The 209,500-nt window shown below is 46.1% G+C and overlaps 2 protein-coding genes and 1 long non-coding RNA gene across 7 annotated transcripts; all 3 read right to left on the reverse strand.

Annotated features, from left to right (window-relative positions):
- Positions 1-1,463: 1,463 nt before the first annotated feature.
- GPATCH2L (G-patch domain containing 2 like) lies at positions 1,464-55,896 on the reverse strand. 5 transcript variants are annotated; one of them, XM_032344867.1, is made up of 10 exons: positions 55,794-55,896; positions 52,947-53,618; positions 37,982-38,046; positions 32,541-32,717; positions 30,868-30,947; positions 27,666-27,724; positions 25,373-25,427; positions 23,000-23,085; positions 10,770-10,864; positions 1,464-4,723 (listed from the first exon to the last, which is right to left on the reverse strand). In XM_032344867.1, the coding sequence occupies exons 2-10, from the start codon at positions 53,606-53,608 to the stop codon at positions 4,563-4,565; spliced, it is 1,440 nt and encodes a 479-aa protein (XP_032200758.1). In that variant the 5' UTR covers positions 53,609-53,618; positions 55,794-55,896; the 3' UTR covers positions 1,464-4,562. The 5 variants fall into 5 exon arrangements, with proteins under 5 accessions (XP_032200758.1, XP_032200761.1, XP_032200756.1 ...); XM_032344870.1 differs by lacking the exon at positions 25,373-25,427 and adding an exon at positions 25,484-25,523; XM_032344865.1 differs by lacking the exon at positions 1,464-4,723 and adding an exon at positions 4,863-6,488.
- Positions 55,897-88,943: 33,047 nt separating this feature from the next.
- LOC116591724 lies at positions 88,944-126,507 on the reverse strand. The gene is made up of 3 exons (XR_004286132.1): positions 126,232-126,507; positions 125,910-126,100; positions 88,944-90,231 (listed from the first exon to the last, which is right to left on the reverse strand). It is a non-coding gene; the product is annotated as an uncharacterized LOC116591724 (long non-coding RNA).
- A 1,521-nt stretch (positions 126,508-128,028) lies between these two features.
- Positions 128,029-208,827, reverse strand: IFT43 (intraflagellar transport 43). The gene is made up of 9 exons (XM_032344871.1): positions 208,732-208,827; positions 205,503-205,595; positions 178,214-178,278; positions 150,737-150,769; positions 150,048-150,094; positions 129,332-129,404; positions 129,006-129,081; positions 128,488-128,550; positions 128,029-128,300 (listed from the first exon to the last, which is right to left on the reverse strand). Exons 1-9 carry the CDS (start codon positions 208,783-208,785, stop codon positions 128,181-128,183), a joined length of 624 nt encoding a protein of 207 aa, XP_032200762.1. The 5' UTR covers positions 208,786-208,827; the 3' UTR covers positions 128,029-128,180.
- Positions 208,828-209,500: the final 673 nt, after the last annotated feature.

Below are 209,500 nucleotides of genomic sequence, written 5' to 3' on the forward strand. Positions count from 1 at the left end.
CTTTAAAGGTTGTTTCCATCCATCCAAATATGGCCTTGACGGCAATTTTCTCCACATCATTCTTTCTCAATATTTCCCGATCTTTTGGGAGCTTTAGGGAAAATGTATGGGAAATAAAGACATTAATTAACAGTTGCCGCAAAGAATCGTATACAAAACATATCTATACTGATGGAGGGAAATGTTAAGTGCACCTCAGAGCTTATAGGGGGATGCCAACATACTAAAACATTTAGGTTCAGCAAAGCCTGTGGTTCTCAAATGTCCACATGCACCAGAGTCCCCTAGAGGGCTTGTGAGACTGCCGGGCCCACCCTGTTTCTGATTGAGTGGGTCTGGTGGGGTAAGTATGTGCTGCTGCTGGTGGTTGAGGGGCCCCAACACCCCTGCTCTGAGCATCTCCCCTTCTCTTCCTCATGCCTTCTCACTTCTGGACGTTGCCAAGATTGTTTTCCCTGGTCAACATCTTTGGGATCTGCCTCATTCTTCAATACTGTAGTCGAAGAGCTTTTATTCCAAAAACTCAGCAATTTTAGTAAGTGCTTATCATATCTATTTGCAGTGGCAGGAAAAGTTCTCCTTTTGGCAATAAGTTTATTTTGTCAGGCTTGTTAAGAATCTTACAATCCACACTCTTCGGTGAATCATTCATTTTCCTTGCTTCTTTTCGATGTTGCTGTTTCCAGGCATTTGACATTTGTCTGTTTGGGGATCTTAATGGAGTGTGAAAGCATCTCTGGACCATCAAAGCAGAACCCACTGATCCCCTCACCTCCCTCTGTGCCATTTCCCGATGGGGTAGGAACCCATCCTGACTGCTTCCACCATCAGTAACTCTACTAGCTGGCACAACCGGAGCGGGAGACAAGGAAACACGGACAAGTAAGACAGCTCAAGCATTAACAAAGGAAGCAGCTGACACCAGAGCAAGCTCCTTTTACCATCCCTCCTGCCACCCCACGAATCATGACGGATCCTGTAAACTGTGCCCCCAACCAGACCACATCCACAGTCCCTAGAGTAAGCCATTCTGTTCTCACGCTGGCTCAGAAAAGGTTCACCAGACTTAGGGAATACTGACTGCGGCTCCTAATGCTGAGACTTCTACAGAGCCCTGTCCCCAGGAAACAAAAGTGTATGGCCCACACCACAATAATGAGGCCAAACTTAAGAAAAGACCTGAAATGAATCAAACATCACCTGGAGCCCAAGCAGAGAGGCCATGGCATCAGCACTGACACTGCCAGCCTTGCTCCTTTCTCTTGTTCAATTTCAAGTGACAGAGATCTGTGATGGCTCTGCTCCTCTGCGGCTCCATAACTTCCAATGCTGTGGTCTAGACTGGGTCTCTGATGCCAAAAAGCAAAAAGATAGGTCACAGTCCTCTACATGGGAATCATGTAAGTGGTTTAATTACCTATTGTCAGTGTGGAGCTTTACTCATTATCAAAGGACGCCACCAGCACCAGAGAATAAGAAATTTTATTTCAGCTTTTGGTCATTTTGCTGCCAAAACAGCCTTGTTTGCAGCCTGTTTCACAGCCCAGCAAAACAAATTTTCAACTGCATTTGATTTCAAAAGAATTCAACGTTAAATGTGCCTTATTTATCAAGCACACACCACTCAATAAAGACCACACTCTGCCTCTCCTAAATTTGGCACCATGTAAACAGCTAATTCTCTCTTCTGCACAGGTGTTACCAAAAAGCAACACAAGAGTTTTGATGCAAATGAACTTGTTCCCTTTAAAATGCTGTATCTGAAAAATAATCTCAAATTCCCTTGTAAGCAAAAAATTTTTAGGGATTTTTAGGAATGATGTTCATACAAGTGGATAATATCTTGACTTTTGCTCCTTGTGGAAAACGCAGAAGATTAGGATTCAGACAGGCAGACTGTGTGGCCAGCTAGGATGAATCAGAAGTTGGAAATACATAAAAACTGTGGAACTCAGCTTTGTTACTACTTTTAGGCAGATAAAACACATGTGAGCTCCATGATTATTCTCAAAGGAAGTCATGCTATCAGTTTTTTTAAGAGACTACAAAACCTGATTTTGAAATTATATCTTTCGTTAAAAGGTAACAGACTTTACTCAATGTATGATATCATACACTTTGCTACATAAAAAAGAAATTTAAAATTTATGGTTCAAAAAAACACTCAATTCTAAGGTTATTCCTCTGGAATTGACTCATACAGAAAACAAGCGAAGTAAGTTGGTTAATAATTCTGTCAGCATGCTCATGCAGCAGCTTAAAATGAGAAGCACAATTTACAACCCTGTGTTGCAAAGTATTAATAGCTGTTTCTTAGGCAATTAATTTTCTTCCCCACTTATTACAGGCATATCTGGCATTTTTGGATAATCCCCATTGAATGTATTCAAAGTAGAAAAGCATGCCCAAGAAAGATGATAAACATTCATGACACACGGATTCAAAATTATGGGTCTCAGAGTGACTCAGATATACCAAGGGAAAACAAAAGATTATAACCCAGGGCAGAGGAAGTCCGAAAGTCTGGGATTTTAGTCTTGGCTTGATCATGTGATTTTTTTGGCAAGTCGCTAAACTCTGTGACCATTCTTGTCTCTCTAAAATGGCAGTACAACCTAGAGATGTTAAAAATGTAAATAAAGTCATATATATAAGTTATTTGTAATCACAGGTAGTGCCAAGGCAAAAAGATGCTATCTGCACTGTGGAGATCTGAATAGGACATGATCACAGGACCCATCTCTGCAAGAGCCAGAGCCTAGTGTGAAGAAAATAAAATTATGCCCGTGTATTTTTCTCTTAAATCCAACAAATTATGTTACAAATGTGTCTCAGGACACGATGGGGACTAGGTAAGAATGCACATATGACAATAATGCACATATGATAATAAAACCCCCCCTTCGTCGCTAAAACAATATAGTAGTGCCATTTCATATTCAATAGGCACTTTATTTTCTGTACTGCCCTGGATGCAGCCCCAAGGGGTGACAGGAGAACCAGGGGTGGCTCCCAGGGATGCAGGGTTGGCTTTAATGCTACTCCTCACCTCCTAATCTCCCTCCTGCCCCTCCCTCCACCAGACTCCTCGTTATGAACTGAAGGACGTGTTCTCCCTCTCACAGAAAGTGCCATTTAAATCAGCTTCAAGTCCCCCCTCCCAAACAGAGTCACACCCAAGCATCAACAAGGAAATCCTGGAGTTAAACACTGATACATAAGGACTATCATTTTTAAAGGGAACACAACGGAGCAGCCCACCCCACGTTCTGTGCGAGGAAAAGAGACAGCTGCACTTCGGGGAAAGGAGGCTCTGTCCCACTCGGCACCTATTCAAGCACAGAAAATATCCAGGGGCAGGGCTGGGAGTTCCTCTGGGACGTTGCCAGAGAAGTGGGCACTTAGAGAACAGTTTCTCTGTATTTCAGAGTGAATGTACTCAATTCATATAAAAAAAGAACCCTTCCGTCAACCAGGCCCCCAAATGACACTCACGATAATACTTCAGAAAGGGCGGCTTTTCTCCAGCAGCTCAGGCAGCCACTGATTCCTCATTTTGACAAAGTAGCATCCAACTTCAGGCACAGCCGTATATATAACTCCACACGCAGCTGAGCCGTCATAAACACACCAAGTATAAAGGCGTGTCAAAAAGACATTTTTCTCCCCAAAGTATGGCCCTGAGAAGCCATTATTATAATAGAGTGTGGATTTCTGCTGCAGGTTATTGACCTATAAGCTAACAATAAAAGTCCCATTTCGTACATAAAAGCTTATACTGTGACATGAAGTATTAAGACACGATCCACTGACTATTTTAAGTTTGCAAAACAACTCCACCACTTCTTCATTACAGCATGAATGTGCACATCCTCCTGTGGGAGAACAGCAACTCCGGAGACACGGCGAGGTACAGTCCAGCCACCGAAGATCCCATGAGGCTGTCTAGGAAAATGGAAGAAGTTCCCACTGTCCGTGCTGCTGGAGTCTCCTCTGAGGCTCCCGAAGAAGAACGTGGTGAATTTGGCTTATGGCACTCTCAGTGAATCAAGACCAGGCTCAAAGGCAAACTCTATCTCCTGTAAACACAATGCCACACACAGGTCTCAACTCAGTGTTTACATCTGTCCAGAACTGGCTACAAATTTGGGACTTCCTCAAATGGTATTAAAAGCTCTACATAAAAAGTATGCAAAAGCAGTTACTAGTTTTTCAGGAAAAGAGACATACCTGCTAAAAGCAACAGCTCTGTACACAGGGCTGTAGGAAGCTGCTGGGACTACAACAGCAATGTAACAAACACAACATAGGATGACCTTTTTTTTTTTTTTTTTTAAATTGCTGCTGCAATACTTTACTTTAAAAAAAAAACCAGAAAACCAAAAAACAGATTTCCACATGATTTCGTAAGAGAAAGAGTCCACTGCTTTGTGTGAAAGAAGGGTCATCCTGGCGGTGGAAGGACTGGGAATGTCAATTACGATATGCGAGATTCTGTGATACCAAGTTTAGGATGCGTTTCACAGCATCCAGTGGGCTCCTGGTGGGCGGGATCCTGCTCTCTAGCTGTATCCGGAGCTCTTTTCTGGTGGCATTTTAAAAAACGTAGCTGGAGCGGAGTCAGTGGCTTTCTCTGCGGCAGAGGTCCTGACCAACCACTCGGGGTTTGGAGATTTCGGGACCTGTGATGCTGGCGTGCTTGGTTCCGCTACATCCACGTGAACTGGTAAGGTGGTTACAATGAAAGAAAGGAAGAAAAGATCAAGGGGAGACAAATTAGAATCCGAGACACTGCAATGCACAAATCTCGGAATGTCTTTATTTTTTAACCTATGAATCCAAGTGGCTACACGTTTTTTTTTCCCTTTCCAAAAATACATACATACATACATACATACATACATACATAAAGGCAAATTTCAGAGAGAGAGTAAATATTTCTCTACCTGAGAAAATGGGTTGAACAGAACAAATAAATAAATTCAGTCACACAAATTCATAAGACAGTCATGATCACTTATCGAGCACCCACGAGCCAGGCACTGTGCTATGTAAGTACTGTCCAACCAGAATCTGATTTCCTAATGCAAACCCTTCCAAGTAGGACTGTCATCTCCATTTTCTTGATCAAAAACTGAGGCAGAGAAGACAGCAGATACACTGCTCGGGGACACAAAAGAGCTAGTTAAGTAGCAAGATTTAAACTCAGATACTGGACGTCAAGCCCTTAGGCTCTTTCTGTTATATCCCATGCCTCCAGTAACACAGCATTTCCAATAAATAGCATATCATAAGAAAAATCACACAATTAGGCCCAGTGTTTTTCAATAAGGACACCAAAGACATTCTGGACATGATAATCATTGCTTGTGCAGGGCTGTGCTGTGTATTTTCGAAAACTTACCATTCTGGACGCCATCCACTGAATGCCAAAAGGACTCCTCAGTCATTGTGATGACCAACACTGTCCTCCCATTTCCAAATGCCCCCTGAGCTGAGTGGTACAAACCACCATCACGCCCACTGCTTGAGAGTGAATGAATATACACTAAAATACAGCAAAGTCTAGAAAATTTTCATTTTTACTTGTCACTCAATTAATTTCACCCCTAGAAATGTAACTAGATCAATAATTTTCAAGTTGTGGGTCCCAAAATCAATTTAGTAGGCCATGACCAGTCCTTTTCTTCTTAATGGAAAGGAATAGAATATGTCAGAGCAAACCCAAGAATTTATTTCATATTTACACATACACTCACATACATATTCAAACACGAATTTCTTACTGTGAGTTACTGCAAAAAACAATCCGCAGGCTATTTCTCTGTGGCACATATACGAGAGGTTCTTGAGGGCAACAGCTTTCAAACATGTTGGAACCTCACCCATGGCAGCAAGAAATACATTTGACACCACAACCCAAATCTCAGTCTCTCCCTCTCACACAAACACACACACGTGGGCACACACTCACTTACTCATATTTGGCTGAAAATAAATTTCACAAAACTGTACTTACCGTTACTATATGGTATTCAACTGCAATGGGGGAAAAACCCCTTATCCTAGGGAAACTGGGGGTTTTTGCTTTATATTTTTTAACTATAATATTATTTTACTATGGTAAAATACAGGTAACACAAAATTCACCAATTTAATCATTTCTACGGGTACAGTTCCGTGGCATTACATATATTCGCACTGCTGTACAAGCATCACCACGATCCACACCCAGAACTTCTTGACTGGCCCACTGGGAAAGACTGTACCTGTTAAACAGTAACTGCTACTCTCCTCCTTCCCCAGCCCCTGGCAGCCACTGTTCTACTTTCTGTCTGCACGTATTTGACCATTTGAGGTACCTCGCACAACTGGGATCATGCAGGATTTATCCTTCTGTGCCTGGCTCATTGCCTTTAGTATTATGTCCTCACCTGTGCTGTAGCATGTCAGAGTCTCCTTCCTTTCCAAGGCCAAATAATACTCCCCTGTATGTATAAACCACATTTTGTTTATTGATTTATCCAGCAATGGACAGAAGGGTGCTTTCCACGTTTTAGTTCCTGTGAATAATGCTGCTATGAACATGGATGTACGAATTATTTGTTTGAATCCACGCTTTCAATCCCTTTGGGTAAATACTTAGAAGCAGAACTGCTGCAGCATATGGTAGTCCCGGGCTTACAACTGTGACAAGCCACGACCCTGGGCCCCACGGCGGCTGCACTATTTTACATTCCCACCGGCAACGCCCAAGGGTTCCGATTTTTCTCCATCTTTCCTAACATTTCTGGGTTTTCTGGTCCTTGACAGAGCTATACTAAGGAGTGTGAAGCAGCCCAGAATCACTTTTGCACACGTTCTCTCAGAGAACACTGCAGTATTTTTCACAGTGGCATAAAATGGGATATAATCCAAATGTCCATCAGAAATGTTTAATTATAGTGTACTCAGCACAGTCATACAATGGAATACCAGATGTATATGGCAGTAAAAAAAAAAAAGGGGGGGCCATTTTAGCAGGACAAATCATGAATGAATCTCAAAACATAACTCGGTGAAACTTATAACTTATAAAATAAGACATCCCATTTACACAAGCCTCCAAAGAATGCTAACTAGACAATATACTGCTTAGAGAGCTATATATGTCTGTTAAAGCTAGCTGAAAAAAATCCCCAAAGAATGATAAATGATTAGCAAAAAAGCCTATTCACATAACAAAAAAACCATATGAGGATAATGGTTACCTACGAGGACAGTGGGAGAACTGTAAAGGTGATGCTCATGTTCTTGAAGTGGATGGTAGGTACACGGATATTTGCTATTACTGTTTTTCCTGACACCTTATCTATTTTCCATAAATTTTCTTTCATAGCCCTTCAATATTTACTATAAAGCATTTTTAACTTTAAAAACCATTTGAACTTTAAAAATAAAAAGAGGCAATAAGAATCTGTCCTACGACACCTGAGACAAGGGCCAACCTACAATGGAACTACTGAATCCAATCACAGGGTTTTAGAATAACTTTCAACTTTAAGATTCTATTCACTTATTCATATAAGAAACGCCAAGTGAGGTCCTTCTCTGAGCTGTGTATTATTTTAGATGCTCAGGTTTCAGAAGTGAGCAAAACAGATTAAAAACTCCTGCTCTTGCAAATGCCCCTCTAGCATCGCTGGCCTGGTATTTGGAATCCGATGTACCGAGTTAACAGATTAACTGCTGAGTACCCTTCCAACAGATGCCCGAAGGACATATAACCTACCCCGGAGACAGGAAGGTCAGAAGAGGCTTTGAGGATGGCCAAAATAGGGCTCTGAATACAATGTCTTATCCTTCCCCGACTCTCCTTTATCTAAAGGAGGGACATGTTTAATTTTTGAAAGAATGGGATTTGTACACCAAAGGCTCCATTCTTGTCATTCATCTCATGGACATGAAATCTGATTTTCATCTGAGTTCCTTGTGCTTCTTATAGCCACTTCATCTCAAATCTTAGAGAAAATAACCCATTTTTTTCTTTTCCAAGTACATTCTTTAAGAGCATAGAGGGCCATCCCACTTCAGCGTGAGTTACAAACTTGCCCTGTTCTGGTGTTACTGAAACAGAAGCAGGTTTATATGGTTACTCACTAAAATCCAAGGGTGGCTCTGTGTACCAGATACCTGTGTAGGTTATAAAGTCATAAAGGGAAGGGGAGTGGAGATAAAAAGGAAATAAAGATGCTATCCTTTCAAGAAGGACCTACTTGACCACGCCAATGAAAAGCTCTGTTTCCCTGGCCTTTCCTGAGTGTTAATGTAAAAAGACAAGGAAGACAAGCTACTCCTTTCTGCTCTTCACTTCTCTAGCCTTATTAATACCTTTAAATTCAGTCAATCTCAACTCAAAACTTTCCACCAGTGGGGGAGGGGAAAAGGGAAAAGATTTGTGGCTGCATGTTTAAGAAAGAAGCTGAATTCATCACAGTGACAGGGGAGAGTGTTGGCAGAGATCTGAGCTATTTATTCTTTTAGGAAAATCCTATAAAGAATGACACAAGGAAGCCTCTATCTGCAGTCTTGTTCATCACACTGGTGAAGAGTCCGATAACAGATGTATGCAGTAGCGTGATTTAGTGCCAGGAGCTGGCCCCTGATGTGTATTAATACAGCGGCAAAGCGGAACGCACCTCTCTTCATCACTCATTTCTATAAAAGAGGTGGAATCCGAGATGGCCCGATGTTAGGCAGAGCAAGCCCATTTGTTCTACTGACTGATGGCGCGGGCTCGGGCTATGTCCTTCACCTCCATGGGGCACTCAGGTTGTGGATAGAAAAAAAAAGAAAATGTTCAGTGAAGCAGACCTTAGTCAACAAGTGAGAGGAGGAGTGGGCTCAGGAGGAGAAATGTTTAATGCTCAAGCCTTGCTTAATCCCTCCCAGTAACATTTCCTGATTTGGGTATGGAACAAGGTTTTTAAACTCTTCTCACAGTTCTTGTCTTATGAACAACTAAAAGCTAAGAACAGAAGCTAGATATTGAGGGGGGAAAAAAAGAACAAAAGATGTAAGAAGGGAGACTGTTGTAATGCTTCCAATATCATAGGCTGGATTTTGATGCAGTCAGTTTGGGACCAATGCTATCTTACACAACACAGAACACCTAAAGTGTGGAAGAGGGCAGCTCTCGAAGTCATAGGAAAACTGATTTGAACTTGGCTTGCAACCATGGAGAAGTGATTTAACCTCTGCAATCTTTAATTTTCTCATGTGTAAATTAGGAATAAAAACAGCATCTACCCTTTAAGTTGTTGCAAAGATTAAGTGAAATAATACAGGCAAAGTAATCAGCTCAGGCCATGGCCACAGAGAAATCACTGGAAAAAATTCACTGTAAATATCAGATGTAAGATTAAGATTGTCCAGTAAGGGGACGCCTGGGTGGCTCAGTGGGTTAAGCCGCTGCCTTCGGCTCAGGTCATGATCTCAGGGTCCTGGGATCGAGTCCCGCATCGGGCTCTCTGCTCAGCAGGGAGCCTGCTTCCTCCTCTCTCTCTCTCTCTGCCTGCCTCTCTGCCTACTTGTAATCTCTGTCTGTCAAATAAAATAAATAAAATCTACAAAAAAAAAAAAAAAAAAAAAAGATTGTCCAGTAAGAACCATTACCAAGCAGCAACCCTAAAGAGAAGCTGAAAGAGGTCAATTGTGAAGTATGCTGACACCTACTGCGTTAAGGGAGAGAGAGAGAGTTCCCTAGCTCTCTGAGGTCTCTTCTTCATGCATCAATCAACTATTCTGATCTATATAATATAGAGTATTTCCTGAAGAAAATACAGTATCTATGATATACTCAATTTCCTCAGAGTGAATTCACTATCATCGAGAAAATAACTGGGTATTTCTGAGAGGTCCTACAAAGAGATATGCTCTTTTTGTCCAAAGAAATTCCTCCACTGCACTGAAATAACACAAAAATTTCCTTGTTACTGATTATGTTTAACTATCTTCTTCTAACTCCAAAGAAAAATACTGATAAACATCCAATATTCTTTCTGATATAATTACTACCCCCCATTTTTTAAGGACAATATATGTAAAGAGCATAAATCATAAACATACAGCTCAATGAATTTTTACATATGATATACCCATGTAATTCTTATCTAGATATGACATACAGCATTTCTCAGAAGACTTCTGATTATGTCCTCTCCTAATCGCTACCCCTCACCAAAGATAACCGCTATTTTGGTTTCCAAACAACGGGCTTTGGCCAGGAAACTAAAAGGTTTTAACTTGAAAAACAGTTTTTAATTAGAAAGTTCATGACTGGTAAAGTATTAGCACTCTACTACACATAAAAACAGTGCGAATGTACTATATCGTGTGCCAAGTAAAAAAGTAAATAAATCCATGTTTGGCTACCGACTATACCATCACCCTAACTGGATTTTCATTAACACAGACCTAATTTCCTATCTGTGCTAGAACAAAAGCACAAATGACTGCGGATTGTGGATTGTGGAACACCGGGATTCAGACTCAAAAAGCCACATGACACAGTGAAAAAACACAGACTTCAGGGTTAGAGAGAACTAGGTTGGGATTCTTAAAATGTGTGTGACCTTGGGCAAATTACTTCTCACATTCTCATCTTCCCAAGTAAAATGGAAATAAAATGACCTACCTTATCATAAAGGTTAGATGAAAAGGTATATAAAACATAATTTAGTGCTTGACACACAGTAGGTGCTCAAGAAATGAAAATTACATACAGTTACCTGCATTTGGGCTGGACAGAGATGCTGTGGCCACAGGTTTCCGTTTCCTCTTGATGTCACGTGAACATGGGGGTCCCAAATGTATGTTTGCCTGTCTACAGATGTGAGGAAAAAAAAAAACATTGTTTTCAACTTTGTAATTCTTACTGTAAGACATTTATGTTCAGCCCAGATAAAATCCTTGACCCATTATAGACATAACACTAATAAGACAGGCACTGTTCTTTGTCATCAAGTGTCAAGCACAAGATTATTCAGAATTAATCATAACTCATTCTTCATGCACAATATAGACCTATTCTAAACTTTTTACTTAATTTCAGAATAGCAGACACTCAAGATTAATTTCAATAAATGTGTTTCATTACATGCTGATTTTTGTACAATTATTTTTCATAAAAACTATAACTGCAATTGTTCTAAACTCACTAATGAAATACCTACTCCCAAGTGGTAATATATTGAAAAGTTTAATGCTGCATGAACACAGAAATTTGTGTAGAATTTTAATAGGAATTTTAACCCTTCTGTTGCTACAATCTGGATTTTTAATAGTGTCTATATCACAAGTTAAGTAAGTTAGATTTCTGTGATTTTTAAAAAAATTACTTGCTAATAATATATTCCCTCATCTGAATATTCAGCTTATATTAAAAACAAAACAGTGGGTGTTCCAAAGCTGGAAAAAAGCAAAAGACTGTCTGAAAGACAATGAACCTCATACTGCAACAGCTGGTCACTATGTTAGTTGCCCACTTCCTCCTTCCTCAAACTAGACAGATCCTACCGCTGATTAAGGACCAAACTGATTATCACCTTTACACAAAGCTTTCCTTGAACATTCAAGGCCTTACTGACCATGATCATTATTTAACTGGTAAACATATATCTTGTTTCCCTAATGAGGCTTAATTTCCTTGAGAACAGGGACCATGTTTATACTTCTTTGGTAATTTTCCAATGATCCACCAACCTCAGCACAAGGCACTCAGCTGACGGCCATTAAATATCTGTTGACAAGAACTGATATAGATGAGTAAAAGCTTTAAAAACCAAGTAGCCAACTGTACACTTAAAGTGGTTAAAATGGGGCACCTGGGTGGCTCAGTGGGTTAAAGCCTCTGCCTTCAGCTCAGGTCATGATCCCGGAGTTCTGGGATCAAGGCCCGCATCAGGCTCTCTGCTCAGCAGGAGCCTGCTTCCCCCTCTCTCTCTCTCTCTGCCTCCCTCTCTGACTACTTGTGATCTCTGTCTGTCAAATAAATAAAAAATTAAAAAAAAAAAGTGGTTAAAATGGCAAATTCTGTATCCTGTATATTTTACCACAGTTTTTAAAAAATAGCCAGAGTCCGTAACATATAAAAAGGAATCTAATAAAATTATACCAGATGAACTCCAAATTGGTAGTCCTAGCTTGGGGAGTTAAGTCTCAAATAAATGATCGTAAAACGAGAACCTCAGTCAAATCTAAGAGCACCCAGCTAACAAAGCACCAAGACAATTACTGAATGGACAAATTTTCCTATTAAGAGGGCCCCCAATCTGGCAACTTCCATAGTTTAAAAGCATGCATGTATATAGTTTTTTTCTCTACATTCAAAAGCTTAAGAATCGATTCACTTTATAAATGAGAAAAGAATTTAACTGCAATCATAAGATTTTTGGAATGCAAAGAGCACTACAATAGGCAGAGATTTACAGTATAAAGCCTGTGTTTTGGAAAATTCCATCCAAGTCACTGCATATTGATACGTCTCTCCTGTATACAGAAAAAAAGTTAACTTTTGAGTATCCCATGAATAGTTAATTCTGAATGCCCAAAGTGAAATGTAAATTTAAATGTGTAAATTAGGGGAAAACAGTTCATTTTTCATAACTTAGCAATGTCCTGGGACTAAATCAACATGTTGATTTAATAGTAAGAAATACAGATGACAGAATATCAAAGGTAGACAGGCCTTCAGTCTACATGGAAAGAAGATAATTCCTTTGAAGCCAAAAACACAGACAGAAAAGAGAGTGACCCTACAGAATTTTGGTTTCTGTGAAAACAAGAGAAATGTACAGAAATGTACAGAATAGGGCTTCCATCTTTTCCACGAACAAGGTACTTGAGTACATACAGATTCAAACTCAAAAACTGGTCACTTTAATCCAATCATGCTGCTCCTGAAGCACTTCAGAGAGAAACAAGTCAAATAAAGGGTAACAGTTTATATTCATGCTTCTTTCTTCTTCTTTCTTTCTTCTTCCTTCTTCTTTACCTTAAGAAGGACTCCCCAAAACTTTTTAGGTTAAACGTTAACATCCTTTCTTCAAACTAAACTCTGTTATTAGACGTCGAGATAGTGGTTACCCTTGAGCTGGGGGACAGAGGGGAGGAGGGACAGTGACTAAACGAAGCACCAGGAGCTTTTGTGGTTCTTTCTGATAATGATCTGCTTCTGGATCTGGATGAGGGTTACCTGAATGTGACTTCATTATCCTTCATTAAAAAGTTTAATTAAGGGGCACCTGGGTGACTCATCCATTAAGTGTCAGCCTTCAGCTCAGGTCATGATCCTGGGATTCCGGGATCCTGGGATCAAGCCCCGAATTGGGCTCCCTGCTCAGCGGGGCGTCTGCTTCTTCCTCTCCTTTTCCCCTCTTCCTTCAAGCCCCCGCCCCCCACTGCATGCTGTCTCCTTCTCTATCAAATAAATAAAATCTTTAAAAAAAAGTTTAATTAAAAAAATGCAAAACATTCTTTTTTCCCTCTATTTTCTTCATTGCTTCTTCAAGATCAATATAAAATGCTGAATTTTATGAGACAGATGCAAAATGAAAAGTATAAGAAAAGTACTCAAAAGAGTTTTAAGATATTATCTCTCAGAGTATCCACTGGGGCTGAACAAAATAAATACTGCCTTTTATTTACACACCATCCATCATTTTCACAGCTTTGCATGTTCGATAGATGTCAGTAAGACAGTTAAGGGACCACATCATCCCTCCTTTATTGACCTAGTCAGTAACATTTATCTCACATTTTCAGAAATGACACATTTGGGAATAAAAAGATCAAATCATTTATGTACGAAAATATTTACATTTTTAATCATTTTAAATGGAAATAGGGTGCTTTTTAAAATGCTTATTTGTTTTAGTAAAATGAAAGTAAGTATTACTTATAGCTACCCTGATGCATCTAGATTATTACACGGCCCTCACTACATCTGGCAGCATCCTTAGGGGGCTACTGTGGACACAAAGGCTCAGGTGGTTCTTCCCATGCCCCGCCCCTCTGGGCCCTGGTTCCCAGATCCCTACATTGGCCTGCTCCATGATGGCGAGGGCTTCAGGGTTAATTGTCCCTACATTAAATGACCCCTTACTGCTAAGCCTCCAGACTGTTACTTGTTTCTGCGGCAAATGATCTACTTCTACTACCCCACTTCCACTCTTTAAAAAAAAAAAAAAAAAGATTAATTATTTATTTACTTACTTACTTACTTGACAGAGGACAGAGAGATCACAAGCAGCCAGAGCAGCAGGCAGAAAGAGAAATGATCTAATATCCCATTCCCAGTCTTTTTTTATTTTTAAGATTTATTTATTTATTTGACAGGTAGAGAGAGATAGAGATATCACAAGTAGGCAGGACACAGGCAAGGTTGGGGGGCAGGCTCCCTGCTGAGCAGAGAGCCTGATGTAGGGCTCAATCCCAGGACCCTGAGATCATGACCTGAGCCTAAGGCAGAGGTTTAACCCACTGAGCCACCCAGGTGCTCCTATTCCCACTCTTAATTGTTAGCCTGAACATGCTAAAATCCTTCAAATTTTGTAAATTCCTCTGGTGATAACTCAGGAAAGAACTAAAGGCTTTCTAAGGAAGCCAGGTAATAAAGCTTACAAAGTCAACCACCTTATTTTGCCGTAAAAGTACTTTTTGCCTGAACTATTTCCTTTCTACTCTGGAGTTTTTCTGCATCTTCATTATTCACTGCTTTTACTGAGGTGAGACAGTCCCTTCCCTAAAGGACCTTGTAGCCTAGTCTTATTTCCAGCCATACAGCTTTTCTAGTTAGAATCTGGATAACAGAGAAACTGAGGCAGGGATAAAGAGAAGCCACATTCATTCCTAGAATTCAGTTTAATGCTCTTTCCCTCATAACACATTTCTCTTAGGACCATTTCCAGGTTGGAGAGCTATTTTGTAAGAAGTGAAATAACATCACACCTTAGGTCTGAGTACAGAAGAGATACTTGTCTCTCCCTATATCCCTTCCTAGCAAAGATCTGGGAAAGGAAGAAGAGAAACAGTCAAATTATTACAAAGAACAGCAAGACATTTTCCTTCTTTTCGGTTTTAAGTGAACACTAGAAATGGAAGACTTCACAGCTTGGGAAAAATCTATTTTTCCTTTTGAGGGCTTTGTCTGCCTTGGAAAAACCTTGGAGGACAGAGAGGGAAGAAAACCCAGAAGCTTGGAGACCCAGAGCTTCGGGAAATCACAAAGGAAGCTGAGTGCTTAGAGCAAGAAGACTCAAAGGAGACAGGAAATGGAAGCTGCCACCTGTATAGCACATTCCAAACATGAGGACACCCTGTTCGGGAGTGGAGAAAAATCTGTGTGGTGCTGGAAGGGCCCCCTGTGTTATTTTTGGGAACCTGAGCATGGAAGTATGCACCTGCTGCAGCTACAGCCTCCTAATCAGAGGCAGTTCCAATTTTTGTGTGTCCCCAAATAATTCCTCATCAGTAACTCCAGACATAAAGACTGAAAAAAAGGAAACAAAATAAAATATTGACCTCTCCCCACCCTCATTTTCACGCAGGTGTATATGGCTCCCTTTCTTTAATTTGTGTTATTTTATTCATACAGTATGTCTGTCTACTCTCACAAGATAGAAACTGAAAAGGGTCAACACACAAGCAGCTCTCACAAAGGACAGGGAAAGTCAGAGCTTCCCCTTCTCGCCAATACATGGTAGGTAGAAAGGGTAGAAGACTTAACTAGATTTTTAAGAGTGGTATGTAGTCGCTCCTGCACTGCAAATCATGTACTGTGTGTGGAGGGAAGGAATCGTTCAACAATGCAGGGAGCAAAAGGCTAAGTATCACTTAAGCTGAAATTTCCACCAAATCAAAACTTCCTTCTCAGTTGGAGTGGCAATGGTTATCAGAATCACGTAAGGAGACTTTTACGAAACACACGTGCCCCCTCCATGTTGGGGTGAGAGAAGAACCAATATTACGCTTACTCTGAAATTTCTCCTCGGGTAATTCCAATAAGCTTCTACCTACTGTGAAAAGTACTGAGTTAAAAAAGAAAAAAGAAAAAAGAAAGAACGAAATGCCAAATTCTCAAAGCCAAACTAGTTAATAAAAAAGATCTAAAAATTTAACCTAAAAAATAACAGAAGGATTAAATGAAAATGGACTGAAATAAAAACGCTGTTCCCTAGTATACAAACAATTACCCTAGAGAAAAGAGAAGGCTACCCTGGTTCTGTTTCATCTGATCTGGGCCTCGGAGTTCGTGGGGCACTCCTCCTTTCACAGCCCAAGTCCTTCCCCTAAATGCACCCCATTCAGCAGGACTGGCCAAAAGGAACTGATGATGGGTTGGGGGGGGGGCGCGGGGAGTCAGCATTAAAAGCAGAAAAATACATTCTTTAAAAATTCTTACTCCAGGAAAAGTAACTAAATTCATTTCATGGCTGTGAAGGTGAATGCTGAAGATTAGCAATTAATTGAAAGAGTATTCTGTATATCTACACATAAACACAACATTTCTCTTTCACTTTTTAGTGGAGGTAACTCAGAGATCAGGTGTGTTGTTAAACGGCAGGGTTACTTAGGAAACTGGGCAGATCATTATGTCCCTGGGGCAGGAATGTACTTTTAGGGGGAAAAAAAAATTACTTTGAGAAATACATGCATGTTTAATAGAACCAATGTTGGCAAAAAAATAACTGAAGTGGCTGCTTTAGATTTAAGAACAAAGATGTTTAGAGTCACTCCTAAGGAGTGAAAACAGTCTTTACCCGCCAATGGCAAGCCAATTTAAGGAAGAGTTCACCTTCAAAAATTCACTCGTTTTAAAAACCCACTGAAAAGTTCACGTTTTTAATACGGGAAATAAAAATAAAATTTACTGTGAGAATGTATTTATTTGCTGTATTTTTTTTTCTTAAGCACACACAAACAAGTAGTATCAGAAAAAAAAAATTATTGATATTTCTAAGGACCAAAGGTCATATATATCATATATTCCAATTATTCTCCTTAATTACCAATCTATTCCCCTCAATTATTGTTAACACAAATTTATGGCGGCCTACCCTGTGTAAAGCACTCTAATGATATGGACAGGGTACACACAAATGACCGGGCTGAGGGCCTGACCACCCGGAGCTCACAGCATAGTGAGGAAGGCCGATGCGTCAAGAGCGGAAAGATACTAAGACACTGAGCTGTAATCAAAGAACAAAGTGCCAGGGTACAATGAAGAAAAGAGGATCAAATCGAGGGAAGTAGAAAGGCCCCTTCCTCACATGTGATTTTATCTTCAGGGTTAATGGACATTTATGAAACACCCAGTAGGGGAACTATTTTCTCAGATTGCACAGAGGACAGGGGCCGGGCCTGACACTAGCAGCCGCTAGTGAGAGCAAAGCACTTCACAATTAGAGGACACAGCCGAGGCTGATCGGACAGGAAGAGATCCCGGCAATTCCAGTAGTGTCTGCACTCAAACCTAACCCTCAGCAGTCCATGCCAAACAGCTCACCAGCGCCTGGAACTTCTCGGCACTCCTTCCCTCGGCCAGGCCGAGGCCGGCAGATCACGGAGCGTCTCCATGCCACCCGCAGCAGCAGCAAAGTTCTGCGTCCATTGGAGAGTTGGGCCGGTTACAGGGGCCAGGGAGTGAAAACGCTTTCATCACTCCGCTTAGGCATAAGATGCCAGCCGGCCGAGAGGGGCTGTCAACAAGACTATCCGGTGAAGGACAAAAGATTCAAGAGCTGTGCACTCTCGGAGGGGAAGTTCCAGTAGGACTGGGCAGCTGCATGGACACAGTCCCAGCACAAACACCCTCACACACGGCCAGAACGAAGGCGCTACGGAGGTGAGCGTAGCTGCGGCGCATCACGGCAGCCCCAGCAGATATGGGACTAATAAAAGGTTCTTTCCCCTAAGCCCTGAGGTAAAACCCGAGGCTGTTTACTATGGCTCCAAAGGTCAAAATTAATAGTGTGAATTGAGTCTTCTTCTCGCTCTTTGAAACTCCTTGTCAAGTGGCACGGCCAGCTGGGCACACAACTCTGATATGCAGATCGTAACGTTTGTGAACAGATAAAATGAATTCCAATGAGCACAGCCCATCATATTTCAACTCTCTGATGGGCAGGAAGGTCTCTCTCTTTTTTATCCACTGTCCAAATGCCTCTTCTTTTATAGTCCATTTGAGGCTATTTAAGCATCCCAAGAATCTGTACAACACCCCATTAGCAAATGACTCTGGAAGCCAACTCCAAGTTTATAAAACTGCCATTATCCTAAGGACAGGGTAGGGGTAGTGGCAATGTAAAATAAATAATCGTGTTAGCTACCAGTATGCTCAACAGTCAAATATGTGATTCCATTTTGATCTCCGCTAGCCCAATAAAAATGAGTATTTCCATTTTAAAGATAAGAAAATTGAGGTATAGGGAGGTTAAGGCACTTGCCCAAATAATGCCAAGGTTCTTACCCAGGACTGCCTCACACTAATACCTGCTAACGTGAGATTAAAAACTTAAAGGAGGTCTAAGTACAAGTGGTGATACGTTACCAAATCACCCCTTGTGAAAGAAAAAAGGTCAGGAAAGTTGGGGAAAACTAAAAAATGCCACAAGACACTCAAAAACCACAGCGCGTCATACAGAGAGCTGTAGCATTTGATAAGTTCTAGTTACGGTTTTCTACAGCAATCACGGTAAGAAAAGCTATCCTTCACAATCAATAAATCTCTCATTTTGGGAAAAGCTGCCTCCAGCACTAGCTCCTTATTACCATTCTAGAACTGTGTCCTTGACAGCAACACCACTGCCTCCACCTGAACACCGATCACACCATCTGCTGTTTGAGCAGCAGCAACTCCTAACACCGATAACAAGTATTACTACTTTAATACAACATCCCAATACCAGCAACCAAAACAACCAACCGAAAGAGCTGGTTCACGAAGCTCATCCACGTACCCTGCCGACTATCCAGACCCCCACCCAGCAAGCCCTCCCATCAGTGAATCACTGTGTGCCGGGCCCTGTGCTAGACCCTGACGTTCTCCGCTTCATTTCAGAAGTCGTCCAAAATGAAGTCCAGCGTTCCACCTCCCATAAGGAATCACACACACACACACACACCACCGAATCACAGAGCTGATTACGAAATGGGATTTCCTATTAAGAAAATTACAAAGCACCGGTCACAAAATCATATGCATTTAGGGCAACAGTTCATAACCTTGGCTGTGTATTAGAGTCACCTGGGAACTGAAAAATAATGCCAATGCCTCATCCCAGATCAGTTAAATCAGAATCTTCGAGTGGGGCTGAGCATGGCTCTAGTTTGTAAAGCTTCTCAGTAAAGCTTCTCAGGTGATTCAAAAGCGCAGTCGGAGTTGAAAAACACCAAATTCAAGTATTTCTAGAGTGGTAGTGCTGGAAACCTCACAACCCACGAATCTATTAGGCAGTGAAAGATCACAAAGACTCCCTTGCCCATCCACTGCACCTGCCATCTGGGCTGTATTAAAATGATACATCAATCTAGTGCTCTCTTAAAATCAGGGTCCCATCATTACCTTGTTTATAGCAATGAAATACTAAACAAGAGAGTACCTGAGGTCATGTGCACCCCCCCACCCCCTCCCTCCCACGCCCCCAGCGCTGAATGGCTCCAGCAGTGAGAGGGTGGCTGAGGGGTCCTGTCTCCTGAAGCTGAGTGTTTGGGTGAGTGGAACAGGCAATGTCCAGGCAGGAAGCAGCTTCAGCTCAGTAACCCGACAAGAGGAAACCTTCACAGTTCAGGCATGATTATCAAACTCTTTGTGCTCTTAAAGGAGAGTAATTATAGGCATGTGAAAAAAGGGAAGCACTCCCTGAGGAACTCTTCCTCACATGCTTCCCAAGAGGCACCAGGGCCATTAAAAATTCCATGATGAAGAGGAAAAACAGCCTGGGAACAGCCAGGAGGCAATACAGCAAATTAATACACCAGCCCTCCTCGGGGAAAGCTGTGATAAAACAGGAAACACTTTTCTCTTCGCAAAATAAAATTATACCACTAATGATAACATAGTCACCACACACACACACACACACTTCATTCTAATGATAGGTGTGAAATTCCCAAGGCTGCCCAGACGCTTTGAAAGAAATCTTTTCCTACTACAAATAAAATGGAACAAGAAAAAGATAAAATTTCCATTCGAAACAGTTTTTAATACAGTCATTCACCTGCCTCTTCCCTGCCACCATGGCTCTTTAACAGTCCTCGTTAGACACCAGGCTTTGTTAAATGGTGTCCACTCGGTGCAAAGTTCCAACCATCCAGCTCTGAAACCATCTTATCCTTCGGCCACACCGGAGCTAAATGGCTCCTTCTCAACTGACCCCTTGCTGGGCAGGGACCACCACCCCCACTCCCCAACTTCAAAGGAGTGAGAGGATGCCCAGAGGGCTCAAGGTTTCATCACCCACATTTTCTAAAAATTGCTTAGAGGTCACTTGCGCTGACCATTTCCCACAGAGCCGTGGCTGCCAAACTTTACTGACTGTGCTCCCCCATGAGTAAAACATTTGCACACACATCCTTTATGTATTTAATATATACATATAAAACAAAAATACATACTACCGGATGTCTCTATGTACAATTTAAAACAAAAAACCACTTTTTAAGGATCAGACAATAAATGGAAATTTAAAAAATGTCTTCTCCTACCCTGAAAGAATGCAACCCACTTTGCACCCACTGCCCTGGGAATGATATCTAAAAGGACAAAGACGAGCCAAAGCTGTCCACATTCTCTCACCTTGTTTGTAGTAATGGTCGAAAGCAATGAGCAGTATTTCCCTAGAGCTGACCACACTGGAAGCTCAGCCTAGACTTCCTTACTCTTCCAAGCCTGGCCACAAGCACTGCCAGCAGAAGGAAGACAATGATGTGGATAATAAGGATACATAAAGAAACAGAAAGGGGCACCTGGGTGGCTCAGTGGGTTAAGCCTCTGCCTACGGCCTCAGGTCATGATCTCAGGGTCCTGGGATCGAGCCCTGCATCGGGCTCCCTGCTCAGCGGGAACCTTTCTCCTCTCTCTCTGCCTACTTGTGATATCTCTGTCAAATAAGTAAATAAAATCTAAAAAAATAAAAAATTTAAAGAAACAGAAAGCTGACACCCACTCCAGCCAACAGGAGGCTTTAGACGCAACAGGGAACCTGATACAAGCTCAGCACAGCACCACACAGCTCTAAGTAACAGAAGTAAAGGGAGGAGGGCAAAGAATCCACTTTCTGCATCTGACAGGATATGGTGCTATTCATATAATCTTCCCAAAGAGCCATTATTTCACATGGGATTAAGACAAAAAGCTGGAGGACTGCTTTCCTATGCACTGAAATCTTGGGTCTTTCGAGACAGCTTGAGGATCACCACCTGTAAGAAAACCTCCCTGAGCCTCCGACTTAGAAGCCTGTCTTCAGGGCTTTGTATCATTCTGGTACGCGTTTTTACACACTGTTCCTCCACACTGTAACTGCTGATGTCCATGCCTGGCTTTCTCAAGAGAACGGAAGCCCCTGAAGGCGGGAGCTAAACAAAGAGCCTGGTGCACGGTACAGAGCCAGCAAGTGCCGAGTGAGTGAATGATGAACAAACAGCAAAGAGAAGGCCTTAGAGAAGTCATTTATTACTTTATTACTACTTCTCCAGTAGAAGCTCTAGCAGTTAGCAGTAGATTGGGGGCAGAATTTATTATTACAGCCCATAGTAGAAGTTCTCATTGGATCTGTGAAAGGATAATTTCTTGTGCCCGCACACCAACCTACGAACATATCCATTTAAGAATGAATTAAGAGAAGGGGAGAAAAAACCCGTATCAGAATTTTGGAAAGAAATCCTTTGTGCCACTAGAAATAATAAAAGTTCTGGGGTTCAGCCTATTAGCTCCTCTTTTGTGCACAATAACCTTGCTAGGGGATGCTACCATTAAAACCGTGTTTACTTCCCATGTCACCTAACTCCAGAGAATTTCTGTTGAAAAACGCAGGATTCATTCTGCCACGTCGGCAAAGGATTCATTCTGACAAATGTATACTGAAAGTCTAGTAAGTGCCAGACACTACGTTAGGTGCTGGGGATGTTATCAAGGAACAAGAAAAAACAAAGTCCCTACATGACGAAGCTTATATCCTAGTGAGAGAGACAGGAGAAAAAAGTTGTGAGGGGAACCCAACAGGCAAATTCATTACAGACTGTGATAAAGCTTCAGCGAAAAGAAATTGATGAGCAGAAAGCGGTGGATGTGGCCCCTTTAGACAGGATGGTCTGAGAGGTCCTCCCTGAGATGAGAAGTGGCCAACTGTGAGAAGAGGCTTAGCACGGGACTCCAGACAAAGGGAACAAGGGTGATGAACAAAACGGAGCTGAGCTTCCTGGCATGGTTGGACCTCTCCCCCAGCGAGGGGAGAGAAGTATATAAAAGGAGGCTGGACACGCAGGTGGAAGGCAAATTACACCGAGTTCTGCAGGTCAAGGGAAGGATCATTAATAATGTTCTTGGAAGATGGGGCTTTTAGCCAAATAGGAAATACAAGTCAGAAGACTTGGGGGTGCCTGCGTGGCTCAGCTGGTTAAGCGTCTGACTCTTGATTTCAGCTCAGGTCTTGATCTCAGGGTTATGGATTCAAGCCCCACGTTGTTAAAAAGAACAAAATAAAAAAAGAATCCATGCTCTAGTACAAGTCAGAAGATAGGTCACAGTTAAGACTTAAATCACTATTAGCCATGTGATCACAGGAAAGACACTTCAACACTCTGCCTCAGTCTCTGTATCTGTAAAATATCCACTGGCCTTTAAAGGTTGTTGTAAAGATCAAATTGGATATTATACACAAATATACTTAATAACTTGAAGAGTGTTGTAAAAAAGGAACGGGTCTTGTCTGGAAGAAAACCATCACCAGAAGATGCTTACCTGGCAGAGCAGTGTGCTGGTGAACATCTTCGGTGAGAAGCGTCGGTGAGAACATCCAAGGAGTAAAGGGGAGACAAGGGATTAAACTGCAGGAAAAAATGAGATTATTTTAGAACAGCTCCTATGAAAAGATCTGATCCCAGGGAGTGGCCTGCTGTTTGATTATTTTGCCCCCTGGACCCGTTTGACAATTTGATCATACGAATGACCACCATTCAGTGAAGTCGCAGCTAGGAACAGAGCACACTGATCCCACACACCTCAAAAAAAGGCTATTCCTTGGTAAGTAACAACTTTACAAAAACTTCTAATACATGACAATTACTTAAATGGCAGAAGATAGTACCTTCTATCTGACCTAACAGGAATTTATGCTATTGACTATTAGCTCTTGTTCCTAAGAAAACTAGCAAGAAGTTACCTTTTTATTTCCTTATCCTGGTCAGTGCTTCCAGTAAATAATGGTTAACACATACCAACAGTCGTTGCTCATGGAAACAGAACTAGATTAAGAATCCCTAACATCTGATTCCAGTCTATCCCTGAGTTGCCATACATTAAAAGCAACATACTTTCTTTGAGCTTTACTATCCTCATCTGTATAACGGATGCACTGCTTATCTTACCTATTTTATAGGACTGTTATGGGGCTAAATTACATACTGCTTTCAGTTTATAATTCCAGTTTCTCTTCTGTAAAACTTCTATTTATCTCAAAAGGTGGTTGTGAGGATCAAACTCGGATACAATACACAAAAATACCTCACTTTCTGTTTTCCAGCTTTCTTTGGACTTCTCCCAGAATAATCCTTCCCCCAAAATTCAGAACTAAATATATCTTAAGACCAGAGCTCTGAATGGTAATTTCAAAAGAACTTACAAAGAAGTCTAACTTTGGGCAAATTGTTTAACTCTTATTTGTAAGTAACAGATCTGGACTAGGTAATCACCGCAGGCCTTCTTCTGCCTTTCGATCCTCTGACACAAACACGATCAGTACCGTGGCTTCCTGTCTTTCACATACCACCTTAATCACTTTGTACCTGCCCACCATCTGCACTATATTTACTCCATATTTTCTTCATACCAATTATTTTTACTCAACCTTTACTATTTCTATGGAATGACAGACTGATAGAATGATATTTTTTCTAATACATATTATGACTTAAAGTAATAATCGTATGTCCACACACCATCTAAAATCCTAAGTACACACCAGTTAGGTATACTCTAACTCTATGCTCTAGTTCATTCTGAAATAGTAACTTCAAGACGAAGGTTCCAAGTCTAAGCTGTACATCAATTTAATAAGCCCTAAAGAGTCTAACACAAAACAAAAACCAGTGAGCAACAGGAAACCTGATATTTTCACCTATCGGTCTTCACCTGTTTTCTACCTAATTGAGATAAAGCAACCTCCACCCGCAGAAAAATCGAAAGCTTCAAATATTAAAGGAACATACAGTTGCAGCAGCTCTTTCTGCCCATGGGTCCTGTCCCTGTGCTTTAATAAACCACCATTTCGCACCAAAGACATCTTAAGAATTCTTTTTTGGTTGTCGGCTCGGGACTGCACCCCGCTGACCCTCAATTATATTCTAAAATTTCATCATTCAGCGCCTGAACGTGGGGCTTTGAGTCTTTACATTTGGACGCTGAGCTTCAGTGCAAAATTGGTGAGTACTTTCTCTCCTTCCTTTACTCTCATTTCAGGGGCTTTTCAGGGAGTGTGGTCTTATTGGAACACTTGCATGTCGATTGCTCAGGCCGTAATCCTCTAGCCCGTGGCTGCTCTATAGAGAGAGAAAGCCTGCCTTTTGGCTGGAAGTTAGTGTCCTGACCAGAATGGTAATAAGACCAGAAACTTGATGCACTCTTTTTATTCCTTTTCTTTCTTTTAAAAAAAAAAAAAAAAAAAAAAAAAAGGAACATACTGTTAGCCATAGTCAGTAATTTTTAAATTATGACCCCTTATAAAGGCCTACATTTGCCAAAGGCCCTCTCCAAGGATAGCCAGAGAAGAGACTAAGAGACTAAGTGGGCAAGGTCCCAAGGCCTTGACCCCACTTCACTCCCAGCAGCCCTCCCTCCTTCTGTTTCTTATGTTCAGGTCTCATCGCTATACTTCTCAGAGTAGGATGCTGGTGCTGAACTAAATCATAGACAAACGAGGTTCACTCTAATTTCTTACTACAAAGTTCAAAACCAAAATAAAAACGATCCCTATGAAATATGCATTACAAGTAATAAACAGAAAAACACAGTTGAAACTAAAAAGGGGAATTAGCTACAGTTCTTATCAGTGAGTATCAGATAATCTTAAACAGTCCTCTTAAAAAAAAATCAGAACATAGGGAACAGGGACCTTACCTCATGTGCACAAGCAGAAATGTGAGGAAAATCAGAAGCCAATGCTTTATTCTTTCTAAAGAAAAGGAAATCAAATGATAAAATAAAGATGACAAAGAAAAGCGATCTTACCTGATTTCGTTCTCTTTTCCCAGCTGACGGTAACCAGAAACTAAAGAGAGGGAGAGAACAACAGGAAAGAAAACAATAAAAGAAGCAGTTGGAAATTACAGAAGAGCGGAAAAAAAGATGCTGGGGTAACCAAGTGAAGATGAAGAAAGAACTGGGGAAAAGGAGGAACTAGAGGCTAAAAGGAAAGGAATGGTAAATGTATACAAACTTCTTTTGTAAAAAAAAAAAATAATAATAACTTCAAAAGAAAAAGCCTTGTAATGAAATGCAAACCACTGTACTCTCTAAAAACAAACCCGAGATTACAGTGTGACACCAACAGACTCTTAGCTGTGTGGTGACAACAGGATCCCCCAAATTCAACAAGAACATAAAACAAACTCATATCTTGCCTATTTTGTAAATGACAAATTTGGCCAGGCTAATGAGTATAAGATCACAAGTAGATACCAACCATGAAGCGTATAGGGGACATCAAACAGCCAATCATGTTAGGGGACAAGGCTGTCACAAGAAAGGTGGGGGGAATAATTCCTAGAAGAACACAAGTGATAAGTTTCTTATCACCCATGGGTCTCTTTTGACTTGGGGGGTGGGAGGTGGGATCTGACTGCAAAGGCAAGGGAAACAAAAATAAAATAAATGGGACATCGGGGCGCCTGGGTGGCTCAGTGGGTTAAGCCGTTGCCTTCGGCTCAGGTCATTATCTCAGGGTCTTGGGATCGAGTCCCACATCGGGCTCTCTGCTCAGCAGGCAGCCTGCTTCCCTCCTTCTCTCTGCCTGCCTCTCTTGTCTACTTGTTATCTCTCTCTGTCAAATAAATAAATAAAATCCTTAAAAAAAAAAAAAAAAGAACTGGGTGGGAGGTTGGGTGAGCCTGGTGGTAGGTATTGTGGAGGGCACGTATTGCATGGAGCACTGGGTGTGGTGCATAAACAATAAATTCTGGAACACTGAAAAGAAATTTTAAAAATAAATAAAAATTTAAAAAATACATATATATATATAAAGAACTCATGTAACTCAACAACAACAAAAACCCAAACAATCCAATTAAAAAATGGGCAGAGGGCATGGAAGACATTTCCCCAAAGCATACAAGCCCACAGGCACATGAAAAGATGCCCAATACCACTAATTATCAGAGAAATGAAAATCAAAACCACAATGAAATATCACCTCACACCTGTCAGAATAGCTATTAACAAAACAAGATATAACAAGTGTTGGTGAAGACATGAAGAAAAGGGAATCTTAGTACACTGTTGGTGGGAATGCAAACTGGTGCAGCCACTCTGGAAAACAGTATGGGAATTCCTTGAAAAACTAAAAACAGATCTATCATATGATCCAGCTATACCACGTCTGGATATTTATCCAAGGAATATGAAAACACCAACTTGAAAAGATACATACACCTCTACGTTCACTGAAGCATTACTCAAAATAGCCAAGATGTGGAAACAACCTAAGATTCCATCAATGGATAAAGAACATGTGGTGTATACATCATACACATACACACAACAGATACTACTCCATCATAAAACAGAAGGGATCTTGCCATTTGTGACATGAATGAACCATGAGGGATTAGTTTAAATGAGTAACTCAGAGAGAGAAGACAACTACCGTATGACATCATTTATATGAGGAATCTAAACAAAAACAGTAACAACAAATAAATGAAAGAATAAAACAAAACAAAACTCATAGATACAGAGAATGGATTGGTTGTTCCCCGAGGAAAAGGGGATGACAGGCGGGTGAAAGGGCTCCATTTCAAGCTGATGTATGCTACCTAGATTTACGGTGATGATCACTTTGTAGCGGATACAAATACTGAATTACGATGTTGTACACCTGAAACTTACTTAATGTTATACATCAATCAATCAATATAAATAAATAAATAGGAACAGCACAACTGGAGGCTACTTTTATAATGCAGCATCTATATACACAAACAGCAAAGAAATAAAAACTAGTCTAGAAAGGAAAAAAAAAATCACTGTCTTGAGTTTAGGGCATTAGCCATGTTAACTGTTGTAAAGTACACATCTTGAAGATCCTCTCATTCAGCTCTAAAGTCAGATTTCTAGATTCCTTTCAAAAAACTTCCCTCTGCCTCCTACTCCAACGAATGGGCTAGGATAATGAGTAAATTATAGAAGCACTTACTCCTTCTGCCGAGGGTCACTAATGATGTGGCCTATTCTCTCAGTACTTATGCTGGTCTCCTGCAAAGGCAAGGAAGACAAGAGTGTCATCTAACCACAGAAACAAATAAAGTATGATCTGTCATCAAGTTCACACTTTCCCATAACTGTGCCAGCAACCTCAAAGGCACATGTCAAGTGTCAATCTTAAAATCCAATAGCAAGTTTATTTCTTTTTATGGAAATTTATCTTAAAAGTGTTATGCTTTCTAGACTTATTTTTCTCTAGTGTTCCCAAAAAGTCACTATAAACCTTGTTAACTATAGATAGCATTTCAATAGTAAGTTATTAAAGTATACAGAAATAGAAACAATTTTTAAAAAATCCAACAGCAGCTGATTTTTAATGGGCTGCACACCAAGTTCCCCAGTGCAGACACAGCCCCTTCATAATGGGAAATTCACCCCATCCTCACTGGGAACACCTAAAATCTGCCGACTAAATGTACAAGTATTAAAGGAATTTTGCTAACTTACAAAAACTGTTACCCTGTCTTGTCTGTTAAGCATCATCTCTTAAAGTAAAACAGAAATTTGTACAAACTGGTTCTTAAATTTAGGGTTCTTAAGACTGTAATATGAAATCTTATCCATAATACCACCAGAAACTAATCATCTCCAAAAAACTGAAAAATGGCACAAGGCACTCACCACCCTTCACTTCACTTGAATATATTTACAATGACAGGACCTGGGGAAGCACACCGATAGCACACGAGTAGGAGGCATGCACACACGAGTTAAGGGCTAAGATGAGAGCGTGTAAGTCACGGGCATGAATGTCGAGTACGTGAAGTCTGTTACTCAAACACATTTGTTACTGGGCAAATATGATCAGTATTCATTTATGTGTGTGGATTAGCCTAGAATATTAGGGTATACATTTTCGCAGTACTGACCATAGGAAAATTAATTTGAAGTCAGATTCTGGGCGGGAATGGAGCTAAACGAAAAGGTTTCCCAGACTGTATTCTTCACATTCTTCATCCCTTATGCACATGCCTCCTGGTCACAGACACAGCCATAGTAGTGGGGCCAAGGGAAAGGATGGGTGAAAAATGAGCTATTTGTTACTGCAGAAAAATTATTAACTTAAAGTGCCGTAATGTTTAAATTTACAGTTTATTACTGTGTAAATTACAAGCAGTACTTTGCGTAATTAGCAGCTCGCTGGCAGGGAGCTGTGAATGAAACTCATTATTTATGATTACAATTTAGAGAAAGAGAAGAGAGGTGGGGGAGGGGAGAGAAGGGGGGCAGAACATTGACCTCTGCTAGAAATGACAAATATCCCTTTAAGGTGATGAAGATGAATTAAACAAGTAAATATTATCCCATTCATTTGAAATTCTTAGAGGCATATCCAATAGGCCCTAGAATTTCCTTCCAGGCAAGCTAAGGGGAGCCTTCAAGACAAACTGATTTACTTCCATGGAAGTGGAAGGCTCTTATTTTATAAGAGCTGAAACAAAGTAAGGTAGATAGGTAGAACATTATCTTTCAAGCCCAACTGATAAAGGAAAAAATAAAACCATCTCTCTGTTCCCTACTCCCAACCTCCAGCCTGCCTCTACCTATTAGCTGTCCTGTTAACTAAGAATAAGCTCTCAGAACAGTGAAAGCAGCATTTTAATGTCTGTGAAATCAATGAGCCAAAAGAAGAAGGTATCATTCTTTCAATAATCAAATGTCTTCCAATTAAGAGATTTGAAATTGAATTTAAAGATTAAAAATATCTGAGTTTGGGGCGCCTGGGTGGCTCAGTGGGTTAAAGTCTCTGCTTTCAGCTCAGGTCATGATTCTAGGGTCCTGGGATCAAGCCCCGCATCAGGCTTTCTGCTCAGCGGAGAGCCTGCCTCCTCCACTCTCTCTCTCTGCCTGCCTCTCTGCCTACTTGTGATCTCTGTCAAATAAATAAATAAAATCTTTAAAAAAACAAAAATCTGAGTTCACCTGGAAATAAATAGCTTTTTACATAGCAAAAATTTCAGAAAACGGTTCCCTAATTCAACTATAAAACACCTGAGGGTAGCCAGGCTGTGGCTGTGATCACTATGTACCTGGCCTGGCACAGAGCCTGCACATAGTAGGCATTCTAAATGTTTATGCAATGAATGTTTATGCATTAATGTTCTGAAATGCCTCTCACTCTCTTGCCCTTTGCTCACGACCATCCTCTCTAGGTATGAGCTCCAGTCTTCACCTACCTTGAATCTCAAAGCTACAGTAAAAAATTAATTAAAATCGTTTTTATGGGTACCTGGGTGAGTCAGACAATTAAGTGTCTGCCTTTGGCTCAGGTCGTGATCCCATAATGCTTGGACAGGACGGTTCCCTGTTCAGTGGGAGTCTGCTTATCCCCTTCCCTTTACCCCTCCCCCTACCTAGGTGCTCTCTCTCTAATTAATAAATACTTCTTAAAAAAATAATAACTTTCTAAGTTTTAAACTAGAAAAGATAAAAGAGAAACACAGCTGGGTTCAATTCTCTCTTCTGCCACATCTTTCTGGGGAATATCAGACATTACCTAGTTTCTCTGAACCCAAGTTTTCCTCATCTGCTAAGTGGTTCGGAACATCACCTATATGGTTGTTAAGAGGATTAAATGAATTGAGTGCCCAGTACAGTCCCCAGCAAAGGGGGAACTGAATAAATGGTAGATATTCCTCCCATGTGGCCAAGGAGAAGCTTTTGAAATCTGGTAACAGGTTTTCTTTCAGTTTTGGGGTTTTTTGTTTGTTTGTTTGTTTGTTTTTTTAATGAATTCTGGAATAAAAGACCAAAGTTAGGACAGAAGAAGCATTTATGAATTCAGGAGGAGTTATAAAGAAGCCAAGAGTATTTTAACTTCTACAATAATAATATAAGATTAATCAAAAGAATAGAAGAAACTAGAGCAGGCCTACAGATTACAGACAAACTGTCATAATAGTATTTGCTTTGTCAAAACTTCTATATGAGTTAAGCTTCATCTTTTATGTGTGTATCCATTTATATCCTATGTTAAGGTTCACTCTTGTGAACTTGAAGAACATCTCAATTGGCTTAATTTACTCCAGGGAGTTCTGCAGCACCTAGGATTATTGAAAACAGTACACAAATCCCATAGGAAATACTGTCCTCCCAGTCTCCCAGTGAGCCCAGTAGACATAGAGAGCGGTCACCTTCCCAACAAGCCTTCTTCGGCCCTTTCTGAGGCATCGAGCTGCAGCTCCAGGCAGACGATTCAAGCGGGCATGGTACCCTAAAAAAAAGAAGAAAGCCCTCAGAAACAGAATGCAGAAGATTCATTACCAATGATATGCTTCTAGATCACCAAAGGCCTTCATCCCCAGGACCTTACTAGAATGACCCTTAAACTAGTATCATTAGTCTATATGCCAAGGATTTATAATTCTTATGTCTTTGCAGTATGATCTTAGGTGTGTCTTTAACTCTGACCTAGGGATCCTCACCTAGAAAGGAGGGATAATCACTCACTCAGTCCTAGCATACAGGGCTGATGGGAAGACTCAATTAAATAACACAGGGAAGGTATTTTATAAATTGAAAACAGTACACAAATAAAAGTTGTTATTAATAATTTCTAATAATAAATTAAATCCTAGTTATTATCTCAAAAACACTGAAGTCATAAAATAATAGTAAAAATAGCCTGTATAAGTGTATAGCCATTTATACATTTATATACAAAAAATATACATAATATACATAAATATGTTTAGCCATTTTTCTAATTGCTGTATGTGTTCTATACATAAAAAACACAACTAGAAAAATCCACACCCAAGTCTTATTGATGACACTGTCTCTGGGTATAGAATAATGGGCCATTTTAAGGTGTCCTTCCTGTTCTCATTTGTGTGCATTTTAAGTGGTCCATAAAGAATTTTCAGAAATGGTCACTGAAATGTTTGACGCAAGTTATTAAGGCAGCAACATGCGCCTCAGCCAGGCAATAATCTCTACCAAGAGCCAAATGTTTTCAGAAGGACTTTCAATCACGTAAATTCATCCTTAGAAAACGCTATAGGAGTTTATAGCTCTGAGCATAATTCTGATCACCAAAAGATGCCCAACAAATACTTGATCACTGACTGATTACTGATTACTGGGCACCCCAGAATCATCAGTTTATAGAGCTAAAAAGCTCTGAAACAGTCTTCTCAAAGCCACAATTATTTTAAGTGCCAACTCCCATCTCCCAAGGCAATGAAGTGACTGTCAGAGTCACAGAGCTAGAAGACAGTACCTGCGGGTTAAATTAGCACCCCGTTCCTTCCTCCTGTCCTAGGCTCTTTCCACTCTACCTTGCTACATCATAACTAAAGGAAAAGCAAAAGGAAAGGATGTATTTGTGTTTAAGTCCACAATAATAGAATAAAATCAAATTATTTAAGGAAATATTTTAAAATCATCCAATCAAAAAAATGTCATTATACCTTGTATGTGAATGTTCTTACTGAAATCTGTTCTCTTCCAAGATCCAATACTTCAGGCTCCCACTGAGCACTCCATAGCCCATCGGTTTCACAGCAGGTAAGCAGCAGTGACACGCTGCTAGGCTTCCTAAATCTGGCACAAATGGCAATAGCAAGCTGAAGGAATGCCCTGCTAATAGATATCCCAAGAGTCTCCATGGGTTGATTTAGGTTTGAATGGAGAACCTCAAGCTTTGAGACTCACCCTTGAATCTTCTAGGAAAATCCCTGGACTAGCTCCAAATTTCAGAGAGTTAATGCATACTTAGAGGGATGAGTATACTGGCCATGGGATGATTCTCCCCAAAGAGAACCATAAAAGTTGCGAAGTATATTTTGGTCTCCTCAGAACTTACCTCTTTGAGCTGGTCGAGAAGGTAAAAGGAATGTGGAATCGGAAAGTTTATCCAGTCCAGAATCCATTCTTTCTACTTCAGGGCAATGATCAGGAGCCCACTTTGGCAGAAGATTAGGGACAGTGAATCCTGGGACACATTCTCCCTCATAGAACCAATCGCTCTGCTCATCATCTCCTAAAATAAAGAAATCATATCATAAGCTGGAATTTTAATATGCTCTATGGAAAACTAAATGAGAAAATGATTTCTCAGAGCAATGGATTTGATTATACTTTTTAAATAAAGTCAAAGTACAAAAAAATTTGTTTTGATCTTTCTTCTTGATCTATATTATGATGAAAACTAGAGTATCAAACTAGTTTCACAAAAATGTCATACTGTGTTATACTGGACTTCTTTTTAGAGTAAAAAACTAATAAAGCTACCATTTACTAAACCCTTACCACCTATGAGGGTCCATGCTAAAAATCTCTAAGTATGTTATCTCTTCTAAACCCTACACTAATTCCAACTTATAAATGAGGCAACTAAAGCCCAGAGAAGGCAAGACCAAGTTAGTGAATGATGAAGGCAAGATCTGAACCCGAAGTCTAACTCCAAAGCCTTTAACACAAAAATAAGTTGCCTCTTATGTAGCATTCTGTGGTATAAATGGGCCTGGGGGTTCAAAGCCCAAAAATGTCTTTCAATTCAAAACTAGCTATTCCTCAGGATGTTTTATTTGCATTTGTTATAACGGGTGAATAAAAAATGCATACCCATACCTCAATTCCTACATTAATGGGACAGAAAAATCATCTTGACACTAGCAACCCAAGCAACCAGGAAAAAACTAACCACAGGAAGAAGCAATATAATCCCTTAAGGCTTGTCATGAAGTTATACCATTCACCCAAGGCCAGACTCTTCACCAATGACAAAATCAAGGTGAGACCATAGAGTCAGACTCTTGGTTCAAACCTTTTTCTACTGGCTAGGATGACAGCTTCTCAGTTTGTAACAGAACTTGCTCCCACCCACAAAAAGTAGTAAGACAGATAACTTCAGGTCTGCCACTCCATACTCCTTTCAAAACAGCAAGGATGAAGGAATTACTACAAGAACATCTAAATAATTCACAGCGCATTCATTCTCTAATGTATGCCAGATCCCAGGGAAAGCTGGTCAGGCCATGGTTAGGGCATGAAGTATCAGATTCATGAGCCTCTAACAGGATAATGGTAACTCTTAACCCACCTTGAAGATCTCTAAAAGGAAAAAGGAAAACGTCCATTAAAAAGTTACTCGAAGTGTTCCCTTATAAAAACACACCACCAACAACTACTTCTCTAGACCAGTGGTTCTCAAACTTCAATTGCATCAAAGGAAGCAGAAAGGGTTGTCAGAACACAGGCTGCTGGGCCCTACTCCCAAAGTTTCTGATTCTGGTCCAGAAAGGATCAAAAATTGAATTTCTAACCAGTTCCCTAGTGATGCAAAGCTGACTTCAGTACCACATTTTGAGAATCACTACTTTGAAAGCATCTCACCAAGCCTTGTACATAAGATGAATTACAGATAGGCTTTAGAATTAACAATGAGGGGCACCTGGGTGGCTCCATTGTTAAGTGACTGCTTTTGGCTCAAGTCATCATCCCAGGATCCAGGGATCCAGCCCTGCACTGGGTTCCCTGCTCAGTGAGAAGCCTGCTTCTCTCTCTCCCACTCCCCCTGCTTGTGTTCCCTCTCTCGCTGTCTCTCTCTCTCTGTCAAATAAATAGAATCTTAAAAAAAAAAAAAAAAAAAAAAAAGGAATTAACAATGATTAGTTTCTCTGCACGTCAATATATTAATTCCTTTCTTATTCACAAGCATTCCTTAGGCCATTTATTAAAACAGTATAGTTAGTTAGACCATACTTCCTGAAGACAAATGATATCCCATAAGGGCATTTTTTTGTTGTTGTTCTTAAGCATTCACTCAAGATTTTTGACAATATAAAAAGGGACTCACTGAACTGGAGAAAACCTTGTGAAGTCATCTAGACCAGTAGTCGCCAACCCTGGGCTCACCAGGATGCATGACGCAGCAGCTCCCCCAAAAGACTACTGCCAGAGAATAAGGAAGAAGCTGATGGGTCAGACTCCAGACTTCCTACTCCTCCTGCTTTTTCCAAAATAGGTTTAGCTGTTTCATCATCTGAGGTTCTATGTCTAATTCTGTTTGAGGGAGAAAAAGGAGAATTTTCCCCTTATCTGGCTTTTCCAGTAACTAATTATTAAGAGCTTACTATATGCCAGGCAATATGTTACCCACTGTAGCTCCAAATAGTAAAAAAAAAAAAAATTCCTACCTTGGAAGACTTCAGTGGAAAAGATACACATCTACAAATAATAACATCATGGTAAGTGATAACAAAGCAGTAAGTACAGGCAAAGACTAGGGGTTCCAGAAGAGGAGACCTGCACTGAGTATCAGAATCTTCAGGAAATGCACACACATTTAAATGGGATAATCGAGGGGTGCCTGGGTGGCTCAGTGGGTTAAAGCCTCTGCCTTCGGCTCAGGTCGTGCTCCCAGGGTCCTGGGATCGATCCCCACATCGGGCTCTCTGCTCAGTGGGGAGCCTGCTTCCTCCTCTCTCTCTCTGCCTGCCTCTCTGCCTACCTGTGATCTCTCTGTGTCAAATAAATAAATACAATCTTTAAAATAAATAAATAAATGGGATAATCGAGACTTTAATGAAGTGACTATTTACGAAAGTGTATACAGTATTAAGAGGAACCAATAAGAGACAGTGAAGCACCTGGGAGCCAGCACAGTGGGGAAACTTTACCCTTCCTAAACCTGCAGCAGCAAGGAGAAAGAATGGTTATCAGAGACCAGAGAGAAAACTGAGGTTGTAGGAGACTGCCCAACAGAAAGGGAGCCAGGGAAAACTACAATCCAACTCAGTAGATTGCATTATTTTTGCCAACTCTTCACTACCTCCCTATGATAATACATCCGTGCCTTTTGCCCTTTATCATGGAATTCCAGAGCCTTCCCCTTGAGGCAGAGCATACTTCCTCATCCCACTGATAACTGGTTTGTCAAGTAACAAGCTTTAGGTAGTAGAACATTAAAAGATGTGACCCGGGGCGCCTGGGTGGCTCAGTGGGTTAAAGCCTCCGCCTTCGGCTCAGGTCGTGATCTCAGAGTCCTGGGATTGAGCCCCACATTGGGCTCTCTGCTCAGTTGCACAGTAGGGAGCCTGCTTCCCCCTCTCACTCTGCCTGACTCTCTGCCTACCTGTGATCTCTCTGTGTCAAATAAATAAATAAAATCTTTAAAAAAATTAAAAAAATAAATAAAAGATGTGACCCAAGCACAAGCTTTAAATATATATGTATGCTCTGGTTTGGTCACCTAGCATTCACGTTTTCCAGCATGAGAAGTCCATGCCACACACAGCCTCCAGCAGAAAGGTCCCAGGATAAGATACACTGAGTAGATACAAATATAGTTTAAATCCTGGAGACCAGCTGAGCTCAAGTTGGGCCAGCTGAAGCACAGCCAACCCTTAGCCCCACAGCAAGAAATAAATGCGGTACACCACCAAAATTCTGGGGCTGTTAAACACTACTATCGAGATAAAAACTTGCCTAATACACTCAATCATCCGCCTCCTTCCCTCCCTCCATTCCTCTGCCAATGGCTCCTATTGCCCAAACCCTGTAAGAAAATGAGAGCAGAAAGCCCCACCGATGCAGTCCATAAATATGCCCTGGAGGGAGAAAAGGAAAACTGTGTCTCAGTGGATGAGAGCAACAATTCAAGAAAAGGTAAGGGATTCCTGGCAAAGACATCAGCGTAAACAAAGACATGGAAGCACGAAATAAACAGCTTTGTGCTGAGAACTCCCAAGCATCTAAGTACCATCAGAACCCGTGAAGTTGAAACAGAGAGGAAAGCTGGGGCTCTAGAATATCCTAAAATCTTCCATCAGAAACCAAGGATTCCTTACCAGTAGAAAGGTTTTCCAAAGGCCCAACACATAACCTGTCATAAAAAGGTCCACACTTTCTTAAATTTCTGGATAATTATATATCATAATCTTCAAGAGACAAATTGTGAGTGGTGCCTGGGTGTCTCGGTTGGTTAAATATCCACCTTCCACTCAGGTCCTGATCCCCGGGGTCTGGGATGGAGCTCTGCATCAAGCTCCCTGCTCAGGGGGGAGCCTGCTTCTTCCCTTCCTCCCCGCTCGTGGCTCCTACTCTCTCTCGCTATCTCTGTCTCTCCTTCAAATAAATAAATAAATAAAATCTTTTAAAAAGAGAGACATTATACTTCACTGAGCAGTATAAGAGCAAATAAAAAGCAGCATTTGTAATTCTGAATAGTATGCACTAATTCACTCATGGAAAGACAACCAGACTTCCTGGTATGAAACAAAAGAATCAAGACCTGAGCCGCACCCCAGCTGGGAGTACACACACATAGCCTCTAATGACACATGGCTCCCTCAGAACCAGAAAGAAAGAGACAAGTACTCCCAACAACCTCGATTATAGTAGGAAGCTCAGCAACTCCAACCACACCCATGACTCTCGAGGCACGAGTGAGATACCCGCCCTCATGATGTCTCTCCAAAATCAGAACTTGGATCCTGAGAGTTAGAGTCCCAGGATTCCTTCAGTTACTAGGGAGCCTATCTGGAACAACCCGGACATGTAGCCATTGTGCTTCTGTTTTCAATCACTTAAAGAAAAATCACTGGATCTCAGAGCTAAAAGGGACTTTAGACATCTACGAATCCCTTATTTAGATTAACAGAAACACAATCCAAAGGAGCTACATGAAATTATCACTGGTACACAATTAGCGTGGTCCTAAGCAAATGCAGAGGATAAAACACAGTTTCAAATTACTGTGTAGGCTGTAAAGATAAGGGACTGGTAATTAACATACACCAGCCTTATTCACAGTGTTCTATGCTAAACTTCAGGAGTTTTAACATTAGAAAGAAGATGTGTTTTATAAAATATTCATCTAGAACACTATGTTCATTTATAAATGAGGTTATAAAAATAAATTCTTTTATAAAAATAAGAATGTCTTAATATCCAATAAAAGAATACAACACAGAAGGATATTTTTTGGTTCTAATAAAATTAGCAACTTCCCAGAGTCCCATCCTTGACACTATATTCCTCTAATTAATGAATTCTCAAAGTCTGAACTACCTGCATAAAAATCACTGCAGGTACTTAAGAAAAATTCAGATTCTAGGGGCCAACTCCAGACCTATTTGATTTCTAGGAACTCAGGAATTTTAACAGGTGGCCTTCAAATGCTCTAAAGTTTGAGAACCACTGCCATAGACAACCACCATACTCTCAGTGAGTCATTCATCTAATCATTACAATCTCCCCAGAAATACTGAACCAACATCCCAAAGCTAGGATCCAGGTTACCTTGCCGTCCTTCATCGTTGGTAAAGAGCCCTGTGTCACTGCTGCTACACACACTGCTGGTTTCACTGGAAAAAAAGAGTCAAACATAATAGAACACATCAGCTCCTGTGAAAAAGAAAGCAGTGCCCATTCTGGTTGTCAAATCTAACATCCCAAGTTTCCGTGATTTTACTCCAGTTCATTAGCCAATCACAAATGTAAATTTCACAATTAAGCCACAGAAGAGAGCTTATTTTCCTGTAAAACAAATAAAAGGAAAACACTGTAACTTTTGCTTATTATTTCAAAGTACTTTATAAACATCTAAAGTCATTTTGTTAGGTTAGCATTAGAAAGTTATGTATTATGGTTCATAGACGTAATCTCAACCTGGCTAGGTATATATAAACAATACAAAGCTATCAACCCATTTTGTTTATAAATCCTGTCAACTATCAGTTTCAAATGAAGCTATCCAACTTTAAGACATCTAACATCTATCATATTTTTTCCGCATTTACACAGCAACTAACAAAAATCCATGAACAAGAAGAAAGTCAGTATGACCAAAGGTATGTTTTCGGGTTTAATGGGTACAACAAAACTCATTTTCAAAACAGAAGGTTAAAAATAAACATACAGGGGCACATGGGTGGCTCAGTCGTTAAGCTGTTGCCTTTGGCTCAGGTCATGATCCCAGAGTCCTAGGATGGAGCCCTGCACTGGGCTCCCTGCTCTGTGGGAAGCCTGCTTCTCCCTCTCCCACTCCCTCTGCTTATGTTCCCTCTCTTGCTGTGTCTCTCTGTCAAATAAATAAATAAAATCTTTTTAAAAATAAAAATATAAATATAAAAACAAACTCCATTTGAACCCACTTAAATAAAACTTTTACCCTATAGAATTCTGTACAATTGGTTTCCTTTCCTGAGCCATCACTAACAACTGATTCTTGCCCCTTCTGATGCCGCATTTCTTTTGCCTAATCATCATTAAATCTGATCGATCTGGTTCAAGAAAAATTACTCTATTCTTTACATTACGAGCTATTTTCTTGAGTGGGAGTGTTTCCTTCCAAGCTAGCCCATTTTTTTCACCTACTCTACAAGATGGAAGAAACCAAAGCAAGGAAGAAACATTCTCATCATATGGCATAAGGAACAGGCTTGGCAAAATCCCAGTCTACATTTCTGGATCAAAAATCTGAAAATATTCTGTATTTTGCAACATTTCCAAATATCTTGCCAACACTAAATCCTTAAAATCCTGATTAAGTAGCAATGCTTTCCTCACTTGTTTATCTCTGAATAGATCCAAGAAATTTGCTGTAGCAAGAGCCAATAAAACATACTCAATTTCTTTAAAGGCTCTTTCATTTTATTTTCTTCTGTACTTGTAAGTGGGAACTTTCTCAGGTGTCATTCCAAGAAATGGCTCACAAAACTATATGACTGGATTCTGATGGATTTAGAATCTTCAAAGAGCTCTGTAGTTAAAACCAGAAGATATGCCCTCTGAGTTCTGTACTCTTCCTACTTCTGAGTTCAAGGAACTGTGCCTGCTGAACGTAATGGTGTTATTTTTGTGCTTCTAGCAAATTCCTAAGAGTATCAGTGGTCCAATTCCCTTGAGTCCTACTCACATTCTCTCATATTACTACTTTTTTATCCTCATCTGGCCTCAAAGATAAAGCAAATTTGACATTTTTTAACTCCTCTTGAGAGTAGGGTTTAAAAAGCACGTTAGGCCATGGAACAGATACTCTAGCCCACCATCATGTCATATACTTTACTAGTCAGCAGTATCACTAACCAAGATTTAGGGACCAGCAAACAGCTTGCCACCTATTTTTGCATAAGCTGTGAGCTAAGAATGATTTTTAGAGTTTAAATGATTGGGGATTAAAAAAAATTAAAAATCATTTTGTGACATGTGGGAATGATATGAAATTCAAATTTCAGTGTCCATAAATAAAGTTTTATTGGAACACAACCACAGTTATTCATTTACATATCATAGATGGCTGTTTTCACACTACAACTACAAAGTTCAGTAGCTCCAACACAGAACATATCACACACAAATCCCTAAAATATTTACTATCTGGCTCTCTACAGAGAAAGTTTGCTGATCCCTGCTCTACACATATTACAAATTCTACTCTTGAGTATTTAGAATTAAAAAATTAAAACCATTTTTCTTGATCACAAAATCTATCAATTCTTTTCCCCATTCATTTCTAGCCACCTATATGTCCTACAAGATAAGATTTCCTTGATCCTTTTTTGCATGGATTCCACTCTCTTGTTACCCTAAACAAAGGGACAAGCTCAAAGAAATCTGCTTGATCGAGAAAGGTGCTAGTAACCTAAAGCCTTTCTGTCGACTGCACATTTCCTATTTTTGTCAACAGCATTTAAGAAGACTCACTGTTTTTGAAAAAGCCTGGACTAACCTTGTCTAAGCTTTCCCACTTATAGTTAATTAGAGGAAAGGCAATGATGTCACAGAAATATCACCAGAATTTTAAGACTATGATCAAGGGAGACGGGTATTTTCTTCATAAAGAAAATAATTTGTCATGAAGAATGCTTATTACACAAAAGAATCACCAGTCTACTGGTATCGGGAAATGACTACTTCACAAATAGCATCTGCCAATTCTATTTATTCTCTCAGAAGGACTTGCATTGTGGAAATTTAATTATATGTAAGGAACTCTTAGCGTAATTTAATGAAAACAAACGTCGAAACTTTGTGGTATGTCTGCACATAAACATTACGATACAGCAAGCAAAAATGTAGTGTTAGCCAAAAAGCAGAAGCAAGTATTTGCCCTTCCAAGTTACAGGCCAACGCTGTCCAGTCCTGCAGACTTTATTCACTTCTGGCTCAGAGATATGATTTCTTTGGAAAAAAATAAGATTCATGGGACTTTAATGACAATCTGGTCAACTATAAAATGTTAAGTTAGCTAATTAAGCATAATGTTTAATATTTTATTAAAACTAAGCTCCCTTCTTTCAATAAACACAAGTTTCTTTTTGCACCTTTGTAGTTCACAAGGTCAAAAAATAAAAGATGTCAGGATCCTACATTTTCCTATTCCAAAACCTTCAAATTTGTAACTTTTTTGCTATGAGCATTTTTACTAGGCAAGAAAAAAAAAAAGCTCTGCTCCTCATTTTATAAGAAAAAAGTATGATCCTACCTTTAGGGTCCACTCTACTGGTGGTACTCTGAGGCTTAGTGAGAAGACAGAAACTCAGCCTTTATTAATCTTCAGAAAAAGTAACTAGATAAACCCCACAAAGATAGCAGGTGTGAAATCTTGTCTTTTCCTAAAATGGCAGCAACTCATAGAGGCATCAATGCCTCCTGCCTTTGCCTTGGGAGCTGTTCTGTACTCCCTGTTCTCACATGATTCTAAATATAAAAGTTTGCATATAAAAAAAAAAATCTTCCTAGAATATCTCTAAAATTTCTAAAAATGTATTAACCCTGCAAATAATTTACACATCATTCAAAAAACTCAATCCTAAATTGGGGCAATAAGAAGTTTCTCACAGAAAAAGGAGGAAGAAGCCCCATCTCCATTTCTCCTAACCCTTCAATCACTCACTCGGTAAGCATTTATTATTTACCATACACCAGAAACTGCTCTGCCCAGTACTAAAACAAAGAAACAAGTCAGTAAAAACATACAGGTGTACATTTTATTAAAAACCTAGTCCAGGGGTGACTGGTGGCTCAGCCATTGAGCATCAGCCTTCGGCTCAGGTCATGATCCCAGGGTCCTGGGATCGAGACCCGCATCTGGCTCCCTACTTGGCGGAGAGCCTGCTTCTCCCTCTTCTGCTGCTCCTGCTTGTGTTCCCTCTCTCACTGTATCTCTGTCAAATAAATACATAAAATCTTTTTTAAAAAATTTTTTTAATTAAAAATTAAATAAATAAAACCTAGTCCGGACTACAGAGAAGGCTGTGAAAACAGAAAAAGAAGAATGCTTTACAGTGAATAATACTCTGCAAATAAGGGGTTGGGCAAGCCTACAGTTTAATCTTAATGATAATGAGGCAACCAACCCATTTCAGAAGCCAGAAAACACCTCAAAAGCACTCTTACGTGAGTAAAAGTAGTAATAATATATTACACTTCTGTATAGTGGTCTTCACTAAAAAATGTTCCCACACTTAACTCAGCAGCATAACCACCATTCTAAATAAGAAACAAATAAAATTAAAGCCTGGGTTTTAGACCACCAATTGTGTTACCTAATTATTATAATATTGTCAGAAAAGCAACCGAACCACATCCAAAATGAAATAACGGACGTGTAAAGAAAATCACCCTAACCTGCGGTTCCAGAGGCTTTCCTCTGCCAACATTTTATAACGAAAATTTCTGAACAGATGAGAAAGTTGAAAGAAGTTCCAATTACCACTCACACCCCATCACATCTACTGCACATCACACACTGCAATTAACATTTTGCTTTTTCTGTTTTATCACACATCTATATAAGAAACCTTCCCACCCTGGCATCTTTGTAATTCAAGGCACTCTTGGTAGACCAGGTGATTGGTCATGGCATCCACTCTCAGAGAAGTAGATTATCAAGGAATCAAGCTTAATAAAACACTACTGATACCTCTCATCAACTTGAAGAATTAATTCCAGGGTGAACACTCAGCTAAACACTGTATACCTTGGTATGAACATTAAAATGTTTTCCAAGTTCTGAAAATGAAGTGCCTGCCCTGTTAAAGGGTATTTTTTCAAGTTAGCAAAAACTCTTAGTTAAAAAGTTTCTAAAACTACAGTGTTTTTATTCTACAGAAGAGATCAGTGTTTTGGTCTTACTAAGTTCTCTAAATCTGAAATTCATGCTTGTTGGTAAAAGCAAAGTCAATGAAGTGAAACCCCATCTCAGCACCTAGAAACACCAGCAGTAACTCTCAACTCAATTTTACTCCTTTCCTCCCCGACCCTTACCCCCAACCCCCCGACCCCTACCCCTACCCCACCCCCACCCCAACCCTATACCCACAGGATCATCCGGCACTGTCTGGAGAAATATTTTGTCAGGACTTGGGAGCAGGGGAGGGGGAGTTGGTCTCCTACAGGCATCTGTTAGGTAGAGGGAGGGATGCTGCTAAACATCCCACAATACAAGGTCCACAGGACAGCCCTCACAACAAAATTATCTGGCTCAAAATGTCAGTAGTGTCAGAGTTAAGAACCCTCACCTATAGGGATGAACAAACTACAGGATGCAGTGGGCAGGGCATCATGTTAAAAGAAACACCACTTCAGAGAAGGAGAGGAGGCTGTGCCCTTCTGTTGGATAAAACCAGCCTCCAGGGACAGAGGTCAACATCCCATAGTAGTAACAATGTCATTCTCTTGCCAGAGCTTCAATGAGTCTTGGGCCTCTGGATCCCATGGAATCATGAGAAGGTAGCTGGACCTTCAGGCCTACTGGTAAACTGAAACTACTCAAGTAGTACAGAGGATCCCTCCCTGCCTAGCCTGGGCAGAAAGAAGAGCATCTATAGGGAGAGAAAGAGATCCAGGCTGGGTAAGAGGGAAAGATCTCACTCATTCCAATGTCCCGGATGCCTAGCAGAGCACCTGGCACAAAACAGGCCTTCAGCAAAAGTTACATAAATGGAGTGAACTCCTTCAGATCAACTCTGTTGCTTCCCTCCTATGGCCTTTGTGGCACGTCCTTCAATCTCTAATCCTATTTCCTGCATGTAAAAAAGTGAATGGGTTCTTTAGAGGATGTGATGACATGAGGCATGTGAACCCATTTTGTGAATTCTAGAGCATTATACAGAGGCAAATGAAAGACTCAAAAGCTACATCTATGGTGCTAATTCTTTTATGTGCCCAATATTATTACTTTAGAGGCTAATAATAGTAATTTCCTGATAGTCTTTTTATTAAAATAGTAATCTCAATTCTATAGGACTCTCAATTAAACTTCCATAGAGAAAAAAGAATTCTATGGGACTCAAATCTATTTTCATTTTGAATGGAAAAATAAATGTGGCCTATGAAGTCTAGTATTTTCCCTGGGTTTCATCCGAGAGAGGCAGACGCAGCTCTCAGCAGATATCCAAACCAAAAGTATCTCAAACAGCAGTCTGGTACTTGAATTGAGTTTAAGAAAAGTATTAATATATTACTGTTAATTACTGAGACCAGTAATATCATGTACTGGGAGTTCTACTATAGGCCCAGCGAAGTACTGAGTGCTCCAGGCTCCATGTACAGTATGGTAGATGCTTGGGCTTCTCTCTCCCTCTCCTTTGCCCCTACCCCCTGCACTCTCTTCCTCTCTAAAATAATCTTAAGCAAAAAGAAAAGAAAAGAAAGAAAGAAAGAAAAAGCTCTCTTTCTTAATGCCATATCTTGAATTTTTAAAAATAAATATTCATTTTCAGTATACGTATTTAAAACACAACAAAATATACTCTCAGTGATCTATATATACCCTTGCTTGCCCTTTGAGTTCCTGAATGCTCTTCCTTTGAAATCAAAGTAAAAAACATTCCCCCAAATTCCGGAGGAAATATTACTCTGAGAATACCATTCCTCAAACTAGCTTCATACTAAGGAAAAAATCTCAGAGGATGGGGAGACATCTATGGTAACAAGACTGTCAGATGACTGTCAATGATCCTAGTCGCCTGGTATTTCCCAGCCTGGTTAGTCTGTATAACCAATAGCATAGGCAGAAGTAATGGCAGGTTACTTCTGAGATTAGGTTATAAGAGACTGTGGCTTCCATCTTGGGCACTCAAGCAAAAGCTGGCACGCTCTCACTCTCCCGCTCTCTCAAAACATTCCCTCTAGGGAAAAGCCAACAACCACGTGTCTTGAGGACACTGACAGCTCTGTGAAGGGGCCCACATGGAAAGGAACCGAGACTCTCAGTCCAACAGCTTATAAAGAATTAAAATCTGCCAATAGCTCTATGAGCTTCAAGTGGATTCTTTGGCCCCAGTTGTGCCTTGAAACAAATGTAGCCAGGGCCAACAATCTGCAACAATATGAAAGAGTCTGAACCTGAACCACCAGCTATGCTGCTCCCAGATACCTGACTTCAGGAACTGGAAATGTTTGTTACTTACAGCTACTAAATTGTAGGGCAGCTTTTTTTCTCCATCAGTAAATAATACAGCATTTTCATTAATCTTTTTTGAAAGTAATTCCCTGCTTTTGAGCCCTAACAAGAAGCTTCTAGTCTCAATAAAACCAATCTCTCAGGGGGCACCTGGGTGGCTCAGTGGGTTAAACCCCTGCCTTCAGCCCAGGTCATGATCCCAAGGTCCTAGGACAGAGCCCTGCATCAGAGCTCTCTGCTAGGTGGGGAGCCTGCTTCCCCCACTCTCTCTGCCTGCCTCTCTGCCTGCTTGTGATCTCTTTCTCTGTCAAATAAATAAATAGAATCTTAAAAATAAATTTTTAAAATATCCCTCAGTATTCTCATAATTGGGAGGAAAAAACACAGTTTGTCCTCTGAACTGACGGCTTGCTGGTCTTTCATATTCCTGATCACAAAGAACTACAAATTTGGAATTGAATGAGAGTAGTTTATACCTGTGTCAATTAAAATAAAGAGGTACAGAATTAATTTATCACCTATAATCAAAAAGTTGGTATCAGTAAGTTAATACCCGGATTTCTCACCCACTGATTTTTTTTTTTTTAAATAGCCCAAAAAAATCTTTGCTCAATTTTTTTCCTGGGTCAAGGTGGTAGACTTATAACCATATATAATCAGACCTCAGAGTCCTAAAGTAAATATGACTGAGGGAGAGGTTTTTCAGAGAAACATCTCACATCAACTGTAAAATTAGTCTCACAATAGGTTATAAGAATGTATAATGAAGGAGCTTGTTTTTCGGTTTCATTTAGAGGGAGGACACCATGCTAGAAAACCACCTCACTGGGTTCACGGGCTCATTAATGCGGCCCCTGCCCCAGGTATACTTTGTAAAGGTAATGATTTTCCTCAGGACTATGCCTCAGTTATTGCACTGGGGACTGTGCCTTGGAGAAACCCACCCATCCTTTAAGGACTTACCTTTTCTTAGAGCTAAGAGATTCATCTTCAGTTAGATGAAATGTCTCTTCAGAGTCAATTTTTAAAGAGCATATATTCTGAGACCTGAATGTCTGAAAATGTCTTTCTGCTGCCTTTGCATACGAAATCTATCTAAGCTGTATATAAAATTCAGGGAGGAGTGGGGAGGGCAACCTTACCCCCAGTCGAAATTCTAAAGGCAACTGTAGCCTCTCACATTTAGTACGGCAGGGATAAATGCTGGTGTTTTTCTCATCCCTTTTAAAATTGTTCTTTAGATCTGTTCTGCTCCCACCACCAACGCAGAATGCAAAATTTTGCCAGGATACGTCTAGGTAGATGTGTTTTTTTCATTTGTTTTTCCCTTTTAATCTTTATACTTAATTTTTTCGACTCAGAACACTTTTTCTCTTTAGTTGTATTTTAAAAATCATTATTCTATTCCAATTCTTCAGTTTCTTCCTGTGGAATATTTACTCACAGACTGGGCCTCTATCCTTTGTCCTCCAGATAGATCAACTTTTCTCTCATTTTTACCTCCTCTCTCTGCATTTTGGGAGGGCTTCAAAGTTTTCCACATCAAATCAATTTTCAGCAAAATGAATTGTTCTTTTTTTTTTTTATTTTAAATTTTTTTTAAATTAACATATATTATTTGCCCCAGGGGTACAGGTCTGTGAATCATCAGCCTTACACACTGAATTTCCTGTTTTAACACTGCAATTACATTTCAAATTTCCCTACAATTCTCTTCCCATACTACTGGCTTTTCAAATAGCCACCTTGTCCTTATGATTTACTGCTCCTCTTTCAAAGTGAAATAAGTCATTCAAAGACAAATATTGTATGATTTCACTCGTAGGTGGAATCTGAGAAACCGAACAGATGAAACACAGGGAAAATGGGGGAGGGAGGCAAACCATAAGAAACTCTGAACTATAAAGAACAAACTGAGGGTTGCTGGAGGGGAAGTGGGTAGGAAGTGGGCTAAATAGTGATGGGGATTAAGGAGGGCACTTGTGAACACTAGGTGTTATATGTAAGTGATGAGTACTTCCTAAAACCAGTATTACACTTTATGTTAACTAGAATTTAAACAAAGACTTTAGAATACGGGCGCCTAGGTGGCTCAGTGGGTTAAAGCCTCTGCCTTTGGCTCAGGTCATGATCCCAGGGTCCTGGGATCGAGTCCCATGTCGGGCTCTCTGCTCAGCAGGGAGCCTACCTACCCGCCCCCCCCTACCGCCCTGCCTCTCCACCTACTTGTGATCTCTGTCTGTCAAATAAATAAATAAAATCCTAAAAATAAAACAACAACAAAAAACTTTAAAACCAACCAACAAAAACCAACCAAATAAAAAAGTGACTATGTCTTCATGCATCCTAAAGAAGATTTTCTAAAATGTTCTTCTGGTTTCCACTGGCAATCATTTTCAAAGATGTGTTTTTCCTCTAAACTTTCAGAATGATGTTCCTTTTCCCTTATTCTGCAGAACTTGCTCAAAGGACTCTTCTTGAAAACTGGTTTACCTAAAATCTGGTTATTTGTCAATAGAAAGGGTGTGTAAATTACCCCTGGTCCCACTCTCTAGTCCCCTGGATACGGGAAACATGTTCTTCTCACACTACAGCTGGCCAAGACAATGTGCAGAGATGCTGGCCGAGTGCCCCATGTCATTGGTAGCTTTTCTCTCATATAGCTATGTTGGACTAAGACAGGATCTTCTTCTAACTCTCAAGGGTCTGAAATATATAAAGGTATATAAAACATTACAATTTCTGGAATGCACCACTAAGTGATTTTTTTCTTCTCTGCCCATGCCAACAGTAAACTTTATTCTTGGAGAATCTATTTCCTAGGATTCAATTTGTTGTGATTGCCTCCTACCCCAAACACAAATGCACACACAGAAAACACTAATTCCCTATCCAAGTGTATTCTGGTAGTTAGAGCCTCCAAATGAAGATGGAAAGATACCAACTGAGAAGTACGGTAGTTCCCCCTTATCCACAGCAGCCACTTCAACACCCCCAGTGGATGCTTGAAACTGTAGTTAACCCTCCGATATGCCATGTTTGTTCCTACACATAAATCTGCGACTGTTTTATTTATAAATTAAGCACAGTAAAAGACAAGCAATAACCAATAATAAAACAGCACAACATAGCATAATAAAAGTTTTATGAATGTAGTCTCTTTCTCTCAAAATACCTTATGATTCTCACTCTTCTTCCTAGGATCATGGGAGAGGATAAAACGGCTACGTCCCGAGCTGAAGTGAGGTGAATGACGCAGGCAGTGCTGGGCTACTATGACTACTTCTGACGATAGGGCAGGGCTTCCAGACTGCACCAGACTGTACCTGCCTGCGGGTAACTCAAACCACTGAAAGAAACTGTGAGTGAGGGGGCACTCCCGCAGGATGGACCACTACTCTGGTTCAAACTGCAGATGCCTGATTTTCTGACTGAAATGAACCCTGTATCTATGAACAAAAGTCTGACTACAGAGAAAGGAGGAAGGCTCTCGCCCCCTGCCTTCAGCATCAGCTCGGCACTGCTGATGTGGGCTTCCAACCTCACATGCAGCAGCCTTGTGGTTTGAGGAAATCTTGGCAAGAGCCAACTCTAAGTGCTAGGTCCTGGTGATACGAGTTTACATGTTTTATGTCTTTGTAAGTATTTTGGTGGGCAGCTGATCCTGCCTATCAAATGCTTTTTATTTTCATTTTTATTTTTTTAAGATTTTTTATTTATTTGACAGACAGAAATCACAAGTAGGCAGAGAGGCAGACAGAGAGAGTGGGGGAAGCAGGCTCCCTGCTGAGCAGAGAGCCCGATGCAGGGCTCTGAGCCGAAGGCAGAGGCTTTAACCCACTGAGCCACCCAGGCACCCCAGATGCTTTTTAAAGTATGAAGTTACAATGATGCCCTGGAATGGGGCTGTGACTAAAAAGAATGACAGAAAGATCATACAGTACAACCTCTACCAACTCTACACTAACTTAGCACATGGTCCCCAAGACCTAGGCTTGAACCCCTTCAGTGACCTAGAACTCGCTACCCCATCAAACAATTCATTTCATTTTTAGAGTTCAAATTTTTCGGAATGTTACTGAGGCAACACTGAACCCTCTACTTTGAGCCCTACCACCATCCTCTAGAGTCACACAAAATAATCCGAACACATTCCTTTCTTTCAAGAGACAGATCTTCAAATACAGTAGTATCAAATCCACCTCCCAAGCTGTCTTTCTTAGTTGTTCCTAAAGATCTACTAGCAGAACTTTGAGTACATCTACATAAGCACACCATGCTGGCTATTCAATATTCCCAAATGCAACAGCACCATCTGCAACAATGGTACATGTACTCTCGGTCAGCATCCCCAGTTATGGAACAGAAAACAGAACAACCTCAACCTACCACATATATTCTTTCCCACAGTTCCAGTGGCCCCTGATTAATGACCTCCACTTGCAAAGGAGGCTACTTACCTTAACCATGAAATAATGAATGCTATTGATCCAACAAGCTACTGCTATAGAGAGTTACTGATCACCCAATCTTTGTTAAAATGGTCCTCATTTAGCAATTTCACTGTCACAAACACCTGGAGCAAAGCATGCTCATAATTAAAGAGTTTGGGGGAGTTAAAGTGAAAGGTGATGGACAGAGATCTCAGCTTTCTCCCATTTATTCTTGCTTCTGAGCTATTGTTTGTGTCAGAAGGGATATTGATTTTCTATAAAAATAAGAAAACAAGAGGCACCAAGGGGCCGCAGAAGGTCAGCCTGGGCTGGAGAAGGAGGGGGGAGGTTTAGCACTCTATCTCTGTCACTTGCCTTCCAAGAGAAAGGAATATTTTCTTTCCTGTGAGATCGGCCTCTAATACATCACCTTAGAAAGGCTCCAGACTGAGACTTCAGGCCAACACCAAACTGATTCACTTATAAAAGAACAGAAATTAAACTATATTCAAGGGGAACAAACAAATGTGTTAGTGAAAAACAGAGCAGAATCAGGCTATGAATCACCTAATGGCTGCTACACAGACAATATGAATAAGAACAGTAGAAAGTAATTGCACAAAAGAACCGCTCCATTTTAGAATGGAACACACATACAAAGGAAAACATTAAAATAACCGATCTTTTTGCAGGCACAAAATACTACTACCTCATAACCACTTTCAGTTCCTCAGAATCCCTGAGGGATTGGTTGGTGCAGAATTGAAGGAAGAACAGAAAAAGAGAAGTAAAAAAGAATTATTGGTCATGTTTAAAGCTATTCCATGGTTAATTAATAAAGTGAGTTGAAGGAAATTAGAAATAAAGCTCTCTGGTTGAGTCATACATTTTCAAACCTAAAACTCATGACATACACTTTTTTAAAAGAACTGTATCACTGACAAGGCTAGGTTAAACTTAATGATCACCTTCATCCTAATAATTCTACAAGTTTGAATCATACAGGCTGACAATCCTCAATGACTGATAAAAAGTAAGGTTCTAGGGGTGCCTGGGTGACTCAGTTGGTTGAACATCTGCCTTTGGCTCAGGCCATGATCCTGGAGTTCAGAATCAAGCCCGGGTCAGGCTCCCTGCTCAGTGGGGAGTCTGCTTCTCCCTCTGCCCTTCACCCGGCTCCTGTTCTCTTTCCCCTAAATAAATAAAAAAAATCTTTAAATAATAATAATAATTGAGGGAAGAAGATTTTAGTTCCATCTTACTTGAGAGACTGAATATAATTTGCAGTGTCCTCTCTTTCTCCACAGGGTAGATTTTGGGGGGGAAATACAAAGCACTTCTGCCCATAACTACAGATGAATCAACATAAGGCATATACTTAAGACTCCCAAACAATGAGATTCTAAAGATGTAGTATTCTCATTTTCGGTCTGCTACTACTCTGCCTATTATTCCCTCATAGCTACAAGGCCATGTTATTAAAGACCTCTGAAGTCATGGACCAGGCAAATAGCACAAATGGCGGGGTGGGGGGGGACGACACGACAAGATCTTCTCAATTTAGAAAAGAATAAGAATTTCGTAAGAACTGCTGCCTGCTTCCACTTACCCAGGCTCTCATATAACCAGAATGTTTATTATTACAACCTGACTATAACGTGCAATAGATGTGTCTGGGGTAAGAAAGAACTGGAAGGACTGAAGGCCTCACTGCTAAATTACAGACTCCATATCTGGAACCATTCTCAGACTATTAAGAGCAGACAGAGTTAACAGTCTCTCACCTACAATTATGTCATAATTTAACAAGAAATTCTGGAGAAAAAATATATACAAGCTATCATTGCAAAAAAACAATTAAAAATCACTATTCTCAACAGTAAATTATTTGGCATATAGGTTTGATATTGAAACAAACTTAAATGCCTCAATCAAGGGTTTTGGTATTGTGAAAGGCTGTAAGTTGACTAAACATTTATTTGATTAAAAATAACACCAACAAAAAAAACTTTATAACCCAAAATCATACATATAAACTGGGCAACTAAGTCTGAGGAGATACATTAAAGGAAAATTAAGAAGCGAAATTATAAGCTTATCTGGTTGTGCAGACTGGCAAATATAAAGTTAGTCAGAAAAACTGTTAAAGCTGGATTTAAAATCACCCATGAAAGGTACAGGGATAAACATCTAAGCAGCTTTCCCTATTACTGACATAGCTTCACCTCATAGTTCCTAAGATTTATGTCTTTGTTTTTCAGACAAACTTCAAGAGGAAAGTCCTAAGAAAAGCCACATATTCTAAGCTAAGATGACACGGAAAAGAGCCATGGAAAAGGGACACTAAAGGGGCAGCAAAACATGGTGGTTAAGTATGAACTTTGGAATCAGGTTCAATTCCCAGTTTTGCCACTGGGTGACCTTGGGCAAATTATCTAAATGCTACTAACCTCCATCTCCTCTTCTACAAAATACGAATAGCGGTCCTACCATACAGTGGAGTTCTAAACATTCGACTGGGACTACCAACCCACTAGGCAGCCCCCATAAAGCCATTTGATTTGACGCTATGAAGAAGATAGAAACAATGTAGGGATATCAAATCCCAGGTAATGCATGGGGTGGTCCCTCACCACCAAGAACTGCCCCATTCAAAACCAACAGCATCTTCCTTGAGAAACAGTTATCATACAATGATATTAAGAATAATATTAAAGTATCAAGGTGGGGATTAGTCCAATGTTCCTAGGACTACCTGAGATATAAAAAACAAAGTCACCAAAAACTGCACTGCCATTTTAAACATGCACCTAAAAGACCCAAATGTTTCTGGCCCAGTGACATCTAGTATAAGACTAATGGGATTTGGTACTGTTATTTTCAAAGCCCACTACGTGTTCAAACTACGTGAACGTCAGCCGTAAAAAATAAGCTCCACAGAGTCAAACTGGAAGGAGCAGACAACAGAATTATAGCCCAGTACCTAAAGCCATGACTCTTGATGAGGAAAGGCAGCTTACCAGGAACATACACGAACTCCACGTGCCTGGCACCAGCATTTTCTCATGTACACAAACACACGCCCCAGCCTCTGCTGAGACCCTCATTCTACATCTACGTTTGATCTACATGGCATAAGCAGCAGCAAGTTGTTTTTAAAATAAAATTCATGGCTTCGCATGTGAAGTACACATTTAAAAACAATTTTTAGAAACAAATGTGTTTGTTTATATACAGCCTTCTTGACATAGGGAAACAGAATCATGAATGTACTGTAAAAAGCTAGAGATAAACCCTAGCTGCCTGCTTATGGGAGGGCTACAAAGTCAACACCACGGTGGCTGGTTTGGAAAGAAAGCTGAACTCATCAAGACTTGGGGTAAAAATAGCCAGGAAAATCTCTGAGTAAGGGAGCGCTCACCATTCTGACATGTTCTCATCAGAGCCCTGTTTTTGTTCATCTGCTTCACACTCCATCCTTTCTTTCCTTCCTGTTTTGCTTAGGAAAGTCCTATTTTCTGCTGATTCACACAACCCATGACCTGAGGAGGCCCAGGGAGTATTCTCCTTCCAGCGGGACAGACGCTGCTTCTTAGCCGACTTGAACCTGCAGCCTCTCTCATAGCTCCAATCTGACACCTTGAGCTTCTGCTGAAGGCTGGCGGCCACCTCCGATGTCACTCGCTTCACCTTCCGCCGGCGCCGGAGCGGTCGACACGGAGCATTTTCGGTAAAGGAGTCAGACTCGTGCCAAGAGTGCTGCTTACTCTTAACAATGGCATTGAGCGCTGGGTGCCGTTTGGCTACCATTGTGTCATCGGAGTCACTAAAATTGGCAATAGGGGCCATTTCTCGACAGTCCTTGATGGCTTCATCAAGACTAGACTCGGAGGCCTCACTGTAGCAGCAGGTATGTTCCGCCAGGTGAGTGAAGTCGGAACGGCGCTTCCGGCCTCTCCTTTTGCGAAGCTGCCGCCTCTGCTGCCGAGGACTCAGGGCCATCTCCTCCCACAGCTCACCAAGCTTATTCTGCTCGGATGTCTGCTCTAAGGCTGAGGCTAAGTCATGCACCAGCTCATCCATGAGGCCACATCTGCCAAAAGAAAGTTCAGAAAAAGAAAAAGAAAACCTGAATAGGATTCTGCTGTTTAGAGTAATTTTATAAAATAGATCATGGCATTGCAGGGTCCACACCATCTACAGAAAATAAAGTCATCTTTCATCTGGCTACACTTAAGACTGTTCCTACACCCATGCACCTTTAAGCCACTAAAAACAGAGGTGTTTATCCTTGTTAGGTACCTCAAGTCAACATGCTTTTAAAGCACAAAAAAAAAAAAAAAAAAAAAAAAAAAATCACTCACCAGATCACAACTAGGATGTTAGCAAACTGAGCAAACCCAGGGATATAAATCTTTCCTCCCCTTTTCCCCAATTAAACTTGTCACTAAATTATCTGATGATTGAATCCAAAAGATTAGAGAAAGTCTCATTAGACAGGAGCAGAAAAACACACAATTTCAAAACCATGGATAAAGAATTGTTCCATGGGCTGGGGTCACTTGTGGAAGGGAGGAGAAAGACAACTTAGTGACTCACTTTAAGGACCACTGCTTGCGGTTTCAGTGATCCAAGAAATTGTGGTAACCAGATGTGCACCCTGAATGGAAAAAAGACACTGTCTGCCCCCACTCTGGTCCCAACTACCACCTGGAAGCTAGCAGGGAAGGAATTTTATCGGGTATGTCATATCTTTTTTAACAATTAGCAGCTTCTAAGCTCTTCTCCCATCCTTCAGAAAATTAAGTGATCATAATTATGTGCTTTAGTACCAATCACACAAAATCGGGACGTAACTGATGCTGAAATGACAGGGACAGATGGAGTCTCTATGATTTGTAGCTAACCGCTTTCTACATTTTTCTATTTTTCTATTCATTCTTGTCAAACCCTCATACTTCTGGGGTCACTTCAGAGGCAAACCTTCCAAGGGATGAGAGCAGTACGAGCAATTTTCAAAATGCCCTTTTAAAGGTAAATGTCTAATATAATTTTTACAATACCTTATTAAATACATATTAATTTAGTATCTTTTCCCTAGCTCTCCTTAAGCCCAAAGTATTTCAAGCCCATAATTAGAATTTAAAACTGTGAGCCACCACTCTCAGACCCTATTTCCATTCATGCAGTTTACATTTGCAAAGGACTTTCTAAAACCTCTTTTCAGGCTGTCCCTATGCCAATGAATTCAAAGGCAAGAAAACAGTAGGCTGGCTTACCTACCACATGGGTGGGAGCAATAGGGACATCTAGTTCCACAACCACCAAACAAACAAAAACGTCTCCAGGTGTCAAAAGCCACAGAACATAAAATGACCACGTCCTTTCAAGCAATACGAGGTAATTGAAAACGCCCTGACGGGGGTCTGGGAGACAACTGCCCTTAAGACCAAAACATGTGGGGACATCACGTCTAAACCTATTTCCTTATTAAAGAACTACTGCTTTTAAGACTCAGGCAGAACTGTACACTTTAACGTGGAGCCAAGTTACAGAACTTGCAGCTGTTTGTGCAGAATCCTTTCCGATCTAAGGGAATGCAATTCGAAGAGCCGGTGACAGAACCCTGAGCTCCCCACACCTTCAGTCTCGGGTGCACGCTCCAAGAGAAACCCCTTGTCCAGCAAGCACTCGAGGAGAGGAAAGGTAAGTCACGCAAAGAAAAGAAGGGGAAAGGCAGCCGCACGGCTGGAGCGAAAGACCGGGTTGCGAGCAGCGGGGGAGGAGGCAGGCGTCAGGAAGCAACTTCTCCTGTGGGCTCACCGGGGCAGGGGGTCAGCCCTTCCCGGGCAGAACTGCAAAAGAAGGAAGTCCTGGCGACTAAGAACCCTCCGTAATCAGGGGTCGCAACATGGCCACATAGGTGAGAAGGAGCTTGTTTGGGAGGACTCTCCCCCACGCCCCGGCCCGCCCCCGAACACTAGAACGAACACAGCTCGGGACACCAAGCCCTCACGCTGTCGCCTGCCCAAAAGAGTCAGAAAGAAGAAAGGAGAAGACGTGACTGTCGCCCCGGAGACGCCCGAACCTCGTTCCCCGGCATGGGGTCGATGGGCCCTGAAAAACAAGGCCCAGCCACCCTCGCCCCTCCCGCCAACCTCCGCAGCCCCGTGGCGGCCACAGCCCCTCGGCCTCAGCCGGGAGCCCCGATCCCCGCTGGCGCCAGCCCCCTGGACCCCGACCCTCTCAACCCACTCCTCCCCCTCACCAGCTGCCGCAGCCACCTCCAATGGCCGCCGCTTTTGGGGCCGAGTCTCCCCGCCGGGGTTTCCCTTTCTGACCTCATTTCCGGTCCGGGCCGGAGGGGTGGGGCAGTGGTGGAGGGGGAGGGGCTGGCTACTCGAGAAGGCCCGCCCCTGCCCAGCGCTTCCTGTCCGTGGCCGCGCCCACTTCCGTCCCACGGAAGGCGGGGCCTTGGAGAAGCCGGAACAGGGACTGGGGGGGCCCCGGGGGGCGGGGGCTAAGGGCGGGAGGGGTAAAGGATGAGGTCCACATCTGGGGCGGGACACTCCTCCCCGGGCTGGCCTCATCTGCCTCGGGGACGTCAAGAAATTGGGCACTAGGGAGGGACTTCGGCCTCGCCCTTGTTTGCTGACCTACTTTTAGAAAGGGTGTGTGAAATGGAGGGGAAATGGATCCTCATTCTTGACTGAGAGTTGGCACAACGATTAGCCTGGTACCTTTGTAGTGAATCACTCAGTCTTACAAATACAAATGCCTTGAGCAACAAAACAAAGTACTATGGGATTATAACTCTAAGTATAAAATCAATTCCCATGCATCTCTACTGACATAAACTAATGAATACAGACATGAATAAAGTAATAAACGGGGAAAAGGAGATAAATCTCTGGTGCAGAAAAATTCCAAAGACTTTATGTAGATAATTCACCCTGAAGTATAACTCCCAACCCCTTGAATGAGGGCTGTGTGTAATGACTTCCTTCTAAAGAGCACAGTATGGAAAGAGGGGAAGTGAGGATAGTGGAGACACTCGGCAAGTACTACCTCGGCCAGGTGATCAGGATTAACATGAACAGTGATAAATCACCCTGATCCTGTGTATGCTAGCTATGATATGATGAAAGTGGCATTTTACCTCTTTGATATTTTCCTTCCAAATCCCGTACACCCAGTCTAATCCAGAGAAATAAATCAGACAAACTCCAAATGAGGGACGTTCTACAGAATGCTTGACCAGTATTCCTCAAAACTGTTAACGGCAAAAAAACTCAAGGAACGTCTGAGAAATTGTCACAGCCAAGAGGAAGCTTAAGGAAATGTGACAACTAAATGTTGTGTAGTATCCTAGTTGGCAGACTGAAACAGAAAAAGGATATTAAGTAAAAACTAAAGGAACTTGGATAAACTATGGAATTCAGTTAATAATAATGTTTCAATGTCGGTTCATTAATTGTGACAAATGTTCTATATATTAACGGAAGAAGTTAATAATGGGGAAACTGAGTATGGGATATAGAGGAACCGCCTGTAGTACCTTTGTAATTTTTCTGCATACCTAATACTAGTCTAAAATAAAAAGGTTATTTTTTTCAAATGCACATACCTTTGACCCAGAAATTCTGCCTCTGAGGAATTTTATTCTGAAGAAAAACTGGAAATTGGCACAAAAATTTTAAATTGTGGAGAGAGGGGTGAGAAGACTAGAAAGAAAAATCCGACAACAGGGATTAGTTATCTAAATTATGGTACATCTATGGGATGGAATAACTCTGTATCCTTTTAAAGTTGATGTGGAAGAATAATGGACGAAAAGTCATCAGTTTCTGGTTGTGTACATTCCTACATGACTGTGTTACTCCAATAAAAAGGTTATTCTAAAAAAAATAGAGTATGATGTATACAGGAAATTAAATCTGTACTTGCCTGGGAATGTAACTAAAGTGATACACTACACATCACTGAAAATAGTTCCATTATAAATGACCATATCTTCTACCTGATATTTTTATGGATTTTCAGCATTTTCTTTCCCTTTTTTTTTTTTAAGATTTTATGTATTTGAGAGAGAGAGAATGTAAGAGAGACAGAGGGAGCACAAGTGGGGGGTGGGGGACAGAGGCAGAAGCAGATTCCCCGCTGAGCAGGGATCCTGACATGGGACTCAATCTCAGGACCCTGGGATCATGACCTGAGCTAAAGGCAGATGCTCAACTGACTGACATACCCAGCCTCCCCTTTTTAGAATTTTCAAAAGATGAAACTTACAATGTAAAGAATTAAGGAAAGAGACGAGGAGGACTGAAGTTGGGTGCCAGCACGATGAAGAGAGTGGTCAGTACCATTTACACAGCTAGAGAAGTCAAGAAGAGAAACAGTTTTGGTGAGAAAGTGATTAATTCCATTTTGGACACACCAAATTTGTAACTTTCACAGGAGAGAAAAATTGTTCTAAAGTTGTACGCAACTATCAGCCCTCTTTTTTGGTTAAGTGACGTTCTCTCCCACAAGCAAACTAAGTGTCCATTGATAAATAGATTTTTTAAAAAATGTGGTGTACACACACACACACACACACACACACACACACAGGAATATTACTCAGCCTTTAAAAAGGATGAGATGGTTACCATTTGCAACAACGTGGATGGACCTAGAGGGTGAAGTAAGTCAGATTGAGAAAGACAAATACCATATGATTTCACTCATATGTGGAATCAAAAAAATGAATAAACAAAAAGCAGAAACAGACTTATAAATACAGAGAACAAACTGATGGTTGCCTAGGGGGAAGGAAAAAATGGGTTAAGAGGAGTGGGAGATACAGATCTCCAGTGATGGAAATGAATGAGTCATGGGAACAAAAGACATAGAAAAGGGAATATAGCCAATAATACCATAATAACATTGTATAGTGACAGATGGTAGCTGCTCTTGGGGCGAGCATAGTATAACATATAGAGAAGTTGAATCACTATGTTGTCCACCTGAAACTAATAAAAGATTGTGTATCAAGTATACTCAAATAAAAAATTTTAATAAATAAAATAAAACTATGAAAAAAGTTCTCTCCCACAAATCACAGCATCTCCCATGATGTCAGTTGCCTCAGTCAGCTCTGAACGCTCCCATATTTCTTGAAATCCAACTTTTATTTTCAGCTTTCTGTTAGTTATCTTCCCTGGTTTACTCCACCAGCATCTCCAATTTAAGATGTTGAGACAAAGCTTAGTTTTTTCCATAGTCGCTATCAAATCTTCCCCTTCTCCACTGTTCCCTGTTTGGGAAATGTTAACACCATCATGCAGTCACCGAGGTGAGACGGTTTGAAGTCATTTTTAGTTCCTGATTTTTTCTTTCTTTTTTTAAAGATTTTATTTGTTTATTTGACAGAGAACAGAGAGATCACAAATAAGCAGAGAGGCGGGCAGAGAGAGAAGGGGAATCAGGCTCCCTGCTGAAAAGAGAGCCTGATGCGGTGCTCGATCCCAGGACCCTGAGATCATGACCTGAGGCCAAAGGCAGAGGCTTAACTCACTGAGCCACCCAGGCGCCCCAAGTTCCTGCTTCTTTCTTATGCCCCTTTATCTAATTAAATGCCAAGCCTCATAGATTTTACTTTTATAGTACTCTTGCATCCACTCTCCCTGTTTTGTTTGTTCTGTGCCGTTGGCCTGGATAGGCAACCACTCTTCTGGATGGTCTGTCCCCAAGCAAGTCATTCTCTACACTGGCAGCAGAGTGAGAGTCCCAAAATACAATTGCACCTCATCTGTCTTTCACTATCTCTTGCATCATACTTGAGCACACCAGATCACTTGCCATTTCTTTTTTCTTTTTAAGGTCTTATTTTTTTTTTATTTGAGAGAGAGAATACAAATGGGACAGGGGCAGAGAGACAGGGAGAGAGTTCCAAGCAGACTCCACACTGAGCACAGAGCCTGATGTGGGACTTGAGCTCACGATCCTGATATCATTACCTGAGCTGAAATCAAGAGTCAGATGCTTAACTGACGGAACCAACCAGGTGCCCCTCACTTCCTATTTCTTGAGCAATACTACGATTTAGGATGATTTAAAGGCTGAATGCTTATGGGAACTCCAGAAGACTTCCCCTTGCTTGTGTATGAACTCCATGAAGACTTCCGCTTGCTTGTCTACTCTGTTGGACTCCCTCAGTACCACCTGGCATCTTTACTAGAGCATTTTCTCCATTCAACCTTGAATTAGAGCCAATTATGTGCAAGTTTGCCTCCCCAGCTAAATTACTCATTCCACAAATACATACCAAGCACCTATGTCAAGCTCTGGCAATAGAGCTGTGTGAACAAAAATGAAGCCAATCCCACTGCCTCAGAGATCCTGTCCTAGCCATTATATTCTCATCAATGCCTAGAACAACACTTTGCGTGTGGTAGGTGCCCAGTAACTGTTGTCAATTAAAAAATATATATATATGTATATATATATGTATAAAAAATATATATGTGTATATATGTATATAAAATATATATGTATATATATACATATATGTGTGTGTATATACGTAAATATATATATATATATTTGCTGACTAAATGCTGAAACAGGAAATTAGAAGGGATTGTCTCCATCTTAAGAGAAAATTTAAATAAAAGCTCCCACCTTCAAGTGATGATGGTAGTCAGAGGTGGGACCACTCAAAGAAAGAGCATGACAAGAAAAGTCTGGGGGGTTGAAGGAGACAGCTCAAAAGAACAGAGAGCATCTGAAGAGAATGACTGTACAGAAGCCAGAAAAGGGAGAAATTTAAGAAAAAAGAGAACCAAAAGGAAAATTGGTGAAGACTAGTTCTAAGGAAATGCTATCTCGCTTGATAGCTAAAGTCACTGATGACGTGGAGTTTGGGGCCGACCGCCAGCAGCTGACAGTAGAGGCAGGGGGAAGTCAAGGGTAAAACGCCAGAACAGACTAGCTGTGTCCAGAGCTAACTGCTTAAACTCTTTGAGCACCTGCTTCACCCTCTGTGAAACGGAGACAATAATAGAATGTACACGTCCCTTCAGTGGAGATTAAGTGACATAACGAATGCAAACCATTTAGCACAGAACCCACCACAAATTAAGTGCTGCAAAAAATTAGTAGTTACTGAGAAAAGGAAGAGAGTCTAGCCAACGAGTTTCCCTTAATTGACCATTAAAGCAAAAGTGTTGGTTGAATGAGAAAATCACCAGCTGAAAAGGATCCACATGTGGGAAAATTAATAGGTTTCTCCCTCTTGTGTCCCTGTGTCCTTCCCACAAAACACACACACACACACACACACACACACACACACACACACACACACACACACCACATCATAGGAAAAGCACCTCTGCTGCTGGTTCATTAGATTCCCTGCAGTTAGAATAAACACAGAGTACTCACCATGACCTCAGCACCTATGATCTGGCCCCTGCCTATGTCTCAGCTTCACCTTGACCCCTTTCCCCACCATACCAGCCCACAAAGAGCTCTCTCTTTGCATCCCCCAGGGCCTTGGCAAATGCCATCCTGCGACCAAGAATACCTGTCTACAGGGCTTTGTAGGCATGGGTGGGGGATCTCCTCATCTTCGGAGTCTTAGCTAAAACATCACCTTCACATAGAGAGATTTCCTAACACCATCTGAAGGAATTCTATTCCCCAAGCCATTTTCTAATCCAACATCACCTTGTTTATTTGATGTGTACTTGCTTATAGTCTGTCACCAGCCACTAGAACATAGGTATCATAAGAAAGCGGACATTGTCTTTCTTTTTGCCTTTCTATCTGCTGGGCACTGTTTGATGAAAGCAGGAATTTCTCATCTTCTCATCTCCACAGTGTTTTTCTAGGTCCCCTTTTCTCTGCTGTCATCATTCCTAAACCGATCCTGGACATTCCAGAATCTTCCCAGAATTGTTTCCCAACAGTCTCTGGAGATATGTTACTAATACAGGCCGTGTCCATCAAGGAGAGTAGGAAGAGGCACCTGGGTGGCTCAGTAGGTTAAAGCTTCTGCCTTCAGCTCGGGTCATGATCCCAGGCTTCTGGGATTGAGCCCTGCATTGGGCTCTCTGCTCAGTGGGGAATCTGCTTCCTCCTCTCTCTCTGCCTGCCTCTCTGCCTACTTCTGATCTCTGTCTGTCAAATAAATAAATAAAATCTTAAAAAAAAAAAAAAAAAAGGAGAGCAGGAAGTGTCAGCATTTACTTGAATAAACGAATGACTCCCAGCAACAGGCCTTCCTTTGGCCCCAGCACTCTTTCTGCTTTGCATTACAAGAAACACCCTGGATGCTGGAATGGGAGTGTGGGGGCAGGTGTCCATCACTGTGTGGCAGCTGTGGCAACAGAAACAGAACTCCTAAAGAACACACCAAGTGTGGGGACAGTGGAAGAGACTATTCTGTATCCAGAGCAGGTAGCCACAGGCCATTAGGTGGCAGCTGGCAGATGTTTGCCAAATTCCTCCTATGCCTTGCCTTTCAGACTCTCTCACATACCCTTCTCAACTACAGAATTTTGAGGTATTGTTGCAGTAACATTTACTGAAGGCTTACTGTAGACATCTCTATTAGATTCCTATTGCTGCTATAACAAATTGCCACAAGCTTAAAATAATGTCCCCACATGGATAATCCAGGACGGTCATCCCATCTCAAGGTCTTTAACTTTACTTTTTTTTAAGATTTTATTTATTTATTTGACAGACAGAGATCACAAGTAGGCAGAAAGGCAGGCAGAGAGAGAGGAGGAAGCAGACTCCCCGCTGAGCAGAGAGCCTGATGTGGGGCTCAATCCCAGGACCCTGGGATCAGGACCTGAGCTAAAGGCAGAGGCTTTAACCCACTGAGCCACCCAGGTGCCACATCAAGGTCTTTAACTTTAATCATAACTGCACAGTTCACATATTTATCCAGTGTATTATCCCCACTTTTGAGATGAGGAAACTGAAGTGTTTAGAGGCTAACGAGTTTACCTAAACCCACACAGCTGGAAAATGATAGAGCGACGACAAAGTAACAGGGACGGAAGCAACCAAACACAGATTACTCACCCCTATGCTTGGCTGAGCTTGTTCTTACGTGGAAGGCATTGGAAGGAAAGAAAAGCAAGAAACTGGAGTGTTCAGATGACTGAGCCAAGGCAGTCAAAGTTGGTTCTGGCTTAGCTGGGTTTATGTGGTGGTGGGAACCAAGGTTTAGAATATTTACATTTAGGGGCGCCTGGGTGGCTCAGTGGGTTAGGGCCTCTGCCTTCGGCTCAGGTCATGATCTCAGGGTCCTGGGATAGAGTCCCACGTCGGACTCCCTGCTCAGCGGGGAGCCTGCTTCCTCCTCTCTCTCTCTCTCTCTCTCTCTGCCTGCCTGCTTGTGATCTCTGTCAAATAAATACATTAAAAAAAAAGAATATTTACATTTAATAAGATTATCCATATGGTGAATGTATTAGTTTACGAGGGCTGTTATAACAAAGTACCATGGTCTTGGTGGCTTAAACGAGAGAAATTTATTTTCTCACAGTTCCAGAGACTTGAAAAATCAAAGATCAAACTATTGGGAGGTTTGGTTTCTTCTGAACCCTGCCTTCACATGGTCTTCCTTCTCTAGTTATGTATCAAATTCCAAATTCTTTTTATAAAGACACCAGTCAAAGTGGATTGGGGCCCAATACTAACAACCCAATTTTAACTTAATTACCTCTTAAAGACCCTTTCACCAAATACAGTCACATTCTGAGGTACATCAACCCATGAATTCGCAGGGGATACAACTCAGCCAGTAAGAGTTAGGTTTAAACCTACAACCTTGCTTTTTATTTTCTATTTGTCCCATCTGTTCTTTTGTTCCTTTTCCCCTCCTTGTCTTCCGTCTTTTGAATTGAGTGTATTTTATTATTTCATTTTATTGCCACTGTTAGCTTAGTAGTTATCCTTCTGTGGTTGCTTTAGGGTTTCTAGTACACATCTTTAACTCATCTTGGTATGTCTTCAAATAATACTGTAACACTTTATGCCTAGTACAAAAAGCTTGCAATAGTATCCTTCCATTTCCTCTCTCCCAGCCATTGTGCTATTGTTATACAGTTTACTACTACATATGGCAGAAATCCCACCATACCTTGTTATTTGTTTGCCTTCAATAGTCAGTTATCATTTAAAGAGATTTTTAAAATAAGAAAAGTGATAATTCAAAAGAAAAGTGATAATTCTACAAATACCATTTTTGGTGCTATCTACCATTCCTCTGCAGAGATCCTAGTTTCTGTGTGGTATCATTTTCCTCCTGCCTGAAGTATTTCGTTAATGTTTCTTGTGTAGCCCTGGTATATTGGTGGTGATTCTTCAGGTTTACCTGAGAAAGTCTTTATATTGTCTTCATTTGGGGGGAGCAAGTTTGCTGACTATAGAATCCTAGCTTAATGGCATTTTTCTTTCATTACCTTAATGCTGTTGCTCCATTGTCTTCTGGTTTATATTATTTCCGAGATAAAGTCTATTGTCATTCTTATCATTTTCCCCACTATGTGTGATATGTTTTTATTGTTGCTGCTGTTAAGATTTTCTCAAGCACTAGTTTTAAGTGTTTGATTATTATGAGTCTTAGTGTCATCATGTTTCTTTCTTTCTTTCTTTCTTTTTAAGATTTTGTTCATTTATTTGACAGAGAGAGAGATCACAAGTAGGCAGAGAGGCAGACAGAGGGGGAGGGAGAAGCAGGTTCCCTGCTGAGCAGAGAGCCCAGTGCGATTTGGGGCTCCATCCCAGGACCCTGAGATCATGACCTGAGCTGAAAGCAGAAGCTCAACCCACTGAGCCACCCAGGTGCCCCTGTCATCATGTTTCTTATCCTTGGGATTCATGGAGTTTCTTGGATCTATGGGTTTATAATTTTGAATATGGAAACTTTGGGGCCATTATTTCTTCAAATATTTTTCTCCTCTCACTTTCTACTTCTGGGACTCTAATTACACATATCTGAGGTTGCTTTAGGTTGTTCTTTTGTTCTTTCTTTTTTTTCTTTGTTTCGTTCTTTTGGGGTTTTTTCCCTGTTTTATTTTGAATGGTTTCTATTGCTATGTCTTCAAAGTCATGTTTCCTTCTGCAGTGTCTAACATGCTGTTAATTCTACCCAATATATATTTTTAATCTCAGATGCTATATTTTTATAGAAGTTAAGCTTGAAAAAAACTTCCATGTCTCTCTTTAATGTGTTCATGTTTCTCTCCACTTTGTTAAACACATGAAATATAGTATGTAGTAATTCTGGGTTTATTTTTATTGATTGCTTTTCTTTCCCACTTCTTTGTGCCTGGTAATTTTTTATTGTTTTCCAGACATGACTAATTTTACCTTGTTCGATACTAGAAATTTTTATATTCCTTAAATTATTTAGGATGGGAGAGTAAATATGGTCCCTATTATTCCATTAATGCAAGAAGCAGAAGTCCTAGGCCTTGTATCACATTGAGAATCTTTTTTTTTTTTTGCACCAGAATGCTTTTTTATTATATGTTTTTAAATAAAAACTGTTTATGTTTAAGATGTACAATATGATTTCACATATTTGTAGTGAAATGATTCCTACAGTCAAGCTGATTAACATATCATCTCCTCTCATAGTTAACCAATTTTTTGCATAATAAGTGCACCTAAAGTTTCTCTAGCACATTTCCGGTGTTCAGTACAGTATTAGTCATCATGCTTCTATATTAGATCTGGAGACTTAGTCATCTCATATAACTGCAAATTTGCACCCTTTGACCACCAGGATTTCCCCAGTCCTCAACACCTCCCCAAAGTTCCTAGTATCCACCATTTTAGTCTCTGATTCTATGAGTTCGAATATTTTTTTATTCTACTTTTAAGTGAGATTGTTCATTATTCGTCCTTATCTGGCTTGCTTATTTCACTCAACATAATGGCCTCCAGGCTCATCCACATTACCACAAATGGCAGGATTTCCTTCTCTCTAATGGCTAAAAACATTCCATCTTCAGGTATATGTGAGATCTTCTTACTAATTCCACCCGTCAAGAGGCACTTGTGTTGTTTCCTGTCTTGGCTACTATGAATAATACTGCGATGAACATGAGTATGCAAATAAATCTTCTTATAAGATCTTGATTTCATTTCTTTTAGACATATACCCAAAAGTGGGATTGCAGGAGCATATGGAAGTTCTATTTTCACTCTTTCAGGGAACTCCCTACTATTTTCTTCAATGGCTGTGTCAATTTACATTCTCACCAATAAGGTACAAGGGTTCCATTTTCTCCACATCCTCACCAACAAGTGTTATCCCTTGTCTTTTTGATAGTAGACATCCTAAGATATGTGAGGTGATTTCTCATTGTGCTTTTGATTTGCATTTCCCTGATGATTTGTTATGCAAGCACAAAACAGATCTATTTGACCTTTGTATGTTTTCTTTTGAGAACTGTCTATGCAGGTTCTTTGCTCATTTTTTTAATCAGATTGGTTTTTTGCTACTGAATTGAGTTTCTTATATACTGTGCATATTACTCCTTATCAAATGTATGTTTTGCAAATATTTCCTCCCATTTAATAGATTGTCTCCTTAGTCTGTTGACTGTGTCCTTCATTTTGGAGAAGTTTTTTGGTTTGATGCGATCCCATTGGTCTATTTTTGCTTTTGTTGACTGTCGCGTTTGAGGCGATATCCAAAATATTATTGCCCAGACTAATATCCGGAAGCTTTGTCCCAGGGACGCCTGGGTGGCTCAGTGGGTTAAAGCCTCTGCCTTCAACTCAGGTCATGATCCCAGGGTCCTGGGACCTAGCCCGCATAGGGCTCATCTATGCTCAGCAGGGAGCCTGCTTCCTGCTCGCTCTCTATGCCTGCCTCTCTGCCTACTTGTGATCTCTTTCTCTGTGAAATAAATAAATAAAATCTTTAGAAAGAAAAGAAAAGCTTTGTCCCTGGGTTTTTTGGATTTTGTTTCCCTAATAGTTTTGTGGTTTCAGGTCTTACACTTACAGGTCTTATTTAAAGACTTACACTTACACTTACACTTAAAAACTTACACAGGTCTTTAATCCATTTTGAGTAACCTCGTTGTTGTTGTTGTTTAAGATTTTATTTTTAAGTAACCACCCCCCCTCCCCCCACAATGGGGCTCAAACTCACAAGAGTGATCAAGAGTCATATGCTCTACCAACTGAGCCAGCCAGGCAACCCGAGTTTAATTTTGTACGTGGAATGAGATAATGGTTCAGTTTCATCCTTCCCGTGTCAAAAAACCAGTTTCCCCAGAACCATTTGTTGAAGACTCTCTTTTGCCATCGTATATTCTTGGTACCTTTGTTGAAGATCAGTTGACCATGAATGTGTGTGTTTATTTCTGAGGTCTCTATTCTGTTCCTTTGTATTTATTTCTGAGGTCTCTATTCTGTTCCTTTGGTCTACATGTCTCTTTTTATGCCAGTACCATGCTGTTTTAATTACTATAGCCTTGTAATATACTTGGAAATCAGGGAGTGTGATACCTCAAACTTTGTCCTTTTTGCTCAAGAGTACTTTGCATATTCGTGGTCTTTTGTGGTTCCATAAGATACAATGAGATTCTTGAGACCAGAAATGAGAAACAGTTTTATCTTTCAATTCAACTTCTGGGACATTTATATTCCCTACACATTCTGTTGATGAACAGTTGTTTCCTGTTTTCAGTTCTCTCTTTCTCATGGTCCTTTACCATAGTCACTCGTAAGAGTCCGTTGATCCTTTCAACATTCCACCTGGAAATCTCATTACTCAAATCCATAAGTTTGTTAAGTACTTTTTCTTCTTTCCAAATTAGCTCAGACACCAAGTTTTATTGATTGATTCACCATACATAAGTACAGGTCACCTTTTGTCCAAACTGCTCTAGTAGTTCCTTCATCATCTTTTCTGGACTCCACTTGCTTTCCAGTCCCAAAGCCATTGCCCTGTATCCTAGGATTAGGTTTTGTTTCAATTTTGGTTTTGGCAACATCAGACTTCTTGGTACCAATTGGTTATCTACTTTGCAGTAAAGCTGCCTCACAAGCCACCCCGACATTTAGTTTCTTAAAAAGACAGCTAGTTACTATTTCTCACAAGTCCATAAGCTTTCTAGAAAGCCTTGCCCATCTGGGCTAGGATTGGCGGACTGGCTAGGTTTGCTCATGTATTTTCAGTCAACTGAGGGCTGACTGTCCCAGACAAGGACAACTTGGCACTCCTCATCGTGTCTCCCACATGCCTCCAGCTGGCTGTCACCCTCAGGTTCGCATGATCAGAGGCAAGTCATGGAATGTTCTTGTGACTCTGGTAATGTCCCAGTAAAGGTACACACAGAGGTACATGTTCTGAGATAGAACGGCACAGTGCTTTTTCATGCCTTTGCTTAAACCAAGCTACCCAAAGTTAGTGATGTGACTGGGTCCCGAGTCAGTGCAGACAAGCACTAACAGTGGATGTAGAACAGAAAGGCATGAAAAACCAGGGAAAGTTATGCTACCGTCTATCCTCCCTATGAAGTAAATATTAGTATATGATCATTGCCCCCATTTTACAGATATGAGACTAAGGCACAGAAAAGCTAGGTAACTTGCCCAAGTTTGGGTTTGAACACAGGTGATTTGGCTGTGGAGTCCATACCCACAATGCTGTGCTGCGCACGGGGAACAAGTGATGGCATTAGAGGAACGTCTAACCCATCTGGATAATTGTCATCCAGCCTCCTCCTGGGGTCTTCCAGGGATGGCAAGCTCACTCCTTCCTAGCTCAGCCATGACCTCTGGGGTCAGCCAAAAGCCCCAGACCTCCAAGGTCTGCCTCCCAGGGGTGCATGGGGAAGGCCCTTGCCAGTCCCCACTTCTCGGCCTCCAGCGCCTGTGGCCACAGTGAAGTCTGTCAGGGGTTAAAGGCAAGGAAGGGAGAAACAAAAGAAGGAATAAAGTTAAGAAATGTGCCATGAAGCTTCTCGCAGCGCAGAGCAGAGAAAGTCATTTCCAACTTCTTTCATCTCCAAGATGAAGCCACTAAATAAAGGGGCAAAGCGGCGAACACAAGGGCTTTTAATCTGTCTCATCTCCTTCATAATAACTGCAAATTTTCCCTGGGCCCCTGGGAGTGAGCCTCTTCCCTGCGCTCGGCCTTATCTCCCCCTCCACATTTCGCCGGCGCCGCGCCGCTCCCCGCGCGCGCTGCCCGGGCCGTCCCGCCGAGGCCTGGGGGAGCCGGCGCTCCCCGCCGCATTGTTCGCGCGGCCCGGGGCTCGCAGGAGGGATGAAGGCCAGTCAAAGGGAAGCGGGCTCGCCGCGGCTTCATTAACGGCGGCCTTTCAGCGGCGCGCATATCAGAGCCAGGCCTTTTCAGAGGCGCTAATTAGCAATTTGGAGCCTTCCCCCCTCTGGAGAGGCGCCTTCAATCTAACAAGTGGGAACGGCGCTGGCGCTCCCTTTTTTCTTGCACTTAATATTTATTGTTTTCCATGTCTCCCTCTCCGTCCCTCCTCCTCCCGGCCCGCCGCCTTGTCCGGCTCACCGCCACCAGATAAGGCCGATGGGGCGGGGGCGCCGCGGGAAAGGGGGGGCACCATTAATCACTCTTTTAATTCTCTGCTAATGATAACTTTCTCTCTCGCGGCGAGAGAAGTTAATCTTTCTTGGATATTGAGAGGAAGGGGAGAGATGGGACCGAGCGGGGGTCGGGGGAACTCCGAGGGATACGGTGATGGCATGGGGGCGACTCGAATCCTATCCCCGCTCCTCCCCTAGTTCCCCAACTTGACCTCCTGACCTGTTGGCGAGACAGGGAGGGGCTTTCATTCTTCCGACCCCCGCTGCCCAGCAGCAAGGCTTTCCCACCTACTGAAAGAATTCACCTTCTTCCAAGTTCAACTCAGAGGGCCACCTCCTCAGGAAAGCCAGCAGCGATGATCCTGTCCTGCCTCAATGTCCCTCCTTCCTCGTTCTGAAATCCCACAGCGCCTGAGGCACCGCTCTTCTGGTGAATTCTGCCCATATTACCGTTGCCAGTATTACACCTGGAGAGTAGAGACCACCAAATCTTTAAAATATGTATATCCTCCATAGGACAGCAAATGTTTATTGAATGAATGGATCAACTCATTCTTGACTGCCACAGGGGCCTATAACCTTTTTTCTTTTGCTTCCTTCTTTTTTTTTTTAAGCTTCTTTACATAACATATGAATAACACCCCTTTGAGGCAGGTGTGCTCACCATTTCACAGAGGAGAAAGCCAAGGCACAGGGAAGTGAGGTCACTTGCTGTTAGGCAGCACAACTGGATTCAAACCCAGGGCTGGCTGGCTGCAGAGTCTTGTTCTCATACCCACTTTGCTAGGATAGGATCTTGGCTTCCACAGGGCCCCTGCTTCCCTACCTGGACGGAGGAATGGGCTGGGAAGGTGGCCCAACACAAAAGTCTAGGCAGGCACAGAAGGCAGGGCAAAGTCAAATAAGCCAGGCCCCCAGCAACAAGCGAGAGCTGACACCTGGTGTTTGGCTTTTGGCTACAAAGCGAGGGCTACCGGCTGTGGCCTCAAGACAATGGCTGTGACTACACCCCCCCCACACACCTGTTCTCCCTTCTCACCCCAGGCCCGCCCCGCTCACTGAGGCAGCAGGAGCAAAATTCCCAACAAACTCTGGGTGCTGCCATACAGAAGTAAGTGGAGCCGAGTGCCCTGGAGAGGGAGGGAGGGCAGGAGAGCCCCCGAAAATCCCCTCCGAATTATAAACATATCCTCTTTAAGTACATTTCTAAGGATAACATTTGTATTACTCTGTCCTGTGCCTGCAGATAGGGCCGTGCGTATCTCCTCCATCTCCCCTCCTTTCTCTCCGCTCTGCTGGGAGCACTCCCTATCTGGAGCCGCGCTGGCACAATTGCTTCCCTGCAATTGTTTCGATCGAAGGGAAAAATTAATTTCTGCCTATCGTTAATTGAGAGAATTGTGTGGAGGGCGAGAGAAGGGGAGGGGAAAAGAGAGGAAGGAAGGAGGCGGAGGGGAGCAATCGTGTTATTAACCGTGTCCCTTTCATAAGCAAATATTCTGATTGCCATCAGTGAGATGAGAGGCTCATTAATGCAGGAAGCAGAGAGGTGATTAGAGAACTTTCAAGAGCTATTGAGCTAAGCGGGAGGGAGGGTTGTGGGGATCTGGAGGCCAGGGGAATTTGGGGAGGACTGGGCTGGGGGGAAAGCCACTGGCCTTTTCAATTCGATGGGCTTTCCTCCTCTTTGGTCCCCCTCAGCCATTTTCCCCAGGACACAGTTCCAAAGGAGTCCCAACGCCATCTGCTCCAGTTGCAAAGAATGCAAAAGAAAGTGAGTAAAAACTTCACAAAAGTCACATCTTCTCTAAAGACCCCATCGGCCCTGATGCTAAACCGGTAGTCTGCAAATTTCCTAGCCCCCAAAGAGGTCTGTGTAATAGCACATGCTTTTAAAATTGTGTCATTGTCTTTACAAGATCCCTACTGTCTGATTTGCCGGTCCCCACAGTTCCTATTTATTGACCCCCAAGCTGCCTCACTTGTGTATGTCCCCGCCAGGTCTGCTCTGCTATTTGTGTCGGCAGCCCCAGGACAGAGCCCTGGGGCACTGGGGATTAAGAGGGAGGGATGGGTTGAGGAGGTAGGCGCGGGGGCTGGTGGCAGGAGTGACAGCAGTTGATACACCTTACATCCTCTCGGCCCACCTCTGATTTCAGCCATCGTTGTGCTGCTCAGGTCCATGTGAATTCATCCCAAGCAAACCCGCCTCCAGAAGTACCATGTTGTGTCTCTCCAGTTTTCTGCTCTGGAGACTTCTCCAAGAAGAAGGTGCTCAGCAGTACCCCTCAGGTGACACACTAGAGTTTATACCCCCAGGGATAACAGTCAAGGTGGGCCGGGGCGGGGGCGGAAGGGAGCCTCCGGACAAACACCCAAGGCTTTTCAGAAGGGTGTTTCTGGAAGGGTACTGTACCCAGCTCAGAAGGCCTGGGGGAGTCAAGCCTCACTCCTACAACAGCCTCTCTGGATAACACACTCTTTAATTGGTTTTTCCTTCTTATCGGCCTCACTTTCTCCACCCTTCACCCGGGTTTCCCAGGATCAGCTCTCACACTATCTGTGCCCAAATCTGCTCCAGCTGTGCTTTCAGGGGCACATGAACTAAGACAGTGGTCACACGAGTCCCCAGTACAGAGGGCAGGAGACAGTCACTCAGAAGAAGTGGCAAGTGCTACTTCAGAAAATGGCTCCCTGTTGCCCCGAGCACCACTGGTGCTAGAGACAAGGGCGTGTGCAATGCCAGAAGAGACAGGACCAGGAGCCAGGGAGGACCCAGAACCTATAGGTGGAGCTCAGATGCTAGGACAAAGCTGGGGGGGCGGGGGAGCTGGAGAGGACAACACCTGAAACTGACAGCGTATGCCTTGGTCAGGGACAGCCAGGTGTGTGGCCCTATGGCAGCACAAGCACATGATGCAACGGCTTACTTCCCAGGCTGTGGCCAGCCACCACGCCAGGGCTCAGGGTGTTTCAGACACCGCATAGCCATTTTGGGATGCTTCTGAACCTCTCCCAACTTTCTTTCCCACATGTGGACATGATAAAGTCCCCATGACACACAGGAACCCTGCCCAGTCCTTCCTCACATCCGGGTCCTTTATCTCCCAGAATCGGTCCCAATGCCTGATTTCAAATTAGATGCTCCCAACTGGAGGCACAAAGAGGGCTGCCTCTGGAAAAGGAATCTGGGGGAGAGACAACTGACTCAGGGCTCAGGGGACTCCTGGGGAGCTCTGCTTGCTCTATTCTCCAACCCCCACAGCCAAAGGGGTTCTCTTCCAGTAGCCAAATGTTCCTTCCCATCCTTATTCTTCCCCTAAAAGTGGGAGAACCACCTGCAAAAAGACCAAAACCAAAAAAAAAAAAAAAAAGGCCAAGGAAAGAACTGGAAAGAGGAAAAGGAAGAAAAAAGGAGACGAGAGAGCAAAGAGAGAGAGAGAGGCACTTGGAGATTTTCAGAACAATCTCCATTCTGTACGGTGCTTTCTGTTTAAAAAAATGAAAAAGGAATGATGGAGAAGGGGAGAGAGTCAGACAAGTTTAATGATGTGTGTTCAAAGCTCAGATTGGAAAAATGACAGAGAAAAGCAGCCTGTTTCGGCACTAATAAATTGTTCTCTGCCGTAAGAGGCGCCTGTCGCGGCATTAATACAGGCCCCTAATACACGGGTCAGGGTTAAGTAATTCTCTCCGGCAACTTAAGCGAATAATGAAGCTGGCAGCGGCTGGTGGTGCGGTGGGAGAGATGGTCTATGCCGCCGGCACTTTGTCTTCATTTATTATGCCAGCGGCGGCACGGACGGGAAGCCTCCGCCGAGGAGCTATCGCTTCATTTCGGCAAGGTAATGAAAGCCGGGTTGGGGGGAGGATAAACCAATTTGCCGGCTGACACTGGAAGGAGTGATTTGCGGACTCAGGAAGGGGAGAGGAGGGCCTATGCACAAGGAGGCACAAGGCTAAGTAAACCAGAGTGGGCCTGTGCCCTTCCACTGTGCAGAGATCTGGCAGGGGCAGGGGCAGGAGCACCGAGCGGGGACAGGTGGGCCAAGCTGGGGGAAGAACGGGGCAAAACTGAGGACCCAGGTGAGTGGGAAGGTGGGTGGAAGACCCGCTAGGAGTGAGGGGAAGGAACAGAAAACAGGCCGAGGAAAGAAAGGTCACAGAGGTATTGGGCCAAGGCTGGAGAATGAAGCATTGCAGGGAAGAAAAGAAACCGAGACCGAAGCAGAGGGTACAGTTAAAGGTCAAGGCTTGTCTGGCAGAGAATGGTGGATGGGAATTACAGGGGGAAATTGCGTGTTGGCTGATAACCAACTGGAAATATCTGGAACTAAACTGTCTTTGAATGGAGAGTCTGAAGTTCCCCCAGGACACTTGGATGATCAGGCAGTTCAGGGATTACTTCCTCTGTGGACAGCATGGGCCAGTTCGGCCATCAGGAGCACCCCTGGTAGCTTCTCTCCTCCAGAGATATCCTCAAGCAGCAATCTGAATTTAAGGGCAGAGGGTCTGAGGTTGTCATTGGAGAGTAAGTTGAAGTCCTATTCCAAGTCTAGAATGACTCTTCCCTCCAAATCACTCAAGAGCATCCCTCTACACACCCAGTTCCGCCTTAAAACTAGGGGGAACCCTCTCCTAGGTCAGATGCTCAGTTGAGTCTCCCCTGCAGGTGCTTACTCCCTCCAGGACTCTGGCTCAGTTACAAATTGTCATTCTTCTCTGCCAGATGCGTGTAAGTAAGAGAGCAGGACAGAACAGGTGATGGGATCTACTTCTGCCCGTCCTCATAGAATGTTGGCACTTATGTCTTGTATGTACTGCAAGGTCACACCTGAACAAGAGAGAACACTCATAGGAGCGGGTATAACCCCAGGGACCAAGACAGGGTTAGGAAAAGTAACATCGCCCCAGTGACTTTCCCAAACACTGTCACCTTCCTTTCAGAACCAAGACCTTTGGACAGCTCCAGCCAGAGCCCCAGCCAACTAAACAAGATTTCTTCCCCTATTATCACGTTTTCAAGTTCCCTAAGATCCATGCTTACCTCTCCCTGCAACATCAAGATGAGGGGATGTCCAGCAGTCAGTCAGTGGAGAGGAGTCTCAACTTCCCCATCCTCCTCTTGCCAATAAGCGCTTCTCTCCCTGTTGCCCTACACCCAATCTTCCTCCTGATTCCCTGCCAGCCACCCGCCCCCCACCCCGCCAAGTAATGCTGCCACTTTTCTCCCCTGATGTGGGTTAAGGATTTCCAATAAGGACCAAGTATTTGAAGCTTAACACTGCAGTCTCTGGAGGAGCCAGGCCAATTTCACACTAATCTAACCCATGAAGGGAGAGAGCATCGGAAGCAAAAATTACATCAAAGAGAAGTTAATGCCGAGAAGCAGGCGACATAAAAAGGAGCTGCTTTCAGTTTCAAATGACTACACCAATCTGGATTAAGAGATCAGCCTGCCGAATGCCTGTATCACCATTTCTGTGCCCGGGCACCAGGCAGAATGAAGCCTTGTCCTCGGGGCCCACTCTGATTGGGGGGTCAGAAGAGAAAATGAAGCTTCCAGCCTAACCCCACACTCAGTGACACAGGGACACGCCCTGGGCTATGGGCTTTTGAGGGGGAAAAAAGTTAAAGAGCTCTAAGAAAAAAGACAAGAAGGAAGCCTATCAAGATGCTAGTTTTTTAGGTGGTTTCCCCCCTCCTCGTTGCTCCAAATTTTCTGTGATAAAGTTATATTACTTTCATAGTAACAAAAATAAAATAGATGTTTAAACAGCAGTGGAAACTCAATGTTTTTCTCTCCATCTGGAATTTATATCTCCAAACATTTTCCTTGGCACAGCACTTAGCACAGTTACATTTAAATGTGAAAAAGCACTTTATCAATGTGCTAAGGATTATGGAGGGATAGGGGCTATAGATTCATACACTGATTCTATGACAGAAATGTCAGCCTGAGAAACTCGTGACACTTTAAGTCCTTTCTCGTAGAATATGGGGATCGGTACTGTTGGACTCAGCCCTTCGCATAGAGCCTCGCTGAATACCACTGGCAGAATGAGTAAAGGAATGAATAAAAAGCAAAACAAATTCATTTGACCACATTTCACTTGACCACAGATAGAATCTCTCCAAAGTAGTCCATTTTCCCCACAGGGTCCCATTGCTCCTTTCCAAACGTATGCCCCAGCTGCTGCCCAGGACAGCCAGTACCCCCGGCCCTGAGGCCACCTATCTTTTCCAACCTGCTCACTGCTGGGCTTCTTCCCATTCCTTGAGCCTGAAGCCCACTGACCTGAAAGTCCCCTGAACCTGGGGAATGACCCACAGGAAAAAGAAGTGGAAGCACAGCAAAAGCAAGTGGACCCAGCCTGCAGTGCCCCTGGAGAGGAGCCGCCAGTCATCCCGTCTTAAGTGGAGCTGGACTGAAACCAGCCTGCCCACCCCTCCTCCTGTCCACCCCCAGGCGGCAGCCTGACAAGTGTAAATCCCAGAATGAATGAAGGCGCCCGGCCTCATGGAGCCAGTGTCTCGGTGCGCATCTCCGCGCTGATTGACTTGTAGCCTCTGCGCGGCTGACTCTATCAGCTCCTCGGCGCCTCCAATTCCAGGTGTGATTTAGTTTGGAGATGAGAGGTGACAGTTAACATTGGTACTCGTCACTGTAGATCAGACGCAGTCACGCTGTCTTCCCCCTCCCCTCATCCCCAGCCTGCCTCGTCCTCCTCCGAGACAGACGCCGCCCAGCAAGTGCAGCCCATGGCTTTCCTTCCAGACTCCTTTCTGTCCTCTGCATTCCCAAGTGTTTTCTCCAAGCCCAATGCCTTCCTCTGGCCTGACCCCAAACGGCCCTAGCGCCCTTGTCTTTCCAGGGAAGGCTGAGAGGTTTTTATTTTCACCACCACTCCACCTTCTCTCTCCTGGTTAGGCCAGCCTCTGAGGGCTCTTGGTCCCTGCTAGCCTTTGGCTCAGGACCCCTGCAGATGATGGAGGCATGCTTACTGGGCTTGCCCCTTCCTCAACAGGGGGACAGTTTCAGTTTTCTTTCTTTTACTTTTTCACTGAGGTATAAGTCACACAAAGTGCACAATTAGGTGTAGGGCACCATGACCTTTTATGGACACAAGGGCTCCTGTGGCCATCACCCTGATCTAGCTATAGAACATTCCTAGCATGCCGACTGACTCTCTCATGTGTTCATCCTCCAGGCAAGGAGACACTGAAGAACAAAAACCCTTGTGAAAAGGACACCTGGATTAGATGTGAGCAAAATCTCCTGGGCCTGGAGGATCCAGAAGAGTCTAGAAGGTTGTGTGTACGGAAGGAGTGTCTCTGTGCCAGATCCAGGAAGTACCCAACCTGGGAAGACCAGCATGGCAGAGCATGCTCTTGTTCGCAGCCATGCCCTGTGCTTTGACTAGTGAGGTTGCAGAAGTGGAGATCTCAAAAGCTGCTCGGTCAGACCCCATCACTGGGAAGGACCACATCCCAAGCCACGGTGGCCTCTCCAGTTTCCAAAGAGTCACCCCTGTTTTGGCAATTATGTGACCTTGTGCGGTGGGGGCAGTTTCTTCTTCCTCCAGACCTAATCTCTCTTTCTTCTCCTAAAGCCCATTTCATTCATTTGACAGGCCCTTAGTAAGGGTGTGGTGCTTGTAAGCCCCCCAGGTTTATCCCTGCAGAGACCAGGGAGATGTGGTCCTTCTTAAACAACCTCTAGCCTTGCAGGAGAAATGGACATGACCCCCAAATCAACAGAGCAAATAAAGTAAGTGCTCTGTCTGGAGATTGGCAAAGAGCAAGAGAGGAAACAGTAGTTAATTCTATCTATAGAGGATGAAAGGTACCAGAAAAGGCAAATATGGCAACTATTTCAAATATGGCAGAGTAGTGGGGACAAGGAACCATGCCTATCTTGCAGTCTTAATTGCCTAGGCACCCGTCCCAAGTTTGTGCCTATCTGCGACCTGCCGGGGTTTATGCTGCTGAGCATAGTGGAGATCTCAAAGGCTACTTGGCATAAACCTAGGTGGGTTGCAGATAGGAACACCCCTGGAATGGCCCAGCCTGCACTGGCATCATGGAAATTCTTTTTTTCCTGCAACCACTAATTACTGGGTGATGAATGAAGCAGAAATGTAGCAGGAAACTTACAGGAAGAAGACAGATAATTAGTATGATATTTTTAGGTTGCAGTCATGGAACCAAGGGACTGGAGACCCCAGATCTTTTTATCGAGCTATAATACACATGCAGTAAAATGCACAGATTTGGGTGTAAGCTCAATATTTATATATGTATACATCCAGCAGTGTGCTGGTAAATGTTTAACTGGCTCCTAGGAGAAAAAAGCCCTGATTGTCACTTTGCCCATTACCATGGTGTAAATCACATCACAGCAGATTTCGACTCACTAACTGATGTCGCTGCAGGCAGAGCTGGGAAGAGATTCACACAGTTGGCTCTTAGGAGCAGGAGGGAGCCACATTTGAGTCAGATCCAGAGCCCTTCTCTATCCTGTATATAATACTCATGTATTCAAATCAAGATATGGAAAAGTTCTAGTCCTCTAGAAGAATATATCATGCCCCCTCACCATCAAGGGGAGATTTTTTTTTTAACAAATGTTTTTAATAATATATTTTTTAAATAAAAAGTGTATCTGTTTAAGGCGTCCAACATGATTTGGTACTCACATACACAATGAAGTGATTACTACAGTCAAGCTAGTGAATACAGTGTCTCCTCACACAGCTACCATTTTGTGTGTGATGAGTACCTCTGATATCTCCTCTCTTAGCAAGTTTCCAGTGTTCAACACAGTATTGTTTAGTTTTAGTTATCATGTCTGTACATTAGATCGCTAGACTTATTCATTCTATGTAATTGCAACTTTGCACCCTTTGACCAATATCTCCCAAAGAGAAGTTCTTGAGAGTATAATCTTGTTGGAAGAAGACCTGGATGAGATTTGGACGAAGTCCCTCAGGCCACGGAGGACCCAGAAGAATCTAGAAGGTCAATAAGGTGGTAGTTTCTTGGATAAGCAACTGCTCCTTTCTAGGCTTCTAGAAAGTGCAATGTGGAGCAAGATGAGGGATTTTAACCATGCAACCCTCAGAGTTCTAAGGGATCCCCTGTTATAATTCAGGGCCCACTAATAAGGGGGCTCCAGGAGGGGGCATGGGCAGGCCTCTGGTCACCCCGCTGCTCTATTCAGCTTCAGTGGCTCTGCTGATGTCTGTGTTATGTACTGGATTTCTCTACAGGATTTCATTCAAGAAAACAGTTTTGCAAGTATAGGCTGTGCTCCCCTTGACATTCCAAGTGGTCTCTGTAGCACTAACATGCCCTGATTCTCTCACTCTAGGACCTTCTCCACTTCACTTTCTCCACCTTCCCTGAACCCTACACTGGGCTAGGAATAGTGTTCCCACCTTCTCAACAGGATACACCCCCATCTGCACCCCCCCACACTCATTCCTATTCTGACTTCACTTTTATTCTGACTTCATGCCTATCTGCCTTTGCAGCTGATGAGAATGGAGATTTCTGACCTTTCCATCCCCTCTTGCCTTGGATCCTGCGTGGGGGCAGGGAAGACTTTGGAGTTCTCCAGGGTAAAGGTGAGAATAGGACTAACATTGTCCTCTTCCTCCAACCCAAGCCAAGGACCCTAAAAATACTTTGATTGACCTCAAAGTTGTTCACACAGGAGTAGGAGAAGAGCTTCTCTGACAACAGAGAGCTGGCCTGGCGTTCACAGGTAGACTGTGGTGCTTTCCTGATGATTGTAAACAATTTCACAGAACACCAACATCAGACGAAGCCACTCTGTGACTGTGATGAATCAAGGTGAAAACAAGACTGCTTCAAGATCATGTCTGCACATAGACAAAAACAAGAACATTATCCAAACCATAAAATGACCCACTACACCCCTATCTGGGCTGCTGCTAGTGGTGATGGCTGCTTCTTTACATATTATAGCTTTAACCTAGAGCTATTCCTGTTTTCTTCTAGATAAGCATCATTAAAATACCCAACCATAGAATTACTCCAACCTCCTGAGAGCATCTTACCCAGAGCAAAGCCCCACTTCCTTGAACCCTCCCCCAAATCACCTACCATGAGTCCGAATCCTATGATAATTCATTTCTCACCCTCTCTTACAACCCACAGACAATCCACAGTTCCCCATGACTTGCTTTTGCCTCCTTGCAACAAATCAACAAGCCCAAGTTGTGCAACCACGAGCACATTCCTGATCTTTTTGGCTGGAGAACATTGGCACACAGGTTGAGTTTCCCCCATTCACAAACCTTAATGCAGAGGCTCAAGACAGGAAGTCGTGTTCATGAGGTAAGAGAAGTTGACAGAAAGAGAAGGTCTGGTACAGGTCCAGTAGGAAGGCAGATTCAGGAAAATGGGACTCACATTTATAGGTCAGGCATTTCTTACATGGGTCTTTCTAAATTCATCACAATCCAGAGAAGTGAGGGGTGTTTGCCCCATCTTCACAGCCGAGTAAACAAAGTTTGAGAGAGAATAATACATTTGCCAAAGCCACACAGTAAAAGGTTGGGATTTGAACTCAGGTGTTAGGGAACTGAATGTTTGTGTCCTTCTTCCCAAATTCATATGTTGAAGTCCTAACCCATGATGTGATGTTATTTGGAGATGGGGCCTTTGGGTGGTAACTGGGTTTAGATGAGGCCATGACAGTGGGAGCCCATGATAGGATCAGTGTCCTTACAAGAAGAGAAAGAAAAACCAGGCTCTTTCTCCCTTTCTCTGCCCTGTGAGGACACAGTGCAAAGGTGGCTCTCTACAAGCCAGGAGAAGGGCTTTCACCAGGAATTCAACTGGTCAGCACCTTGATCTTGGACTTCCCAATCTCTAAAACTTTGAGAAATAAAGGTGTGTTGTTTAAGCCACCTAGCCTTTGGCATTGTGTTATGGTAGCCTAAGTAGATTAAAGCATCAGGTTTGTCTAATTTCAAGGGCTGTGCCATAAGAAGCTTACTCCTTGATCAATTTTTCCCATTTTAATATTAAAATTTCATTATAGAAGTAATACACAAACAAATTCTTATCATAGAAAATGCTAATATTTAATCAACCTACCAATCTTAAGTCTTGGTCTCTCCTCTTAATCTCCCAGAGATGATCACTGTGAGTAATTTGGTGTGTACCTTTCAGTTCTCCTATGTACTCACACACTATGTGAATACCCTTAGAAAACATGTATCATCATTCTGCGCTGTGGTTTTATTTTTACATAAATGGCTTTCCATGTGTTACTCTGCAGCTTCGCTTCTTTCACTCAGCAGGGATTGGAAGCTCCACAGAGTCAGGGACTTTGGTCCCTCCTGTTTACAAGTGTGCCCCCAGGACCTAGAGGAGTGGCTGGCACACAGCAGGTGCTTGGGAAATGTTGATTGGTTGGATGAATGAATGAAGCTTTCTTAGTGAGCTTTTCAAGTGAGGGGCCTGCAAAGCTGCCCCACTGTCTTCACGGCATGATACTCCATGGTGGACAGGGCAGGAGGTGGCCCTCTACTTTGTGTGGCCATCCTCTGTGGATGGACACTTAGTTTGTCCCTCTCATCAGTGCTGTGGATACTGTGCCCATGTCACCTCGTGCATATGTGCACGTGTCTCTCTAGAGTAGACAACAAGAAGTGGCACGGTTGGGTCATAAGAAGTGCATGGTTTTAATTTTAATGATCTCTTGCAAACAATCTTTTCAAGGATTTACCATAAACACTTCCAGCAGCAGCGCAGGAAACTACCCACTTCCTCCCCTTCTTGATGACCCTTGATGTTACCACACTTTGTAATGTCTGCCTTACTTGATGGGCAGAAGTGGTGCCTGCTTTAAGCATTCTGCTGCTTGTTTTCATGGGACGAGGAGGGACCCTGGTGAAATGTCTATGGGAGAAAAGCGGAGAGAAGGGTAAAGAAGACGCTGGAGTTTATTCAAGGACAACAGGGTAAAATGAGTTAGGTAACACTGACTGAGCACAGCCCTGTGTTGATGTGACGTTCATGTCTGGAGGCAGAAGATCTGGGTTTGAATCCTGGCCCTGCCACTTGCTAGCTGTGTGACACCACCCCACCAACCCAGTGAGTCACTTAGCCTTTCTGAGCCCTGAGTCTCCCATCTGTTAAATGGAGATAATAATATTACCTATTGGATAATGTTGTTGGAAGAATTAAATGAGTTGATATTTGTTCTTAAAGTACCTGCCTGTTTTATGAGTTATTCTTAATTAAAAAGATTATATGCCAGAGTCCACATTTTCTATGTATATTGATTCATTTAAGTTTCACGTTTGTTTTAAATAAATCCTCTTGTTAATCCCATTTTTGGGAAAAAGGGGAAAAATCAGGCAAAGAGAGGTTGAGAAATTTGTCCAAGGTCAAAGAGCTCTGCTGTTAAGAGCAGAGCTATGATTCGAACCCACGCTGTCTAGCACCACTAAACCACTGCACTGTATGTCAGTGTTGTAAAAGGGAGGTGGGGGAGCAGGGTTTTACTCCTTGGGGTGGCTGTGAAAAGGGGGATAAAACTCTCAGAAAGGTATTTAGGAGAAAGCTGTCATAGCCTCTGTCAGAGGGCACCCTGGCGTTGTCCAAGGTGTCCCAGTTTTTAGAACAGGGGCTTATTTTCCGCTCCACCCTCGTTAGTTCTGGAATCCAACGTCAAAAAGCCTTGTGTCCACATGCAGGCCCAGCACATCCTTGCTCTGTGAACTCAGGCAAATCTTCCATCATGGAGAGCCTCCAGTCTCTCTCTGTCAAAACGCAGGCAGCATTTCCCCCTGCCCCCCAGGATTAAAGCAATAATGCTTGCAAAAACCCTACACATAATGGAGGCCCAAGGAAACCTTACTATGTTTCCTTCTTCGGGCCTTTGAGCCAGTTCCGAATTCAACCTCCTCCCAACTCTCCCTTTTAGAAGCTCTCATGGTCACCAGGAGGAAGTAGGACCAGCAGCATTCCAAGGATAAACCGATGAGCACAGTCTGCTCCAGGCGCAAGCAATACCAGGGGCATTGTCTTAAAGACTTTAAAAACAATCATGAGAATGATTGAAAGTCAGTCTGCTTTTTATCACTAACATGCCCTAGAAATTCTAAACCATGCCAGTGATTAAAAAAAAAAAAATGCTTCCCTGAAAAACTTTTATTGGTCTAAGATCCAAGTGCCTGCATTCAGGATGCGCCATTTCTCCACACCACCCTTGGTACACCTCTGGGTAGGAATTCTAGTTGGTACAGTGTATCTGCTCCACTGGGGGGGTCTTTCCCTGGGTTTTGAGGAGGAGGGGCTAGCAGGAAGCAGGGAGGGTGGTTCTAAGGACCACAGATAAGAGAGTCATCTATTACTGTGTAATGAACCATTCCAAAGTCACGTGGCTTAAAAAAACAACTGCTTTATGGCTTATGATGTTGGGGGTTGGCTGGGCCGCTCTCAGCCAGGAGAGCCCAACTCTGCTCTGTGTGCTTTGGCTGGGCTTGGGCTATGGCTTCAATATGCGCTAGAGGATCCAAAGTGACTGGCCCCCGAGTTGGGGTCGTGGGAACACTGGGACTTTCTCTCCTCCTGGTCTTTCATCCTCTAGGCCTTTCTCTGCATGTAACTTTACTTCTCTCTCTCTCTCTTTTTTTTTTCTGTCATTTTTTCTTCTCTTTTTTTTTTTTTTTTTTGCACATAACTTTTCTAAGAGGATGAACCAGACTTCTTTACAAGGTGGCCAGAAACCCCAAGAGAGCAAAAGAAGAAGTCAGAAGGCATCTTCAGCCCCAGGCCTAGAACTGGCACAGCTTTACTTTTGCTACAGGTCACAGGCCAGTCCAGACTCAACATGAGAAGGAACCCACGAGCACGTGAATTCAGAGGGAGCTGACACCTGACTCAGCCACGTGCCCTCTTGAAGTTGGGACTCTCCTGCATTTAGGGAGTCTCTCACCCTAGGTGACCTCGCTGTGCAGTGGAGGTTCTCTCTGAAGCCTTCCACAGCCTCACCCCAGCACACAGACTTTGGGCAAGACATGGCCTCCCCAGGGCCCGTTCGAGCCCATCTTCCAGAATAACCTTTTCTGACCTTTTCTAATTCCCATTAGAACTGACTGACCATACTGAGTGTGCTCGCCGTCATCCAGTGTGCTGAGTCCCAGCCAGTCCAGGGCCTTACCCTCCCACCTCATAGGCAGCCGGAGGGGTCTTCTGGAACGGCTCTCTGGGTGAACCTTCTAGGCACATCTCCTGAGTCACCCATGAGGCTTGGAGCCCCTGACTAATGATATGCCAGCAGGAAGGGCCATGCTGTCCAGGAAATTAGTGAACCCTCAGCCCCAGACATTTTGGCGACTTTTCTTTCCAGTTACCTCCTCAGCAGGCTCAGTCTGTACCTTTCCTCCATACTTTCTAGCTCAGCGAGTAACAATTACACAAGAAAGTAGGGCTGCCTCTGTCCCGGCAGCCATGCCTTGGGCTTGGAGAACTGTCACTGCAGGGAAGGGCTGCTGTCTGGGGGCGGGGGGCGGGGGAGGGTGCTCAGGTGTACTCCTGCCCTTGGCGGAGAAGCTCACCTGTGAGGCCCACTGCACACAGCTCGTTTTGGCAGGTCCCTCCAGCCCCTCTTAGCGTTGCCACCCTCCCCCGCTCTGAGCTGCGCCCAAGTGTGTATATCTATTACAAGAAGGGGGAGAGCCAGCCAGCAGTATGTCATGGGAGTGATAATTACATCCCCAACTCCCATCATGCCGTCTGCTGCTGACCTCTCACCCTTCCTTTCCTTCAATCACCCCCTGGCATCACTCACTCTGACAGAGCAGCGGCACAGGCCCTGTGACCTGTCAGCCCGGGGACATGACTTATAGGGCCTCGCAGGTGGACAAAGGGAAGGGAGATAGGCCACATAAATCTCCCTAGTGAATAAAACAGAGTAATGGAGGGCGCTCCCAGGACTGCGCTGGCAGATTCCCGTGGTCTTGTTATTTGGTGCAGAGTTACGGTGATGAGGAAGTGGCCCCAGCTGACGCGTGGGTCCCAATCAACCTTGCCAAAGCCAGCAGCCTCCACACGGGTCCCAATGTCACATCCACCCTGATGTCCCTGGGGAGAACGGGACGGGTGAGGGTCGCATGACTATGGAAGTCGGCTCCTGGGCTGGTTTACTGCATCACAAGGGGAGGGAAGGAAGGAGGAAGAACCAGGCTCAAACCAAGCAACCCCTGGCCTGGCCCCTCCTGGTTGGGGTTCTCTGAGCAGCTCCATCAGGGGCTTCATTCCAGGCAGTAGACAGGGCAGGAGCATCACCAGCCTGTAGAGCTACCCAGTTTCTAGAGAGATCCTGGAGTGGTGCCTCTAGTCACCTGGACAGTAGGCGCTGGGAGGAAGACTTTATGAGTTGTGTGCAGGACTTCTCAGGGCCTTTCCAAGCTTCACTGATTAGCATGAGGGGACCTGTCCCCAGTGAGGGATCTGAGAATGAATAGGAATCTGATAGCCTAAAGCCCTGAGCTGGGCAGGCATGTCCCCCTTCCACAGAAGGATCCGCTAGTTGGTATGAGTTGATACTTCTGAAACACACTTGTTCATAAGACACCAGTCAGCTTCCAAGTCCTTTTTTACCTATTCATTTAGCCATGGGGCTGCAAACTGGGCCCCAGAAGCCAAATATGGCCCCACAGATGTCTTCTGTGTGTTCTGCACTTGTTTTTGTCAAATTAGAACTTGCATTTCTTCAGACAGAGAAGACTCCTTCCAGGACACACTCACAGACACGGGCCTTGGGACCATTGCTCTCTCCCAGTTCCATCATTTACATCACCTGCCTCTTCCCCGTAGGGATCCTGATGTCTGAAGATGCCCCTGGTACCCAGGCATGGCTCTTGGGTGGTCCTACTCAGACCATCCTGCTTGCAGACCTTCCCAATTCACCACCCACTGGGAACCTCTTCCATCTGTCTGGATGTTGCATCCATTTCCTCAAACCCTTTGTAGCTTTGACTGTACCTGAGCCTCATAATACTTCCCCAAGACAGCAGTAGCATCATCCCCACTTGGGCAGATGGAGAACATGAATCAGAGAGGTCAGTTGGCTTGCTTTGGGCCATACAGCTTGTCGATGAAAGAGAAATGAGGACCCAGAGATTCTGATTCCAGATGTCTCTTTTCACCAGAGCATAACTCTACTCAATTGTTGCTTCTACCACACCCAACAATACATTGATAGCTAAATCTTCATACTTCAGAATTCAAGAGCTATTTGGTCTAATTCGTACCCTATGAACGAGGAGCCTTCATGATAACCCCAACATAGGTGTTCCTACAGCCCCCTCCTGGCACATTCTGGGGCCAAAGAGCTCACCACATCAGAGGTATGCCTTGTTCCATCCTCGGGCAACACCTGTCTTTAGAAGAGTCTTATCTTCCTGGAGCCCAAATCCATGAGGTCCTCTTACTGCCACCATTGGCTCTTCTGTTCCCCTCAGGATCCACATGGAAAAGCCTCACTGACTTTAAGATTTTGAAAACCCTTTGTCAGGCCAAACAGACTCAGTCACTATGTCAGCCAGAATCACAAAGGACAAAATCTTAACCCTAAAGGGAATGTATTGGTTCATGAACCTGCAAAATCCAGTGTTAGGCACTAAGGATTTGAAGGGTTCAAACCTTTTCAGGAACCTGTTCCCCTTTCTTGCCTCTGCCTTCCTCCTCATTGACACTGTCCTTAGATAGAGACTCCCCAAGTGGCAGCCCCTGGCCGACTCAGCCTAAGTCCCACCAGCTCAACAAAAGTGGCAGAAGAAGATCTCTTCTTTCGCAATAGTTCCTGAAAAGGCCCCAGACAGGGCTCTCTTTGACTGGGCTTGGATCACATGTCCACCCCTGACCCAGTCCTTGTGTCCAAAAAGATGCAAATCTTTCTGACCTGAATGGTCAGGCCTGAGTCATATACCCACCACGGGAGGTCGGTTCCACCTACCTGATGTACACAGTGAGGTGGGGTGGGGGGGGGTACTCTAAGGAAAATCACAGGGAGCTCTTTCTAGAACAAGGGAGAATGGAGGTCCGGTCAGAACAACCCCTGCCTGCCGTAGTCATCATGGTCTAGAGGCCTATCCTGTCCCGATCACCCTCTCCGTGCGCCTCCAGCTGTGTTACTGTCTCTCTGTGGGGGTGAGTTCAGAGAGAAGAACGCAATCTCCAGTGCGGTATCAACTGCGAAAAGTGGGTCACAGGTATGTCCCACCCCTGAACACATACCATTTCCATCACACACGAAGGCTCCCATTTGCTATTATGGGACCACACTGCTGTACCGGTTCCCCGAGCCTGCAGGCCACCTGTCACAGGGAGTGTCATTTAGCTACCCATCTACCCCTGTGTGTTAATACCACAGAGGTTTTTAAAACAAAGGTGCCTAATTTCATATGTTATCCTATTCGATCTTAGCTTGAGAGTTTTTGCCCCATGATTGCCGTGCCCTGGAATCACCTAACACAGGATTGCTTCGGCAGTCCGAAACTATATGTATGGCTGTGTGTTTCCTAGCCAAGTCTTTGATCTTAAAAAAAAAAAAAAAAAAAAAAAACTTACTAAGACAGGATTAAGAACAGAGCCTGTGGCCTGCCACTAGACGTTCCATCTAGGCTGACATCAATCCAGTGACAGGATAGCAGCATTACCTATCTCCGAAAATTGTCGTGATGATTCAATGAGTTGATATTTGTAAAGCTCTTAGAACAGGGCCTGGCACATGGTACATAATAGATAGGAAAGTGTTTGCTAAACAAACAAACAGCTGGGACTTGATCCATCAAAAAAAAGGTGGACGAAAGCTGCGCTATTCTTCAACTCACATTTCCGTTTCAGGCCCCCAGTCTCTTGTGATAGGTTTTCTCTAACACCTTACAATATAAGAATGTGCTATCTCCGGCTTTCCTCTCATCCATCTTACAAAACAGGGAAAGTGAAGTTTGGCTGGGATGAGTGACACTGGCCCCTTGTGACCCACACACCTTTCTAGGAGTTCCAAATCCATCTGTTTGATAAGCATACTGTTCTAGAGCTGTCTTGGGGAGTATCAGTCTTACTAATAAAGAACGTGTGGCACCGCCTATCGGAAATCTGAAACAACACGGTATTAGTGTCTCTCTCCTTTGAGTCAAAGCTGTATTTAATCAAGAAGCGTAAATTCAGTCAGTTGAGTGTCTGACTCTTGATTTTGGCTAGGGTTGTGATCTCAGGGTTGTGGGATCAAGCCCTGCATCAGGCTCCATGCTCAGCATGGAATCTGCTTGGGATTCACTCTCCCTCTGCTCTTTCCCCCACTCTTGCTTTCTTTCTCTCCAAAATAAATGAATAAAATCTCAAAAAAAAAAAAAAAGTGAGGTCCAAAACAATAATCCCCAACCAAAGTCAGAACCCTTCTCTTGATCACTTAACAAGCTAAGCCATGGCTTCTTGCAATAAAGAAAAAGTCTAGAATCAATTAAAAATGTTGTGACCTCCAAGTCACAGAACACTCAGCAGCTGTGCTGGTTGTGAGGCTGGATATAGCCTGCATACCAGGAGGTCCAAGGACAGTAGGTCTTAGGGCTGGTTTAGCTGCTTAATCGTGTATCAAGGACCCAGTCTCTTTGTTTCTGTTCTTCTCTCTTTGGCTGTTGGTTTATGCCTCATGGTCACAAGATTGCTACTACAGTTCCAGACATTGTGGCCTTTTTTAAGGCACAAAGAAAGGGAAAAGATAAGCACCAATGAATTCTCTTCTCTAACTTTTTCCTATGGGGAAGAAAAATATATTTTCTAGAAGTCCCTAGCACACTTCCTCTTTGTATATCATTAGCCAGAAGAAGATCACCCGGCTACCCCTAGCTACAAAGGAAGCTAGGAATGAGATGATCTGTGCTGTGTAATGAGGAGTGGCAAGGGATAAGCACATTAGGAATGGTTGCTAGGTGGCCAACAAAACATCCGTGGCAAGACTGTAGTCCTTTTTATGCAACCCTCACAGCCCAGATGTTAGCACTGATAGCAGTGAGCTTGAATTCATCTTTTCCAGCTCCCCCCATTTGGCTATGATAAAACAGGTGCCCAAAGAGAAAAAGACTTGCCCAAGGCCACACAGCTAGTTAGTAGTCAAACTGTGTCTTCATCCATAAATGAGGAGAACAATACATTTTAGTCAAGACTAGCGTTTTCCAGAGGAATGATACAGATATATGTCAAGACTAGTGTTCTCCAGAGAAATGATACAGATATATGTCAAGACTAGTGTTCTCCAGAGAAATGATACAGATATATGTCAAGACTAGTGTTCTCCAGAGAAATGATACAGATATATGTCAAGACTAGTGTTCTCCAGAGAAATGATACAGATATATAGATAGATACGGGGACAGATACTGACACGGGTATGGATACCTATCTCTATGTATCTTTCTGTCTACCTATCAGTCCATTGAGAGAGAGATTAAGAAACGGATTTTAAGGAACTGACGTATATACCCATGGGGTCTGGCAAGTCTGAAATCTATAGAGCAGGCCAGCAGCCTGGAAATTCGGGTTAGAGTAGATGCTGTAGACTCGAGTCCCAGTCCTTTAGGGCAGCAGGCCGGAAACTCGGGCAGGTCTCCTTCCTTCCTTCCTTCCTTCCTTCCTTTCTTCCTCCCTTCTTCTTTGTTTCAAGATTTACTTATTTGTTTGAGAGAGAGTGTGTTTCATGCATGTGTGTGAGCAGGAGGACAGAGGGAGAGGGAGACAGAATTTCAAGCGGACTCCACACTGAGGGCAGAGTCTGACGTGGGCCTCGATCCCATGACCCTGAGATCAGGACCCTGAGACACAGCCAGGAGTCGGACACCTAACCCACTGCAGCACCCAGGCACCCCTCAGGCAGGATTTCTGTGTTGCAGTTTTGAGAATTTTTTCTTTGGGAAATGTCTGTCTTGAGGTCCTCATCATATTGGATGAGGGTCCAGATTAGGGAGAGTCAAATGCTTTACCCAAAGTCCACCGATTTAAATGTTAATCACATCTAAAAAATACCTTCCCAGCAACTTCTAGGCTGGTGCTTGACCAGACAACTGGGCAGTGCAGCCTCACGAAGTTGACACAAAAAATGAACCATCACACAGTAGCACCCAGCCTACAAGCTCAGTACGATGACAAAACCAGTTAATACTGGAACATTCAGAACTACTGGAGAGTGTTCGTTGAATCATGAAATGGGGAAATAAGGAGACAAACAAACTGGGACTCGAACCGGGTCAGTCACTCCCACCACAGCTCCTGAGTGCCGAAGCACACACTCGGGGCCCCAGGGGACATTTGAAGCTCCAGGCGACCACAGCGATGCTCGATCCCGTCAGACGCTGCGCAGACTACGAGCTTAAGGTGGTTCACAGCTTATGTAGGATGTCACCCTACATTCTTCTCAATGGTGTCCTATCTTTGAGAAGCTGGGTTTCCCGCGGTTGCTGTGATAGAAATCAACACGGGACCAGAAATGAGGTGGCGGTGTCCAATAGGACAGCAAAGTCTGCGAAGATGTGCAGTGCCCAACAGGCACACATGTCCCATTGGTATGTAACCGGTCTGTGACAACAAAATAAAGTCTTTTTCATTTCAACTTACATATACCGTGTTTTTGAGTGGTTCATTAGCTGTGAAGACAGCTACTTAAGTTGTTTAGACCTAGCCACTTAATAAAATGAACTTTTAGGTGTCTCTTTCATGAGAATGACTGAGATGCTAAGAGCGCCAGGAACGGAGAAAGAAAGTGTGGGCACCTCTGTTTTTTCTTCTACCCTGTCACCCTTCTCAGTGCTGTGCCCGAAGCTTGTCCTCACCCAAGCTTCCTGAAAGACAACAGGAAGCATAAAGAGCCTGGTGAATCTCCATTGGTTCAATGACCAAATATGTCTCTGTTCAATGCAAGGTCCTATTCCTTGCGCTGGGACAGAGCTGGGAACAGATTAAAGAGACCTTTTTCCATGGAGCTTTCTTGAGTGGGATGGAGACTGAAGAGGGCTTAAGTGCTGTAGGCTGAGCTGAAACTGCAGGAATCCAAGTAGCGAAGCAACACCCTGGGTAGAACATTCCAGGTGAAATTAGGAGTCAGGCCAGTGGAGCCAGTGGGTCATCCTGCCTAGCCCTAGGGACAAGCCCCACACTGGGGTCCCCTTCTCTCTCCGGGGCAGCACCTGGATGCTGAACAGAGTACCCTCCATCATCCCCTCGCCAGCTCCAACCTCCACCTCGAGCACCGTGAGGCTCAGCTGAGTGGCTCCATTCTTGCTTGGAAAGGGGTTGCCATACAGTCCTAGGGCGCGAGAGGGAGAGAGGGAGACCCTCCCTCTCTCGCCTCACCAGCTGGGCCAGGGCCTCTGAAGAGCTGCGGAGCACGGCCCCCCGCCCTGCCCCCCATCTGCCGTTTAACCATGATGGAAGCTGCTGTCAGTGCACAGCGACAGTAATAAACACTCTTCTTAATAACACAGGGTGTACCTCTTATTAAAATGAATGGACTCCCACGGCGCAGCCTGGGGCCTCACGGCTGGCAGCCAGCCGGGGACAGCAGCCCTCAACTAGAGCAGTTTATCTGCTGTAATTACTGGCAGGACAACGCAGTGGGGGCTTCTGGGGGCAGGCTGGAATGGGTCCAGGCCCGGACCGAGCTCAGACTTCCATTCACACACTTGGACATGTCCCCACAGAAGAATCTCTGTATCCCCGCCTCCAGACCTCGTTCCCAAAATATACCTTCCCACATCCAAGGGGGTATAGAGACACCTATCCAGGGACATACACACATATACACACACATCCAGAGCTGACATGGGAACCCTCTGGTGGGACCCATGCCTGCCTGATGTGGCCAAAAGCAACAAGAGGGATTGCTCTCCCTGATGGCCCAGTGCCGCAGGTATGGGGGAGAAACGGGGTTATACACATAAATGAGGCTCAGAGAGCTCACACACAGCTGCACGGGCTATCAGGAACCAGGAGTTTACCTTCTTGGCAGTATTTAAGATCAGGGAGAAACAGGTCCCTATAAAGATCTATAAGATCCCTATAAAGATCCTATAAACTCGATATGAGATCACAGAATCATAGACATAGACTCTCGGGGCTCCGTGGCATTTAGCAAAATTATAATTCATCATTTTTTAGATTTGTTATTTAGTTTATTGAAGGAAGGAGTGAATTAGGATTTATTGATTTGACAAGGAGAGAGAGAAAGAGACCACTAGCGGGGAGAGAGGCAGGCAGAGGGAGAAGCAGACGTCCTGCCAGGCAGAGAGCCTGTCGCAGGACTCGATCCCAGGACACTAGGATCATGACCTGAGCCAAAGGCAGATGCTTAATGGACTGAGCCAACCAGGCGGTGCAGGAGTGAGTGAATTAGTGAGTTAATCAGAAGTTTTGCAGAGGAACATGATGAAGTATGAGGGCCTTTCAGAATTTATGCACACAGGCAGAAACACACACATGAACAAAGGTACTCAGGCACAGATACATGCATATGCAAACACATGTAGAGGGACACACACAAATGTTTACACACACACACACACATCTGACATCCCCTTTCTCCGGCTGGCTCAGTCACAGTGTTAGAAATAAACACACTGGGGGCACCTGGGTGGCTCAGTTGGTTAAGCGGCTGCCTTGGGGTCAGGTCATGATCTCGGGGTCCTGGGATCAAGTCCTGCATCAGACTCTCTGCTCATCGGGGAGCCTGCTTCTCCCTCTCTCTGCTCCTCCCCTCGCTCATGTTCTCTTTCTCTCTCTCAAAGAAATAAGTAAGATCTTTAAAAAAAAAAAGAAAGAAAGAAAGAAAGAAACACACTGTATGCTCATGCAGGTGCCCTGAGACCTAGCTCCTGAGACTCTGCTTTTTAAGTTATTTTTCCTCTTGAGAAAGGAGGGAAAAGTGTGTTGTGAAGACATGAGAGCACTGAGACAAAAGGGGGGGCGCATGCCCACAGCATTCCTTGCTTGTGGTCCTGATTCAGGCCCTGGCAGCCCAGCCTGCTCATAGCTATGTTGAGACCCCATCAGGCAGAGGACCTCCCCCTCCCCGGCCAGAGCCCAGTATTCCTTGCTCACAGGGACCCTGAGACCCCTCCTAGAAATCCTCCTGCAAAAACAACGGTATTCTACTCCACTGTGTCCTTGGCTTTAGAGAAGCCCCATTCCAGAGATGTGGGGACGCTGAGAGGGAAGGTGCGTGTGTGTGTTTATGTGTGTGTACACGCACGTGTGTAGGTGGGTGTGCATGTGCCTTTGGGGCAGAGAGGGATGGACTTCCTTCCCTCCCAGTTGGAGCAGCTCTCATTTTCCAACCCAATACTGAGATTACATAAAAGAACTTGCCCAAAGGGTTCTGCGGTTTACAAATATACAAAAATTAAAGCCCTCAGAACTAGCCCAAGAATGACCACATCTTGCTCATCTCAGTCTGAGTCGGGCAGCGTCACAAATCCTGTGGATGAGGTTTTAACTAACGAAATGCTAATGGAACCGGTCATTTCAAGGCTTTGCTGAGCACCTCCTCTGGGCCAGGCGCGGCAAGGCACTTTCGAGAGACCATTTCGTCAAATCCCCACTTTAACCGTATCATCACCTCTAATTTATAATGGAGCACACAGAGAGTAAGTAACAGGATCAGGATTCCCAGACAGGCCCTCTGACTCCAGAGCCCACGTTCCCTATCAGTACACAACACTGCCCTCGGGGAAAGCAAATGCATGAACTTCAGGAGCCCACACTGCAACCAGCTGAGTTCACCAGCCTGTTCTTGGAAGCTGTTCCTTATAAATGAGGTGCTGAGTGGGGAAGGATGCTTTCATGCTAGCCTCTGAGAAGTGATGGATGGCTGCCGTGGGGGCACTGGCCCCATGCCTCACACAGCCACTGGGCTGCACTCCTGTGTCTGTCTTTGGATGACTAGCTTGTATTTGGCCAACCAGGCCTTCAAGAACACCTCGTAAAGCTGGATTTATTTTATTTTTTTTAAGATTGTATTTATTTATTTGACAGAGATCAAAAGTAGGCAGAGGGGCAGACAGAGAGAGAGAGAGGAGGAAGCAGACTCCCTGCTGAGAGCCCGATGGTGGTGGGAGGTGCTCAATCAGGATGCTGGGATCATGACCTGAGCCAAAGGCAGAAGCCTTAACCCACTGAGCCACCCAGGAGCCCCGTAAAGCTGGATTTAAAAACAGAATATATACAATGTGGATGAATCTTGAGGACATTATGCTAAGTGAAATAAGCCAGTCAAGTAAAGACGAATACTGCATGATTCCACTCATGTAATATACCGAGGATAGTCAAATTAACAGAGTTTCAGTTTGGGGAGATAGAGTTCTGGAGACTGGTTGGACAACAAACTGAAGCTAATCCGAACTTAATGCTACTAAATCGTACACTCAAAAATGGTTAAAATGGTTACGTATTTATATGATATGTTTGGAGCACTTAATATAATAATATTTGTAACATAGTATCAATGAAAATATAATAATAATTAGGAGCACTTAAACATACAAAGCAAATATTAACAGGCCAAAAGAGAGAAATAGACAGCAATACAATAACAGTGGGGGACTTTATTAACCCCACTCACATCAATGGATAGATCATCCAGACAAAAAATCAATTAGAAAACATCAGCCTTAGATGACACATTAGACCAGATGGACTTGACAGGTATATACAGAACATTCCATCTAAAGCAACAGAATACACAGTCTTGTCAAATGCATATGGAACATTCTCCAGGAAAGATGATGTGTTCGGCTACAAAACAAGTCCTAACAAAATTAAAAGATTGACATCATATCAGGCTTCCTTTCCAACTGCAATGGTATAAAACTAGATATCAATTACAAGAAGAACATTGGAAAACTCACAAACATGTGGAGATTAAGCAACATGCTACTGAACCACCAATGGCTCAATGAAAGAGGAATAAAAAATACCTTGAGACAAATAAAAATGTAAACACGACATATCAAAACTCATGAGATGCAGCAAGACAGTTCTAAGGAAGGGAGTTCATAGCAGTAAATGCTGACTTTAAGAAACAAGAAAAATTTCAAATAAACAACTTTACACTTTGATGAACTAGAAGAAGAGGAACAAAGTCCAAAATTAGTAGAAAAAAGAAAATAACAAAGATCAGAGCAGAAATAAATAAAATAGGGACTAAAAAGACAATAGGGAAGATCAAAAAACCAAGAGCTGGTTCTTTAAAAGATAAACAAAATTGATAAAACTTCAGCTCGATTCACCAGGAAAAAAGAGAAAACTCAAATAAAATCGGAAAGAGAAGAAGCTACAACTGATACCCCAGAAATACAAAGGATTGTAAGAGACCGCTCTGAACAATTATATGCCAACATTTGGGACAACCTAGAAGAAATGGATAAATTCTTAGAAACACATAACCTAACCTTGTTCATGAATGAATCATGAACAAATAGAAAATGTGAACAGACTGATTAGTAATAAGGAAATTGAATCAGTAATCAAAAACCTCCCAACCAGCAGAAGAACAGAAGTCCAGGACCATATGGCTTCACGGGTAAACTTTACCAAACATTTAAAGGAGAATTAATACCAATCCTTCTCAAACGCTTCCAAAACCCAGAAGAACAGAGAACACTTCCAAACTCATATTATGAGGGCACGTTACCCTGAAAAGAAAAGAAGGGAAAGAAAATTACAGGCCAATATCTCCAGTGAACACAAATATAAGAATTGTCAACAAAATATTAGCAAACCAAATTTAACAATACATTATACACCATGGCCAATTGGGGTTTATCCCAGGGATGCAAGGATGGTTCAAAATCCTCAAATTAGTCAATGTGATAACCACATGAACAACATGAAGAATAAAAATCACGTGATTGTCCCAGTAGATGCAGAAAAATCATTTGATGAAATTCAACCTACATTTATGACAAAAAATCTCAGCCAGGTGGGTATAGAGGACATGCACCTCAAAATAAGGAAGGCCACATGTGACAAACCCACAGCCAACAACATACCCAATGGGGGAAAGCTGACAGCTTGTCCTCTAAGATCAAGAGCAAGTCAAGGATGCCCACTCTCACCGGTTTTATTCAACACAGCGGTGGAAGTTCTAGCCAGAGCAATTAAGCAAGAAAAAGAAATAAAAGGCATCCAAATTGGAAAGGATGAAGTAAAACTGTCCCTGTCTGCAAATGACATGATAGTGTATCTGAAAAACACTAAAGACTCCATCAAAAAATTGTTAGAACTAATATAGCAACATTCAGTGAAGTTTCAGGATATAAAATCAATACATAAAAATCCGTTGTGTTCTATATACTAAGAAGGAACTATCAGAAAGAGAAATTAAGAAATCCCATTTACATTTGTATCAAAAAGAATAAAATACCTAGAAATAAGTTTAAATGAGGGGGTGAAAGACCTGGAAACTGGAATAACCTAAGTGTCCATCAACGGATAAATAGATAAAGGAAACATGATAGATACAGATATATAAAATATTATGTTGCCATAGAAAAGAATAAAATCTTCCCATTTTGATAACATGAATGGACTTTGAGGGCATTATGCTGAGTGAAATAAGTCAGACAGAGAAAGACAAATACCACAGATCTCATTTATATGTGAAATCTCACAAAAACAAAAAGAAGCTCATAGATACAGAGAACAGACAGGTGGTTGCCAGAGGCAAGGGGCGGGGGGAGGGGGTAGGCAAAATGGGTGAAGGGGATCAAAAGGATAAACTTCCAGTTATAAGATAAATCAGTCCTGGAGATAGAACATACAGCCTGGCAACTATAGTTATTATCCTATACTGCATATAGGAAAGTTGCTAAGAGAATAAATCTTAAAAGTTCTCATCACAAAAAAATTCTATGACTACGGGCGATGATGGATGTTAACTAGATTTAATGTGGTGATCCTTCTGTTACACAAATACTGAATCATGATGTTGCGCATCTGCAAGCAATATAATGTTGTAGGTCAATTATACCTCAGTAAAGAAAAGAAACAAAGAAAAGATTAAAATGTTCAAGATGTGTATTTCAGCATAAGTGCAAATGGAACGAAAGGTCTGGAACAGTTAGGCTTGCCGGAAGTGTCCCCAGAGACAGTATGGTTGTGGGTGTGGAGACCTCAGCCCTCCTGCACGCTCACCCCAACCCTCCTAGGCTCCCCCTCCCCCGCCTTGGGGCAATGGGGCAATGGAAAGGTCAGCCTTCATTTGAGGGTGGCATTGCATTTGCATCTCCAAAATTACCCACTCCTCTCCCTTCTCCTCTTCCTCCCCCGCCCCCATCCCCCCACACCCCCCTGCGGTTTCTCAGTCGGCTTCACCCAAGCCACAGCTGGAAACAGCTGGTGTCCTCCTCTGGTTCCTCTGGCTCCATGTTTCTAACTACACTTAATTAACTTGGCTCCAAATCATAGGAATCACTTTCCCTGCACACTATGGCAGGGCCAGTTCAAAATCACTGTTCCCATCCCAGCTCAGGTGGCTCCAGGCCAGCTTTTGGGGGCAGGTCATGAGGAGGCAGGGCCCAGAATTATGGGGACAGTAATGATTACAAAAGGACATGCATTTGGTTCACACCACAGGAAAGGGTTTTGCGTCCATTATTTCATTTCATGCTCACAACAAAGCTATGGTGGTGTAGCGTTAGCCCCATTTCACAGATGAGCAAACTGAAGCTCTGGGTAATTACACAAGATGCCCGCATTTCCGACCCCCTCAGTTTTCCTGAATGAAGAGAGTAAGTGTCTTATTTTAGGATATAGGATAGGGACAGTAACAACCTCTGTCATTCCTTTGGACAACTGGTGGCTGGTGTGGGGAAGTGGCTGAGCAACCCCGTCTGCCGTCCCAGCTTGCCCAGCTGAAGGCCTGCATGACTGTGTCTATCAGCTCTGGGTTAGGGGGACAACAAGGCCTCTAAATAGGCCAGCCATGGTGGGCCCAACGCCCAGGGAAAGTTCTAGAGGTGAGGTTTGCCGTGAGCCCCACTTGGAGCTCTCTAGTATCTATATCCAGGCGGCTTCCGGGGACCCCTTGGATGGAACAGGAAGTTGAGAAGGAAGATGTGGGCTGCTTTGGGGAAAGGGACGGTCTCACCGATTTCGCATTGACAGTGAGAACAGCCAAAATGGCCATTGTTTGCACCAGGCACCTGCTCTGGGCTTCTACATCCGTGTTAGTAAGCTTGGGATCCCTTGGCATCACCTGGGAGCTTATAAGAAATGAGGGCTCTCAGCATCCCCCCCAACCTGCTGAGGGGAAATCTACATTTTAACAAGATCCCATGGTGATTTAGACCCTGCTTTATGGTCCTTAGCACCACACCCCCACCAAGTGGGCTTTTTCTCCTTCGGGATTTTTCAGCTGAGGAAACTGAGGCCCAGAGAGGTGGAGATCGTTGTCCAAGGTCAGAGGTAGGAAATGGCAGTGCTGCAATTTGAGCCCAGGGCGGGACAGGCTCAAAACCAAGAAAGGAGTGATGGGAGGTTTCTGAGCTAAGTCTCCCATTCTGAGCTTTTGATTCTTATCTGGTTTTCACCAGACTGCCCAGGTAGAGGTGGGGAGGAAGTCATTCCAGGGCTGCTCTGGGCCTCAGCCTCACCCTCCCTTACCCCAGCTGGGGCGTCACCATCCTTGGCCACCATGGCAATGTGTGGTGGCGGTTCTGGGCAGCCCCCACGGGAGGCGCTGGAAGGGCACAGCTCAGGCACTTGGGGCAACAGGGAGACCTTTCTGCCTGCTCCCACAGCTGCGCCGCTTGGCTCTCCTGACATCACAGGCGGTCAGAAGGGCAGCCCAGCTCCCAGTGAGTCAGAGACATTCCCCCACCTAACCCCTGGGGTCGGGGCCAGGGCCGGGGGTGGGGCAGGACGGTGTCTCCCAGTCCCTGTCTTAGGAAGCCACGGAGCTACGCTACTCTCCGCCAGCTGCATCTCAGCCCCTGGGGCTGTAGCCCATGACGCATCTCATTCCGAATCCCTCAATCTTTCCCATTAGCTGAGATTGCGGGTTCAGAGCACAAACATCGCCGCCTGTCACCGGTGCTGCACATCAGCCCGGCGCCGGGAATGGTCTCGTCTCCTTCAATCCATCACCCAGGCTTTCTAGCTCTTGTTCCCAGACTGCTGCTCTCCGTGCCCATCCCCAGGCCTGGCCCAGGGGATTTGCTGAGCTGCCAGGTGTCAGTAGGGGAGCAGGAGAGCAGGATGGAGCACTGTGACTGTAAGCGGAGGGCAGGGACCTCTCTACCCGGAACCCAGCCACACCCGGAGAGCCCGGCCTACACCACCAGCCGACCAGCTTCGGATGCACAGGAAGTGGATGAGGGGGCAGGGTGGGCAGTGGGAGGCAGAAGGCGGCAGAGGCCTTCTCCACCACTCCCCAGGCCTGTGATCTAAGTTTGCTTCTCCTAAGATCCACTCACTGTGGCTAGAACCACAGATCCCAGGAACCCAACCCCGGGCCATCCGACTCAGCACCGCAGGGGGTGGGGCCTGAGAATCTGCATTTTACCAGGGCTGTTGCATGGGATTCTGAGGCAGTTGGTCCCTGAACCCCCACATTTCGACACTCTCCTGATGGAGCACTGATATGTCAGTTAGGTTAGGCGAGGTTGTGCTGTCATAACGAGTTGCTCCCAAGCCTCAGCGGCTCAAAACAAAAGCGAGCCAATTCTGGCTCGAGCTGCACGCCTGCCGCAAGTTGGCAGGGAGGCTCTGCTCGCTGACGTTACTCAGAGATCCAGGCTGACGGAATCCCCTCTCAACCAGGGTCCTGCAACCATGGAGCTTGTGACGAGCAGAGCTGGAGCGTCTCCCATCAGCAAGGAAATTCCAGCCCCGGAACAACACACAGCACGTCTGCCCACAACCCACTGGCCAGAACTTCACGGGGCAGGTGGGTGGGGGATGGGGAAAGATAACGTTCCCACGTACCAGGAAAGTGAGAAGCACGGGACTCAGGCAAAGAGCTAGAATGCCTCCCCCACTCTGAGGCCCAAAGACCACTCCTAGCCCAGTGAAACCCTGACCCACTGCTGCTATACCCATGGCAGAAAGAGATTGAAGACGCAAGGCAAAGGCCTGGGCCCCCCTGCATTTCCACCCCACCTTAGAAGCTCCCAAGTTCATGCACATGCTTTACCCCACTAGGGATGCTTGCTACAGCAGAATTATTTACACCTGTAAGTTATTTATATTATATCTACCTTTTATTTGTATCACATCACATCATGACCATATTCACTTAGCTTTCAGCAGCCAAATAAGCCTCTCAGTTGGTTATAGGGAAGGATGGAGTTTGGTGCCCAAGGGTCCTGGCTCCTAGTCCAGGGACCTTCCATCAGGCTCTGGCAGAGTTAGGGCTGGGACAGGCTGGTTCCATGAACTTTGGGCTTCTTGGGTTTGGGTTTGGCCTCCCGCAAGGAGCTGGGTCCCTGTGCTCCTTGGAAGTCTTACATTCGGTCTGCATAGGTTGAACCCTTATACTACTGACAGCCCCAGAGATAACTGCCTTTCTCTTCCATCTACAGGGAGAAGAAAGACTCCATCCATGTCAAACTACCAGTCCCCTCTCCATCCGCACTTCAGTCCACCCCCATGAGCCTGGCACACAAAACACCTGCCACAGCATTCAATTTCAAGGGCAGCGGGGAGCACAGGTGAAGCAATGAGTGGTCTGTCTGGGAAACTAAGTGGGGTTGCTGTGGGAAGTTAGGACAGGTGAGTCAGAGGGAAGCTGGGGCAGGAAGTAGGGGGACTTGGCCAACCTCTGGGAAATGAAGGGGATGAAAAATGGCTTAGGTTTGACTCTAATTTTTACTGCCTCGATATATAACCCAGGCTAGAGGGGGCGAGTGAAAACAGCATAACCGGGGCACCCGGGTGGCTCAGTGGGTTAAAGCCTCTGCCTTCGGCTCAGGTCATGATCTCAGGGGGGATCAAGCCCCACATAGGGCTTTCCACTCAGCAGGGAGCCTGCTTCTCCTCTGTCTCTGCCTGCTGCTCTGCCTACTTGTGATCTTTGTCTGTCAAATAAATAAATAAAATCTTAAAAAAAAAAAAAAGAAAAGAAAACAGCATAACCTGGTTACACAGTCCACATTGTGTAAGGCCTCAAGTGTTCTCAGAGCTCCCAGGAAACTGTGCACATCCACAGAGGACACACAGAGGACCCCAGGCCCGCCTTATGCTGTGGTAACTTGTATACTTGTATGCTTTTCACCTTAAAAGAAGTTGGCACCCTCCACGTATGATTTTAATTTTCTCCTGGGAAAAAATGCTGCAACATTGGGACTCAAAGGTCCCCAGACCTACGCAGCCACTCCATACGCTTCACCCCAAGACCTCATTTTCCCTTTTCTATCTTTACTGTGCACCCCACTCCTGCCTCAGATAATAAAGCCTGGAGTGGAGAGGGGTGAGCTTGAACCTGCTGACCCTCCCCCAGGGAACTCACACGGTGTCTGGCCTCAGGTTGTGAAACTGCACAGAGATTGCTGAGGGTCAGGAAGGGACAGGGACAACTATTTCAAGTCCAGAGACCTGGGATGGTGTTCTTCATGCAGTGATTTCCTACCTATGGGGGCTTGGAAAATCTACTCTCACCAGCTTCCTTATCTATAAAACAGGACAATAATAAGTCTACTTTTGATGACTTTTTAGTTCATTCATCCAACAAATGTTTACTGAGCACCTACTATGTGCTAGGAACTATTCTAGGAGCTGGCAGCATAGGCGAGAATAAGATGGAGTCCCTGTGCTCACAGGGCTTTAGTCAATGGGGAGGAGGCGGATGGGGGAGTAGGCAATAGCCAAGGATTATAGTTCTGGTAAGTCCCATGAAGGAGATAATGTGCCATGAAGGGTGATAAGATAAAGGGTATCCAACTGAAACTAGGAGGCAGCTAATTCAAACTAGGAAGTCCGAGAATACTTCTCTGAGGAGGTGACACTTTAGCTCAGACTAAAATGCAGGCGAAGATCTGGGGCAGTATATTCAGGCTGAGGGAAGTGCAAAGGCCCTGTGGCAGGAAAGGCTTGGCAGGCACAGGGGGTGGCCAGGGTGGTTGGAGAAGAGGCAGTGCTGAATGAGGCCACCCTTGCAAGAAAAGTGAGCTCCAACATAGGTCACAATGAACAAGCTTAGGAACTAGTAGGTGAAATCCAGGCCTCCTGCCTTGTAATGCATCCCCTCAGACTTGCTCCCCACTACAACTGGCTCAGGGAGAAACAGAAAGTATTAAACAGAAACCTGGCTACAGGCCACCCTGGGACCACATGAGCCCTCCCACCTGCATCCAGGCAAGCTCAGGCACTTGGTTGATCTGGCTTATTGGGGGAAACAGCTGATGCCCCCTCCAACCCAGAATGCACCATCACTGTCACCGGAGGAGACACCTGGAGTCCCCTGGAGTTCTCTTCCTGCTCAGCAGCCTCACTTCTGCCCTCCAGCCTACACACACAGAGGAAGAGTGACCTCTAGTGATGGATGCCCTGCAGAGAACTCAGCACCTGGCTGGCTGACCCCCCGGGGTCCCTGCTTCATTGGATCTGAGGAGCCACAGAGTGACCTGTGCATCTAGAACACAAGCTGTTCTCCTGGCAAGGGCATTCAGCCGGCTTCGGGAGTCCTGCTGGGGGTCCAGGCTCTGCCTCCGGTCAGCTGGGTAGCCTGGGAGCCTGGGAGCTGGGCGGGGAGGGGGGCTGGGGGGGTGGGCGCTGAAATTCTCCCAGGCTCAGCTTCCCTTTCTAGGCTTTCCAACAGCCTTGAGTCTCCCACCAAGACTCACGGTAGGTCTTGATCTCTCCATTTTAGAAATAAAGATGTAGAGTCACCTGACAGGGCTATAAGGCATCGGAGCCAAGAGTCAAGTCAAGAAGGGTCAAATCCAAAATCCACTCTTTTCCACTGTGCCTCATGCTTCCTCTGTCTGGACCTCACCAGCGGACCAGCACCTCTCAGGTGACCAGTGAGCTCCCAGGGCAAGGCCAGCCGTCAGGGGTCCTGTCGGCGGCTGCACACTCCAGGAGGCAGGGCCGGCTCAGTATGCATAAGCGGGAGGCCCAATGGTGCAGGGTCGGTGCGTGTGCAGGATTTGTGTGTGTGCTGAGTCCATGTGTGTGCAGGGTCCGTGTGTGTGCAGGGTCTGTGTTTGTGCAGGATTTGGCTTGGTCCCACTCAAGGGCCTTCCCAGTCCTGCCAGGCCTCTTCCTTTTGTCCTTGCGCAGGAGCTGGAACACCCCTCACCTTAGGATGGGAAGGAAGGGGCAGAAGGACTTCTCTGCTTCCCTGAATTTGGGCTGAATGCTCGTTTGCATTTCGGTCTGCACAGCTGTAGGCCTTGACTGTTAAGAACCCCTCCAAGGTCCTGTGCACCGATCACTGCTCCTGGAGTCCTGTCTACAAACCCAGCTTCAGGTGGGAGGCCTCTGGTGGGGGAGCCTCACCCCCTACCATCCCTACGTTCTGTTCCGACCGGGGACACCTGTATTCCCACAAAATTCCTCTTTATACTGAGCTGTCATCTGCCTCCACTAAACGTTGAACCACTGATGCTAACTTCATTCTGAAAGTCACACGTGATAAATCCAGGGAGTTTTTCTTATGATACCTTTGAAAACACCCATCGAAGACTCTTCTGTGGGACAAATAGCCCCAGTTCCTTTGAACACTCCTCATGGAGTACCTTGTCTGGGCCCTTCCTTGTCCTGATGCCCTCCTGCCAACTTGTCCCTCTTGCCAAACACTTTGGAGAACTGTACGTGAAGATAAAGAAACTTGGGGGGAGGAAGCCCCTGAACATAAGATAATTGTCCCACGTATGCTACATGTTTCCACCAAATAGGGGAAACTTTGGAATCAATCACTCATGCCTGAAATAGTATGGTTTCTTATTTCTGTTGATTCAGCCCTCCCAAGCTTTCAACAACAAAAGGGTGTACGATTTTAGCTAGTTAACAGAAGGTTGCTTAATGAAAAGAGAAGGAAAGGGAGAGTGAGCGACAGAGAATCCTGATGCCTTGTGTTCTCCACCCCCCGCCCCCAGCCAACGACCAACTGGACACTAACTAATGTATATGTTCAATTCGGTACCTATTTATGGAGAATTTCGGGGCTTCAGAACTTCTGACTCATCCCCCTTTGGGGAATAAATTCTTGAACTGCCCTGAGGCGAGGCGATCAGATTTTCAGAGTAGAAAAGAAACCCAATCGTTGACTAGTGGGCATTTTTTTTTTTAAATGGGAATTCTAATTCCTTCCGGTTTTGGTATCTGTAGCCCAATTCCCTTCTGGGGAACCAACCCTCCCTTTACCTAACGCTCCGTGCTCGGAGGGCCCCAACATCCGCAGAACGCAGGTCACCTCGTTCCCAGCCAGTCCCAGCTTCCCATCCTGGACCAAGCAATTGGTCTCTTAGTATCATTTGATTGTTCTTAGCCCTGAAGGCAAGAAAGACAAGTGAGGGACATCTGGGTGACTCAGGTCATGATCCTAGGGTCCTAGGATCGAGTCCCACATCCAGCTCCTTGCTCAGCAGGGAGCCTGCTTCTCTCTCCCCCTCTGCCTGCCACTCTGCCTTCTTGTGCGTGTGTGTGCTCTCTTCTGACAAATAAATAAAATTTAAAAAAGAAAGAAAGAAAGAAAGAAAGAAAGAAAGAAAGAAAGAAAGGCAGGTGAGAGCAAAGATAGGGCTAAAATCTGAGGCCAAGTGCAGGGGGACCTGAAGGAAGGAGCTCATGGGTTATCTATCCATCCCTGTTCCTGGGGTGTGGTAGTCTGATGGGGGCTCTGACTCCAGAGGTGACCCAGGCACAGCCCTCCGTAGTCCTGTCCCGCTGCCTGACTTCCAGAGGCGAGAACTGGCTGTCCCACCCCAGCGGAGTGACAGATGGGATTTGCTCAGGCCAGGTCAAGACAAAAAAAGTATGCTTGCTGGGATCGTTTTCGGAAGGGATAGGAGACAGTTTATGAGCCTCCAACATTCCTGGGGCTTGGACATACAAGTAAACACCTTCTCAGCATTTCTCAGCTGGAGGCACCTTCCTCCCCAGCTGCCAGTCACAAGCACGTCTGTGCCTGAGGCCCATGTCCGGCCATTCCTAGGCCAGAGCTGAAGGTCCTGCTCGCAAACTTACGCAATAGATTTGTATCTAGCACCTATGATGTGCCCTTCCTAGGAGCTGGGGAGATAGAATGAACAAAACAGACAAAATCCTTGTTCTTTGGACAGCTGCGTTCTATGGAGGGAGTCAAACAATAAACAGTCAACAAGAAAATATCTAATAATAATAATAATAATAATAATAATAGGTGTTATGCAGGAAATTTAAATGGGGTGAAGTGACCGTGACTGACAACGGGACTTGCCTGGCTGGTCAGAGAATCTATCTGAATTTTTTTTTTTTTTTTAAGAGAGAGAATGCAAACAGGGTGGGTGGCATGGAGAAGAAGAGAGAGAATCTTAAGCACACTCCACACTCAATGCAGAGCCAGACATGGGGCTCGATCTCATGACCCCGAGATCATTGTGTGAGCTGAAATCAAAAGTAGGAGACTCAAGGGACTGAGCCATCTGGGTACACCAGGGAATCTGGATTTTTCAAAAGTCAGACTTGGCGGGGGGAGGATGCCTGCGTGGCTCAGTTGGTTAAGCGTCCAACTCTTGATCCCAGGATCAGAATGCAAGCCCCACGATGGGTAAGGAGCCTACTTAAAAAAAAAAAAAAAAAAAAAAGTCAGTCTTAGGAAGATCAAGGGATGAACATTCTGGATAGAGGGATGGGCTAGTGCAAAGGCCCTGGGGTGAGAAGATCCTTGACATGTTGAAGGAACAATTACCAAGTAACAGCATCCAGTGCCAGGCAATGTTCTAAGCCCTTTATGTCTCTTATTTATCACAGCCGCCTTCTGGAGTAAGGTCCTTATCATCCCCATTTCACAGACGGCAAGGAGACATAGAAAGTTTGCCCAAGATCATCTAACTAATGAATGGGAAAGCTGAGATTCAGATCTGGCTGGTCTGGTGCTGCGCAAAGGGCAATGCTGTGGAAACAGACTTAGGGACGTGGAACACAGATGATGCTCGAAGGGTCAGGACAGGATGAGGAGGTTCACTGAGAGAGGAGAGAGGGAGAAGAGGGCTGGCGCTGAGCCCCGAGCACCGCCACATTCACAGGTGGAGCACAGCCTGCAAAAATCAGGCTTAGCCAAGGGGGTGGAGGGAAACCAGCGCGTACATTGTCATGGCAACCAGGAGGAGGCTGTCTGAGGAAGAAGGAAGAGGTCAGGGGTCAGCCATGTCAAACGCTGCAGAGAGGCCAAGTATGGTGAACACAGAGAGGCGACCGTGGCTTGGTATTGGAGGTGGTGGTGGGGGGGGTTACTGGTGGCCTGGAGAGGAGCAGCCTCAATGGAATGGAGGGCTCAGAAACCCCACTGGGGTGCGATGGGAGAAGGGCGTCAGATGGGCAAGCAGAGGCAGCAAATCTGGTTGGCACTAAGGAGCAGTGAAATGAGCACTAGACTAGGAGTCCAAAGTCCCTCCACCCCCTGCAACTAGCCCTGTGATTGTGGCCAAGGGGTCTAACTTTTCTGAGCCTCAGTTTCATCATCTGTAAAATGGGGCTGATGTTAATACCTACTTTGCCGGACTGCAGTGAGGTATCTGATGAAAGATTACAAAAATGCTTCAAAAACCACACAGCCCTGGGAAGAGAGAAGATATTTCTGGGCTCTCAAATGGCTTCCCTCATGCTGGAGTGGGGATTTGCTCCCCTCCCTCTCTCTCTGCTTTAACCATCTGTCTCTGCAGTCTGAAATCTGTTCCACCTGACCCCTAGCTGACCAGAGCCTTCCCTCTCCCTCTGCCCTGCCACAGCCTCCTCCTCACAGTCCTGGCTTGGCTCTGGGGGGCTCAGTGGAATATGCAAATGTCTCCCCAACCAGCTGGTGTCTGCCTCCCAGAAACACATGTTCCAAAGCCCCTCTGCCTCACCGGGGAGGGGGACCAGAGCCTCTGCCGCTCCACAGCCTAGAAAGGACACATGGCTGAGCAAGGAACGATCCAGCCGGCAGATGGGGAAGGGCTGCTAGGCGTGGACAAAGAGGGCAGGATAGGGGCCGGGGATGTGTGCAGGCGAGGGGACCCGTGGGCAGGGATGAAAGGAGCAGAGAGCCGGGCGCATGGCTGCTCACCACGAGAGCGCTCACAGCCCACCAGGAGGCGTTCATTCCCACCGACCCATCTATGGGGCATCGTGGTAACAATTTGAGGCCGCGAAATTCTAAGGGGTTTTGCAAAACTAGCCCTGCCTAAATTAAAAAATATCTATCATAAAATACTTAAGGCCCTCAAAAAGTGATCAAGGATAACCTTTCAGCTTCAGAAATCACATGTGTTTCTCCCCAAATTCAAGTGGAAGACCCCTGGGCACCCCTCTCCATGGACCTGCTTCTCTGAATTCAGTGTCTGTCATCCCTGCAAATTCCTTTAGACATTTACCACGCATGAACCCATCCTTAAGCCAAAGGTACTACTGTTTCGTATGTTTTACGTGTCTATATAAACAGGCCCGCACAGAGCTCAACTTCTCGCAAACTGCTCCTTTGGGCTCCAGGTTATACTTATGGGATTCAAGCACGTTCTCAACTCACTTCACCTTTTTCTTTTCTTTTCCTTTCTTTCTTTCTTTTTTTCTTTCTTTCTTTCTTTCTTTCTTTCCTTCCTTCCTTCCTTCCTTCCTTCCTTCTTTCTTTTTTTAAGATTCCACCCATTTATTTGACACAGAGAGAGATCACAAGTAGGCAGAGCGGCAGGCAGAGGGGGAGGGGGAAGCAGGCTCCTGGCCAAGCAGAGGGCCTAATGCAGGGCTCCATCCCAGGACCCTGAGACCGTGACCTGAGCTGAAGGCAGAGGCTTAACCCCGTGAGTCAGCCAGGTGCCTCTTGGCCCCTATTTTTCAATAGCACCCTGGTCCCCTGACAGACAGCACGCTCAGTCTGTGGCCTTGATCCTCTCTGGTCCCCCTACCCCCCCGCCTTGTCCCCTTAAGCCCAGTCACAGACTCCAAGGGAAACTGCCAAAAAATCTCAAGCTAAGACCTGAGGTCTTGTGTCTCTTTGCAGCTGATGGTCCTGGGAAGACCCCAGGGAAGGAAGCCCCTGGGATGGGGGATGGGGGTTGGGCAGTAGACATCTCTGCTTCTGCCCGGTCAGACAAGGATAATGAACAGGCTAGACCGGGGCTCACGGTCAACACCACTCACACGATGCCCACTGCACACCAGGGACCATTCCAAGCACTTCCTACGCATTTAATCCTCACACAATCCCACGGCGCAAACGCTGTTACGTCCACTGCCTTCCAAGGGAAGGATCTAAGACACAGAAGGTTGAAGGAACTCGCCCATGGTCATCAGCTAGAGAGCCAGGACTTGAACCTGTGCAAACCACAACTGGGCTCCCTTGTGCACCCCAAGTCTCATCACGTGTCCCCCTCCCTGCTGCTCAGATGATGGTCACCTCTGAGCCCCACGTTTGGCACTTCTTGAGCCTGAGAACATGACTACCTTGGTGCCAAAGGAGCCCCATTAAAACCTCCAGCACAGATAAAGGAGCAGACCATGTGGGGCTGAGAGTCCTACTCTCAGGCCCCTGGTATAGGGCGCTGTGAGCCCAGCTTCCTGCGAGCAGGGGCACCGGGACCCAGGGCCAGCACTGGACTGTGGCTCTTCCCGTGCGATGGGTCTTGCTCTAGTTATTTGAAGAATGGATGGGTAGAGTAAGAAGACACCCAGATTTTTGAACTAGGTGGTTTCTAAGATCTCTTCCATCTCCCAAGTTTGTGTGGCTCTAAAGCAGAAGTTGGCAAACATTTTCTGTAAAGGCCAAGAGAGTAAATATTTGCTGCCTTTTGAGGTCCATACAGTCTCTGTCATGATTCATCGGTTCCTCCAGTGTAGCCCATGGCCACGGACAAGACATAAACAGATGAGTGTGGTTGTGGGCCAATGAACCTGTATTTACAGACACTGAAACGTGAATTTCATATCATTTTCACTGGTCATGCAGTACTATGTTTCCTTCTGTCCCCCACCCCCCAGCCATTTACAAATATAAAAACCTTCCTTAGCTCTCAGCTTAGTGAAAATGGATGGTGGGCTACACTTGGCCTATGGGCTTGTAGTCTGTGGACCCCCTACTCTGGAAGGAAAAGGCTGGATTGGGAGGCCAGAAGTCCTGGGATTGAATTATGGAGTTATCGCCCTGCCCTTTTTAAGTCGTGCAATCAGGAGCAAGTACATAGCCTCTCTGAACCCCACTTCCTCTTCGGTACAATGGAGATACCAGCATCTACCGCCAGCGTGCAGGCGTGAGAAGAGTCAAGAGCATATAACCAGCTCTTGGAAGCAGAAGTGGTCCTTAGGAGTATTACCAGGTCCAGGATTCTTCTCCACAAAGCCTTTCCAAGCTGAAAAGTTCAGGACACTGTTGACCCTTTCCATCTTTTGTCCCTGCCACCTTCCTCTGTCCCCCAGCCCTGGGTAAACTCTGTTACCCAGAGCCTGCTTCTCTAATGGCCTCAGACATGCACCATGAAGGGCCCAGGATCAGCCGGTGCCTCACCAGCCGTCCTGGGACCCTGTGGCCTTGCTCTGAGAGGCATGACAGGACTCTCGGGCAGGAGAGAATTTCACAGTGCTCACACCAGATATCCAGAACTTGACAAGCTCTCCGTTCATCCCTCCTTTTCTACAGCAATTTGCCCAGGGCAGTTTACTGACCGGGTGGTTCCAGATGGCAGATTTCTAAGCTATATCAGGACTCTGGCTTCTGCAAGGATTGAGAGTTCCCTGTGTCACCAATATGACCAACGGCAAAAGGGTAACAGTTTTAGAATGGAAGGAAGACACCGGAGTTGGGCGTCACAGAGCTGTGAGTATCTCAACCCCAGGGTCTGGTGGTGGGCAGCACAGAGCCTCCAAGAAAGAACTGAGGACAAAGACCAACATGCACATTCCCTTCCTTGGGCCATGTGTCATCTGGATTCCAGCCCTGCTGGGAAAGGGAGACACCTGGAGCTCCTCTCTTCGTACTTTCCAGCATACATTATGCATGCCCGGGCAAGGGAGGGAGAGGACACAGGGCAAGGAGTGTCACCAGCAAGAGACCAGGGCTGCCACGTCCAGGTACCACAGACAGGGGGGCCAAAACAGCAGAAACTTTCTAACACACAGTTTCCTTTCTGACACACAGTTGTGGAGGCTGGAAGTCCAAGATCAAGGTATCGGCAGGCTTGGTTTTTCCCGAGATCTCTCTCCTTGGCTTGCAGGTGGCCGCCTGCTCCCTGTGTCCTCGTGTGGTCTCTCCTCTGTGATGAGCATCCCTCGTGTCCCTTCTTCTTCTTCTAAGGGCCCCAGTCCTATCGAATTCGGGTCCACACATTCCACCTCCTTTTACCATAATCACCTCTTCAAGGCCCTTTTTCCAAATACAGTCTCATTCTGAGATACTGGGGCGGGGGGTTAGGACTCCAACATATGAATTTGGGGGGATACAGTTCAGCTCATACTGCTGTCTCTCCACACGAAACCTAAGCTGCTCACAGCCTCCCCCATCCCACCATGATGGTGGACATGGGGGAAGCCCTTGGGATCCTGGGTCCACAGGTTCCTGCAGACAGGAAAGGGGTGGGGGTGGGGGATGTTTTTGGGAAGCTTCGGGGAGTGGGTAAGTAGATATGAGTCGCCAGTGGCGTTGGTGGGAGAGAGGGTTGTATCAGTGCAGACACTGCTTGAGGGCCCAAACGCAAGGAGCTATGATTCTAGGGGATAGTGGGTTGCCGTGCTCCTAGAGGACACCTTTGAAAATCCACAGAACCACAGCCTGGACGTTGTGTCTGCCCCAAGTCCACGTGTGGCTGGCAAGACCGAGCCATGGCAGCGTCCTGTGCGTTTGACCCAATCAGAGTCCCACTGCAGCCTGTTTGAATTCACTGCATTCGTCTTTGGGGCTCCTGCCCCGTCTCACCCCTCGTGTGGGGGAGGGGCACGAGGTATAGGGAGGATGTGCCCAGGACAGAGGCGAGGGCCCCCAGCATGCCATCTCAGCTACTCAGACCCATCCCAAGCTGTGCCCTGTCTCTGCTGCTGCCCCACGGAGAGAACTTCCAACTTGGGAGCCACCTTCCAGCACCTTCCTTCCACTGCCCAGCCCTCCCCACAGACCCAGCGAGGGTGGCTGGCAGGCTGGGAGCTGGCTCGCGTGCCGCCTCTCCCTTTGTGTGCACCTCCTGGTACGATTATTAAACGCAGATTACAACAGACGCGACCCGAACGATCTTTATTTCTTCTTTCCACAAGTGCTGCCTGCAGGGCCCTGATTCCAAATTCCGTTTCAATTATCTCAGCCATTTTAGACACAAAGCGGCTGCTGTTTGTAATTGCCAGAGAGGAGGCAGGCAGAGAGAGGAAGGACCGGTGGCTCAAACCCGGGACTCCTCCTGCCTCTCCAGCCTGAGCACTAATGTGCAGCGATGAAAGGTGCCAAAAGCCAAAGAGGGAAATGGGCTGGAAGGTGCTGCCCTGGTCCGTTACCTGACGCCCACCCATGGGACCTCGGAAGAGATTCACAAGCCCCACACTCCGCAAGCTCGACACCCAAGCCCTGGAGGCTCCCCAGGCGAAAGAATGTGCTGGAGAAGCCCTCCTCGCCTTCCCCCAATGCTACCCCTGCCCCCCACCTCACTTCTCCTTGCTGTTCTAGGAAGGACAAGGAGCACGGGCTTCCCGGCTTCCAACCACTGTTCCTGGGGAGAAGGAGCAACAAACCTCCCCCGTGTGCACATTTTGCAAGGGCTCCCCCAGCTGCATTTCAGGAGCCTCATGAAGATAGAGAAGGAAATCAGTTGTAGACCCGTCTGTGACCTTTCTCCAGGAAGCCCTGGCCTCCACAGCAGGAAATCATAAAACACTGGGGAACGGAGTCTACCCCTGGCTTCCTGGTGGTGTGCCCAACCTGCTCCGGCACACACAGGACATGGCAATGAAAAGCCCATATTTTAGCTTCTGGAAGGTCTGTACTAAGGCCCCCTTGAAGTTTACGAGCCAGATGACCTTGGATGAGTTCTGTGACCTTGCAGGGTCTCCATCAGGGTCTTCATCTGTGAAACAGGGACAGCCCTGGTAACTATGACACGCTGCGTCGGTGTGAGGGTCAAAGGAAACGGAGCGCAGACCCAAGCACGGTGCCTGGCACAAGGCAAGTGTGCAGTGAATGCCAGCTGCTGGAGTTCATGGCCAATAAATTTGCAAGTCTGCACTGCCCCGGCCAAAGCTGCGGGTGTAAACGTTTCAGCAGGCCCTCCTCTGCCTCCCTGCCGTCTCCCGGCTGCCCAGGATCCCGGGAAGGGCCCTGGTGGCCTGACCGAGCTCTGGGTCTGAGGCCCGCCTCTGCCACCTCCTTGTCCCCGCTGAGGGGCTGCCGAACAGGCCCAGGCTCGCAACGGGAGGGGCGATTTACAGCCGCGCTTAGCGAGGGCTGGTGAGTCATTTGTCACGCCGGGCCCGGGCACCTTGTTCTACCTGTGTTGAGTGTGTTTTATTGGTGTTGAGCAGAGTGAGGCCAGAGCAGAGTCGGGGATAGGAAACCCACTCAAGTGAAAAATGAGGAAAGCCAAATGGGATTGAGGCGCGCGAAAGGGGGAGAGCTGGTGGGGAAGGGTGAAGGGGGGACTGTAAAACACAAGACGAATGTGTGCAGCAGCCCTGGGGTCACCAGAGAGGGCCTCCAGGCCCCGTGGCCCGACTCCCACCTCTGTCGGGGACCCCACGAGGGCCCCAGGAAGTGCAAGCAGGTGCAGGGCAGGCAGGTCAAAAAACGTCTGGCCAGAGCTGCCGCTGAGCATACAGGTCACGGGACCCAAAGAGGAAGGGTTTGAGAGAGAAAAAGCAAACCCGTCCTGGGGCTCCTGCTTCCCAGTTCTCTCCCCCCCGAGAAGCCCTCTCCCCAGACCGCTCTGGACAAAAGGAGGCCAGGCTCGTCTGCTTAGAATTTCAGACCCTTCTCTCAGCGTCCCTCAGCACGGAAGTTTCAAGTCCAAAACCACGAACCGAGACTATGGCAAGGCAGATGTGGAGATCTCCCCGTTAGGAACAAGAAAGGAGAGAGAGGAAGAGAGGGGGAGAGACAGGGAGATAGAGAGATAGACACTCGGCTTTGTGCCTGCAACAAGCCACTAAAGGTGCATTTTTAATTAAATTTATACAAAATGTGTCAGTTTTATCTCTGGGTTTCAAACCTGACTCTTTTCTATCAAAGAGAAGTATTGATCTCCATTGCCCCGGAGCTACCTGACTGAATTAAACAGAATAAATAGAAGGAGGAGGCCTGGAAGGGCTCAGAAACAACCACAGAGGCAAAAATCTAATGGCTCCACAGTCATTTGCTGCAATTAAAAACAAAACCATTTAGAGAGCTGGTTAACACCTTGAAGTCAGGAAACTCTCGCTTCAAAAAAAAAAAAAAAAGGCTCCAAACAGCTCCCAGGCAAAACATTTTAATTGCTTTAAATCCTTCCATCTTTGGCTGGCACTTGGGTATCTATGCATTTCCCTGCAACACCCCCAGCGCCCCCCTGTCCACATCAGCCCCCCAACTCCCTAGTCATTTGCACAGAGTGTCTCCCTCCCCAGACGCATGCGCCAGCCTCGTGAGCAGGCTCCCTCTCTAAGCAGCTTCCTGTGCTTCTCCCTGCCTCAGCTTCCACATCTGTATAAAGGGGGCAATAACACACGCTTCACAGGGTTGTTGCCAGGACGAAGCCAAGTAAGATATCAAAGCGCGTTGTGGGAACAGAGTACATGCACAATAAACGGTAGCTTAAAACACTAGAGGTCCGTCCGCAGACAATGTCAGACTCTTCCTGGCCATGGTACCCTTCGATTACAACTTGTCTGACAAGTAACTTCTTTCAGGATTTTACCCATCATGTTTTCTTTCTTTCTTTTTTTTTTTTTAAAGATTTTTACTTATTTATCAGAGAGAGGTCACAAGTAGGCAGAGAGGCAGGCAGAGAGAGAGGAGGAAGCAGGCTCCCTGCTGAGCAGAGAGCCCAATGCGGGGTTCGATCCCAGGACCCTGAGATCATGACCTGAGCTGAAGGCAGAAGCTTTAACCCACTGAGCCACCCAGGTGCCCCCTCATCATGTTTTCTCATTTGGGGCTCTTCCCTCCTAAGACTCTGATTTGTGAATGTGGGATCCCGTCTACCTTCCCATTTTTGTCTCTCGTGGCCTCTAGAAGTGGATGTGGCCATCACCCAGGGGCCTGCAGAGCAGTTGACGGGCCACCAAGGTGACGGGCTGTCCGTCTGGCTATCAAGGGCCGAAGAATCAAGTAGGATCTCAGCCAGCGCTGACTTCACGGCAGGTGGCCTGTGCCGTCGGACAGAGCCCTGCATTTCAGAAAGACCCCATGCTTGCTCTAATGCTCTCCTCTCCTGTAAGAATTGAAATGTTTAATAATTTTTGAAGAAGGCCTCCAGAATTTTCCATGTTTCTCTAGCCCCTGAGAGTTATGTAGCTTGTCTGGGCCTCAGCACATCCTGGCCCTGCCCCTGTGTGTTTCCTCTGTACATTTCTGTCCAGCACACTGCCAATTGCTGAAAACCAGGTGTCCTGGGTCTTTTGTTTTTTTTTTCCTCTGTCACTGCCTCTACTGGGATGAAGAGTTCCCCTTACTTCTCTAGACCAGATGCACAACCCAGATTGACCCCTCCCCTTGCAGACTTAAGTACCCCCGTGGCTCAGCCCCTCACCACCTCACATCTGTAATAATCTCCCTCTGGCCCAGGCTCCTCCTCTTCAGTCCACTGCCAGGAACCACACATGGGCCTGGCCAGCGTCCAGCACTAAGCTGAGGTTGGCCCACTAATGCTGGGTCACTCCAGTGTGAGTGACCTCACCCGCATCAGCACCCCCTGGCGCTTATTAGGAGTTCACATTCACAGCCATGTACCGAATCAGAATCCCTGGGGGCGGGGTAATCTGTATTTTACAGTAGCCTGGATTTTAACAGGCCTTCCTGGTGATGCTGAGGCTCTCTAAGGTTTGAGAAGCACTGTTTTCTCAGTGAGTACTGGCTGCGTACTGCCTCCCCAGCCCTCAGACCCAATGCAGTCCTTCCGGGGACTCATGTCCCTGCCCTCGGACCCCCTGGGAGGTAGAATGTCCCGGCCACAGAGCCCATCCCTCCTCTGCCTATCAGGAGACCCGATCACTCCCATCTCCACGTGGGCACTGGTGGGCTGACCAGCACTGCTTAATTAAATGGGGGAAAAGATCAGGTTAATGCCAGATAAGCAGGCAGGATTAAGACAGACAGAGAGAATGGACAAGGGGGAGCTGTCAGCACCCTGGCCAGTCTGAAGTGATTATTAATAATGATAAGCAGGAGAATGGAAATAATAAAGGAATAATGAACTGGTCCTGAAAGTGACAGGAGATGGAGTCTGATAGGAGGCCGAGCCCTGGTGCCTGCTGCCCTCGCGGTGGGGTGAGGCCGCGGGAGCCGAGTTTGCCGCGGTGGCTCGGGGCTGGGGAAAGGATCCACTTCTTTCAGGGACGCCAGAGACCCAAGAGGCCGATCTGACCTGAGCCCAGTTAAACTTACATTCAGCCTCTCTCCTCCAGGCGAGGGTGGGCCATAATGCCTAAAGCGCACCAAAAGGCCCCGTGCTTAAAATGCCCAACCCCGGCAATTCTGATTCCCCCCCATCTGGGGACCCAGCTTGCCCCAGGGCTGGGTGGAAGGCAGGCATCTGTGTTTTGTAAGCCTCCCTAGGGGGATCTGGTGTGGGTGGTCTGCACACTATGATTTGAGAGACGCTGGTCTCATGCCAGCCTGGAGGAAGGGGCACGTTTCACTTCTGGATCATTCCAAAAACACATCTGGCAGCAGCTGCCAAAGGACGGAGAGTAGAGGGGGTAGGGAGGTGAACGGAGGCCCTTTGCGCAAGTCCCACAGAGCCATGGACCTGATGCAGGGAGGAGGTGGCCACTGGCAGCCCGGCGCCGGCACCGACAGGCGCAAGCATTACCGTCTCCTCTGACCGGTGCTCACAACTAAATGTCCATGGAACCCGAGGGAGGAGGCAGGGACGGGGGCGGACAGGGTGGCGTGGGACCTGCCCCACTCCTCCAGTCAATGTTCTCAGCTCAGCTGGATCTTGCCAAAAAAACAGAGGTCTGTTTGGTTTTCCTAGGACACTCTGGAGTTGTCAGGATTGGCTACTCCTACAGATAGGGCAAAGGAAATATTTCAGCCAATGCTGTAAGTGCCAACGACAACCTGGGTAAGGTTCTTGATTAGGGCTGGGGTTTGGGAAGGCGCTGGTTTAAAAATACCGATGTAGTGAAAAGAAGGGCCATCTGTACCCCAACGTTCATAGCAGCAATGGCCACAGTCGCCAAACTGTGGAAAGAACCAAGATGCCCTTCAACAGACAAATGGATAAGGAAGATGTGGTCCATATCCACTATGGAGTATTATGCCTCCATCAGAAAGGACGAATACCCAAATTTTGTAGCAACATGGACAGGACTGGAAGAGATTATGCTGAGTGAAGCAAGTCAAGCAGAGAGAGTCAATTATCATATGGTTTCGCTTATTTGTGGAGCACAAGGAATAACATGGAGGACATGGGGAGCTGGAGAGGAGAAGGGAGTGGGGGAAATTAGGGGAGGAGACGAACCATGAGAGATTGTGGACTCTGAGAAACAAATTGAGGGTTTTGGAGGGAAGTGGGGGGTGGGAAGTTGGGTGAGCCTGGTGGTGGGTATTATGGAGGGCACGTATTGCATGGAGCACTGGGTGTGGTGCATAAACAATGAATTCTGGAACACTGAAAAGTAATTTAAAAAACAATTAAAAATTTAAAAAATTTTAGAAAAAGAAAAAAAAATATGTATTCTCAGGTCTTCTCTGCACAGACTCCAATCCAGCGGCACAGGGGTGGGAACCTGTGTATCTGGTAAACTCTGTGGACGCATCTGATGCAGGTGGTCCATGCCAATGACCACCTCTGAGAAACCCTGCTCTCATTTTGCTCTTAGACTCCAGGAAAACACTTCAAACAGCCCACTTAAAGGAGGCCAGGAAGAAAACCTGGCAGTCCTTGTCCCCAAGGCAGAACGCCCTATCCCCAGGGCTCCCACTGTACGGAATCAATGGGCAGAGCTTCCAGGAGCCAACTACCGGGGCTTACTGAGGGAGACCCTGGCTGCGGGGACAGAACCTTGCTGTACCCCCAGTCAGGAGGAGGAAGCGACAGGACACTGATGACACACAAAACAGGAAGGGACATTACTCATCTCACTGGATGCTTCCTGAGCACAAGACAAGAAAGGCCTAGGTTTGCGCCTCAGGTGCTCTTACCTCTAAAGTGGGCATGACTCAGCACCCATCTCCTAGGAGTTGAGAAGATGGAGGGAGATGATGTACAGAAAGCATTTTGTAGGGGCTCTTGAATGGCTCGGCCGGTTAAACAACTGACTCTTGCTTTCGGCTCGGGTCACGATCTCAGGGTCTTGAGATCGAGTCCTGCGTGGGACTCCCCACTGAACAGTCTTCTTGAGATTCTCTCTGTCTTCCTACCCTGCAAGCCCCCACCCCCGGCCCTGCTCACAGGCGCTCCCTGTCTCTAAAATAAATAATTAAAATCTTAAAAAAAAAAAGAAAAGAAAAAGAAAGCATTTTGTACATTGCCTGGTATCTGGTAAGAGCTTCGCAAACATTAGATATCACTATTACTAGAGGCAGAGCGACAGGAACAAGGACACAAAGCTAACAAGGACAATGCAGGGACTTAGTTCTTGGTTGTGACCAGCCATCAAACTGTCTTGGCAACAAGCACTGGACACCACGCCTGGCCACAGAGCACTCACCGGTGCATTAGAAACAGACGAACAAAAGGCCTGCAGGAAACTCTAACTCCGATTTCCCCTTTAATACTAAATATGACACCAGGCCCCCCACCTCCCACACACAGACTGGCCTCTTTTCAAGCCAGGCCTCCTCCGACCCACCACCGGCTACCAATGTCTTCTCCCTGTGACCTCACTGTCTCGTCCCCCTCAGCCTCCCACTGCCCGGGAGCAACTACCCCCAAGGACTAACGTTCTGTCTGCCATTCCTTACCAGTGGGTGCACTGGGATGGGTAGGAGAGCTGTGTGTCCTTTCAGGGGCTTGGTGGTGGTCCAGCAGAAGGAATTTGGAGGTGAGGGGAGAGCTGGGGTGGAGCAGGGGCCCTCAGGAGTCCCCGGTGGGAGGTACTGGGCTCGGTCTGAATGACCACCCGTGTGGAAGGGCTAGTGAGGGGACAGAATGGCGGGGCGCAAATCCACAGAATGGTGTCCATCATTAAAAAGAATGGGGAAAGGGCGCCTGTGGGTTAAAGCCTCTGCCTTTGGCTCAGGTCATGATCCCAGGGTCCTGGGATCGAGCCCCACATCGGGCTCTCTGCTCAGCAGGGAGCCTGCTTCCTCCTCTCTCTCTGCCAGCCTCTCTGCCTACTTCTGCCTACTTGTGATCTCTCTGTCAAATAAATAAATAAAATCTTTAAAAAAAAAATGAGGAAGAGAGACGAAGTTCAGGATGTGTTCCTAAGCGGACAAAGCAAAATGTAGGCCATACTTGCAGAAGGGTCCCAGTTACATAAATAAAGCCGAGTTCAAGGTCTTTGTTTGTACACCCATGTGTAGGTAAATGCACTGAAACATCCGGAAGAACATGAGGGGCACCTCTGGGGAGGCGTCTGGAATGGATGGAGCACGACAGAGTGAAAAGGAATTTTCACTCTACCCAGAGACATTACTTTTAATTTAGTGAATATGTATTCACTGTGTAAGTAAAGATAGTGTTTTAAAATAGCATTTGAAGCTTTTAAAGAGAAAATGTTTTTTCAAAGGCCTGGCATCAGAAGTTTTTATAGCCCTGCTCATGCCCCTCCCCGTCCAAAGAACTACTGCAACCCACGAGCTGGCACAGCTTGCTCTCTCTGGGGTTTTATCTTCTCTGAACAGTTTTGGGTCTTCAAGGTTCTCTGCGTCCTTCCTCACTCTGGGCTCTGCAGACCCATGTTTCCATTAGGATGTCAAAAATGAGTTCCAGATGTCTGTGTTTGACTTCAGATTGGACCATCTGCTGTCCCCAATCATCAAATTTACTGGACTTTCCTTTCATGGAAAATCATGGAAAATTAAACTGCAGATAAGAGGTAAAAGCTTGTTCTGGAGTCTGACCAGCCCCCTAGGCGGGGGCTTCAGGGCTTAGAGGGTCTTGTAGGGCATCTCTGCTTCCGGGCCTGCCTCTCAGGGACAGCCAGGCTGCCCAGCACTATGGCCCTAGGGAGTGCTGTGGGACAAAGACAGACTCCTCCACCTTGTGTACCTCGGATGGTGACTGGTGAGAGGGAGAATATTTTTGTTGTTGTTATTGGTCAGAGAGAGTGAGCATAAGCAGACAGAGTGTCAGGCAAAGCAGGCTTCCCGCTGAGCAAGGAGCCCGATGTGGGACTCGAACCCTGGATGCTGGGATCATGACCTGAGCCGAAGGCAGCCGCTTAACCGACTGAGCCACCCAGACGTCCCAGGGAGAATCTTTTTTAAAGTCACGTGTACTGAAGTCTAACTTACACACAATAAAAACTATCCTTTTTTAAATGGACAGTTGATGAGTCTTACAAATACAAGCAGACATGTAACCACCACCATCACAGTCAAGCTAGGGAATATTTCCATCACCGCAGAAAGTTCCCTCCTGCCCTTCTGCCACCACTCCCCACCTGTCCCGCCTGCCCCACCCAGGTTTTGATTTTCGGTCTGCTCTCTATTCCAAGAACTAAACTATTCTTTTTCTCTTTGCTTAGCTTCCCCTACTAAGTACTGTCTCTGTCATCTATGCCCTGCGAGGCATCTTTCTGTTTTTTCAAGATTTTATTTATTCGTCAGAGAAAGAGAGAGCGCACAAGCAGGGGGAGAGGCAGGGAGAGGCAGAGGGAGAGGGAGAAGCAGGTTCCCCACTGAGCAGGGAACCCAATGCAGAATCCAATCCCAGGACCTCGGGATTGTGACCTGAACTGAAGGCAGGTGCTTAACCGACTGAGCCACCCAGGCGTCTCATGCGGCCTCTTTCTTATTTGGTCTTTGTCCTTAAAACTGTAAGAACACTGTGGTCATCACGATGCCTCAGGGGCAGCGTAGCTCTGTCCACTGGGTTCCATAAGCACGCCTGGCCCTCCACCCACCCACCGGAGACTCCCCCTGCCAGCTGAGAACACACCACCAGTACCGCCAGAATAGCTCAGGGGCCTTTGCTACCTGACCCCGTCCTGCCAAGGTCTGGGGTACAGTTGCCTGGACTCCATTTCTCTTCCTACCCTCCGAGGCCATGCCTCCTGATCCTGATGGGCAACAGGTAGTTCCCTGGAGGGCACATCCTGTGTCCCAGCAGGCCTGCTGTGCCAGGACATCCCCGTTCTCTGCCCATTAAGCCACCCACAGAGTTTTTTCATGCCCAACCTCAGCAAAAGAAAAAGGGGTGCAGGGAGCTGTTTCCTCTCCCTGCTGCAAGGAAACCAAATTCCTTTTTGCCAAATGCCTGCCAGGTCCCCTCGGTTGGATTCGTTTCCAACGAGTAAGTGATGGAGGAAACTACCCCTGGCCAAACTCCTTCATCCCTCTCCGGGAACCCCACACCCCAGCCTGGCCACCCGGGCTCATGAGGCAGGTGGCTTTGCAGAAGAGGCCACACCCCTCCTCAGCCCTGCCCAGGAATGGGCCCACCCTGTCTCGCAGGACCACCCCAGGCCCGCTGTTCGGACCCCTGAGGAAGCAGACGCGCAGTCGTTCAGGCCTGTGAAAGCTAGAGAGGGGAGCGAGCAGGAGTAGCAGGGAAAGCCTCCAGGGGGTGACGAAGGTCTGTCACCAGAGCAAAGAGAGGAGGAAGGAGGGAGGACTGGGCAGTCGGAGACTCGGACCACCGGGCAGCTCTTGAGAAAGTCCTAGCCGGCCTCAGGAAGAGTGCTGGAAGCAGGACTGTCACAGAGGAGTCATGCCGGCGGGGAATGGAGAGCCTCTGCCACCAGCAGGTTTAGGGACCGGCTGGGTGTTGTCAGCACACGGGGGTGGATCCCAAAGGCTCCATCGCTGGAGGCTGTCCGCTAACTGTGTCCTCTCTCTGGAAGGGTGAGCTGAGTGGGGCACCCTCGGGCGGTGTCCCTCCTCCTGAGCACAGCACAGAGACCCTCCTGCCTGATGGGTGTGGGTGCGCCCCCGCCCCTGAAGCCTGCAAGCCAGACACGCTCGGCAGCCTCGGCAGCCTCGGCTCCCCCCAGCTTCCCAGTGCCTCAGTGGTGTGCTCGAGGCACCAGAGGCTGCTGCAGAAAGAAGGTGGCAAACCTCCGCTTCTTGACTGCTGAGCCAGACGCTGTTCCTCAGCAGACACCACGAGCGCCAGAGCACAGTTAAACTGTTGAACTGCCCTTGACTAAGGGCAGAGGGCTAACCAGTCACTGGCCTAGGACCTACCGCAGGACTCCGGTCCAAGTCCTCTCAGATCCCTGCTGGACACAGGGTCAGGCGTCCTGACCCGAGGAGGAGAAGCCCATGGCCCGCAAAGGGGATCCTCTCCAGAGCTTGCATGATTTTAGGTTGCACATCGGCCCGAGGGTCCTGGTTCCTGACAAAGGGCATGCCAAGCTCCAGGCTCAGAATGTGACCTCGTGCAAGGGCTCTTGGGGGGCAGAATCCTCATCGGCAAGGAGGAGGTTAGGCAGGGGTCTCACAGTCAAGGCCTGGAGTGGCCCAGCTAACCCGGAAGTGCAGAAGGAGTGGGGGGCACGCTGAACCGCTCCTACTTAAAGGAGCTATTGCTTCTTTGCTCAAGCCAGTCACTGCCATGGGAGCCGTGGCCCCAGTGTGGACACGTCCCCTCATTTCCTCAGAGAAGCCGGAAATCTGGGTTTAATGTGAAACCTTTCCATTTTTAATGCTGGTAACTAACGAAGTGATTTTAGAAAGTGTATAGGCTGATCAAACACGTTGTAGGGGTCAAGGTTAGCCCACAGCCCTCCAGTTCAGGACCTTGGGGTAGATGCCCACACAGGTCCCCTCAGTGCCTAACATCCATGACTTCTGTTGGAGGCAACACGTGACCACCGACTGTCCCTCGGTGTCATCAGAGCTCCCCCTCACTGAGGGCTCCCTTTGTGCCAGACACCTGATGTGTCGCAGGCCGTTTGATCACCCCGGAGCCTAGGAGACAGTAATGATTTTCGACCTCACTCTGTAGACGAGGACACCACTGCACAGACACCCCTTGCAAAGCTGTGCAGGTACAGCGTGGAGCGGCAGAAAAGCGAACCTGGCGGCGTCTGCATTCTCAGCCACCACGCCCTCCTGCCCTGCCTCTCCGTGGATCTCGGACTCCCGAGGGACCCTCTGCAGTAAGAAGCCCAAACAGCACCGGGGGGGGGGGGTGCGGGTTCCAGGACTGGTACTCCGGAGGGCATCCCAAGATCTCTGCGCTCTTGCCTCTCCCAGCACCGCTGCTTACGTCACACCTCGGGGCTGCTGGCGGCTCGAGTCTACCGCAGCCGAGATCTGGAAGAGAGCGCTTTTGCAGGCCTTCTCTCAGCCCCTTCACAGGCAGGTGTTTTCTTGCAGCGAGCATGCGGAGGGGACCCCCGCCTCCTCCCAAGGCAGCCCTGCCTGCCACAGCTGCAACAGATGTTCCTGGGCGTGCTGGCCAGCCATCGTTCTGTGGGAGCCGAGAGCCCCAGCAGCGCGGGAATATCTGGGCTAATGCTCAGCCCTGGCAGGGTCCCCTCTCTTGCTGACCCCTCTGGTCCAGGCCACCACGACAGATGCCGGGAACATATGCCGGGAATTAATTCGCTCCATCACAGCCACAAGAGGGCCCGCCGCTTCCTCTGTTGGCTCCCGCCACCCTTGCATTCTGATTTCTGTCTTGCCAAAAGAAAAACTGGCCTTTTCCTTCCTCCCTTGCTCCTAGCCCCCCTCCACTGGACTGCCCCTTCATCATCCTGAGCCCACCGCCAAAAGTGTCTGACTTCCGGAGAACGCCCTCCTTCCCTACCTCTCCAGAGGGCCCAGAAGAAGTCCAGAGTCACCCTTCCCAGCTTTTTGCCTCCAGACAGCTTATGTCCCAACTGTGCTGGAGTGGAGAAGTGTTTTGTTTTGTTTTTCTTTTTCCCTTTTCTGAAGGGACGTTGGTCTCTCTCTTTGAGGAGCCAGAAGGTTACCACCTAACCTTGCCACCTGTCCAGTCTTTCCTTACATCTGATTCAGATCCCGGTTCCTACAGTTGATTTTCTGGATATCACCACGCGGCCGAACTGTGGGAGCACGTGGGTGTTGTTATCTGTCATCTTCATTCTTTCCTCCAAGGAGATATTGGCAAAATCTTTCCGTAAAGAGCCTGATTGTAAATATTTTAGGCTTTGCGGGCCACATGGTCTCTGTCACAGCTAAGTTCTGCTATCATAGCACAAAGGTGGCCACAGACAGTATGTAAACAAAACAGCAAAGCTCCGCTCCAGTAAAACTTTTATAAGAACGGGTGGCGGGCTGAATTTGGCCCCCGGGCTGCCGTTTCTGGATCCTGCTCTAAGCAAACCATGCCCACCTGTGTGCTTCCTGGTGGACACTCCAAGTTCCCTCTCTCCCTGCTTTCATCTCCACTTTGCAATGGATGGTTTGGGGTGCTTCCATCTGGAAAGCCTCTGAGGTTTTCAAAACTAGGGCTTTGAAAACATAGATGAGACCTGTCTGTTTCTCTACTAGTTTGTGAGCCCCTTGGGGTCAGGGCCAGGTCTTGTTTGACTGCTGAACTCCTGGCAGGGCTTTATAGAAACTCAAACAACACCCCCTTCTTACCCTGAAGAAGCTTCCAGGCTGGGGCAGAGGAGGGGGCCACAGAGAGAAGAGCTCTGCATTCTTAAAGCAGAGGTCAGCTCAATGACAAGAAGGAGGAAGAGAGAGGAATCAGGAGATCAGGCCAAGTATAAACTTCACCGCCACCTTTGGAAAACGTAAGGAAAGGAAACAAACAAACAAACAAAACAAATCAACTACTTAGTTAATCCTGATACCCGAAAGCACTGGCAGACAAAAGTGCTGCCCTGAAAAAGTCTGGCAGTTTCTGCAAAGTTAAACATAAATAATTCTCCAACTATTCTGTCTGCTCTTTAAGCTTTAAGTTTTACACAGTGTTTTTCTTTAAAGAAAGTGAGAAAAAAAAGTTAAATGTAAACGTACCCTATAACCCTGTGATTGCACTCCTTGGAATCTACCCGAGAGAAACGAAAAGGTATGTCCACACAAACACACGCACAGGCCTGTCCAGAGGGCATTATTCCTAAGAGGACCAAACGAGAAACAACTCAAGCGTGCGCCCACGGGTGCACGGTCAAACACCGCGGTGCGGGTCCGACTGGCGGGGTTCCGTCTGGTGGGGTTCCACGGAACAAAGATCAAAGGACTGACACGTGCGAGGGCATGGGTGGACCGTGAAAGTGTGGGAAGTGAAAGCAGCCACACTCAGAAGATGGCTTATTACATGAGTCCATTTCTATGCAGTTTCCACAAACAACAAATTTATAGGGTCAAGAAGCAGATCCGTGGTTGCTGAGGGCTAGGAGTGGGAGCCGGGATTAACTGTAAAGGGACACAAGGGAATGTTGTCACGTGATGATGACATTCTGAAACAGGATTATGGTGACAGTCGCACCACTTGGTAAATTTACTAAAATCACTGAGTTGTGTATTTCCGGCGGTGACTTTTAAGGCATGCATAGTGCGCCTTAGTAAAGCTGCTATAAAAACAAAAAAACCTGCTGCCAAACCATTCTTCTATCCATGGCTAAGAAATAATGCACGAGGGGAAATGAGGGTGACAGTCCCCGGCAGACTGTAGGTTCGTTGCAGTAACATATCCGGTGGGACCTTCCCTATGGTCACTTTTGGAGCCCATCCAGTTCTAAAATCTAGCAGAATTCAGCTTTCACTGGGCATCACTATCTTAAGAGTGGTATCTTAATCTCACTAACATCGTCTAATATCATCCTAATCCTACTATCATACTAATATCATCACCCTTTTACAGCTGAGAAAACAGAATCAGAAAAGGAAGGCAGCTCACTCAAGGACCCACAGCTACTAAGTGAGAGAGACACACTGGAACCCAGGTCTTCCATGATTCTGGAATCTGGGTTCTTTGCCCCGTGCCCCCTATCCCCACCTCCCCGGACACTCCCTTTTCAGCCAGCTATCCATTCCCCAATGACTCTTCGGGCTGTGGGAGAAACGCACAGCACTGCTTGGGCAAAGCTGAGCAAAGGAGGCTAAGCTTCCTTAACTCGCTGTAGTAAATGTTACCTTTCATTCAGGTCATCGGCCCCAGGGAGTCCCAGGAGCCCCCCGACCACTATGCAAGAAAGGCCCTGATTGACGTAAGCTGCACATTTGGGTCAAGCAACACCGAGCAGGTACTAGCATCAGTTTCTGTCTGGAGCACATAGTACCTAAATAAAGCCTGTCTGGGGTGCCCCGGGGTCCAGCAAAGATGAGCCAACAACCAGGGATAGAAATGACCCAAGGCGCAGCCCAGATGAATTTCTCTCTTGAGCTTTTCCTCAGAGCTGTGAGTTTCCAGGGAGCGTTGCGTGCAGGGGCCCGACAATTCCGCCCCGTCTGCCCCGCACAGGGCCTGGCAGGGAGCTGGCAGTGGCCTCCCGACCTCCGGTTCATGGCAGAGAGAGCTCATTGTGCTCCACTGCTCCCAGGCTGAGGCCTGGGAGGCCCAGGCAGCAGTTTGAGTTTTTTCCAAAGGCTGTCTGGCAAGGTGGAGGCGGCCTGAGAGTACTCGTGTCCCTGGAGGGCGTGGGCCCCACGCACCCCGAGACCACAGGTGCAGCAAGACAGAGCATCTCCTCTCCCCATGCCCCTTCCACCCAGGCACACGGACCTCCTCTGCTACTCAGATAAGCCAGGTGCCTGTTCGCCTGCTGGCTTTGCAAGTACTGTCCTCTCTCCCTGGGACACTGTTCTTAGCTACTTGTCTTGCCCCTACTCTTCCCCCCGCACCTTCTCTAGGTCTTTGCTCAAATGTCACCTTCTCTGTGAGGCTACCCCTAACCACCCCACTTAAAAAATCGCAACCTAGCACGCCCCTCCCTGCTCCAGCTTTGTTTTTCTCCAGGGCACCCTTACCACCTAACACGCTGCATGTTTGACCCATTTGTCCGTCCCTCCCCCACCCGCACCCTGCCCGATGTGAGTGCTACGAGGGAAGGGAGCTCAGCTTGTCTAGTGTTCTCTCCGCCATGCCTAGAACAGAGCCGGGCACGTACAGAGCAGCAATCCATATCTCACGAGGGAGCAAACTTCCCCACGAACACCCGGCCTATGAACGGCATCTCTGCAACTAATGCCCAAAGCCAAGGTCACCACGGGAGACTTTGTCAGAGACCAGCTGGGGGGTCTCGAGCCCACTCAGAGGTGCATGAGCCGACCTAGGAGAAGTGGCTGAGGGGCCAGTCAACGTGCCACACGAAGGAGGTGGCCGCACTGATACCCGTCCCGTGCCTCCCCGACACACCTGCGGAAAACCAGTGTGGGTACCTGTAGCCGTAGGTCCTTTTGGTCATACCTCCTAAGCCCTCTTCCAGGGAGGCCCTCTGAAGTCTGGGCTGGGCGGCACCGCTGGATGAAACATAAGGAAGGTAGCTCAGGGGTCGGGTAAGAACCAGGTGGTCATATGTTCTGAGACACCTTGCCCATGCCCAGAAGCTCTCGAGGTGTGGCACTCAAGGCTGTGGAAAAGATGAAGCCCAGACAAGTGAGAGGACACTTGGCCATCCCCAGCCTGAACCTGACTCTTGGCCGGGCTTAACTTATATAACTTCGAGCTGCTCATCACCTGGTCTGTGGGCTTCATCCTTACCTCCCTGGGGCCAGGACTCTGGAGCCCAGCCATGCTGGGAGGCTTTGTACGCTCTACTCTGTGGTCACTCCATGCAAAGGAGGGATGCGTGGTCTGGGAGGTGGAGGGCGGTGGCAGGCAGCTTCTCCCAGTACACTGCTAATTGCGCCTGCTATACGCTAGGTTACTTCCCCCAGCTGAAGGGAGCAGAAGGTTCCTTTTAACACAAATGTTAAAAGCACAGAGGCGTCAGATACCTTGGTCTTGAGTTCCAGCTCCGCCACTAAGTAGCTGGATTATCTTGGGCAATCTCTATACCTTTCTGAGCCTCAGCTTCCTTGTCTGTAAAATGGGGTAACAGCAACTGTGTTTCACTGGGTGGTTGTGAGGAGTTAGTGGGATCACACGTACATGCTGAGCCCAGTGCCTGGCCTGTGGTGAGGGTTCAGTCCACAGGAGACTTTGTTGCTGTCGCTCTCATAAAATAAAGGGAGGAGGGAAGTCAACCCCTAGCCACCTGCTCAGGCTGGCTGCAGCCCTCCCAAGTTTATCAGCATCCCAAAGCAGCTGAACTGGCCAGTAGTTAAGGTACTAGAAATACCTTTCTCCTTCGGATTTCTCCTTCGGATTTCAGGATGGTGCTCAAGAAAAACCAGAATGGGCGGACACTTCTCAGTGACCATGGGAATTATTTCAAAGTGGGGGCCATCAGAGCTAAGAGTGTGACTCTAGAAAAGAAGGAAAAGGGGGCCCAGAGCCACTAAATCCCTTAGTTTATAATTAACAGCCACGCAGTCTCTTTGGTGCTTCTGGAGGCCTCGTGGCTCACTGGGGAAGGGCATACAAAAATAACCCCCCAGTGGGTTTTTGAAGTGTTGAGTCTCTTTGTTTTACTGAATTTTAATGAAGGGCTTTCCAGGCAGGATAAGAGAAGCTCTCAGCTCTCCCCAGGACTGCCCCATGGCCTGGAGTGGAGCTAGGTCCACAGCTGCCAGCCTGGGTGCGCCGGACCCAAAATGGCATCTAGGAGAGGTGGGCAGGGAGAGTCCCTGTCCTCAGATGACAGGTCTTGGGGGAGAAAGCGAGAAAAACAAAAACAAAAGATGTCTCTGTTTCGAAAGAAGGTTGGGCTCTGCTCCAGATACTGGCACAGTTTGGAAAGAGCGATGCTGCTTGGAGGGGCAATGGAGACAGGCAGCTACGTCTCCGAAAGGTCAGAGGGAGTCCCAGGCTCCCCGGGAGAGAGCTTCTGTGGAACGTTCGGGGCTGCCAAACTGGGCCCTGCTGACCAGAACCAGCAGCAAACTGGGGCGGAAGGGAAGGGCACGCCTTGGGAGCCCCAGGCGTGGGCTGTGAGAAGAAAGGAGAAAGGGGGGGTGTTGTCAGAAAAGCCCCCCAGACCCCATCGTGAGGAACAAGTCACCTTATCACACCCACTCCTTGCTGTCCCCTCAGCGAAGCCGCCTGCCAGCGTGAAGATGGTGCAGCTTCGCCGACGTAAGCGACACCCCGCCAGGCCCTCCCTGGACCCCGGCAGCTGGCAACCTCCGGGACCCCTGCGCCGAGGTGCTCACAAGGAGATGGATGTTCCGGGCAAATGCTGTGGCCCCTGTGGAGAGAATGGCGTCCAGGAGCAGCACCGTTCGTCTCCCTGAGCCCAGCTTTCCCTCACGCTCTTCAACGGCTGCTGGCGTACCTGTCAGACTCTTTAAAAGCCGCCCTCCATCACTCTTGATGAATCTTTCCAAGAGGTCCTGGAAAGAAATGGAAGAGATGGCCACAGAGTAAAGTAATTTATGACAACGGAATGATCCCATGTGGTCTACTGAAAATAAGTATTTTTATTACAAAATATTGCATAGAAAAATTCTAAGCTGCTTGCAAGCTTCTCTAGGTTTAGGCTTCTGGCCTTTTCTTCAAGTCCAAAGCAGAAATGACTGTGCGGGGAGAGCAGGCTGTGGACCCAGGGCTCAGGGACGCGCGGGCTGTCCCACGGGCTCGTCCTTCTCCGCCTGCAGCAGGTCCCACTCGGTGAGGAGCTCGGAGGATACCTCAGTGTACAGACGGTCCCAGTCCCAGCTGACGTCGTCCTGCCAGAAGAGGTATTGCTGGGTCACAGGAAGGAGACCTTTTCCCTCTGTCACAGCCGACCTCCCCTGCACCCCCCCACCCCACCCCCACCACCCCGTGCGCCACAGGAAGGCCGCGCTCATGCTGGGGAGCCAGCTGGCCGCAGGAAGGACGCAGCCCGGAGAAGGAGATCCTGTGGCTACTTACCTCTCGGACTTCATGCTCTGGTGCAAGGACTTTGGTGAGGAGCTTCAGGTCGATCTCTCCATCCTGTGAATGCAAACAAACAAACGTGTACACCAACTTGTGCACCCCAGGGGACCTCCGGACAACCATCTCTTGCTAAGTGGGTCAGGGTGTGCGTGGTGGGGCTTCGCAACCCAGACCTACAGAAATGCCTTAAAGAGCAAAAATGTGAGGGGACCGCACAGCCACCGAGGGAGGCGGGACCACCATAATCTCCTGCAGGCTGGGCATTCTTTGCAGGAAGGTCAACACCAAGAGGGCAGGGCATTACAGCGGCAGATCTATTGGGCTTCAGTGTCTACCAATGCCAGTGGGCAGCCGTGGAGGAGGGTGGGAGCCTGGCCCTGAGAGACACTGGGGTAGGCTGGGTCTAGGGACCCCAGATACCCAAGGACGATGGCCCCGCCAGGTGGCCTCAGAGCCCTGTGGAGGAGATGCTGCCTGGAGCCTGCCCTCTGACTGAAAACTGTTCCACTCACCAAGGTCTGGAAGGCTGAGTACTTCATGAGGTCATTGTCAAGGTCACGGTAGGTCATCACCCGGTTTACCTGGACGCTGTATGAAAGAGAGAAGGTGAGATGGAACCCCAGGCGGGACCAGATCCAGGAGAGCCGTGGGGCCACCATCCCCAGAGCCTCCTAGGTAGCTGGGAGGGACCAAAGTAGAAGGACTATGCCTAGCAAAACGGGAGCCCATCACCAGAAATTCCCCATCTCCACTCAGGGAGCAGCACCACTGTACATGGGATTTGGAATGTATGAATTCACATGTTCTCTGCCTCCCACTAACTTCATGCTCAGTGTACCTGGGAGGGGCGGCCACCTGCAAAGCAAAATCTTCTTCCTGTACTTCTTCCAGATCTGGAATAACAGGGATGTCTGCAAAGAGAAGAGAAGCAAGAGGTCAGCAGGACAGACAGGGAGGGCCCTGTCCTGGCCCACTTCTCTGTGTATTATTTATCGCCTTCAAAGAACCAGGTGTGGGGCTGTGGGCTGGGAGTAGAATGGGCACTTGGACACAGTCTCTGGCCTCCAGGGGTTCCCAGGCTTGGGCTGTGTGGTCCTGAAGCACAAAGTCAAAGAGAGACTTCAGAATCCCAGGCCCTACCCCAGCGCCTGCTGGAGGAGAATCTCCTGGGCAGGGCTCAGGATTTTGTATTTTTTCCCAAGATTTCGTTGGTGATCCTGATGTATTCTCCAGGTCGGGAGCCCTTGGAATGGCTCTCCCAAGGGGAGATGCAAAGAAAGGAGAAGACAGTCCCAGACTGTGCTCAGGGAAGTCTGTGTTGCAGGAGCCGGTGAATGAGCCTGCCCTGGCCAGAGACAGAGGAACGTGCTGTGACATGACGTGGATGTCCCTATGAGTGACTGCCTCATGACCAAGGTCCACATGTGCATTAGCTCATCAGAATTTTTGCCATCATCATAGCTGTCAGGGCCCTGAGCCTGACTCTGAAGGACACTTTACACCTAAGGATATGACCGGCTCCCCAGCGGTGTCCCCGGGAGTCTCCACTTGCCAGATCTGGTAGAATCAACAATGCTGATTCTAAAGATGACACTTCTCTTGTGGTGTCACAGAGATCTCTCCCTTCTTCAAACCCTCTATATGAGGCAGACGTGCAGACACAGGAGGACACAGGAGGACACACAAGGCCACTTCTCTTATCGGACGAACAAAGTCATGTGAACGGAGAAGCCAAGAGATAGTAATGTAATGGTGAAGACTTGCTGGAAATAGCCTGTCTTGTCATGGGGACCACCTAACCCCCTAAAGTAGCACTTCCTTTTCCAAATGAGCATCACTGGCTAGAGGCGGGGTTTTGTTTGCTTTAACCAGTTGGAGTTAAAAAAGAAAAGGGGCGGGGGGGGGGGGGGAAGGCCACGTGGAGAGAGAGAATCCTAGAATTCCCAATCCAGCTGCAAACAATAAAGGAGGGAAACGCCCCAGAGAGGACAGAATAGTGAAGAAACCGTTCATTTTTGCTTCCATGGACTGTATTCAATTTTATTTTTAAGATATGCAGCATCGTTCCAAGAACATCTGGGAAGACCTCTGCCACTTTCAGGCTATTCGTTCTTTAGGCTTTGCCATGGGTCTAGGCCAGCTAAGGCAGAGTATAGAAATGTCAAGGTCGTTTGGTCGTTGCTTCTGACTAGGGAGTTACAGATACTGAACCTGGAGAGAGAGGGAGGAAGTGCACGGGGGAGAGACAGAGACACAGAAAACAAGACCAAGAGAGAAAGAGAGTGGTTAATAAATAATAAAAATAAATAAAAATGAATGAATAAAAATTAATAAAAAGAGGTTTAGAAAAGAAATGGCTGATAGGGGAAATAGAGAACACACGCACCCCACCCCCAAAATAATGAACCACGTTCAGCCAGTCCTCTGTCCAGAGAGCAGCTGTGCAGAACTCAGAGTCTCTGTCTCCGTCCTGCTGGGGAATTAGAGGAGTTCTCCAACATTCTATCTCTTATGCTAATCGGAATTTAGCTTTCTCATTCACTCTGGCTCTGCGTGATTAATACCGTCCATGGTGAGAGCTGCTGACAGGACTGTCCCTGAGCCCGGGCTGAGCGGGGCTCCCAGGCTGCAGAGACGGCGCAGAGCCTACGGCCGGGCAGGGAGGAAGCTGGCTGTGCCACACGCCATCAGCAAGGTGACAGTTTTGGAAGGAGCCAGTTAGCGGCTCCTGTCTCTCCTCGGGTGTGGAGTCCAGCCTGAGATGAATATTCAGAAGGTGGTAAGAGGAGGCCCCACGCTGGGTTTAGAGCTCAGGACAGGGTCTTCCCCAAGTCCCCTTTCCCTCCACAGCACTAGCATTTGGGTCCTGTCAACTCTGCCCAGCGTCTCCCAGCTCTGAGGAACTGCACTTCTGCCCAATGTCCACTCAGACTCCCCGTGGGCTTCCCTCTTCAGCCCCACCCCCTCCTCCAAATGCGCACAAAGGAGTGTGGGACTGGCCCATCTGTGACAGATCAGAGGTCAGCCTGGGCCTTGGCAAAGGGGCCTCTCAGAGTGGCACTGGTGAGGCTGGCCACACAGTGGGATTTCTCTCTAATTGGAAGCCTGGTGCCCAACAGAACCCGGTGAACCGCCTGAGTGGGACAGAGCCAGAGATGACAGCCAGGCCGAGGCGAGCTGGAACATTCCGGTGCAGTGACAGCTTGAGCCATCGCAGCAGAGTGGGGCCGTCCAACTCCCGGCCCCCATGGAACAGGTGGCCGAGGAGCCGGTTTGGGGCAAACTTCAAAAGAACTTCACAATTTCACAGTTCTGGTTTCCTACCACGGACAAGGGCTTACGTATATGTAATTTGTTCTTGGAAATTTTCGTCTTGCCTCTCTCCCCTTCCCACCTTCCCCTCAACACACACACACACACACACACACACATCCATGAACAAACCTAGAAAAAGAAAATGGACCTGAGAAATCTGCTTCACCAGACTATCCACGTGGACATTTCAGTTACCGCTGCTTGACCTACATGTCTGGATTGGGGACCCAGGCTGATTCACGATGTCAGACTGAAATCTCAGAATGTGACTAACACAACACTTCTTTGTCAACTGTGCTCAGATTAAAAAAAAAAAATTAAAATAAAATAAAATAGCATGTGATTTTAACAGCCAGGAAGAGGAACACAGGGGTCTGCTCTCGCTGAAAAGTTACCACTATTTAAAAAAAATTAGGGGCACCTGGGGGGCTCAGTGGGTTAAAGCCTCTGCCTTCGGCTCCGGTCATAATCCCAGGGTCCTAGGATCGAGCCCCGCATCGGACTCTCTACTCAGCGGGGAGCCTGCTTCCTCCTCTCTCTCCCTACCTGCCTCTCTGCCTACTTGTGATCTCTGTCAAATAAATAAATAAAAATCTTAAAAAAAATTAATAGTTCCAGGAACTTCATTCTCATTCTGTTCGTGCTACCAAGAGGAAGAACAGGAATGGAAACAGTGAGTAGGTTAATTATACAGGCAGGACGCCCACGCCATGGTTAAGGGCACAGGCTCAGGAGACAGGGAGGCTGGCTTTCAATCCTGGCTTCCCCTTTACCAGCTGCGTGAATTTAGGCTCTCTGTGCCTCAGCTGCTTCATGTGTAAAACGGGGATCATAATTACACCCACCTCACATGGTCACCGTAAGTATGAAATGCAGTCGTCTTTATAAAATACCCATCACTGTGTTCAGTGCGTAATTAACAGATAAAGTGTTGAGCCTGGGAGAAACTATATGGCTCTACTTTCATCTTCTCCTTTAGTTTAGCCCAGTTTGCAGGCGAGAACAGTGAGGCTCAGCAGAGGAGGCAGCTTCATGACCTGAGATCATCGATAACGGACAGTGCTAGGCTTCCAGCTCTGTCCTACTGTAACCCGTGAGCTCATCCTCTCTACCCACTGTGCTTTCTTCGCAGAGGGATGAGCCTGGACAGCTGTTACTCTGCCTGAGACTCATTGTCCCCAGTTCTGGGTACTTCTCTTGATTCCAATCACCACAAATCACTGAAATACCCTCCCTCCCCCTATGCCCCTACTTGCTACTTCCCTCCAGCAAAGCCCCATGGAACAGAATGGAGAGAGTGCACTGATGCCAGAGCCCCGTTGCCCATGTCTTAACTCACTCAGCCTCCTGGAGGTGATGGAGTGCCTCAAACAGTCTGAGGAAAGGGGAGCAAGGCGGGAGGGCTAGGATGCCTCCAGGGCCACGGGAGTGGGTGCCTTCCTCCTCCATCTCAGCCCCGTAGGCAGGCAGCGCCTCCTCACCCAGACCGCCCCGACCGCTCCCACGTGCCACCACGTGCTTCTATCCTTCCCAGCTCTGACCCCTTCAACTCCACGGGTTTTCTTTGCTCTCTGCACTTCTCCCTGCCTCTTCTGTTCTGGAGAGATGTCTCCTGCTGGCTCAACCTGCCTTTCTGCCCTGTTTGTCAGCCGGTTAGCCACACGGTGGGGAAACCGCATTTGCTCGCTTGTCTATTCATTCACCCAGCCCTTCCTTCAAGGAACACTGACGGAGCATCGCTACCTGCAGGTGCGAAGCTCACGGAAACACAGTCCCTGTCTTCACGGAGCACCGGAAAAAAACGGGGCTGAAACAACTAATTGTCTTATGTTCAAAAGGTAAAATATCATATGTGATAATAATTCAGATGCTACAGATAAGTTTAAAGTGAAAAATTTCCTCGTCTTCTATGAGCCCAGTCTGTCTCCCTAGAGGTGCTATTAACAATTTCTCCTATATATTTACTGAAAAGAACACATGCCTACCACAGCACGGATGTCCTTTAAAGGATGTCTGCAAAGGGGATCGCTTTACACATGTAATCTTCTGCAACTTGCTTTCTCTTTCCTCATCAGTACACTGATAGATGTCATTCTTTTAAATGACCACCTAGTATTCTGCTGAACTGGTGCCTCCTGATGCATTTAATCCGGTTCAGAGAAGACCTCATTTAAGAACTTTGGAAGAGGGGCTGGGGAGTTGGGAAAGGTCTCTGAATTAGGGACGATATAGCTCAAAGGCAAAGGATAGACAGGATTAAACCAGGCAGGGATGGCACTGGCAAAGGCACTATGAGGTAAGAAGTAACTTGCAACACTGCAGAAACTGGAGCAAGGCCAGTGGGGTCGGCACAGAGGCCCCGGGGAGAGCGGCATGGGGTGAGGCAGGAGAGAGCACGCCTGATGCCAGGTGAGGAAGGCCCCGCACCAACCAGCCAGGAAACATGGACTGGGTGCTTGCTCTACGCAAGACCCCTTCTGGGGCGCTTCAGGGCAAATCAACATTGATGACGCATGGCAACACTGCAAAGGGAAAACTACACATAAAGAAATAGTAATCATAAAAGCAGAATCAGGAAAATGTACATCCCTTCCTTTGTAGAATCACCTTGGAATCCAACAGGCAGAATTCAGAGCTTTCTACTTTGGCTTTCCATTATAGTTTATTTAGGGCCACGGGGTTAACCTCACCACCCTGTAACAGGTAGAGTAAGTGAAATTTGCCCTACATCTGTCCCCTATATGGTGAACTAGCTGAGGGCGAAAAGCACATCCCAGTCACCGTCTTCCCAAGGACCATCAAACCAAAGAAGAGCCAAACAGAACTGAATGGACAGACGCCCCTCGAATCTGAAAGTCCCACGCAGGGAAGGGCCACGCCCATCTTCTCTGGATGGTTCCAATTATGGTGTAAGTGCTACCGAGCCTTAAAAGTTGCCTGAGTAGTATTCATTTAATACACAACCAAGCACAATCCTTGGATAATGCCTGGATGTGATAACATCACAGCAAAGGTTCTGCCTCCCTTGACAGCTGCAAGGCCTAGCTGGGAAGGGCCTGGGCACACGCAAGAAACAACGGATGAGCCAGCACAAAGTTACAGGGGAGGAGTCATTCAAATTCGGTCCATATGGACCACTGGGCTTTCGTCCTGAAGCTGGGTCACACTGCTCTTTGCCAACTTCCCAATGTTTTCTTTCTTCTTGGGATTTCTGGAGTGCCCCCTCCTGTATCACTCCACTTTCTGGAAGCCCCCAGGAAAGGTTTATTAATATACAACAACAGTAAGAACTTACTTCCAAGAGAGAGACTGCCAAATGGGAAACTCATTATGATGCCAGAGTGCTAGTCTGCCAACAGATCTGCCCCAACAAACCGACTACCAGACGAAACCACAGAATGAAGGGGTGCTGATATAAATAACAGAAGCACGTGGGAACACCTGTAGGATAGACTACAACTGGTTTCAAAGATGTGAGAAGCTGCCATTTGCCCTGAAATACATTCGTTATGGATAATATCATCGTACACACACACTAAAAAGCTAACTATCCAGTAAAGTCCCAGAGGGCTCCTTTTCAGCCCCTGTGGCCTAACAGTAAGAGGCCAGCCTGCCTCTTCCAATAAAGCGGGCTCCAGATCTCCATGACGATTCGGAGATAGCCCGCATTCAAACCCACATGTTGTTGGCCTGTTTTGGTACAACCGGAAGAGAAAGTGATTTTTGAAGACCGGACTCAGCATGCAGGGGTACCCTTGAGTACACCCTGAGTGTAACTCAGGCTCTTTACCTGAAGCATAACTCTGAATTCTGCAAGAAGGAGAGAATAAAGGAGGCCCCCTAATCTGGACCCTGGGTCCCCCAGGGAGCCTTACCTCTCTGTGTCCCTTGAGGGTCTACTCGTTGCTGACTTTCTTGGTTGGGGATTTCTGAATGGGATTTCCTGGTTGTAACCACAAGGGTTTCTGGAGAGCTACAGAAAGTCTCTTCTTTTTTTTTTTTTTTTTAAGATTTTATTTATTTATTTGACAGACAGAGATCACAAGTAGGCAGAGAGGCAGAGAGAGAGAGGGGAAGCAGGCTACCCGCTGAGCAGAGAGCCCGATGCGGGACTCAATCCCAGGACCCCGAGATCATGACCTGAGCCGAAGGCAGCGGCTTAACCCACTGAGCCACCCAGGTGCCCCCAGAAAGTCTCTTCTATACTCAAGCACTTTCTCGCCTTGACACCTTAGTAAAGGATCCAAGCATATGGCCTACCTGGCAGGTTCATCCGAGTTCCTTCTGATGACCTCTCACTCCGTCCTCTAACTAAGCTCCCCAGGGCAAAGTCCCTGCTTGGCTACAGGCACTCTCTTCCCAGAGCTGCTTTCCCGTGCAGTGACCTTTCCCACTTACAAAGCATCCACGGGCTCTTAACGGCCCACATCCACTGTCCATAGCCAAGTTCAATAACCAAGCCACATGAAAGGAATCTAGACATACTGCTTAAGGACACCGCAGGAAGAGTGGTCCACACAACCCCTAATTCTGTGCCCAAAGTTAAAAGACCTCAGCAGAGCCTGAAAGCGAAACAATGTCCATGTTTTTGGGAGATGGCAACTTTAGACCAGAGATCATTATGATTTTTCTCTGCAGCTGCAAAACTTTGTTTTACTGAATACTGTTACCTTCTGCATCACGTATGGGGAATTTTAAACAGGCAAATGGAAGAAGGTCTGATTGAAGATGAAGTTAAGTGAAAGAAATTGGTCTCATTTAGCACATGACAGGATTCATCTGTGTTCCCAAGTCCACTGAGGTGGCATCATGGGCATTCCATATTCATGAGCTGCTGCGACACTGTGTCCCCTCATTTACAAAGAGCCGTGTTCAGCAAATTCTGTCCCTGTGGACACACCGTGCATTTCATGGTCTTGTCAGAGAGACATCAAACGCTCCAGTAACCAAATACCAGAAAATGGCTTTAATTAGCGGATCTCAATCGTATAAATAATTTTTTTTCTAAGTGAAAAAATGGAGAATTTTTGAAAAGAGAGAAGAAAAGGGGAACGCAGTAGGCAACAGGCTTCAAACACCCGAAGGAACAAGAGAAAGAGCCGGTCTCAGAGGAACTCCTGAGCGCGCCTGGGCCCTGCAACCATCCGTCCCTCGCACTCCCCAAGTCAGGGTTTGAGGGGCAAAAACACGTCTGCAGGTCCCTGGCAGGTCCGCTGTGTGAAGACGTTTCCCTGGGACCACCTGATCGAAACCAGGCCCCGCCCGGAATCGCTACTGGCAGGGGAGGAGAGAGGCAGCGGACACGGCAGGCCGGGGAAAGGGGTCTGGAAACTGGGATCCTGGCTAGAGACCCACACCGCAAACGCTGAGGAACAGGCACGGCGGAGCCAGTGTCTACTCTGGAGCAGTGCACGAGCAGGTCCCCGAGGAAGTGTGTGACAGACCGAAAGAAAAGGTGCCCCATCCTGGGGTGCCAGCTTGGGGGGGGGCTGGGGTAGAGGGATGTTCATTTGTGTCCCGCAGGTTGAAATGCCTCTGTGTTCCTGCCCAACTGCATCTCTCTAAATGTTGCCAGGCAAGGAGATCACAGACCTTAAGATCAGAATAGCTGATTGTTCCTCATGGCCCTCCAAGCTGTGGTGACTCTCACGGCTGACGATGGTTTGACGAGGAAGGTTTGGACTGACTTAGTTTCTGGGATCAGCTGGGCCTCCATATGCTGTGGTGCTGGCTGGACCACGGGCTTTGCTAAGAGTGGCAATCCAGCACATGGTAGATTATGGTGTGTGACAGCCTGACCTCCTCATATGACCCCCAGAGGGATTAGTTAGGATGTATCTGAAGGAGCCAGGAATGCAACACCCCAGAATGAGATTTTCCACATCTCCTCACCCAAGGGCACTGAGTGCTTGGAACAATCATTATCAGCAACGCAAAAGGTCCTCAACCAGGATTGAGCCTTTGGAGCTATTCAAAGGTGGCGCTCGCGAGAGACCCAACAAGGCTCACATGGCCCAACAAGGGTTCTCTATAGAGAAAGATCCCATTCAGCCCAGGAGCCCAACACTGGGAGGACCCCACTGCCACCTGTGAGGTGGCCTCTAGGGAACGTCACAGCACGGGTCGCTGGCGGTTGAAGGAAATGAACAAGGAAGAGGAATGCTCTCCACCACTCAAACAGCTCTCAGAGATTGCTGGCGGTTCCAGCTTTGATCTGCACAGATGTGTTAAGGACAAGGAGGGGTAAAGGACTTTGAAAGTGATGAGCAAAAAGTGGCTGAAAGGAATGGAGACTGAGGAACTTTCCACTCTTCAATAAGGCCCAAGATGAGCAAGACAGCATTAACGTGACACGGAGCGCCTTCTCCGAGCAGCCCGTGGAAGCGCGGATGTAAGAAACCAGGCATATCTGATTCTATTTCATCCTCTTCGTGTTACACTGAAAAAAACAAGACAAACTACACCGCTTTTATTCTAAATCCTTAGGTTTTGTATTTTTCCTTATATATATTTATTAAAAAAATGCTACTTTGATCGGTGCCACCCGTGACACTCCCACATACGGAACGCTTCTGAGCAGTTCCCTCCGCGCGAGGCCACTGCTGGTGACAGCCAGCTGGTTTTGATCATAGCCATTCCGAATCGGATTTTCATAAGATAGATGAGGAGTCTTAGTGCTGCTCTCGCTCTTATCAGATGAGAAACAGAGGGGGAGGGGGAGAACGGGTCCTGAGGGAACAGCGCAACAATCAAGGGCTGTGTGGTTCTTTCTCTGTCCCTCCGCTGCTGCAATTTTCAAAGGCGTTTGCCTCGGGCACTTTTAAATGATGGTGTCTCAATTCTGTAATCATCTTTCAAGAGCTTTCTCTTAAAGGGTCTTTTAGGTAAACCTAGTCCGTCAACCACACTTATGGACTCAGGAATCACATTCCCAGTCTGTGTCCTCCTGTGTGTATATATAGACGAGAACACATGCACATACACACACATGCACACACGGACTCCACATCTGTGAACTTTTGGAAAACTGGGAGACCCTAACACTGAAGAGGAAGATCTACCATGTGGCCACATCACGTTCTTCTCTTGCTAGGGTAAGACAGTCCCCGTTACCTCGCCCCTCGATTTCCACTAGACCTAACCCTTCTTTAGAAACGAATTTCCCTGTGTGATGTGTCAGAAGGAAAAGACTTCTCCAAGTGATGGCTAAGAGGGGCACCGAGTCCAACCTCCAAGCACAGGCTATCCCTTCCTATCTCACCTCAGCGACACACCTGGCTGTCAGACTTCAAACCTGGGCCACCCACTTGGGAGAAGAGTCTCCCGCTATCCCAGGGCACAACGGGCTGGGTGTTTGCTTATAGACACTATTTGGAACAACTCCACGACACTGACTTCTTACACGCAGAGAACAGAGTGCCGATGCGTAGTCTCCCTCTTTTCAAAGAGGCATCCTAGAAAACGGAGACCCTATTTCTTTCTAGGCAGATAAAACCCCAAGTCATCTACCAGCTCCCTGGGGGAAGTGGTTCTCACCAAAGCGGGCCTGTCTGCTGCGTGCAGGGCCCCCGATTCCTCCCTCGTCCACTCCCTTCGCACCTGTGGGATGTACCCGGGCCTCTCCCCGAATGCTGGAACACTCCTCCACTGGTCTTGTGAAACTAAATGGGATTAGCTCTGCCCTATCATGAGCCTGTCTTCTGTATTCACCCAGGATGGAACCCAGGGAGTTACAGAATAAATACCCTGATCTCTAGAACGATTTCAGGGAGATTTAGGTCTCTTTTACTTTTGTCAGTGCTTAATGTTGGATGATTTATTGTTAATCACATCCCTCCAAGCTGACGATAGCATGACAGAATGCTGACGGAGCAGTCTGTGTGTGTGTGTGCGTGTGTCTGTGTCTGAGTGTCTGTGTGTTCCTGAAGGGGTGGGACTACAACCTGCCTCATTTAAAACAGGTGTGCACCCACGGCACCTGGCTTTCGTTTGCATTCCCCATTCTGCCTCTTCAGATGGGGACACACAAGTAAGCTGTGCACATGAACAAAGCAAATGGAACCCAGAAAGGTTCGTGATGATACGTTTGGCAAGTCTGGCATGACCAGAGATTTCAAGGCACCACTAGTAGGGTAAAGCAATGAGTCCCGGCTCTGCCAAGAGAGCAACAGATCTGGTCAAGATGTTGGGCTACGCCTTGCAGCTGGACTGGGGCAGGGCGGGGGAGTAAAGTAGAACAGGACTGAGCTGACAAAGCAGAACTAAAAACTGCTCAAAGCCCAACTCAGCTCTCAAAAGCCCTCCTGACATTCTGCCTTTTGGGAAGGCCAGAAGAATGCAGCCAAGCCAGTCTCTCCCATATTTGGTGAGTTAAATAATTCTAAGTATCTCTCCTTCCTATCGACTCTACATATCTATTCTTTCATGGCATATACTTTGCCTACAGTAGGATCATGGGACCTTGAATCACCTCCTGCAAAAAACTAAGTAAATAACAGCTGTGGCTGCATTAAAGAAACTTCTGGCAAGTCCTTCCTTGGTGTCTCCCTAACTCTGGGGACCAGCACTGGCCACACCCATACTGGAGAATAGAGAAGTCAGCCCTGTGACCTTGAGAGTCTATATCTATTAATGCTCCTTTTTCTCTTATGCCCATTAGAATATATCTCATGATGTATTAAAAAAAAAAATTTAAAAACCACCCCTTCTGTCACATCTGCTCACTGCAGTGTCTTCCCAAATATTCCAGCCATAGTTATGGCCTACGGCTTGAGCATGCCACATCTCTTGTTTAGTCACTGTAATAAAAATGCTTTCACTCCAGTGTAATTAACATGCACAGATTCCACCTGTGGCTCCATGACGACTCCAGCTCACACGGAGACCCAGTTCAACCCCCTTCCCCACCATCCCCCACCCCCCGCGGGGGCTCTTCCATGTCCTAGGCATGCCTGTGGTGTCAATCCTCCTGGGCTGCGCCTCAGAGGGGCAGGCCGTGGGAGAGCTACCAGCACCGCCCTTCAGGCCCAGCTGGATGCCTGTGGGTCCTTGGTTCTCACCAACTTCCCAAACTGTCCAGCCTCACAGTGCTCCCTGCGTCAGTCCAGTGACACTCCCTCCTCGTGCCCTGAGGTAGGCTCTCCTCTCCGGAAGACTCAGCAGAGGCACCAGACACCTTCACGGCTTTGCTAGAAAGCAAAGCATAACGAGAGAGAGGGGAACGGTCAAACCTGAGGATTCTGCCTCCCATCACGGGCCTGGTCACATTGGCTTTTGCCTGTCAGCTGGGGGATGCCGGCAGGTGAGACGTGACAGCGAGAGGGCCGGCAGAGCCCAGGACAGGGCTGGTCTGAGAACTGGGGTGGGAGGGAAAATGCCACGGGGTGGGGTGGCTAGAAAAATGAGGGGAGTCCAGCTTCCTCAATAAGCAGGGTTGAAAATCCCCGCCGATACTTTTACGAGAAGGAGGGCTGTGACAGCAGAGTGCTCGGGAGTCACAGGGACATCTAAATTCCAGCTGTGCTGCCTTATAAGAGCGACCAGCTCGATGTTTAGGAATGTGGCATGCGGATCGTTAAACATAAGCATCATCAATGACTAAGTTATGTACTCTTCGAGCTAGAGACATTGTATTCAAAACACAGGCAATCAACTGTTGAAACTGAGCACTTCCTGAATTTTATACTTTACGTTACCCATGCTCCTGCAATTCTTTACCTCTATTGTGCCTGTGTGGCAGAAATCTGATACGCTGCTGAGCTCCCGGCCATCTCTTCCCGGCTCTGTGATGAGCCGGGAAGATCTCTTCCGGGATCAGTGATGTCCTGGTGGAGCCAGAGACCACTGGCAAACATGACCAATGAGACTCGCTTCCCCTGGAGAGCCGGTTGTTGGACATTCACCAGGACATCCCTGCCTCTTAGCCATGTGACTTCTGTGAGTGACTTCCCTTCACAAGGCTTCGATTTCCTCTTGTGCACAGGGGTGATAATCACAGTGTCTCCTCCAAGAACTGCTAGGAGGGTTACTGCAGGTGACGCGGTGCAGGGGCCTGGCTCACAATGAACACAAACATTAACTGTCAATACCGTTTCCTACAAGAACGACTTCTTTCTCCAATCTGTCACCCAGTATCGTGTAAGCAGAACAAAGCACAGATAGAACCGATGGGACAGCTAACCCCTGCACCAGCAAGTCCCACCCCGTCCCACGCCTCTTCTGGGCTGGATATGTAATAGCTCCCGCTCGTGTATGTGTTGGGGGAGGGTGGGAAGGCATAGGTTTAGAAAGACCTTAGAATCCACTCCTAGTGACTCTGAACCTAGAAAAAAAAAAAAAATTTTTTTTTTTTAAAGTAGGCTCCATCCCTAGTGTGGAGCCCAATGCGGGGCCTGAACTCATGACCCTGAGATCAAGACCTGAGCTGTGATCAGACGCTTAAGTCGCTGAGCCACCCAGTGCCCCAAAACAAACTGATTTTAAGGAACATTATTTCATCAAAAAATTAGTGCTGGTTAGAATAGTTTAAAAAGATTAGGGAAGCAAAGGAAAACTAGGTTTGGGGACAATCTAAGAAGTCAAGTCCCATACGCTGAACGCCGACTTAATGGAACATTCTTATGAAGCGAGAGAAAGGAACTGAGACGTCAGGGTTCCAATTTATCTGTACTTAAAGAATTCTCTCCACTTTCTCTTTCTCCCCATTAAAGCTGTGTAGGCTCAGAGTGACTTCACAGTTCGCAGGATAAGGGAGGGAGGGCATGGTGGGAAGATTAAGCACGGAGTGAAAAAGAGCCCAAAAGAGAGTCAGAAAGCCCAGAGCTGGTGATGCCCAGGGAGAGGGGAAGACAGAGGCAAGGGAGCGACAGCCCTCTACAGATGGCATTCTTCTAATTCCACTGACAGTCCAGCATCTCGCATCTCATCCGGCCTCATTGCTTGGCTGTTTTCAGCCACTTTTACCTATTTTCCCTGTTGACATGGATAGAAAATTGAGCAATTACCCTTAAACTCAGAGCTCTCAGATCATCCAGATTGCTACACTTACAGAATTAAGTCCCCAATTGCCCCTGGCTAGAAGTGGCTCAACCCAGCTTGGTCCTTTAGGAATTAAACACTTTATGGCTGGCCATAAGGATTTATTATTCCTAAGGCTTTGAGGTATTCGATTCTGTCAAAACTGGGCCTGAGTTTCAAAGAGCACAGCCCTCTCTGGTGGGAATGGGATGCCCAAGAGGGGCAGAGAGCGGCTGGGAAGAGATGGTGAGCATTGCACCCATGGTCCTGTGGCACGCCAAAATGCAACGGTTAAATGCAAGAAAGAGCCAATCCTTTTTTTTTTTTTTTTTTTTTTTTTAAAGCTCCTGTTTTCAGAGACTTTCTACTTTTGAAAGACATCTTTGGGACTCACAGGTTCTTTCCTAACTTGACTTTCACTCTCAGATGAACTATTTGAAAGGCAAGTCCGTATCTAACTGTGTTTCCAGAAGTTGCTTCAACCTGAATACTATTCATCTTTCTTAAAGACAGGGAAGTGCTCCTCTCCCATTTGTGTGCTTCTCAAACCTCATCTCAAAGCTTTGCGTTCTACCCAGAGTTCACTTTCTGAGAGCTGGACTTTAGAGCTGGAAGAGGCCACACAGGACTGGAAACACTCCTGGAGTTGGAGAGCTGACAAGATTTTGCATGTGCTGTCTCCTCTTCTGGGCCCCCTCCCCGACCCCCCAACTCCTATACCCCTCTCAGGGCAGCTTCACTCCCCCTTCAGGCTGAGGTATAAAAACCACTGCTGCAGAGCAGCCTTCCCTCATCACCCGATCCAAGTCGGGTCTCCACGCCATTCTCTCTCAGAGCGCCCATGCCCCACCTTAAGTGGGCTCAATCACTCCTTGTCCTTCCTTCTTTAGTTGTGTGACCATTTGTTTAGTCCCCACTAGGCCGGAAGCAGTATGAGGGCAAAGAATGGTTTCTTCCACATCATATCCCCAACACCCAGCTCTAAGCATCACATAGTAGGTGTTCAATAAATGGTCGTGAAATGAACCAATGAAGGGAAATGACTTGCCCAAAGTCACTTGTAGAGGCTGCATTCAACCCCATCCCAGATCTGATGCTCTTTCTTCTAACACCGTACAACCTTCCATGACAAAAGAAGTCTGAAGGCCTTAGTGCCCATCAGAAACTTGATTCCAGGAACAGGGATGGGTAACTGTGCCACCAAAGGATAGTCATCTAAGAAGGAAAGATGAGTGTGGTTGTCCAACAGTTTTGGAACCCTGCAGTCTTCTGGGGGATCTGGCTGTCCATTCTTCTCAGCTGTTCTAGTTATGACTCCCAACTTCCTGAAGCTCGTGTCAACTCGAGCTGTGGGCAATTCCCCTGAGAATCAGCAAATCAGATGACTGGCCATCTCTAGACTTCAGGAAAGGCAGTTTATGTGGGACGTTTACTTCCTGTAGCTGAGAATGGACCAGAACCAGGGCTTTCCTCTGCAGAACCAGCTTCTCTTGTGGTTACCGAAATTCCCTGTTCATTCTCCGCCTGGAGTCTCTCCGCCTGCCAGGTCTCACCTGCAAGGCCCTTCGCTTTCTTCTTCACCTGGTCAAAGGCTGCCTGGCCTTTAGAACCCACTGCTCGTTCTTCCTCCCTCCTGAAGCACCCTCAGCCCACAGAGATCGCTTTGTTGCCTGAATTGTGGCCCTAACTAACGTGAATCACAAACACAGCAACCGCCTCCGGCCGCCTCTGCCATTCAGTATACTGTGTCTTCGCCCCTTAACTCCATGCTTTCCATCTCTGTGTTCTGTCTCCCCAGCAATGTTGCGTTCCTGCAGAGCACAGCCCTACAAAGCCTCATGGAGCACTTGCGGGTCGCTTCCCACTGGCCTCATCCAACTGGCAGGTGCATTTTATGCTGCTTATGAGCAGATTTTTTTAAAATGCAGTCATTTTTTGAAATACGAACGTGAAAAATTTCAGGCGGCGCCATCTCCTCTCTAGGTTTACCACAGGCCCAGCTGTTCTTTACTGCCTCACACTTCTGCTGTTTCCTGTGTGTGTGGTATCTGCCTGGCCCCTCGAGGTGTACGAGCTTGTGGACCGCCATGGCCTTGCAAAGGGTCCCACGAAGTACCTTCTAGTTAACCAACAGACTCTGAAACCACCTCTACATGTCACACACCTTATCCTAAAAGCCTTTTCCTTCTTCTACTTTTCTGTGCTCTCTCCTTGGAAGCCTGAGGCATGTATGGCGGGGAGGAAGTGCTTCTCTTCTCTCCCTGGGCATCCTCCCCACCAAAGCAGAGTTTGTACCACAAGTGAAGACTAGGAGGCTGGATGCTGAGAAACAGATCTGAGAGACAGGGTTACTGAAAGTTCCCTACAGAAGACGGGGAGGGAGAAGAGGGGGTTATTTCTCACTACATCAGAGTCTCTGGGAGGGCCAGGGCTGTTTTACTTGCCACCATCTCCAGCATCTGGAGCAGTTGTGGCCACAGAGGGCGCTGTCCAACACCTGCTAGCTTTCCGCAGTAAAATTAACTAGAAGGCAGGGGGTAGAAGAGACCACCTGTCTGAAGGAGGCCCTAGTCCTTGGCTTCTCATTTCTATTCCCCCAGATACATTCTCTTTTGGGATTGCTTGCCCAGCCAGCCCTACCAAGTATAGGGAAACTAGCAGCCCGTTCCCAGTGGACAGCGCTCTTCGCACTGACAACCTCGAAGAACCTGGGTGTGACTTTATTACGCACCAGTAGGTTCCCTCAAAGGCGCCCAAAGATCTGCTTAATACCATTGCTGAATGAGACTCCATGGATGATTCTGGGCAATCATTCACGGAGCTTCCACACCCACTGGTTATTCCAAGTTCAAAGGAGAAGCCTTCACTAGCCAACCAAGTAATTCTCTGAGCAAAGATAATTCTAGAAACTAGTTATATGTAACATATGATTCCTACCGCATAATGGATTCTAAACATTCACGTATAGTGAAATGGACGAAGTCGGGTGTGAAGTGTAACATATGAACTGATTTTTCCATTAAAGGACTCAGGCATAACTGCACGGAAAACAGATTTATGCCGGGGAAGAGGCATCCCTCCTAGAAGGTAAAATCAAGTGCACTCTGATGAAGGGTTTTATGCGTCAAACCTCCAAAGCCAAAATAAAGGCCAAATCACTAATTTCACACTTCAAGTTTATGAAGGGGAAAAAAATACTAGGTGGTGTTCTCTGAAAATAGATATCTTTCTTCTCTCCTTCCTTAATGGAATTGTATTAAGCATCCCATCAATCATGCTAGGTACTCTGTGCTACAAACGTGAGAGGTGACATTAACATGAGACACCTGTGGAAGGAGATGCCAGCACCGCTGAGGGTAATACCATTTGCTATAGCCCCAAGGCCAAGAGCAAGAGCTCCGGGGGCAAGATCTGTGTTCAAATCCCAGTGCTGCACTGGGTGGCATCGGTGGTGAGGTGGTGAGCAGAGATGCCTTCCAAGTGTTGTCACTTACTGTGTGACCTTCGGCAAGGTTATTTTTCTTGTTAAAATGGGGATAATGAACGATCCAAATAAATGAATGAACACCAGGTGAATACATCACCAAAATGTGGGATGTCCATACACCAGAATATTACTCATAAATAGATGGAACAGGCTAATGGCATAGACAAAAACCTAGATAAACTCACAGTCATTACAATGAGTGAAAAAAGGCCAGACACAAATGCATACGTACATACGTTTCAACTTACATGAAAGTTCCAGAAAATGCAAACCACTGCATAGTGACAACAAACAGCAGTTGCCGGGAGACAGGGACAGGGGAAGGACGGACTGGAGAGGGGCATGAGAAATCTGGGTCACAGGGTGATGGAAATGTTCTATATGTTGACTGTGGCGGCGGTTTCCCGGGCATATACATCTGTCAAAACTCAAATGCTATGCTTTAAATGGATTCGGTTTATTGTATATAAGTTAGGCCTCAATAAAGTTGATTTTTAAAAACTTTTCCATAGTTTTGAGAACTAAGCGAGTCTGATGATGAGTGGTAACAACATGTGGTAGGAAATGGTCTCTTGTGGGTAAGAAGACCAGAGTTCCCCAGAGTCCTGATCTTTTGTGTAATGATCTCAAAGCTTCGATGCTGTAACACGACCAGTGAGGGGCTCACACAAGATGGCCAGCAGAGTTGCCACCACAGCAGCCGGCACTAGCTTATGCTGAGACACATCTAGAATGTGTGTATACTCTGGCACTTGGAAGGTTTTGGTGGAACATTTAACAGTTACTCCTTGAGAGATGCCTGGGTGGCTCAGTGGGTTAAAGCTTCTGCCTTCAGCTCGGGTCATGATCCTAGGGTCCTGGGATTGAGCCCCACATCGGGCTCTCTGCTCAGTGGGGAGCCTGCTTCCTCCTCTCTCTCTGCCTATTTCCTCTGCCTACTTGTGATCTCTGTCTGTCAAATAAATAGATAAAATCTTTTTAAAAAATCTTTAAAAAAATTAAACGAAACAGTTACTCCTTGAAATGTAGCATTTTCACATGTTGAAAATAGTGGAAAAAGGAGGATTTCACTCTGCTGAAGGGAGTAAGAAAGAGGTTTAAGGTAGGGTAGGGAAAGGCCTGAAGAAGATACCAGCTGAGAGAACCTTCTGGAGACCCTGAATGTAATGAGTATCTCAGAGTGGGCAGCGGCATCATTGCCCCACACCAGCAGCTCTGTCGATGTCCAGCAGGGCCCCTGCCTCCTTGAGCCCTTTGGCACATCCTTCTGGATGGTTAGCCCATCGTCCCCCGCGACCAGTGGCTGAAGCAACAGTCTGTGAGGATGGGCGGATCGAAAGTGTAGGCAGCACCAGTAATCACTGAGCCACCGCAGGTCAGCACCGGCCCGGGGCCTCCCGGAGACCTGGGCAACAGGGGTGCGGGACACCTGATTTCACAGGGTTGCTGGGAATTCTTAGTGGGTGGGCGGGTTTGGCGGCTACAAGGAGTTTAGTGAGTTGAGCTAAGGAGGAAGAGCCGGTAAAAAGGAATGAGCTTATCAGTAAGAGAGTCCAGGCAACACAGGAATAAATGCTGAAGAGTGATGAAGTCAGGCTCGTGAGCTCTTAGTAAATCTCTGAGTGGATGCTCAATTCCTGACTTCCGGTGACTACCTTTCAACCCGAAAACCCCTTTGACACAAGGCAGAAGTACCTTTTCACGATTCCTGTCCTTTCCTGTCCTCAATCCTGACTTTAGAGCCACTAAAGGCTTGACAAGCTGGGGTGGGCAGAATGTTCATCCAGGGAGCGTACTGAGATTAGTACAGACCTCTGGGCCCCAGATTCTGATTGCTGGTGGCTGGGCATCTGTGGTTCATCAGCATGCCAGCGTAGTTCGGATGTTGCACACGCCCCAGGGCCTGTGGGGCAGCTAACATTCAGGTCATAATCTAAGCTTCTAGATTGAATGCTGCCCTTCGCTTTGTGGTCCCATGGCAAGGTTAGTTACTGAAAGCTTTGGGGGTGCCACCTCCAGCCACGAGGCAGTAACCGGCACTGGACTCCTGCCGGGAACAATTAGGAAACTGGAAATAACGGAAGGAACAGCTGTGTGCAGGCAGTGGACAACAGGTAGCACAGGACGGGGATCCCTGAGTGAAGGGATATGCAGTGAGACTTATCGTCAGCCCTGGCTTTCTGCTTAATGTATACTTCCTGGACTCTGGCCCAAGGAGGGGGAAACCCTAGGGAAGCATGGCGATCTCACTGGGTTGAGGAAGCAGAGGTCAGGATGTAGGCAGGCTAAGGTGGCTGGAATTTGAGAAGCAGAGGCACCATGTGGTGGAAGGGTACAAAAATCCAGATCGATTACATCCTTTTTTTTTTAAATGTGTATGCAGGTGAGGTGCAGAGGGAGAGAGATAATTTCAAGCAGGCTCCATGCCCAGTGCAGAGCCCAACGCGGGGCTTGATCTCATGACCCTGAGATGATGACTTGAACGGAAATCAATTGTTGGGAGCTTAACTGACTGAGTCGCCCAGGCGCCCCTAGATGGACTGCATTTGAAGCTGTGTGTGTATAGGGCCAAACTCCACACGGCTGGGCAAAGAATTACTACCAAGAAGGTGTGAGGTGAACCATCCCCATAGCTTATAAAGGACTGGAAGAGGCTCAGCTCCCCTCAAGCAGAGTGGAGAGTCCTGGCTGAACCACCAGGCAGGGACACCTGAGTATCTTAGTGTTTAGGGTTAACTCTTGATCTGCCCTAATAAAGCTTAAAAACAATTCTCAAAATGATCAAGTTGACCAACAAATACATTAACTGCCTATTAAAACAGATATATGGGTCTTTAAAGAAAGACAAGATCCAGACACTCAACATAGGAACTAATACTCAAAATGACCAGCATCCAGTCAAAAACTACTAATCATGTGAAGCAGCAGGAAAAAAACAGAACTTGTAACCAGAAGAAAAAGTCAGTTGGTAGAGACACAGGAAAGAGAGAGATGGTAGAATTAGCAGAACAGGACTTTATAACAGTGACTATAAAGGCTGCCATTAAGAATGAAGCAAAACGTGATCAAAACAAGGAACTCAATGGAAGACACGGAACTAAACGGAGCTTCTAGAGCTGAAAAAGAGAGTTTCTGTAAGAACAAATCCGCTGAGCGGTTTTAGCAGCAGATTAAACTTTGTAGAAGAAAAGAGTATTTACACAGCGATAGAAACTACCCACATTGGAGCACAGAGTTCATGGTGAACTGGAAAAACCTGACTTCACCTCTCTGTGCTTCAGTTTCCTCAACTGTAGAACGGGGACAGCAGTACTATCTCACGGGCTGTTGTGATGATTAAGTGCTTTAACATTTAGAAGCTGGTAGGACAGTACATCAAGTGCCTAGTAGATAATAAACACCTAATAGGTATTAGCTAGTGCTGCTGTTGTCATCTTGGAGGTTGGCCCAGGAAGCCTTGGGAGCACAGGGAAGAAACATCGGAGTAAGAGAGGGAGGGGGGTGGGAAAGGAAGACGTTTTCATTTCAGAGGACATGCAGGGCTGGTGGAAAGCCATGGCGGTGAGGTCCTCCAGGCAGAAGCAGTGCTCAGCAAGGCACAGAGACGAGAAGGGATGGGGCCACTGCCTCCCAGGAAGGGTGCAGCCAACAGGGCCTTAGCTGCGGCCCAGGAAAGGCTCTGGGGGCTGTGGAGACTCTCCGAAAGCCTTTTTGATTTCCTCCCAACACAACTTACCTCCTCCGTCATCTGATCCAACCAAGCTCTGCTGTCTGAGGCGGTGACTGCCCCCAAAAAGAAGGAAAGGAAAGAAAATGAATTTCACATGCAGAAAGAAACCACCCCAATTATTACTGTGTCTGTCGTTTTTCCTAGATGAGGTCTTTGGACCCACTTTCCTCTATCAACTTGGTCAAACCTAATTAGGCAACTGGGTCTGCCAATACGGTTGTACAAGCCGGGCGGTGCACCATTCCATAGAATATGATATGAATGCTTCTCTCACACCTGGGGGGGGGGAGGCATGAAATTCAGTGGTCTTGCCTTTACATTCTGTCTTCACCTAGACCTTCTCCTTTCCTTTCTGTTACAAGTCTTAGGAGAAGGCTAGGTTCAGAAGCCTGGCATTGTTTCTCCCCATCTGAATCAACACAGAATACATGGGTCAGCACTCTGATACCTGGACATACGGTTCTAAAAACCCCGGAGAAGGACATGGACATTAATGCCAGGGTCTAGACCTTCAGCTAAGGAAACAGCATTAACTGAACCCTGGACCCAGTATGCATCACTAAAGGCCCAGACGAAAACCAGATTCATTCTATTTTCTAATGCTGAGTCCAACAAAGGCTGCGTAGATAATGACCACCAAGACTGCACTGCTAGCAAAGGTTACCAAAGGATGCAAAAGAATGCTGGAAACATACTCTTCTATTTCTTCAGAAACCCTCCTTCCTGACCTGAAAAAAAGAAAAACGAGGTTCATGAGAACCTACTAGTCTCATGCATTGGCGGGGTACGCTGGAAAGGGGGTTTCAAAAGCAAGGGCAAATTAGCCTACTCTGAGCGCTTTACTGACCTGGACTTCTCTTTCTAGACCAAGGCCCATAACCAGCATGGGAGAATTACAGACATCATAATGCCTACTTATAGCCTTATTTCACTGGAACTCCAACTTAAACCATCGAGTTTAAGTGTAGATTGGGAAGTTCAGAACTCAAATGGATATTGATGATATGGTGTCCTCCTTTCAACAATCAATGGGCCAGTTTATAGAGCACTTTCTTAGGACTGAGGCCTTGGGTCTTCCCTTGGAGCTTTAGTTGTCAGCATGGGCAGTTTCGCAGTAGTAAAAAGAGAAGAACTGACCAGGCAGTTCAAGTCGTAAGCTCTGGGTCTTTCCAGAGCCTCCACTTGAAGCACCAGAAGACCCCGTGAGGGATGCTGGGCAGGTAGTGCCCTTCAGATGTTCCATGAGAACAGGAAGCCTAAAGATATACAGACATTTATCTAAGGCTGTGGTTCTCAAACTTCAATGTGCCTAAGAACTACCTGAGAAGCTTGGCAGACATGCAGATCACTGGACCTGGAGGAGAGAGCTTTCTGGATCAACTGGTCTAGGGAAAAAGGAGTCCGGGAATACATTTTTTTTTTTTTTAAGATTTTATTTATTTATTTGACAGAGAGAAAAACAGTGAGAGAGGGAACACAAGCAGGGGCAGTGGGAGAGGGAGCAGCAGGATTCCCACTGAGCAGAGGGAGCCCGATGTGGGGCTCGATCCCAGCACCCCAGGATCATGTCCTCAGCCGAAGGCAGATATTTAACAACCGGGCCACCCAGGTTCCCCCCGGGGAAATGCATTTTAAACAAATCCCTAGGTAATCCTAATGTAAGGTGGTCGCTACTGACCCTCTGAGAAACACAGATCTAAAGTCTTCTAAATGAGACTGGCCAAATGTTGACAATGATTAAAGTTAGGTGTTGGGTACATGTTGATTACTTTTCTGTATGTCTGAAAATTTCCCCAGTAGATTTTGTTGGTCGGTTGGCTGGTTGGTTTTTTAATCACTTCTTTCAAATCCGAAGTCAGTCACCACGATGAGCATGGGCAGAGGGTGCTGGCAGTGTCAGGAGTCGGGCTGCATGGAAGGCATTTGACAGTGCGGGACCCACTAGCCTCTCCTGCAAGTGACACTGGAACCAACCAGCAATTCCTGCAAAATGCAAACAACGCCTCCCCCTCTCTGAGTATAATCTGAAATTAAAGCCAAGTTTAAAAGGACTGGTGTCCGTGAAATTTAGACCACACCAACTGCACTGTTAAGGAAGGGGACAGGGGAGAATTTTGGCCTCCGTTGGGAGGGAGAAGAGCATGGGTAGCTAAAGCTGACGAACGGGATGAAACAGCTCTGAGGGGTCTCCCAGGCTGCAGTTCTGACTCCTCATAGGACAGTAAAGAGACGAAGCAAGTCAGGGGAGGAGGACAAATGGGACAGAGAAGGCAGAAGGGGGCATCACAGGTAAACTGCAACAGGTGCCCAAGGCATCGCCACCGGGGTACTGCTGGATGATCCTCCTTTCCAATACTGCTCTAAGTCAAGAAAATCCTAACAGCCGCCAAAGCCACCTCTATCAGTGTGGAAGGACAGAGGCTCTGCTTTCAGCTCACGTCTGCTCCCCAGGACCACTGCCTCTAATTGTCCCGGTGAAGTTGAACTCTACCAACTCACCATCCAAATGCCTTGGTAACATGTCACCAATGGCAGGAGGGCTCAGATGAATATAGGGTCCGAGAAGAACAAGGTGATTAAGGCACCTGCACTTCGTACATAAGAGACATAGCATCTCTGATTGCCCTTAGTAGTTGTTAGTGCATCGTTCCTTCCTAAGCAATGGGCCATGGCCAAAGTAGTGGCGATTCCGTCTAAAGGTAATGCGAATCTTCAGGGGAAGGCTGATTAACGGCCATTTATCCACTCAACATCCAGAGCGGGGATGAGTTTCACATTCAGCATAATTGCTGCAGAGCTCACGATCTCCTCTCTCTTGCTCCAGGAGGAGCCCAAAGACCCTCCCAAATTTCATCTCACCCCATGACAAGGAGCAAGATCAAAACGGGGCCCTCAAGGTCAGAGGGCGGGGATGCTCTCAGGCGGCCTGCTCTCCCGTTCTCCCCCATTTTCTCGCACTCTCTCTGCCAGAAATAGCAGATTCTGGGCAAGCCTTCTGCTTGGGAGATGGACAGACAGTCCAGTGGGAACTCGGGCAAGGCCCTGGAGAACTGGCCACGGAACACCCTGCCTTTGACAAAGCTGAGCGTTTTCTGGCCTTATCTAGCAAGCCTGCCCTTTGTTGCGACCACACTGTTGTTTATTTTTGTTTTGGTTTTAACACGAATCTGTTGCCCAAATTGGGAGATGCTCTACAAAAACCCAGAATTCTGGATTCTTCAAACACAAAGCCTGCAAACTGGACCTGCATTCCCACATGGAAAACTCTAGGTAAGTGGAGTGTGGCTGTGATGAGCCTGAGCTCCCGGCCCTGCCCGACACTGGGGGGGCGCGTAGAAGCCCCTTATCCTTCACTCTGCACTGCTGGCTCTCTTACAGTGGAAGTTAAGAGGCAAGTGAAGTATTTCGTGTAGCTTTATGGCGACCTAAAAGCAAAAGAAGCGAATGGAAGGCTGAGTGGGAAGCGTGTTTAGAACTGGCAGAGTGTGTGTCTTTAGAGGAATGTGAACATGGAACTAACAGTCTGTGTGGGCACCTCAGTAACATAACTGAAGGTGTTATTCTGAAATAAAATCCTGCTTCACAGACATACTGGACCTACCTGGTCCCCAAAAGTACTTCAGGTCTCCCAAGGACATAGAATCGAGCACAGTGATTTTCAAACTATAGGTCATGCCCCATGGTGAGTCATGGAATCAATTTAGTGGATCGCCTCCAGCCTTTCTTATCTTTTCCTTTAATTATTTATTCTTGACAGAGAGAGTGAGGGGGAGGGGCAGAGGGTGGCGTTGAGAGAGAAGCTCAAGCAGGCACCTCACTGAGTGGGGAGCCCAACATGGCGCTCAATCCCATGACCCCGAGACCACAACCTGAGCCAAAATCACGAGTCGGATGCTTAACCCCGGCTGAGCCACCCAGGTGCCCCTCTTTTTGTTTTTTAAAAGCATAAAGTAGAATAGGAAAGAGAATGTCCTGCAAATAGTAAGGGTAAGTATTACACAAACTCCTTCCCCCAGTTTTAAATACAGATGTAGAGTATATTTTTAAATTGTTGGTGACAGGTTAAAAACAAAATAAAAACAAAATGCAGCGGTCTATCAGAGCTCAAGAGGATGGGTAACTAAAGAAGGATCTGGACTAAAGTCCTGCCTCCCACAGACTGGGGATGTGAAGTAGAAAACTGTGGGTTCTGGCTCATTTTCCTGACAGACATACATCTGAGGAAACCATGTGACCTGGTCCAGGCCCAGGGCAGGCTGTCTATAGGGCTGCAGTCAGCTCTGCCCTGGGCTTCTGGTCTCTTACTACACCCCCTGGCCACGTGCCTTCATCTTCAGAAGTGGCTCCTGGGCAGGGGGGGGGGGGGCTGGGAACCTGACAACCGTAACATGGGAGACACCACCTTAGGCAGCTGGATCATTCTTCAGGTTTCTTCCCCTTCCTGTCTGCCAACTGCCACGTGCTCAGCCCCGCTGTGGAAAAGAGGCAACACCGATTTCAGAGACACTATGTGACAGAAAGGGCCATGGGGCACGGCCAAGTGTGCTTCATCCAAATCACCCAGCTGGTGAGTACCGAGGCTGCAGCCGGAAGCCCCATCTCCCGACTTCCACCCGGGGTTCCAAACACACTGCCCCCAGCCTTTTCAAAAGGAGTTACCCGCGATTTTCAGATGTCCCCAGGGCACCCAGACATCTGTTTGGATTTACTGGGCAGACGGCCCATTCCTGACTTGCCACACTTACGGAAGGCAATAGAACGTACAGAGAACTGAAAGCTACAGAGAATCCTTTAAACCAATAGTTCTTAACCAGCGGTGTGCAAGAGAATCACTGAGGGTTTTTTGTTTTTGTTTTTTTGGGTTTCTTTTCAGTGTCTCTGTGCTGCGCCTCACCCCAGGCCCTCTGAGGCAGTAATCTCTAGAAATGGGACCCAGTCACACATGAGAGTCAATGCCCTACACCTCACCGCAGATAGTAAGCTGAACTACGGGTACTAGGCAGCAAAATGGAAACCCTCCTGCCCTATCCTGCTGAGATGCCCCCTTCCTTCTAACCAAAGTGTTAATGAACTCTCACTTGACCTAAAGGTTGAGGGGAGGGAAGAAAAAGCTTCAAAGACTGCAGCCTCCATTCCTGCGTAATCCTGAGTCGGCTTCCCCGAAATCCAGACAAGATTCCACTCTGTTCCTAGCCAAAGCAGGTGCTCTTCAGGCAGGCAGGCCCAGGAGCAGTGTAGATCCGATTAGAGATGCTTGTTCAATATTCAAAATGTAAAACATAGAGGTTGCTGAACCAGCACTTGGAAAAGTTAATTAAATGCCAGGTTTCTTTTTAAGAGCTACTCCATCACTTGCTGATTGCTTTGGCCATTTTGCAGAATGAAGCTTTAGCTCCGGACAGTGACAGGAATGTTCCCCTTCACCTCCCACCTTGTGGGGCTAGGGTAACAGGGGTAAGGACACGCGGGCTTCTTGCTTGCGAGCCAATGACACACAGACCCGGTGGGTGACTTGGCACGGGCGTTGTCTAGCTATCCCTACTTTCATGTAAAGCCTTGTTCAGCCCAACCCGCAACCGGTCACTCCTGGTTTTCACCCTGCTTCTCTCTAACCCATGCTACGTTTCCTCCCCTGGCTTCCCATTGCCATCTTTGTTCCTCAGGGGGAGGCCCATTCCCAGGTCCTGCCCCACAAGCCTGTCGCAGGAAGGCTGATGACTGATGCCATCAGCAGTTAACATTTATTGAGGTTGGTGGGTACCTAGCACTGTTATTATATTATTTTCTTTACATACATTACTTTTATATTATACTATATATGTATATATTTTTAAAGATTTTATTTATTTATTTGACAGCATGAGAGGGCACAAGCAGGCAGAGCAGCAGAGGGAGAGACAGGCTCCCCACTGAGCAGGGAGCCTGATGCAGGGCTCAATCCCAAGACCCTGGGATCATGACCTGAGCCAAAGGCAGAGGCTTAACCAACTGAGCCACCCAGGCGCCCCATATATAATGCCATATATATTTTATTGATATATACTATTGTACATTATTTTACTTCATTATCACGTTATCTTTTCTGATTTGCTCCGTTTTACAAACGAGGAGACAGGCTCAGAGAAGTAGAGTAGGTTACCTAAGGTCACCCAGCAAGAAAGCCATAGGGACTGAATACAAACTCCAGCCCATCTGCCATCAACGCCTGCTCTCAATCCCTACATCCCAGAAGCACACAGGTAGCTCTACATGATGGGAGATGCTCATTCCATAGCCTCTGCTTCAAATCCAATTACTATTTTCCATGACGAGGACGCCCTTTCCACTACAGTAGTACTGTACTTTGTCAGGCCTGAAAAATCATTAATGTTTATTTAATTGTTCTGTGGCATTTATTATATGTTTTATTTACAACATGACCGCTCGCATGTGGCAAAAGAGATGGCATGTAGCGAAGTCACCTCTTCCTCTACACACTCCTTTTCTAAGTTCTTCTGCTCAAACACAACTCCCTTCTCTTGGCTTTCAGAGACTGCACTGCCATTCGATGGGCGTGAGTTGGTCAGCCGGGGACCAGCATGGTGGCACAGGTACATCCTGTGATCGCAGCCACGTGGGAACACAACTGAAGCCCGGATTCTCGGGGTCATTCTAGCACTCGGTGGGGGAAGAAATGCTGTGATGTGCAGACCCTTCCACCCGAGAAGTCTGTCTCCTGTGTCCTCCCCGCCGGATCAGACACAAGGCCTCAGCTGCCGTTTCCACGGGTTACGAGCTGAAGGGTGAAAGGCAGCTCTAATGTAGACATCATCTCAGTTAAAATGTTTCTCTCGAGTTTAATGGAATACTGCAGAGATCTAAATGGAGATAAAGTACCACGGCTCAGAGAACAGCCCGGATGCTATCTTTATGCAGCATGACAATGTTCGGTGGTTAATTAGACACCGTTAACCTATTTTAGCAGGGGACATAACTGGGATAAATGGGGGGAAGTGTCCTTGAAGTCTCTTAATATCCACAGCACATATTGGACCCTAGACTCACCTTCTTGCTGCAAGACAGAACAGGCTTAAAATAGACCAAAGGGCCAGGCATGTCCCTGACAGCGGCCCGACTGTCCCAAGGGAAGGCCCTCTGCTTGTCCAGCCCCCACGGGCCACGGCCTCTGATCTGGATGTGAAGGGTCTGGACACATGGTTGAAGTGCAACTTGTTACGTGGGAGAAAAAAGCTAGAGCCACGATATGTGGCTCACAGGGCTTCTGTGACAAAAGGAGGAAACTCCTCAGTCAGGGGGCCAAAGTTAGAAGCACTCGGCAAGGGAAAGAGCAAGAATGAGCTACCAGTCAAACAGGAGCCAAAGCTACCTGACGTTGCCAAAATAGATCATTCCTCTGGAGGAAAAGAAATCAAAATACCACTTTCTTTTGAGGTTTTTCTGCCAGCATCATTTTTAAATGTCCAGTAAAAATCTCCCAAGTGCCTCCGAACCTCACTTGAGGTAAATTTTACCGAGGCATGAGAGAAAGGAGGTAATGTGTCCCAGATCGTGTGACAGCTCACTAGCACATCAAACACCAAGGCTCTATTTTATACATTGTGTGACCCACAAAAAGAGCCTTTATGTGAAAATCCGAATCTGAGCAAAGGAGACGTTGTCACTGTAAGCTCAGCTACCAGGTCTAGACAGTAGCAGGCCATGGACTAGGGTCATCTGCTCTAAGATGTCCTCACACCTATCATATCAACTGAAAGTCAGGTATCTGCCATGGAGTTTCGCTTGGCAAGTTGCAGCTCCCACGTTCTCCCTTTGCCTTGGCTCTTAGCTCTTCCATTCATGGGTTCAGAGTTCAGTACGTGTCTTCTCCCTCCTTTTAAAGACGAGTAGGAACTCCTCAGCGCTCAAGTGTTGGCATTTTGGGGTTTTAGGTCATATTAGATCGTATTTAGCTTCTGCTGGTATCATCAACAAGATGCCCAGCAGAAAGATGAAAACCAAAGGCCAGGTAGACTACCAAGCCAGGGTGGGTTGAAGGTATAGTGATTTTATAAGGCAATTCCTGGGTGAAGTTTGCCCCCTGCTGGTCAGATTCAAAATACCAACTCTGTTCTGATCCAAATTCTAAAGGTGCATTTATTTATATCAGGATGAAAAAAAGGTTGGAAGTTTTAATAGCTAAAAACAACTAGGGGCACACATGAAATGTATGTATATGTCTGCTATCAAAAAAAGTGAAAGAGTTGAGAACTCTAGATCTTTGGTGTCTCAAATGAACATTATTTTATTCAGACACTTTATTGGGTAACTGATTATTTGGCATTGCTAAGAGGTGGTGAGATTTGGGGATCTTTCACCCAGGATTTTACAGTCTGACTGGAGAAAAGAACATTCTAGAAATAGCAGTAGTACTTCCAGAAGACATATATAGCTGTGCCTGAAAGACTACTACTGCTGCCTTCCCTGTGCATCTTCTACCTGAGAAAAGAGAGACCAGGAAGCAACCTAACTAGAGTCCCAAGGCTAGCCAGACACAGAGCTGGAGCTAGAGACCAAGGTTCCCACTCCTCATCTACTGCTGGTCCCAGCTTCCCAGGACAAGCAACGGAGACGGAAACAATATGTCATGGTAGCGCAAAAGAGGGAACTAGCCATGCTTGCTGCAACCCTTGGGGGAGACTTTCTAGAAGCCTGGAAGACGAGCAGGCTTGGAGAGGCAGAAAGGCTCCAGCAAGGCTCTTCCTGCTGGAGGAAACAACCTGAGTAGAGGTAGGAGGCAGAAAGGGCCAGGGGTGTTTGGAAGGCAACAGGGGACCTGGTGTGGCTGAAATGCAGACGAGATGCTGTCACCGATGGTATAAGCGCTATAAATATACACACTGACATTGGTCAGGAATCAGGAGAGAACCATGGGACTGGAAACGAATTTTCACAGGGTTCCCTTTTTTCCTTCAAGTTAAGTCCACAACTGAAAGAGAGGTGGCAGCGAACACTGTGCCACTCATCGGGCATCAAAGGAGCAGGAAGGGGCTGAGTGGCAGAGGCTCTGTCAGTCCTCCCGCTGGGGGAGAGGCTGGGGAGGAAATGCAGGGGGGAAGCCGCACTCCAGGGCAGTGTTTCCCCGACCGACTGACATTTTCAATGCCACCCTCAAGAATTTTGCTACAGCTGCACAATTTCTGCACCTCCTCCATGTTTTACTTTTACTTCAATATTTATTTAAAGGAAAACTTTAGCTCCTCATTGGAAAGCTAGCATTACCAGCCATATAGAAGGTAAACTGTGAAAAATGAGCGTTTTTTAGAATCACAGAACTTACTTTATCAGGCTGGTGGGAAAGACAGGAACTGTGAGGCTCAGCGCCTAACTCTGAGAAGTGTGGCCATGAGGACGGAGTGTGAAACAAGAGGAAATCATGGGTCCCCGAGTCAGGGACAAACATTTATCAGTGTTTCTGGAGACCTAGATTTCAGTCCATTTTTAATCACTGAAGAGAAGTTTCTGTTCTGTAATGGAGAGACCTATAAAGATCTCCTTCCAATCCCTTACCCACAGTTTTCTCTGCCCCTCCTCTACATCCTGTGGTCCCCCAAAGGCCCATGAATACATTCATACCCAGCCAGGTTGATGGGGCGCTCAAAGAGAAGGTGACACATGCCATTTCAGGTGACGCTCTTCCGCCTAGCTGTCAGGGAGGCCTCTTTGAACACTCTGGACCCGCCCCGGTGACTCCCTGCTATAGAGGAGCCTGGACAAGGCCAAGGACACCCTGGTACCTCTAAACCTGGCCTCTCCTACGAGGACCACCGTGAAGCCAGGGGGCCCGGTACAGCCACCTGTGACCAGCTGTGGTGAAAGAAACATGGGTCAAAAAGTAAAACGCCTGGAAGCCTCAGAGACCAGAGAAAACCTAGATTCCGAGAGGGGGCTGTCCTTCGGGTGTATATTCAGACCGACAGATGCCCGAGTGGCTGCTTCTGTACTAAAATTGCCCTTGGTTACTTCTCAGTAAAGAACTAAAAAGAAAAGGGAAGAAGTATGAGGTAGGGAATGACGTACACATAGGCACTTTATTTCTGAGAGACTGAGTCCCTCAGAAGGAGGACAAGGAGATCATTTCTGTCAGGGGAATCCCTAGTCACCTCCTCCTGGCATTTGGCTGCCCCAGCTACAAACCAGCGAGTCCCCCACAGCAGGCTGGCCGGCCCAGGATACATAACTTTGTCCTCTGAAAGTTTGTCTATTCAGTAAGATTGTTTCATACGATCAACACTGCATTTCTGGAAGGGTCCCAGAGGACTGCTGGAAAGATAATTTCTTGCTAACAGGCTTGCTATTGCACAAACAGCATAGCGCATGGCCTTTCCGTGAACTTGATAAATGCGTGCATGTGAGGTTTGTGGACGGGCATGGGCCGTAGAACGAGAGGCACGTTCTATTACACTAATTAGCTATATGACCTTGGGGAGCAGGCTAAGGTGACCTTTTCTAACTCTCAGATTTTATACCTGAGTCCCCGAAGCACCCCAGGCCTCACTCATTTCTCCCTCTCTAAACTGAAGGGGCCCGCACTCCATGACTTCCCAGGTCTCTCCCCAGCTCTGTGAATGACACTGACCTTGCCCCATCGTTCCTCATTTATATCATTCCGTAGTCTCACCACGTCCCCCCAGCAGACCCTTCCCTGGAACTGGCTTTTCTGGCCCCAAAATTTCAACTCCTGGGATGTGCTGGTTTGGAGACCCCAAAGTTAACATGGCAAGGAAAAACTAACAAAAAAGGAAGGGAGGAAGGGCAAAAGGAGGAAGGAAACCCTCTTTTCTTCATTCAATCCTTTTAAAAAAGTATTTATTTATCTGAGAGAGAGAAAGAGAATGAGTAGGGGGAGAGCAGAGGGAGAGAGGGAATCTCAAGCAGACTCAGCAGTGAGCGCGGAGCCTGCGGTGGGGCTCAGTCTCAGAACCCTGAGATCACGACCGGGGCCAAAACCAAGAATCGGCCGCTTAAAGGACTGAGCCACCCAGGTGCCCCTGTTCAATCATTTTTAGAGACGATAAACATGAACTCCCTTCCCACATCAGAAATGTAGCACATTTCCCGTCTTGGTCCTCCCCTCGTTCCTTAGGGGTTATCAAAACCAGCCACTACCTTCCCAATCGCACAGGGAAATTTACTTTCCCTTCACCCTCCTCTCCTGTATAGTTAACCCAGTCTTAACGTTCCCGGTGTTTTCCTCCTGCTTACTAGGACTCCTCTCTACTTCCTTTCTCTCTGAGCAGCTGGAAAGAGGATGTCTGCCTGGCCATGCAGCGCCCTCCAAACCTCCAAATCGAGCTCCCCAGAAAGCAGCCCTTTGTCCTCTGGGTCCTGAGTCCCCGGGCTCAACCACTTGGGATCTGGCCAGCCTATGTGTGGGTGCTAAGCTCTGATCTTGGGCCCTGATGGGGCTTAAAACCAGTGGCCGAGTGGGGCTCTGGAGTCAGAGGGTTCAAAGCAGAGTTCACCATTCACTAGCCATGTGCTCTCAGGCAAGCCACGAAAAACTACAAATCGGTGATACCACCACATTCTGCTTCACGGGGTGGTTCAAAGATTCCAATGAGCTAATTCGTGCAAAGCATTTAGCACAGTACATGGCACACAGGAGGTGCTCAGGGAACAGTGGCTGCTGCCAACATTATTATTATTACTATGTTATTTTATTCTCACCGCAGTCTCTACTCCCTATGCTGCTGATCACTGCCCAGGCTGGACACACTATCTGTTTCCTCCTCGGTCCTGCAACTGAACCCCAGTCCTGAGGTGGGTGCTGGCTACGTCGCCCAGCTGAGTTGCTTCATACTTTTTGCTTCTGGAGCCCTTGTTCCCCACCCCCGCTTCCCACATTCCTGCTGCCCCTTGCTGAACTTGCCTGGAGCCCTCAGTAGACATGCCCAGCAGCCCGCCCTCACCGCCTGGCCTGGATGGTGCCGCCCATCCTCACAGGAGAAACACTCTGCCGGACTCCCAGGGCCTCTCCACCAGCTGGACCCTGCTTCCTACAACAATGTTCACTTCGCCTTCAGCATTAACCTCTGGGTTTTCCAGCAGACACCCCTCTCCTGTTACCTATCTCCTGCTTTATTTTCTCTGCATTTTGGTTCCCTTCTTTCATTTCGGCCAATTCCATTTATCCCTGTTTAAAGGGCAACCTGTTCTGGCTTTCAAATCCTTTTGAAAGCATTCCCCACTGCTGGGAAGCTTCTAGAATTCAGTGAAATTGTTTCTAGGCTCCTTAGCACACCTGACCCTCTGTATCACACAACACAGTCTTTTATGATAGAACAGTCTCACACAGTGACTTCTACGGCTCTTCCACAGATGGGGCTGGCTGCAGAAAACAACTTGGTACCTACCCCAAAGTCCTTTCTCCTTCTTCTGGATTCAAACCCTAATTCTGTTTGGGTTGGCAACGAGTCCAACTGAAAATAATCAATTCCACAGCCTCTTTCACATTGAGGGGTAGGCACACACCATATTTCTGACCAATGAGAAAGACATGGCAGTCCCAGGAAAATATATCCCCCCATTCTGTCTCTTCCAAAAGACAAATTCCTGCTAAGAAACAGTCCTATGCCTTCACCTCCATGTCATTCTCCCTCTTCTTAGCTGGAAAACAGAGGTGAGGCCTGGAGGTACAGCAGCCATCATATAACCATGAGGCATGAACATGAGGACGAAGGCCCAAATGGGAAGGATGGTGGGCAGGAGGATGGAAAGAGCTCCATCCCCGTCATCACCATGGAGCTGCCACACCAGCCCTAGACTGTGGAGCCTGGACCTCTTGTTTCCTGAGACAAATCTCTTTCTCTTAAAGCCTCTGTTAGGGGGGTTCCCTATTGCTTGCCGATACAACTAATACAGCACATCCGGTAGCCAAATGAGAGGTCATCCTAATTGAGAAGGAACACAGATCCCATGGAAAAACAAATCTCAAACAACTATATCTAGTTAAGCATATGGTCTCCTAAGAGAAAGCGAGCATTTCAGTCAGAACAGGAACAGTGCAACCTCGGGATTGGAATGAGCAACATCACTGAAATCTGCTGGGAAAAAAGGCATCCAACTTGGGGAGAAAAAAATGAGCAGACTCTCTCCACAAATTTGTCTAGTCTAAAAAGAGAACACTCTGCTATCAAGAATGGTGAGGAGACCACCTTTAAGATGATTCCACATGAGCAGAAATGGGTCTTTTTATTCCAGCAAATAGCCCAAACCATGAAACATCAAAAAGGCATTCAGAGGTGCCTGGGTGGCTCAGTCGGTTAAGCATCTGCTTTTGGCTCAGGTCATGATCTCGAGATCCTGGGCTCGAGTCCTGCCTCAGGCTCTCCGCTTGGCGGGGAGGCTGGTCTCCCTCTCCCTTGGTGCTCTCCTTCTCTCTCTTTCTCTCAAATAAATAAAATCTTTTTTTTTTTTAAAAAAAAGGGCATTCCGAAGAGGTGTTACAGTGTGTCCCTCACACCACTGGTCACATACCTGTCAACACCTCAGTGGCTCCCTGTTCTCTAAATAATTAACTGTATGCCCAGAGTTCAAGGTCCTGCACTCAAGACCGTTTCTACCTCAACTATTTCCATCCCCTTCTCTAGGCAAACCCTGGGCTTTAGTCACACAGGCCTGTTCATTCCAAACTCACTGTGGCACACTAAGGCTGCACCCCCAGCCTCTGTGCCTGGAGGGACTTCTCCGCCTCACTGTCTGTCAGCTGCTTCATTTCAAGGCAGTGATTTCGAAACTAAAATGTTTCAAGTAACCATCTAGAAAGCAGCTTTCAGAAGTTCAAACATCCCTTCTGAGTTCTGGAGGGCCTGTGAGACCACTCTGCTTTAATGCTGAAGAGACAGAGCACGAGGGTGTTGAGCTAGCAGACCTACACCGGCCCTCTCCTCCTCTCTCTCCCCGTTCAGTGTCCTCTGAGAAGAAATCTGGCATACCCCAAGGCTTACGCATTTGGGATTTCCCAGGATCAAATCCAGTGCTGAAAAGGGAACTCGGAGATCACCCAGTTTGGACCCCTCAGGGAGCCTCCACCCCAGGAGTCCACACGACTTGCCCTGAGGTGACACGTTTATGTGTGTTTGGCAGAAGGGGACTAGAACACAGGCAGACATCCCAACTCCTAATAGGTGCTTGGGGAAAGGGTTAGTGGCCCTAAGAAAGGAGGGCGGCCAGAACGGAGCTCAGGAAATGGCCTGTCTTTCACATGTACTCGGGGCACCCCGCTCTGGGCTGATCTAGATTACTCTGCCCTCAGCCTCGAAAAGGACTTAGAGGCCCGAAACCAGAGGCGGGGCTGCTGGGCACCAGTAACTAGAACTGGCTCTCAAGCGCCTGCCTGGGAATGGATCCAGTTCTTGGAGGGCACTGCAGGGTTAGAAGGAATGATCATTTCCAATGCCTAATTGAACTTAATAATGAGCCTAATTAGGCCTTTCAGTGGCAGGACTGGCCTGGCCTTAGCTTGGGCCCCTATGTGCAGGCTGCTTCCTTTGCACTCACCTTCCTGGGGCCCGGCGGCTGGCTAGAGCACAGCTCTGCACACACGTAGGCCAGAGGAAGTGAAGGTCAAGTGCTCACTCCCTGTTACTCTTCCCACAGGCTGACCAAGCTGGATGCTGGAACCACATGCAAACAGTCCTCACGGAACCTCTGCCGAGGGCCTACTGAGTGCAAAGGTACTAGACCAGGAGCCAAGGGCACAAAAACGGAAGGCAGCGAGACACAGAGAATTAAGAGAGTGACCCTGCAGCCAGGTGCGCCCAGGCTCAACCTTTAACTGGTTCCTTACCAGCTATGGGACTTGGGGCAAGTTACTTAACCTTCTAGAACTTCTACTTCCTCATCTGTAAGCTAGGGCAATAAGAGTACCTATCTTACCAGGTTGTTTTAAGGATAAAGACAACTGTGCTTAGCTGTGCCCATCACAAAAGCCACAATAAATGACATGCCCAGCACAAAAGCCACAATAAATGGCATAAAAACTAGAAATAACTGGGGCACCTGGGTGGCTCCAGTTGTTTAAGCAACTGCCTTCAGGTCAGGTCATGATCTCGGGGTCCTGGGATTGAGCCCCACACCGGGCTCCCTGCTCATTGAGGAGTCTGCTTCTCCCTCTCCCCCCTGCTCATGCTCGCTTTCTCTCTCTCTCTAATAAATAAATAAAATCTTTAAAACAATTAGAAATAACCTCAATGCCCACCAAGACAGTGAAGAGCACATCTCCACCATGGCACCGCAATGCTGCAGTTAGAAGCATGGGGAGAGTTCCAGATGTACCACTAAATGAAAAATGAAAAAAAGGAGAACACCCTTAATATGAACCTATTTATGTAATAGAGAGATAGATAGATATATTTCAGTAAGCATACCTATTGTGTAAAATTATATACTGAATATCTATTGTTGATAAAAGCTGACTGACAAACTGTTACCAGGAGTTACTTCTAGAGTGCTGACTAGCCTTGGACAACATGGTGGTTTCAGGCAAATTTAGCTTTATCTGTCTTGTTTGAGTTTTTACATCATTAAAGTGCTCTTGGCTTCCTTGCACAACTAAAAAAGGCTTTTAAAAAGTATACTCCCACTGAGCTCCCCAGCCATGGAGGAGGGATTCGAGCAGACCCCAGACCAGCACTGCTAGAGACTAGAGACTAGAGACTAGAGGCTACTAGAGGCTAGAGACTAGACTCTGACAGGAGGTGAGAAGAAACTGGCTCTAACCTTCTGGTTAGACCTCTGCACTGTGCAATGATCCAGAGAGAGAGACAGGAATATTCCACACCACGCGGTGTTTTTTGGCTGTTACCTAAGGGATACTTCCGCAGACCTATCATTTCTCTTCCCCGACCCTCCGAGACCCTCTTACTTTGCGATCCTACCCCTGGCTCCATAGAATGAGTAGCTCTGGCCGCAGAAGACTTTGCACTTCTGCAGAATGAGAAACTACAAAGGGCCACAAGTCAAAGCCTTCACAGGACATGCTGAGAACTCACTCCAGAACCACTCCTGGTTTTCAGTTACAAACATCAAATACAAGGGGCGCCGCTGTCGGTTGAGCCTCTGGGACTGTTGGTTTCAGCTCAAGTCATGATCTTAGGGTTGTGGGACTGAGCTGTGCACTTGGTGGGGATTCTGCTCGAGATTTTTCCCCTTCTTCTCTCTCCCCCTCTGCTCTTCCCCCGACTCTCTCTCTCAAATCAATCTAAAAAAAAATTCAAGAGTAGCTTAACTTGTTAAGAAAAGCTCAAGACCTGAAAGGAAGTTGAGAGCAGGCTTAGGGGGAAGTGGGGATCAGGCCTGGACAGCGGGGTCTTCCGGCGGGCCTCCCCCGACGCCTCCACACAGGTCGCCCCACAGGCAACTGGGAAGCAGTTCTGTTGACTTAGGCCCTTAGAAACACAGCCACTGGATGCCATGTGGCCTCGGGGACCTCAGCGGTCCCTTCCCTGGTACACAGGCATAAACAACAAGTTCACCTCAAGTCACGACACGCACTTCTCCCGTCCTCCTTGGGCCTCAGGTACTCACCTCTGTGCCAGAGAGGGGACTGACTAGGGCCACTTGTCAGGGAGAGAGCTCCACTCTTCAGAGTGGGAAGTGAAGTGTCCAAATGCTACTCCACATGGGGGCTTACGGGAACAGACTGCCATCGCCTTCCACTGGGAGGCACTTGACAGAACTGCAAGATTCCAATTATTTCATATTTAGTCATTTGCATAAGTAAATTGGTTTTGTGACACTAGACAAGCCATCCAGGGCTCTAACTGCATTGACTATAACACAGAACATCTCTCTGGCTCTTAACTGAACAGCACTGTGTCAGTCTAAGTGGGAGTGTGTGAAAATGCCCTCCGCCGGAACCTCAAAGAGAAAAAGCTTCATGCATGCTTCTTATCTTTTCCTTAGCCTAAGGGGTCTATATGTACTTTACCTGAAGCTTTTATGATACTTTCCACAGGATCATGTTATATTCAGTACATGAATAAATGTGGGAAGTCTGCTTTCCCAATCTGGGAAAATACTACATCTATGGTGAGCTTAGGATTACTTTTACTGAGATGGGAAAATCTGGAGTACTACGTAGCCCTTAAAAATGAGACAGTTCTGGGTGCCTGAGTGGCTCAGTGGGTTAAGCCGCTGCCTTCGGCTCAGGTCATGATCTCAGGGTCCTGGGATCGAGTCCCACATCGGGCTCTCTGCTTGGCAGGGAGCCTGCTTCCTTCTCTCTCTCTGCCTGCCTCTCTGTCTACTTGTGATCTCTCTCTGTCAAACAAATAAATAAAATCTTAAAAAAAAAAAGAAAAAAAAAATGAGACAGTTCTACTCTGTCTTGCAATTCAGAAAGACCACCAAGAAATACTGTTGTACGGGGGCATGTGGGTGGCTCAGCTGGTTAAGCATTTGCCTTCAGCTCAGGTCATGATCTCGGGGTCCTGACAGCAAGTCCTGCATCAGGCTCTCTGCTAGGCAGGGAGTCTGCTTCTCCCTCTCCCTATGCCCCTCTCTCCCTCATGCTCTCTCTCCCAAATAAATAAATAAATAAAATCTTTAAAAAAAAAGAAATAATAGATATGTTACCATTTACGCAAGGGGATAAAAGACTATATGAACCTGTATTTCTTGTAAATGCACGAAGTCTCTTTGGAAGGATACTGGTGAACAGTGGTTTCCTCTGGGAATGGAAACGGAGTGCCCGGGGGGAGCAGGGAAGGAGAGCTTTAGCTTCCTATCCTCCCTCCTTACCCTTCGAATTCTCTGCTATGTACATTCCTAATGTATATAAAAATAAATTAATAAAATTCAGATTCACTGAGGAGTGCTAATGTTTCAAAAGTTGACACGAAATTATACAATGACTTGGATGGAGGAGTTTGAAGGGTGACTTTTAGTAAGGACCCCATTGCTGTGCACTGCGGGGCTGGGAGGGAAATGACAGTCCTGTTATTATCTATTACTCTCACTCCTTCCCCCCAACCAGCTACCAAAGCCGATGAAATCTACCAGAATGGTGCAAGTGTGTTGAGATGCACAGGGCCTAGGGAGAGAAGGAGTTGGGCACGTTCCGCATCTCCTACTACTTCACGGTGGACACTTCTTTCTTCATGAGCTATTTCATTGCACACAATCTAGGTGTTCTTTACATCATCTTCAGATTCTACTGAACATATGTAATTTCCAGCAACAAATAATGTAATTAAATTCCAATTAAAAAAAACTGTGAATTTTCCAAGTTCAATTAAAATAGAAACTGATCTAGACCTTCCTTTACCAACTTCCTGTCCAGGCTCTGAACACAGGTGGAGAGCAAAGCCAGAAACTGCTGTTTGGGAGCCTATGCAGAACAAACGAATACAAAGTGTACATTAAGGAGATCTGCTGTTGAGACCCGAGGTTACCTTTTCTGAATATGCCATGTCTTAGAGGCCATGGAGTGGAATTGCATAAATGCATGAGAAAGCACGATAGAAAGTTGAGACAGAGGTCTATACTGGAGGCTCTCATGGGCATCTCTAAAAGCCACAGAATCAGGGACACAGCACCCAAGCCCTGGGCACAGCTACTGGAAATGGGTACACAACTAGCTACCGAGGACTTTTCCTTCTCACTACCTCATATGCAACCACTTCACTGATTTCACCTGATCTTGGACACTCGTCTCTCACAGCCGACCTCACTGAGAACCAAGTTCACCCACGGTGCCCAGGATCCCCGGTCCTGCCATGCTGATCCCGGGTTCCTTGTGATGGTTGGCAGCACGTGGAAAATAAATTCTCAATATTTCTAATTTGTTTTGTTTTGTTTTGAAAACTAAACAAAACTATGCTTATTGATGAAAATCTGAAGGTCAAGGATTAAGATCTTATAGTTGGAAGTACAGACCTGGGGATACTTGGTCCCTTTTTAATTACTGGAGCTCTGTAATAAAAGTCCCAAACTCACTCACTGATCAAGCGTGAACTGAGCACCTCAATGTGCCGGGCACTACAGACTCAGAAACAAAATACAGACAAAAATCTCTTGGAAAGTAACCGTTGACTAGTTACTAGAAATACCAATGCAGAGGCGGCTGCAGCTCTCAGACAGGTCAGCAGAAGAGAAAAAAGGAGAAACAAATAGGGAAGAGAAAGAGCCACAGGTGGTAAAACATTACCCAGAAGGGTGTTTGTTGCATCAGCCTTTCCACCTTCTTACAGGTTGGAAACTTTCTGAAATAAAGACGGGGAGGTGGGGGGAAGGCAGGATTATAGAACATGAACTGTATTTCAGGCCACCAATGAGGTGACAAAAGAAAGTGTTCTTTATACAAGAATTTTTGTTAAGGGAAAATTGGAAAATTACCATTTAACGTCCTTCGATTGAAATCACGCTCTAGGCCACGATTCTGCATGGACGCTACGACTTCTAGGTGGGAGTTTGGTGGGGGGCGGAAATGGAGGGCACATTCCTGGCCCCGCTCATCGATCACAGCCTTGCCTCACCTGGAGCCCCCGCACACCGGCGCCTCTCACACCTGCCTGTGCCTTCCCATGCAACGCAGGAGGACGGGCAGAGCACCACCCTCCGAGTACTCCTGCCAACACGGTGAGCCGGAGTCTAACTTGCTCTATCTAGATGTAACTACAGCTACCCAAGGAATGTGAAGGACGGAGGAACAAGCGAAACACCATCATCAGGAAGCGCAAGCCACATCCAGAATGTGGGACATTCCACAAGACAAGGAAAGAAAGAAAGAAAGAAAGAAAGGAAGGAAAGGGAAGGAAGAGGAAAGAAAAAAGAAAAAAAGAAAAAAATCAACAGCATAGAGAAAAAGGGAGGCAGGGGTGTTGCAGAACGAAAGGGAGACTAAAGACATCTAATAACTAAATATAAGGTGTAGACCTTGATTTGCCCTTTTTACAATCCAACTGTAAAAAGACATCTTTGAGACAATGGAAGCATCTGAATATGGCTAGATATCAGATGACATAGAGGGATGATTTTTAATTTTGACAGACAGGATAATGGAATTATGGTTAATAAACAAAAATAGTCCTTATCAGTTAATAAAAATTATCTTCAGAGGAAGGGGGAGGGGAACAATGACATTCTTTCTATATGGTCAAGCTTCTCTGTTTATCCTTGGACTCATAAAGGATAAAAGATTTCTCACATCTATATGTATACCTTCTTAACACTAAGTAACTACATACAAACACACATACACATATAGATAGAAAGCCCAGTACTACACAAACACACACACATACACACACACACACACACACCCCTCCAGTTCTTCCTTCATCTTTTTCAAAACATAAAGCACTTAAAACTATCATTGTAAGGGTGCCTGGGTGGCTCCGTCAGTTGAGTGTCTGCCTTCAGCTCAGGTCATGATCCCAGGATCCTGGGATCGGGCCCTGTGTCAGGGTCCCTGCTCAGTGAGGAGTCTGCTTCTCCCTCTCCCTCTGTGTGTTCTCTCTCTCAAATAAATAAATAAAATATATTTTTTTAAAAACCCAACTATCATTTTAATGGAAAACTTGGGTGACAGGACTGCGCGCATGGTCACAGCCTAGGGACCTTGGCAACTGTGGGCCTGGCCCCGCAACCCCGCGGCTGAGCACCCACATCTCGGCACGCTGATACCCACCGGGCAGCACAGGGCACACCAGTGGAGAAATTCCAGCTACGCTGCCCTCCGTGCTAAGAAACTGACTCCCATGGGGAAAGAAAGCCTGTCACAACGCTGGTGCAAGAGGACAAAACACATGTTTGCAGCAGTGCTTATAGATCTAGAAGCCCAGAGGCTCTGTGAGTTTTTGCCTTTCACACTTTTGTGGCCTAATAAGAATGAACTATTCACTGCTAACAAGAAGGTACAGAGACTCTGGTATGGCAATGACACATACACAGAGAGAGGACAGAAGCCCTTTAGTATTCTTGGAACATCTATGCCATTAAAAGAGAGAGAGAGAGAGAGAGAGAGAGAGGGAAAGAGAGGAGGAGGAGGGAAGGGGCAACCTCGGGCCCGGCACTCGGCTGTTCTCCCGCCATCTTGATGTCCTTGACGCGTGCAGATGGCGGGGAAGTGCTGGCACCAGAACAGCCCAGGAGAAGGAACGAGCGGCCAATGGAGATTTATGTGAGGAGAGTGAGATGGACAAGGTAAAATTGTCAGGAGGAGTTGTTAGAAAGTAAAATATATTGTGACAATTCCACTCCTGCCGTTCATCAATAAACTGACAGATCATTTAGTGTCAATTAGGAGTGATAGATGGACAAGTCCCCATGATCCTGGGCCAAAATTAATGGCTGGGAGGGAGAGGGTGATTGAAAATGACGGCTGACATTGAGAGCAAAGTCCTGAAAGTCCCTGAGGGGCCATTACTTGCCTCATTCCCTTGCAGATCAATGCAGGGACAAACCCAAAAACAGACACTTTGAGACAAAACTTAATCAGACTACCTTTCCTTCCTCTCTTTACCGGGTCTAGTTGCCTCTCGTTCAGCTCTGTTCTCCATGGCCAAGTCAGCGACCCACAGGCTATAAGGGCCCCAGATGGAATCTTTGGCATAGCTATGACTTTGGTGCCCGGAGAAGGAAAGGTAATGATCCCAATAGGCCCCAGAATATTCCTGAATATGGCCCTTTCCTGCAGCTCGGGGACAAGCATGGGAGTCCTGGTATCCAGAATCTAGCCAGTGTGGCGGGTGATACACATTCTGCTCTCTATCTTGGGCAGTGTCATACAAATAAAATAAATCCCAGAAATTCACATCCCTGGGCTATAAGCTCCTGGTTCATATCTGGAATTAGCCCTTCTACCTCGCACTGGCAACAACACAGCTGTAGACCTCTGTAAACCTCCTTTTCCTCCTGCCTCCCTTGTAGAGAGGTACCTACCTTCTAGAATGGAGCCTACCCAACAGAGCTGGTACAATGCGCCTATAAGGAACAGCTGTGGACTAAATGTTTATATGCCCCCCAAATTCATACACTGAAACCCTAATCCCTAACGTGATGGCACTTGGAAGTGGGGCCTTTGGGAGCTAATCGGAGTTAGAGGAGGTCCAAGGGACCCACATTGGGATTGGTGCCCTTATACAATGAAGAGATACGAGATCTCCCTCTCTCTATATACACACCAAGGAAGGATGTGTGAGGATATAACCAGGAAGAAGCCCTCAACAAGAACCAGACCATGCTGGGAACTTGACCTTGGACTTCTGGCTTCCAGAACTAGCAATCAAGGTGACAGATACATGGTTGTTGTTTCAGCCACCCTGTCGATGGCACCCCGTCAATGGCATTCTGTTCTAGCGGCCTGAACTAAGTCAGTGTCATTTTTATCATTTCAAAAGAATTCAAATAGAGTGTATGACTTTCCAGCATGAATTCCCTGCTCTAAGCAATAAGGCTACTATCCCCACAACACTTCTCCGTACACCAAGGCTCTCCTCATGATCCTCTGCGCATGCGAGTCCACCCAGCCTGACCTCCATGTCCTCTGCAAGGGACCCCAAGTCCCTGTGATCTGTGTCTCCTCTGATGTCCCGTCACCGGCATGAGCCAGTCCATCTGGTTCTCACTTGCAATGTGCTCCTTCCTGATTTTCGTGAGCAAAAATCCCCGATCTTCCCAATGCGAACCCAAGCTCTTACAGGGCAGGAAGCACAGACACACTCTGTCCTCCCTGGAGTGCCCCACAAGGCGCAGGAGGCCACGCTTTCCAACCTGAATGGGTGGGTCCTTGATGTGGCCCGACGATGGCCGCTCCTACCCCTGGCCAGCGGCCTGTTCCTCTTCCTGCCACACGCCTGGCCTACCTTGCCGCCAGAGGCCAGCTCTCCTCGGCTCCAGCGAGCTCAACGGTCTGCCTTTCTACTTTGGAAAAAGAAGAAAACCAAAGCGCCAATCCAAAATGAAATTCCCCCAACTCCCTACTCCCTCAACTTCTCTTGATAGCTCACCCAGCCTTTCCAAGCTCCCTCTTATCTTGGAGGAAAAATGTCCCTGCCTCCTTCTGTCCAAGGTTTATCAACCTCTGTTGGAAGGGTTAATCCTTCCAAGGATCCTGCTTCTTCCAGTCCTTCCTGCTCCACCTGCAAGCTCTCTTTCCCCACATGTGACACACATGGTTCTTGACACAAACCCCTCCTTCCAAATACTGTCCCCTATTTTCCTTTCTTTCTCAGGGAAGATCACCATTTCTTCACCTCAGTTCCTCTTTAGCCCCGAATATGGCTTCTGCCCCAGTGCAAATCACCGTAACCTTCTCAAAGGCCCCTAGTAACCTCCAAACAGCCAAATCCGAGGCTCTGTCCTTGGCTTCTATCTGTGTAGATGACCAAGTTGTGCCTCTCTTTTGGCCTCTCTTCCAAACTGTGGAAAATTATCTACATGGACCACCACCGGCCTACAAATCAGGTCTCCCCTTGTGCTCCCTACGTGACAGCACCACCCCCAACCAAGTCATCAAAGCGAGGCCCCGTACAGGACCTGCCCCTCCTCTCTTCTTTGCCCTGTATCTGACCTATGGTCCCCAAAGCTCCGCTCCTATCCAGGCTCACACCACTGCCCTCGTCCAGCTCTTATTATCCTTCAAACAGAGTATTACCTTTCCAACTGCGCTTCAACCTTCCAGATCTCCACTTCCCACACTGACAGCAAAGTGACCTGATCTGAGAGCAAAAACACCAATGAGATCATTCATTTGTTCAGTTGGCAGTCACGGAACACTGGTTATGGATTGGCACTATTTGAGGTACTGGGCATAGGTAAATAAGAGTGTGTCTCCTCTCAAGAAGCTTACATTACAGGAGAGAAAAAGAGACTGCATGTATGTGCACCCACAAATACAGATATGTACGTACGCATATACGTCACGTGCGGATACATGAAGAGAAGGGAGCACAGAGTGAAGAGGGAAGCTACTTTTTATAAACTGAGGTCAGCAAGAGCCTTGCCGGCCACGGTAAGAACTTGGGGATTTACTTGGACTGTGGGGAATCCCACTGGAGGGCTCCGAGGAGACAAGGGAAATGACCTTGCTTGTGTTTTAAAAAGGTCCCTCTGGCTCTGTGGCGATAAGACGGAGGGAGAAAGGATGCAGGGGGAGACCAGTTCAGGACGTTCTCAGTTGAACCGGTGCTAGAAATGACAGTGGCCACAGCCGAGCACCGGCGGTGCAGACCACAGACGTATTTCATCTGCAGACTTCACCTGCTTTGCTGACAGACCAGACGTGGGCTGAGATGAAAAGTGGGGTCCAGGAGGATTCCAAAGTTTATGGTCGGAAGTAACGGGGAGGCCACAGTCACCATTTACGGAGATCTGAGGGAGACTCTGGCAGGTGCAGGTTAGGGGATGGTTAGGGGACAAGACGGGTAACAAAGAGGAGCACTGATTCAGATATGCTGTGACTGAGTCATGTATCCAAGTGGAAACTTCACCTGGATGACTGCATGTTCGGGGACAGGACAAGATGGATATATATTTTGGAGGTGTTGCTGTGAAGGTGACAGTCAAACTCCCGAACTGGGTTGAGATCCTGTAAGCGTGCATGTTGACACAGAAGAGAGAAGGTTCGAGGATGGGCACTGGGTTCCCCAACATTGAGAGAAGTCGGCACTAGGCCACAGACTGAGGAGACACACAAGATAATACTTTGAAAAGTAACATATAAAATGGAAAAATATCTTTTTCCTGGAGCAAACTGATTTGCTTTGGAAAAATCTTCAATATATTCATTGAGATATTCATTTAAAATATTCATTTTTGAGATTTCCTTTTGTTCTCTAGGCAGCAGATACAAGGTTTGTCTGATCTCCATATTTCAAAGTAAATTCCAGATATTACAAGCACTAAAATCCCCTAATACCTTGGAAAAATGGGGCGACTCTGGGAGACTCTCACTGATATATAAGACCTACATTTCAAAGTTACCTTCTTCTCCTTGGTTAGCACTAGAAAGTAGTGCTATGTTCTATAAAGCAAAGAGTGGTATTTGCCAGCAAATGAATCGATGGAAAGACCACTGGAACACAGTAACAAGTCTGAAAGTAGACTCAGGTATGTGTGAAGGTGTAGAATTATGATACAGGTGGTTTCTAAACTTACCAGATAAAGACAGATTTTTAAATAAATGCTGGTGGGACCATAGCCATTTGGAAACAGATAAAACTGATCCACACCTTATATCATGCAGTAGAATTAATTCTGAATGGATCAGAGATCTAAATTTTTAAAATGAAAGGGTGAGGTCATTTTCCAATAAAAGATGATCTCTAAAAACTGGAAGTTAGCTTGTGGGTCAAAGTTTGCTGAATCTGGGGCACCTGGGTGGCTCAGTTATTAAGCGGCTGCCTTCGGCTCAGGTCATGATCCCAGGGTCCTGGGATCGAGCCCCGCATCAGTCTCCCTGCTCAGTGGGAAGCCTGCTTCTCCCTCTCCTGCTTCCCCTCCTTGTGTTCCCTCTCTTGCTGTCTCTGTCAAATAAATTTAAAAAATCTTCAAAAAAAAAAAAAGTTTGCTGAATCCTAGTATATAGAAACAAAGAAGAGTAAATTAAAATTGTATATGCTTATGTTTAATTCTGCAAAAAAGAGTATAGGTCGGATAGACCAGAAGCTAATAAAGAGGTTACCCATAGGGGATGGATGGAAATGAGGTGGACGGAGTAAGGATGACAGTGAGACATCTCGGAGTGTGTTTCTACACCATTTTCATATGATAAGAAGTATATCAAATCACCTGTTCTTGCCCAAAACCTACAACTTGAACCTGATCATGAGGAATCAGAGAAAACCAGAATTTAAGACATTCTATAAGACAACTGGACAGGACTCCTCAAAAAAAAACAATATCTGAGAAAGCAAGGGAGGAATTGGGATTATTTTAGAACAAGAGCGATATTTCAGATAAGATGAATTTATCTAAACAAATGTATCTACATAAACTTAAATAAAAGTTATTCTGGCTATAAAGAGGCAGAACTAACCGATATAAGGTGTGAACTCTGACGGGATCCTGGGGCTATAAAAGACATTTCGGGACACTTGGGTAAATTTAAATATAAATTCTTATTAAATATTAAATCATTATGAAATTACTTGGATGTGAGAATTACACGGTGATCATCTGGAAAATGTCCTTAATCTTGAGAGATGTGTGCTGAAGTATTCAGAAGTGAAATATCATGACTTCTGCAACCTGTTTTCAAATGATTCAGGGGGAAAAAGTGTATGTGTGTGAGACAGAGCAGGGAAAGGAAGGGAGGAAAGGAAAAGGGTATATTCTTAAGGCATAGGCATATTTTTAAGGTATATTTTTAAGGCAACAAGTGCTGAAGGAAATTCAAGATAAGAGTAACGTCTGTATTTTAAGAAAAAAATTTCCTTCCCAAGTCTACCTTAGTTAAACTTGATAGTCGGCGATCCTCTGCTGGTGTAGTAAATATTCTTTTCTGGTTTACTTTTCATCTACGACTTCGTGCAAGGGATTAAAGACCAAAGTGGTTTGTAATCCCACAATGACTAATGGGCAATTCTGTTCTGTTTAGAAAGTTACTTTAAGAACACAGAATGAGGGGCGCCTGGGTGGCTCAGTGGGTTAAAGCCTCTGCCTTTGGCTCAGGTCATGATCCCAGGGTCCTGGGATTGAGCCCCGCATTGGGTTCTCTGCTCAGCAGGGAGCCTGCTTGTGATCTCTGTCTCTCAAATAAATAAATAAAATCTTTAAAAAAAAAAAAAAAAGAACACAGAATGAGGGGACGCCTGGGTGGCTCAGTTGGTTAAGGGACTCCTTGGCTCAGGTCATGGTCCTGGAGTCCTGGGATCAAGTCCCGCATCGGGTTCCCTGCTCAGCAGGGAGTCTGCTTTTTCCTCTGACCCTCCCCTTTCTTATGCTCTCTCTCTCTCAAATAAATAAATAAAATCTTTAAAAAATATATTTTTTAAAAAAAAGAACACAGAATGGGGGTCAGAGGGTACACTTCCAGTTATCAGATAAGTAAGTAATGGAGATGTCATGTACAACATGGTGACTACAGTTCATAATACTGTAGTGCATAATTGAAAGTTGCTAAGAGTAGATCCTAAAGTTCTTAACACAAGGAAAAATTTTTCTGTGACTATGTATGGTTACAAATGTTAACTATATATTGTGGTGGTCATTGGCAATATATACAAATACTGAATCGTTACGTTGTACACGTGAAACCAATATAATGTTATGTGTCAACTATGCTTAATAGTGTCAACTATTAAAACATGCCAGTGTTTAAAAAAAAGAACACAGAATCCTACAATATGGATGATCTCTAAAAACATTAGGTCAAGTGAAAGCAGTTAGTCACAGAGGACCACATAAAGTAGGATACCATGTATGTGAAATGTCCAAACAGGCCAGTCAGAGACAGAAAGCAGAATGGTAACTGCCTACGGTTGGGGAGACTGGAGGCACATGGGAAATAACTGCTAATGGGTACCAGGTTTCTCTGAGGGGAGGGTGATAACAATGTTCTAGGGGTGCCTGGGTGGCTCAGTGGGTTAAAGCCTCTGCCTTCGGAGCAGTCATGATCCCAGGATCCTGGGATTGAGCCCCGCATTGGGCTCTCTGCTCAGCAAGAAACCTGCTTCCCTTCCTCTCTCTCTGCCTGCCTCTCTGGCTACTTGTGATCTCTGTCTGTCAAATAAACAAATAAAATCTTTTAAAAAAATGTTCTAAAACTAGGACACCTGGGTGACTCAGCTGGTTAAGCATCTGCCTTCTGCTCAGGTCATGACCCCAGGATCCTGGGATAGAGTCCATATCAGGTTCTCTGCTCAGCAGGGAGTCTGCTTCTCCCTCTCCCTCTGCCCCTCCCCTCTGCTTGTACTCTCTCAAATAAAGAAATAAATCTTAAAAAAAAAAAAAGTTTTAAATCGACTGTGGTGTTGGTAGCACAACTCTGTTAGGGCACCAAGAATGACTGACTGACTTATACATTGTGTATGGGTGAATTACATGGAATAAGAATTATACCTCAAGAGAGCTGTTCTAAAAACATTAAAGAAAAAATAAATAAATAAATAAAAATAATAAAAACATTAAAGAAAAACTACCCAAGAGCCAAGTGCCCACCTTCACACTCACGAGCTGCTGGCACTTACTTTGAAGACTTCACGGAGTCATCTGCCCAGCCTCCTTGCCTGCGGGGTGGTTTGGGAGGGGGAGCCTGAAAGGGGACGAGAAGCCAAAATCACAGTCACTCACCACTGGTATTCGTGCATGCAGGGGATGAGGCTGAGGCCACCTCAACCAATATTCTATCAAAATATTTCCAATAAAAATATAGTAACCTTTCTAATTTACTTTCAAAATCTGGATGCTTTTGAGCCCTTCGGTAGGTGTGTAAAACCAAGATCCATAGGGCAAGATCCTGATGGCAGAGTCTACTGAAAGCCTTAGATGGCTGCCTTGGTGGCTCAGAGAGTTGGTTGAGCGACTGCCTTCAGCTCAGGTCATGATCCTAGATTCCTGGGATTGAGCCCCATATTGGGCTCCCTGCTCAGTGGGGGGTCTGCTTCTCCCCCTGACCTTCCCCCTCTCATGCTCGCTCTCTCTCTCATTCTCTCTCTTTCAAATAAATACATACATTCTCTCTCTCTCAAATAAATAAATAAACAGGAAATCTAAAAAAAAAAAAAAAAAAAGAAAGAAAGAAAAGAAATGCTTCATACTTTTTAAGCCAGCAATTCTAATCCAAGGAATTCATCCCAAAGAAACAATTAGAGAGAGACATAAGGGTTGTTTCTGAATAGTAAACAACTCAAAACCAAAATAGATGGCGATAAGAAAATACGTAAATAATGGAACACGCATGTGAAAATACTATGTAATAATGAAGAACTATGGTAAAAAAGAATACTTAATGAGATGAGAATGTGTGGTATATAGTAACTCTTAAAAAACATGTTGTAGAATAGTAGGTATACGCTTCTAATTTGAGGAAAAGATTTTTAATACATAGTGTTAACTAGCTATAAGTACATGAATGAGGGGATTCCAGGGACAGAACTGTGGGCAATTTTTTTAGTCCCTTCTCTGTGTTGTTATGCATGGTCTAATTTTTTAAATAATCACCTTATATTATTTTTATAAACTGAAAGGTAATAAAAAGGATATAAGACAAAGGTTTGCTTAACAGACTTAAATTAAATGGGTGGGTTACAAATCTACTCAGATTCCTTAGGGAAGAGGGAGTCACCTGCCAAGGATGCATTCAGAAGCCTAAGTACAGGCCTTCCGGTCCAGCATATCTCAACTGGAAATACCAAGGGGATTTCAAGCAATCCACTGAGTCAGTCAAGTTGGATAAAAGAGCTAAGAATACTTCCTACTTTCCATTCCCCAGCATTCCCATAGGATTGTTTTTTGAAGTATCAATTTCCTTATTCTAACAATGGCATATAATTATAATTCTCAGTCTTAAGAGATACTTTGTTGAATGGACTTAAAACATGGGTTAGCCAACTTTTTCTATGGAGAGTTGAGCAGTTTTGATTCTGCAAGCCATACAGCCTTTGTTCCAAATCAGTTCTGATACTGTAAGGCAATAAAGAGCTATGGACCATAAGTGAACAAACGGATGTCTCTGTGTTCCAATAAAACTTTGTAAAAATAAGCAGTGGGCCAATTTAGCAGGAAGGATGTGGTCTGCAGAACCTTGAACTAAAATGTGGCATTGCAACATCCTTTAAATTGATCACTTAAAGCCTAACTTGTAACTTTTAAAGAAAACATTCTCTCAACATGCCAAAATACATTTATACTTTCGATATTTTATTTTGCACCAAGATACATTTCCTTTCTGGCTTCTCTCGTAGCATGGGACTTTCTTCAGAGTGAGCCAGAACCTGCTGGAAAAGGCTAACTGAGAAGAAATCAAGCCCCAGGATGCCTGTATCCAACTCAGCTCCCAGGAAATGGTAAGCGGAGCTTTAGAGAAAACAAACTTGAGTTTTCTTTGCCAGAGGCAGGTAATGGAGCTATGTGGAGGACTCTGTTAGAAATGCCGAAAGTGCCGAAGTGGAGAACAAGCTATTATTTGTCTCTACCAGAGGGATATCCAAAGAAGACAGACCAGAGGGATATCCAAAGAGATGCTCACTGGTGCTTCCCGCTCCACATACCCTTATCTGCTGTCCCTGCCACCCACACTCACCCACCCTGAGGCCACGAGCGAAGCCTTCTAGTCCAAGACCCCCACTGCCCTGAGACACTGACTGAACCACGGTGCACCAGTCTGACCCCACTGGAACCAATCGATATGCCTGTCCCAGCACTCCAGAACTGAGGCTCAGAGGCTAGGCTGTTCAGACAGCATGAACACTGGAACTATAAGGACCAGCGGGAATTAGAAAAACTCCAAAGTGCCAAAAACCAAAGTTGTATGAGCAGAAAATGACAATCTTGCCCTGTCAACCTCCTACTGCGTATAAAGCACTGTGCTGGGGAGGCTTGATAGGCTAAAGAGAACAGAACCACACGGGGCCCCTCTGAGGATGTCCGAAGGCAATCTGGCCTACAGGCGATCCTCTGGGCTTCTGCAGGTGACATCCCACGCTTCTCCACCCAAGGACAGGACCACCTTGTGATAACGAATATTCCTGAATGTGGAGGTCACAGATGTGTAGCCACACGTTGTGTGCAGACAGACAGCGGCTTCTTGGTGTGTTTTTATTTTTATAATTTAGGCTACCACTGTAAAAACTGGACGATTTCCACATAAAATGTCATTTTCCAGCTTCTCTCAAAAAACTCTAAGGGCCAGTAACAGTGGGGCTGAGTACGAGTGGCAGCTGTCCCTGAAGACAGGACCTGCGCGCCATTCCCCAGGTGGCCGTGGTCCTCACTCGCCCTCTTTGCCTCCTTCCTGCTAAAGTCAATGCCAGCTGCCGCTTACTAGCATCCTCCTTGTGCTGCTGTTTCTCTTCCAGGGCAGAATCCTGCGTTCCTGTGTCCAGTGGAAGTGGGAACGGGAAAGCTAGGTCAGCTGTTTTGAGAAAAGTGGGCAAGAGCATGTGTCTTGGTCGGGAGCGGGAGCTGACCTTGTGACTTCAGCGCACACTGAAGGAGCGTCTGTCTCATCCCTCGCCCCACGTCACTCCCCGAAGCTGCCTGCCCGCCCCCCACCCCCAACAGTCACCTGGGCATGGGACCCCCAGCTACTCCCCCCCTCAGAGCTGGGCTTTCTTCTGTTGGCTCTGGATGTTGGAAAGCACAGAATGAACCAAGTCGAATGCAAGGTACCACAAGGTCGGGGTGTCCGAGCCTGCCTGGCGCTTTCCCAGCGCTGGGAGCTGCAGAGAGTCCACAAGAAGGCAGGGGACCTGGGTGGCACTGGCGGGCTCCCGCTACTTGTCTCCTGATCCCGGCAGATGCACAAGCAACAGACACGTCTGTCAAAAGGCAGTCCTTTGAGTAACCGCTAAACTGTGGGACTAAATGAGTGGCTTCACAGCAAGTACTCAGAGCGGCGCCGGGCGCGCCCGTCACGCCGGTCCTCCATCTTCCCTGTTACCATCGCCGCCGTCATCCGTATTACTCACATCCATATATGAAAGCTCGGACTGTGGGTCATAAAATATCCTACCCTTTAGAAAAAAGATAAAGGGGGAAAAAAAAAAGACTCCTTTGAGCCTGGCCTGAGCTGTCACTCTGACTACTAAGGGACATTGTGTGGTTAATAAAGCTCCCTAAGATTCTAAAAACCAAAATGACCGGCTTTATCTCCTTTAACCGCAAATCCCAGGAAGCCATGGCTATTGGGGGGATGAGAACAAATCCCTTCCGGCCAGAGGAAGCACAAAGACACACTTTCTCTCATGCTCCTCCCATTACAAAATGGTACCAGCTGCTACATTAGGACGGCAGCTTCAAAGCAAAAAGATCCCCACAGAAGAGCCACAGCTCCGCGTCTGATGGGACTGGAAAACTGGTTCCAAAGTCACAGCGTGTTTTCACAAGTAATGAAAGACTTCAAGGGTTGACAGGATGCCGTAAAAACCACGTAAGCTACTCTCCCGTGAGAGGCCAAGAAGTTCTCTGAGCAAAGTGGGACTGAGGCCATGATTGTTCTCCCCACTCTCCTCTGGGGGTCTCAGCCAACCTCAGGAGAGCGCACGGGGCGGATGGGAGACCCGAGGGGCAGGCAGACATGCTCTCTGCAAACTAGGGCTCGGGCGTGAAGCCAGGGCTGTCTCCTTCCTCATGGGGAATCCTTATGTTCAGTCTAGCACTCTGGGGCCCAGGGTAAAAACATTTTTTTTAATACTCCCTACTATGAGTCTTGTTATGGCTACACACAGACACCCTATCTAGATGAAAGAGACTTAATCAGCCACTCTGAAGTGATAAAGGCTCTTCCCCAGAATTTACCTTTGTTCCCCATGTGGGGAGCCAGGCACGGTCCTATGTGCACTGGGTGAGACAGGAAAAGCAGACGTCACCTCTGTTCCCAAATGTTACCTCTATTCCGTGAGGCAGAAGAGAGGTCAAATTCGGTGTATATCAGACATATACGAACGCTATGTGATGGCATGTCAGGGCCACTGGGGAACTTAAGAGGCCACAGTGGACGTGGGACACACGCGTCAGGGATGGGGGCAGGGGGCTACTCCAGAAACAGGCCGCATCCATGGTCCAAGGGCGAAGCAGTTTTCTTGCAGTTTTCTTGCCACCTCTGCTGGTTTTACTGGAACACTCTCTCCTGTCTCATTCAGACAGAACTCAGGACACAACCGAGGATGAAATAGAACTGTGCCAGGCCAAGAAGTGCCGAAGACCCTTGGAGAGGGCAGGGAAGCTTTATGGATGTGAAATATAAAGAGAGATGAAAAGGCAAAGCATTTCTGAAGGAACCAGAGGCAAGGTATAGGGGTTCCAGAATAGCACATAACACTTGGGCCGCAGCAAATGCTAGTAACCAATCGTCATATTTGTAGGAGTGAGTCCCTGGGAAAACTCTCCCGGAAGAGGGGGCAGTCTGAGCAGCCTGACATCTATCCTTTTACAATGCGGGCCATAAGAGGAAGCTGATGCAACCCAGTCACAATGGTGATTCGACATCAGGTGCAAATGACCTCGTCTGAAACGTAAGGAGATAACCGACTTTCAGCAATATAATTGAGAAGGTCTGGCAGGTCCTTTGCACGGACAGTCCAGCCCCTGAGAGCCTGGCTGATCTTCCTAAGAGCTATGATGGCATCTAAATACCCAGTAAGCCCCTGTTTCAAAAAGAATGCCACAGCTTTCTCCCAGGGTGATCTGAAACACAAGACCCACTCAGACCCACTCATAGGCTATGGCCCTCCTGTAGCTCCTTTTAGAACCAACTGCCAGAACTCAGCATCCCCCTTCTCCGAGGGGACAGATGAGATGTGGGGGGATGTCAGGAGCCTGCATGCGCTCCCCAGCTGAACTGTCAAGGACCCAGTCCCTGCCTGGAGTGGCGAAAGGTTGTAACCCTTCAGCTATGGGCCCTTCGTGTGGGGCCAGGGGTGCTTTCCTCTCCTGCACATCAGGTCTGGGGAGGACATGAAGACATAAATGTATGATTTATGCGCTCTCAAATCTTTGGTGCTCGAGTTCTCTGTGTAATGACCCCAGCATTTAAAGGAAAAGGAATTTACTCTTGCTCCATCCTCTTAAACTAAAAACTTACACTTGAGGCAGGCTAAGACAGTCAGTAGGGGCATTTTTTTTTTCTTCATGGAGCCCAGTTACTCTAAAATCCTCCCTTATCCACGCACTTGGGAAGACATTACCAATCCGTTTGAGTCATGACTTTGGAAGAAGTCTGTACGCTATGTCTGTGTTAGGAGGAGGGAAAACAAATAAAACAAAACAAACAAACAAACCAAAAACTCCACCCTGGATGGGTAAGGAGGGGACAGCTCAAGTGATCTGAAAGGCCAGAATGAAGACCCGATTCCAGAATTCAGCAGTCCTGTGTCTCCTTCACATTGCTCTGCTTCTGAAAGTCAGAGGCATAACCCCAAAACCATCTGCTGGGAAACCCATTTCTAATTTGGGCAGATTTACTGCCAGGTAACAGTATCCAAATTTGCTTTAAGAAGGACAGAGTCTTAAAATGTGCAACACTACGAGGGCCAGAAATAGGAACGGGTGACGGGAGCCCAAAGGCAGCAAGCGCATCCCACCCGTTCTCTCTTGAAAGCTGGAGTCACGTCTCCGAGTGTGGGAAAGGAGCACAGCCTGCTGGGGCTGCCGCCTGATGGACGGAGGGGGCAGGACCCTGCATAGCTCCTGGAGAGAAGCAAAAATGTGCTCTCTCCAAAAATAAACAGGGGGCAGGAGAGACGGAGAGTAAAGAGTTGGGAGCACGTGACCGGCGGTTGCGGTCCTGAAATACCAGCATTCTACAAAAAGGAGCCTGTGAGAGGCAGGGAGCGGGCAATTCAGGAAACAGCCTCTTTATATGGTCTCATCCGAATGGGCCAGGATTCAACGAACTGGAATTACTCTGTCACAGGGAGCCTTCGGGGCCAGACTGGCTTCTGATCTTTATATGGTTTCCCCCAGATTCTTAAGATGCCGAAATAGAAAAGACGCTGCAGTGCCAAAAAAGGAGCCTTTTGGGTTGGGAAACTTCTCACACACTCTCGAAAGTCCTGGAGAAACCCCACGATATGAATCAGTCCCAAATCCAAATGGCAACCTGCTTCAAAAACTCAGTGCAAACACACGCACAAATTCCCAACAGCAAAGACATTCTGTTAGGCAAGATCCGCTGCAAACGTGACACACACCCCTCTATCTCCCAGCTGCCAGGGGCAACGCAGCTCCCGTCCTCAACCGTTGCCTGTGGGCTAAGAGCACACTTCCCTTCCTTTCTCCAGCAACCCAATGGAAGATCCAAGAAAGGTTTTTGTTGATGCTGGGTGAGAGACAAGGCTAACACCGATTAAGACAGGAGTACAACACAGGGGCTGGTGTTCATTCCTCAGATCTGTCCTCCAGCCTCCACCCTGGCTGTGACAGCTAATTCATCACAGACCTCAGTTTCTCCCTCATGGATTTAAGGTCATGGAAGGTAATGGACCATCCAAGCTTAAAACGGAACCCCTGTGAGTCAGCATAGCTCTTTCGAGACGCAATGCACGTAACAAAATGCAGAATCTGTTTTCAGTATAAGAAAGAAACCTGAGTGTCAGTAGATGTTAAAGCCATTAGGTGAAAGACTGATTGATGGGGAACCAGACATTCTCGTTGTGCCAAAGAATCGCCCCATACATCACCCGCAGTCACAAGGGAGAGAATGTTCCTTCCCCATGGAGATACCTATCATGACCCTCACTCACTGAGCAAACTTAGCAGCATGACCAGTGGGAGGCGAGGAGCTGCTGCTGGAGGCTCCCAGCCCCACCCGGGAAAAATTCCTGCTGCTAAAGGTCCTCAAGTCCTCCAATGGGATTCCCAGCTTATTGCCAGAGGAAGACCGAGAGCAGGAAGAATCAGACAGATCTAGCATGGGGGGAAACTCTAGGACAACTGGCCCTAAAATCAGTCCCAGACTATTCTCAACTGAGAGAAACTTAAGAGACATGGAATTCAGAGTGGTTCTTGATTGGATCCGGATTTTTAAAAAAAGCTATAAAAGACATGTGATGACAACTGGGGAGAATGAATATGGACCTGGTAATAGATGATATTAGGGAACTCTGAGCACTGAGAGGCGTGGAATTGTGGATTTCTAGGAAACTATCCCCGATCCCCTCCCCAGTTTTTTTTCAGAGATACGTGCTAAAGTATTAAAGCGACATACCAAAAAACATATATAAAACACATAAATATATATCTTCAAATAGTCTATAAATTATCATTCAAGAAAATCTAGCTCATTGTTGGTAACAGCTGAAGCCACGCAGTGGGTATATGCTGTTCATTGTACTCTATTACTGTGTCTACTTTTCTGGATGTTTCCAATGTCAACGTGAACTTAAAAAAAAGAAAGAAACCAGATGCATAAAGTTTAGGTTAACGAAAGAGACAAAAGGCAGGGCTGATGAGGGACAGGGGCACCAATATGAGCATCTATCTGCTCGGGAAGAACCATGCTAAACAGGCATTCTTCGCTTCATGGCTGGAAATTCTTAACACCAACACCCTGAGGACCAGAAAACTCTATACCCCAAATCTCCAGTCTTGAGATCCCTGCCACAATTACAATGACAGGAGAGTGAGCTTTTTATACGAAGTCCCTCCTCACACCCTCCCACGGTTCAGTTTACTGTGGATCAGAGTTCAGTCTTGTGTGTAAATGGACATAATGAAATTTGGGTAAGAAAAAAGTGGGGTGGAAAGAACATGAGACTGGACACCAGGTCATCCTGGGCCTAGTCCTGATTCTACCAATAGCTACTTCCATGATTCTGGAGTTTCACTGAAACTAGAAGGGATTCCTCTCAGTGGTACAATTTTGTGATTCTATGAGTCCAAGCATTATAGTATCTTCAATTCAGGGAGAGCGTACAAAGGGTAAGAAAGGTAAATAATGACAAAACATTGATCATTGGTTTGAGCTAAAATGAAGAAGATGGAGACAGAGAAAAAGAAGACAAGGTCAAGAGAAAAAATAAGAATAAGCAAAAGGATGTGATCAATGGTGAATGAGCCCATTGATGCAATGACAAAGCATATACTCACTAATTCATAGCAACTGATAACAATATTAGTCAACATCCCTTGAGGGTTTGCTAGACACCAAAGCAGGGTTACTCTGCAGACTCCTCATGCCCCAGTGGAGGACAACTACCACATTTACCATTGCCAAGTTCACCAATGAAGAAACTGAAGCTAAGAGGTTAACTCACCTAAAATCATCTTGTTTCTAAGCCATAGAGCAAGGATTCGAATCTGTGTCTGACACCAAAGCTTTGTACTGAACCAAGTGCTACATGAATTCCTACACATTAGATGCATACCAGCTAGAACAGGCTTGAAAAGACAAAGGAACTACAGGAAAGACTCCAACTGGGTTGAAACAAACTACCCAATAAGGGGAACTAGAATGACAAGGGTAAAGCTTGGGCAGGCCAAACCAAAAGGACCGTCTTCTTCCTTCACTTTCTGGGCACAGAGCAAGACGTAGCTGATCATGATGGCAGTGTGTTCCATGAGATGGAGGACCAGAAAGTAGCTTGGTCTAACACTTACTTCTTCGGCATGCTCAACCACGGGATGGGTTAAGAGTAAAGACAGGATTGAAAAGTGATGCCAAAAATAAACCGCGCTGTCACTGAGCACTGTGCCGAACTGTATTAAGATGAATTCAATATAAATCTTTGTGCTTGGAAAGTGGCTGTCTTTACTGCCTGTCACAAGCTACGCTCCTCATACCAATGGAGCAGTAGTTGGAAGAATGAGGGACTGAATGCGGGGAGGAGGGAGTTTTCCAGAAAGAAGAAGAGGAGAAAGGCCATAGTTTTAAAAGAGGGGTGGAGGGACAGGTTGTGGGGGCAGGAGGGAGAGTCCTGGGTTGAAATTCTAGAGTCGTCACTTTCTAGCTGTGTAGCCTTGGGCTAGTTGTCTTCATTAAGCCTCCTTGTCCCTGCATGAAACACAACAATGGTCCTGAGTCCTTTACAGATCCATTGTTGTTAATGCTGGAGACCATCTCTGGCACAGAGCACACAGTAAATGGTGGTGAAAGTGGCTGATATTTATGAATTTAGAATTCATAATATTAATCAAATGCACACTCTGGAGCCAAGAATCTTGAATGCCCATAGTTGAGACAACAGAAAGGTTCTGACAGGCAAACACGGCAGGGACCTTACCTGGGGCTGCCTTGCACAGGTTTCATTCTGGGGATCTAACTCTTCCCTATTCCAGCTTCCCTAAAGATAGAGAAATCCTTTAACGTTGACTGAACCAAGAAGAGGCAGCCAGAGTTCTGCTGCTCACTGAGAAATAAATGTGAGGCTCGGGACGACCACAGGGTCTGGCAGTTACTCTAGTGGTGTCACACTTCACCATATATTCCCACGTACCCTGTAATAAAAGACCCATATCCCATATCTCAGGCCGCAGTCATCAAACTGCCTACTTCAAATGACTCACGGGATGGGTCTGCCAACAGTTTGCCGAAGTGGCTGATCCAAAGAGAACAGACTTCAGCCCCCAAAATCATTCTTAAAATTCATCCTGGATTTTTCTACCCTGGATGGCATCCTCTTGATCTCAGTTCTACTGCTCTGGGTCAGCCTAAAGCAGCTCTCCCCTCTTCTTGGGTCTATACCTTCCAGACACTTTGAAAGCAATGCCCTGGTTCCCCCATACTTTTTGCAGTTCAGCCAAAATAAACATTCCTTTCAACTTTCATCATAAATCAAAACCAGTACGTTTCTGTCATTCTCTTAACTCCTTTCGGTTTGCTAAAATTCATCCAGCAGAAATGTGCACCATGTCGAGGGTGGAAATTCCCAGAACTCCAAGAGGCAGGCCCTCCTGGCTCCGGTGGCTTGGTATAAGCACGGTCTAGACTTGCTACCTCAACCAGATCCAGAGTGGAAGAACTCGGAGGAAGCTGTGAGTGGAGAAGCAAGTTTGAGAAACCTGATCTCTCGCGAGACTGACTCTTCAAGGGCGAAGACTGAAAACAAACGGAGGGAGCCTGAAAGAAGTCTTAAATCATGGGCCAGCAGTCCTCATCACAGAAGACCTAGAAGGGGCGACGCCCGGCTCCACACCCTGCTCGACCCCGTGGTGAGATGCCAGACATCACAGGTCTCACTCTGCAGTTCCTCCCTATCTTGCCTCACTTGTGGAAACAAGAGGAGAAGGTGCCCACATACAGCAAGGCCATGGCCGACAAGTAAGCACCCACTCAACTCACCCTCCAATATTTCTAGTAACTCAATAATCACACATTTTTTTTTAAAATCCTAGAACCGTGTTTCCCTAACTTCTAAATTTCATGGACTGTCAACATTTCAAGAATCAAAATTTGTGGGGCATAGGAGGTGGTTGGACATACAGACTTAACAGTTTTTAGTTTTGTGAAGAATCTTTTAAAAGATTGCCTCTCATGGTCATTTCACCTTAAAGAGGGGACCTTTTCAATCTTCCCAATGGGAAGGACACAAACCCCAATAAAGAATGTTCCTTTCCGGGTACCTGGGTGGCTCAGTCTGTTGGGTGTCTGCCTCCAGCTCAGGTCATGGTCTCAGAATCCTGGAACTGAGTCCCTACCTTGGGCTCAGAGAGCCTGGTTTTCCCTCTCCCTCTCCCCTTACCTCTTCCCAGCTGGCTTGTGCTCTCTCTCATTTTCTCTCTCAAATAAGTAAAGTCTTAAAAATAAATAAATAAAAAGAATGTTCCTTTCATTTGATTAAATTCAGTTTATGAAAAACTTAACTACACTGTTCTTGGTTTTCTCATGTTGGTAAAAACTTCCTCACAGACCAGGGTTGAAACATGCTATGTTCTATCTCCTTTTCAGCTTATCAGACCAAGCCCAATGTGGACTTCTCAGGTTTTCATCCCACCCTTTCTGGAACAGGAAGGCTGAAGGCCAGCCACTCTACTCCTCCCGGGTGACGATGCCCTAACACAACAGGCATGACCTAGGTAGTCACTTAATCTACACACTTTGCTGCTCAGTTTGTTGTACAGGAAGACCTTCCATCCTTCAAATAATCCACTGCCAGCCTCTCCAACTCCAGAGGAGGCCTTTCTAGATAAACTTTTCAGAGTGCTTGGCACAGGATATGCAACAATGGGTACTGTCAGCTTTGACTGGATCACAGGTCTCTGGGCCTCTTTCATACCCAGGTTTCTGACTGTTACTTCCAAGTGCACCACTGATGTCAGAACACTTTCTGTCTCGATAGCTAACATACCTAAATGCCCCCGGTTAGTTATCCTAAGAGGAAATCGACATGATCTGTTGCTGCTACAACCACTCTCATTCTTTTCTTGTCAACAGTACCACTTGAAAAAAACCACAGTGGATTCTGAAACAATCCAAAAGCAATTGGCAGGTTCTGGAATCAGAAATGGGAGAGTGGTCTGTATTCACACAGACAACCATAGACTCCAGATGAAATACATAGAACAACTATTTGAAGGCACTGGAGGGCAAACAAAAGCAGGCAGAAACCAGAGGGGACTTGATCCTTGAAGGAAAAAAACTGTACGGGGTAAAAACCCATGTTTAAGTGGATTTTCCCCTTGAGTGCACCCTCCAGTCTGGGCAGCAACTGAGCAGCTAGAACTCAAGCAGAAAGGTGCAGTTTTATTCGCCTGAGGACAAATTTGCTGACGGCCAGGGTCACTAAAATTAGAAAGGGAGAAATCCTGGGAAGAAAGGAGCCCCAGATCTGTATTTTTACTCTCCTAAAATCCTTTAGGCAATACCTGAACTACATTAAGAAATCTAGGGAAAAGCAACTGCTAAAGAAATAAAGAGAAAAAAAAAAAAGCACAAAGAAGTGCTGAGTGGAAATGAGATTTTAGCTGCTGCTCCCTGGAGGGGACAGGAATTGGTTTGAGTTCCACCAAGTTAAGGGTGTTTGGTACATACCTTGAGTTTTTTCCAAAGAAATTTCAAGTGAATCACACCTTAGGAGTAACGGCTATGTCCCAGGACTCCGGGATTTATTCTAGGACTAAAGGCAAAACCCAAATAGACCTGACCCAACAAAGTCTAAAATCAAGTCTTCCTAAGTTCAAGGTGTCCTGCAAATAATTAAACTGTCTATTAAAACAAAAATCAACACTTTTCAGAGGATGATAACATAATCCAGAGTTTCCACAATGTATCATCCACAAGGTCCTGTATACAAACAGAAGTGACTGGACATGTGAAGAAACATGAAAATGTGACCTACAATCAAAAGAAAAACCAACAAAAACTGACCCCAAGATGACCCGAATATTGGAATTAACAGATAAAAGTTTTAAAGCAGTTATTTTAAGAATATGTTCAAGGACTTTAAAGAAAAGATGTTCATAACGAATGCACAAATGGGGAATCTAATAGAAGCTAAGGGGGGAAAAAAAGAAGAAAAAGAAAAGTGGAAATTTAGAACTTAAAAGTTCAGAATCTGCAATAAAAAATTTTAGTTTGACAAGAGCAGAAGAAATAATCACTGAACCTAAAGACAGAAAACAGAAAATAAATCCAGTTTGAAGGGAAAAAAAGATAAAAGATGGGGGAGGGGAATTAGCAATTCTTTAGGGAGGAAAAACATAGGACAAATCAAAGGGACAATATCAAGCAGTTTAACACATATGCAGTTGGAGTCTCAGGAACAAAGAGAGAGAAAATGGAGCAAAGATATATTTGAAGAAATAATGGCCTAAAGTTTCCCAAATTTGGTGAAAAATACTGGCTTACTGATCTAAGAACCTCAGCAAATTCCAAGTAAATCACAACTAGCTACATCACAGTCACACTGCTGAAAACCAAAGAAGATAAAAAGAAAATCTCTGAAGCAGCAAGAGAGAGGAGAAAAGATTTACATGAAGGAGAACAATCCTCAGAAACAATGAAGGCCAGAGGACAAAAGAATGAAGATCTTTAAAGAGCTTGGAAGGCAAAAAATTCTCAATTCAGAACTCTATATTGACAGAAAGTATCCTTCAGAAATGGGCGTGAAATAAAACTATTTTCAGATCAAGCAAATAGGGAGTGGTTCTTAGCAAATCCGTACTATAGGAAATGCCAAGGGAAGTTCTTCAAGCTAAAGAGAAATGCTGCCAAAGGGAAACCTAGACTACCAGGAAGAAATGAAGAACAAGAGATACGGTAAACATGTGGATGGATATAAAAGACGATCTATTTCTCTGAACGTCTCTAAACGACAGCTATTTAAAGAGAGGTGACAAAGGGTATTGTAGAGTTTCTGAAATAGGGAGGTTTAAAGCATGTGACATCACCAGCACAAACAATGAGAGGGGTCAAAAGGACTTCTACTGAAGGGGTATGACAGTAACTTCACGTAGCCATGGATGAGTTATAGATGTATTTTCTAATCCGTGGAGCAACTACTAAAATAAGGTATAAAAAACTATACCTAAAAAACCAATGGAGAGCTGAAAATGGAATATAGAAGCAATTAGCTAACCAGGCTGACATCATTCTCTATTATACCCGGCAGAAGCATGGGACCAGAAATGTTTCAGTCTATCACCAAGGACATTCAACACCCGTCAGTACCTTTTTCCTGTAAAATATCATTATTAAAAGGATATTTTACTATCATTCTGTTCCTTCTCAGTAATTATTGACATGCTACAGAAGGAGAAGAAATCTAGCCCAGCTAATGATTTCAATGAGGCTTTCTGATCACAGTCTTCTGGTTCCTAACTGACTGGATATTCCCTACTTACAGCATACCTTTTCTTTCCATCTCCTCACCTCTCCTAGATCCTGGCATTCCACCTCCCCCCGCCAAAACGATGTCTTTTTTCAGGCAGTTCTTTTAAGGAGAGTCTGTCCAGTGTTTTAAGACCCCACAAACCAGGGCCCCAGCTAAGGCTCACTTCCCAGAGTTCCTCAAAACCATTATTCTTCCAAAGTATTAAGGAACACTTCTCTGGAAACTAATCTTGTTCAGCTATGTCACAGACTTCATGTCTGTCACAAACGCAGTGAGCAAGACAGATCCGAAATTACGTTATTACCACTCCTCAACCTGCCCCACCATTCTTCGCAAAGCCGATGTTCCCATCAACAGTCCAACCAATGCTTAGCCAAAGAGTTCCCTGACTCTTTAAACACCAATGACCTTGCTACTTCCAACATGTCATAACCCGGAACTGCTCCATTCCCGAAGTATCTAGCCCCCTCCTTCCCTCCTCATCCAAGAACTCCCTTCTTCGTTTTGCTTCCTTCTCCATCAACCCAGCTCACTCCCAAGGTCTATCACCACTACGCTTCGCTCCCTTGCCTTTTTACATTTCCCCTAGAACTACCCCCAAATCTGGATTGAGTCACCCACAATCCTCCACTCTGTCAATACCCACCTGCTGAGGGGTGCTGGGAACCTGTACAACCACGCCAATTAAGGCCTACCAAGCTCATCTTCTGCCTTCTCTCAGCTGGATCCTACTGGTTTCCCAGCTTCTGTCTCACTTTCGTCCAATCTGTACTCCACACCTGCATGGGCCCCTGGGAGTTACAGAGCATTCTAGATAGCAAAGGGATGCTAGGTCTCAGGAAGGGTTTTCTACATAAGCCTTTCTGGTGGGCTGCCTAACAAATTCTCTAAAGAAAGGCGCCTGAACATCTAGGGCTCTTGTAACTTGGCCATGATTTCTTTTCTCATTATAGTAAGTATTTACTTTCATAGTTCATTTTGAACTCATAATTTTGAATTATTTTTCTTGAAGAAAGCCTCCAAACTATTTAAGTCTCGGGGTCCACAAAACCTGGTTCCATCCATGACCAGTGCGTGGCAAAGTGTTCCTTCTAAAAATGCAAATTAAAAAAATAATCATAAGGGCACCTGGGTAGCTCAGTCGATTAAGTGTCCGACTCTTGATTTTGCTCTGGTTATGATCTCAGGGTTGTGAGGTTGAGCCCCATTGTCAGGCTCCGCAATAGGTGCGGAGCCTGCTTGGGCTTCTCTCTCCCTCTGCCTCTGCGCCCCATCCTCTGCTCACATGTGCTCTCTAATAATAATAATAATAATAATAATAATAATAATAATTTTAAAAAGCAAATTTGGTCGTAGCTCTTCTCTGTTTAAAACTCTCACACATTCGCACCCTGGAGATCATGAAAGGTCTGTGAGCTACCCAAAGGAATGAGAAGTTTTTCCTGTACGTTCTTAGAAACCCCCATTCTGATGACTTGCACAACTGTTATCATCAGTTTCAACTTTCTCTTAAGCTCCAGACCACATTTTCAACTGTTTACTTGACAGACCTCTTTGAAAATCCTGGAGGCAACTCAAATTCAAATTGCCCTAAACTGAAATAATGACCCCTTCTGGCTCCCCCACTGCTGACACTCTTAAATCTTCAGTCTCAAAAACATCAGTATCTACTCAGTCACGGTAGCTACACATGGGGTGAACTCCAGACTGTCCTCCCTCCTACCTCCAACAGCCAACCTGCTACCACAGCCTATCTATCTTCTCTTCAAAGCATCTCTGGGCACGGACCTCTTCTCTTCACCCCCATTGCCAGGTTTCAGTTAATTGTTGCTCAAAGTAAGGGACATACGGCACCCTGTAAGCAAGACCACCACAGGTGGTAGGTGGCCATGCCTTTTAAAAACAGCCATGCATTTAATTTTTTTCTTCTTTTACTTAAATTCAATTAATGAACGTACAGTATATTATTAATTTCAGTGGTGGAATTTAGTGATTCATCAGTCTTATCTCACACCCAGTGCTCATGACGTCACATGCCTTCCTTAAGGCCCAGCACCCATTACCATGCCCGCCCTCCAGCAACCCTCAGCTTGTTTCTGAGAATTAAGAGCCTCTAATGGTTTGTCTCCCTCTCTGATTTTGTCTGGTTTTATTTTTCCCTCCCTTCTCCTACGATCCTGTTTTGTTTCTTGAATTCCACATTTGAGTGAAACTATGTAATTCTTCCTGTGATTGCTTGTTTGGTTCAGCATAATACCCTTTAGTTCAGCCATGCATTTTAACGTGAAACCACAGAGACCGCCCTATTGTTAGATCTGACAGATCCTGCTAGGACCCTCTTAGTGACATCGAACACTCTTGACCCTTCCCTCCTTCTTGGCACTGGATGCTACAGGTGTCTGCACTTCCCTTCCCCACTCTGGCGAGTCCTCCGCAATTTCTTTTGGTGAGACATTCTTTGGCCGTGTGTTCTTTAAACATGGATGTTCCTCAGATTCTGTCCAATGGCTTCCTCTCTTCTTATGCTACGAACTGCCCCTTACAGAGCTGGGCTTCCACTTACCACCTCAATAATAATGACTTCCAAATCTCTAGCTCCGGCTTCCTGGACGTCTCCAGCTAGGGCTCTCATAGGCATCTCAAGCTAACCTAGCCCGGAGCTGAACACGCCCGACCTGCTCTTCATTCATTGGACAAGTACTTATTGAGGACCTAAAAGGTAACAGGCTCACGGGGAGCAGAACAGTCACTTCTGGAACTTGCAATTAGTGGGGGACAAGGGCCTAAATAATTACACAAACATAATTACAAATTGCAGATGAAAAAATAAAGTAAAAAAAAAAAAGCTAAGGAGTATAATAAGGAGCAGTAATGAGAAGAATAATATTCTTATTTAAAAAGAAGTGATATTCGTGCTGAACACAGTGCAAAAGAGATGTACGAATCAGCCCAGCAAAGACTAGGGATGAGAATTCTAGGGATCCACGCTACTCCAGTCCATTCTACTGAATTACAGTATTCTAGGGAACTAGAATAGGGAACTTCATAATCTAAAGACTCCACGTGAGTCTTTACACACAGCACAGTGGCAGGTGTGAAATGAAGCTGGAGATGTAGACAAGTACCAAATCACAGAGCTCCAAGGTCAGGATTTAGGAATTTTTTTTTTCCTACTGAGCTGAGCGCTACACCCAACGTGGGACTCGAACTCATAATCCCCAAGACTGAATCACATGCTTTACTGACTGAACCAGCCAAGCACCCCTAGGATTTTTTCTTTTTTTTTAATCCTAAATGCAATAGGTAGCTATCTCACACTCAAGGCAGGGTCTTCAGTGTGAAATGAATGATGCACATTTCTATCAGACTGCTCTAGCTGAGCGGCAGGAGGGCAGAAACACAAAAGAAGAGTCCGAGTATAAGGCAACTGCTACAGTTCAGGTAAGTTAAGAGTGGCTTAAACCATTTTTGCTCATTCTTGATCATTTTTTTCCTCACAGGATGGTATTTCTAGCCATAGATTTCGAGAAACCTTTGCTCTGGGAACCTTGCCTGAATATAAGTCAGTTCTCATTACAACAGAAGTAGCATCATCATGAAAATCTTCACATTCCAGGAAAAAAAAAAAAAAAAAAAAGATCTCCGAACACAGATCAGCACTCTACATATTCCAAACAGCGGTCACATCAAATTCTAATGCTACAGGAGCACTGAAGTCTTTTGAGCTGGGTCACGATGAGCGGGTATGACCTGTGTTGTTAGAACTCATACATTCTGAAGATTTTATTTATTTATTTGGCAGAAAGATACAGTGAGAGAGGGAACACAAGCAGGGGGAGTGGGAGAGGGAGAAGCAGGCTTCCCGCTGAGCAGGGAGCCTGATGCGGGGCTCGATCCCAGGACCCTGGAATCATGACCTGAGCTGCAGGCAGACGCTTAACTGACTGAGCCACCCTGGCGCCCCACATGTATGTTCTTCTAATGCCAATTAGGAAAGCTGAGCTGAGAGTTCTGACCCCCCTGAGGCAAAGCAATAGCAGTCTGTCATAGGCACCAGCCTGGCTCGTATCACTGATTCATGGACACATATTTTTATTAAGCATCTAGATTACACTTGTTAGAGCAGGATTTGGAATAGCATTAGTCTCTTATTTTGTGAAGTCAAAGGACATTTTCTAAATCCAATCAGATCACAGCTACTTTAATAACAAGCAGATTTCTCTCAAGGGTTACTAGGATCTATCATATATGGGAAAATAATCTATGTTCAGAGCAATCCTCAGAGGAAGCTAAGAATTTCCAGGACACGAATGAAGTATGAACACTATAAACTACGGGTATACTCAGCACCTCCTTGTAAAGGATAAGCCAGGAGAGTCACAAGTCAGCAACACTGCCCTTGAGCACACCTCTGAGATTTTCCTGGACCAGCAAACATGAACACAGAGTGTGGAGTGTAATGGCTGCACTGAAGATTCATCAATGAAAGGCTAGAAAAGTAGAGAAAGGTCAGTCCATATACAAAATCATAATATTGCCAATTAGTTCAGCATCAAATAAGACACATTGCCTCCTATGGCTCATTTGTCAAAAAAGACAAGGCAGCTGATTCTGGAATATTTAGAAACTATCTCATTGCTTGCAAAAGTAACTTCCAACTACCACTCCATTGCTGGTGGTTTGTCAACTCCACTGACAAGCCCGGTGTGCCAAGCTCTCTCTCCAGGACTTGGCACATGCTCTCCCCTCCACTTGGAGAATATTCTTCTCTGCCCCTTCCCTGGGCTCACATCTACTCATCCTGAAAGTCTCAGCTCAAGCATGAGTTTTTCCCTAGACAACCTTTCTGGATGCTCCCCAGAATAAATGGGGCGTGATGTAGGTATTCCTGTATTTTTCTGTGTTCACCCCTACCTGGCACTCACTTCTCTGAGGCCCCCAGATCAAAGTTCTGAGAGGACAGGGAGCAGGTCTGGTTTATCACTATACTGCCAGCTGCAAGCACAATGCCTGGCATGTAGAAAATTCTCAAACCGGGGCGCCTGGGTGGCTCAGTGGGTTAAGCTTCTACCTTCGGCTCAGGTCATGATCCCCGGGTCCTGGGATCGAGCCCCACATCGGGCTCTCTGCTCAGTGGGGAGCCTGCTTCCCCCTCTCTCTCTGCCTGCCCCTCTGCCTCCTTGTGATCTGTCAAAAAAAAAAAAGGATTAAAAAAAAAGAAAATTCTCAATCCAGTTTCACAAGTGTATGAATGAATAAATTAATAGATATTACCTTCTACTCCAAGGTCACTGAAGTTACCAAGGTCATTCTTGCCATCCTCATTTTCTACCTATATTTCCCCAGAATGACAGAATGATATGTCAGCAATTAAAGATTATTCTTTGGAAAGACTCCCAAACTCTAGACCGAGGGTTGGGTTTTGGAAAGAAGATGGAAAGAGACTAGCAGATGACTGGTCTGTTGTATAGGCAGAAAGGCCTAGAGGAGGGAAATAAAATGGCTTTCAAGTGGCACAAAGAATTCTCACCAAAAGGGCTCCTCATCCAAATGCTTTGGTCCTAGGGGCCAGTTAGTTCTAAGAAATATGAATGTCTCTGTATCTTGAGCCGAACTGCAATCAAACCTAAATGAGTGATACTTTCTAATACTTTCAAACGACAGTAATAGTATGTACCAGGCACCATTGGAAGAGCATTACACATTCTTGTTTAATCTTCCAACGATGCTAATGGATAGCTTCTACTGTTATCTCCATGGGATCTGTGGAGACAAGGAACCAGGGTTTGGGTGGATAAAGAAAGTGCCCAGGGCAAACACCCCGAAACTGGCAGAGCGGGGATTAAAGACAGAACGATAACGAGGTCTTCTTCTCACATTGTGTAGATCACCTGAACAACAGCTAATGTGAGGCCCTGGGCTAAACTCTTCACATATATTTCTCACCTAACCCTACAGAGGCCGAAGAGAACCTTCAGGTGCTGTTCAAGCACCGCCTCTCAACCTGGGACTCGTGGAAACCAGCAAGAGTGACTCCCCCTGCCCTTACAGGGAGCAAACCGAGGCACGAGGTGTTCCCGTGCATCGGGCTGGGACAATGAAAGGGCTCAAGCCAATGCTGGAAGAAAACCTAAAGATGCTGTTTCTAAGGACAGGCTCTGCCCTCAGTTGACATTCCCTCCCCCACAGTGGCGGCCCTAGGGATGGGGAGTGATGTGCGTCGCCCACCATGAGAGAGAGAGTTCAAAACCGAAGCATGCGAAGCACGACATAAATATGAAGTGTGGAAAACGCATTCCTCACAAAACAGTCCTTCATCAAATTCCCTGCATCCCTCCTCGACGACGTTATCAGGAGCATCCTTCAACCCAGCCCATTGGAGAGCGCCTACGAAAAAGGCTGAAAAATGTGACCAATCAGGAAAGTTATTTTTGTGAGAAAGAAGAAAAATGTCACCAAAAAGGGTCAGCAGATAACCCTATTGGGCTGAAAATAGCTGCCCGGTTGGCAGAGCAGTCAGGGAACAGGCAGAGGGCGAGAGACGTCATGCAAAGCACCAAGGGAGCTCCAGCTGCGTGAAGCTGCTGAGGGATGAGGAAATTGGCCTAATTTGGGAACATGAGCCCAACAGCATTGCTCAGATTCCTGCGAGAGAATCTGGCTAACTTTCAGTTCTGCGTCCTAGGAGGAACACTGAAGGGATGGGGGGTGGAGAGAAAGGGAACAGCTGTGACTCAAACATTTCTTCGGACAAGTGGATGGATCAGGGTCATCAAGTGAGAACTTACTCGCGCTCCAGAAGGATTCCAAGGGAGTAACCCAAAAGCTTCTCTTCCCTCTCCAAAAGCCTTTCTCTGCTGGGAGGGCTGTGCACCTACCTATCTAGCAGGAATCACAGAGATCAGACTAGAGTCAGAGATGAGCTGGATGACTCTGAACCAGTCGTCCAACCTCTCGAAGTCTCAGTGTCTTCATGGCTAATATGGGGTAAGAGTAGCCGCTGCTTCAAGAGCCACCATGAGCCTTAACGAGGACCTCACATGCAGTTACCGAGAGATGGCAATCGTTCCAACATCAGCCGAAATTATTATGAAAGGGAGAGTCTGCAAACTAAAAGTTAAGCCACAAAGAGATCTAGACCCAAGTGAGAAGTGCTCATCCAAAAGAATGACCAGACCTAGACAGCTTTTGCCCAAGATCACTTTTTACGAATCCCATGATTCAGTAGTGTAACTTATGGTAGAAGATGTCCTGGTCTTGAGGGAGTGTGTTAAGGGCAGAATCATCTGTATCAACAGAAGGTGAAAGCTTAGGCAGAGAAACTCTCAGAGCTGCCCTGACCAGAGAAAGGTACATACTACAGACATGCAGACATGCATCACGGGACAGTATCTGTAACCATAATACCAACCTCAACTACCACTCAACTATGCAGCTAGTAATCCAACCCTGAGTTGTGACAGGTGACCCCCAAAGTCCCCAAGACAGAAGAGTGCAGTCAAAAACTTTCTCGATAACTGCTGTTTCCTGTGAGCTGGAGACTGTGTTAAGCATTTTATCTGTATTACTTAATTTCTTTACGACATCCCTAAAAAAGTAGGTATGACTCTGACCAACTCTGAGCGAAACTACACGAAGAGCTCATTTTTAAGGTTACTCAGTACAATCAAATGGTTGGAGTTCTTGCAAAGTATTCAAAACTTACTGAAGGACGAGTCAAAGAAAGAGACCTTCCCCTCTCCTCTCAGAGAGGGAGGAAGCATTTCATCACCTGGACCGAGCCACAGGTAGAGGCAAAGAGCCCCGGGAGGCAACAGAGAAAATGGGCAGAAGGAAAAGATCCAGAAGAGTTGACAAAGGTAACTCAATCAGGTATCTTGGAAATTTCAGGGCATATATGTCTCACTGATCTCTACATGACTTCGAATTAGAACTCTGGAGAGGAATGTGGATTTTTTTGTTGTTACTAAAAATAATTCTTTCCTGTCATACCCAAATTTATGGGAAAAAAATCTGTGTATGAATTCAATTTTTTAAAAAAGTGATGACACATCAGTTGGAAACTACCTACTCAGCAGCCAGTCTCCCCCACCCCAAACTGCCATGTTATGGCTGTGGCAACAGGCCTCACTGAAGAGCCCCTAGAAACTCAGGCTGTTTGAAGAACCAGTTCTGATCAATGAAATATAACTAGAAGTCTCCTTGGTGAGGTCTCTGGCTACTGTTTTCCTCATAAAAAACAAACTTAGTGGACAAATACATTGAACTCTTAAACTCTTGCCCCTCTCCCTACCTAAAATGCAGGTCTGACCCCTGGGGAGCAACCAGCCATCTGACAATTATAGGAGCAAGTCACAAGCTCCAGATGGCAGAGGAGGAAGCTAGAAGGGGCCAGGGTAAGGCATGATGTTGCTCAGTGACTGCACCTGCCCTACTCTGCCCTCCACTGGATTGCCTGCTGTTAGAAAAATCATGCCTGGGCAGCCAGGCAGCACCGTCAGTTAATATCCGACTCTTGGTTTTGGCTCAGATCATGATCTCAGCATCCTGGGATCAAGCCTGGCATCAAGCCCCACACTCAGCACAGAGTCTGCTTGGGATTCTCTCTCCCCTCCTCTCTCTGTCCCTCCCCCTGCTCACTCACTCTCTGTCTTTCTCTATGAAATAAATAAATCTTTTTTTTTTAAATCATGTCTGCTTGATTCAAACACTGGGATCAAGTGTCTGATGCATGTGGCTAAATTATTGATACTAAGAGATGCACAAGAATGCCTGAAAATAGATCCATCCTCAAAGACCAGGAGATTTCAAGTTCAATGGAAATAGAAGGCAGATCAAATGTGAGTAAACCTGACAGGTGTATGAAAGGAAGGTGCAGCAAACTGCATGAGGTAGGCCACACATCAGCTCGGGCCAGCTCCTGCCAACTTCCGCCCCTGGGGGGTGGAGGGGGTGGGGCTACCAGCCCAGCATTTCCACTGTGCCAGAAGTTCTGATTTTATTTTTTTTTTATTTTTTATTTTTTTTTAAAGATTTTATTTATCCATTTGACAGAGAGAGATCACAAGTAGGCAGAGAGGCAGGCAGAGAGAGAGGAGGAAGCAGGCTCCCTGCTGAGCAGAGAGCCCGAGGCGGGGCTCGATCCCAGGACTCTGAGATCATGACCCGAGCCGAAGGCAGCGGCTCAACCCACTGAGCCACCCAGGCGCCCCAGAAGTTCTGATTTTAAAGAGAAGCCCAGAATTGGGATTTTCACGTCAAGTTTCCTAATGTATAAGTAACAACCGAATTTTAAAAGCTTTAGCTCTGTAAGGATCAAACAAGACATCACTACAGGCAACATTCAACATCAAGGCTACCCGTTTTCAACCTTAGCAGAGAGGGTTAAGGCAAAATAAAAAGAATCCAAGTCCTACAGAAATAATAACAATTAGCAACATACTGGGTGCTTCGTGCCAGACTGTGTGAAGGGCTTTACATCGATTATCTTATTTTTTCTTTTTAGCCGCCCTGTGGAGGATGTGATAACATGACTCCTGCCTTACCCATGAGGAAACTGAGGCTGAGTGAGGTAAGCCTGTGCTGTGCTCCTGGGACGCCGGGGCGGCGTGGTCAGTTAAGCGTCCCGGCTCTTGGTTTTGGCTTTGGTGGTCTCCACCAAGGTAGACTCTACACTCAGCAGGGAGTCTGCTCGACGTTCTCTCTCTCTGCCCCTACTGTGCTCCCACTCACTCTCAGGAACTCGCTCTCTCTCTCTCTCTCAAATAAATAAAATCTCAAAACAAAAGAAGGGTGGGACGAAAGAGTTAAATAATTTGCTGAGTAGGGTTCACATGTGGCAGAGCCAGGATTTCAACCCAGGCCTGTATGACCCCAAGCCCTGTGTCCTTACCCACTCTTCATGAGGAATGGCCCCCTGCACCTAGGAAGCACAAAGCCTGCTTTAGATCACTACCAGTCTCCTGAAGGGATAAGGAGTAGCGCTCTCGAAGAGACTTCGCAGTCAGTTTGACAGGAGACCCAGGCTCCTGGCCTCCTACGTGGCTGCCCTGTAATTAAAATGGCAAAGCCCTGTCCAATCCTCATCTACTCACGAGTTTCCTGAAGGAACACAAGGCGTGTAGTGCTGTCAAACGCATCTCTCCCTTAATCCCCACAGCAACCTGGTGGCATTGTTACCGCCACTAGACAGACAGTGAAATGGAGGATTAGCGAGATCAGTGGACTTGTCCAAGATCCAGGCAATTAGCAGAGCCGGTCTCCAGTCCCGGTTTGTGGTGTCAGGCCCTGTGTTCTCTCTGTTCTAGCAGACTGCCTCTCTGTCTCCTCTACCAGAGCAACCAGCTCCGCCACCTCGCCTCAAAACAAACATTCCTACCTATCTCTACAGTCACTCCAGGATGTCGGAATGGCCCCCAGGTGCCATGTTTACGTTTGCAGGGATAGCTTCCTCCTAGGATCTAGTCAGCAAGGGGACAAAAATAAACACGTCAGGCCATACGCTCAGAACTGGAATGTAAATGGGCACACACCAGAGTCCTGGGATCTAATTTTAGAAAGAAACAGCCGAAAAGTCCCACACAGCACACAGGGCATCTGGCCCTGGGGGAGGCTGCCCACACCGCTTTAAACCTCAGTCAGCCCAGGGAGAGAAGGAATCCTGGAATTCTGACCGGCCTGTCACTGCTGGAGGCACCAGTTGGGCAAAAACAGAATGACTTTTCATCATGTTCTCTCAGAAAAAAGCTAAGGCCCAGAGGTGAATGTCCCTGCGGAAACACATAGGTCTTCCAGAAAGGCTGAAACCCTGTCTGTGCTTTTGAAGTTTAGCCGCTCACAGTCCTGACTCTCACTGGGATCCACGGGGAAGGCGATGGGTAGGTGAACAATGCCTACTGACCCCAGCCAGGAAGCTGATTTGGTGTGGGGGTTACACAGAGCCTCAAGGCCAGCAGGTCATTCCAAGATATCCTGCCCTACCACAGGCCCATCACCTAACCACCACAGGTGGCTGAAACCTCCTTCACAATTAAGTAGACATGTGATCGGTCTTTCCGGCTACCAGTGATCACAGGAGTGAAAGTTCCAATATGGCAGGAGATTTTGTCTCTTTTGTTCACTAAAATATGCCAACCCTCTGCAATGGTGCCTGGCACATAATAAACTTCAGTAACTATTTGTTGAAAGAATAGCAGAAAAGGATTTGCTATTGGGAAGATGTCCCTGGACCCACAGTCTAAAGCGGCCAGAGGCCAAGAGGAGACTCCATTAACCCAGTCTTCTGCTTGGCCGTTCTCTTCTGGCAGGCATATGCTACTGTAGGTCAAGCTCCCTCAGATCCAGGGATGGGTATGATATGTCCTCTTCCGCCATCTCCCCACACTGAACCACCATCCCCCTTACCGGGGCCTCCGGTGCACCACTATGTACCCACCTGCCATCCTGTGCCACTCTTCCTCAGCCTGTGACGGCCCCCGTCCGCACACGGTGCACCTCACCACCCACCCCCCTCAACCCTGGTCCTGTCAGCCTCACACCTGTGCTGGGCACTGTGAGAGACGGACAGCCTTCCAAAAGCTCACCTCTTATGAGGGGGCCAGTCATGGAAATGACTAGAATACAACGTAATAAGCACTATAATGCAGGTGCTCTGGGCTAAAGTCACCAACTGACAACCCATGGGCCTAATCCAGCCTACATGATGGTTTGTTATAATTAGTTGTTCACCTATAAAAATGTATTGCTCTCTCACAAAATTTTAGACTGCCAGCATCTCTCAGAAAATCAGAGGATCTGGCAATACTGGGCCTGTGTTCCCCACAGTGTCCATCAGCTTTAGCTAGGCAGTGGTTTCCTCTTTACGGGGGACAGGTGGCCTCTGGTTCGCACAACCCGTCTCCCACCCCCTCCCTATGGTGTCCAGGCAGTGAGGCCATGGGCCAGCCACCAGCAGCTCTGAACCGGAATGACAGTTTCCTTAGAGTAATGATGCTCTGTACCCACATCTCTACAATAAGTAAGAAAGTAAAAGACACATCGAAAGGGCCATGTGGACTGCTCACAGAAGTGCTAGAGAACTTGCTCCCCATGAAAGTGAAGACTATTCCTACATCTGTGATACCGTAAGTAAGTGTACCTGTGTCTTGTCCTCAGCATGCTTTGCTCAGGCACCTGCCTAGCTCATTAGGCATCTCAGCGAAGGCCCCTCATCGATTTTAAACCTCCTATGGCCAATGAACTAAAGAACTGAGAAGAAGCCAGACTTCCTGCTGTGTGGGAACTCACTGCATAGTGGGGCAGATAAACACCTAAAAAGAAAATGAGCACACTGTGTGAGAACATGCAGATGTCCTACAACAGGTACTACGGGCACCAAGAAGAAGCCCTACGCTGGCCTGCGGAAGTTAGGAAGAGCCGACGGAGGGATTATCCCGAAACTGGTTCTTGAAAAGAGCACAGTTTATTCAAACGGACAAAGGAAGATACAAAACAAAGGGGGTCTGAGTAAACTGCCAAAAATAGTGCCCTGGCATTAAAAGTGTTCCTCATCAGGATTACCCATGCTCCGTGGAGTAGCTGGATAAAGTCCCACAATTCCAGGCCACTCAGAAAAGTTTCCAGGGAAGTAAGGCCAGCACTAATCCCCTTCCTGCCTGAAAACTGTAGCAAGTGCAGGTCACCACTGAGAGCAAACGTCCAGTTGTGTAATCCAACCTTACATCACCAGCATGCCTCGCTGGCACTGATTCGGCAGAAATAAAAACCTGGATTTCTACTGGATTTTGAAACTTCCCGGTCCCTGGCTTCAGCGAACTTAAGAACCGTCTTCCCTGAGAATATAACGCAATGCCCAGAAACTACTCTGGCTTCAAAGAAAAAAACGTTCCTCTTTCATTTCTTGCTACCAGGATGAATGCCAAGGAAGGGAATTCCTAAATCAAGATAGGAGGAAGGGCTGGCATTACAGAGAAGTGATATCAAATCCCAAATCCTTGCTCATTAAGTAATTACTTACTCTTAGAAAGCATTTTTTTTTTTTAACACCTACCTCTCCAGTCAGAATTGAAGAGGAGTTCTTGCTACTGAGATGATTCTCAACTTGAGCTGCCTCCTGTTGAGCTCGGCGACCCATCTTCGGCCCCTGTAAGGAGAGATGAGTGCTGCTGACCCAAACATCTTTGAGCCACTGTGAGAACGAGAATTCTGGGAAGGTAAAAGGACAGGATTTGAGGCGGGGGGCGGGGGGGAGGATGGAATTTGAGCAACTTGAACATATTTTTCAAAAATGCTCCATACCCTTAAAATAACGCCTGATGCCCCTTCTATTTGATAGGAAAATATGAAATTCCTGGATTAATGACCAGGCGTTTCTCTTTTAACAGCCATAGATCATTCCTACCCAAAGAAATGCACACAGACATTCCTCTAGAATGAACGGAGACCTCGTGCCAAAGTTTAGGGAAGAAGGTGGCAAAGGCTCTCATGTTCCAATGCAGGATTCTAGAAAGGCCTCATTTCAAAGCTGCAGCCTGGCATGAAATTGTTATCAAAAAGGCTTCTGGGGGGGAAGTATCCTCAAATTCCATGGCAACTAGCACCAGAGAAATATAGTTCGCATTTGCTCTGACGCATACACTAATTGGATTTGTGCTTCTAGAGAGTAAAGAAAATCTCTTACGAGAATTTTGAGCCATCAGCTTCAGAAATCAGAACGCTTTAAATTCTGAGTTATCAAATGAACCATCTGCAGGTGTTCCCCAAAGCCTTCCTGGGTTGGAGGCTCTGTGTCTCAAACGCTTCCCAGCACAGAAACAAAACTTTATTTAGGCAGACTGGTGGATGTTGAAATATTTATATTTCAGTTGTTGGCTTTTCTAAAACCAGCATTAATATAAGCACTCATTAATAAAATCTCATTTGATGTGGCTTCACTGGATTCTCACAGGAGCAGGGACTAGGGCTGATGCCAATTCACAAGTGTGGAAAGTGAGGCCCAGCAAGGCAAGGAAATGGCAGAAGAAAATCGAAAAGCACAATCTTCTTCTGTCTTCAGCTTCTCAGTTCTTTCCACTATCCCATGCTGGAGTTTCAGTTTTCAGATGTTCTAAGAACTGTCTGCACCAATACATTGAGAGGGGTTACATGGGAGTTGCATAAAAAACCCTATGACATGTTTACATTTCAAATTCAAGCCAGTAATTTAGGTTTCGGGGATGATGGAAACAATCTTTCTGATCAGCAGCTCATTTTCCTCCGAGGCAGACAGTTCCACCCCTCTGCCTATCTCTCCCCTTTCCCACTTGTCCTAGCACTTGGTATCTGAACATGGTGTACCATGCACAGTGGTTGTGCTAAAACAAAAATTCAACGATCTTGTCTCTAAATGCGGTTTCCGGGTGGTTTCTCTAATAACTGTAAAGTATTTTAAGGTTTTAAGCTTTTTTTGAAGGCCCTGTATAAATCCACAGGAATGACTGGTAGAAAAACTACTTTACTATATTTAGATGTAGGTGTATTTTAAATGTATAGTCTGTTTATTGTCCATTTTCCCCCGCCGGATTTCCTCTGAGGACAAGGACTTTGCTTGTTGTTGCTGTTGCTTTTTTAAGATTTTATTTTTTTAAGTAATCTCTACACCCAGCATGGGCCCTGAGATCAAGAGTCGCATGCTCGGGGCACCTGGGTGGCTCAGTGGGTTAAAGCCTCTGCCTCTGGCTCAGGTCATGATCCCGGGGTCCTGGGATTGACCCCGCATTGGTCTCTCTGTTCTGCGGGGAGCCTGCTTCCCTCTCTCTCTCTTTCTCTCTCTGGCTGCCTCTCTGCCTACTTATGATCTCTGCCTGTCAAATAAATAAATAAATCCTTAAAAAAAAAAAAAAAAAGAGTCACATGGTCCACCATGCTTTGAGCCAGCCAGATATCCCTGTGTTGTTGGTTTTTCCATTTTTCTTTTCCCACTGCTACATCTCCAGCACTTAACACAATGCCTGATATACAATGTCTGATACACAATAAATATTTGTTGAAAGAATGAATGCATAACTACATTTACATTCCCAAGGACTAAACAAGTTCACATCTCAGAAAGACCCGGTGACCTAATATTCTCTTTAGTCAGTCAAGGGACCTGCTTCATCCTAGAACAGTTGTTCTTGTCCCCTAGGGGCGCTCCTCTCCAATACCTTGGAGGACATCTGATGCTATCAGGGCCCTTCAAAACACTTAGAGATTCCAGAGCAGAAACTGAAGACCTGCCGTGTGCCCCAATCTTCTAGTGACTGCGGTCCTGACTAATTTTAAAGGTAAAAGGGTTTGATGGGACTGTGATGGAGTTACAACACTGAACTTGGGTCTTGAATCTAGGTAGATGATCTACAGACTATATACACAACCAGGTAAATCGCAGCCTCAGAAGTCATAGCAGCGAACTTCTTCTAATAACTTAGCACATGACAGGCGCTGCATTAAATGCTTCCCAGGCGTTACTCTGTCTCATTTTCATTGCAGCACTTTACTTTGAATTATCAGCATCTCCATTCTAGAGATAAGGAAACCAAGGTTGGGAGCGTGTGTTTGTTGTTAATGTTTTAGATTTGGGTACAGTTGACACACAATGCTCACTTTTTTTTTTTTTTTTAACCCAGTAAGCAGCTTCGTACTCCATCTGACCTCTGGGCCCCCAGCACCTAGCCACTCCTTCACGTTATAATTCCTAAACCATAAAAATAAGGTAGTGCCCACGACCCCTTGGGAACTCAAGGGGCAAGAAAAGGCCCTTCCAGTCAGCGCCAGCCTACCAGCCTGCCCTCCATGCATAAAACACTGAGGTTTTTACACGAAATTACAGCATGAGAATTCTCAAGGGAAAAAAACTCTAGCATGGGTGCAAGTGCGACTCTGGCCCAGGATGCCTCCAGTCACCCTCAGATATGCCCGCTCTAGGGGAGTTGGCACTCACGGCTCCAGAAAGCGGAGCCTGGCTGGGAAATTTCCCACTGGTCCCAGAGGCCGGCGGGGGCAGGATCTGTTTTTTTTTGCTTTCAGAGAATTTTAGAGAAAGCAAACCCCAGGCCCGGAGCGGCGGAGCCCAGCGCTGCCCCGGGGGCGGGGCGGCTGAGGCAGCCTCTTCACCGGCCTCACCCTCCCGCGGCTCCGCGTCCGCCCGCTCCGGCCACTTGCGACAGGCCAGGCAGAGGCGCCTCCGGGAAGCCGGGCCGGCTAGGTCGCCCCTCACCACCCGCCAAATCCTAGCCCCAAGCCCCCAAGTCGGTCCTCACGGAGGTGGCCAAGCCGCTGCGCCGCTCCTCGCCTAGGTCCAGCACATCCTCCATCTCCGCGGCCGCCTGAGGTCATTTCCTGGAAACCAAGCGGCGCAGTCGCGTCCCTGACGACGGCTCCGCCCTTTCATCTCAATATTTAAAGGAACCGCCGCAGGATTCCTGGAGTCCCTGTGCCACCTCTGAATTTAAACCAAAACTTTCCTAAACTGCTTTGCCTGACTTCTGGAAGAAACCCCCAGCTATTAAATCCTGCTAGGGCCGCTCCTATGGGACAGCGAAAAAAATGTTAGTCTTTAGGAACTGTCTACGTGTGTAGCTCTGTTTAAATATAGGTTATTAAGTGCAAAGCCTACTACTAATAGTAGTGATTAAATTGATCCTTCCTATTTATATAGGCCCTTACTATGAACAAAGGATTTCCTTAGTTATTAGCTCACGGGAAGGGTATAATAACCTTATGTGAAAAGCAAGGTGCGCCTATTATTTCCACAGGACAGATAAGAAAACAGGCTCACGGGAGGGGGGAGTGGTCAGGTGCAAATAAATAGTTTCTCATGGAACATGCAATATACATAATCTCTGCCTTCAAGAAGTTGACAGAGACTGAACCAAAATGTCAAATGCCTAAGTAGTGATAACGTTCAAAAGTCAAGTTATCCCTCCAACACCCCCACATAGTGAGCATCAGTGATATCTCTGTCCAAAAATTGAGGACTGTAAGGTGCAAAGAGGTGGCTTGAGGGAAATCATCTGAGTGCCAAGCAGC

This window comes from Mustela erminea, chromosome 5 (genome assembly GCF_009829155.1).
Source record: "Mustela erminea isolate mMusErm1 chromosome 5, mMusErm1.Pri, whole genome shotgun sequence".
Taxonomy (NCBI): Eukaryota; Metazoa; Chordata; class Mammalia; order Carnivora; family Mustelidae; genus Mustela; species Mustela erminea.

Bases quoted from the DNA above. Each gene is read 5' to 3' on its own strand.
- GPATCH2L (XM_032344865.1), bottom strand. From the start codon at position 53,608: ATGGATGAGCTGGTGCATGACTTAGCCTCAGCCTTAGAGCAGACATCC. The intron at 30,948-32,540 runs GTAAGTTCTGAG...TCTTTTTTTTAG, and splicing joins TTCTCGACCAGCTCAAAGAG to GGTACCATGCCCGCTTGAAT. The intron at 10,865-22,999 runs GTAAGCATCTTC...TCACATCTGTAG, and splicing joins CCAGCACACTGCTCTGCCAG to ACAGGCAAACATACATTTGG.
- IFT43 (XM_032344871.1), bottom strand. From the start codon at position 208,785: ATGGAGGATGTGCTGGACCTAGGCGAGGAGCGGCGCAGCGGCTTGGCC. The intron at 150,095-150,736 runs GTATGTTTCCAG...TTTTGGGGGCAG, and splicing joins GTTTCTGAAGAAATAGAAGA to TCACCGCCTCAGACAGCAGA. The intron at 128,301-128,487 runs GTAAGTAGCCAC...CTCTTCTGGCAG, and splicing joins CAGAGCATGAAGTCCGAGAG to GACGACGTCAGCTGGGACTG.